Source organism: Phyllostomus hastatus, unplaced genomic scaffold (genome assembly GCF_019186645.2).
Source record: "Phyllostomus hastatus isolate PE091 unplaced genomic scaffold, TTU_PhHast_1.1 phas_contig_17, whole genome shotgun sequence".
Lineage (NCBI taxonomy): Eukaryota > Metazoa > Chordata > Mammalia > Chiroptera > Phyllostomidae > Phyllostomus > Phyllostomus hastatus.
Genome location: NW_025333664.1, coordinates 14,037,207 through 14,323,775, shown reverse-complemented (window position 1 = coordinate 14,323,775; position 286,569 = coordinate 14,037,207). Strand labels below are relative to the sequence as shown.

At 48.9% G+C, this 286,569-nt stretch overlaps 2 protein-coding genes and 1 pseudogene across 3 annotated transcripts; 2 read left to right on the top strand and 1 right to left on the bottom strand.

Moving 5' to 3' along the window:
• Nucleotides 1-23,405: 23,405 nt before the first annotated feature.
• On the bottom strand, nucleotides 23,406-23,584 carry LOC123815432 (annotated as a pseudogene).
• A 125,742-nt stretch (nucleotides 23,585-149,326) lies between these two features.
• Nucleotides 149,327-236,904, top strand: TOP1 (DNA topoisomerase I). Its single transcript, XM_045833175.1, has 21 exons — nucleotides 149,327-149,605; nucleotides 149,899-149,923; nucleotides 181,969-182,071; nucleotides 195,381-195,504; nucleotides 196,574-196,629; nucleotides 199,241-199,336; nucleotides 200,320-200,395; nucleotides 203,604-203,716; nucleotides 210,356-210,471; nucleotides 214,286-214,407; nucleotides 215,170-215,292; nucleotides 216,956-217,143; nucleotides 217,428-217,572; nucleotides 226,651-226,794; nucleotides 227,725-227,910; nucleotides 228,918-228,986; nucleotides 229,529-229,643; nucleotides 230,580-230,707; nucleotides 234,024-234,118; nucleotides 234,394-234,543; nucleotides 235,610-236,904. The coding sequence occupies exons 1-21, from the start codon at nucleotides 149,573-149,575 to the stop codon at nucleotides 235,710-235,712; spliced, it is 2,310 nt and encodes a 769-aa protein (XP_045689131.1). The 5' UTR covers nucleotides 149,327-149,572; the 3' UTR covers nucleotides 235,713-236,904.
• Nucleotides 236,905-247,058: 10,154 nt separating this feature from the next.
• PLCG1 (phospholipase C gamma 1) lies at nucleotides 247,059-282,542 on the top strand. 2 transcript variants are annotated; one of them, XM_045832818.1, is made up of 33 exons: nucleotides 247,059-247,200; nucleotides 247,578-247,923; nucleotides 266,782-266,934; nucleotides 267,045-267,138; nucleotides 267,297-267,344; nucleotides 269,369-269,453; nucleotides 269,546-269,629; nucleotides 269,854-269,888; nucleotides 270,082-270,154; nucleotides 270,260-270,361; nucleotides 270,589-270,707; nucleotides 270,791-270,876; nucleotides 270,950-271,070; nucleotides 271,770-271,938; nucleotides 272,078-272,200; nucleotides 272,278-272,379; nucleotides 272,465-272,652; nucleotides 272,908-273,108; nucleotides 273,183-273,302; nucleotides 273,383-273,563; nucleotides 274,344-274,421; nucleotides 275,245-275,348; nucleotides 275,509-275,605; nucleotides 275,828-275,897; nucleotides 276,299-276,456; nucleotides 277,704-277,800; nucleotides 277,936-278,160; nucleotides 278,238-278,386; nucleotides 279,156-279,270; nucleotides 279,374-279,535; nucleotides 279,622-279,710; nucleotides 279,803-279,987; nucleotides 280,188-282,542. In XM_045832818.1, the coding sequence occupies exons 2-33, from the start codon at nucleotides 247,707-247,709 to the stop codon at nucleotides 280,228-280,230; spliced, it is 3,873 nt and encodes a 1,290-aa protein (XP_045688774.1). In that variant the 5' UTR covers nucleotides 247,059-247,200; nucleotides 247,578-247,706; the 3' UTR covers nucleotides 280,231-282,542. The 2 variants fall into 2 exon arrangements, with proteins under 2 accessions (XP_045688774.1, XP_045688773.1); XM_045832817.1 differs by having other exon boundaries at nucleotides 279,800-279,987.
• The last annotated feature ends 4,027 nt before the right edge of the window (nucleotides 282,543-286,569 follow it).

Below are 286,569 nucleotides of genomic sequence, written 5' to 3'. Positions count from 1 at the left end.
ACGGCCCCACGGAAGCCCCTCTGGGGCTCAACATCCCGTGGGTGCACAGCTGCACAAAGGGACTCACAAAAGCACGGGAGAATCCCACTCGTGCATCATAAAATCTCTAGTGCCAAGGAGACTCTGAGGGCAGGTCAGAGACTGGGCCACCTTCTTCCCCAGACAGGGCCCTTGAGGCCTCCCAGCTTCTGGCCCACTTGTGGGGTCAGAGCCCAAGGGAACCAGGGGAGGCAAGGGACATGGAGCAAGGCTGAGGAATGCATGGTAAAGCCAGATGGCTGTGTTGGACAAGGGTTGCCTGGGTCAGGCTCACTGGAGTGTCTGTGAGTGGGGGGATGGGGGCCAGCCTGGACTAGCATCTTCTGAGGGGCAGGGGTGAGCGGCACCCCACAGCCAGTCCAGGCTAGTCCCCCCAACTCCGAAAGGAGGGGCCTGGCACCTCTGTGGAGGGGAGCCCTGCCCTGGGGCCCTGGAGGGGCTGCGAGATTTACTTAATGTGTGTTGTGCCCCAAGAGGCAAGGACAGGGTGTCACTGTGCAAACACCTGCTGTGTGCTGGGCACCATTCTAAGTGCTTCACAAACACCACAGGTTCATGTTCCTGCTGGCTCTGCTGGCGGCTCTCCACCCTGGCCCACTGCCCTGGTCGGATCTCCAACTTTCTCTGACATGTTTGGTGCCTGAGGAAGTGACCCTGGCTGCTGCAGCACCCCACTCCCTGGCCCTCCCACTGAGGCTGGTTTCTGGCAATGGGAAGCACCTGTGAGAGATTAGCAGGGACATGGGGGCTCTAGCTATGGCTGCAGTCTCCTAAGGCTACAGACCTAGGTGTGGCGAGGGGGAGGGGTTCCAAGGTCCCGACTTTGCCCCCCTTGCCCCTCCAACTGGGTGAGGACGGAGGATCATTTTCTGCTCTTGCTAGCCCATGTGGCCTCACCTTCCCTAGTCCCACCCACACCGTGTCAGCAGTGCCTTCAGTGTGTCCTTTTGTGTGTACCATTTATGTCCATCCAGGACGCTGGCTGACCTAAGAATCCTATCAGCCACGCTAGCGTTATCTCCCTATTTTGGAGATGAGAAAACTAACACACAAAGACTTTAGTAACTTGCCCAAGGGCACACCAAGAGGTCACCACTTCCTGTCACCAAAGGCCCAGTTCCTTCCCCCCGAAGTCCCTTGGGACCCTCCACACACAGGCCCTGTTCCTGCCTGCCCACCCCCTAGGGTCCCTCTCTCACCCCACGGGCTGGGCTTCCAGCTGACAGGTTCAGACCTCATCTGCTCATCAGATAAGTGAAGCCCTCAGCCCCTGGAGCAGGAAGGGTTTCAGGACACAATTCCACTGCCTCATGCGGTCAGGATGGTGTGGGCCCAGGCCCCAGGCCTCAGGCCTCAGAATGAGGGCTCTAAAACCTGCGACCAAGTCCAAATCTGTTCACTAAGAGGATCCTGGGAAAACCCTTGGCCAGCCAGGCACATGTGAGCTGCAAACATCACTCTAGACCACTGGTTCTCAGCCAGCAAAACTGTGTCCCCTGGGTCTCAGCCAGGACAATTTTGCCCCCTAGGAGATACCTGGCAAGGTTAGAGACATTTTTGTTTATGAAAACTAGGGGAATTGGGGTGCTCTAGCACCTAGTGTGTAGAGGCCAACGGTGCTGCTAAACATCCCACAGCTCACAGGACGGTCCACAGCAAAGCATTATCCAGCCCAATATACCAAAAAGGGCAAGGTTCTGAAATCTAGGCTCCCCACTCAGAGAACCACAGAATCTCAGGACTCTCACAGGACATTAGTCCTATTACAGATAAAGATACTGAGGACCCAGGAAGACCGCAAACTCACTACCAAGTTAGAGGTAGCCAGTACCCAAGGCCAAGTCAACATTTTACCTTCAGAGCCTAGCACAGCACCTGGCACAGCACAGGGTGGACGCTTACTGACTTGACCTGGCCTCTCGCTGCTCCTCAGGGGTCGTCAGCTTATCCTTGGCTGCCACCCCAGCCACCGTGAGGTGAGATCTGGAAGAGTCCAGAGAGCTTTTCTTTGGTGCGTTCTCCCCTCCCCACAAGAACTCTCGTCCAGCACACCTGATATCACTCACACACATGTGCAAGCACACACACATTCAGTGTGATATCACTCACACACATGTGCAAGCACACACACATTCAGTGACAGTTGTACACAGCCCACAGCCTGAACTGTGGCTACTTGTGAATAGCCACCAGTTCATCCATATCCCAGTGTTGGCCTCCACTCTGGGCTTGGAGAGCCCTGCAGTTGTTCTGACAGTAGTAGCTCTGGCCTTCAGTTTTGCAGAAAGCCTACTCAAGGGTACACCTTGACTTTTTGAGGGTAGGAGTGGTTTTGGAAACAGATCATGGCCACTAGCATTTACTCTGTTCCATGGGAGAACAGCTTCATCGGGCCTTCCCAGCAGAGCTCTAAGAGGGAGCCATATAGGGGGGCAAAGGTTTATGAGGTAGCTCTGCAGGCGACTGTTGGGGAGCCAGGGCCATCCATCCCCACCGGAACCACAGGCACAGGATCCCACGCTGGGATAAGACAAGAGAACCAGGAGTGGGACAAATGACTGGTTGAACAGGTCATTACCTAGATGGCCGGAGACAGAGACAGGCAAATGCCAAGCCGAAAACCACACACTCAAAGGGGAGAAGCCAAATTTGTAGCTCAGCCTATGGCCAAGAGTAGGGCCAGGGTATGAAGGACAGTTGAAGATCTGGGGACCATCCAGCACCCATTCTCCTTTCTTTGGAGAATGACATGAGGATCATGTTTCAGGGAACTGTGATCATCTTCCACCATGATAACTGCAATCAAAACCATAGCTCTGATGAAGGAACTGCCTACAGAGGCAGCAGGGGGACCTGCTCCCACCTTTAGGGCTGAAGGGAGAGCTGGGACTATATTCAGAGAGGGACTGCCCATCAAGACAGAGTCCCACAGGCACAGCGACTGCTACAGCTAGTGAAATGCCAAAGCACGATGGGACCCCTCTCTTCTTATGCCCTTTGATCTCTTGCCAGTGTCTCCCATTGGCCGAACCCAATGGGAGACTCATGAGCAACTCTGGGGGGTCAGCCATCTGGGATCCAGAGAAGGGCAGAGAGAGGATCTGGGAAAGGGGAGGGCAAATGGGAGATAACCAGCACCCCATCCTTTTTGATCAAGAGACGGGCACTAACTGTAAAAACTAGACTAATCAGGCCTGGCCTTCCCAGGACTTTAAATCTCACCAGAAAGACAGAAGAAGGGTTGGGTGGGGGGAATCCATTTATTCCCATAGCAATACCTGTACCACAATCACAGCCAGCCCACACAGAGGGGCACAATGACGGGACATCAGCCACACAGCCCTCAACCTGTCCCACCCACTCTCCACCTTCAGGACCAGGCAGAGCTCACAGTGAGCCAGGGATGTCTCCAAGCAGCTCCTCCTGATGGCCTCATAACAGGGTCACCTGGACACCTTAAATCACACTAATGAACACCAGAACCCCCCTCATGGGGTGCTGGCAGGAGACCATACCATTGGAATGGCCAGAGGGGAGACCTTTTTATTTCTTTTCCCCAGAAACTACTCGATAAATGCTTTTAGCATCTTTTTAAATAAAAAATGAATGAAATGTAAGGGGCATATTAGCATCGCTCTGATTTTCAATTAGTCCAAATGATCATGTTAAAAGCTATTAATAAACCACCGTAGGGGAGGCCACTGGCGGTGGGGTTCATCAGGGAGCAATTGGCAGCCCACACAGAGTCTGCACCGCCACTCAGGACTCCTCCCTCGCTTCACCTCACTTTACCTCCAAAGCCACAGGGACCCACCACGTTCCCATGAAGGAGGGGAGGGCAGGACAGTGGGCTGGAAGCATCTGTGAAGACCGGAGAAAAGGAAGGACTCCCAGGCCCACTGTGCCTGGGAAGAAACGAGAGCCTCATCTGGAGTTGAACAAGTAATCGTCTGGTCTATCAGCTCCTATCAGGAAACATGGCTACACAGGCCAATCTCAGGTCACCCTGGGTGGCCATGCCCAGTCTGCCAGGGACACCCCAAGTTCAACACAATCGTTTCCAACTCAACAGTCAATTCAGAACTGTCCTGTGCCACCTCCAGCCATTAATGAGAGCTGCCTTAGTGTACTGTGCTGAAAAGGATCCTGAGGCTTTTGTCTCTCGCTGGAGAAAGTGGCTCTGGTGGCTGCCAGGGCAGTGATGTGGAGGACAGTGGCACCTTCATCATGTATCCACCATTCTTGTAGGAGACTGGCTTTCCCCTTTGGTCCATTCACCAGTGGAAACTTCCATTTCAACTATGCCCACTTGAGCCAAGCCCTCCTACCTGCCTCTGCCTGAGCCCTGCTTCTGAATGGACAGGGCAACTGGGCCAGGGGTCCTGGATCGTCCTCATCTGCACACCGGTCTGTTGCCCCACGTGACTGGCCCATGACACAAACCACTGTCAAGAGCAAAAAGGCCAGTGAATGCCCCAGCTGGATCCCAGAGGCAGGGCCTGTGCTGACCTGTTCCCCTGCCATCACACAGGGGGGTCCAGGGGTCCCCCTAACCGAGACCACAGGGGCATTTCATGGGTGATGCACTGGCTACACCCCTAAGAAGGAGGAAGTAGACCCTGCATTATGGACTAAGGCCCCACAGTTCCCACATCCCTTTCTCCATGGCTCAGTCCACACGTCAGACTAGATTCCAAAGCTCCAAGAAGGCCATGGAGCCAGCCTTGGGGCCTATGACAGAAGTAGACAGCCAGGCAGTGTGGCCCTGAGAGGGACCCAACCCCAGACCCACAAGAGCCCCAGCCCTGGTTTCCAACAACTCCCACCCCCCTTCCCATGATTGATGGTGGGCAGATGCATCAGGCCCCCCCCTTCTTTCTCCCATGGAGGTTTTTTTGTTAGGTTTTGCTAAAGCAACCTGCAAATTAATTTAATATCCTCCTTTGGTTGGGAGCTATGAAACTGGGCTCGAGGCTGATGATGCATGAACCATCGGTGGCAAGTATTTAATCTCTGGACAATGGATAGAGATGTTAGTGCACGCCACACTAAATTCTATTTACGCTGCCTATTAAGGGCAGTCAAGCTGAAGGGAATCGGTGCACATTACAGGCCCTAATGGGAGAGGAAGCTCCACAACAGTACATTAAAGGCGGAAAATGAATTAGGAGGGGAACGTGGAGGAGAAAGCAGGCAGGCCGAGGGCTGTCTGGAGATAACTCTTCCTGACAGCCCACCACCCATGCCCAGCCCCTCTGGTCAGATATGCCAGGGACAGAGAGCCCTACTGGTTCCTCCAAAACACCTTAACTGGGATTATGATGCTCACCTTTTCAGGTAAGGGGAGGGCTTGAGCCTTCCTAGGCTCACGCAGCACCTCGCTCCTTGCCTGGTCTGTCTGTCTGTCTCCCCTAGAGGAACTTGCTTCCCCAGAAGCCAGCACATAGCTGTGTGCAGAGAGAGCGTCAGCCACTGCTGGTTCGTTAAAGAAAGAATTTGCCGAAGGTCACCACCCAGCACGTAAGCGCCTCCACCAGAATTAACACCAAATCTGTCTGACTCTCATCACACCTCCCTCCTCAACACCCTTCTTGTCAGCAGGCAATTCCTGGGGTGCCTGGGAAAATCTGAGCAGGCGTTCTCCCCGCAAAGTCAGACAGCAGAGACGGGGGCCGGCAGGGAGTCCCAGCCTCCTGCTTCCTGCAAGGCAGAGAGTGTAGAGTGCAATTCAGCAAGCTCAGGCCTCAGAGAGAGATGACACCAGCTGAAGGATCACGTTTCTGGGCTGTCTAGTGAGGGAGGCGGGGCAGGGAGGTGGCACAGGCTTCATCTGACGGGATGCAGTGTTAGGACAGCATCATCGTGGGGAGATGTCCACAGTCAGCCAAGCCCTGGACCCCCAGCACCCGCAGATCTCCAACAAGACCCGGAGAGGGAGAGGGATAACAACAGCCTTGGGGTACTGCCCAGACTCCCTGAAATGAAGGGATAAGCATCACCTTCAGGACAAGCCCCCGACTCCTTAATAGTCCACAGCCCTTAGGGTCAGTCTAACACGTGTCTCACCCCTGTTCCTTGTACTCCGTGCTCCAAAAACACTGAATGACTGAGCTTCCAGATGCACTCTGACATTTCACACTACGCCTCTTCGCTTGTTGTTTCCTCCGTTTAAAATACCCTTCCCCACATCTCCTGGCCCAGTCCTACTGATCCACCAGGACTCAACCGTCTCCTCCAAGAAGTCATCCATGCACCCCAGAAGCCGAGTTAGGTGCCCATCATTTATGCTGCCACAGCACTCTGTGCTACCTCATTGTGGTACTTACTGTCCTATGTCATTATAGGTGGGACACATCTCTCTGGTTCATTCCGTACTCCCAGTTCTGGGCACTTGGTAGGGCACAGAATATTTGTTGAACAGAACTAAAATGGCTCAGCCATTTTGTGAAGACGTACAATAGCCCCTGCTATGAAGATTATATTTATATAGTACCATAATCAGATATAAAAGCATTGGATTATATAAGTTGTTACTTATCATTGTCACTAAGTGGCTATATTTGTCACAAACATAAAGGATTACGTGTTACTTGGGGGAGGATGGTAAAGCCAAAGCAGTACTGAGAAAGAATTTTATAGTCTTTATTATATCTATGAATAAGGAAGACTGAAAATCAATGAACTTGAAGGACTTCTGGGTAAATATGACAGATTAAAGACATATATCCAGCTTCTAAAACTTTGTTGCTATCGCCTTTCCTAGTCTCACCATCCTTGTAGGTTATGCCTTTTGAGAAAATTCCTGGGTGCTGTTTTACTGGGGATTTGGAAGGGAACCAGCACCGCTCTTGTGGCCACGTGGAAGCCGTGAGAATGTGCCTGTCACATCTCCAGCTTCAGGGTGACTGACCAGCTGCCCCACCAGCTATGCTTGGGATCCATCCCCACATTCACTCTCAGCCGCTGGCTGAGCACAGCAGCAATACTATGGCAGGTCTGTTCCTGGGAGACACGGGCTCCACAGACAGTCGGTTTAAGCTCCAGAACGCCTCACTGGCTTTGCTGAAACTTTCCTGGAACTGCACAGCATTTTATTGCTTTTTTTCTACCCAACCTCCCTTCTTTCCCTCTCTCCTCCAAGGTGGTTAGACCTGCAGCATGGTCTAACAGCTCTTCCAGATGCCTCCAGCTTCCTCCTCTGAGGTGTTTCCTTGTTAACCCTCATGGATCTTTAATCCTATCTTGGTTTCTACTTTTTGAAGGACCTAAGATAACACACCCAAGAGAACTGAATCCTAAGCCAGCAGTGGGGAATAGCTCAGGACCAATCTGATTCACCCTATAATTTCCAAAAGGCTTAGAAATTGAAGGCATCAAGTGTCACTGTAAGTGGGGAGTGAAAGAAGATAAAAAAAAAGGATCTGTAAAAAGCTTAGAAAAATACAGGCTAGGAATGCAAAATGGTGCAGCCTCTACGGAAGAGTATGGAGGTGTCTCAAATTATTCAACATAGACCAATCCCACTTTTAGGTTTATATCCAAAGGAATGGAAGTCAGGATCTTGAAGAGATGTTAGGATATTTGCACTCCCATGTTCATTGCAGCACCATTCACAATAGCCATGCATGGAAACAACCTAAACACCCATCAATGGATAAATGGATTCTTCATGTAACATATGCATACACACACACACACTATTATTCAGCCTTAAAATGAGAAGGAAAATTTGCAATATGCAATAACACAGATGAGCCTTGAAAACATCATGAGAAGCAAAATAAACCAATCGCAGGACAAATACTGCATGATTCCACTTATATCTAAAATAGTCAAATTCATAGGAGAATATAGCAGTGGTTGCCAGGGGGCTGAAGGGAAGGGGAAATGAGGAGTTGCTTGCTAATCAATGGGTATACAGTTTCAGTCATGAAGACAAATAAGTTCTGGAGGTCTGATGTGCAACATTGTGCCTATAGATAACAATACTATATTGTACACTTAAAAATCTGCTTAAAGGGTAGATCTCACATGAAGGGTTCTTACCACAATACAATTTTTAAAATTTAAAAGTACTTGGAACATAGTAGTGGTTGTAGAAATGTTTGCTGAGTAATTATAAGTAAAATTGGTTCAAAATATTTTTAAAGAAGCAGTCAGATCCCTAGATAATCTCCCAAACTCTTTCACAGAGAACAAATTGTCCTGCCCTGTCTCAGCAGATGAGGGGAGAATTTTTCTCCAGAGAGTAAAAGATAACGGATGTCTAGAATAAGGATACCAGGCCCTGTTGACAGCAGACTCCCTTACTGAAAACTGGGGCATCACATGACATTGAGACCTCCCATGTTGTTTTCCCACTTGGCCCTCAGAATACTGACAGCCCAACCTTTACCTCCAGGTAGCAGACCGAAAGGTCATCCCAAAAAGAGAGACCTAAAAATGATGACCTCTGAGGTTGTTCTACCAAATAAGCCACAGGTCACCCAATGGGAAAGCTCAGAGTCAGCAAGTCTCACCCACACACTCGAAGTGTCCAGGCAATCAATTGGTTAGCGCCCCCTTCTTCAGTGAGAATAGACAAGCAAGGATCAACAGATGTGTGGAAAGAGACCCCTGACACAGAAAACAGAGACCGAAGCAAATAAATGCAGGGTGAGAAGCAACTAGGAGAAATCAGAAAATGTGTTATTCAAAAAAATATATATGTTATCCCATTCATATAAAGTTTCCAGAACAAATATAGAGAGACGGAAGGTAGATTTGTGATTGCCTTCAACTGAGTAGGAATGAGGGGCTTGAGTGGTGATAACCAAAAGGTTCAGAGTTCCTTTCAGGGTGACAAAAAATGTTCTAAAATCAATTGTCATAATGATTGCACAAGTCTGCGAACATACTAAAAACCCTTGACTTGTACACTCACATGAGTGAATTGTATGTTGTATGAATTATATCTCAATAAATCTGTTACCAAAAAGGTATATAATATATATAATATTTCATGTGTGTATATATATATACACTATACATAACATTTCAAGTCTTCAGAGAGATTTAAAAAAAAGAAAGAGAAAGAGAGAGATTGCATTGAACAAATGTAGAATAATATAGAAAGAAATATTCAGGACACATAAAGGGGTCTTAGACATATAAAATGCAGCAGTTTAAATAAAAAACTCAAAAGAAGAGTTAGAGTATAAGAGAGAGAGAGAGGATATTCCCCCAGAAGATAGAGCAAAACCACAAAGTATAAAATGGGAGAGAAAAGATGGGGTGAGTAGAGAAGCCAAGGTATCCAAAATCCCAATGATAAAAATTCTAGTCAGAAAAAAGCAGAGACAACAGAGGAAGATGGTTACTGAAATTATTTGAGGGAATTTCTGAAAACTGAAATTCTGAAATTCCAGATGAAATTTGAGTTTCTCTTGGAAGAGTTTCTAGAAAGAATGCAAAGAGCCTCCCATCCAGTATATTATAATGGATTGCTAGGAAAGTGTCAGGGCCTTCCATACAAAGATAAGATCCTACAAGCTTCCAGAGAGAGGGGGGGGTAAAACAATTAGTAAAGGATCAGAAGTCAGAAATGCTTCAGATTCCTCAACAAGGAGAAGATAATGGAATAGTATGTATGCGTTATCTATGGCGCATAACAAATTAACCCAAAATTTAGCAGCTTAAAGCTACAATAAACATTGGTATCTCACACAGTTTCTGTGGATCAGGGATTCAGGAGTGGGTCCTCGGTGGTTCTGGCTCAGGGTTCTCCATGAGTTTTAGTCAAAATGTTGGCCAGAGCTGTAGTCATCTGAAGGCTTGACCGGGACTGGTGGATCTACTTCCGAGAGGCCCCATTCATTCATGTGGCTGGTGAGTTGCTGTTGGCTGTTGGCGGGAGGCCAAGCAAGTTGGATGTGAAACCGTCCAAAAGGCTGCTTGAGTGTCCTCATGACAGGGCCACTGACTCCCCTCTGAAAGGGTGATCCTAAGAGAGCAAGGCAGAAGTCACATGTCATTTATGACTATCATTTCTGTAGCCTCCCACAGGTGACACAGGGCTCCCTACCATGTGGGAAGGGACTCCACGGGGCCTGCACACCAAGAGATGAGAGTAATTGGGGGCTATTTAGGAGGCTGGTTACCAAAGACTTGCTTCAAAATCATGAAAGAAAATAAATTCTAATAAAAAAATTATTTCCAACATCATAGTCATTCAGGGGGAGAGGAAAAATAAAGATATTTTCAGGCGTCAGATGTCTCTAGATTTTTACTTCTTATATATTTCTTTATGTATAGTATGTGTCTTAAGACACAACTAGAGAAGGTGTTCCACCAAAACAAGTATATAGACCAAGGAAAAGAAAGACAAAAGCCAGAGAACAGGAAATCCAACCCAGGGATGAGTGATAAAGCATGGCCCTCAGGCATCAGGGGATGGGGGTGGGGTTTCTCTATCCTGCCTCTGACTCTCAGTGCTGACAACATTGTCTCATGCTCCCAACCTCCTCATTCTTCTGGGGAACTGGCTATCTGGACGAATCCTTGTCCTTTGGGAAGAACCCAGTCATCCCTGCAGCCATTGCTGTCAGGACTCAGCTCCACACCGCCTCCTCTCTGAAGCTCTTCCTCACAGCCCCCCATGGAAACAACCACGCCCCACTTTCGCAACCCACTGTCCTCTGTCCAGCAGAGCAGTTCAATGTTGAGTTACTGCAATTCCACAAATATGTGTGGAGCATCAGCTAGGTGATGGGCACTGTGACAGACAGTCCTGGTGCCTGTCCCAGGATGGACGAGGGTCTGACAATAAACATTATCACACACCGTGTGATCACTCCAATGCAGCCAGTCCTCCAGGCCGCCCAAGGGGGCCTGACCAGCTCCAGGGACCGGAGAGGCTCACATGACCCGACAAAGAGATTTCCAAACCCTGCACCATGGGCAGTGAGCCTGGCAGAGGAATTGGAGGTTAGAAGACAGGGGCCATAAGGAGTATTCCAAGCGAAAGGAATATTTTGCTCAAAGACCTGAACTTAAAAAAAAAAAAATCTAATTGGTTCCAAACACATAAAATGCAGAAAAGAAAGAAACTGGCCTCAAAGTGTGTGCTGAGAGTGACAAGAAATTGGGCCACGGTCTCAGTGGGGTGATATCGATCTTGGGAAGGACCTTTTCTTTATCCAGAAGAAATTGAAAGCCATGGAGAACGTTAAGCAGGGGTGGAGACGTGTACATTTCAGAAGGATCATTCAGAGCCAAGAGCGGCAGCAAGGAGACCTGCAGATGATGATCCAGGAGAGAGATGGTGGTGGGCCGAGGAGGGCTTGCTGGAGGAGATGGAGAGACGGGCGAAGGCGAGGCGCAGGGTGCTTCACGGACCAACTGTTCAGCCTTAAGGATGGAAGAGATGATGGAAGTGAGGACCAGAAGGAGGTGAAATAGAGGAAAAGGAGAAGCAACAACGGAAGTTTCCAGGTCAGGCCTTTGGGGGAACACGGGTAGTATCCCTGAAATTCCTTTTAAATAACTTACAGGTATTATCTTTACACCAAACTGGGGTATTCCCAGGATCGAGGCCTGGCCTGGGGAGACAGTGAAGGGACAAAAGGAGGAAGGAGGGGAAAATTGCATCTGGGGTGAAGTTCCTGAACACCGCCCCTGCCCTCTCAGACTTCCCAGCCTCTATGGCCCATTCCTTCAAGGACAACCTCTTGTCGCAGCTGCCAGCAGCTCCCACCCACCAGCTGCAGCCCCATGGCTGGAAATTAAGCCGTACTGTTTATAGGACTTAATTAACAAAATCACTCATCATCCCAGAAACTCAACGACTCTCTGGACATGACAGCATTTGAAATAAATTAGCCCAGTGCCCAGTGAGGTCATTCTCCTTCCAGCCTGCAGTCCTCACTTGTCTCAGCCCCGCAGCCCACCTCTGGGGCCTCCCTTTCACCTCCGGTCCCCAGGAGCCCTTGCAATTAATAGCTAATTAACAAAGAAAACAAACCGACCAGGTGGAACAGCAGAAAGACATTCTCAGCCCACAAAAGCAAGTAATTATTCAATGTGGGCAGGTCTGAAAAACATCACTTAAGAGAGAAATCAATGGCTCCCTCCCCCCCCATCCTGAGGGTCTGGTAGGAGGATAGATAGTTTCTCAAGATCAGGAAACTAATCTGAAGAAAAAAAATTAAGCCTCGCTCATTCCTTCTACAGCTAATCACAGACCAAGGTGTTCCAAAGTCTTCATTTTTCCAGGCTTGCTGTCCTCACACGGGGAATGGAGGGAAAGTGGTTCACTTAAATATTTATTGTGCACCTACTTTGAATCTGGGGATAGAGAACGGAGAAGACAGACATGGCTCCTTCTCTCATACATCTTCATAATCTAGCCCTTGGGAGACACGCAATAAACAAGAAAACAAGCAAGATCTTTCCAATAGAGAAAAGGGCTGAGAAGACGATTCATAGGCGGTGTGGTGAAGAGAGCTGGGTGAAGGACTACTTTACAGGCAGGGTGATCTCAGAAGGGCCTCTGAAGAGGTGACGCTAGAACCAAATCGGTCCTGTAAAGATTAAGAGCAGAGGGGAGAATATGCACGGGGCAGGGAGTGGCCAGTGCAAAGGCCCTGAGGCGGGAAAGGTGTCTAGCAGGGGCGCAGAGGGAAGACCCATGTGGCTGGAGCGCCGAGAGGAAAGAGGAAAGTGGGGAGTAAGTTTTGAGAGCAGGTAGAGACAGGACCTGGTTGGGCCTATTATGTCACCGTAAAGGGTGTATTTTGAGTGAACTGGGAAACCGTTAGAGGGGTTTAATCAGGGAGCACCGAGGGGGACAGAGATATAAGTGGAGGAGTCCCAGCTCACCCAGGTATTGGCCTTTGTGGACTGTGGCGGAGCAGCCATTTCCAAGGGCATCACTGTCACCTTCTGCTCAAACTTGCCTTATTCCAGAGATGGAGAAACTGAGACATAGCCTCTTGGTGAGAACCTTCCCAGTACGAGCCAGGGCTTTACACACAGAGTCTCACAGAAACCTCGTAACAGCCCAGTGGGGTGGGAAATACTATCCCAGCTTCATTCATGAGGAAACTGAGGCACAGGGAAGTTATGTAAGTTGCCTAAGAAATTAGAACGCACTGGAGATGGGATTCACACACAGGCGGTGTGAGTCCAGAGTCTAGTTCTGACACTGCACCCCACGGCCTTCCTGGTGTGAATCACCTCCCTGACACTTCACAGCACACTCAGGCCTGGACTCAAGTCTCTTCGTGGTCACCTGCACAGGCCTGCTGGAGATGAGGCTCCCACATGTCACAGATTCACCCCTGAATGTCACAGGCTGGCTGTGAGGGTTAAATAAGCAACATATGCAAAGTACCCAGCACAGTGCCCAGCAAGATACCTAGCACTTAGCAGGAACTCAATGGGTATTTTTAAAGGAAAGGGAAACACTCTACTCATGTTCAAGTGCAACCCCATCCTCTTGGAAGAGAGGCCCCGGCCTGAGGGAAGGGGACAGGAGGAAGGAGGCCTGTCCCCTCACGACTGTCCAGCGAGGACCAGCAGAACACACCCTACCCCCAAAATTTTACCTGACTTTTAATAAATGCTTTGGAATTATTTGACTTGTTTTTAAACAGACATGCTTAATTTCATCTCAATATAGGTCCATTGGAACTGGTATTTTATAAAACCTTTAAACAGGGGCTCTTACAGTACCCTGAAACTCCAGCCAGTGGAGTGCCACAATGCAGCCAAGTAATTTCCCACGGGGCCCAACCCTGGGGTCCCCAGAGCAGGGCCCTGAGCAGAGAGCAAGGGTCCTTCCCAGCCCATCTGAGAGGCACAACCTTCGAGAGGCAGAGAGCAGCCCTTGGGGAGTAGACAGAGAGGGTCTCCCACTCTGCTGTAAGTTCCTGACCGAGAGCCTGGTGGTTCGGTGAACTCATGCCACCAAAGTGGTCCTCCGGGGCCAAGAGGCAGAGAGAAGGAGGAAAAGCCAGACCTCCAGGGTCCATGCCTGAGAGCAGAGCAAAGGCCAGGCTCGGAATGGCTCTCATGTGCCCGATTCCCTGACTTGCAGAAAAGCTGAGCGTCTTCCCCGCCAACCTGGCGAGATGAAGAGGCCCATTCCCTCCCATCTGAAGGCTCTTGCGATCATGAGGTCCCAATTAAATCGGCACATGCTCCCTCCCCTTCCTCCTCCTCCTTCCCTGCGGCCCCACTCTGGGCTCCACTCCCTTCTAGACATTGTCCTCCTGCACCTGCCTCAGTATCTCCTGGAAAGGTCCTTCAGGGGCTGAACCAGCGGGGCCCGGGTCAGCGGCGGAAGGCACAAAAGGCCACCAGCCTGACTCCCCTACCATGAGGACACTTGGGGACTGTCCCCGTATGCAAAACAGCAGGCGCCTGAATTCATAATTGGACGTTCCAAAATGTAATTATGAAAGATGAAATGCTCCTCTCAATGAGAAGGCTGTAAATAGAATAATTAATTTTGTGTTTGCTTGAACAATTCTGTATTATGGACCTTGCAGTGGAACTGAAATTAATTAAGTGCACCAGGATTTATGGAGGAGGTGAGGAGAGAGGGAAAGAAAGAATTAATCCGAAGTAAAAGATAGATGAGTTTGGGAGTGTAATGACGTGTTAGCCTGGGGTATTCTTCTAACAAATTTACCAGGCATGTTCTGGGTACAAAAGGCAGCGCATTGACAGAATTATCTCAGCCGATACGGCCGCTGGTCAAAACGCCAGAGAACGGAAGGAAGGAGGATGGATTGGATGCGAGCAACTAGAATCAGGGGCTATTTTTGAGCTGGCCAGGAGGGGGCACTACCAGAGGGGGAAGGGGGCGGGCAGAGCAGAAGCCACCCCCCCTAACAATGCAGAGTACAGCAGAGAGGTCCCTGGGAGACTCCCTGTGCACCCAGGAGGAGCAGGATGCACAGACTAACCGAAGGAGAAGGTCCCCAGCACTCCTGGGGCAAGGTGTGTGCGTGTCTGCCCAGGCGCATGGAGGGGACACGCGTAAGTATTACTCAGCATTTTGCCTAGACTGAGTTGTTGCCGTACAAGGTGGGGCAAAAGCAGGCTTACCGTTGTGTGTGAAACACAGAGTTTATGCTTGCATTATTATTTATTAATTATTGTATAATTTTCCATATGAACAACGGTAAACGTACTTTTGCCCCACACTCTATGTGTCCCTTCCACCTGACCATAAGTTCCCTAAAGGCTGCACCTCAGTGCCCACCTTGGGACATGAATGAATGAAGAATGAACTTGCCCACTGAGTTAGTGATGAGGCCGAATTCCTTCAGCGAGGCATGGCGGATTCAGAAGTGCTTTGACTGTTGATTAATGAATTGCTTGGTCTTCAAAATGCCACCTGTGTGTCAAGCCACACAGTATGGGGCAGTTTTGTTTTCTAATTACTTTTTGGGACCCCTGGGTCGCTCAGGGATGAAGAAGGGTGGAAGGCAGTCAATCACCTAGCTCCTGGGCTGGCCCTGTGTACTTTCTGAAAGTAGCTCCAGTCCCCCATGCGCTTTCAGCTTTTCTCCCTCACCCCCCGAACCCACAAGGAAGGGGAAGCTGCCTGACTCCCCGGGCCAGTTCATAAAAGGCAACGTGGCTTCTGCCTACCTCTGGCTCTCTTCGGGTGCCTATCGTTTGAACCCACCCTCCATGCTGTGGGAAAGTTCAGGTTAGCTCACACAGGGAGACTCTTCAGGGAGGAACTGGGGGCCCCACCAACGGCCAGCCTCTGCTGACTGTGAGTGATCGGCCCTTCGGTGTCCAGCCCCAGCCTTCGAGCCTTCCAACAGACGCCATGAAACAGGAGCAGCCCAGCCCCACTGCGCCCTGCCTGCATTCCTGGCTCCCCAAAACCGCAAGACACAGTAAATGGTTACTGAGTTCAAACCACTAAGTTTGGGGGTAAGTTGTTACAGAACAGCAGGTAACTAGCACAGGCCCCCGCTTAACCAGAGTGGCACCCTCTTTTCATCTGCTCTTCATATCAGGATCTCACGTCTTTTTCTTTCTTTTTTTTTTAAGTACAAGGAGGGTCTGTGGCTGCAAAGGTTTGAAAACACCCTGGTCTAATGGCGGGGCAGGGGGAAGTACACACACAGCCAGGCTAGTGGGGAATCGCACAGACCCGGGTTGAATCCCAGCCCTGAGCTTTCTGGCTGAGTGACCTGGCACTGCTCATGTCACTTCCTTCTCTTCATAGGTGATGGGGAGATTCGGAGATTGTTGGCTGGACTGCAGGACAACTGCGAAAGCACCCAGCTCTGAAGCTAGCAAAGCGTTGCAATGCAGAGTGGGGCTCCGGAGTCCGATAGCCCCGGGTTCAAATCCCAGCTCTGAATTTTCTGGCTCTGTAATCGTACACAAGTCACTTCTCTGGACCTCAGTTTGCCATCTGTGCAATGGGGACAGTGACTGTGCCTAGTTCCTAGCACAAAGCCGGTGAAGTGCACACCGTGAGTGCTCAGTAAATAAGAGCCTGTCGTTGGATTGATGCTCATCAGCTCAAGTCCCCTCAACTTCCCTCCAGCAGCCCAAACTTGTTACACTCCCACCAGCGCCAAAGCACCACTAGTGCCTTTCTCTGAACAGCCAGACGTGAGTCACTCAGCCATGGTCCCAGGAAGCCTGCACGTCCCTGACCCCATGTCAGAGGCAGGTGTGTGGGACAGAGCAGCATAGGCAGGTGAGGGTAGCAGACACGTGGCCCCACTCCAATATTTCTCCTCTGCAGACAGTAAAATGGAAAATGGGAATTCGGGTGTGTCTACTCCAAGTGCGTGCGAATGCTGTTTGTTGGGCCACAGCCTCACAGCCCATGAACTAGATGATCTCACTGTGGCCCAAACCAGCCAGGCAGAGGGGGTCCTGGGCTGGGTCTGCGTGTAAACTGCAGCAAGGTGCCAAACCTCCGGGCAGATTCTCCCCCTTCCTGGCACCCTGGCACCGGGTGAACATCCCTGTTGCAGGCTCCTGCCCCCCAGGGTAGTATTAAGCAGGCATTTAGATACCTGGCATGGAGAAAGGTGATGGATGGCTTTATTAACCCGCTGAGGCGAAGCTGCTGACAGTGAAGGACTCCCCTGTCAGGGGAAGCGTCCCTCGCCTGCAGACCCCCTCTACAGCCTGCCTGACAGCCTGAGCCCCTGACAGATGGGCAGCTCCTACAGGAATGGAGAGCGGTGTCCCAGCATCCCTCCAAATGCAGAGCTGAGTGCCACCAAGTCATCTGGTCCTGAAGACCAGTAGCTGCCATCATCTTCCATCCTTACTTATTGCATCCTTTAGAAGGCAGCACTCACCTTGTTTTCCATATGAAAGATGCCCCCTGGAGGTGTGCAATGCAGCAGCCCTGCAGTCATTTGTAGATGGCGTCCACCAGCCTAACTATGCCAAACACTTCATGTGCACTCTTCTATTGACTTCTCCCAACAAGCTTTGGAGAAAAGGTAAATGCTATGTTGAGTACCCATTTTGTAGATGAGGAAAATCAGGGTCAGAGAGTCAAACTGACTGGCCAAGGTCAAACAGTGGGATTCGATCCCAGGTCCATTCAACTCCTTGAGTCCCTCCCTGTCCCTGACACTGTGCAGAAAGGACCCTTGTTAGGGTTGTTTCCATGGCCCCTGCAGCCTCCTCCTCACTCTGGTCCTCCTTCTCACTCCCATACTGTCACATACGAGATAAGACACGTAGATAGGACATCTTTCCAAGGCTGAGGCCAGAGAGGATAAATCAAGAGTGAGGAAGGTTCTGCCACTCTAATTGCTCCAGAGTCCCCCGGAAACCCCTCCAGCCTCTGTGACCCCTCCCATTGCCCCTGACACAACCTCCTCTGTGGCAACCTCAGGATCTGAGGGGACTTGCATCTCCCCCTCCCCGGTGACATCTCTCACAGCCCTGCTCCTGTGGCAGCCCCAGCTTCCTCATGCACCCACACACATGCACATATGCACGCACACATGCACACATGCACCCACACACATGCACACATGCACAGGCACACACACACAAACCAGAGAGGGTTGCTCCATCAACCCTCAGGCATAGCTGGAGCCCCTGACCCCAACTCAAAGCCCAAACCCCTCCACCAATCCAGCATCCTTCAAAAACCTGGCCTGCCCCACTTTTCAGCCCCAACTCCTAACCTCATGCTCCAACCACACTGGCCCTTGGGCCACTTCGTGTACACACGTGGCCTATGCCCCACTGAACACCAGCAAACCTGTTCATCGTTCTAACCCAGCCCCTCTCCAGGACCCCAGGATCCCCACCCATCAAGGCAGGACCCCCTATTTCACTTTGCACTTCCCTTCATCACACCCCTCAACACGCATGGTCACTTTCTCATGTGGACTCACTTCCCTTCTCTGTGAGTCCTTCGAGGGTGAGCAGAGTATCTTGTTCTCCATCCACCTCCCAGACTCAGCTCAGCTCAGAGTAGATCTAGCTCAATAAAGTAGAGCTCTTATGATTGGCCAGTATGACTATTGTTTCAAATAAAGCCTCTGTTCCGGGCAGGGCAGCTCTAGAGCAAGCTTGGACTGACTTCTGATTTGCCCCCCACGCCCTCAATCCCCCTTACCCTCCCATCGCACCCCTATCCTCCGTCAACCTCATTTCAGCCAAAGCCTTCCCCACCGGCCGTCAGCCATGCTGCCTGCTTCTCGTTTCTGGATTCTGTCCAGTTCACGCCCATCTCAGGGCTCCGAGAACACGTGCTGCCAGCCTGGAATGTTCTTCCTTTCTCTTCTCTGGGCTACCTCCTCCTCATCCTGCATAGCTCAGCTAAAATACCACCTCCTCAGACGGGCCTCCTGGACCAGTGGATTTCGATCAAGTGCCCTAATCCACATAATCAGGATATGCTGCAAGAGACTGATTGCATTAACACCCCCATGCTTCCCCGCCCCTTTTCTCCCTCATCCTCAGCCTTTGCCTGTGACTTCGCAGCCTCCCTCATGAAAGAGGTGGAGCCTGTTTCCCCACCACTGAAATGTAGTCTGGGCTTGAGACTTGCTTTGGCCAAGAGAATGAAGCCAAAGTGATGGGATTCTGGTACCAAGTCTAGGCCTGAAGAGGCATTGTGTATGTTCATTTATCCTCTTGCTCATCTACCTGCATCATGAGAATGTGCCCAGCTGGAGAGGAGATACGTAAGCAGCAGAGAGCCACCCCAGTTGTCTCAACAGAAGGCGCCCAGGTCAGCCAACCCACAGCCAACCACCAGGCATATGAGTGACTGAGCCAGGACCAGCCTTAGAAGGCTGTTTCTGAAGACTCGGGCACTAAATAAATACTCATTGTTTTAGGATACCACATTTTGAGATGGTTTGTTACACAGAATTTTGAGACGATACAGAAATGATACATGCCCAAAATTACCCTTCCTACCTTCCAGGTCGCAGTTGTGATTATTTACTTATCTGTGTGTTTACCTTATAAGTGTTTTTCTTCCTTAGATTATAAGCTTCATAATGTAAAAGCACCATGTCTGCCTTTTACAGTACTGAATTCCTGGGCCGGACACGGTGCCTGGCACTGTGGAGGGGCTCAGACAAAGTTCATCGGGGGAATGAATTGAGCGAGTGGCAGAACGGATGAATAAACGCATGCAGCCCATCGCACCTCCTGCAGCCCTCTCCTCCCACCCCCCTAACAGGCGAGCCAGGGCTGTCCTCCACAGCAATTCACAGCACGGGGATCGGGGATCGAGTCAGAACAGCCGATACTTCACCCTTGAGCCCATCAGCCCTGAGGACCTGAGCCCCTGTGAGCCAAGGAGAGTCTCTGGCCGGAGCTTTTGTGAGTCTGGAAGTTGCACCCATCTGTGAGAGGGCTCCCTGCCACCTCTCGCCCTAGCCTGGGCAGCCACCCCTTCTACCAGCTCCCGCCAGTGCAGGGAGGGGCGCTCACTCCCCTCACTCCAGCACAGGCTTCCTCCCCTTCGGCCGTCAACCAGGGGCAGCTGGGAGAAGAGCGCTCCCTCCTTCGCATCCTCCCAGAGCTGGTGGGGAGGGCACCCCTCTCGGGAAGGCCTCTGCGGCACCCACTCCTCCCTTGCTCCCAGAGGTCAGCCCCTCCCTTCCTCCCACTCCCGCTAAGAAGCTGGTCTTCACAAACCAAACCACCCTCTTTTCCTCCCAGATCAAGGTAGAGACGAGAAGAGCAGGTTTTTGCAATGTTTGGAGATCTTACTTGGGAGCACAGGGCACCTCTTTCCACTAGTGTCCCCTGCAGCTGCCCCCCTCCCCACACTCTTTGGCCATAGTTTTAAGTCCTTTGTACACGTTATTCTGCAAAGAGACTGACACAATATTGCTTTCCTGCCACCTGTACGATCAAGCAGCGATCAACATAGAAAACAACCATCGTATTTATTCTATTCATTCACTTATTTATGAATATATTCAATAAATATTTTATTAAGTACCCACTATGTGCCAAGCCCTAGCGATACAATGGCGTATGAGAAAGACACAGGCCATCCTGAAACTTCTAATTCAGTGGAAGAGGCAGGCAACGAGGGAACAAGTGATTGTAAAAGAAAATGTCAGATAATAAAAGAATTAAATGCAAGTAAGGTGACATAATGGAGAATGGCTGCGGCCGGCTGCAGAGAGAACAACAAATCCATGGCCCACTTGGAAAGTCTGGTTGGCAGAGTTTTTATCTCCAGAAGCCAGAGAAGTAGCTGAGTTTGCCAACGACCCAAGAAGTAAATGATTCTTTCACTCAGCATGTATTTACACAATACCTACCATGTGCCTGGCTGCTATAAAGTGACAACATTAAAAACTGACCTACGCTTAGTAACTTATATAATGTCTAATCACTGGGTTGTGCACCTGAAACTAATATGATAGTGTATGTCAACTGTAATTGAAAAATAAAAAGTTATTTAAAGTAAAAAAAAAAGGGGACCTATCTTCAGCAGCAAATGAGGAAGGAAAGACTAAAGTAAAGGAAGACTAGACTTTATGGAGGACTTACTGTGTGCCAGACAGGCAGTTTTATGCATATTTTTTCACTTAATCCTCATAACACGGCAAGGAGGTAGTAACCACGGTCATTGCCACTCTCCTGCAGCTCAGGGGGTAGCCCACACATACTGCTAGGAAGTGGTACAGATAAAATTCAGGCCGACACAGTTGTGGTCCTTCTCCCCATATCATGCTGCCTCCTCAGTCTCTTTTTAACTGATTCAAATAGTCAGAATTTACACCTTTATTTTTATAAGAATGTGAGAACTCGATTCCAAGAAGAACGTATTGACAATAATCAAAGAGGTGATGGCTTCGAAGAGTGTAAGGAGCTCTCCATCCCCCAGCCCAAACCCACTCCACGCAGCCTCCTCTTCCCTCCTCAATATCTAATCCTCAGGTGCGACCAGTCCAGACTCCCTGCCACGTGTCCCCCATCCAGGAGCCAAGGTCCATCATCTAGGTGGCATCTGACTGAATCTTTGGAGAAGGTAGTTTTTATGCAATAATTCTTGCCACAAGGAAAGCATGATTAAAATATCTTGTACAAAATGCATTAATTCCCAGGCAAAGATAAAAATTCCATTTGACTCAAATAGATTTTCCATGGTGAGTTAGTGCTGCATGGAGGGTAATGGATGGGGGAGGGAGAGGTGGCCCGCTCATAAATCAAAGGGGAGAAGGGAAGGGGGAAAGGAGTTGATGGAGGGGGAAGAGGCACTGGTGGGATCTCAACCTGTGCGAGTGATGCTTCCACCCCTTCCCCCAGTTCTTAATGATCTCATCAGGGGTCCAAGATCGATCCCCAGCCTTGTTCATCTATCCCCTTCTGCATTCATTATTTTAATAGCATCCACGCAGGCCATTCAACATTTGCATTAGACAAGCATTAATGGGGAGTTTGTTTGGGAAGCTCCGGAATCCAGGAGAAGCAGGCATCACGGTTGGGGCCAGAACAGTCAGAAAGGAAGCAAATGTGAAGATTGGAGAAATATGGGGGCAAGAAAATGACAACAAAACATTCTGCCCAAATTTGACCAATGTGGCTGAATCTTCCCTTCTCTCTATGTGGCTCCTCCGGCCCCCAGACCTCTTCTTAGTAAACCAATGAGCGTAAAACTTAGGTATGTGGGTTTGAATGAAAGAAGTCCAGATCTTTTGTGCTGGGTCAGAAAGACTGCCATTCTAATTCACCCTGCAAACAGGCCCCAGGGGCTCATCTGAGCCAATCTCGGTGCTAAGCTTGAGGGATGCTGTGTAAACAAGACCAGGCCCACTACCCTTAAAGAGCTCCAGTCTAGATAAATGCAGAAGCAGTTTCAGTTCAGAGCAGTCAATGTTATGCAAGAAATAAGCAAGGGAAGACATGACCAGGGGCTCCCCAGAGCAGTGATCCTTGAGATGAAAGTTGAAGGTACATAGCAATTTTTTTTGGCGCCCACTGGGGTAGATACACTTTCCTGGCAGAGAGGCTGGCAGAGGGAAAGGTCTGGGACAGGAGACAGGCTGGTGTGTTTGGGAGCTGCAGGCACTTGGGAGCCCTGGAAGACACAAAACCGACAAGGGGAGGCTGCAGAGGTTTGCCAGAGACTCGTGTGCCAGGCTGTGGAACGAGGCTTCACCCTGCAGGTGGAAAGGTGCTTTCAGCAAATTAGAAACATAAAAATAGAATTGCATGTTGAGAAGCCTTTGTGTAAAACAGATTGAAGGAAAGAGATTCAGGACAGGAGGCAGTTTAGGACACTTTTAATAGTCATTTTGGGAGAGGATGATAGCCTGAGCTCGGGTAGTGGCTTCAAGGTTCGAGTGGAGAGGCGAAGTCCAGGGCCCACCAGGCAGATTCAAGGGTCAGGCCCTACCTGAGGTGTGGCACCCCCATCGGACCACATCCAGAGGATGAAAATTCGAAGGGAAAGCGGTCTGAGGGGCAGAGTCGGCGAGCCTGGGGCTGGAAGCTGGGTCGAAGGAATGAGGGACTTACCAGACACGTGCAAAGCTCCGGTGAGCTGTTGCCTTTGTTTGAGTTCCCCCAAAAGTAGAATTTAAGACAAGACCTTAGAGGCAAGCAGATTCCTTGGGAGGCGACCCCGGAAACAAGGGATGGGGAGAGTAAGGTTTATAGATTAGATGATACTACTGTATGAATGCTAGTTATCTGATTTCGAAAATTCTACTACAATTACAGTTATACGAGAATTCCCTGGTTTAAAGAAACTACACACTGATGTAGTAAAAGCAAAGGGACATTCATGTCCAAAACTGACAGGCGGATGGCTCGGAAGGAAGAAGCTGTCTTCACACACACACGATAAAGTGAATGTAGTGAAAGAGCAACTTCGAGGGAATCTGGGTAAAGGGTATACAGCAATTGTTTGAATATTTTTTGTAACTTTCCTGTAAACCTGAATTCATTTCCAAATTTTTTCCGTTGTCAAATATCACCTAATTCCATGGAGGTTTATCTGCCTTGGCTTTTAAACTGATAAAAACAGATACTACACTTGATCTTAGCCGAAAGGCTGAGAAGCGATGCCTTGGTTTTTAAAAGAAGGATGCAAATTAAAAAGTCCAGCCCTGGCCACTCATCTCGCAGACGGAAAGGTCGCAGGTTCGATCTCTGGTCAGGAATCACCCCCAGGTTTCGGTTTCGATCCCCCACTGGGCGTGTATGAGAAGACAATGGATCCGTGTTTCTCTCTCATGTCAATGTCTCTCTCTCTCCCCCTCCTCGCTCTCCCCCAAACCTCCATCCACTCCTCTCTCTCTAAAAAGAGCAATGAAAAATGTCCTCGGGAGGATTTAAATAAATAAAATAAAAACAAAAAAAGTCCAGTCCATTACAAAGAAATCGTTACTATTAGCACAGAAATGCTCTGAGGAGCTGATCAGAAAAGGGTCTGGTCCTGAGGGGTTTCTTGGATATTTGGATATTTCCTTCTCCTCAGGATCTTAAATTCCTTTGGCAGCTAAGCCTTGAGCACCAGTGCCTGACCCATGGCCCTGCAGGGGCAGGAAACAGAGCTGTGGTCTGCCAGGCCTGGTCACCAGAAGAGGGAATTTCAGCCACCCTTTGCTGCCTGCCCCATGCCCCCCAAGTATGGTTCAAGGGGATGCTCTTGCTGAAAATTCGGGAGTGCCAAGTTTAGAAAGGGGGCCAAAGGGGAGCTCTTGCCGGAGGGCTTTGGGGGGCAAGACCTAGGTTCCAGCCCTGACTCGGACAATTCCTTCAGATGTCTCTTGGCCTCATGGTCCCCACCTGTGTCAGGAGGAATTATAACCCTTATCCCACAGCCTTCATCAACTTGTTCACTAGCTCAACAGCATGTACTGAGGACCCTCTGTGAGCCAGATGCTGGACTTATTTTCGGGAGTAGAGGAGCGAAGGAATCGAGAAGATGCAGCATTCAGGAGAGAGAAGACTCTCTCCTGGAACTTACTCACCGGTGGTGGGAGACTGACAGCAAACAAGCAAGCAGGTCAGTAGGGAGATGCTTATCGGCTGTGGTAAGTGCTGTGGGTGAAACAACGGCAGGCTGTGACAAAGACCATGGGTGGCGCTCTACCTGGATATGCAGTCAGGGAAGGCTTCTCTGAGGAGGTGACACTTTACTGGGGCCTGCAGGCTCAGAGGTGCCAGCTGGGTGAAAAGGCGTGCTTGAGATCATTTTAAATGATTCAGAAATAATCATAAGATGATTAGCGCCCCTTCCTTCTACCTTTTGCTAAATGTGGGTGGCTCTGCAACCGAGGGGCAAGACCACCTTGTCAGTAGGTCAGCAGCCTCTGGGCAGGGTGGGCTGGGCCCTCCCCAGGAGCCCCCTCACCTTCTGTTCCTGCACACACAGGAGCTGTGCCAGAATTCAGAAAGAAAGATGAGAAACTCCCTTATAGATGGCTGCAAGATGCCGCCAGTTCCCAGTGGTGACCCAGGGGAGAATGCCAAGGGCATGGCTTTAACTTCGAACTTCCCACACCAGGGGCAGGAGCACGGCCAGGAGCCCCCTACCCCTTGGGTAGGTGGAATCACTGTGAGGTGTACTCTACACTGGCTCTCAGAGGTCCCCAGTGGGACTCAACCCCAGCTGCCCCGCTCATGAACACTTTCCATATCAACTACCTTCTCTTCCTGTAACACCTCCCCTCTCCCACCACTATTTGCTAGGATCACCGCCCAGATAAGTGATCTGCATTCACAGTCTCACCTCAGGGTCCACCTTTGGGTGGTGGGGGCAGATAACATAAGGCAGTGCTCAATGATCTTCAATAATCTAAATGGCGTTGTGAGCTACTAAACTGTGAGCTCCTTAAAAGCTGGGACAACCTGTACTTTAGCTCAGTGGTTCCCGACATTTTTGGCACAAGGGACCGGTTTCGTGGAAGACAATTTTTCCATGGATGGGGGGCAAGGGACAGGAGGCAAAGCTCAGGCGGTAATGTGAGCAAATCTTCTCTCGCCCACCACTCACCTCCTGCTGTGCAGCCCAGTTGCTAACAGGCCTGACGTTGGGAAGCCTTGAGTTAGCTCATTCTTGTATCCCCAACATCGCAGACAGAGCCTGGGACAGAGAAGATGCTCAATAACTGCTGAACGACAGATGGACCTCACAGAACTAGGCAAGTCCCCACAAGGACAGACATGGGACCCAACTCTTCTCAGATGCACCTTGGGGGCTAGTTGACACCCCAGGGCCTCAGGCGCCTGGCCTAGGCGTGAAGGAGGCCTCACAAGGGGAGCAGAGTGAGGGGCACTGCCCACAGTCAGGAGAGTGAGGCAGACGGGCGGCATAGGGCCTGCTGGGCCGGTGCAGCCTCCACTTGGCTCTACTCTGCGGAGGAGTCCAGCTCCTCCGGGCACGGTTCCTCATACAGTGAGTGTGCAAGCAGCCACAGCACAGGGGCCGTTCCAGTTAGTTCAGGAAAGGTACGAGAGCATGACAAATATATGTAATTTGAAAATTGGCCAGTCTTTTGCAATAATTTAGAGGCACTAGTTAGGAGCAATAGAAACCCCCCAATTACTGATGTTTAAGGCTGGCACTGTTGCTGGCTGAATATTTCATGCATAAATGAACTTCCACTAGGGCCACCCGCTGCTTCTGATGAGGCTCTTGCGGGCTTTATTGCCCGGCGCCCAGCAGGGTCCCGCCAATGGGCCCCATGACAGATGATGCATCGGTTTGCGGCTTAAATAATGCAGTTGGGGACAGACTCAGTGCTGGTGTGCTTTATTTACATATCAATTGAGTGGCCACTCTGAATATGAAGAAATATGAGAGGGGAAGTCACTGGCACTGAATATTTCATGGCCGTGAGCCCCGCAGGAAGCAAACGTCCCCAGCCCAGAGCTAGGCCTGGCTACGTGTGCTCGTGCTCGGAAGAACTGGCATTAATAGTCTGGGAGACGAGGCAAAGAGCAATCTCCCAAGCCAGGAGGGGAGCCGCTAACTGGAATTGATGAGTCCCCTATCATCTGGGCACAGCCCGCCGCTGCTTTTTCAAGTCAGCAAAATATCTGCTTCCTGCCCCTACCTTCTGGTTCCCGGAAACTTCCACAGGGAAGGGAGTTTGTTCAAGCCATCACACAGACTTCCCAAGACATGTGCATGGAACAGAAGTGCTCAGAGGGTGGGAAATGGCCTGGTCCACCCAGGGAGGCCTTCGCCCTTCCTGAAAATACGCTGGGAGATTTATCAGGAGTCCCAGCCAGGCCCTTCGCTCTCTGAAATGCTCCTGGGAACTCCCACCCCGGAGCCACTCATTGACCAATTCTCTGATGATTCACCACGCTCCAGGCTCCGTGCCTCGTGCTGAGGACACAGTCTCTGTCTTCCTGGAGCGCGTCACGGTCAAGCGCAAAAGGTGGAAAACAAATGGGAAATCATATTGATCCGATACATTAGCTGTCTGTGACTGCTTAACAAATTAGCCCTGAAACCATAGTCACTTCGTATCAATGGCAGTTTCTGGGGGTCAGGAATTTGGAAGTGGTTTAGCCGAGTGTTTTTTGTTCACAATTTCTCATACACTTGCAGATCAGGTGTGGGCCGGAGCCGCAGACCTCTGAAGATTCAGCTGGGGCTCCAGGGTTTGATTCAAGGCAAGTCCCTCAGGTGTGTGGAAGGTGGTGCTGGCTGTTGGCAGGAGGCCTTGGTTCCTCAGCACACTGACCTCGCCCTCAGGCTGCTTGGGCGCCCACACCACGGGGCAGCTGGCTTTCCCCAGGGGGAGTGACTCAAGAGAGCAAGACAGGAATGACATTGTCTTTTGTGGCCCACCCTCAAAGTGACAAACCGTCATTCCACTGCATTCTATTGGTCACACAGATGAACCCTGACACCATGTGGGAGGGCACTACCCAAAGGTGTGGATACCAAGAGGCAAGGGTCTGTGGAGGCCACCTTGCAGGATGGTTACCCCTTGCGGCAGGCGGAAGCATAAACAGGGACAGCCAGTCTGGTAGAGGGGATCCGGTAAGCCTTCCTAGGGGAAATGATATGTGAGTGCAGACTTAAAAGACACGGATATCTCCTCAAAGAGAAAAAGGGAAGAACATTCAGCAGAGGGAACAGCCTGTGCAATGGCCCAGAGTCAGAGGCATGGGGACCCCAGGGAACTAAAATACCCAGTTCAGCTGGGCTGGAACTCAGAGAGGGTATTGAATGCCGGCATCACCCTGAGGGCCTGGGGAGATTTTGAAGGGTTTGAGACTTCCCTATGAGTATGGTGGGTTCCAACTCTGCTGCATTCAAGCAATGGTGGGTGAGTCTGGGTGGGTTTGGAAAGGTTCTCTGGAGACATGGGGAGACCCTGAGTCAGCCCTGGGATATAGCACATACCAGAGGATTCAGTTTAGGGTTAGAGTTCATTTAGAGTTAGGGTTACAATTGGAGAACTGCACAGAGGTTCTGTCTCAAATGCCAGCCCCACCCCCTGACTCACTTGCTGGATATGTGATCCTGAGCAAGTCACTTATCCTCAGCAGGCCTCAGTTTTCTCCTCTGTAAAGTAGGGATAATTATAACATGTGCTTCATAAGGTCGTTGTGGATGTTGATTGAGATAAGGTATCTGGCACATAATATCTACTCAGTAAATTCTTGGGAACTGAATGAGGCCTCCACCTGTGCCAAAGGCCTTCTCTCTGGGACCTAGTCACCCCCACCTCTAGCCATTCTGCAATGTCCTCCCCAACTTTTCAACACTACCTAATACTCTGTTCCTAAGAGTCTTACTACCAGGCTCCCCCACCAAATTAGAAGTCCCCAGGAGTGGGCAAAGCCAGACCAACACCCTCCATTTGGACTGACACTCCGACAGCATGGTGCTCGGCTAGGGGAGCTACTGACTCCATTACTCTCCTCATTCTGTCATTTTCCTTTACAGTAATCATCACAACTTACGAACTTCTAGCTAGCCATGCATTTGTGTGGGCTCTGTTGTTGTTTTGCCTTATCTGATATTTTGATTTTGCTCTTACTGTACCCACCAGAACGAAAGCTCCATGACGAGGTCGGGGACAGTCTGCCTTGTTTCCCGCTGTGGCCCCCGTGCCAGCAGCATGCTTGACAACAAAGCCTCACAGATAAAATGCGGAGCTGGGCCAGATTGCCTGGGTTTGACTTCCAGAACTGGTACACTCCAGACCAGTGCCTTGGGTTTTCCTTCTGTGATATGGGGCCAATAATAGCATCTATCTCATCGGGAGCATTAAATGACAGTATATGCAAAGCATGCCAGAAAAGTGCTGGAACACAGGAAATGCTACACAGACGTCTTTTCTGTGGAGATGTAGATAGGTGTAGATAGAGAGAGGTTTAGATGTGATAGTAGATGCTCAATAAATATTGATGAATTAATAATGTGCCAAGTTTATGAAAGAAACAAAGTCTTGATTAGGGCAGAGCCTGAGAGAGGGTGGAAGACCCTCACAAAGGCAAGGTCCTTGATCTGAACAAAGGAACCTGGAACTTGGAAACCTCGGAAGTTGGTGGCAGTGGGGAAGAGGATGGGGCTGGGGCCAAAACAGACCCTGGGTGGAACCCCCACCTGGGATCTCCAGCCCGCATACAGTTAAATCATACATTATTGATTCGTCAAATGTATTTGCATATAAATAAGCGTGATCATTCACAGAGGCCCGAGTGGTGCCACCTCCCCTCAGCGCCCTGATTACAGATGGATGGCCCTAGTTAGACACGAGCCAGGGACGCTGCTACCCCTGCCGCAAAGTCTGCGGCTGATTTAAAACTACATTTACTGGAGCATGTAAGTGTGACAGCCTAGTGGTGAGTTTGGGATAATTAGTCTAAAAGACAAGATAAACGACTCCTAAAACTGGTATTGTGATGAAGATGCCACCCCCCCACCCCTCCCACCAGCTCAGCCCCGATGCCAAAAATACAGTTGATGATAATTAACTAGGAAATGTTCAGAGGCAGGATTATGTTCCGACCGCATTTTCCAAAGGACTTCAGAGTTTTATACCCAAGCTGATTGTGTTCCCCTCCCCCTGGTGATTAGACCGGAGAGAGGGGCTCTCAGCCAGAAGCAGAAGCTGGGGGCTGGGGGGTGGCGGTGTGGATCACACAGGCCCGGACAAGGTCTCCTAGGCCAGGCAAGCAGGTGGCTGCAGCCAGCCTCCCCCGAGCTCGAACGGAGACAGATCTGCAGGGGGAAGCACACTGACCCGGGTAAATTATATCTGCCGTGTTAATTCCTTCCGCGCGGGCGGGCGATCAGCCATGAGCTTAGAGGCAGGCACCGGCCACCTCTGATGATGGATCAAGGGACCCAGCCGCTCAGCTACCCACAATGCTGGAGACTCCTCATCGCGGGAAACACACTGTCATTTTAACTGTCCTAAATTACACTTGAGGACTGACAGCTCAGTGGGGACAGCCAGCAACTCTCGAAGGTTACCCTGAAGATCTGCTTGGCCGAAAGATGAACCCGTAGTCGCAGGGTTGGGGCCTCAGTGCTCTCTGCCTCTCACCCCTCCCCCTCATCCCAAGAAAGAGGTGAGGGCTGCCCTGCGACCTCTGACCCATCCTAGCTGCAGGTACAAAGACTTCTCTTCTGAGATTTAAGTCTTATGAACGCAGACAGAGGAAGGGCCCTTTGGGATGTGTCTGAGGCGCTCGAAGAAGAATTCAAAAGGAAAGTCACACCGCAGAACCTAGGGTCAGCAGACTCCCACTATGTCCAGAAGTCTACATTCTAATCCCAGAAACTCTGCATGAAAGAGGCCTTCGCAGGTACAATTAAGGATGTAGAAAGGGGGAGATTATCCTGTATTATCCAGGTGGGCCCAGTGCAATCACAAGGTCCTTATAATAGGGAGGCAGAAGGGTCAGAGAGAGACTTGAACATGTAACACTGTTGACTTTAAAGACAGAGGTGGGGACACAAGCCAAGCCATGTGGGCAGCCCCAGAAAGCTGGAAAAGGCAAGGAAACAAATTCTCCCCCAGATCCTCCTGCAGCCCTGTTACACTTTGATATTAGCCCAGCAAAACCCATTCGGGACCTCGGACCTCCAGAGCTGACAACTAAGAAATCTGTTGTTTTAAGCCACTAAGTGATTTTTACGGCAGCAATAGAAAACTGATACAAAGTCCAGGTGTTCTCAGCCTGGCTTCCCCACACCCTGGCTATGTGACTTTGGGTAAGTGACTGAACTCTCTCAGCCTCAGTTTCTTCATCTCTAATACAGGCGTGATAGAACCTAAGTCTTGGGGCTGTTGCTAATATTCAATGAGCAAATGCATGAAAAGGGGTTTGCTCAGTGCCCAGGCCACAGTAAGGACCCAGTAAACAGCACTTGTTGTGGCTGTGGCTGTGGCTGTCATCATTGTCCCTTGCTGCTCATCCTGAGAACTTGTCGGTGAGGATAAAATTGATACGATACATATCACCAAACTGAAGATTAATTTATTCATCAAATATTGATCATCTTTTGCATGCAAACTTTATGCCAGGTACTGGGAATAAAATAGGAAGGAAAAAGAGATCCAGCCCCAACCTTCAGGGAGTAATAGGGTAGGGGAAATGAGCCAGATTACATAATTCAGTTCTATTATATACTATAATTATATGTTATATTTATATTGAATAATTCTCCAAACAAGTGCTGAGATTGAGAGCTGCTGCAGAAATACAGAATGGAGAGGTATGTCCCATCAGGGAGGTCAGGGAAGGCTTCCTGGAGGAAGCTGACCTCAGAAGTTTGAGCATATTTGATCCTGTGGGACCAGAAGAGCCTGGGCCCTTCTGAACTATAGGAGAAAGGGCTCTGCCTATAACTCTGGGGTCATGCTCAGGCTTCTGGGGTTTCCACAAAGAGCTCAGTCTATGTAAAAGGCACAGAGAGGCCCACCATGGTGGGTCCTGGGCAAGTAGAGAGGTTTCGGCCAGAGGAAGCCCAAATAGGAGGTAGCATGATCAAGTGTGGCCTCGAGTTCTTTGGGGGTGAGCCTATTCCCTGGCATACTGAGCCCCTATTTGACTCCAAATATCAGGTCAAACCTTGTGCTTAGACACTAACCCTGAGTGCGCAGACTCCAAATGGAAGAGGTAGAGGCCACAGGCTAAGCACAAATATCTGAGCCTGGATGGGCATCTTGGGGTAGAGCTGCCCTCCAGCCCATCCCTGGAGTCACCTGCCTTCAAGGAATTTATGTCAGGAGACGTGCCCAGTTTTGGAAGTATCCTCAATCTTCTAATATGATGTGATCTCTTAGAAATTAAAAATCCCACGTATTCCTTTCATAACACAAATTATAAGCAAAGCTTGATGCAAACGTCCCAGGGAATGAAGATGTTCCGAAGACAGTAACACGCGTAAGGAAGAAGAGGGCATAGTCCTTGAAACATGTCTCATCATCTCTGAGCTAGGAGAAGGGGAGTAGGAGACTTATGTGTCTATGAAAGAGGGATGGGTTTAAAATCATTGTGCAGCTTTTCTATACAGCCTTTCAAGCAGCCTGTACTTGCCAGACCCTTGTATTAGCAAACTAGTGCTGTGTAACAAACACCCCCAAACTCTCAGAGCAGACTATACAGGGGTGGACAAAAGTAGGTTTACAGTATGAGTATGTGAAACAAAAGTACATGCTTGTATTATTACTTATTTATTTATTATTATTAATTTATATTATTTTTTATTATTATTATTGCCATTATTTTGTATCCTTACTTGATTTATTTTTTAGTTAATGATGGCCAGTAGTTAACCTACTTTGCCCATCCTTGTAATGACCATTTATAGTTCACCTATGGGTCTGCTGATTATCTGAGTTCTGGTTGCTCTAGGCTGCAGTTGCCCGAGCTGGGCTCCAGGCAGAGGCTGAACTGTGCTGACACTCCACTGATCAAAGCAAGCCATATAGCCAAGCCCAAAGCCAAGTAACCAAGAAGTGTATTCCACCCTTCATGCGTCTGAACTGAAACAGATGCCAAAGTCCCATTCAAGGGAGCACGTAAGCACACTCCTCCCATGGACATGGACATGCCAGACCACCATGAAATCCATCGTATATCCTAAAATTCTGTCTGGGGACAGGGAGTGTTCCTCTCTCCTTGGGGTCTCCCCTCACTCCATGCATGAGCCCAGGCCTCAGAACTCCATTCTGTACATACACTAGCCTTTCTGCACACCGCCTGATTCCCATGAGGACTCAAGTTGGCCATGTCGCTGGTCAGTACTTGTTTCCAGGCTTAGATAGTCACTACATGAAATTCTAGGTCTGAACTGGGCTTCCAAACACAGAGTAGATAGGCAAGAATCATTTAGTGAATGAATAAGTGAATGGATGAGTCCCCAGCCCACCCCCTTGGACACCATTCATTGGTCTATTGGGCAGCTTCTACCCAAGCTGAACCCCACCTTCATCCCTTGTCCAGGTGTTGGGAACCGCCCTGACTGGTATCAGAAACTGAGACCCCCGCCTAGGCTAAGGCTAAGGGAACGCCCTTGGAACCGTGAGCCGGCAAGGAGACAAAAGCTTATCTCCCTGGCAGTAATGCTGTTTCTGCTGCCGAACCCCAAAAAGCTTGGTCGGTTAGCCAAAGACGGGTAAGATTCCCCACGGGGGAACAACCCAAGCCAGGCACGATCACTTTTGGGAGGCCCCCCAAAAGAAGGACTTGGGGGGCTGCAGCAAAGAGGGGTGATGGACCCTCACTCCTCGGCTTTGACAAAGTCTGAGTTCTCAGCGTCCGGAAGAAAATCTCCTTATCTCTCGGTGGCCTTAGTTCCCGCGCTCCACCTAAGCCTGAAACAATGACGGGGAAGTACAGCTCGGTACTGGGAAGTACTGGATTTCCCGGGGTGATCAGGCCTAAGAAAGAACATGTAAATTACTGTGAAACCTTCTTTGTTTAAGAACGCTCTCAGTTGAATGAGGAGGGTCTTAGGAGGAAGCTAGTTTGTTCCTCAGCCTTACAGCTCTTTGACCCCCAACTCAATAGACCGGCAGAGTTCTTTGTTTTATATATTCCTTACTTCCCCTAATGAGTATTGTACGTTACCTGAGTTATTATGCAAAATGAGCCTAATAAAAGCAGGTATGGACGGTGGATCGGCGCGCTCCCCACTAGGGGGGGTGGCCATTCTGTCCCTACTTCCCCACAGAAACTGGTTTGTCTCTGTGCATGTGTGTTTTTTCTCGCGTATTGTCGAGCCATCCACAGCGTTCCGTGGTCACTGCTGGCCGGTGACCCACGCGCAACATCCAGGGATGATCCAAAACCCACCCACTCGAACAATAGCTGTACAAGCTCCAGACACCCTTTCTCAGCTTTCCTTACACCAGCCACGCCATTGGCAGAAATTCCAAAACAGCGTACAACATGTGGAGGTGGGAGAGACCACACCCCCAAAATGCTGCACGAAGAAGCAAATATCGTGACAAGTGGGAACATGGAGCATTTATCTGCACTTTTAGTAGCTGCTCATATGTTCGCCTCAAAACGATTGAAAATAGATCATTAAAAATCTGTTTCAAAATGCAGAAACATGTAAAAATTTTTATCCAGTCACAGATGGAAATAAAAACAAAGAAGTGTGAGCCACGTGGAAAAATAAATAAATAAAAACAGTGGAACCTGGGTTCTCAAACTTAATTCATTCTGGAAGGCTGTTCAAGAAGCGCTTTGCTTGAAAAGTGAATCTCCTTTGCGTGTCACCTGACAGACACGTGGCTGATCGTACAGGTATCAGAATGAAGGGTTTTGGGGTTGAGAACCAAACTTTTGTTCAACAGCCAAGACATTTTTCCCCACGAGCAGCATGATTGAGAACCGAATCGTTTGCGATGGGAGGTGCTCAAGAACCGAGGCTGGACTATAAAAGGGAGCAGACTCCATCATGATGCAGGTCCCAGTTGACCTTGACTAGAACTAGTGTTAGGATGCACACGTGTCCCACGTGCCCCCACAGGCAATCCAAAGGGTCTGGGTTGCAGCCTTTCCAATCTGCCCAATTTGAAGAAGACTCCCCAGTTTTCTGTGGGGGGGGGGGAAGTTGTGGGAACAAACACTGAGTGACTATTTGGTGAGAAGCTCTCCACGTGAGGTGTGAGACCCAGATGAATGGGGTGCAGGTCCAGCCTTGAAGTCTAGCAGGAGAGACCCACAAGCACGGGGTGCGAGGTGGGGAAGACACATTAAACTGCACGTGTCTGCAACCTCCCCACCTGCCACACTGCTAAAGAGAAGCTTATGTTTCACCATCCTGACCCTCTTCCTCCCTTATTCCAGGGAGATTCTGAGTCTACCACTAATTTTCCTGGGACTTTTTTTTTAACTCTCCTTTGGGGAAAATGTATGGAAAACCCACTTAAAAGAAAAGAAGGACATGAGAGAGAAGAGGAGTAACCAAGAAATGAAGAGTCATGAGTGGTTTGGTTTGGAAAGAACGGCAGTAGGGAGGTAATTATGAGTGCTCTGTGGGAGGAGGGAGAAGTTGAAAGCCAGAGGAGTAAGGAAAGAGAGTTCTATGTGTTTCTGCGAATTATGATTCGGGTCCTCTCTGACATTCTTTAAGACGTACCAATAAAAGATTTGAAGTGCTTGACATTCCTTCGATTGTGCAATTCTTTGAGTGCAACTCCGTGTCCGACTGGACCACGAGGGCCTTGGTTCTGCTTGATTAATGAGTGAATACACATGGAGCACACACTGTTCCCATAGCGGGTGGGCGGCCCTTTGAGGACATAGTGAGGAGCCTCCCGGAAGAAGAACCCAGGCTTCCCAGAGGCTGTCGCGTGAGTTGGATCCAGGACGATAAATGTTCACCTTACATGCATGAATTGCGAGGACATTTCTGGTGGAGGAAGTAATCTCTGCAAAGATACAGTGTGTCCCAGGGAAGCGCGACATGTCTAGTGGGGTGAAGAAGACGGCGAGAGCTCAATGGGTAGACAGGAGCCACGTGGTGAAAGACTCAGAGGTCGTTAGGAGAAGCTCAGCCTCTATCCTGCAGTCAACAGACAGCAGCACATCTGTGATGCCACATTCACTCAACCTCCTTGCCAGGAAGGATGCAGCCCCTAAAATCTGCCTCTTCTGGACTCCATCCCCAGGGCAGTGACCAGGGAAGCAGAATCAGACCTCCAACTGGCTCCAGAGGTTACAAAGGCACTTGTAAGAACTGCACAGTTCCCAAAGAAAAGAAACACACACTCCACAAAACTAAAAAGAAAAAAAAAGTCATCATCTGAATTCATGTGCAGGGAACATATTTGTTTTCAATGAGCATGTTTTTCAAACTTGTTTAAATGGAAATGGACTTGATTTCAATGGCAATGCAGTCTTGGTGGCAATCTGATGTTTTATTTTATTGTTTGCAATTAGTGACAAGTGAGAAAAATATCCAAATTGCGCCCCATCACACGGGGTGTGTGCTAGACGAGTACTTAGCTCTGATGAGAGGATGGGGGTTGAGGAATGCAGCCACAAAGGACTCAAATGCCAGAAAGAAGATTAAAGACATGACATCTTCAAGCTCTTAACAAGAGCAGAGGTGGTCAAGTCAAGAAGTACAGCTGACTACTGGGATGTAGAGGAAACCAGTAAAGGAAATTCCTTTCAAGGACAGGGCAAGCTGAGGGCCTAGGCAGCCCAGCCAGACACTGAGCAGGAGCAGCTTTGGGCAGAAAACTCCTATGGCCACAGAGAGGCCTCCGACTTCTCTGCTCACCAGCAGTGAATGGTAAAGAGCCAGTGGCCCCAGTTCAGGATTGCGTAGGGCAGAGTTTTCAGCCTCAACACTGTTGACATTTTGAGTTGATCCTGTTTGGGTTGGATAGTGCACAGGACAGCACGGAAGGATATTTAGCAGCATCCTTGGCCTCCACCCACTAGAAGCCAGTAGCACTCCCTCCAGTCACAACAATCACAGACGTCTCCAGATATTGACAAATGTTCCATGGAGACAAACTGACCTCAGTGGAGAAGCCCCCGCCCCCTTGGCCTAGGTTTGGATTACCAGTGCTGAATCTTGGTTAAGCTGGGAGAAGGGTACAATGTTTAGAGACTAAGGTGGGATGGCTTAGAAATGCTCATTCTGAAGAATCCCAAGGTCCTCAGCTTTCTTCCACAAAGCCTGCAGCTGCCCTCTCGTAATACACCCTATGGTAGTGGTTGGGGGGGAGGGGTACAGAGTCCCTGAGCTTTGATTTGTTGGGGACTTCATAAAAGACTGAAGAAGAACTGATCAGGTGGCACAGAACAATGGGGTGAGGGTGGAGTTAGAGCTCCATGGAGCTGGGTTTGGGCTGAGGCTCCTTGTTTGTCACATGTGGCCTGTCCTTCACTGACTTTGTTGCTTGGGCCGTTGCTTTCTTACCCTTCTCAAGACACATTGTTCTGCTGGAAGCTCCTCATACATCTCACACTCAACTTCAGGACCTTTGCACAGGCTGTTACCTCTGCCTAGAACATTCTGCACACACACACACACACACACACAATTTGCTCACTCATTCTCCAGGTCTCAGGTTAAATGTTGCCTCCTCACAGACGTTTTCACTGACCCTCTGGACTTCTAAGTTCCAATGGTGGACAGTGGACAGCAGACAGTGCCCTGTACTGTTCACATTAAATAAATATGGAGCGTGGGGGACTGAGGGAAAGGTGGAGAAAGAGAAAAGCAAGTCAGCCTGAGAGAGCATGGCCAAAAGAGAAAGAGACGAGGAAAGAGGGAGAGAAAGAACCCTTTGATAAATTTCTTAAAGTAGAGATTACAAAACAAGTCAATGATAACAATCAGATTTTTCTCACCCTCTCACATTTGTGTGTGTTCACAATTGCTTTCCTTCTGATATAGGATTAGATTTGCACAGCCCTGCAGATATAACTGAGGAATAGCTTCTGCCTAATCACATTTCATGTTTATATCAACCCCAAGTGATAAGGGCCATTGTTTTCCTATTTTATAGGGGGAGAAGCTGAGGCTTAGAAAATGTATGTAATTTGCCCAGAGCCCAGTCAGAATTTGAATGCAGGCACATGGGGCCCCAGAGCCTGTGCTCTTGGCCACCCAGCAGGGAATGGGCCCAGTGCTGGGCTGGGGCACAGTGTGATGTTCAATAAATATTTACCGAGTGAATGGGACCAGAGGTGGGGTTCACTGCAGGGAAATTTTCCTCCAGTCCTGCATACAGCGGAGCTCAATCCTGCTACCCCATCTGACCACCACCACCCCGCCCCCGCTCACTTATCACCGTGTAATTGAAATAATGCTTATCGACAGAGACTCACAAACAACTGCTCAATTTTCCTCAAAATTCAATTAAACTTCGTTTATTCTGGGGATCGATCCAATTAAAAGAAGGAAAATTTCAGATGGTCTGAGCAACACCATCCATCTTCAAACACAGTGTCTACCCCAGTGATGTAATAATTCGCCCAATCAATGCTTTAAAAGCATTTAGCAGTCTTGATAATGAACTTTTGTCAAAACAGCCTTGCAGAGCAATAAGTGCCTGCAGATTAATATGAAGTCATAAAGGGCTAATGCCTTGGGAAGGGGGTTGAATCAGGAGGGGCCGTAGCCTGGAGCTTCCACACCTTCTCAACACTAGGCACGGGCAATGTTTTCAAGACCCAGAAAATGCCAAACGCACTTCCTCATTTCTTCCTGTCTGCAGGTTCCTCTCCTCCCTATAGTCTCAGGTGGCCAAACTCCACCAGCCAGGGACCTGGGGTGCCGGGGACCCAGATGATCACACGCAGGGCATTTGGGGGCAGCCACCCTGTTCGAGAAAAATGTCCAAGGGTAAAAGTAGACTCTGCTTGGAAAGGCTTCCACTTGATCATCTCTGAAAGCTCTCGTTTCAAAAATTGTCTTTGAGCTGCAAGAAAGCCCCTTTCTCCTTACAACCTCCTCTTTTTTCTTGGGGGGGGGGGAGGTATTCAACTTACTAACCAAGTGGCCTGAAGTAAGTTGCTCAAGACCCCTGAGCTTCAGTTTCTTTGCCAGTACAATGGGGGTATAGCATTTATTGCAGCTCAGAGGAAAGAGGCTGGGCTGGATTTCTAGGTGCTAAGGATGCAAAGAGTAATAAGACCTGGCTTTATCTTTAAAGAGCTCAGAGGCACTGGGGAGAGACAGGCACAAGCAGCCACAGTGCAAGAAGCTAATGCTGTCGGGGACGTCTTAACACAACACTGGGAACACAGAGCCTGAAGGATCAGAGGGGATTTACAGAGGCGGGGAGCCTTGAGCTGAGTCTTGACCAAAAAGCAGGCACATGCCAGGTGGAGAAGAGAAAGGGGGTGATTTCTGGGCTGAGAAGACTGCAAGTTTAGGGCCACGGAGGTGTGACAAGGAATGGTACATGCGAGGTACACGGAAATGGAGTCAGGAAATGGGTGGGGCAGGTCGACAAAGCCAGACCTTTGGAGGGCTCATTTTCCAGGCTAAGGAGACTGTCCTTCACTCTGTGGGATATGGGGAGCCACGGAAAGTCTTGAGCAGGGATTGATATGAGACTTGCACTTGAGGGAGTTCAATCAGCTAGCCATGTGAGGGATGGGTTGGTGGAGATGGGGCAGTCAGAACGAGTTAGATGAGATACGATGGCAGCCTTGGTCCCGCTAATGCAGGAACCCCCCCCATGGCCCTCTCCCCACACTGAACACACCATCCCAGCCTCCCTGTCCCAACAGTAGAGTCCCCGTGCCACGAGGCAGGAAGCCTAGGAGTCCTTCTGCACATTTCCTTTTTCCATTCCTCACAATCTCCAGGATTCCTCAGAAACCATCTCTATGCCTGAACCCTGGATCCTGTGCGGAAAATCATGATGTCCCATCCCAAAAAGGTAAGCTCACTTTATTTAGTCCAACAAGGTCCCCTTGGAGAGAGGCCAGGATACTAAGCATCCCTTGCAACCAGACCTGACATGCCAGAGCTGTCCGTGGTCCTGGCTGCCTTGTTCGGGAGAACAGACAGGAAAAGCTGCTCCCCAAGGCAAGTCAGAAACCCTTGTGGGGGCTCAGGGGAGCGCCCCCCACCACCAGCAATTGGAGCTCAGCAAGTCATTCCCTGGAGAGCTGGGCCAGTCGGAGCTGGGAGAGCCAGGACAGGCTGAGCTGGGTGAGCCCTGGGCCCTGGGTGCTCTGGGATCCTTCTGGGGCTGGTTCTCCATCCAGGCCAGAGGTCCTTGGGTGGTCGATGCTCTCACCAGGCTATGGCTCCAGCTTCCAGCTCTAGTAATTCCTTCAGCGTCTCCTCTGCTCCCCTAAACTATCCTTTTAAAAAACAGAAGAAAATCTCAGGGATTGTCTGGTGCTTTATAAAGCTGGGGATGCAGGTGGCCAAAGGAATGAAACTCTTGCTCCATTTGCCAGAAGTCACGGCACCCTGATGGGGCACCAGGCCCTGACCTGCCGCCACCAAGGCCCAGGATGAGGAAACAGGAGGATTAAGAATTAAAGGAGGAGAAAAAGAAAAGAAAAAAAGTGGAAAGTCCTATCTGCACTGCTAGATCAGGGGGAGTATTAAATGACCCCAAGTCCAGAAATGCCTTTTCAAAGCCTTCTGCCATTAGGACTCAACATTAAATTTACTCCTCCTGTGCCTTAAAAAATAGCTAATTTTTTTTTTCAAAAGGTGCTTTTAATGCCAAAGGTATAGCTGAGGCTGAAAGGCGCCGGCACATCAAACATCATTTGGAGGATTTCAAAGGGCTGCTTCAGCGGGATCCCGAGCCCCTGCGCCCCTCCCGGCTGATGAAGTCCCTGAGCCCCCTGAAGTCAGACCTTGTGTTCTTGACTATCAAAGGCCCCAGCAACACCAAGTCTGTCTGTCCGTCCCGGCAAAACTTTCCGCACAGAAAGCCTCCCTTTTACCCAGAGATCTGAGAGGAGAATAAAGAGGATGCTGATTTGCCAGGAAATAGGAGGGAAGCCCTGCTGAGCTGATAGGAATTTTCTGACCAGATTTGAATACATTTGGCCCAGACAAGGGGGTGGGGAGAAAATCCATTACTTTGGAGAAAAGCCTCACAGGGTTTCAAAAAGAAATATGTTAATGTTGAGAGAAATCGTTTGTGTGGGTTTGTGAGTGAGTGTTTCAGCCACCCCGGAGTTTAACATCTTCAACCGAGAGCAAAAAGGCAAAAGCAGTGGAATTAAGCCCCCACCGCGCAGGGGAGGCCCGAGGGAGCTGGGGGTTGGGGGTGGGGGGCGGGTGGCACTCTGCAGCCTCCCTGACCTGGCCCTGGCACTCTTCCACCACCTGGCATTGGGGTGCAAGGCTCAGACAGCTGGGGAGCCCCCCCAACACACACCAAGATCCTACAGGCGCAGCATTTGAAGGTCCACCCTTTGCTTAAGACCGCACTCAGTAGTCCACAAACTGGCCTCACAGCGGTCTCCCAGACAGTTCCCAGCATCCAGGTGGGGAGACTGAGGCCTGAAAGGGGAAGGGCACTGCCAAAGGGGTTGTGCTAGTCAGGCCTCACAACTCGCAGGCCCCGATCCCCTCCGCACCCCGCTGGACCCTGCCCACACACCCTCTCCCCACAGGTCCCGCACACCCGTCACCTGGCCTGCCCTCTTAGGACTGCACCTGGGTGACTATTATACCTCTGCCTGTAGACTCTGCAAACGAGGTGTCCGTCCCACCCAACCCTGGGGACAGGGAGCTCTGAGGCCAGGATTTGTCCCAAGTCCCATGGGAACTGAACAATTATGTGAGAAAATTGTTTTCTGTGGTCACAGTTACCCACGTCAACCACCGTCTACAAGTATGAAATGGGAAGTTCCAGGAATACACAATCCCTAAGTTTTAAAGCGCACGCCATCCTGCGCAGCATGATGAAAACTCACCCCTTCCCGCTTTGCCCTCCCGGGGACACGGATCACCCCATTGCCCCGCTTGTCCATGCTGGGTGCACCGCCTGCCCATGCGTCACTCGGCAGCCGTCTCAGTCCTCAGGTCAGCACTGAGGCATCGCAGCGCTTGTGTTCAAGCACCTCCGATGTTACTCATGACAGCCCCAAAACACAAGAGCACTGATGCTGGCAATTTGCATACGCCTAGAGGAAGTTGTAAAGTGCGTCCTTTGAGTGAGAAGGGTGTCTGTATAGGCAAAAGCATAATATACACAGGGTCCAGCACTCACCCTGGTTCCAGGCACCCACTGGGGGTCTGGGAACATATGCCCTGCAGATAAGCGGGTACCACTGTGGTGAGAATGAATACTCTCTGAGTGGCTCCAAGAGGCAGTGTCCCTGGATTCAGGAGTCTCGCGTCCGAGGCTCGACTTGGTGTTTTTCTTCAGGCCACCACCTCCTTCCCCCATAAGATGAGGACAATCCCCTCAGCTGTGTCTCTGCTTCGCAGACGCTCTGTGAAACGACAGGCCGGTCAGAAGTAAGAGTGGTGGCCTGGCCATCTGCAGAGCGGGACCACAGCAGGCCCCCACACCCCTCCAGCGGTGTCAGGCACATTCGGGAAGAAGGAAGGAGGTGGCTCGGAAAGCTGTGCCGCGTGGTCCCTGCAAATCCACCTGAGTCCCTTGGAGGCCCCGCACCCCCCACTGGGCCTTTCTCACACCAGCTTGGGGGCTCTCTTCTTCATTAGAGGAAGAGTTTGTCAAATGTGGGGAAGAACAGAACCCTGGGGACTTGTTTCTTGGGGTGTGAAGAGGGATGGGGAGGGGAGTCAGGGGCTCGAGCTCCTGTCCTGAGTTTGCTAGGCAAGGAACTGGGAGGCCGCAAAGCTCCGCACTTGAATCTGTGCATTGTCTTCTTGTTAGAAGAGGGAGAGGAGAGAGAGAAGAGACACAGGAGACGATAGCTCATCATTAATGGTCTTGAATTAATATAAATTAGTTAAGCGTGTCGCGGCTGCTGCCAGTCAGGCAGAGCACGGGGCTGCCAGGAGCAGCGTGGAGGTCCCTTTCAGCTCCCATTCCCGGGGCCATCCATAAAGCCGCTGCTGAGCGAGCACTCTTCCCTCCCTCTGCTCCCTCCTCCCCTCCGGCCCCCACCAGCAGCCCAGGCTCTGGAGGTGCAAAGGAGGCTGTGGATGGCACCCCTGGGAGGGGAGCAGCCCCCCAGAGCCCGCGACCTCTGGAACCACCTTTGGGACCTCACCGTGCAGACAGTCACTGCCGTTAGGGGGACCACATCCAGGGCTCAACTGCAGACCAGACCACCTCTCAGGCTGCCTCCTCCACCCCACGCTCTCACCCTGGGCCACAGACTTGCAGGTCAGTGCCCAGAGCCAAGGCCACGAACAGAACAATACCTGGTGTCCGAGCACAGTGACCCTGGGCCTCCCAGAGCACCCAGGATATTGCTTGGGACAGTGAGCTTCCCAGGACTTGAGCATGTTTGTTTGAACACATGGGGTGGTAAATCCTCTCCCTGCAAGGAACCTGAGTCAGGGTCCCCCTCACCCCACCAACCACAGCAGTTCAGTTTTAATTCAGGGGATGCAAACTGCCCAGCAGAGGGCACAGGGGCAGTTTGGTACCAGCAAGGGGGCACACAGTTGAGGAAGACCCCCATTGGCTGCTTACTGTGAGTCTCAGAGGTCAAAGGGCACTCCCAGTATCCCTGGGAGAGAGGACTTCTCATTCCTTTTACACATTAGGAAATTGATAGACCCAGAAACATCAAGCCACTTGCCAGGAGGTCCCACAGCCAGTAAAGGACAGAGCTGGAGTTCAAGCAAGGACAGGAGCTAAGTTTCATCAATGTGGTGATTGAAGCTTTACATGTACCATCTCATGCAGTTCTCATGACTTCGGTGTGACGGCACTGGCATGGCCCCAGTTTCATGCGCACAGCGACTGAAGCTCAGATGGGTTGAGCCACGTTGCCCAGAGTCACACAGCTGGTCAGCGATGGCACTGGGGTCCCAACCCACAGCTGTCTGGCTCCGGAGTCCCAGCAGCAGGGCACAGACGCAGGAGCAGGGCTGCCTCACCTCAGTCCTGCCTCTTCCATTTACCAGCACTGTGACTTTGGATGAGTCCAGCAACACATCTGTGCCTCGGTTTCCCTACCTATAGCATGGAAATAATCATCGTAATGCAGTAGCAGTGAGGACCACATGATTGGTGTCTATGGAGCGTTTATAGTACAGCCTGGCAGGTACCAAGCGCTAGGTGCTCGCTAGAGGAATCTTCCCTCTGTGCAACCCTAATTCCAGGATCAGGGAACTCAGGGAAACTGGCACCTGGAGGACTCTCCTCTCCAGCCGGTCCCCTGTCCTCCTAGGTCCGAGGTTTGAGAGAGGCACATACTTGAAACATGCGACAGACCCGGCATCTGTAACATTTCTGTCAGAGCAAACGAGGCCATTAACTGACGAGCTGTGTGATGGAATTGTCCCGAGTGGTATTTGTTACAGGGTCCTTTCCCTGACACCTCCCAGGGAGAGAGTGTTAAATATTTAATGCGCACCAGGCCGCTCGTTTTTCATCCCTGCTTCAGCACTCAAGTCAGCCCTGGTCTGGGGCAGAGCCGGCGTCCACCAGCCTGACACCCTCATGCCATCCCTCCCCCCTGCCCCTCCCCTCCCCCCAGGGCATGGGGCCAGACAGAGGCTGGGATGGGAAAGTGACAAGGTCCCATGCCAGGGACTCTTGGAGCTGAGGCCCAGGGGCACCCTGGGAAGGTTCTCCTCCCTCAGCCACTCCTGGGGTGGGGGTAGCCTAAGGAAGGTCAGGGGAGGCAGTGCCCCTCGTCAGCCAGCAGAGCCTGGGAGCCTTCACAGCACCCACCATCTTTCCTCTACCACCTGCAGCTGCCCCCTACCTGCACCTCTGCCAGAGGCTTCCTCTGGCCGCAGGAGCTTCGCACAGCGGGCACGCAGCGAGCCGCCAGTGCCAGGGAGCACGTGCCCCTGAAGCAAACCTGGACCAATGACAGACCACGTGTCGGTGAGTAAAAGCCCAGCTGCCTTCCGGAGCACGTGGGCTAACTCAGGGGGGGGTGTTCTGTGCCTTCTCCCAGCAGCCCCCAGTGGGATTGGGCTCCTGCTGCCCACAGTGGTCACCTGAGCAGTAACACAGGCATCTGGGCTTCCTTTTTCTCTGTCTCACATCCCCTGTCTCCTACATGTGCACCCTGGAATGGCCTCCCAGGCAAACTGCCTGCACTCAAATCTTCGTTTCAGGGCTGCTTCTGCAGGGACTGAAACTAAGGCAGTGCCTGAAACTAAGGCAGTGCCTTGGCCAAGAGGGGCCTTACCACAGAGCACAGGATGGACACCTCAGGCATCTGCTGATTCTTCCACTGAGCACCTACCTGCTCGAGGCCGCATCCTGTGCTGGGGACACAGCAAGGATCCCCAAGATCTGGCTCCTGCACCCCCACGAACTCCCAGACTGGCTGTGGGCACAATCATGAGACGCCAACAGCAGTGCACAGTGGTCAGCTCGCACTGCCCTCACCCCTTGCCCAGCAAATCACCCAAGGGATGCCAACCTGAAGACAAAGTCACCCTTTCGCGTCAGCTCCCTCCTCAGTGGAAACATTGGGCTCCTGAGAGAACGTGGGTGTGGACCTGGTCCAGCCACCGAGAGGGGGCTCTTGTCGGTCACGATTCCTGGTGCGGGTTCGGAAAGCTCCCAGCCTCCGTCGCGGCGCCCAGCAGGCCTGCGCCCGATCACTCCTTCTGCAAGAGTCTCAGCGAAACCAAAGCCTTATTTTAAGTTCATCGGTGGAGCCCCTATTTCACTTGCTCATTATGTAGCAACAGATGACTAAAACACAAGGGAACAACTTTTACAGTCAATGCGAGTCAGGAAAAGCTGCAGAAATTGCATCTAAGCCAGGGCTTGAAGAGTGCCAGCCAAAATAGTGAGAGAAGGCATTCATTTCAGGTCAAGGGAAAAGCATGTGCTAAGGAGGCACAGGTGAATGAAGTGAGCTGGTGATAGGGGGCTTTTCCAGAAGCACAGGAGACACTCTAATAAGTGGCTAGAGATGGGGCAGGGGCCAGGTCGTGATGAACAGGGTGACCATACATACATCCCAGTTTGCCCAGAATGGACCTGTTGACCAGGCATCTCATGAAAGTTACTATTTGTCCAAGATAAAATTGTCTCAATTCAGGTGCAAGCTAAGGCATTTGGACTTCACCCTGAAGGCCATGGAGAGCCGTGGGAGGGTTTTGAGCTGGGCAGTGGCCGGGTCCAAACTGTGTGTTAGAAAGATCCATTTGCACAGAATGCACCAGCGTGCAGGAGGAACTGGTCTGGAGGGTGAACGTGGAACAAGAGGCCAGAGAGGAGAGGGGTGCAGGCCCTCAGCCAGAACAGTCAGTGCCCACGGCAGCCTGTATTGAGGTCCAAACGGTGGTAACGGGGCCAAGGTTCGTGCAGAAAAATGCAGGGGATGTTACTAAACAGACGGGCCCACAGTAAGAGGTGGAGGAGAAGAAACTGAAGGCGATTCTGAGGCTATCCGGGGGTGTGGCCCCCGCATTTCAGAGACCAAAGTTCTGTCTAAAAATAGCCTGAAATAAGTCACCACAGTTGCAGCCAACGAGGATTTGGCTGGCCTGTTACTGAATTGCAGGGGATTTGGCCAAAGAGACTGCAACCACATGCCGTGTTGGCTCGAACAGGTCGCCTTGGCCCCAGTCTCCTGCTGAGGACAGGGCCATAGCCCTGACGCACAAATAGCCTCATTTCCTTCTCACAACAAGTCTGCAACAATGCTATGGTTATGTTGTTCATTGCACAGTTAAGGCATCAGGCCTGGGAGAAGCTTCCAGAATGGTGGCTGCAGGAACTCCAACCCAGGCCTCCCCAGATAGCTGGAAAGAGGTTTTGAGGTGAAATCCCTAGAAACACGCTCTTGCCTCCGCCCAGCTGGGATACCTTGGCTGAACTCAAGTCACCCTCCTAATAAAAATTCCATGTTCCATCAGCAGAATGCTTCCAGCCCAATTAGATCAATTTTCTCTAAGTAGCAATAAATGTGTTTTCCTCTCAGAGGCCAGCCCGACACATTAAGCAGGCTTGGGGCAGCCATTCCCCAGGCCGCTGGCTCTGAGTGCGTGGGGTCAGGGGTCACAGCGCCGCCACCTTCAGCTCATTAGTGGGTCCCATTCATCTTTGCTGGGGACACCAGCACTCAACATGGTGGCAGGACTCAGGGCGGGGGTGGGCGGGCAATTCATCAGAGACTCGGGTTTGCCGGAGACAAGAACAGAAAAGCAGGCCAGCTCAGGGGCCGGCAGGAGCCACAGACCCCGCCGGTGAGACCTGGATCCTCCTGGTTAAAGAATAACCTGGTCCAGGATGTCTGACCGCAGGGGCCTTAGCCACCACGCAGGGAACCAAGGGCCCCCGGGCCGGCTCCTTTCAGATGCACCTGGCTCCTGTCTGCTAGCAGCACTTCCCTTCCGGCCCCCTCCCTGGCACCCTAAATCCATCCAAGCAAGGCCCACAGGGCCTGGAGAATGACACTGTCACTTTGGACCCCCCGTGGCCCAGGGACCTGCCTGGAGTAGGCCCTTTGACTTGCAAATCCAGATGCTGGGGATGCGAGAATGCTGTGGCCCTGCCTTACCCAGTCCTGCCTGGGCCACCAGGCCTGGAGGAAGCTTGGCGGAAGGAATGAGACCTCTGGGCCACAGCCCTGGCCACCCTGAGCCAGGCCACGCCAAGCCCTGGACGCAGGGGTCCCCAAGGGGTAGTATGTGAGTTCTCCAGGCTGCTGCAGTGAAGCACCACAAACTGAGTGGTTTAAACTACAGATGTTTATTGTCGCTCAGTTTCAGAAGCCAGAAGTCCATGAGCGAGGTCCTGCAGGACCAAGTGCATCCTGAAGGTACAAGGGAAGGGTCTGTTCAGGCCTCTCTCCAAGCCTCTGGCGGCTCCTGCCTCATGGCGGCACCACCCCAGTCTTCATATGGTATTCTCAGTGAGCCTATGTTCGTGCCCAAATGTCCCCTTTTTCTAAGGACCCCAGCCTCATGGGGTCAGGGCCCACCATCACGGCCTCGTTTTAACATGATCACCTCTGAGGTAGTGGAGGTGAGGGCTTCAACACACGAATTTGGCAGGTGTGGGGGGAGCCATAACTCAGCCCGTCACAATCCCCCTATGAGCCAAAGGAGAGGCACGCCCCACGATCCCAAGCCACAAGGCAGAGGCCTATGGAGCGCCCACGAGGCCCAGCACCTGGGCTGGGAGGCAATGAAGGGCTGTGTCTGCCCTGCAGGTGAGTAGGTGGCAGGGAAGCCGACATTCGTCAGTCACACAAGCAAACGTTCCAAACAGTGGTGGGAACTTTAAAGCAGAAGCGTGAGCAACTGGAAACACAGGTAAGCGGGGCACACTGCAGGTGAGAAGTCAACCTGGGGACCAGCCTCATAAGGCATAACCATTCCTGGCTTTCCCGGGCTCGAGTCTTCCTGTCCTGCATGCCACCCCCAGCCCCTGCCTGATGCCTTTCCTGGAAACAGGTCTAATAGCATCTGAGCAAGTCTGGCCAGGAACCACAGCTCGGGGTAACCTTTCCACCGAGCCCAGGGGCCTGGCAGAGGTCTCCTTGATTTGTACTGGCCCTCGGCCACGCTGCCCTCTCAGCAGGGAGCCCCTGCTGCGCCATGCCAAGCACTTCCAGCTCCAGCTGCCACTCGGCCCAGACAGTGACTGGCACGTACTGGGGCAATCTTCGCTAGGTCGCTCCCACAGCCCCCCGGCCCCACCCAGGATGTTTCCCAGCACCCTAACCACAACTAAAACTTAATAATGGATCACAAAAATAGCTGTCTCATGCCTGTCTCCCCCAGAGGCTGCAAACCTTAATGACAACTAAGACAATTTTCTCATCCACTGCCATGTGCCCCAAACCCAAGCCCGTGCCTGTGACATAATAGTGTTCCATAAACACTGGCTGAGGAAATAAACAAAATCATTATTTCACCAACCTCCTGCTTCTCCCAAAACCGCAAGCCGACCCATAGGCTCGATGGGAGTCTGCACGCTTCCTGAGGGCACCGGGAGAATAAAGGGGAGGACCAAAGGAGGTGGCATTCAGGGCGGCGGGGACAGACCAGGCACAGACAAGAGGGTGAGGAAGTACAAGGTGGGTTTGCAGAAGAATGAGCATCTTGGTCTGGCCAGAGCCGGAGATGGTCGTGTAGGTGTCATGGAAGGCTGCTGAGTGGTGGGCGTGGCCAGAGCTGAGCTGTGCTGACCCGGAGAGCAGGTAAGTCCACACGACAGTGCAGGGTTTTGGTGGGGCCAGAGTTCAGGGCAGGGTTTCTTGCTAAAGCAAAGGTTCAAGAGCTGTCCCACTGAGAAGGGCAGTTGAGATCCCTGAGGGAGGCCAGAAGGAGGGGGTCAGTTCCACAGAATTCTGGGGACCCCTGTGGCGCAGGAAAGAGGGATTCGAAGAGCAGCACTGTCAGGACAGCAGAGCAAGAGGGATCAGAGGGGCGGGGGAAAGCTGGGCTGGCCCAGCGTGGCCAGATGGAGGCACCCCACCCCTCATGTCACTCTTCTGTCTGCCCACTGTGTGAGTCCGGGGACCCGGTCTCCCAGCCTCCCCGCCACAGGGACAAGCAGGGACAGCAGGCCGCCACACCTCCGGGGGTCTGTTTTCACTCGGAGCTGGTGAAGCCCAGCCTGCAGGGGAAGAACGTGGCAGCCTGGCATCGAGCACAGGTGCCAGCACACAGCTGCCTCCTGGGTTTTCCAGCCACTCAGTCCTGGTGTGAACCAGGACTTCTTGACCTCGGCAGCGTAGAGTTTGGGGCCCTGGTATGTCTTCTTTTTCTTGTAAGTATTTTATTGTTTATGCTACATTATTAGAGTCATCTCAATTTTTTCCCCTCTGCCCACTCCACCCAGTCCACCCCCCATTCCCACAGTCAATCCCCACACCATTGCGCATGTCCGTGGGCCATTCATACATGCTCTCTGTCTAATCCCTACACCTTCTGTCAATCAGTCCCCACCTCCACCCCCTTCTTAGTCTGCTCCATGTGTCTATGCCTCTGATTCTATTTTGGCGGTTAGTTTATTTTGTTCCTTAGATTTCTCTTATAAATGAGATCATGTGATATTTGTCTTTCATTGACTGGCTTATTTCACTCAGCATAATAGTCTCCAGCTCCATTCATGCTGTCACAAAAGGTAAGAATTCCTTCATTTTTCACTGCTGCATAGTATTCCATTGTGTAAATGTACCACCGGTTTTTAATCTGCTCATCTACTGATGGGCACTTAGGCTGTTTCCAAATCTTCATTGCTGTAAATAACACCACTACTAACTATTGGGGTGCATATATTCTTTTAAAATGATGTTTCGGGATCCTTAGGATATATTCCCAGAAGTGGAATCACTGGGCCAAAAGGCAGATCCATTTTTAATTTTCTGAGGAAACTCCACACTGTTTTCCAGAGTGGCTGCACCAGTCTGCACTCCCACCGACAGTGCACTGGGGTTCCCTTTCTCCACATCCAGGCCTTGGTAAGTCTTTAATGCCCACATGCATGGTAGGATTTTAGCAGCATCTCTGGGGACCCAAACTGTCCCCAGACATTGCCAATTATCCCCCGCAGGACAAGACTGCCCCAGGTGGGTAAACGGTGCAGGTATGTAACAAAGTCTTGGAGGAGACCTGTACACCGGTATCTCCGAGCCTCTGTCTCCCAGAGGAGGCAGGGTGTGTCTGTGCCCTTGTACATTTCATCAGCAAACATCCTGTGAACACGTACTGTGTGCCAGACTTGTGATGGTCCCTGAGGAGAATGCAGAATAGAACAGTGATTCTGCTCTCAGGGACTTTACTGGTAATGAAAGAAACAACTCTGATATAATGAGGTCGCATGGTCGAGCAGGCGGGATAATGGCACCTAAAGATGTGGATATGTAGCCTCACACGACAAAAAGGGACTTTGCAGATGTGGTTAGGATCTTGGGACGGGAAGATCACCCTGCATTATCTGAGTGGGCCCAATGGAATCCCAAGGCTCCTTGTATAGGAAAGAGGAAGGCGGGGGAGTCACGATCAGAAAAGAAGATGGAATGACAGAAGCAGGGGTGAGAGAGAGATGAAGTTGCTGCACTGCTCACTTTGAGGATGGAGGGGAGGACCACGAGCCAAAGGGGCCTGTAGATGCTGGAAAAGTCAAGAAACAGATTTGCCCCAGGTGCTCCGGAAGGAAGGCATCCCTGCCAACACCTTGATTTCAGCCCAGTAAGACCCATTTCAAAGTTCTGATCTCCTGAATTTTAAGGTAATAAACTTGTATCACTTTGAGGCCCCAAGCCTGTGGTAATTTGTTACAGAAGCAAAGGGGAACTGATACACACAGTCACACAGTCACACAGTCATGCACTGGGCATGTAGGATCTCAGAGGAAGGAGCCAGGCTGCCACCCGTGGGGGTCCAGGCTGTGCACTACCCAGAAACAGGCAGCTAAGAAGGTCGTTGGAGCTGAAATTTAGCCCACCCTCCTCTCACCAAGCCATGGGTGAGAACGTGAGGACTGCGACTGAGGAAGGGGGCGGGGAGACACCTTCTCCTAACTCACACACAGACACTTCCCATTTGTCAAAAGACGTGACCAACGGGGAAAGGGGTGGGGGCTTCGTCTCTTAATTTGCACGAAAGGACTACGTACCCGTAACGGTGGCCCTGGCAGGAGACCGGCTCTTCCTAGGGTAGTCAGGAAGGCCTGCACAGAGGAGGTGGCATCTGAGCTAGACCTTAAACAACAAATGTGGAAGGAAGGGGGAGCCATCCCAAGGAAAGAGACCGGTGCACCTGGAGGAAGAGAAAGGACCACCTGCCTGAAGCATCGCATGGGGGAGATGATTCAGAGGTGTCGAGTTCAGTTTGGGACGTGCAGAGTGTCAGGGGCCATGTCCACATGCACAGGGAGGTGTTTAGGAGGCTGCTCCAGGGAGCCCTGCCTAGACCAGCCCGACTGCAGACTTCTGTCCTGTGGCTCTGAGGAGCACTGGCTGTTCCACGACTTGCTTTTAAGGACTAGTAGTAGGGAGTTCATCTCTGCAGTGCCCCCCCTTCCCAGCACTTAACTCCAAGACAGGTATTGATGGTGTCTTGACCTTCCCTAATATATTGCCGCAAGGTGACCTGGGCCAGTCCTGCAGTCCGCCTCAGGCCACAGCCCCTCCCTGGGCCTGAGCAAAGAACAAGGAAAAACCATCAAGCTGGGCGTGAGGTTTGCGACGCAAATGGCCGTAAGTTGTTTTCAGGGCGAAATGAACCCCACAGACTAATGGCAGACCATGGCCTCCCCCCTCCTCCCCCAGCTCCCCCCTCCAGAGCTGGCCCAGCTGGAGAGCTGCAGTTGCCCCCCACCCCCGCCTCACCACCCCCAAGCCCTTTTGCTGACAGTATAACCTTCAGGAACCTGAAATTCCTGAGTGGTCCCCAGAGCTCCATGCATCTTGAAAGAAAATTTGTGTAATGTCATTTCAGGCTGTCCCTAATCCAGAATTATTGAGGGGGGGCTGGGACCTGGGAATTGCCTCTGACACTTGACAAATACTTGGCTTTGTGTAAATGGACAGGCTCCTGAAATAACTGCCTTTGGATGTCACATGAAGAGAAATTAATTCTTTATTAACTTCCGCAATGATAATCTAATAAACCCATCGGGCCTCTGGGCCTCAGCATTTAAAGAGCTTGGTGGTTTGGATGCAAATGTCTCCCGACCCCGTTTTGCCAGGGGTGTGCTCGTGGAGAGAGAGAAGGAATAATCAGCTCTAGAGGTCAGATGTCAGCTCAGGGTCAAGATGGGTGACTTTCACAGCTCCATCCAGACCCGAGATGCAGGGGACAGCCTCCTGCGACAACCAGCTATTCTGGATTTTCTGGGACGGACCTCAATTTCAGATATTCTGTCCCTTTGTTCCGAAAGAGCTTTTGTTCTGATCAGATGACAGTCTCTCATTTTTTTTTGCTTCGATTATAAGGTCACCGTAGGCCTCACCCTCCAGTTCCAGAGGACTGTCACCCAGTCCTTCAACTCCGGGGCACCTACCCCGTGCCAGACATGGGACCACAGGCAGAGCTCTGTCCTTGGGGGTTTGCAGTGTGACGGAGAGGCAAAACCCAGAATTGGTTGTAATTATAAACTGAAGAAAACGCTATGCAGGCAAAGAATATCTGGGAAAGTGGACAAACCCCACTCTCTGCAGAGTCGAGCCCAGATGCCAGTCACTGTGTGGTCCAGCCAAGAGGCCTTTGGGTGCTTCAGGCCAGGCCCCTCTGGTAAGGCCTGCCCCCCAGAGCTGATGAGGCATGCACAGGCCTTCCGGAACAGGGAAATCAGAACCCCCAGAATGCCAGGGGCACAAGATCCCGGCCTGATCTGGTGCTTGACCAGTCCCGACTTGCACACCTCCCTCAATGAGGCACTCACCACCACTCGAGGCCCCAGAAAACTGGTGCGTGCAAGTTCTTCTTGAATAGATCAACCATCTGTGTGTGTGTGTGTATGCACGCACATGTGTGTAAATAAAATTAGAGCATGAGAAAGATGTATCACAACCCAGTGAAGAAATAAAGGATTATTTGATCCATGGTAATAGCTATACAAGAGCTCAAATTTTAACATCTCAGTAAAAATCAAAGAAGAAAACTAGGAAAAAATGTAATCAAATGGAATTTGGGGGTAGGGAAAGAATTTTCTAAGCATACAAGCAATGCAAGGATTCACGAAGGAAAAAATAATGAATATGACGGATTAAATTTTAAATTTCTCTGTCTTATAGACTCAAGCATGATATTCAATATACTTTTTAAAAGGGGCAAAGGTTAAAGAAGATAATTCACAAAAGAAGAAATACAAACAGCTAATACATATATGCAAAAAATGTTCGATCATGCTCGTAATTATAGAAAGGTAAGTTGAAGCAACCATAGGTATTGTTTTTCGTCCATCAAATTAATTTTTAAAAATCTTACTGGTACCCAATGCTGAGGACGAGATGTGCACTCATGTAGCTGGGAGAGGCACAAAGTATTATAGGCCTCCTGGAAATCAGTTTTCTAATATGTATGGAGGACTATAAAATTCTTTATACCAGATTCCTCAATACCCAGGGCACATGGTTGCACAAGGAGGCAGAAGTGGTATCCACGAAGACAGACTTACAGGATTTATCGACCAAATGCAAACCGTGGACCCGGGCTGTAAGAAGACGTGTTTGAGATGATTGGAGAAAACAGAATCTAGCCAGGTTTTAGATGACATTTGGGGATTATTGTTCATGTTTTTTAGGTGTGTGAATGGCATTCTGATGATGACTTAAGAAGTTATTTTGCCTACTTGAAAAGTGGACCCTAACATTTACAGGGGGGCTGATGCAACACCTAGGACTTGCTTTAAAACCATCCCCCAAAATGGGGTGGGATGGGTAAAACAAGATTGTCAGAATGCAAGTAATTGTAAAAACTGGGAGATAATACAGGAGTGTCTGATACACTATTTTCTCATGTTTTTGTTTGAAGTTTTTCCCTAATGAAATGTGTTTGATCACTTGAAAAAGTGATAAAAGTTTGTATCACTTGAACTAGTCATCTCTCTCTGAGATTCTAGTCTTAGGAAATTATCCAAGATGTGCACAGAGATTTATGTGCAAAGATACCAACGAGAAAACTGCTCATAAAAGAAAAAAGATCAGTTAAAGCAAAATATTCCGTAACAAGTTATGAAACAGCCAAAGAGAGGAATACTAGGCCACTGCTGCAAAAAAGTTTTTTTTAAAAAACACATATTGGTCATTGGAAAATGCCTCCTGCATTAAGTAAGGGGGGAGGAGGAGCAAGATCCAAAATTATATATTCACTATGATCCCAGTTATCTTAAAAATGAATATATCTGCACAGGGGGAGAAGGGCCAAATGTTAACAGTGGTTATCTTTGGGAGGCATAATTACAAATGATTTTTATTTGCTTCTCATAAACTTGTCCGTATGCAACAAGGTGGAAAAATGTAATTATCTTAAGAGCTGGTGCCAAAATCCTTCTCAGGCGAGAACCTGGCCTTGGAGCAATGCCTGATATGCACAAGGGCTAGAAGCTGAGTGCTGGAGGGCCTGGCCCAAGGGAGAAACTGAGGCAGGCTAGCTTCACCTCAGGGCAGTGTGGGCACAGGTCTGAGAGGCAGGGGAAGCTGGGAGAACGCAAGCCAGCGGGGATGCACAGGACTCCTGGCAAGTGCTGAGTGAGTGCCCAACACTCGTGGAATGGAAGGTCTAGCTGATCTCACCCACAGCTCTGAGAGATCATGTCTCTCTCCCTGCACCCCAGTGACATCTCAGCAACCCGCATGCTCCAAGTGCCTTCCAATAACTGGTATTGCTTCTACAATCAGAGAGGAGAAATGTTTTCTTTTTCTTCTTTAAGGAAAACAGATTCTTCTCTATCCAGCTGCAACATGCCTTTCTAGTGCCACCCCCTATTGTTGCCCACCTGGAACCATCTAGACTAAGTCAGCCTCAGGGTGTAAAGAGAGCATTCATTTTCTCTGTCAGCAATAGCTCCTCCGATCATGAGTTCCTGATGTTTCCTTGGCTCTGAATCGCCTTCCCAGGTTAAGCCCCCTTCTCTAGGTGGGCTCCAGGAAGTCTAGATCCTGTTTGGATTCTACTACACATACCCACACGTAATGGATCTGACCAGGTCAAGGCAAAATGTACTATCACCTCCCTCACTCTAGGCTCTATGCTTCTAATAATGCAACCTACAATAGAACTACATTAAGTTTTTGTTGACTCCTCTTGTGTCAGTTATTAAGCAATTGTCTATCACTTTCAAAGCCATATTTTTCTGAGCTTTAGCTGGGACTCTACAAACCACCTTTCTCCTTGGTGGGAAGGGTCCATGTTAGACTCTGACGACAGGGGCCCTAGAGAACAATTGGAAGGCTGCCGGAGGAAAATGGGACATGTACCTTCACGTTTTCTCTGTTCTCATTTTAGCCCTTGTTCTGGGAAGCGTTGCTCCAGCATGCTCCCTCATCCTGGCAGCGGCCCTTCTTCCCAGTAACAGAAACTGAATCCAGTTTGTCATTTTTTTCCAACACTTGCAGAACCAGCCTCATCACGTCTCCTCAGAGACACCAGCCCTTGCCAGCTGGCACTGGCTCCTTGGAGGTCTGAGTCCCGTCTCCCTGGGCTCCTCCTCTCCTTCTTGCCTTTAATCATGGCACCCTCTTCCCTGCTGCGTTCCTTCAGCCCTAGATGGCTGCTTTCTGCAGTTGCTTCCCCACGACACCTCCTCATTCCCCTTCTACCCGTTTGGTTTTCTGATGACTAACTGCTCTGTCTATGAAATACTTCGTGTTACAATACCTGGTATAGTCTCTGTCTCCCTGATGAGACCTCAGTTGGTAGGGCTCCTCCCACTGAGTAACCCAGTGGATGATGGTTCTAATCTAGCTGCAACTGTTGGTTCCTCCTGGGAGGTGTGAACAGACCCCCCACCTGTCTGGAGACAGTCAGGCCCTCACTGTCTTCCAACTGGTGGACTGTCCCTCCCACTTTCATGGCATCTACCAGTCCGATCAACGACCAAGAGCCCTTATCTGAGTCATTCATCAAAATGCCACCCAGGATGGAGGCATCTGAGCACCACCACTGAACACCTCTCTCCCGTGCCCCTAAAGCATCTCCCTAGAGGCCTTCCTCATACCTGTGTGCTCCTGAACTACAGCAGAGCTGAGACACAGAGCAAGCCACATGTGAATCATCCTGAAACTGCAAACCAGCACAGGGAGGGTGGGAGGGGGCCTGGCTGGTGTCAGCTGGCGCTGCTTGGGCTGCCTCTGGGGAGAAGAGGCCTCCGCCGTGAGAACTGGCGCACCACCTGGAGAGCCACACCCGAGACCTGGACCCACAGGCTGGCTTCCCTTTGCGCACGTTCACCCGGGTCCAGTGTTGATGCTGTTTCCTGATTTCACAGCAAAGCAGCACAAACAACACCAAAGGTTTCCTTTGTCAAGAGCATGTAAATGATATAATTTTCCCAGGAATGATTTTTACATCTAATTAGCACAAATCGTCTTACCCAGAAAGAAAAAGGAAAAAGGAAGTTGCATCCAAAAATAGCATATGGGCTTTGGTTACCTTAATTAGAAATGTTTCCTTGAAAATGGAAATAAGCAATCTTGTAAACCAAAGAGTCTCCAAGGTCGGGCATGGAGATCCCAGCTTCTCTTGGGGAATCCAGGAGGTCATTGGAGGACAGATCTCATTGGGAAAAAGTTTCTTATTGGGGAATGAGAGGATGGCTGAAGGTGGTCTGACCTCTAGGCTTGGAGGGCTGGACTCCAGAAGGAAAAGAGAGACATAAATAGTAACCAGCCATGTCTTTCATGCCAAGCACCATGTGCTGGGCCAGATTCCCCATCCCCATGACTAATGTTGACCTTTCCAAGGGTAGTTAGCCTCCAAGCCGGAACCCCAAGACCTGGGCCCCTTTTATGCCAAGGCTCCACCCCCTGAGTCCCCTCATTCAGGCAGCCAGCCGGAAAAGAGAGGACTTGTGCAGTGAGCACACCCCTTCTTAACTACCTGGGCCCAGAGGAGGTTCCCATCACTTCCCTTACACACAAATGGCAAAAACTAGTCAGAACCAAGGGACACTTGGGACGGTGCTAGAACATCCCCAGCGACCCTGTGAAGGTCTCGATCAGCACAAGAGATGGACACTGGTGAGCCCCGGACATCTCCACTCCAGAGCCCACCCCAAGGCCCAGGTCCTAGCAGTCTCCCCTGTAGACTGAACTCACCCCCACACCCCAACCATTGGTTGTATTCCTGATCCAGACTCAAAAATAACTCCTCACGTAGTCACCTGCCAGGGAAGACATGTCATTTCTGTTCAGATGTCTGCCAGCTTCACTTCAGCCAGGTCTGTCCCCACCCCTTGGACACCTGGTAGGATGAGGCTCCCGGTTGCCACTGGGCAGCTCTCCACTCCCTCCACCGTGCCTGCACCCCCACATTGAGCTGTGTATTCATTAGCTAGGGTTCCACAAACGGAGAGGCTTCAGCAACAGCCATGCATTGTTTCACAGTTCTGAAGTTCATGGTCAAGGTCCTGGCAGGGCTGGCTCCTCCAAAGCTGCAAGGGAGAATCTGTTCCTTTCCTCTCCCATAGCTCCTGGCCATTTGCTGGCCCTCTTTGGTCTCCCGTGGCTTAGAGAAGCATCACCCCAATCTCTGCCCTCAGCTTCACTGGGCATTCTTCCTGCTGCTCTTCTCAGCACCTTGCTCTGTGCATGTTTGCCCCTGTGTCCAAACTCCTCCCTTTTCTCAGGGCAGGGTCATCTTGGATTAAGGCTCATCCCCAGTGACTTGGTTTTCACTTGATGAGCCATGAAGACCTTATTTCCAAATAAGGTTGTATTCGCAGGCCCTGGAAATTAGAATGTCAACATCTTTTGGGAAGACACCATTCCACATGCTTTGAAATCTTGGCTGAAAATGCCTGGACAGCTCTGGACAACCCCACCCACCTAATAACCAGAGACAGGGAAGAAAGGGTGCCCTGATGGGAACACCCCCACCCACCACCCGCAGGCCTGGCATTGGAGTGGCTGCCTGCTCAGGAGGAGAGAAATGGGAGTGGCCAAACTCAGAACACTGCAACGACCGTAGCCTCATCATGATTAATAATTATTAATGACTTATTAATAAAGATTTCTCTGTACCCTTCCCAAGAGCTGCAGGGAAGACTGGCTCCTAGCAGGAAACAAGCCAATGAAAATAACTCAGAGGAAACCTACCACCCCAAGTGGTCCCTCTCGCCGCCTGGGGCCTGGGGCCTCAGAAGCAGACCAGAGTGTGAATCCCGCTGCACCACAGCTGGGACATCTTGAGCAGGTCCTTCCCTTCCTCCCAGGATACAGTGAGCATGGTGTAAGGGGCATTTGCCAAGTGTCCATGCACAGTGGACGCTCTGTGCTTGTCAAGCCTTACAGGGAAGGCCTGAGGCTAGAGCCTTGCTGTGGCCAGAGCCCGGAGGCATGGTGACCTGCTCAAGGCATAGGGAGTGACAGCCAGAAGGAGAGGACAGCCTCAGAGAACCTGAGAGAGAATCTGATGGCCACGGTAGACCCAACCGGCTACCTGACAGCAGAGAGAATGGTAGCTTATCCCATTTCCAAAGAGCGTCCTATGCTCCAGGGCCATAAAAGACACAGCTGCTAGTATCACCCCCACTTTACAGGGAAGGAAACCGAGGCTCCAGGAGGTGACAAACATCTTGGATCACACGGCTGGAGAATGGGAGAGTCTTATCAGATCACAGGCGAGACTTTCTTCTGCTCACTCACGGCTGCCCAAGCCTGAGCTAGTGACACCTCCATGGATGCAGCCTGGCAGCAGACTCGATAACACAGAGACAGGAACAAAGACACGGACAGACACACGCACGCTGCCTGGGTCTCGGGGCCACGGGCCTTCCCTCCCACTCCTCCCTGTTCCGATTTTCTCCTGGTGCGCCCAGAACCTCCCCGCTTGAGGTTCGCAGCAAGTTTATATTTGGGAATAATTGTAACATAATTTGATACATAATTAGAGCAGAATAGAAGACTGCGTTTTTAACTACCCATACATCCCCATCTCATTTAAATAATTCCTAATATATCCAGGCAGGCTGCCTCATGCGGCACTGATGTGTATTGAACTGAGGCTAATGAAATAAGGGATGGGAGAGAGCAAATGCTCTTTCAGAGTCTGAAGATCACCAATTAATGACATGGGAAACTGAGAGGGACTCCGTTCACCTAATGTCCCCTGTGCAAGGCGCAAATGCAGGCCCCTCGCAAGCTCCCTGTTCAGCTCCTCCATGGCAATTAAGACAGACAGAGGGACAAGGACGGGGGTGAGGAGAATGACAGGGGCAGCTCAGAGGGGACCAAGCTGGTGCCCCTGTCCCCACCCACCAAGACGGCCATTCTCACATCCCACGCCCCTCAGTTCTGACCCAGCTCCCCTGGAATACCCCCACTCACTCTCCAACACGCATGTACTGAGCACCTCCTGTGTTATCCTAACCCTGAGATGTAGCAATAGACTCATGGGCTCTGTTCTAGTGAAGTCGTCTATCCACCAACCCATGTGTTCAGCACGGAGCTCGGGGCCCCAAAGGACTTGGCCTCCACCTCCTTTTCCATCTCAGGCCACGTGCCACCGACTGGGCTTTCAGCCCCCAAGGTGTCTTTCAGTTCCTCAAACACGGCAAGCTCAGAGGCTGTCCACATGCTCTTCCCTCAGCCTGGACTCTGCTCCCCCTCTTCCCTGACTGGCTCCTATCCATTGTTCAGGCTCCATTTGCATGTCACCTCCTCCGAGAGGCCTTCCCAGGCCCCTGTGTTCACTGTCTCAGCATCGTATTCATCAACTTCACCATCCTAACAACAATGTGGATCTTACCTGGTTCATGTCTGCCTCCTGCCTGGTAATCTAAGCTCCCTGGGGCAGGGCCCACGTCGCATTGTCTCCTGTGCACTCGGGAGTGCAGCACAGAACAGGCTCACAGTACGTGTCAGTGCATGTGGTTTGAATGGATGACGGCATGGGAGACAGAGAAATGGCGAGCAGCATTGGGCCCGGCTTCCTGCTAGAGGTCTCCCCCTACAGTCTCCTCCACCCTGTGTTTCCCTGAATGCCCCACCACCTGGTCCTTAAGGAGGTTCACACTTCTTCTGGTGGCCTTTCCGTCTGCCACCCAAGACCCCTGCCTTCCCATCACTTGTCCCCCATCAGTCAGCTCTGGAACGTTACAATGGGTCCTCTCGAGTCTCCCAATGTGGTTACCTAACCCAGCAATGTTCCACCACCGTGGAGAGACAGGAGGGGTCTGGGCAGGGGCTGGAATGGGCCAATAAGGCAGGACTTCTGCCAGGCACTGTGATGGGACGGCAGGAGACAGAAGTCGCAGCTTGAAGGGGGAAGCCCGGGGCCAGCCAGGCCTCCATGGCTGGGCTTTCAGAGTGGGTCGGCTGTGACCCTGCTAATGGTTCCATCTCCCAGCTATGTATGCTGCTCTCTCAGCAGAAATAGAAGATGTTCCAGCCCCCTTGCCACCTGCACCCAACTCCCACAGACACACACACACACACACACACACACACACACACACACACTGATGTTCCCAGGTCTAGCACCTCAGCTTACTGGGCTGGCTGTGAACTTGGTAAAATACTTGCAATGAAAGACTCCAGCAGCACCGTCCATGGGAGAGAGACATCAAGTTCTCCCAGAGGCGAGAATTTGGGGATATTTCACTTTTCTCCCAAAAGGCCCTCAGCAGCAGATTGGACTCACAGGATCCAATGAGCAGCCAGTCTCTGCAAGGAGCCTGGCACAGGGACAACAGAGCGGTCCCACAGCCCAGCATAGAAAGCTGGCCAGGGTGGTTCCTGCCCAAGAACACTACCTGATCCTCTGTCCCTGCTCACCCATCACCACAGGTGTCTGATCACAGCTGGGGTGCAGGGCCTATTGGCAAAGCACCCCAGGCTGCTCCCTGCTCTCCGAGCCCCGCCCTGCTGCCCTGCTGGGGTTTCAAGTTCCAACGTGTGTGTCCCCTCCCCGTCCTCCCTCTCTGGTCCTCACCGGCCTGGGAATTTGGGCAAGGACCTCAGGGTCATTAGTTATGTTCCCGGACAAAAACACTGAACACCTTAAGGACAGACTAGCCCCGCCCCCCGGCCAACCCCACCCACGGCTGGCCCCTCCGCGGACCACACAGACCAAGACTTCGGAGGCAGGCCCCGTGTCAAAGATTGGGTCCTAAAGACCAGTGAACACATTGGAGCGCATCGTCCTGGTTCTCAGCTCTCAGCAGGAAACGCTGCTCGCCTCACTGGTGTTTCCGGCAGGGTCCTGGCAGCAAAGCGGAGGGGCCGGGAGCTCAGATCAGGGGACCAGACCGGTCATGTCCAGATCCGAGCTCCCGAGCTCCCTGACTTTGTGATCGCGGACACATTACTCCCTTCTCCCTGCCTGTGTCCTCCTTTGTAAATGGAGGTAAACCCCGTGCCTCTTTCCAGGACCGACTGCGAGAGCAAACCAACTAATACTATTAGGGCAACCAACTGTCCTGTTTTGTCCGGGACGATCCCAGATTTAACACGGAAAGTCCCGTGTCCCAGGAAGCCCTCAGTTTTCAGACAGCGAACGGGGATGTCGCCCTAGTTGTGTGTCACAGAGGAGCGGATAGGGAGGGCATGGAGATGGAGACAGAGACGGATGACATCTGACACATGTCAAGGACTAAATAGTGTTTTTTAAACTTGAGCTGGGCACCAGTGACATCACTTGCCAAAATGTGTCCCCCATGGGCCCCGTCCCACGCCCCCTGGCAGGCTCACAAGATTGATCTGGAAATAGGTTCCTAATTCAGCGTCTGGGGCAGGTCTTTCGGGGCCCCTGCGTGAGGCAGACCCCTCCCCCTCTGGCCCCAGGATGCCTGGAGGGGTCCCCGCACCCGGAAACGTCCTGTCCCCGTGGCCCCTCCTCTGGTGCCAGAGTCTTTCTGCTCCAAACAGATGGGCCCCCGGGGGCCACCCCCGCAGTCTTAGAAGGGCCGGCTTCAGCCAGACCCCAGCCCCTTTCACGGGCAGGTAAAACTTTAACCGGAGGCCTTTGGCGGCAGCTCAGGGCCCGCACTCCCATTCAGGGCGTGATAAATGACTGCTGTCACCGGGACATGAATGCTCATATTGAAAAGCCCTGCTTTCTGTCTCCCTCCCTTTCAGGCCGCCGACTTCTCCTCTCTTAAGTCACCGGGCGTCACTCACGTGTCACCCTGTCCTGAATGCCCCCCAGTCAGGGACCCTTGCTCCCTCTGCCCCTGCCTCCCACCTGCCCTGCCCCCTTCCTCCAGGGTCTCCTTCCTCCCTCTTCCTCCTTCCCAGACACTCTCCCCTCCCCTCCCCTTCTCCTCCCTCTCTGCCCCGCCCCCTCCTCCAGCCCTGTGTTGTCCTGTCCCAGGCTCGGGACTAGGGAAGCTCAGACGCTTGTCCTCAACATCCACGCTGTGGGCACCAGGACAGCCGACCTCAGACAGAGAAACTTACCATCACCGTGTCTCCCTGTCACTCTCCATGCTCAAGGTGCACTGGCACCAGCGCCATAAATGCCGTCCTGAAAGGAAGGGAGACAACACCGAACGGGGACCCCAAAACTAAATGACAACAGAGCAGACTCACCTAACACAAGGGCTTTCATCCCAAATGCCGGGGGTGTGATATCTGTGCGAGTCCGGCTGTGTTTCTCTGGGGAGGGGGACAAAAGACTCCTTCAGATCCCCCAAAATGGACCACGAGCCACAGGGAGGTCTGCTCATTCCAAGGTGGCCCAACAGCACTGGGACCCCCAAATGAACTCCACTCTGCAGCCATCAAAGCTGTGCTGGACAGATAACCCCCAACGTGAGGCCGCTATGGCAATCAGAGGGAGCCAGGCGGCCCAGCCGAGGACAATCGGGGGCCAGAAGCCCCCACAGAAAGGAGCATCTTCTCCCATTCTCGAAGCCAGGAGAACCCGCTCTTCCCTTTGGGAGTGGGAAGTGGAAGTGACCGTGCGACGTCAGATCTTTTCCATCGCCATCTCCCGCCCTAAGGTCCATAAGCCTGAGAACCGAGGAGGCTAAAGACGATTTCTCACTTGGCAGGGCACTGTGGGAGTGCCTGACTCTGGCACTTGCCACATTGTGTCACAGCTATCTGTACGAATGGACCCAAGGCCAAAAGGCGGGACACCACCACGGGTCTTCCCAACACGAAAGCCTGTAGTCATAACCATTCCGTCTAAAATTGTCCGTGATCGGAAGCGGAGCCCTTCACCCTGGCCCACGGCTGGGGATGTGCCCTTAAATAACACCACTCCTCACTGAGGCAGCACTAGCCTGTCCACGTTCAAGTCTTAGGGCCAGCTCCACACTAGCAGACCTTGAGACAAGAATTTGGGTGCAAGAAGTGTTCCCAGGAGGAACCAGTAAAAGATTGGGAGGAGCAGTTTCGGGAAGGGGAGGTGTGGTACAGCCGAATTCTGCCAGGTAGCTCCAGGGCGTCAGGTACAGCTCTGGGTGGTCTTGGCCCACACGGACTCTCCACCAGGAGAATGGGTGGAGATGAGGTGAGGATGCACACTGTGGATTCCCAGGAGAGCGCTGGCTCTGTTCACAGGGACAAAGTAACTCCAGTAGCTTAAAAACAGAAGAGACACAGTGCTGGCCATTGAAAATCACAGCCGAAGCCAGGGCAGACAGTGGGGACAGTCAGGGACACAGCACAACAGAGAACAGGCTGATGGCTGCCAGAGGGAGGAGGCTGGGGGGCGGGGTGAAAAGGGGGGAGGGGTAGGAGAGTCCAGATTGGCAGTTGGCATGGGGAATATAAATTACAGCGCAGGGAACATGTTCAATAATATTGTAATAACTATGCACGGTGCCAGGTGGGTACTGAAAATATCAGGGGGAACACTTTGTAAAGTATATGATTGTCTAACACCTGAAACTCATACAAAATAATACTGAAGGCAAACTGTAATTGAAAAAATAAAACAAAATTGTAACTGTAAAAAAAAAGGAGAAAAGGAGAAGCAGTAAAGAGGGTTCTGAAGGGATCGGACAGCACATGAAGGTCACACAGGTGAACGCTTTGCTCAGCCTGAGGGTCTGTGGATACCCCTGTGTTGAGTCCGTCAGCCATCAGGATCACATGTCCTGGAGCAGAGACGGAAGCAACAAGTTGGAGAGTGGGCTCAGCCTTCAGGCCCCAGGCGGACGGGTGTTTGCTGAGTCAGACGAGGACATCTGCTCCTGCAGAGGAAATGAGGAGTCCGGGGTAGGACAGCAGCAGCGCCTCTTCAGACAGCGACCCGGTGCTCCGGGGCAAGTGAGTGACTAAACTGATCACTGGGGGTGCTTTTTTTTAAATTTATTTTTAGAAAGGGGGAAGGGAGGAAGGAAGAGAGGGAGAGAAACATGGATGGGCGAAAGATACATTGATAGAGATGCATTGCCTCTCGCACGCCCCCAGCTGGGGACCTGACGATGTGGGGGCTTTCATAGGCGTGGTTGGGGGCACCCTGTGACAGCAGGTGTGATGGGGTTGCTGGTATTGCTGATTTTGGCTTTATTTTATAAGAAGAGTTGACTTCTATTTCCTGACTACGACTTTAAAATGAAATAGTCAGGAATCTCTCTAGATGAGTGGTTCCAGATTTTTATTACCAAAAAAAAAAAATTCCATTTTTTTTAAAGATGTCCTGACAATTCTGCTATGTGATTTCAACATCACATTTCTATACATTAGGGATCTCAACTTTTATGAAACTCAAATACAAAAAGGAGGAAACTTAGCAAACTTGAATGTAAAATGAGAATTACCTTATTATTATTAGTGAGTAATCCTCACATTAGTGAATTAACTTTAAAATATTAAGCTTAACTACTAATTAGCCTTCGATCGATGCTTCAAATAAATTTTACTATAGTTACTTTCCAAAGTGAAAATATCACTAATAATATATGTTCAGTGTTAAGCTTTCCAAACTTATTTTTTAAAGAATAATTATTAAGGCTGGGGAGGGTGGGGGGGAGCAGAAGTCAGAGCATGAGTGTCCAGTCAGGCTACACTGAGACTGGGCAATGTCCCAAGGGCTGGACCTGGTGAGCACACAGCAGCCACCCGCTTGTCCAGCAGGAAAAAAAACCTTGCTAGGATGTGTAAGGTTTATAGCCCAGATAAGCACCCCTGAGTTCCTTCTGATACCTGCCCCGGCTGGCCACATGGAAATGGCCAGAGCCCCAAATTCAGATCAGATGGAACAGGCATTCAGCTCACATCCTACCACCAAGAGACCTGAGCAACCTAGTTCTTCCTTCTCAAGGGTGCGAAGGGGGTCCTCCCACCCAGTCCTACATCCCAGCCACTTAGTATATCCCTGAGACCTGGGGGGCCAAGGGTGTCATTAAGGAAATTACCATGCACCAGACCCTCTAAGAAATACTTTCCCAGCATTATTTTATAACATTTTCATAATGATACCGAGAGATAGGTATAACAGGGACTGTCACTGAATACCAATATCCATGTGCTCCTCTGTACTTTCCTGCCTCCCTTGCAGCTAGTTTGGGGTCATCAGACTGAGTTATAGCTGGTGGACAATAGGAAATGTGATGAATACCACACTCAGGCCTAAGCCACAAAACTGAGGTCAGCAAATGCTTGCTCTAAAGGGCCAGGTAGTAACTATTTTAGGCTTTGCAGGCCTTACGGTCTCTGTCACAACTATTCAACCCTGCCACTGTAAAGCAAAAGCAGCCATAGATAGTAAGTACCCAAATGGGTGTGCTTCTTCCAATAAAACTTTATTTACAAAACCAGAGACTAAATTTGGCTCATGGGTGTAGTTTCCAACCTCTGCCCAAAACATCCCACTAAATCCTCACTCTCAGCTGTCATAATACAGAGGATCCAGCAGAGAACCCTCAGGAAGTGTCCGGGCATGACACAGCCACAGAATGGAAGAGCCTGTCTCCCTGAATCACTTCTTTAAGGGGGCCACCTTACCCAAAGTGTACTCTGACTGAAGCAAGAAATAACTTGCATTGCATTAAGCCCTGGAGATTTGGGGATTGTCTGTTACAGCAGCTCATGCTAATTAACCTGACTAATGAAGTAGGTTTAATTGCTCCTTTCTGACAGCAGAGAAAAATGAGTCTTGGGGAGGGAAGTGATCCACCCAAGTTTATAAAGCCAAGTAACAATGGAGCCACGTCTAGGAGGACCAACTCATTCTCATTTGGCAAAACAAAGTCCCACATCCTGGCAAACACCTCTGTCGCAGGGAAACAGGGCCCACTGGTCACCCAGCCAGAACTCAAGCCCAGGTCTGTCTGGCTCCAAAGCCCGTCCTCCCTGCACATTAGGAAGGAGGTCACAGAGACCCAGTTCAGCGTGGCCTGCCCCCTGCTGGGAAGCTTCACACTCCAGTGCCCATTCCAGCTGCCCCACACCTGCGAGGTAAGCACAGGAGCCTCGTCATCTCCTCTCCCCGGGCCTCGGGCCTCCTCCCTGAAAGGCAGTACGTCAGGCATGAATTTTAAATATACACTTGCTTGAGTGTGGAAATCAGCCCTGACATCTATAAAATGGCACTAAATCCTGCTTTTTATGAGCTCTTGCTGCATTCTGTTGAGTGTTTTATCACACTCACTGGAAGTTTACTGAGGAGAGTTAATAACCCAAAAACACTGGGGCCTGCCTGCCTCTGGATGGAGGGCTGGTGGAACGCCCAGCTGATGACGGTGGAGGAGCTGTCAGCACTTGTGCTAAAGAGGCCTGCGCTCCACTCTCCCCTTCTCTGCTCTGCCCAGGGCCTGCCCACTCCTTCAGTCTCCCACGCATCCATCAATCCTGCCAGCTGCTCAGTGCCCAGCCCCAAGCTGCATGCTTTCACAGGCACAGGTGTCCAGGGAAGAACTCTCTGTGAGGGCAACGCTTAGTCTGACACCTGAAGGCTGAGAAGAAGCTGGTCGTGCCAGAGAGGAGGGGAAGAGTGTCCCAGAGAGAGGGAACAGCATAGGCAAATGCCTGGAATCCCATGACACTTAACCCAGGCAGAGCAGCCTATCCAGAGGAGGAGGGCAGAGGGCCAGGTCGTCTCCACGAACAATTGTAGCCTAGAACACATGAACAGAGGGGAGGATGTCCAAAAGGGGACTGAGGCAGAGCAGCTAGAGAGGTGGGAGGGACGCCCAGCAGGAGGGAACCACAGGTGCTAAGTGACTGTGGACCATTCCCTTCCATGCACCTGGCCTCAGTTTTACCCACTTTGAAATGGGGAGATGGGACTATCCCTACCAGTTCTTACAATGTGGGGATTCTGTGGTTATTTTAAGACTCAGCTGTTCTGAGAGTACCTTTCATTTGTATGCATGTGATACAAATAAATTCATCAAGCAGTCTTTGATTTTCAGAGTCATCATCTGCCTTGGGTTTTTGAAAAGAGCTAAAATACTGTTGGGGCCATGAATTCCACCAGCCCATCTAAGAGGTTTTTTATTCCCAATTCCCTGGTGAGGATGAAAAGTGAGGACTCCATCATGGCCCAGGGGAAGGCTGACATTTGGTGAGATGTCTGTATTTAACTCCCACCACTTGACATCTGTTCCCAATTAATCCGCCTGTGTTAAGAGGGATGCTGCCCGGAGCACAGGTTTCAAGCTCATTCTGGAGAGGCAGAGGGAGGCAGCCACAGAGGGTTAGCAGGGCCCTGGCTCACCCACTCCCCTCCACTGTACCCCCGTGGGGCTTCCTTGTGCCCCCAGGACCATCTGGTCTGCAAGGTGCCTGAGCCACACACACACGCACACACACACACACACCTCTTCACAGTTTATACTTCTGCAATGCCAAACATGACACGTTTGAAGACCTAAAAGAAAGCCAAGATCTCTGGATGTACAGAGCAGGGGACAGTGGCATGGGGTGGTGGGACAAGAAGCAGGCAGGGGCCAGACCATGCAAGGCCTTGGAGGCTGAAGGAGGGCAATCCATTCTCATCCCAGGTCTGGCGGAAAACAGCACGGTCTGATTGCATAGTTGAGAGATCTCTCTGGCTGCCCCTTGGAAAGTGGGTCGGACAGAGAGGTGAGAGTGGGAGGGACATCACTTCAAATGGCACTGGAAAAGGCAGAACTGTGGAGACAGTAGAAACATCAGTGGATTCCGGGGGTTAGGGGGACAGGAAGCGATAAACAGGCTGATCACAGGAAATGTGTAGGACGTACATATCATACATATCATATTCCGTATGGTACCCTAATGGGGGGTACGAGTCCTTACACATTTGTCAAAACCCATAGAGGGCACACCTTGTCAGTGAACCCGAATGTACACTAGAGACTTTGGGTGATAATGACATTATTCATTATCTGTGTAGGCTCGTCCGTTGTAACCGATGTGCCGCTGATCGGGGAGATGGACAGTAGCGGAGGCTGTGCACGTGTGAGGTTTGGCGGGGGCAGTGCACAGGAAGTCCCTGCACTTTGTACTCAACATTCCTATGAGCCTAAAGTTACTCTTAAAACTAAAGTTCATTAATTTAAAAGTTTAAATTCATCTGTTTCTGTTCACGTTTTTTAATGTGGCCATAAGGAAACGTAGACTTTCACGTGCAGCTCTCGTTATGTTTCTACAGGAGAGCAGCGACTACAGGGATGCTGTTACTTAGACCAGGGTAGGGCAGCCAAGTGAACAGGGGAGGCGTTGGCAGGTCTTGCTGGAAAATTGGACGTCGGGAACAGGGGAGGGGAAGGGAGGTATTAGGGATGATGGCGTTGGTTCTGGCGTGAGCACGTGGATGGATGATGGTGTCATTTCCTTGAATGGGAGAGGTAGGGGAGGGGAACCTTTCAGAGTGGGGAGCTGGGAGTTCCTTTGGGACACAGTGAGTCTGAGATGCCTGTACGATGGCACATGGAGGTGTCAAGCAGAGAAACGGATACACAGATCTAGTGCTCAGAGGCAACCATTTGGGAAAATCTAGGTGCCTGCTTGGGGTGAATTTCATCACGGACAGACACAGAGAACAGAGACATTAGTGCAACCTCCGCTCTCTGCCACGGCAAGGCCTTCTGCAGAGGCATACATCTCCCTGACTCTGAGTCTTCTCTGCGTGGCACCAGCTCTCCCCTTCATCCTCCCTGCACCCACGGGTAAACCTCATTTCTTGGCTCGCCCACCCCCCAAACTTGCCAGGCAAACACCGTGGCCAAGGCACCCACTGCAGACAATCTCCGGCAGTGAGCCGTGGGTCAGGATGTTTGCACAGACGCCTCACGGCATCATTTATCTTGAGGGATGTCAACTCGAAAAATGTTAGTGCATGTCACTGTCGGTGTAAATGCCAAAAATTAGCTTTCTTTCATCAGAAAACGGAATAATTAACTTTGCAACTGTTTCCAAAACTGCTAATTAATGGGTTTTGCCCACTTGATTTGTCAGGCTACATTGCGAGCTGAGCAGCAGCTGAGCCCCTGGAGGGTTCCTGTCCTCCCCTTCTCTCTGTCCCCCGCAGTGGGAGTTGGAAGAAGTTACAGGTAAACAGTGGAGAAAACCAACACCAGAGGAAAACACTCCTTTTTCTTTCTTTTTTTTTTTTTTGGAGTCAAGAGTTTTTCTTTTCCTTGCAAAATGAGTCTCCCACCACTTTTCTCTCCCACATTGCTGTCCTCAGTTGATCTTGAAATTGTGGTGCTCAGCCTTAGCTGATGGGGTCCCCATCCACCTGTCACCAGAATTAGAGGTCAAATCAGATGCCTCTTTCCCTCAGCCAAGGTAGTAGGGCATGGTGGTTAAAGACCTAGGTCCTGGAGGTGGGCAGATGTGGGTTTCAAGGCCAGTCTGAGCTCCTACCAGTTGTGTGTCCTTAAGTAAGACACGTCCCCTCCCACCACCTTATCTGTAAAACGGGATGCACAGCAGGCCTGTGTCACCTTGTTGAAGGGTTAAAGGAGATGACCGTTGCAAAGCCTGGGGCATGGCATTTCAGACAGAGTAAGTCCTTAACCACAGAGCAGTTATTCCGTCTTCCATCCCATCTCCATCTTCACGGCCCTGCCCTGGTTCGGGGCTCCTCCTCTCTCACTGGGGGCCACTCCGTCCCCCACAGTGCCTGTTGGAGAAGTTTCCCCGCCACACGAAACTTAGCATATGCTGCATTGGATTATTGGGCCCAACTCTTACTCCACCATATCAGGATGATCCATCCGCACCCTGTGCCTTACAACTTTGCAGGGCCTCGCACTGTACATGAAGTATACATCCCCACTCCGCTGAATTTTTTTTTTTAGTTTTTTTTAAGTGCAGTAAAATACACATAAAATTTACCCCTTTCTCTTTCACCAGGGTGCTATCAATACTGGCTGTGAATAGCTTTCACCTCCACCTTTCTCTGGAGAATTAACATTGGCTAAACATGACCCATCAGCTTATGGCCAGTGATTGATTGACAAGGGAGAGATGCATCAAGGCGACTTACGTTAAAGGGTCTGAGACCAGTGCAGGGCTACACCTATCGCTCTAGAACTCTCCACCGAGCCAGGCTGAAACTTACCTGGAGCTAGTATCACATCGTGACTCACCTTTCTTCCTTCGCTTTCCTTAACTTCCCTTCTCCCGAGAGCAGTTGCCCAGTAAAACATGTTCGCAATAATCCTTGTGAACAGTGATAGATGGTTGCTGCCTTAAGCCACTGAGGTGTTTTGTTACACAGCATTATGAACTGATACAATTAGAGCACAGAAAACACAGAAGACTATCCAGCTACTAAATACAATGGTAGAGGCTAACTGTGTTTTGACTCCAGAACAAGCCAACAAGGCGATTTTGCTGGGAAAAAGGTAGCCACCATAGAGCATGCAAAGCAGCATTCTTTCCATTAAAGAACGTTAACACGGGCTTCCACCGGAGAGTCACGGAGAGAAATGCCTGGCAGGGATTTCAGGGGTTAATAGTGCCTGTGTCTCTGTGATGGGATTATGGACAACATATTACTTTTTTCTCTGCACTTATTTTATACCATTTGGTGTTTAAATGGAATTTTCTTTTTTATTTGAAGTTATTTAAACAAGAAAAAATAAAATTTACCATATTAATGACTTTTTTTAGAGAGATGGGAAGGGGGAGAGAGAGAGAGAGAGAGAGAGAGAGAGAGAGACATGGTTGGCAGAGAGAAACCTTGATTGGCTGCCTTCTGTGCATGCCCTGACCAGAGACCAAACCCACAATCCAGGCATGTGCCCTGACTTGGATTTGAACCAGCAACCTTCCAGTGCACAGAACAACACTCCAACCAACTGAGCCACATGGCCAGGGCCACTTGAACCATTTTTAACTGTACAGTTCAATAGTGTTAAGTCCATTCACATTGTTGTGCAACAAATCTCCAGAGCTCTTTCCATCCTGTAAAATTAAAACTGTATCAGTTAACCAACAACTTCGCATTCTTCCCTCTCTGTTTTCGGTCTCTATGAATGTGACTATTCTAGGTACCTCATGTAAGTGGAATCACACAGTATTTGTCTTTTTGCAACTGGTTTATTTCACTTAGCATAATATCCTCAAGGTTCATCTATGTCGTAGTATCAGAATCTCCTTCCTTTTTATGGCTGAGTAATATTCCATTGATGCTGGGCTTATCCATGTGTTACTTTGGCCAATGAAATGTTAACAGAAGGATGTGATGCATGCAGGGGCTTTAAATGTGCTTGCATATCTTGGCTTGGCTTCTTGGGCTCAAGAGAAATGCCATGAGATGATCATGTCCCAGACAGCTGCTGACTCTTTAACCTGGCTCCCAAAGTGAAGTTACATGCAGCAGACTTGAGCCCCAACTAGAATCCTGGAGTCCAACCTGGCCCAGCCAAACCCAGCTGAGGCTAACTAAAACTCAGATGACCTGTGAGCTTAAAAGTAATGTTTGGGATTATTTGTTATGCAGCCAAACTAACTAATACAAAGTATGTTGTTCCTCACTCTTCCTACCTCATGCTGTTCACACTCCCTAAGACCTCCCACCTCCAAACACATGGATTTTATATCACAGTTTGGATCTGTATTTTAGAATGACCCTGCAGGTGGAGGGTAGGTTGAGGAGGGCAGGCTATAGGAAGAGGGATGGGCAGGAGGCTGAGACAATAGTCAAAGCGAGAGTGGTGGAGGCACCAGCTAAGGAGGGTTTGGTTGGCATGCACTGATCTTGGACTCATTTAAGGATGTTACCCACAAAGCTGATGCTGGGGCCCCTGACCACTCCCCTGCAATCCCACCCCTGCCCAGAACCCTCCCTGGGCACATTAAATGAATACTTCCCAAACAGAGATGGAGGCTCTTAGCTAAAGAGAGCTCTTAATAACCCATTTTGTCCCTGCCAAAGGTCTACCTTCTCCCATCACAAGAACACCACCAGGCAACTAACTCATAGGCCATAGAACAAACAGGAAGTCTCACAAACTAGATTGAGGCACTCAAATCATAATGTTTGTTAAACCAATTTAGACACAAAGCAAAAAATCAAGAAGAAAGGAGGTGAGGTTTTTTGGTATGTTTAAGGTGGGGTACAAGTGAGTGAAAGTAGCAAATGACCCTGAAACCCTGGGGTATGCAAGGTTCATATGTTCTCTCTCTCTCTCTCTCTCTCTCTCTCTCTCATCACATTGGCCTAGTCTGCTGATACGTGGTTCCAAGGACCAGAGTTACAGTTTGAGCAAGGGGCTCATTCCTCACAGTCCCTACTGAAGAGACAAAAGCAAGTACATACTCCTCGCCACTGCTGTGCCCTGGCACTTGTCTACTGACCAGCCATGGGTTCTATCTACATTTCTTGGACAGAGCATATGAGAGGACAGAATGAGACGAGGACTGGTAACATCAATGGGTGGCCAAATTAGAGATGACCTAGCTAGCTGTCAGACCAGAAGTAGCCAGTCATTAGCTGATCTTCCCACCCATTTCTATTTTTAATACCCTTGTTTGTTTTAACATATAAGCCATTTAATCTATATATGATTAGCATGTTACTAATGCTCTCACTGTCTTTATTTAACACATCTATGAATTCTGCCTGAGTCTCACCAGCTTACTCATTGTATATACTTAACACACCCTCTGAGTTTCGCTTCTGCCACATAAGCTACCAGCTTATGTACTTACTATCCATGCCAAACACTTCTTAAGAACTTCATCCATCCTATTTGTTTGTTCTTGTCCTTTATAGCAGAATTACGTATTCTCCAGGAATGCATCGAACATTATATTTTCCAAACCACCCACTTTCCTGCAGCTCTACCACCTCCACCTTGGTCCAAACCACCACCATCTGTCACCCGATCTACCTCTTAACTGGTCCCCCGGCCGCCACACTCACCACCCACCACCCACCCAGCAATCAGAAGGCAGCTTCTGAAAGGGAAACCTCTTCCTGCTCAGCCTGGCTGTAAAGTCTAAACTAAGTCCTAAGAGGCATTAAGGCCTATTATGACTACCTTGCCTCTCACCTCAAGCCCCACCATTGCCACCCTCCCCATGCCAGGCACTCCCGACGCAGCCCTGCCTGGCATGGGCCCTGACCCACTTGACACCTGCACTCCGGTCCAGGCCCAGCTCAGGCATCGCCTCCTGTGATGGTTAATTTTACGTGTCAACATGACGGGGCTGAGGGACGCCCAGACAGCTGGTAAAACATTATTTCTAGGTGTGTCTCTGAGGGTGTTTCTGTAGACTGATATCACCAATGTGGGCAGGCTTTAGCCCATCCGCTGGGGGCCTGGATAAAACAAAACAACAGAGCGAGGGTAAATTCCCTCTCTTTTCTTGTGCTGGGATGTCCATACCTTCCCACCCTCAAACATCGGGGCTTCTGGTTCTCAGGTCTTAGGACTCAGGACTTACACGACCAGCCCCAAGAATATATATATATATATATATATATATATATACACACATATATATATATATATACTCTGTTTATCTGGAGAACCTTAATATACCTCCTGGTAAATATTTGAAGCGGAAAGACAGGGAGGAAAGAGGCAGAGAAAAGGAGGGGTGGAGAGAGAAAAGGAAGAAGGAAGGAGAGCTGTGACTGTCCCAGGGCAGAAAGGGCTAATCCCAAGGACAATAATTGCCCTGCCCCTTAGGGATTTAAGCAATGGTGTCTAAGGAAAACGTCACAGAAATGATTCAAACACAGAATGTGTTGGCCAAGCTATGATCTATATAATCTTTCCTTGTATCCTCGGTGTTTCAATTGTCTCTTGATGCAAAACAAATGATTCCAATACTTAGTGGCCTCAAACAACCACCATTTTATTATGTCTCGTGATTTTGTACCAAGGTTCACCCTGGGCCACTTTCCTGCTCTGTGCAGCATTGACTGTGGCCACTTGGTGGGCAGGTCTGGAGGGCCCAGGATGGCATTACTCCCACGTCTGGAGCTTGGCAGAAACTACAAGTCTGAGCTCAGTGAGGAGCCTCCCCTTCTCCATGTAGACTCAGGACCCGTCCACGTGTGTCCAGCAGCGTGTTCAGACTTCACAGATGGCAGCTCAGGCTCCAGGAGACGAAGGCAGAAGCTGCCAGTCCATTTAAAATCTAGACCGAGGACTGCATAGCATCACTTCTGTATTCCTCTAAAGGTCATAACAGTCACTGGCCAGCTCAGATCCAAAGGGAGAAGAAGGTGTCCCTATCTCTAGATGAAGGGAATGTCAAAAAAATTGCGGTCATCCGCAAGTTCCTGGAGTAGAACTGACAACCACACCTCCAGAAAGACTTACTGGGACAGTGAACGGTCCAGAGAAATGTCCCTGACCCGCAGCTACCGTGAGGAACAAAATATGATTATTGCTATTTAAAGCCACTTAGTCTGGGGGTAATCTGTTACACAATAGATTGTGAATATATACACCTTCCCCGAATTGTCCTGCTATCCAAGAGAGGGGCCTGGGTGGGAAGAAACCAGAACTGAGCCTGTGATGTATTTCAGGATAGGAACTTGAAGAATTTAAGGAGCTTGTCAGACCAGATCTTCAAAATCTGCTATCTTAGAGACAACTCTCATGCGTGTATTCATTTAACAAGTATTGATGAGTGCCTACCACGTGCCATGCACTAAGCAAAGTGCTGGAGACAGAAGCATGATTTGATTACAAACAGATATTGCCCCCCTCCCCCAATTACAGGCCTCTCTAAGAATATTCCCCTCTGAGCCCTGTCTTGCTCTGCAGCCTGAAAGGTTCACCCTCAAGACAGCTACTGCAGATGGAAAGGGACCCCATGCACCTCTGATCATCCACAGAGCCCATTCTGCACTCTGCTCTTCATTCTGCGTCTGGGCGTCTGACCCCTGGGTTCACTTCCGGTTGTCAGCAGTTAGAACCATTGCTTGGACCTAGTTCTCTGACTTCTGGCTTCCAGCGTAAGTTCGAGCCCCAAATCAAACCCAGGTATTGTCACTATGTCCTTGGCATCAGCACTGTGAGCCAGCCCCAGAAGTCCGCACCATCAGTCAGGGAGTTGTCCTAGCCTCATTCTTCCCTGTGTGCCCACGGGCCAGGTCCTGCCTCCACTGAACACCGACAGTGACCCCGGGCTGGGCCGGCTCTCTGCTTCCCCTCGGGCCCATGAGCCATTGTCCCCAGCCAGCCAGGCGCAACTCGGAAGCACTATCTCCTCGGGCTCTTTTTCCTGCTCTGCCTGGATCGGGCTCATTTACTAAAAATTAGTTGGGAATGAAAAAAGCCCTTAGTTTATTAGCGTGCTATTATTCCCCTCCCGCCGTCCCCCTGCAGCATGATGGATTGCCTGGTGAGGGGACGCGGCCCCAGCCGGGGAGTGAGCAAGCTCCGCACGGTCCCCGGCGCAGACAGATGGGGAGGCCGAGTCCTGACCATGATTGATTAGCTCCGCAAAGCCTGTTGAGCAGAGTTCCATCAAGATTGATGCTTTCTCCTCATAACAGCATTTCCAAAAAGTTTCTATTACATTTTGATTATGTTTATAGAATCTCGCTGGTCCGGGGGAAGATGCAATCTCGTTCCCACTGTGTGTCTGCGTGGGCCATCGCACTGCCTCGCACGGCCCTGCCTGCTTGGCCTCTGTCGAGGGCCCCTCGCTTTCTGGGCAGCAGGAAGGACCTCCCAAGATCAAGCTGCAAGGAGCCAGGGTCCACTCTCCGGGTGCCCAAAGGCCGGTCTCGTGGCAGGTCTGGTATTCCAGCACCAACTGCCGCAGGTGTCCTAAAGCCTGGGCTGGAAGGTAAAGAGAAAACCAATGAGCAGAGGTGTTTCCTGAGACCCATGGGATGTGGGGAAGGGACTGGGCTGCCCCCATTTTTCTGCCTGGTTCTCATGGGCACAGTACAGGGCTTGTCAAATGTCTAATGAAGTCCACGTTCAAACATTCATATAAATGTGTCTGTGTGTGTGTGTGTGTGTGTGTGTCCACCTTACCCTGTAAATTTTACTTATCCTGTGAACTTCAGTCTTTTAGAGCAAATGGTGAGAAATGGATAAAGAATAAGAATTAGGACCAGGGAAATACAAATTAGTCCAAAATGCCAACACCAAAAGAAAAAAAATGAAATATAAATGCAGCAAATAAATTCCCACAGAGTCTTCATGTTTGAGCCTTTAATTTGGTCTGAGTTTCCTGACAGTCAAAAAGAAAAGGAAAATAAAATTAGTTCCTTAGGTCTGTCAACAATAAAGTAATTTAAAAAAACAGTTCCTTGGGGGCTTCCAAGTGTTTCTTCAATTTTGACTTTAACAGAAATTTCATACTAGAGAGTTCTTAATTAGAGAGCTACTAGAGACCGGAGTTCTTACCAGAGACTGTGTTGAGTTAAAATGTTAAACTGTTTGTTTGTCAACCTCGACACTGCTGACTCTGAGAGCTGGGTAATTTTTGTTGGGGGTCTGTTCTGTACATTGTGTGATATACAGCACCATCCATGGCCTCCCGCCACCAGAGACCCACAGCACTACCCCCTCCTCAGTCGAGACAACTAAAGACGTCCCCAGCCCTTGTCAGTGTCCCTTGGGCTGGGGGGGCTAGATCTAGCAAACAGAAATTCAGCATGCCCAGTAACGTGTGAACTGCAGATAAACAACGAATAATATTTAAGTGTAAGCAGGTCCCATGCAATGTTTGGAACATACTTATACTAAAAAATTATTCATTTTTTTATCTGAAATTCAAATATAACTGAGAATCCCATATTTTATCAAGTAACTGTTTCTGACAGCCGACATCCTCTGGTGGGAACAGGATCCTCAGGAGCCTTCTAAACGTGGTGCGTGCTGGAAGGTACCCACTCCCCACACCAGATTTTTTAAAGTGTTATACTAGTGAAAATGTGTTTTTCTTCAGTGCTTCTAATTATTTATATGTCACCAACAGTTACATATATCTTTGTCCTCTGTTTCATATCTTTTTTAACTGTAAAACTCCACTGCAAAATAGCTTGCAAATAAGTCACACAAATTTTTTCACCAAAAAAACCCCCTCTGATGGATACTACTACTGTGTTAACACTCTCAAAACAACCCTTTGGGAAATGTAGCAGGGCATTCTAGAAGGTTATTTCTTGTAGCATCCCTAGAAGGAATCAAGAATATCACTCTCTAATATATTTAAAAGAGTAATTCCTCAGCATTCTAAACGGTGGCACCCTTCCACACCATTTTCTGCTTGATGTGAGGGTAAAACCTAGAGACACTTCACTGCAATCTGCCGCTGGCCAAACTGCCCAGAATCTCTGTAAAAAGGCATCAGGTGAGTCTCACCTGCTGGCCCTGCATGACCCCAGGCTGGCTTCCTGAGGCCACCAGGGTTGTGAAACAGGCTCAAGCCATCTTCAGAAATGATCCATTCTTGAATTACTCATTTATGAAAACTGGCTAAGCGTTTGGAAAGATAGCAAGTAAGATGCTCAGTCTTCATTCCAAAATAAATTCCAGATGTATCAAAAGCTTCAAATATAAAAACGAAATCAGAGTAGTGCCAGAAAAAATATAGGGTAATTTTTGGAATTCCATGACGGGAAAAGGGTTGGGGGTTGCCTTCTGGGCACAAGATCCAGGAACCATTGGCTAAAAGAAAAGATTGAGAGATTTAACTACACTAAAAAGGTTTAACTCTCTGCAAGGCAAGTACAACCAAAAAGAGAGGCAGACTCAGGGGGACATACAAGCAGCATAAAATAGACTAATTCTTCCATTACATAAACAGCCTTTCACAAATCAATAAAGGGGAAAAAATAGAAAACTGAGTTTGTTTTTTTAAAAAGAGCAGAAAGTTCCAGAAAAAGAAATACAGTGGCTTCTAAACACATGAAAGAGTGGTCAGCCTCACTCAGATACAAATTAAAACTACGGCTTTAAACCTCTGTTTTCCCGGCAGGCAGACAAAGATTAAATGTTTAGTAATGCGCCGTCGGTAAGAGCAGAAGGAACTCGGACGTGGTGCTGTTGGGGATACATGCACTGGTGCTCGCCTTTGGGAGGCGTTTTGGCGGGATTAGGTTTCAAATGCATGAGTCTGCCTTTGGTGTTTATTCCATACATGGTCTCGTTTATGTGTGCGAAGGTATATGGACAAGGTTATTTATTAAAGCATTCTTTTATAGCAAAAGTTTGTAAATAAACTAAACGTCCACCACTACAAGCTTCTTCATTATGGTACACCCATGAAAATACATCCTATGCAGCCATTTAAAATTATGGGATGGCTGTAGAAAGTGTAATGACAAGGAATAATCTCCAAATATATTAGTGAAAAAAAGGTGCCAAAAATGAGTAGAGGGTAGTAAGAAAAAGGAGATATATGTACAAAGATGCCTTTCGTATCCATGTCTGTATTCTTGTGGAGCTCTGCATAAGAAACTGGTCACACTGATTTTCTCTGAAGAATGAAAGATGAAAACTACCCTGGCCGGGTAGCTCATTTGGTTAGAGAGTCATCCCGATACATCGAGGTTGTGAGTTAAATCCCAGGAGCAACCAGTGAGTGCATGAGTGGGTGGAACAACCAATCAGTGTTTCTCTCTCTCTCCCCTCTCCTCTCTCTAAAGAAAAAAAATCAATCAACTTTATAAAAAATTGATAAAAATGAGTTTAAAAATAAAATAAGGCTTACTTTTTAATGAATATATTTTTGAACTATTTGGATATTTTTGATCATATGTATTAACTTGTCAAATGAAATACTTAAAATTTTTAATTAAAAGTGCCCAATTACACTTAAAGAAATTTATCTTATGGAATTAACCAGAGATAGGTGCTAAAACTTAGGCTCCTAATATTTGTTATTATGTTGTTTATAATAATGAAAAATTGGAAACAACCTCAATGTCCAATAATAGAAGATCAGTTTCAATGAATGATGGTATATCCATACAACAGACTGCTGACAATCATTAAAAATCATTCATAAAGAATGACTTACCACATGAGAAAATGATTATGATATATTTTTAAGTAAAAAAAAATCAGGTCATACACACAAAAACTTACACATATATGCTTATGGAGAAATGTTTATGAAAGAGAAAGGACATTCTCCAAATGTTAGCAGCCGTGTTCTCTGGATGGCAGATTTGCAGATAATTTGTATTCACTTCTTCATACTTTCTGTATACTCCACATTTCTTATGAAGAAATATTAATTTTATAATGAAAGAAGCATTAGCTGTTTTATGAAAAAGAGATAAATTCCCATTGACCCACTAAAACTATATTAAAAAGAAAGGAATTCCCACTGAGATGGATACCAAGTTCTCGAGACCTTCCAGTGGGTGATGTTTGGGGGCCAGCCTACCCTTGGGTGAAAGACTCCGTCATCCCAGTTGGAGGGCCATGTCTCAGTCCCACGGAGTTCACGGAAGGTGGGGGAGGGAAAAACAGCAATGTGGCCCCTTGATATCTTCCCCGCATGCATTAGGCTAAAACCACTACCTTTATTTCTAGCAGAAAGCTGTAGCAGCTCCTCCAAATCCATCAGACCTTCAAAGCCCACCGCATCCAGGCAGCCTTCCCTGATACCGCCTCCTGTGCTTTCTTAGGATATAGTATGGACACTTTTCCTCCAGTCCCCATTTATTTACTATAGTATAAAAATATTTTAAATTTATTAATAACAGCTCCCATTCATTCAGCACTTCATTTTATACCATGCACTATACTAAACTCTTTATATTAACTCATTCAATCTTCACTACAACCCTATGATGAAGCCTCTATAACTTGTACAGTTGAGCAAACTGAGGCACGGAAGGACTTAGTTACTCACCTGAGACCTTGCAGACAATAATGGTAGCACTAGGACTCAGACTCAGTTCAAAATCTCAAAGACCACAACCTCTACTACTTCGAAACGCCAACCTCTATCACGATGTCCATCCCAGAATCAGAATCTTCCCACTGGACAGACCCCACCAAGTATCAATGTCTCCTCCTGACAGCAACAACCAAGTGTTGCCCCAGGAAACACTTGCCCTCATGACAAGCAGCATTTCTGCATCTGTCATTCAGGTGTCCCAGCCCTCCTGGTCACATGCCCCTGAATGAGCCAGCTGAGCTCCTTCAGACTTGGAGTGCCAAATGGGTGACACAAGGGCAGAAAGGGCAGAGGCACCTTGATCTGACTGGTCGTTGATTTTTGATAACTGGACTCCATCCTTAGGGCTGAACCAACTGGCCTCCCATGCTCCAAAAAATCCCTGGTTGTGTTTGGGTTAGCCAGAGTTCGCTCAATTTAGTGGGTAACCTAACTCTACCTGAATGCACTAGTACCTACAATATATAAAGAACTCTCAAAATTCCATAGGAAGACACAAAAACCTTCAACAAAATAAAAATTCAGCAAGACAAATATAGCAACAGATTACCAAGTACATTTATCCTGGAGTGCAAGTTTGGCTTAACATGTAAAAGTCAATGTAATACAATGTATTAATAGAATAAAGGACAAAAACCAGATCATCATCTCAACAGATGCAATGAATAAATCCAAAAATGAAACTAAGAAAACAATTCCATTTATAAAACATCAAAACCAAAATACTTAGGAACGAATTTAACAAAAGAAGTGCGAGACTACAAAATATCGTTGAAACAAGTTAAAGACCTAAATAAATGGAAAGATATCTGATGGTCATGTATTTTAAGACAATATTGTTAAGATGGTAATACTCCTCAAACTGATCTATATGTAGTATCCCTACCAAGGAAATCTGAGCTGTTGTGTTTTGCAGAAATTGACAAGCTGATCCTAAAAATATACATGAAATGCAAGAATAGAAAAAAAACAATAGATAAGCCCTGGCTGGCATGGCTCAGTGGATTGAATGTGGGCCTGTGAACGAAAGGGTCATGGTTCTGTTCCCAGTCAGGGCACATACCTGGATTGCAGGTCAGGTCCCCAGCAGAGGGTGCACAAGAGGCAACCACACATTGATGTTTCTCTACCTCTCTTCTTCCCTTCCATTTTCTCCTTCCCTTCCCTTCCCCTCTAAAAATAAATAAAAAAAATTTTAAGAAAAAACAATAGATAAAATAGACAAAATAATTTTGAAAAGGAAGAACAAAATTGGAGAACTCACGCCTCCCAATTTCTAAACTTTCTATTCAGGCACAGTAAACAGAATATCGTGGTTCTGGAATAAAAATGAAACTATAGATCAAGGGGACAGAATTCAAAATTCAAAATCCAAAACAAAACCCTTACATTTATGGTCAAATGATTTTCAAGAAGAGCACCAAGACAATTCAATAATCTTTTTAAAAGTGATGCTGAGACAACTGAATTTCCACATGCAAAAGAATGAAGTTCCGGGCTGCAAACCAAAACATCGCAGGTTTGATTCCCAGTCAGGGTACATGCATGGGTTGCACACCATGACCTCCAGCAACCACACATTGATGTTTCTCTCTCTCTATCTCCCTCCATTCCCTCTCTAAAAATAAATAAATAAAATCCTAAAAAAAAAGAATGAAGTTCATCCCTTACTTCACACCACGTGAAAATTAACTCAAAATCCATCAGAGACCTAAATGTAGGAGCTAAATCCACAAAAGCCTTAGAAAAGAACATAGGAATAAATCTTTATGACCTTGAATTAGGCAATGGTTTCTTAGATATAATGCCAAAAGCACAGATAACAAAATAAATAATAAATAAATAAATAAATAAATAAATTGGACTTCATCAAAATTAAAAACTTTCATTCAGCAAAGAGCACTATCAAAAAGGGAAGAGACATTCAACAGAATGGGAGAAAATATTTGCAAATCATGAATCCGATAAGGGACTCGATCTAGAATATATAAAGAATTCATAAAACTCAAACACAACAACAAAAAGACAATGCAACTTTAAAATAGGCAAAGATTTTGAATAGACACGTCTCCAAGCCAATAAGCACATGAAAAGATGCTCAACATCATCAGGCATTAGAGAAATGGACATTGAAACTCCAGTGAGATACCGTTTCATACCCACTAGGATGGCTATTATCAAAACTATGGAACAACTATTGTTGGTAAGGATGTAGCGAAATTGGAGCCCTCAGACAATGCTGGTGGGAATATATAATGATGCCGCCGCTCTGGAAAACAGTTTGGCACTTCCTCTAAATACAGTTACCATAAAACTCAGCAATTCCATTCCTACCAATGTACACAAGAGAGTTAAAAACACGTTCACACACAAATGTGTACACAATGTCCATAGCAGCATCGTTCATGATAGTCACAAATGAAAACACCACTTTCTAAGGGGCGTGATTGTCTAACCACGACTCTGTACACCTGAAACCAACACAAAATAGTATTAAATGTAAACTGTCATTGAAAAACCTAAAAGAAATTCTAATGAAAATAATACAAATATCCACCCACTGTTGCATGGATAAACAAAATGTGGTAACGTCCACATATTTAGAGTATTATTGACCCATAAAAAGGAATGAAGTTCTGCAACATGCTACAACATGGATGCAACTTGGAAAGTTACTTCTAAGGGAAAGAAGTCAGACACAAAAGGTAATATATGTTATAATTCCACTTATATAAAATGCCCAGAATAGGGGGAAGATAGTTCAGTGTTTGCCGGGGGCCGGGGGAAGAGGAGTAGGGAGTGACCGCTGGTGGTTTCATTCTGGGGCGATGAGATGCTCCGAAATCGGAAAGTGGGGATTCTTCCACAACTTTGTGAATGTGTACTGAAAACCACTCATTGCATTGCACAGTCTAAAAGGGTGAGATTCACGGAACGTGACTTATAACAGAAAAAAAATGCTGGGGGGGGGTGTTTAAAGAGAGCTTGGTGGGGAGAAATCTCAACAGTCAAGTAACAAACAATCCAATTAGAAAATGGGCAAAAGATCCAAAGAGACAGTTCACTGAACAGGATATACAGGTGGCAAATAAGCACATGAAAAGATGTTCAGCATCATTACCCATTAGGAAAATGCAAAGTAAAACCACAATTAGCATCACCTATAACAACGACCAAAATAGAGGGGTCCTGGTTCAGATGGTGATGTGCCAAGACCCTGAGCTCACCTCCTCACACCAAATCCAAGCCTAAACCTGCACATGGAACAACTTCCTCTGGGGGAAAAAAAAACCTAAAAACTGTCTGTTGACACCTAGACTCCTTTGCACTGGGCTACCAAAAGAAGGCCACCATAGAAACAGGTAGGAGAGGCTGGGACAGGACCCTGCCACAAATCCCACCTCCAGCATGGCCCACAGTCTGGAACAAGCTCAAACCCAGAACTGCTCCTTAAAGAGAAAAGGGTTTGAACCCCACGTCAGGTAGCCCCTACTTTTAAGACCTACATCTGAGGGATGAGCCCCCAAAGCATCTAGCTTTGACAACCAAGAGCAAGACCCACAGGCAGGGGTAAACCTGAACAGCTAGTGGGCTCGCAAGGACTCACCTGGCCAGGGCCCAGCCTTCTGCCTGTCCGGGGAGCGTGGGTCTGAGGGGCACACACTGGGGCCTGCTGCATGCTCTCTGCGATGGAGCCTGGAGGCCACCATCTCCATGCTCTCTCTCCATCGTGCTCCTTCTGGAGGTGCCATTTTTTTATGTCTAGGTTTTCTGTTGTGCTCCCGAGAGCCAGTACTAGCTGCTAGGTTTTTGCCGCTGCCACCAGCGACACCTCTCCATGGCCTGGTCCTAGTGGCCTTTGGGGCTTTCTCTTGCAGGAGCCACAGGACTAGAACCAGCAGAGAAAGAGTTCCTAAATGGCCATCATCTCCAGGGCACCGCCAGAGGCAACAGACCCGGGGGCTCAGTCTTCCTGGGAAAGAAGCTGATTAGCTTCTGAACATGGCTGAGTCTGAGAGGTAGGCTCCCGATTAAACACGTGTAGGGGCTGACTGGAATCCTTCCCAAAGACCTCCAAAACAGGTGCTCTTCTCACATGGGTGCTTCCTCTGCTGAGATCCAGAGTGCTGGTATCTCCCTGACAGAGTTTTTACACGCACCTGGAGCACTGGTCTTTGCTGCCCCAGGAACACCCCTTGATTGCCTATCTCTGGTTGCCAAGGGCTTTCTTTCCTTGGTCTCCAGGACTGTACCTGTCTGAGAAATAATTCCTGACAGGCTACCACCAGGCAGCCTGGGCACAGGCAGCCCAATGAGACACACCCCCAGTCTTTCTGTCAAAGAGGCCTAATTGCTTGCCCTGGAGCTTCAGCCTGAAGCAGGCTTTGGGTTTAACACACATCTAGAGGCCTGTGGGTGTCAAATTATATTACAAAGCTACAGTGATCGGAACAGTATGGTATTGACATAAAAACAGACATATAGATCAATGGAATAGAATAGAGGGCCCAGAAATAAACCCAAGCCTATAAATTCAATTAATTTATGACAAAGATACAAAGAATGTACAATGGGGATGGGAGAGTCTCTTCAATAAATTATATTGAAAAAACTGAGTAGTCTCTTCAAAAAAGGGTGTCAGAAAACCTGGACACATGCAAAAGAATGAAACTGGCCACTATGTTACACCATATACAAAAATTAACTCAAAATAGATTAAAGACTTGAATGTAAGACCTGAAACCATAAAGTTCCTAGAAGAAAACGTAGGTGGTAAGCTCTTTGACATTGGTCTTGATGATTATTTTTTGGATTTGATACCAAAAGCAAAGGCAACAAAAGTAAAAGTCAGCAGGAGAAACTATATCAGCTGAAAGAGCTTTGGCACTGCAAAGAAAGCCATCCACAAAAAGAAAAGTCAACCTAATAAACAGGAGAAAGTATTTGCAAGTCATTTATCTGATGAGAGATTAATAGGCAAAATATCTAAAGAACTCACAATTCAATATCAATTAAAAAATGGGCAAAGGATCTGAAGAGACACTTTTCCAAAAAAAGATATAGAGGTGGCCAAAAAGAACAGGAAAAGATGCTCAGCATCACTAATCACCAGGGTAATGCAAATTAAAACTTTAGGAGCTATCCATTTTAAAATAAAAGGCATTCCCACTGGTCATAAATCACTATACTTTATGAAACTTCATATTTAATGCTACCTATTACCCTCCATGTCCATGCCCATATTATTCATGTTTTGCAAACCAGTTTTACACTCAAGATGAATTGTTTTTATACTTTTAGGCCCAATTTGCATATACACTCTACTTTGTTATTCTCTTAAAGATGTGGTAAGAATTGTTTAAAGTGGAAACAAAGATTTCTCCTATGAAAAGCCAAGTCCAACCAAATTCACCAATTAAAAAAAAAGAAGAAGAATGACCAAAAAAAAACAAGCAGTGACACCACCAAATGATGGCAAAGATGTGGAGATACTGGATGCTTCACACATTACTGGTGGGCAGGTAAAATGGTACAGCCACTCTGAAAAGCATTTTGGCCATTTGTTATAAAACTAAACATACAATTACCATATGACCCAGCTATTGCACTCTTGGGTATTTACCCCAGAGAAATGAAAATTTATGCTCACACGTAAGTGAAACCATCTGAAGACCTGTACGTGAATGTTCGTAACAGCTTTATGGGTAACAGCTAAAAATTGGAAACAACCCAGATGTCTTTCCATGGGTGACCAGTTGGACAAACTCTAGTACACCCGCACCAAGGAACACTACTTAGCAATAAAAAGGAAGGAATTATTGGTACACGCAACCTCAATGAATCTCCAGGGAATTATGCTGCATTTTTAAAAAGCCAAACTTGAAAGGTTGCATCCTGTGCTATTCCATTTATATAAGATTTTTGAAAAGACGGGGCTTAGAAATAACAGACCAGGGGTTGCCAGCAGTGGGAGACTGGAGCTGGAGGGAGGCAGGTTATTCAAGGGCAACAAGAAGGGTCCTTGTGGCCATAAACGGCTTGTCTGCCTTGACCGTGGTGGGGAAACACGAGCCTGCATATGCAACAAAACGGTATAGAACTAAATAAACACAAACACACACGCGAGCACGAGTGAAAGTGGGGAAATATTAGTAAGCTCTATCTGTAGACTGTACCAACGTCAACACCCCAGTTGTGATATTGCACTAGAGTTTTACTGGCTAAAAGAGACACAGATCTCTCTCTATTATGTCTTACAACTTCATACGAATCAATAATTATCTCAAAATGAAAAATTTCATTTTTTTAAAAAAAATACCCTATCCGATGTGATGAAAGGAAAGAAGGAAGCATGGGGGAGAAAGGGAAGAAAAGTAATGTTTACTATGGATTTACCATGTTCCAGAATCTAGGTTCTTGAACGTCCTGTTGGAGATAAATATTAGCATCCCCATTTTATGGATGAGGAAACTGAAGCTCAGAGGAAAACCGTGCCCTTCTCAAAGACACGCTTTGAGGAGTCAGGGGTCAAGCCCTGCTCTGAATCTCCCTCTGCCCACCTCCATCCTTCAGGCAAACACAGCCATCAATCACACGTAGCCGATGACTGCCTTACTCCAGAGGAAATTGAAGCCAGACTGCAAGATGCAGTCCACAAAACTCATGATTTCTTCCCCCACCCCCACTCCTTCCCTTTGGTCCCCTTTTCATATTGGGTGGGGGCTTTATTTCTGCATTTATTGCACACACAAATTACACATGAGAGCTCCGACTACACAAGTCATTACTCAGAGTAGCATCTCCCCAACTGCCACCGGACGAGGACGGAACAGCTTGTGGTTAATTTGCTATATAATCACTGCCTGTGACGGGGGGCAGGGCTGTGCCTGTGCTAATATTAGGTGACGGGAGGGGGGGTGTCTGTGCTAATATTAGGAAAGGGGAAGCTGAGCAGAGAGGACTCCTGGGACGTGGGGAAGTGGGGTAGAATTAGACCAGAAAGAAAAGAATACTGGTAGGGAGCAGAGGGAGGGGACTTTGCCCTGGTCAGAGGCTTCTGGAAGGGCCTGTTCCCCTGCCAAGGAGGAGAAATGCTCGATTAGCCATGTCTCCATAGAAGAACTATCCCGAATCCCCACTCTTCTAACCTCTGCCTTTCCTGGTCACCGTCACTGCCCCCTCAGCTAGAGATGGGATATTGGCACGCACATGTTGTAACCACTGAGGGGGACGTGGCCTGGAGGAAATTTACCCACAGTCAAGAGTTAACTCACTGTACTAGTGTTGCAACAATCCAGTAAGAAAAGAGACCAACGAGCCCTGACTGGTGTGGCTCCGTGCACTGGGCATCGTCCTGCAAAGCAAAAGGTCAGGGCACATGCCTGGGTTGTGGGCCAAGTCCTTGACCAGGGGTGTGAGAGGCAACCAATTGATGTTTCCCTCTGGCTCTTTCCCTCTCCCTTCTCTCTCTAAAACAAATAAATATTTTTTTAAAAAAAGAAGAAGAGCCCTGGCTGGCATAGCTCAGTGGATTGAGTGTGGGCTGCGAACCAAAGTGTCGCAGGTTCGATCCTCAGTCAGGGCACATGCCTGGGTTGTAGGCCATGGCCCCCAGCAACCGCACATTGATGTTTCTCTCTGATGTTTCTCTCTCTCTCTCTCCCTCCCTTCCCTTTCTAAAAATAAATAAATAAAATCTTTTTAAAAAGAGAAAATCTTTAAAAAAAAAAGAAGAAGAAGAAATGCCAATGAACCAATAAAAAATGGGCAAGGGAGACGAACAAGCAGTTCTCAAATTAGGAAATTCAGCCTCTACACATACAAAAAGATGCTCCACCTTAGTCTTCATAAAAAGGAAATGCAAAGGAAAAGGACAGTGAGATAGCCTTTTTTACCTACTGGATTGACAAAGATCAGAATGTTTGTTCACACACCCTGAACTTGTCGCCCTCTCATAGGTAGGGGAGGGTATAAATTGGCACAGCCTCTATGCACGGCATTCAGCACTCTGTCTACATGTCTGGTGCACGTGCCCATTGACCTGTAAAGTCTCTTGCTCTAGAATGTAGTTCACAGACACACTTGCACATATGTATGCAGAGTTGGATGTATGAGGCTGTTCACTGCAGCGCGGTTCATAATAACGGGAGATCGGAGACAGCCGGAACGTCCATCACCAGGGGACTGCTTAAATAAATTGCCATACACGCGTACAATGGAAATCTTTACGGCTGTTAAAAAAGAATGAGGCAGCTCTTTATGTATGGATATGGAACCATCTCTAAGATATATTGTTAAGAGAAAAAAGGCAAAGTGCTGAACAGTGTGATTAGAATGTTGCCATTTGGGAATGTTTTTTAAGGATAGCAACATACACATCTACACTTTTATGCATGGAGGATCTCTCTGGAAGGTTGACAATCTGTAATATTTGGTTCTGCAGAGGGAAAAAGGATCTGGAAGCTGGGAACAAATTAGGAAGGAGGCTTATTATCCACTGTTTACTGTGTGCATGTATAACCCATTCTAATTGATTAGTGATATTTTTTTAATTTTATTTTAATCATTGTTCAAGTACAGTTTTCTGTCCTTTACTCCCATCCCAGCCCACCCACCCATCCCTCCCCACCTCCCTCCCATTTCTACCCCCACCCTAGTCTTTTTCCATGTCTCCTTTATATTTGTCCCTGTAAAGCCTTCCCCTTTACCCCTGAAATTCCCCTGAAATTCCCTCCCCTTTCCCCTCTGGTCACTATCAGCCTGTTCTGTATTTCAGTGTCTTAGGTTATATTTTGCTTGTTTGTTTGCTTTGTTGTTTAGGTTCCTGTTAAAGGTGAGATCATATGGTGTTTGTCTTTCACCACCTGACATATTTCACTTAGCATAATGCTTTCCAGCACCACCCATGCTGTCACAAAGGGTAGGAGCTGCTTCTTTCTTTCTGCTGCATAGAATTCCATTGTGTAAATGTATCGTAGTTTTTTTTATCTATTCATTTACTGATGGGCACCTAGGTTTTTTAAAGCCTCTGTTGGTTCCTCTTGCCCAGGAAGCAAACCTCTTGGCCTGACACCCAAGGCTCTTCATCATTTGACTTACGCTTGGTTCCCTTTGTCTCCTGACACATAACCCCCAGGACACTCCTTTTGAACCACACTGAAATCATCACTTCTCCCCAAAACACCACGCTTTTTCATACCTCGGGCCCCCTGCACTTGCTGTTTTCTGTGTCCAGAATGCCCCCTACACCCTCATTTGCCTTATGCAAGCATACTCAGGGTTAAGGCCCTGAACAAACCTGACTCCCTGAGTGTGGCTTTCCTGGACCTCCCCACGGAGAGCTAACCCCCACCCCTCTGTGCTCTGACAGCACGGTAGGCAGGCCTCTGTCCTGGTGTAACTGGGATTGCACCTGGACCAGAATGAGCCTGCTTCTGGCCCATTTTCAAAAGGAGGCTGCTAATCTGTTCTATCCCCACTAGACTCCAGTGTCTATATAGTGAGAGATACCTTAAAAGGTATCTCTCCTTATGTACATACCTCTGACCTCAGCCTCCGCCAAGAACCACTCACCCAAACTACACACATTCCCCTTCCTACTCCCACAGCATCTCTTCAGACTCACTTTCCTGGTCATGGTCTTGTCACGCTCCTTACAACTAACGTTTTGCCTTGCATTCCAATTCCCTCACCGAGCCACCTTTTTGATATTATTAGGGAAATGCCCCACCTGGCCCAGCCATCAAGAAACCCTGCTACTCAGTGCAGATCTCATGGCCAGTGTCCCCAGCAGACTCGTCCCAGCCCTGCAAACCAAACCCAGACATATGGGGCATCCAATCCCCTCCCCTTCTCCACAGCCTTGTCCAGAACAGCAGCACCTCGGGCTGCATATGGCAATGTTCTCTTCTCTCAGTGAGTGCCTGTAACCTTTTAAAAACATGTACAAAGAGGTACTTAATGGTGTTATTCATAATAGCCTGTCACTGCAGACAACCCAAACACCATCAATAAGACAATGGAAGAACAAACTGTGGTATGTCCATACATACAATGAAACATAACTCAGGAATAAAAGAAAAGAAAAAACTACACATACATACAACAAATGCAGTTGGATCTCAAAAATATTATGCTGAGTGAAGGAAGTCAAATGCAAGGGAAGTCAATGCGTTCTATATGACTCAACTTACATGAAATTCAAGAACAGTCACAACTAATCTGTGGGGACAAGAGTCAGAATGAATATTCGGGGAGGGGTATTGTCTGGAAAATGGCAGAAGAGAACTTTCTGGGATGACAGAAACGTTCTGTTATGCTGATCAGAGATACACACATATAAAAATTATCAGTCTGGAAAGATATGTGATAAAGCAAATAGACAAATTGTAGTTGTAGAATGATGTCACCTGTGCACTTCTCTCTTCCACATTTTAGGGATTTAACACAGTAAATGTTTATTTTCTACTCTTATAAGAGCCCAGTGCAGGTTTCACTGGTCAATGGGCAGGGTTTGACCCCGTGATGAATCTTGGACCCAAGCTCCTTCCATCTTGTGGCTCCACCATCCTCTACGATAGCAGGTCTCAACTGGAAGAGATTTTTCCCCCCACCCCAACCCCCAGGGGTGTTTCCATTGCCGGAGAGACTTTGGGTTGTCACAACTAGGGAAGATGGTGCTACTGGCATCTAATGGATAGAGGACAGAGACTCTGCTTAACACCCTGCAATGCACAGAACAGCTCCCAACAGCAAACATATATTCAGTCCAAAAAATGAGGATTGGTGCTGCACAGAAACCCTTCCCTAGCACATGCCAGACCTTAACTTGGGGTCCACAAACCCTAAGGAGTCCTTAAAGAAAATTCTATTTCAATATCATTAAAGAGATCCGGCTAGAAAAAGTCATCACCATGTTCACTCTCAGTGGCCTCCTCTTCCTACAGCAGGAAGCCTCCAAATCATGGTTGGAAATATATATTTGCCCCTTCTTCTGGACCTTATATCAGGGGAATGACTGCTGAGCCCATGTGTGCAGAGACCTGAAGGCAGGTGAAGGTTTGGTTTTAAAATCAAAAGCAAGAGCTGGTCCCCATTTCTGAGTTCTCTGGGCCAGTGGTACCTGAAAATGTTATCCCTTTTTACAGATGGAGGAACTAAGACCTGACTATGTTAAGTCAAGACCATGCAGTTAGGGAGCTGGGAGAGGTGGCTGAGCTCTTGATGGAGGTTCTCAAAGGACTTTGCGTGGGTGCCTTGGGCTTCCTGCTCAGATGTATGGGGTTTAGGAGCAACACGCCAGCCCTGGAGCCCTCTCCAGGCTGAGCCGGGGAAGCGGGGGAGTGGTCTGTAACCTAGAAGCAGCTGCACAGGCAACAGATGGCAACGGCTGCCTCTCAGATGTTTTGTTTTGCTTTTTTTAATCACATAGCTTTTTTTCTTTCACATTATGATTTTTTTTCTAAAATCCTCTAAAAACATGAGTTTTACAGCAACGAAGGTGTTTGAGTGTTTCTGAGAGATCCAGAACCCAGGCTTGATCTGTCAGCCTGCTGGGGTCTTGGTCTCTGTGACACATGAAGAGAGTAAGTTCAAGTTCATTGCCTAGAAATGATCCCTGGAGGTGGGCCATCTCCTCTTTGCCTGTAGCTAAGGCAGCCCTGGGATTCTGGAGAATCACACCCCATGACCACCTTATCCCAAGCCTCAAGGATAGTGGGCAGCAAGCCCAAGAGATCAAGGACTCAGGGGAACCAGCCCCTAGTTCTGGTCTTCAGACCTGTGTGAGTCTCTGTAGGAAGAAACCAAGAGCAGCAAAACATCAAACAAGTGACTTAACCTCTCTGAACCTCCTCTGTAACCTCAGTTTCCTCCTCTGTAAAATGGAGATAATAAAGCTGTCTACCTCCTGAGGCTCTTAGGAGAATTGAACTAGGCTTATACAAGGGCCTAGCCCAAGGCTGGGATCCAAGTGCCTTCCCAGTGAAAGTTAGCTTTGATGATTATTTTTAAGCCCCAGGAAAAAGAAAAGATCATCAACGGTGCAAAGGCCGGAGAAGATGAGACCCTGAAACCCAGATGGATGGGTCAGAGACGGACGGGCTGGGTCACAGAGCCCCTTGACCTCACACAGCAGGAAGGAGGGGGCTAGCTAGGGCATACTCTCATGGCGATGGCTGACGGATGAGAGGACAAGCCTCACTGCGTACGCATATTTCAAATTCCTGCTTATATCATGACTACTCACATTCCACTGGCCAAAGCAATGCCAAAATTGGCCAAAACTCACAGATGGGAGGGACTACAACATTACACTGTCAAGCCTTGACGTAGAGAGGGATGGGGAATTGAGGCCAACCACTCAACCTACTCTCTATCTTTTGCTCAATCACATTGAACAAGTGATAATGATTTATTTCATTATTTGGTTATTTGTTAGTTGTATGTCTCCCCTAGACTGTATGCACCATGTAGGCAGGGCACTGTCTGGCCCGTTGGCATTGTGTTCCTCAGTACCTGGCATCACTCCTGGCACATATTAGGTGATCGATATTGCTCCTTCTGTAGGTGAGGCACAAGGTGTGCTTCCTGGTGAGTGAGGATGGGGGTGTGCTGGGCCCTTAGAGGCAAGGCTCCCTGGATCAGGATGGGACCTTCTGCTGGAGATGGACCTTGAACTACCAAATCCTAAGGACCTCCCAGATGACAAAGCTTCACTTAAATGGAATCCTTCCTACAACTCAGTGACCTGAACATTATGATCCCCACTTCACAGGTAAGGAAACGAAGCCAACATGAATGAAGTTGTTTGATTATTATTATAACCTGCCACGTGTCGCAAGAAGACGTTCTCCAAAGAAGATATACAAAGAGCCAATAAGCCCATGGACAGATGCTCAACATTATTAGCCATCAGGAAAATGCAAATTAAAACCACAGTCAGAGGCCATTTTACACCCACTAGGTAACTATGTCCAAAAAGATAAATAACAATTGTTGGTGAGGAAACTTAAAACACTGGAACTTCATACATTACTGGTAAATCTTCTTTGGAAAACAGCTTGGAAGTCCCTCAAAAAGTTAATGGCTCAGTTTGATGGGTGTCGTCCTGCAAAGCGAAAACCACCTGTTCAGTTTGCAGTCAGGGCACATGCCTGGGTTTCAGGCATTGTCTCCAATTGGGCCGTGTGTGAAGGACAACCAATCGATGTTTCTCACATTGATGTTTCTCACCCTCTCTCCCCCACCCCCTGCTTCTCCTCTTTCTAAAAATAAATAAATAAAATCTTGAAAATAAAAAAAAGTTAAACATATAGTTGCCATATGACCAGCAATTCCATGCCTCGGTGTATATACACAAGAACAAAATAGTGACTCCTCACAAAAACTGTGTGCAATGACTTATAACGGCATTATTTCTAACAGCCAGAACACGGGAAACACCCGAACGTGCACCAACTGACGGATGAATAAACAAAACGTGGCACATCCATACAATGGAATACGAGCAATAAACAATGAAGTGCTGACATGCTACAACATGCATGAGCCCTGGGAACATTATGCCGGGTAAAAGGAGCCAGTCACAAAAGACCACATACTATATGATTCCATTTATGTGAAATGCCCAAAGAGGAAAATTCATGCACAGAGAGTGGACTAGTGGTTTCCCAGGCCTTGGGAAAGACAGGGAATGGGAAGCGACTGCTAATGAGTGTGAGATCTCTTTTTGGGATGATGAAAATGTTCTGGAATGAGAAAGGGGGGATCGCGAAACCCTGAATTTTCTACAACCCACTGAACTGTTGAACACTTAACATGGGTGAATTGTATTTTGTTTGAATTTTATTTCCATAAAGCTATTAACAAAAAAAAATCATAGAACTAAATATAAAACCTAAAACTCTTAAGCTTCAGAAGAAAATATAAGAAAAAAATCTCCGTACTTTTGAATTAGGCAAGTATTTCTTATAGATGATACTAAAAGTATGACTCATATAAGAAAAACAATTGATCAGCTGGACCTTATTAAAACAAAAACTTTCACTCTCGGAAAGATGCTGTTAAGAGAATGAAAAGACAAGCTACAAACTAGGGGGAAGGGGTATTTGCAAATGACATATTTGATGAAGATTTTATATTGCAAATAGACTAAAACTACCAAAATTCAATAAAAATGGAAAAAAATTGTGCTCAGACATGACACCGAAGAAGATATACAGGTGGCAAATAAGCACATGGAAAAACAACATCAACATTGTCCCTCGTTAGGGGAATGCAAATTAAAACCCCTATGATATGCCCTTACCCTCCTGTCAGCAGGGCTAAAATTTTAAAGACTACCATATCGAATAGGGGTGGGGATGTGGAGCAACGGGAACTCTCATAATTCTGGGCGAGTGTAAAATGATAGCACCACTTGGGGAAAGTTCAACAGTTGCATAAAATGTTAAACATACCCTACATGCAACCCCAGCTTTTCACTCCCGTGCATTTACCCAAGGAAACGAAAGCCTATGTCCATGCAAACACTTGTACGGGATGTGCACGGCAGCAGCCAAAACCTAGAACAGCCAAAATCTCCACCAACAGGTAAGTGAATAAGTAAAAATCGTGGCCCAGGCTGGGTGGCCATGTTGCTTGTAACAGCATCTCATACATCAAAATGTTGTAAGTTCAATCCCAGTCAGGGCACATACCTAGGTTTCAGGTTCAATCCCCTGTCTGGGTATGGGGGCTGACATCCAGTAAATGTCTCTCTCTCTCTCTCTCCCCCCCACCTTCTTTTCTCTCTAAAATCAATATACATATCAGGTGAGGAATTTCAAAAAATAAAATAAAAGTCATGGCATATTCACTCAATGGAATACTAGTCAGCAATAAAAAGGAATGAATTATGACACGTGCAACAGCATGGATGAATCTCCAAATAATTACTCTAAGTGAAAGAAGTCAGGAAAAAAGAGCATTTGCTGTGTGGTCTTGTATATAAAATTCTAGAAAAGCAAAGCAATCTAGAGTGGCAGAAAGCAGGCCAGTGGCTGGCTGGGGATGAGACGGGGGAGGGAGGCAGGGGCAGGAGGGAGGACTGCAAAGGAGCAATAACCTTTGGGGAGAGACAGGTATGTTCGTGGTCTTATTGTGGTGATGGTTTCCCAGGTGTGTACATACCTGAAAACTTTTCAAATTGTATACTTCAAATAAGAGCAGTTTACTGTATCTCAAGTATGCCTCAAAAAAACGGTAAAAAAAAATAACAGGACGTGTTGATGAATTGGATGTGGCAGGTGAAGGAGACAGAAATGCCAGGCATGACCCCCAAGTTTTTGGCTGGGGCCACTGACGGATGGAGGTGCCGCTCTCTGACAGGGGAATACTCAAGGGAGAAGATGATTGGGAGGGCCGGCGCTGTGGGCAGGTCGGAGAGAATGAGGTCAAGAGCTCAGTGTTTGACATGTCAAAGTTGATGTCACAGTGAGAATGTAGAAAAGATGGCTGTATACAGGAGTCTGTCATTGAAAGAGAGGTCACAGTTCATGAGGGGAAAGGGTAGTCACTCCATGCAGGAAGAAGAGTAAGCCAAGTATGGAGGATGGGAGCAAGAAGAGGAGAATCCTGGGACAAGAATCCTTCTGTGCTGGCGGGGGAGGGGCTGGGCAGGGCCCATGATGGCAGGGGCTGGGCCTCGCTGGCAGATGCAGAAAAGGGTAGACCAGTGGAGTGGAAAAGCAAAGTGGAAGTCACCTGAGGGGGACACTTCTGCAAGGCAGGTTGGCGGGCAAGCTGCAAGAGAAGCACCCTGGTGGCCTCTTTGGGACCTGCTGGATTCACAGGCAAGGCAGGAAACATGACAAAAATCGGGAGCCCTAGAGAGGAAACTGATCTGGGGTCTTAGGACAGGAAAAAAATGTGGGAGTTGGCTTTAGATCTGCTGCGCCTGGTGGAGACGTGCCATGGGCAGCCGAGTCCCCGGATCTGGGTGACCGACGGAGGATCTGGGCTGGACAGAGAGACTTAACACTTCCTGGAGCTTGAATGCTTCTGTCCAGAGGGGGACTGCTAGGAGGGGCAGAGAGAGAGGGAGAAGGCCTTGGAGACAGCCCCCAGAGAGCAGGTGAGGATGGAGACAGGGTCAAGTAAGTCCCCAGGGGCCTTATAGGAGCATCTCAGGCTGAGGGTCCAGGGCAAGGAGTGCCCAGGGCTGACCACCAGGCCTGAAAGGGGAGACAGCCTTGGAAGGACATAGGATGGGAGGGGATGTCCTGCCACTCCCAAGGACCTAGCATGTATATCTGTACTTTGAATGCTCACAATTCGCTCAGGAGATTGATGGCATTGTCCATGGGACAGACAAGAAAACTGAGGATCCGAGAAGTTAGATGTCTCCCAAGGTCACACAGCTCATGTCTAACCCAGGTCTGGGGACTCAAGCACTCCTTTGGGCGTGAGAGCCAACTCTGAACCAAGCACCCACATCAGTGGGTGCCCCCCAGGGCAGGAGCACATCGGAGACAGCAAGGAGGAAGGAGTGCAGCTAATTGCCTGTACAAATTAACTCTAATGTGGTTGGCATCGATATACTTATCTTTCTTTAATTACATTAATCAATTAATGAAGAAGATGGCTTCCTCTTGTTATGATTTCCAAAGCCCATATGGTCTCAGGAGTCTAGCTGGAGAGTGGGTGGGTTTCCCCTCTAGCCGTGGGTTCAGCAGAGGACAGGGCAGGCATCAGTAGGAGAAATTGTCCCTAAAGCTTCTCCACCCTGAAGCTGAGCTCCAATAGGACAGAGCTGAGAAAATCAATGATTCTAGAAGAGGTAAGCAGGAGAAGAGGTCCAAACTCCTAACCCCGGCATTCAAGACCCCTGTCCAGCCCTGTCCCCTGCTCCCTTGACCAAGTTTATCAGCCTGAGCTCACTGATGCTCTGTGGGCTACCCTTGCATGCCGCAGCCTGCACACCCACAGGGAGTGCCGTCTCCTCCACCAGGAAGGCCGGCTCCCATCGGTCGGGAGTCTGGGGCAGGCCACATGCCTCCTCCCCAGCACCCCATAGAAGGCTTGCCTACAACAGCCTCCTCCATTCATTCATTTTTGAGTCAACAAATATTTACAGTCCCTTTGGGACAGACAGACCTTATTGGGAGCTTTGATTACATAGAACAATCGTTCTCATTCTTGGTCTATTAGAATCCCCGGAAGAGCTTGTAAAAGGACGATGCCCAAGGCTACACCCCAGGCTCATGAAAGCAGAATCCCTGAGGGAGAGTCCTGAGCATCTTTTTTTTTTAATTTCCCAGGTGATATTATGTGCAGGCAGGGCAGAGACCGTACCTGCAACACTGCTACCAGGGGCTACTTTCCCTGGAGGTTTTTGAGAGTATGATCAGCCCATGTGCTTTGTATAATTCTTTGTTTAAAGGAGACGAGTTACCATCACTGCTCTGTTTCCTGTGCATGAAGAACTACACTCATGGCAGAGAGAAAGAGAGTTCTGGTCTGTCCATCCCCTTATAAGGCACTGATCTCATTCACGAGGGCTGCACCCTCATAGCCTAATTACCCCCAGAGGCCCCACCTCCTAACACCAGCACGTTGGGGATTTAGGCATCAATACATTTGGAGAGGGGGAGGGGAGAGACACAAGCATTCAGTCCCTAGCAGGGTACTTCGGGTCAGAAAGGAAACCGAGCAGTGACCTTGTCCCCTCCCTCTGATAAACTCAAGAGAGACTTTCCCGGAATGACCCTGGGGCAGGAGCTCCACCCCAGGCCCAAGCACCCTCTCTGAGCGTCAGTTTTCTCGGCTGCAAAGTGAACAGAAGAATCATCTCAACTGCAAAGAACCGCGCGGTGAGCAGTAAATGGAACTGGGACATGGCGTTGCTCGTTAAGTAGCAATCATCGTCATTATTGTCACCCTCACGGGCACCCAGCAAAGGCAGGGGGTGGCCCCACGTCCTCCCTCAGCCAAGAAGCAGGACTCGCGAGTTCCAAATCCTAACTCTTCCTCCTCAGAACCAGCGCTGAGTTCTCCACTGGGCTCGGGAACACTATGCCCAAGGCCAACAGTATTTTAGGGATGCCCCAAAATGTCTTAATTCCCCTTTCTCTTATCTGATCTTGGTAAGAACACTTAACAAGAAGCCTACCCTCTTAACAGGGGTTCAACTACACGATGCAGTATTCTTGACTATAGGGACACTGTCGTGCCCCAGGTCTCTAGGGCTCATTCATCTTACTTCATTGAAACTTTTTACTGAAATACACTTGACATATAACACCGTGTAAGTTTAAGGTATATTTAACTGAGATTTTATGCTCGTTGATCAGTAACTCCTCACTCTCCCCCCAGTGGCTGACCCCCCTGCATTCCACTCGTTGATTCTGTGAACGTGACTCTTTTTGATGCTTCCTGCAAGTGGGATCACACAGTGTTTGCGGTTTCACTTAGCACAATGAACACCCTTGAAGGTGGCCAGTGCTGTCGCACGTTGCAGAATTCCTTTTTTAAGGTTGAATAGTATTCCGTTGTGTATCTATGCCATACTTGTTATTTCTTTCAATGACAGAAGAAAACTTAACTTTTAGAGCAGGCAAAAATGTTTGGATTTTTTCTCTCATCAGAACAGATGAGATGTTTAGGACCCACAACAATGTGTTGTGATGGGAGGGCTCACAAAGGCAGAGTATGTGAGGTCCCCGGAAGCCTAAGCAGATTTGCTCACACTCACCCCGGCTGGCCTTTGTGCAGCCCCTGCCCATCCCGTTTTGGGCCACGTTCACTGCTCTCATAGACAGTGGGGGAAGCCTCCCAGCAGGACCCCCAGCCTGTCATCTCAAACCCTCATACGCATCCTCCATGGACATCTGTACCTGCAGCCTGCACGATCCGTCCGAATCACAAATCTGACGGTGTCTCCCCTCTGTTGAAAGCCTGCCTTCCGTGACTCCCCACGCACTCTGGACAGAGTCCAGACTCCCCGCCACCACACGCCAGGCTTCGATCAGCAGTCACGGGGACCCCTTCAGCCACTCCCTCCGTGCACCCAGCCTTCTTGCCGTCACAGCTCCACGCCTTTGCACAAGCAGTGCCCTCTCCCCAGGATGCCCTTTCCCCTGCAAACTCCTAGACATCCTCCAAAGCCCAGCTCCTCTAAGAGAAATTCCATACTTTCATTGTGTCCTGACTGGGTGAGAGTCTCCTCCAGGTCCAAGGCAGTGTTTTCTTCGTTCTCATCCCCCCAACCACCAGTGCCTAGCTTACAGCAGCTGTCCCACTGCATTTGTGCCATGGTCACTGCCAACATCTGTGCCCCCTCTGCCCCACTGCAGCCCTGAGGCCCTGCGGTTCCCAAGTGCTGAGGACACTCTGTGGTCTTGCCTATCCCTTCCTTGTCCCGCAGGCTGGGAGTCCAGCACTCTGGGTGCACAGGTGGCAGAGTAGCCCTGGGCGGGTGGGTCTGTGGCCCTCACCATCCACACCCTCCCGGAGAAGCCATCAGCCAGCCAGAATTTGAGGGAAGGCTTCCCAGCCCAAGAAAACCCTGGGGGCCATTTCAGAGATCTGGCCAGGGACCAAGAGACTTGGTGCATGAGACTCTTGGGTGCAAGAGAGTCTGGGTATGACCGTGCGACTTTCTGTGCCTCAGTTTCCCCATCTGTTAAGCGTGCATTGGGCTCAAGCCTCTAAAGAAAACATTCTTCCAACTCCAGCTGCGAAAGCCGTTCCGGGCCTCCCGTCAGCGCGGGGCCTAGTTACCAACACAGAGGGAAGAGTGCCACCTACTGAGTCCCAGGCTCCCTCCAGAACAGCCAGCCACCAAACAATCATCAGCAAAGCAGGCAACTTGCAATGTGAGCAATTGTATGCTTTATCCCTTTGCTTAGCCACAGCCCCTTCCCTTGGACGGGGCCAAGGGGCACCCCCTCTAGCCTGGCCAAGGGGCGTGAGCTGCACTGCCCCACACTGTCCCCAGGCCCCAGGCCCCAGGAGAGTCGGGAGCCCTCGGGCCGTCCTGTCCCCATACCAGGCCCAGTGCCAGGGCAGCCTGCAGCTGCCAGCCCCTCTCACGCGGGCCGGCGGCTGGAGGTGGAGAACAATGACCCCTATTGTGACTAAATTTCCCCCTGAAGATCTCATTCAAGATGTTAGAGTGAGCGATCATAAAAGGAATTAATAGTTGATTCGCTGTATAATTTCCTAGTTCAATATACTTTAGTGCAGCGACTAAATGAGCCGTCCCGGCCGTTCGGAGGGGCCAGATAGCGGCTTTATCACTGGGATCTCAGGCTGAGGAATAAAAGCAATTCTTCTGAAGTAATTGCGTCTAATTAAAAGAAACATTTAAAAAGTGTAACCAAAAGGAATTCATTTCAAATGGAAAATTAATGCTGAAAAATAGCCCTGAGCTCTCTTGTCGCAGCTAATAGCCAGGCAGCCGCAGAATAATTAAACTGTTTTGAAATGTCGATACCATCTTCCCCGGGAGATGGGCACGGCTGAGCACGTCCCAGGCGTCAGGGATGGGGACAGCTTCCAGTGTGGTGGCCAGCACCGGGACTCGGGGTGACAGCCAGGCCACCTGGGACCAGGCTGGCAGGGGTTGGGGCCGCGGCACATCGTGAGAGGAGTGTCACTTATGCACGCATCTTGAGTGCCCGAGTGTCCCACTGCATCCTCAGGACAACCCTGCAAGTCAAATGGGATCGTTAATTATTGTTAATATTTTCATCTCCCGTTCATAAAGGGATTCCCAGTGACGAGACACCTTGGCTAAAAAAATCTTGTCCCATTACTAACGTGTAGCAGAGCCAACATGCGAACCCAGGCCCGCCTGCTCTGGTGTCCACTGGGCTGGCCGTCAGGACTCGGCATCAGGAGAGAGGCCCGATGCTGGCTGATGCCGTGGTTCTCAGCTGATGCCCCCCACCGAAAAGATTTGAAAAACCCTCCCCAGGCTCTACTTCCGGTTGTCTTCATTGGTCTGGGGACAGCCTGGGAATCAGTATTTTTTAGCTGCCCAGGTGGCCCCCTACTGTACATCCAGTAGGGTCTAACCCCCAGTTACTGGCACACTGCACGCTATGGACATGCCCTGAAATTTTCTTGACTGCTTTCCCTGGGGGGAGGGGCTGCGGGGAGGGACTACAGAATTACAGTGCACATAACTTCCTTTGCAAGGTTGCAGCCAGGGTGAAATGGGCCCATGGGCTACATCACAGCTGGGCACGTAATAGATGCTAAATAAGTGTTAGCTTCCTAAGAGAAGACAGCAAGAAGTGAGAACCCAAGATGAAACGTCCAGCAAGCCTGAATGATAGCTGCTGACTCTGTTAAAATCTGGGGAGAAAACTGGGTCTAAACAGCTTCGCAGCAAAGACAGTCTGGTCCAAAGAGCTGCCCACGTTCCAACTTGAATTCAGAACAGAGAGGTCATTCTGGCTTTCGAAACAAACCTCTGTCATCAAACGTACACAAAAACCCTCTTTTTTCTCAAGTGCTCACACTCAAACGAGGCTAGGGTTTGCCTGTGATCAGTGATTAGGGGACACGCTCTAATGAAACAGAAGAATAATTTGTAATCCATGAGTTGTTTACATGCTGACGCGCATTTCTAAAGACCTTGGGAACACTGGCAAAGTAGGTTTATAGAGGCACCTAAACTTTTTTTACACCTTGAAGATTCTTAGAAAACACCTTCCTTATACATATTCAGAGATCCCCAGCTCTGCTTTCGGAATTGCAAATAGATTCCAATTTTCAAAGATTATCAGCAAAGCACCTGTCAGATTTGTTAATGGCTAAACCTCTTACAAGGCAACCTGGGGTCTCTGAGCATGATGGAGAATGTGGGAAGCAGGAAGAGAGAAGCACCACCTCACCTTCTGAGGAAAGGAGGTGGGCTGTGGTGGCCCCAGGATCTTTGCAAGTGTGAGGGACTTGCATGAGGTTTTGCTTTTGCTGCCAACTGCCACTCCTTGGCCTGAGGACTTTCTGTGGCCCTTGAGTCTACTTTGTCCACCTGCATGATAGGCCACAAGTGCCACCCACATGCTCAGAGCAGCTCTCAACCAAGAAACAGTGGGCAAGTGAACTTGGTGGACAGATACCCCAGCTCCCGCCCCCCTTGAGGGAAATGACTTCATAATGTCCTATGCAGGCTCCCACCGTCTCCTGCAGAAGTAAGCCTCAGTCACCCATGGGAACTAGCGTGATCGTGCACCCTCTCTGACCTGCCTCCCTCCCTGTCTCACGTCCCAACGCCTCCTGTTGTCTTCAGCTCCCAAATAAATGGCTTGCACTGGACCCATGTCTAGTAAGTCAGAGGGTAAGAACGGCATCTTTAGGGGGATCAGGTTAGCAGTTGTAATGAAGACCCGCCCCACACCGGCCCCGTGACTTAGGAGAGGTCTGTCTGCTGAGCCTCTCTCTCCTTTACTCTGAAATGGGAATAATAATGGACCCGGCATGGAGCTTTGTTGAGAAGAACCATTGATGTCCTGCAGGTGAAGCCCTTGGCGCTGGCAGATGTTGACCCAACCAGTGTTGAGGGAGACTTAGCGCAGTGGGGTGTGCAAAGGTGCCCCCAGGAAGATAAAAGCTGTACGAAAACAACTCAGCCCCATGTCGCCATTCACAGGAACCGCACGGGCTGGAGGCAGCTGCAGAGCTGCACCAGGAGCTCCAGAAGTGTAGCGCTGCGCCTTCCGATCTGGTGGCCACTAAGCACTGGCTGTTTAAATTTAAATTACTTAAAATTAAATACAATTTGGCCCGGACTGGCGTAGCTCAGTGGATTGAGCACAGGCTGCGAACCAAAGTGTCGCAAGTTCGATTCCCAATCAGGGTACATACCTGGGTTGCAGGCCATGACCCCCAGCAACCGCACATTGATGTTTCTCTCTCTCTCTCTCTCTCTTTCTCCCTCCCTTCCCTCTCTAAAATAAATAAATAAATCTTTAAAAAAAAACTTTCTTAAAAAAAAAAAAGTAACCTTGAAACCGCTCAGACCAGCATCATGTCTGGCTGATCCCAGAAGCACAAGCAACACTGACCAGCACTTAGTTTGCCTTCCTTCCTCTTAGATCCGTGGGCCCTGGCTACAGCCCCTCCCGGTCTGTCCTCCGTGATCTCTGCCACCTCTCTGCCCACACCTTCAAGCAGTCCCAGGCGCCTGCAGAAACATAACCAGGAACTCAGACACACGGGGAATGGGGTCTCGGGGAGAATGGCTTTGCTGGGCTCCAGGAGGCAAGCCTGAAGAAGGGGTGGACCTAAGTGCATGTTACTGAGTGAAAGAAGCCAGCCTGAAATGACTGCATACCGTATGGCCCCAGCAACGTGACGTTCCAGAAAAAGCAAAACTATAGAGACAGCAAAAAGATCAGTGGTGGCCAGGGGTTGGGAGTAAGGAGGGGTGAGTATGTAGGGCACAGGGGAATTTTAGGGCAGTGAAACTACTCCCTGTGATACTGGGCTGGCCAAAAAGTTCATTTGGTTTATTTCTGTAAGATGGCTCTCGTAGTGCTTAGTTGTCTTTAACGACATTCAAAAGAGTTTTGTTAGATTGTATTGTGATAGCTGTCATATCAGCATGCATTTAAAACCTTATCAAAATTGGTGAATTTTTGTATAGCCATTTTAATATCGATGATGGAAAAAATACACATTTTCAGCATGTTATGCTTTATTATTTCAAGAAAGGTAAAAGTGCAACTGAACTGCAAAAAAATAAAAGATTTGTGCAGTGTATGGAAAAGGTGCTGTGACTGATCGAATGAGTCAAAAGTGGTTTGCGAAGTTTCGTGCTGGAGATTTCTCGCTGGACGATGCCCCACGGTCAGGCAGACCAGTTGAAGTGGATAGCGAGCAAATCAAGACATTAACTGAGAACAATTAACATTATACCAAGCAGGAGAGAGCCGACATATTCAAAATTTCCAAATCAATAAAGTTATTGGTGAAAATGAAAAGCGTGTCTTTTATTTTACGGAAAATACCATACGGACTTCTGGGCCAGCCCAACACCACAGTGATGGATACAAGTCATTATATATACATTTGCCCAGACCCATAGAATGCAACCGCTGGAGTCAACCCGAACGTGAACTACAGACCTCCGGCGACAGTGAAGTGTCCACGCTGGTTCATGAATTGTGACAAACGTCCCACTCTGGTGGGGATGCTGACAGTGAGAGAGGCTCTTTGGGGCAGCGGATATGAGAACTCTGGACTTTCTGCTCAATTTTGCTGTGAACCCAAAACTGCTCTAAAACAAATAGTCTACTTAAGGATGAAACAGTCTTCCAGTGCCTCGGTCCAGACCAGATGCTAACAGCAAGAACGGGTTTAGAGGAAGGGCCGCCCTGTGGTGGGGCAAAAGAAAAAGACTCATTCCAAGGCTCCATCATAAAAAGTAAGGAGGCAACAGGAAGTGTCTGGCCAGAGCGCGAAGAGCAGCACTCAGCTGACTCCCACCGGCCCCGCCTGCCCTGGGGGTTTTCTGTCCTGAGCCCCAGCCAGCCCTGGCCCAGGAGAGTCCAGCCTTTCGGGATGGGGCACTCCTGATCTCCAGCCACCCCCGCCTCTGACCGCCGCCTTCATTTCTCTTTATTTGCTTTTTCTTTCCCTTCCACCGCAATATGGTCAAATCACCCAAAACTTTCCTGTTATCACTGAGCCTCCCTCATTAAGCGAACATTATTAGAAGGCTGGAGAAAAAGAGAGAGAGAAAAAAAAACCCTCCCAAATTCTCTTTGCGTTTCACTAGCTCTTTAATATGCGAGGCAAGGAGAGATGAGCTGCTCCTAATTGCCAGTCCCTGGAGTAGCCAGTCAGAAAATGAATTGATGTGTTTTTTTCCTTATGAACAATGCATGTAGCACAAATTGCAGTGGCCGTCACCAGAGATTTAATTACAAAATATCATTACTTTCACACATCATTTCAGATTTGGCCTGATCAAATCAAAGTGAGGGCGAGAGGGAGCGAAAACTGCACTCTTAGCAGGGTCATTCACTCGGGGTGGCTGGAGCGCGGCGGGGGAGCCGGCACCGAGGAGACGTCCCCAGGGCCACTGCTGGGAGAGGAGCTGCCGGAGACATGCTCGCTCGGAAAGGAAAGGGAGCTTCCCCGGGCTCAGCGATTCTGCAGAATGGAGCGCATGGGCCACGGGAGGGCCACCAGGACACGCAAAGGACCCCCGCAGGGCGGAATCAGGAGTCAAGTTTCAGAGAGTACGGGACCCTGCCACTTGTCTCCAGGTCATTCATTCTTACAAATATTTGTCGAGCACCTACTATGCACCAGACCGCTGTGCTCTCCCCAAGGCTGCAAAATAGCGAGCAAAAATTGTGGTCCCCGCCTGCATGCCTGCATTGGGTTCCCACTGTGGCTGAGAAACAGATTTGAATGCAAGTAGTCCCGGCAGAGTGAGAGAGACAGGAGGGGGAGGGGAGCCAGCCTTGCTGAGTTTGAGTCCCTGCTCCATCTCTTAATCGCTGGGTGACCTTGGCCAAGTCATTCAACCTCATGATGCCTGAGCTTCTGCGTCTGTCAAACAGGGATGACACTAACACTTAGCTCATAGTCCTGGTGAGGATGAGATGATTTAGTATTTACAACGCCCTTGGAACAGAGCCTGGTACATGGCGATCCCCACGGAAGTGCTAAATAAATACAGATATAAAACTGCAGCTGTAGGAGGCAGAGTGTGTCGTCTTCTGAAAGCCTATAATAGGAGGGTTCGACTGAGTCAGGAAAGTCAGGGAGGGCTTGGGCTGACAAGCAAAGGAAGGGGAGGCATTGATTAAGGGGAACACTGAAGCGGAATGGTCTTAGCAAAGAAAGCGGCATGTGCGAAGGCCCTGTGGCAGGAGGAAGCGTTTTAAGGGCAAAGCACTGAACAAGAGCCATGTGGCCGGAGCGTAGTGCAAGCGAAGGACGAGGAAGTTGGCAGGCCCAGTCCTTGCAGGTCCTGGTCAAGCGTTTGGACTATAAAAATCATCCACCTGCATGGGTGTCTTTGAAACATGCCTCTCCATTACCCTCAGCTGTGATGGATTTATTGCAAAAGTGACCCCCATTTTTCTCCCCCCTGTATCCACATCCCTTGCAATGTGACTTGGCAGTCCTCTCTCTCATCAAGAGATGAAGTGTATTTTGCCATCATTTGAATCCAGGCTGGCCTGGCAACTTGTTTTCCCCAACAGAATGTGCTGGAAGAGACGCTGCGCCAGTTCTGAGCCCAGGCCCCCAACAGCCTGGCATGTTCCTGCTTGTTCTCCTGGGACTCTGCGCAGCCACCACTAAAACAAGTGTGGCCCAGACTGCTGGGGGATGAGAGACCACAGAGAGCAGAACTGAGTCGCCCCAGCCCAGGCCTTTCTAGACCAGCCAACGAGTAATGGACGTGGGAGGGAGCCCCAACTGAGAGGAGTCGAACTGCTCAGCCAAGCCCGGCCACCATCCGCAGAACCCTCCGCCAACCCACAGAATTATGAGCTAGGGAAATAGCTGTTGTTGTTTTAAGCCACTACGTTTTGGAATGGTGTGTTACCCAGCAGTAGCTAACCGATACACAGCCTGGGTGGAGTCGGAGGGATCGTGGTGAGAAAGGAGGGGACAGCACACACTATACCACAAGGTGATGCTGACACATCCAAGATGTGCACAGAGGGACGACAGCACCGAGGAGAGTGCTGTCCGAGAGAGGACTCATTCTGCAGGGAGGAAAGAGGAGCCAAGGTCAGAGGAGGCTTCCCCGAAGAGAAGCGATGAGCACCTCTTTGTCAGGCAAGGCAGGTGGGAGGAGCCCACTGGACAGAAGGAAGAATGGGGCAAAGGCGTCAAGTCGTGACAAGAGAGCGGGCTTGGTCAAGGGCAGGGAGCGTCAGGCTTCTCTAGTGCATGCGAGGGGGCAGAGCTAGGGGTGGAGCTCCAGCTAAGGGGCACCCTGCTGGGAGGAGGCGAGGAGCTGGGGAGGAACACCTGCAGTGGCTGCAGAAGGGGAGCAAGGGGCTTGGACGGGGCGGGGCTCCTGGACAGATGGGGTCAAGGCAGGAGGGCCACGAAGGACACAAAGTTCCTCCACTAGACCCTCCCGCCTCCTGGAAGCGATGTAGGTCCCAAAGGTGTCCTGGACGAACCGCAGGACAAGGCCGTCTCCCCACCGTGTCGCCTGAGGCAGGTCTGTCCTCTCCGAGCCTGGCTCCTCCACAGCCGGGTGAGTGTAAGCATCTCGCCCTGGCTTCCCAGAGCTTCCAGCCCAGAGACCACGAAAGAGTCTGGGAAGGTTGTCTGGGAGCCAGAAAGCCCAAGCAGGCACTGGAATGGGGCGGCATTATTCTCATTCCTCCTTCTGTCTGTTTTCTCCGGTTTTATCCAGGAAAGGGAGTTTTCTCAGAAAACCATGCATCTGTTGGAATCCCACAGGAAACAGATGGCAGTTGAGGAGAGTGTAATTTTTTAAGTGATGTAGGAAAACCCACCAGGACGAGGCTGCACCCCAGGGAGAGCCATGGGGGGCGGGGGCCTTACTCACCGAAGCCTGAGGAGCTAAAAGAGAGAGGAACCAGGTGTGGAGACATGGAGAGAGATGGCCACGGACTGCAGCCGTGGCTCTGGTCAGTCACTAGCCTCATGGGGAGGGAGCTGGAGAAATCAGGGTCCCCAGCGTCACTCTCCTCCCAGCCTCCAGCCATCAGCAAGGAACTCCCGCTGGCTGAGTGCACCCAGAGGTGGAGGCAGCAGAGCCCAAAGCCCACGTTGCAGTCCTTCCAGGTTGGCCTCCCAAGGTCAGAGCAGGGGTCAGCGGGGTGGAGGGGAGACTCCAGTGCCACCTCCGGAGAGCACAGGTGGGCTTCAGGAGGAGAAAGCAGATGCTCCAAGACCTGACCCGATGCCGGCCAGGGACAGGACTGCCACCCTGCATTCCAGCCCTTCTCCACCCAGTCACCCATCGTCCCCAGGGGTTCTCCAAGTTTGACCTGGGGAACCCCTGGGGGCCTGGGGGCCTTTCAGGGGGTCAAACGTCAGAACTATTTTCCTAATAATACTGAGAAGTTGTTTGCCCGTGTACTCGCCTGCTCTCTCACAGGGACTGTGCAGGGGGGGTTCCCAGGGGCTGCATGAGAGGCCACAGTGACTTGAAAAGGCTATTAAAATGCCCCTCCCTCTTCCCTCTGCCTGTCTGAGTGAGGCCGGACTCCCTATACTGTTTGCACCAAAACAACCCCCCCCGCCGCAGATCGATTGCAGAGGCAGAGAGGAGGATCCCGCAGTCTCCCAGTAAGCCAGAAATGTAAAATGTAAAACAGTGCCATTCTTCTCCCATTTTTCTTGTTTTGGAAAATATAGGTACTTTCTGTTTACATAAAAGCGCTTTACATTGACCTGAGGTATATTCATTATTGTTCTTTTAAATGAATTAATACATTTTTTAACTTTCTGTGTTAATTTCTAATATGATACATATTAGTAGATAGAGCCCACACACACCAGAGGTCTTTGGGGTCTTCAGTCATTTTCAGGGGTGGAAAGGGGTCCTAAGACTGGGAAGTGGGGCCCCAACTCTCTATGGGGCGCCCAGAGCAACTATCGAAGGAAGGTACTTCGGTCTACGCCCCATTACAGAGGATGACGCTGAGGCTCAAGGGTGGGGCGGCAGCTCCCCAGGCTCACCCAGCCGGCTGGCGGCTCGGCTGGGATTCGATCTGGCCCGTCTGGCAGCAGGGCACACTCACTGCCTCCCCCCACCGCCTGCGCGGCCAGAAGGAGCCAAGGCAGCATCGGATGCTGGAGCAGCACCTGGCTTCTGCCACCTCCTCCGAGGAGGCAAAATGACAGGGATTGATTGATCTCAATGATCAGCTACAAATGGTCCCTACATGTGGCCATGTTAATCAGCTCCTACCAGCCAGGATCTGACCGGTTTGAAAGGTTTATAGCAACAATGTGGTGCTGATTTATTTCTCCTTAATAAAAAAGTGATCAAGTGAAACCCGCATCTATCATTCTATTTATCACTACGGGTGATTTATTAACTAATTACACTTGCAGCGGCCGCCGGTTCTGAGTAGGGGGAGGTGGGGTCGATGTGGTCATCCGGCGCTGCCCTGGACACGCCCACCGCCCTCCCCTTCCAGCCCTAGCGGCTCCAGGGCGTGCTGGACCAAGCTCTCTGCAAGTGGGGGTGGAGGATCTCAAGGAAGGGGGAGAGGGGAGAAACAGAGGGGCTGCCCCCCATCCCCACCACCCCCCTCCCCCACCACCCTGTCCCCGGAGCAAACAGTGCAGGGAGCAGCTCTGCTTCCCCCAGCCCCCTCCCAGCTCTCTGGAGGGAAAGGGGGCCTCAAGGCAAGACCAGGAGGGTGTGGGTGGTTTGGGGAGAGGAAAGGCGAAAACCAACAGCTGAAAGGGGAGACCCCAGCCAGCGGGAACCTGCCAGAGGGCTCCCTCCTCTTCCTCCTTGCTGTCCTGGGCCGAGTTGCGGTAAAACTGGTCTCACCCACTGAAGTTTGAATCTCAGACCGACCATGAGTAAATTCTTCAGGTGACAATATTCCGAATATTGTATGGGTGTCCTATACAATCTGGCAACCTCGGCCCAAGGACAGTGAGGGGTCTGGGAGGGTGTATTCAGTGGCAGGCTGTCATGGCCGGTCCCCCACCCCACTCCTCCCCCAGGAAGGTCAAGTTCCCTTTAGTCTTCTTGGGGACATAGCACTCACAACTCCAAACTGCTTCTCCCCTGTCCTGAAACCTTGGGTTCGTGGTAGGAAAAGTCGGAAGGTAAGCTGGCTCCACCTCTGTAGGAGAGCGTGGTGTAGGAGCTACTGAAATTGAGAGGAAGTGTACATTGTGCTTAAAAGAGTGCCCGGCACACAGCAGTGCTAGTAAATCAGTGGGCCCACAACCCCCTTCGATGCAGGGATCCCCCTCCCGGGGGTCGTTGGAGGGAACCGTGGGGCTCCCACACCTGCTGTGGGACGAGGGTGTTCCCCGCAGTGCCTCTTCCATTAACCCAAAAAATCCGAAGCAACTTGAAATCTATTAAGAAAGAATTAGGTCAGTAGTTTGGGATGCAATCAAAGTATACTTAAATAAAAGGATGGGAGAAAGATGTTCACTAACTTGCCAAGATTCTAAAGATATATTTAAGGAAGCGAGCCCTGGCTTAAGGAAGCCAGTGGATTGAGTGCAGGCCTGCCAACCAAAGGGTCACTGGTTTGATTCCCAGTCAGGGCACATGCCTGGGTTGTGGGCCAGGTCCCCTACTGGGGGACACAAGAGGCAACCACACATTGATGTTTCTCTCTCTCTTCCCCTCTGTCTAAAAATAAATAAATAAAATCGAAAGAAAGAAAGAAAGAGAAAAGAAGAGAAAAAAGAAAAGAAAGAGTTAAGGATCATTCTAGACTGGGGTCTCTTGGCCTCTGCACTACTGACAATCTGGGCCTGGTGTGGGGCTGTCCTGGGCACTGAAGGCTGTTTAGCCAGATCCCAGCCTCTCCCCACCTGATGCCAGCAACGCCCCCCCTCAGGTCGTGGTGACCAGATGCATGTCTAGGCATTGACCAACGTCCCTGAGGGGCAAAGTCGCCCCTGAGCGAGAACCACTGGTCTGGGGAGCCGCAGCATATGTCCGTGAACACAAGCAAACACCAAAACGAGTGTTTCTACAGGCACCTGGGTGAGCTTGGGCGTGCAGAAAGAACCGTCTGGAAGGCAGGACCGGGAGCTGTGGTGGCCTCTGGGAAGAAGGTGAGAGTCCGGAAAAGGAGAGGACAGGGGTCAAGGGAGGCTGTGGCCTGAAGGGTGTGATCTGCATGTTTGCCGGAGAGAATGATGCGTCAGTGTAACCAGAAAGGGAAGAAAGGGAAGGGGAAAGAAATGGGAGGGGTGAGGAGGAGAGAGAGGAGGAGAGGGGCGCAGGGGAGGGCAGGGGAGAGGTGGGAGGGAAGGAAAGAGGAGAGCTGGGGAGGGTGGGAGGGGAAAGAGGAGGCTGGGAGGGAGGGAGGGCTCCGGGCTGAGATGCTGCGGGACTCCTCTGCCGCCTTCTCCGCTCTGATCCTCCGTAGCCTCAAAGGGAAATGAGGGGGCTGCGCAAACCCTGCCTGCCCTGTCTTCACAGCCCAGGCGAGCCCCAAGGTGACCCGGCCCCCTCCGTCCCCGGTCCCTCCCACCCAGCCCAGTTGTTACACAAAGAGAAGCCAGGTTGGGGGCCTTTGCACCCCCTCTCCCAGCTCTAACTGATTACTCCTCCCGGGGGGGAGGGACCCCGGGGCTGGTCAGCCGCCTGGCTCCTCGCAGAGGAGGTGGTCGGGCTGATTAAATAATTACACAGCACCTACTGAGTAATCACGCTGTCTCGAGAAGCAAGGAGCACCTTCAGAGGGAGGCCCCATTAGAGATTTGGGGGCGTGTGACTGAGTGCGTCTGTCTCCTGCCTGTGATAAAATTATCATCTTTAGGCCTCATTAGCAAAACACATTCATCACCCCCATCTCATTCCCTGCCTCCCAAACCCAGATGTACCACGTAACCCTCGTTCTACAGCTGAGGAGACCAAGGCTCGGAGAGGTTTGGGGCTGGTTGGTTCCAGGACCCAGCAGTGGGGTGGGGGTCAGTCCGTCCCTGCCTCCTACCCCCGGGGCCTGGTGCAAAAGGTGGACGCAAACAGGGCTCAGGACTGAAAGGCCCTAACAGAGATGTTTCCTTTTTTGCTTGCTGTTTTGGGGGATTTTGTTTCCCCACTATGAGGATTTCTCTTTCCTTTTGGAAAAGAAATCGGAAACTGGCCACACGAGGCTTCTACCTGAGATCTGTTTCCACCAAGAGGACAGCGCAGAGTGTGGGGCGAGAAGTGGAACCCACTGCCCTGTCCCCACCCTCCCAGGCCCAGGGAGCTGCTGGGACCCAGGCAGTCCCAGTGCTGTGTGTGTGTGTGTGTGTGTGTGTGTGTGTTTGGGGGGGGGGCGTGTAGGTTCTGCCTCAGGCTGGGACCACCTGGTCTTCAGTGAGCTAGCCCCTCTCCAGGGTAAGGGCCACCGGCCTGGCCACAGAGGAAGAGTAAGACTCCACACCCCTTCAAGCTGCATGGCTTCATGTCTGGCTTAACTGGGAAGGGAAATAAGCAGCTGACAAGAAATTGTGCCTGGCTGCCGGTGGTCCAAAGGGAGAGAGAGACCCACCGCCCGCTCCTGCTCAGCCAGATGCCCACCGGCAGGCCCCATTGGCTCGTTCATACTGGAAGAGCCCAAATTCATTAATTATGATTAGTCTCTCCTTGAGAAGAGGTGTGCAATCAAGGGGCCATTAAAATTAAGTGCCAGAGGGGGCGGAGGGGTGAGAGGGCTGGGAGAGGGAGGGGAGGACGCAGGATGGGCAGGCAGAGCTGGGGGCAAATCCCGCCCCCCCTCCTGCCGGAGACTCAGACACTCCCTTGCATCAGGACCCTGGGTCAGTCACATCCAGTCCTATTGCTGAGGCCCAGTGACCCCATCTCTGAAATGGACGGGCAGGTGTGACTCCGGTGTCAGTGACGATGTGTGTGGAAGCACCCAGACTCCAGGAACAAGTGTGGAGTGGCCCTCATATGTGGCTCCGACAGCATGGCCCTGGTGGGGAGCGAGCGGAAGGGGGTGACTTCTCAGGGCCCAGCTGCCTTCCCTTTGGTCCCTGGGCACCACACACTGCCCACCTCCCCCAGTCCCGGCACCCCCAGCACAGGGCCACAGCTCTGCCCCCGCTGCTGGTCTCCAGGCAGGAGCAGCGTGGGAGGGGAGAGGAGGGCACCCTGGGGGAGGCGGGACCAGGCAGGGCTGCCCAGCCATCCGCAGCCCCTCAGCCCTCAGCTCCCACCTGTCACCTGGTTTCTCAGGAGACCTCAGGGGCAGAGAGGAAGGCCCAGGGCCCCCACACCCGCCAACTGACCCTCCGCCTGCCCAAGGTGACGAGAGACCAAGACATAGCCCTCCACCTGGTACCAGGACATCCCACGCACAGAAAACTGTACAAGGCTTCCCCACTTCCTCAAAGAACAAAATCCAAACAGGAGCAAAGACGGGAAGCAGAAGAAATAGAATCCTGCAGGCTGCCAGGTTCCCGCCTTCCTTGGAGAAGGGGAGACGCCCAAAGGCCAGGTGTGCTGGTCTCAGGGTTTTTGCAGCCGTCTGAGTCCTCTCGAGGACAGAAGATGAAATTTTACAAGGTCCCCTATCATGTGCCCAGATCTCCACCAGGTTACTTTGTCTACCAAGCCCAAGGACACCATGAGGTCGGTGTAAGTCATTCCTCGTTTCAAGGAAAAAAAAAAAAAAAAAACCTCAGAAAGGCTGGACGGCTTGCCTGGGACAGTCACAGCACCCAGCAAGATTCAGGGCCAGAAGCATAGGACGGACTTGCCTCTCGCTGGCCTCTCCCACTTGGCAGCTGGGCGCCTGGCTCCCAGAGATCAGACATCTGGGCCAGGTGGGCTGGAAGGAGCTTCCCAGGGGCCCGGCTCTGGCTCTCCACAGGTCAGACCGATCACACCCATTTACGGCGAAGTGCAGTGACTTGTCCTAGGTAGTGGGATAAGGACACAAGAGCCAGGACCTCCCCTGAGGGACTGTAAACTCCACAGGGACCTGGCACAGGTCGGCCTGGCCCCCCACGAGGCCCTGCTGGCACAGTGCTTGGGACACAGAGACTGAAGCGACTCAGTGTTGGACAGAAAGGGGCACTGGTAGCCAGGGGAAGGACAGAGTAGCACAGCAACAGAGCAGAATGGTCAAAGCAAGCGGGTGTCCAGAGCCAAACTGCCAGGGTTCGGCCCACAGCTTTGCCACGTTCTACAAGCTAGCTTCTTAATTTGGCTCTGTGCCAATCGTCTTATCTGAAAAATGGCTCCCATTCTAGTGCTTGTCCGCTGGGGTGCTTCGGAGGAACCAGTGAGTGCAGCCTGGCGCCAGTTGAGCGCTCTCCACCTTGCCTGTGAGCGGAAGGCAGGCAGCCCCGAAGCTCCGGACTAGCCTACAGCCCAGCCACACGGTCCCTCTCGATCCCTCTCGGAGGCCACTCTGAGAGGAAGACAGCACCTTCACTTTTGCACCCTGCGCGTCTCCTTTGCCTTACTGCCCCTCTTCTGCCCACTGCTTTCCATCTGGGTTCCCCTGGGGTCCTGCTGCCCCCACCCAAAGGATGGGGGCTCTCAGGCCAGCGCTGCAAGGGTCTCCAGCCTTGGAAAGGGGAGCTCCGCAGGCGGGAGGAAGGTTGGAAATCCCTTCCAAGTGATTTCAGCGAGCTAACGGGGCAAAGCCTCGCCCTTGCGAATGATCATGGCGCCACCTAGTGGCAATATGGGAGATGGCCCAGTTGGCCCCCGAGGCCAGCCAGGTGCTTCTCTCACTAGGGGTATTTATTCATTTATTTATTTTTAATGTTTTTAACATTTAAGTATAGTCAGTATATAATATTAGTTACAATATAGTGGTTCAGCATTTATATACCTTTAGACATTCAGTAAAGATTAATGGAGGTCCTGATACCAAGTACTTTGATGGGTTGTTTTCACACGTTACATCATGGAATTCTAACAATACTTTAACGAAAGTATTATTACCCTTCCTACAGATGAGGACACTGAGGCTTGGAGACACAAAGTTACTCGCCCAAGGTCACACCATTAGCCATTGGCAGAGCCAGAATTTGAGCTCTGATGCCACAGCCTTCCCTCCTGATCGCTAAGTCTCGGGGGATTCCATGAGAAAGACAACAGACCCTTCCTCCACCCTCATGCAGCCTACAGCCTCCTGGGGGACAGAAAACACAGGTTCGTTCGTTAGGTGCTGCAGCTGCCGTGGTGAGCAAGCTGGCCCGAACGGAGCTTATGGGGGGAACGGACATTAATCAGATAACCACACAAACACACACACAACAGTGACAAGAGACACGAAGGAAAGGTACGGGTTCTGAGGCAGGCTACCTGGGGGCCTACCTAGCCTGGGGGTCAGGGGCTCCCTGAAAAGGTGACAGACTGAGCCGAGGTCTGAAAGGTGGTCAGATCAAACCGCGTGTCTGCCATCCGTGATTTCACTTTTTGTTACAAAGATGTAAGTCCATAAATAATATACTGAGTATCTGCTTCTGTGACTGGCTTTCTAACCCCACGCTGTCACTCAGATCGACACCTGGGACCATTCGCTTTAACCAGAGAGCCCCTCACACCACTGCCCTGCCCACACGCACCCAGTGTGTTTACCCACCGCCCTGCTGGAGGCGCCGGGGCTGTTTCCAAATCCTCGCTCCTACACTCGGGGCTGCATCCCCCACCCTCGGAACACACGCACCTCAGAGTGTGTGTACATTCTAATTCCCCTGGGGCGTGTGCCACGTTCTTCTAAATCTTTTTAACACCCTTGTGGCGGGGGCAAGGAGAAAACAAGGTTCTACTTTAAAATGCATACAAAAACAACTTCATTTCCTTGTTCATTTGCCCCCGGCTGAAGCCGCATTGACGTTGTGCAACATATTTGCCAAAATGTTTCCCACATTTCTGTGGACCTTGTTCTTCACTCCCTTTTCTTTTATAGTTTTTCCAAGATGGTGGACTTCTCAGGACACATACTTAAAGGTGTTTGAGTTTTTTCTTTTAATCACTTGTTTCATAATAGGACTACCTTCGCAAGCCTGATTTCGGGATTTCAGCTGAGTGCTCTGCAGCCCCCAGGTGGTGGCAAACCCTGGTCCCCCTACCACACCACCCTGGGAAGATGCACCACACGACTCACAGGTGCACAATACCTAGAGACAACGGGCACCTGTTTGCACGTGGTCCAGTCTGTGCGGCACACCTGAGTGAGCCAGCACCCTGCTTCCTGTGTACCACTCAGCGAGAGGTACACAGCCCCGCACCCGGCTCCAGGTGCATACATGCATAAACGCCATCCACATTCAAGGTTAACTAGAGTGTCAGGTATGAGGGAGATACCATTGACACGAACCCTGAGGCCCATGATGGTCGCTCTGTGTATGTGTATGTCGAGTGAGGGGTGACACCCCAGGTCCCAACAGCCCCTTTTCTGAAAAGGTCCCTGATTTTCAGAACTATGGTGAAGCCTGGGAGATGCCAGGATAGTGAAGGGTGAAAGGGACCCTACAGCCAGGCCTTACCACTTTCTCTACCAGATTCATTCACTGGGCACTGTCCTTGGACAACTCTGTCAGGAGCTGGGTTGAACCTAGCAGGGCTTAACAGAAAATCGCGCCCCAACAGACAGGACAACTGGTCTAACAGCAGTTCCAAAATCTGCCACAAGGTGGCAGAAAAGCACGGGCTCCGGGCCTGGTCTCTCACTGGGTTGGCGGTCCACTAGGGAGATATGCATCCAGATCCCTGCTTGTGGTTTCTCTGCCTGTCTCAGCTTTGTGATTCCTTCTGGGCCCCCTTCCCCAATCAGAAAACCTCTCCAGCTGGCTATTGCAGTCAGCTGAGGCACAGAGAATCTTCTATTACCAAAAGAGCCCATTGGTTCCATCACACTGGAGGCACAGGGTGGGGCTGCCAGACAGCCCTGGAAAACCCAGGGGGTGACATGAGGACACTCAGGCCAGTATGCATCACAGAGAGGATTGCCAGAACCCAGTCAAGTAGCCGTTCTCCCTGTCCTAGCTTCTGTCCCTTCCCCACTGTGACCACAAGACTCTGAACCCAGATTCAGCTCCACGCCCTGAAGCTATGGCATTGGTTGGGCCCAGCCTGGCCTGGGAAGGTAGATGGAAGCCCAGGGGTCAGTGGTCTGTGGCCACTTTCCAAGCCCTGCCTTCTTCTCTCCCCACTGTTCCAGGCCTCAGACCCCTGCACCCTATGCATCAGCACAGGGGGTCCCCTGGAAGACCCCAGATCGCTGGACCAGCACAACAGATCCATATGTTGGCCCCAGGATGCTGCTGTGACCTGGCTTCCAGCCCTCAGCTCCCCACTTCCTGGTCAGGACAGACCAGCCTGAATGGGAAAGTGAGCCATGACCTGGAGACACTGCCTGAGCCTGGGGTCTGAAGCCTGACCTCCGAAGCCTGAGGCCTGGCAGGGTCCCAGCTCTACAGACAATCCCTATGTCGCATGCGTGGTGGTGCTGTTTCCATGGGCGTGCTTGTGTGACCGTTTAATGTCCTGCCACCCTCCTAACTGTAAGCCCCATAAAAGGAGTAAGTCACCATGTTCACCCCTGTACCCTTGCACTGAGCACAGTGCCTGGCTCGTAGCAGGCACTCTGAAAATAGCTGTGGAGCTGTCTTCCCAGAAGAGTCCTCAAAACACCTGTAAGTTGTTTCTCAATGGACAAGGCCCTCCTCACAGTGAGCTCATCTCATTCTCCCGCCGACCTGCACGTTACCCCCATGTTTCATACAGCGTATTCATTTCCTGTCGCTGCAGCAGCAAATTACTTAGTGCCCAAATCAACAGAGTCGGCTTATCTTACAGTTCTGGAGGTCAGAAGTCCAACTCAGGTCCCACTGCCAACATCAGGGTGTCAGCAGGGCTGCACTCCTTCAGGAGAAACCATTTCCTTGCCTTGCCCCCTTCCAGAGGCTGCCCACAGTCCTTGGCCAGGAGCCACAGTCCTTGGCTCGTGGCCCCTCCCTCCATGGCCAAGGCTGGCAGTGTCCCAGAGCTCCGCCTGAAGCCAGGAAGGATCCTCTGCTTGTAAGGACTCACGTGATTAGACTGGGGTCACCGGGATAATCCAGGATAATCTCCCCATCTCAAGGTCTGCAACTTTAATCGCATTTTCCAACACGTTCACAGGTTCCAGGCATCAGGACAGGGGCATCTTGGGGGTAGGGGACCCACATGGCATTGTGGCGTCTAGCCCACACAGATTCAAAAACAGGGGTGAGTTCGCTTGCCCACCCCTCCCAGCCTGCGATTGGTGAAGGGGCTTCAATCCAAACCCAGGTCTTCCAGGCTGCAGAGACTGAGCCCCTTCTCCCCTTGTAGTCCTTACATGTACCTACCCAGGGCTCCGGACCCCTTTACAGGAAACCAAAGAGCAGGACACACCAGCCTAGCCCCCTTAAATAAATTAACTTTTATTTAGTTTTCAAAGTTGTGTTTTATTGTCATTATTTTAGCATAAATACATCTTTTTCAACTAAGGGGAAAAAAAGGATTAACCCACCTCACTGGCTTGGCAGTGAAGGGAGTGAGCAGGCTTCTCCCTTCACTAAACATAGTGCCACTCCTCTCTGCAATTAAACAAATGACCAGCAGGTGGCGAGGCAGGCTCAGGGCCGGCTTTTCAGCCTTCCGGGCCACCTCTTTCATGGGAGTGCGGGGGTGGCAAGTGTCCGGGTCTTTCCCTTCTCTTCTTCAAAACCCGCTCTCGGAGGAAATGCCCGGAGGGTCCCAGTCAGGGAAGCCCAGGGCATGAAGTCCAGCGGGTCATCCAGCCTCAGCGCAACCAGTCTGGGGACCTACACACCACCGCATACCCCATCCTGAGCCAGGCATAAGGACCGAGGTCAAACCTGCACGAGTTGAATGAGGTCAGGCGTGGCTGCAGGGCATTTACACACATTCAGTGTTTCATCTAGTCTTCCCTGTGGCTCAGAATGAGACCTGGCATCAAAAATAGTGAACCGGCTGGGCAGGTAGTAGCAACACAGCATTTTTTAATCTCTCCCAATTCCCACATAAAAATAAGCTGGTAAAATGGGCAGAAGCAAAACCACAGACATTTGCTTCAAAATTAGGCAACACGGCCCTGACCGATGTGACTCAGCTGGTTGGGTGTCATCCCACAAAGCAAAAGCTTTGCTGGTTCAATTCCAAGTTGCAGCTGAAACCGGCAGGGGTCTTGCCCAGTCCCACAGCAGGCGAGGTCAAGAGTACTCCAGAAGAACTGAGAGGCTGGAGCACTCCAGCGTGGCAGCCTCTGGACACCGACCTGGTTGGGCTCCCTTCCAGGACAGCGCCCCCTACTTACTAAGGAGGAACTGCTTGGAGCTGGGTCTGAATGGGGGAGGACAGTCAAGACAATCAAGAGGAAGGGGGGAGAAGATCCAAGCCAAAGTGTCAGCAGGAGGAGGAGCTGGCAACGTCAGAAGACAGGCCACCACGTTGGTGTGAACCTCAGGAAAACAAAATGAGAGGGAGCTCGTGAGGCTGGAAAAGCCTTTCTAGACAGGTAGGTTCAGCAACAGTAACTTCACACAAAAACCAGCAACCGAGAAGTCTCCAGGTCAAATCCCATAAAGCAGGGGCGTCAAACTCATTTTCCCCAGGGGCCACATCAGCCTCGAGGTTGCCTTCCAAGGGCTGCACGTAATTTCAACTCCTTAACAGTTGAGGAGTAGTTACATTTACACAGTCCTGAAATTATTTCAACCCTTTGAAGGCAACCGCGAGACTGATGTGGCCCCCGGTGAAAGTGAGTTTGACACTCCTGCTCTAGAAAAGTCGACAGGCCAAGCAGCTGGGTTCTTCAACACACAGCTTGTGCGGAAAGAAAGGACCGAGGGTCCTATTGATTAAAAGTGACTTGAAATAGGTGTCTCTTTTTTTAAGGAGCAAGTCTAAAAACCATAGCAGCTAGAGATACCTGCGTGGGTGATAAAGTTATTTCTAGAAAATGATTACAGAGTCCATTGCAGGGGCAGTGAGAGGGCTCAGATTGGAAAGGGGCGCTTGCAGAAAGCTGGGGAGATGCGTGCTGGCCAAGTTCTATTTGATTAACTTGGGTCATGGTTACAAAGGTGTTTGTTTGCCTTAAGATAGCTCATTAAAACACCCATTTGTCTCATGTGGTTTTCCGTTTCTGTTCACTTTGTAGTAAAGGTTTAAAAAATACAAGACCGAAATGACTGAATGAGTGAACAGTTCTGGTAGGTCTCACTGGTCTCTTCCGACGGATGGGAAAGGGAAAACTCAGAGAGAAAAGCAGTTCATCTGAGGCCACACAGCTGCTGAGCTGCCCGGCTGGGCTCAAAACCAGAGTGAGGCTCATCTGTTCATTTGACAGTTGCTGACACCTGCTGAGTTGACTGCAAACAGCTGAGTTAGAACAGCCTGACTTCAGACCCACCTGCCCTGCCGGGGCGTGGGGGTGGGGCGTGTGTAAGAGGTGTTTCTTGGTCTCCGCACCCAGCTGAGCACAGCCGCAGCGCACCCTAGGGCCCTTGTGCAGGGCCCGTATGGTGCTCTCAGAAGCTGCACCGACACCCTCGTCCCCAACTCTGGGCATGGAAATTCATTTGATGAAGTTTCGCTTTTGTTTCTCGACACCTCCCAGATTGTTCCGGAGAGAGGGTCTGGGAAAGGGTCCTATTCGGAAACTAAGAGGTCAGTTGACATCACCGCCCACCTTGCAACCCCACCTGGATTTGGGGGCGCCAATGAGTTGGGCAAATGGGGAGAAGGTGAAACTGTGCCATCAGCCCTGCAGGCTGGGGCCCCTCCCTTACCTGCCCTGGTCTCTGGTATCCCCAGCATTGGGCACTTGGTCTCATAGAAAGCAGGGCCCAGTTCATGTTTACTAAATGAATGAATGAATTTGCTAGTGCTTTTGGTCTATTTCACACAGAGTCCAGGGCTCCAACAATACTTTTAAAATACGTCGTCTTCTGCTCTAACACGGAAGTCATTACTAATGTCTGCCCCTGGGGCCCTGGGAGGATTGAACCTGTTAATGCGTGTGAAACCCTTAGACTAGCGTCCGGCACACCCTGCACCCTCAGTGAGTTATTCCTGAAAACTGAGAGAAGTTTGTCCAAAGTTAGGACCCAGTCAGTGTGGGATCAGGGGTCAGTCTGGGGCCAGGGTCAGAGGTCAGGCAGTAGAGAGAGCTAGTTCAGCATGAGGTTAGGGTGAAAGGACCAATTTGTGGCCAGTCCACAGTCAGATGTTTAAATTAACCCTCTATTCGTTACTGTATTCCCACACTGTTCCAGAAGGCAGCTTGTAGGAATACCAACTGCAGAAACCAAAGAGACAGGTGGCATCCCAGGGCCTCTCAGCACAGAGCCACCATTAAGGGACCAAGGTCCAGGGTCTGATGGCCACTCTGAAGCCCACGCTGACAGCCCAGGTGCAAGCAGGGCCAGCCTCACAGGGTCCTGGTGAGAACTCCGTGATCAAACCCACTAAACGTTGGCTGTTGTCATAGGACACGGGGCTGACTGGGGTGGACCCAGGGGCCTGTTTGGGACGTGCAGTGGGTGGTGGGCACCGGCATTCTCTCAATGACCCGATCAGCACACCCTCTCCCCGTAAGCACTCCCCACTCCCGAGTCAGAACCAAGGATGTGGGTGTTCAGTGGCATCAGGCTGGGGTGGCTGGATCCACTCCGCCCGGGCTGCTGACCAGCAGCTCCCAGGATACCTGAAGTCCACCGGCTCCGACCCCCATCCTCAGAAGGTGCCTGATGGGCTCTGCCAGCCCGGCCCCAGCCTCCCACCCCCAAAACCTCTTGTCTCCTATTGCTGAATATGTTTGCCGGGTGAGGGACAGTCCACAAGGCCTGTTTCAAATGCTGAATCTGTGTGTGTGTGTGTGTATTTGGGGCTGTGTTAAATTGCTGTTGTTGCTGTAACAACATAACCACTTCAGCAATGCATGGTATCTTGTAGGTCGAGGTCAGCAGAGCTGTGCTCCTTCCGGAGGCTCCAAGGTAGAGTCTGTCCCTTGCCCCTTCCTGGGTCTAGTGTCTGCCTGCCTTCCAGGGCTCCTGACCCTTGTCCCTCAGCAACTGCGTCACAAGACTCTGCTGCTTCTTTTTCTTTTAGACTAGATTTCATTGATTTCCAAACTGGTTTTTATTGTTTTCTTTCTTTTATTCACTCTGGATTTGTTTGTGTGTTTTTTAGTTCCTTTATTTGTAAGGTGAGGTTGTTTATGAGAAACTTTTTTTTTTTGGCTTTTTGAGACAGGCCAGTATGGTTATGAATTTCTCTCTTAGAGCTCCTTTTGTTGTGTCCCATAGATTTTGTGTTGTTGTATTTCCTTTTCTTACTGATTTTTAGAGAGAAGAAGGAAGAGAAAGAGAGAGAGAAACACTGATTTGTTTTTCCACTTATTTACGCATTCATTGGTTGATTCTTGTATGTGCCCTCACCTGGGATCGAACCTGCAATGTTGACATATCAGGACAACACTCTAACCAAGTGAGCTACCCGTCTAGGGCTGACGACTCTGCTTCTTGTCACCCTATCTCTTTCTCTGACTCTGACCCTACTTCTCTCTTATCAGGACATTGGACTCACACTGATAATCCAGAATAATCTTCCTGTCTCAAGAGCCTTAACTTCACCAAATCTGGAAAGTCCCTTTTGCAGGCGAGGTAACGTACTCCTGTGCTCACAGTTCCCTGATTAAGGTGCAGATATCCCTGGGAGAGCACGTGCTGCCCAGCACAAGGCCTGGCCTTGTAAACTCCTCGGATGCTGTGAGCTCCCTGCCCTCTGCTCTACGGAGAGAAGAACTTATGAACCAGGGAAACAGCCCTGCTTCTCAACCCGAATAAGTTTTCATAAAATGTCCCATCCGATCATAAAGACAAGAACTAAAGCATCCTTTTCATTCCTTCTAGCGTGTGCACAGGACACCATGCTCACCTCCCTGTAGTCCCAAGGGGAGGTGACCAGTACGAAGCTTTGACTGCTGGGGGAAATCCAGGCCATGAAAGACTTCGCTGGACCTTGTTACTCACTTAGGATTAAAAAGACCATTTTTTAAAATCAACTGAGGTGGCCCAAGGATGCCATGGCCACCAGCTCTGCAGAATGTATTAACCAGACCAAAGGAGAAAAGCAATGGTGTCCTCAGGGACCCAGATCTGTGCCCCACCCTTGCTTTATCTAAATGTCTGGCTCTGGGTCTGGACTCCCAGCCACGGAGAGTGTGCAGGAAGGACAAGGAAAAGGTACTCAGGAAATCCCCCTGCCTCCGGTCCATGGAAGCCACCGCAGCTAGTATCCCTTTAAAAAAACAGTTCTTTTAGCTGAAAGTCATAAATCTCCTCTTGTCTAACTGACAGGTTGATTGTTGCCTTTGCTTGCAGGAGACACAATACATAGGGAGCAGTCAACCTTCACAGTGGGAAGGGGAAGTCAGTCAAACACCAAGATCAGAACCTGATCTGTCAACCATCAGGCAGGAGAGCCAAGGGGGCAGCGTGTCGGGGGAAGGAGAGCCTGCCAGGGACCTCGCAAGCCCAGATTGTCCTAGAGCTGTCCTGTCCCCACCTGGAGCCTTTGCATGTCTCTGTTGCAAACAGGCTGGGCTGACTCCCAGCATTTAACTCTCAAAGGCAGCCCTGTTTCTCGTTTTCATGTTCCTGAGGTGGCCACCTTACTGCAACCCCCCAAAACTGACAATTCAAGAATAAAAGGTTTAAAAAAGAAGAAGAAGATGAAGAAATAGGGACAAGATTGAAATGGGAGGAGGAAAGCCAAGGGCAACCAGGAGTGATGTTAGTGTAGGCAACACAGCTTCACAGAGTCCTAGGCCCGTGGGCCACAAACCTACCTCTGAGCTCCCCAGTAACCATTGCAAAAAGGGAAACAGTGTCTACCACATGATTCATAAGGCCTGCCAGCTGAAAGCAAAACCATTCTTCCCCCCACAAGGAAAACATCAGTTCCTGTTAGTATAATGTGGAAGTAATTACTCTGGAGTTCTTGTGGAGAGCCACTGTGAGCAGAGTGGATGAACTCTGTCCTCAGCAAGATCCTCGCAGTAAATCCAGCAACTGGCTGTCCAGGGCTGTTTCCTGCAACTGTTCCCGATGAAGGCCCACAGCTTGACGCTGAAGCCCAGTTTAGTAAAAACAGTCCCTCCCGGTGAGTCCTCTGAGGTTAAGTGCCGCAGAATACCCGTTCAGGTGAGGGTTACCGTGGATAAGAAGCTGAGTGATCAAAGTCATCCTTTATGAGTTTATGGGGTTGGGAGATGTGTACATTTCTGCCTCTGTGCTTCCTGCCAGTTGGCAGCTAGATCCAGAGGCTTGATCAAAGTCGAGTTCCATTCCTTTGGGTAGATTCTCCACGAGCTGGTGGAAACACTAGACACCAGGGAACACTGGACACCAGTGAGCATGAGCTGTCAATAACCACACGCAGAAATACAGACAAATTTCACCAACACAGTGCAAAAGAAACCAGACACCAGAAGGTATGCACTGTATGATGTAAAATGAATACAAACAGGTAAAACTAACAAATACTGCTAGCAGTCAGGGTAGTAGTTAACTTTGGAGGTCATGACCATAAGAAAGAGTGAATGGGCCCTGAATGGTGTCGCTCAGTTTGTTGGGCGTCATCCCACAAATCAAAAGGTCGCCAGTTCAATTCCCGGTCAGGGCAAATGTCTGGGCTGTTGTGGGTCTGGTCCCCGGCCAGGGTGCACACCCCGGTCAGGGTGCAGGCGAGAGGCAACCAATCAATGTTTCTCTCTCACATCCATGTCTCTCTCCCTCCCTTCCCCTCTCTCTAAAAATAAATACATAAAATCTTTTTTTTTAAGTGAGTGTGAGAGGGCTTCTGGGGCATTGGAAATGAGTGTTGATGGCAAGGATGTGTTCAGTTTGTGAAAAGTCTGCTGATACGGGCACTTTTCTTGGTGTAGGCTACATCTGAATAAAAAGGCTTTAAAACTGGTATCAGGTCATTGTGATACAGATTTTAAATTAGGCTGCTGTTTGAGGGGGCAGGACCTCAGTCTGTGACCCGAAGTGAAGTTTATTCTAGGACTGAAATCTGGGCTCAGCCAAGATCAGGGTCAGTGTGGACACAGGGTCAAGACCCATCTGTGACATGAGGGCTATTGCAGCTTGACCACTGCCATTCCAGGGTCTGGCCACTTGATGTCTCCACTCGACAAACTGATAAGGGAGGAACTGCCTGGACCAGCAGAGGCCCCGGGCTGGGAGAGGTGGGAGGTCACAGCTCACAGACAGGATGAGAGCTCCAGAGAGCGAAGCCGAGTGCAGCAGAGCTGGCCAGTCTGGGTTTCGGGGTCCAGGCTCCGTGGTACAGTGGGCGGCAGTGGGGCCCACAGAAGCAAGGCCAGCGCAGAAGCCCTCAGCCTTGTCCCCTATCTCAGTCGCGTTATTTTATTCATTCATCCATTTATCCGTTCATCCATTCACTACTTAATGAGCTCCTGCTCTGGGCCAGAAACTGAGGATTCAAGGGCGGCACACGGGCCAGAGCCCCTGTCCTCCTGAGGCTCACATCACAGTCACGCACCTCCTTGCTTCTCTCTACGCCCACCCAGGCCTGCCAGCAGCCTCAGTGCCCTACAAGCCCAAAAGAACCTCCAACATTCAAATCCACCTCCCAACTTCAGGCAAGACCCCCTTTTCCTTGTTTGTTATCTGTCTTTCCCGCTAGCATGGGTGTCCAAAGGGCAGGGGTCTTGTCTGTCCTCCAGACCCCAGTGTTCTCTAGGCCCCAACATAAATGACCAGTAAGTACTTGTTGCATGGAAGTGGGACAGTAGCAAGGTGGTCGCATCATCCCTGCAAAACCAAGAGAAACTAAGCAAGGGGACTGCCTCTGGGTCTGGAGCGCCAGGCTCCCCAGACCTTACGATTTTGGGGGAAGCCTCAGTCGGGGCTGTTGGTGAGGTGGGTGTGTGGGGGCACCTGAGTAGGACTGAGCACCGGACGCTTCAGGGCTCCCGGGCTGCTGCCAGCCCAGCTCTTGGACCCTGGGGCAGACCCACTTCCCCTTTTTCAAAAGTAAACACGGTGGGGGGCAGGGGCGGGGAGGACAGGGCAGGCTTCCGCACCACAGCGACAGGCCCAGGGACCTGGCGACAGGAACAGGAAATAGGAGGCAGCAGAGATTAAGTGGGACCCAGCTGGGGCTGCCCTGTCTGACTCCGCCAGCAGCTACCTCAGTCCAACCTTGGCCAATGATGAAGGGCAAACAGACCAGCTGGGGTGAGGCCTGCTAGGGTCCTGGGAAAGAGACCTAGGCATGACTTCGGGGGAAACAGGCGGGAGAGAAGGGGACGAAAAGCTCCCCTAGAGGAGGGAGAAGGGAGTCAGTGCCTGAGACATGGACTTGGATGGCCACGTGGGTGCGGGCAGCTACCCTGGACCTTCAGAGGCCCAGTTTGTCCCATTTCCTTGGACACCAGAGGTGGGGGACGAGGGTGGGGCCTCCAGCACCAGGGTCTGCATTCTGCTGCCCGTGCATGTCCAATCAACATCTCCATGTATGCTGGTCCACGGAGGGTTAGAGCAGCCCAGCCCTGCCCCCTAGAACTCTCTGCAAGGATGACAAGGTTCTAGAGTGAGGTGTTCCCGTATGACAGCCATTAGCCACACAGGCCAGCAGCTGCCATACTGGACAGCACAGCTCTAGACCCGTGTGTCGGCTGATGGGCAAAGCCGCCTCCCCTCCTTCCACTCTGTCACATCCTCCTCTTCTTCGTGTGGCTCAAGCTGTCAGTCACAAACTATGTTGCAATCGGTGTGAGTTTCACAAGCCATAAACTCAAGTGAAACGAATATATGACATACTTAATTTTTCTATGGTTGAGTATAATGTGTATCTCAAGTGTCCATCCTGACTACTGGCAGAGATTTACTCTGAGTATGTTCAGGTTAAGAGCAGTCACGTGAGGGCTTCCTCCTTCCTCTTTTCTCGGGGTGCATCTAAGTCTCACGCCAGGTCAGCCTACGTAGGCAGCACCCAAGCATGCGGAGGGGGGCATTTGGGGCCTGAGGGGCTACTGTCCATGCTGGCATCCAGCTATTAGTTCATGTCCCACTTATTCATTCTCTTCTTTTTCTTTATTGTTTTTTAATTTACTTAGTGAGAGGGGAAGGGAGGAAGAAAGAGAGGGAGAGAAACATCAGTGTGAAAGAGAAACATCAATTGGTTGCCTCTCATATGTGCCCCATCTGGGGCCCAAACCCACAACCCAGGCATGTGCCCTGACCAGGAGTCGAACCAGTGACCTCTCACTTTGTGGGATGACACCCAACCAACTGAGCCACACCAGTCAGGGCTCAATCTCTCCTTCAATCTCCAAACTTCATCTCTGGGTCCTCCTGTTCCTACCACTCCTACAGGGTAGAAGGGGCAGGTACAGAAGCCTTTCTCAAAGACCTATCCCAGCATCTAATTTGGTTGTCCCCACCTGCCGCTTACTACCGTGTCACCCGCACCCCGCACACGTGTTAACATTATTAAACACTTCCTGTGTACCAGGCGTCTTCTGAGCCCAAATAGTCTCCCCGACAACTCCCTGATATAAATACTATTTTGCAGATGAGAAACTGAGGCATAGAGGCGTAGCATGAATAAACTCACACAGAAAATATTCTTGGGCTACGACCTTAAAAACCAATATTAAATGTGCATCACACAGCAATACTATGTCTAGTAATCAACCCCCAAAATATGCTGGCAAAAGTCTGAGAGTAATTATGACAATACTGTTTGTTTGTTTGTTTGTTTGTTTGTTTGTTTATTAAGATTTTATTTATTTGTTTTTAAAGAGAGGGGAAGGGAAAGAGAAAGAGGAGAGAAACATCAATGTGTGGTGGCCTCTCACACACCCCCTACTGGGGACCTGGCCGGCAACCCAGGCATGTGCCCTGAATGGGAATTGAACTGACGACCCTTTGGTTTGCAGGTTGGCGCTCAATTCATTGAGCCATACCAGCCAGGGTGACAACACCATTTGTTGCAGGACTCTTCATAGTAGCAAATGGCTAGAAACTACTCAAATGTTCATCAATAGGGCATTAAGTGAATAAATCATGGTACATTCAGGGGTGTCCAACCTTTTGGCATCTCTGGGCCACACTGGAAGAAAAAGAGTTGTCTTGGGCCACACTTTAAAAACACAAACACTAACGAAAACTGCTGAGCAAAAAAAAGGTAAATTTATGACTTTGCATTGGGCCGCATTCATAGCCATCCTGGGCTGCATGCAGCCCGCAGGCCTCAGGTTGGACAGCCCTGAATGGAGTACTATGCAGCCATAAAAAGGAATGGGAGCTATCTCTATACCCTGTGATAGGGTGAACTTCGGAACATAGCATTAATGAAACAAATGTATGTGGCATGCTACCCTTTATGCAAGAAAAGGGGATATAAATACTATAAATATACTACATATATGCTTATGTTTTTAATTAAAAAAAAAACTTTTTTTTAAATGATTACCTATTGGAGAGGAAGAGACTAAAGCAGAGGGAACAGGTATAGAAAGTACACTTATCTGAAAATACTTTATTTTGAAGATTTGGCTGAGGAATGACATAAAAGTTCTACATAATTATTAAGGCAAAATTGAATTTTAAATAAAGTAATCCCTAAAACTTGATAGCAAAATGAAACAGATCTATCAAACTATGAATTAAATCAATAGCATAACCACTCAGAGAAGAATTCTTTCAAACGACATTAGACACAGTAATTTGATTATATATTCCCATCAGCATATACTCAAAGGACAAGAAGAACAGGAAAAAAAAAGAGTTTTTAATCTTAAAATGTTTTTGGTAATTTTATTTTATTTTTTAATGATTTTATTGTTGTTCAATTACAGTTATCTGCATTTACCGCCCATCACTCCTCCCACCCCAGCCAAACCCACTTCCCTCCCTTGCTTCCACCCTCCCCCTTGGTTTTGTCCATGTGTCCTTTACAGTTGTCCCTGATGGTAATTCTACTATTGGTAAAAATCATTATTTCATACATTATAGAATAAAGCAAATATATCTAATTTTTTTCATTGAATCTATTGGGGTGACATTGGTTAACAAAACTACACAGGTTTCAGGTGCACAGTTCCAAAAACAAATAAATCCAATATTATTGCCATTGGAAACCAAGACTCTTGGTCTCAGAGAAAAGAAAATACAAACACAAACGCAAAGAAGTAAAAAGTCTGTAACCTAAACTGAAGATGAAAATATCAGTGTGAACTCAAGGCCTCAGATCTCTTGATCTCTGCCTATCGACAAGGCCTAGAAACAATTACCAGTGCAATAGCTACGGGCACCCCTAGAGAAGAGATGGCAAAAGAGCTAAATACCACTTCCCATGACGGAATCAGGGCTCCTTGGAGAAATGGCTGATTCAAGATCTGGAGCAAAAAAAAATATGCTAGACAAACCTAGACCATCTTGCCATCCTAGAAAACAAGAAAGGTACAGAGTCAGGCCGAAAGGCTCAAAAGCGATTTGGAAGAGGCTCTCATTGGCCAAAGATGAGACAGTTTGAGCATCAGTAAGGTTTAAAATCAAACAGGTTTAAACTCCGTAAGTTTGTAATGATACTTAAAAAGAAAGGGAAAAGAGAAAACCTCATTGGATTCCCTTGGAGCCTGTTAGGAAAGTGACTCATCACTTCGAAAACTGCTAAACAAAGGGAAAGAATTACCCATTTTTTCTGCTTGTTCTATATGAACTGGGTCTTGTAACTAAATAATTGGTTAGAGAAAGTTTCTTGTGGTAAAGTATTTCTGCTAACAAATGAAAAAAAGACTAAAGATCTCGCATTTTGCATTTTATAACCTTTAACAAAACAATAAATTTAAGCTATGATCATCCATAGCTCAGACAGAGAGACAAATATACATGATATGCCTCCTAGTAGAGAGATACAAAGTCACCTGTGAAACATTATTGCTAAAAAATGTTTAACCCGACTATTAAAATACTAATCACATGAAATAAAGCAGTAGGGGAATATGTTAAGTGACACCACAGAGATGCAATCAGCAAAACCCAGAAGACAGGAACCCCTACAAGACAGACACTTCCTTTCTCAATAAATAGGTTGAAGACAGTAAGGGAGAATCACTCCAGGTCCTGCCCACTTTACCTCCATGCTTAGAAAAAGAGAGTGACAGAGGGAACACCTATAGATTTCAAGAGGCTTAAGAGACATTAATCAGTGCAAAATATGGACCGTGTTTGGATCTCAACTCAAAAAAACACAAATATGCATTTAAAATTATGTGAAAATTGGGTATGTCTGAACGCTGGATGTTTGATAATATTAAGAATGTGTTGTTGATTTTTTACACATAATAGTGGTATTGTGGTTACATGTTTAAAGTTCTTATCTTTTAGAGAGACCTAAGGAAGTGTTTGCAGTTGAAGTAATATGATGTCTGATAATTGCATCAAAATAGCCCCATAGCGGAAGGAGGAACTTGGGCACATGAAATCCAGGTGATGGGCACGTGCAGGCTGATTATACTATGCTCTCTACTTTTGTACATATTTAAAATTTTCTATAATAAAAAGTTTTAAGGGAAAAAAAGCTAATATTTTTTTCCATTTTTCTGGTAAGAAAACCACCTCTGAGGCCAAAGGTACTAGTCTAAACCTGAGAAAGGTGATGGGATAAAAGTCTTTGTACTGAAAAGGAAATGCTTCAAACTATTTTGTAGTTGAGGGGACACTCACATAGTATGAAACCAACCATTTTAAAGGATACAGTTCAGTGGTGTTCAGTGCGTTCACAATTCTGTACAACCCTCACCTTTGTCAAGTTCCAAAATGTTTTCGTCCCCCCAAAAGGAGACCCCGTGCCCATTAAGAAGTCACTCCCCTTCCCCCTCTCCCCAGCCTTGGCAACCTCCTACCTGCTTTCTGTCTCTTTGCATTTACCTATTCTCCAGATTCCCCGTAATAGCAGCACGCATTACGTGATCTTTTATTTCAAACGAGGCCCAACCACAGGTTGACTGAGCTCTGTTCTGAAGCAGGCACTAGCTAAGTGGTAGAGATAAGACGATGAAAAAGACACATATGATCACTGCCTTTATGGGCTTCTCAGACAGCCATTATGCAAGTCAATACACACAATTAACTGTCTAATTACAGACGTGCACATGCTGCAGAGCTGGAGAACAGAATCTACAGGGGAGGGAAAACAAGAAGAGTCTGATCTAGTTTGGGGACGGAGGAAAGGCTTCTCTAAAGAGGGGGCATTTAAGCCAACCTTTAAAGAATGACTTGGGGTCAGCCCCAGGAAGGAGGGACAAACTTTCCTGGCCAGGGTGGGTCCAGGGTATTGAAAGGTCTAAACAGAGGACTCGTGAAATTTGATCTGCTGTCATTAGGGGGTTTTGTTTTTGCTTTTGTTTTTGATTGTCTAAAGTCCATAGTTTATAGTAGGGTTCATTTGGGTTGCATAGTTCATTGGGTGTTGACAAATGTGTAATGACATGAATTCACCATTACAGGGTCATACGGAATAATTTCACTGCCCTGTAAACACCTAGTGCTTCACCTCTTCCTCCCTCTCCCGTACCCCTCGACTGCTGGTAACCACTGATCTTTTCACTGTCTCCTATGATGCTGCCTGTTCCAAAATGTCCTATAGTTAGAAGCATTCGGTATGTAGCCTCTTCAGACTGGTTTTGCTCACTTAGCAATATGCATTTAAGGTTCTTCCACATCTTTAAGTCTTTTCATGCTTCATAGCTCATTCTTTGTGTGTGGGATAACATAAATTTTATCTCTTTTACCAATTTTTAATGTACATTTCAGTGGAATTAAGTATATTTGCATTGTCGTGCATCCACCACCACCATCCATCTCCAGAACTTAGCTCGTCCCTTTTTGTTGCCGAATAACATTCCATTGTATGGCTATAGCACTGTCTGTTTATCCCTTCACTTCTCAGGGGGTTATTTGTTTTTAAGTAAGAACACGGGCTGCCAAGTGGAAGACCAATTGGAGGAGTACTAAGAATGCAAGCAGGGAAGCCAGGGAGGTGGCTAATGCAGTCATCCAAGTAAGAGGTGACAGTGACTTCAACGGGGGTGGACTGAGTGCAAGTGGCAGGAAGAGGACGAATGTGAGAGAGAGAGTGGGGTGGGGCTGGCAGGAAGTGAGAGGGATTGAATGTGGAGGGCGGGCGAGGGAGCAGCTAAGGTGAGGTCCGGCATTGTGGCTTGGGTGACTAGGTAGGTAAATGGTCGTGTCACCGATGGAGAGGGAGAAATGAGAAGGGAAGGACAGGTTTGGGAGAAGACCACAAGTTCAGCTTTGGATCTGATGTTTTGAGTTTAACGTGTCCGAGAGACATCCAGTTGGAAATGTGAAGTGCCCCATGGACCATACAGGTCTTTCCCCTCCCTCACTGAACAGTCCAGCCCTCTGACCTTAATTCCATCCCTGAACAGGCAAAGTTTCTTCCAGCTCAGGGACATGACATTGCTGCTCCCTCTGCCCAGAACACTTCCCACCCCAAATGGCCACATAACTAGCTACGTTCAGATCTCAGGTCAAATATCACCGAATCAGAGACTCCTTCCTGAGACCCAAACTAAAGATAGCATAAGGAGTGAGCTAGGGACCCGCTGGTCAGACTTTGCTGTGACAATGCTGCACTTTAAAAAACAAAAACAAAAGCATGGAAACTCAGTGCTTACAACAGTAAACATTCATTTCTCACCCAGGGGTCAGTGGGTCATCTAGGGTTCATCAGGGCTGGGCCGGGCTGGGCTCGGCTCCTGGCGCTGGGTGGGGTGCAGGGCTGCCTCGAGAGTCTTCCACTCGAGTCCAGGCTGAAGGAGCCCCGCTACTGGGAACGCGTGGTTCTCGTGGCCGGGGACAGTTGCTCAAGAAGGATGAATAGAAACGCTCGGTGTCTTGGGACTACTGGCTGCTGCCATTTTCACACATATTCTTGTGGCCAATCACATGGCTAAGTCCAGTATCAACAGATTAGAGAAGTATATTCCTCCCATGATAAGGAGGGCTGGGGGAAGTAAACATTTGCTGAACAATCTACAACAACCTACCACAGGACCCAGCTCTTCCTAGATGGCCATATTGAGTAATCCCTGTCCACTCTTATAGGATACTATCTTAAATGAATGAATGAATGAATGAACGAATGATGTACCTTTCTTTTTTAAACATTTTATTTATCTCTTTTTAGACAGAGGGGAAGAGAAGGAGGGAGGGAGAGAAACATCACTGTGTGGTTGCCTCTCAGGCGCCCCCTACTTGGGGACCTGACCCACAACCCAAGCATGTGCCCTGACTGGGAATCGAACCGGCAACCCTTTGGTTCACAGGCCAGCACTCAATCCACTGAGCCACACCAGCCAGGGCAGGGATATGTACCTTTCAAGGCAGGAAAACACTCCTCATTTTTCAAATGAGGAACCTGAGGCTCAGAGAAAGGAAGTGACTCACCCAAGGTCACAGAAACCACCTGTGGTGAGCCCCGCCTGTCTGGTTCCTTCAGCTCAGTTCCCTACGCTCACTGAGTGAGGTAGGAAAATGCCATTCTCTGGGCAGGGGGGCTATATCACCCATTGTGCCCTCTCTCTGAGGCTCGGTTAGCAGGCACGTCATCAGGGAGCAAGTACACCAGAGGGTTTCCCCACTGATTCAGTCTCAGGACTCCCTCCTAAGCCAGGTAGGCCCTTGGCACGTCATTTCCGGGTCCCAGAGCCCAGAAGGTTAAGTGCGTGCTGAGCAAATGAGTCACTGGCACAATGGTGACTTTAACTGCTGAGTAAGTATTTCCTGAAATTCTGCGTCCCAGCCCAACTGTGCCCGCCCCTAAGGTGCAATCACCTTTATGTCTGCAGAGGCTCTGCATTGTTTAACTAACACAGAGCGGAGCGCACGGCAGGGCGCAAGGACTAGGCACAGGCACAGGGAAAGTCTGGAAGGACATGCCGCAGACAAACAGGGGCACTTCCCTCGAAACAGGCTTACTTAGCACTTCCACTCTCCACTTTAAATCTCTGCATAACTTGGGAACAGTTCACAACAAGCATTCGTTGCTTCTGTAGTCAGGGAGGAAAAAGCAATCTGCAGACATTTCCAAGTCTGCACTAGCGTGCAAAGAGAAATCACTTGCCGGTTGGTTGGGAAACTCCTGAAAATCATCTTCCTTCAGAATCCTACTCCCACGCGTTGTTAGAAGCCTGTTTTCAGGAACTGAGTCAATTCCGAGCCATCCCCTCAGTCAGCCAGCCAGTAAGCACTTACCATGCGTCAGGGCTAAGAGAGCCACCCTGGTGAGGAGTGACAGGCTGGCGAACAGGTGGCAATCAGAGTCAGTGAGGCCTGCGTTCATAGCATTGCTGACATGAATAGGGCTGGCCCCTGGGCCAGACACTGTGCTAAGTGTTCCACATGGATTAACACGTTTAATCCGCGCGGCAAGTCGATGTGGTAGGAGCTAAAATTATCCTGCTTTACAGCTGTGGAAACTGAAGTGCAGAGGAGTGCAGGAACTTGCCCAAGGTCACAGGCGAGCAGATGGTGGAACGGACATTGCATCCCAGAGCCTGTGCTCGTCACCACTGCCCCACCCTGCCTCCCCCGAGGAGTCTGCCGGAATTCCACAGGCAGGAAGTGGCAGAATCAGAATCCAGACCCATCAGCCTCCAAAGACTAGGCTCTTCACTGAGAAGACGTCCTTTTCATTTCTACCCCTCCCCATTGCTGGCTCCAACACCAACACGCTGGGTGACTTGGGTCACCTCCCTGAGCCTCAGTTTCCATGGCTGAAAACGGGAGGCACATTGCTTACCCCAGGGAGCGGAAGGGACTTGTGTGAGAGGACAGCAACCCCTGTGGAATGAGAAACTCAGTTAAGATATATGTGTTCTTCCTGCTTTCCAGGAGTCCGGTGCGGTTGGCCAAGTGGATGCAGGAGCAGTCCCGTCTGTGAGTTCCAGACCGAGGGGGACATTTGGTGGGGCCAGTGGCCAGGAGCAGGATGAAAAGTCAAAGCTTACCGTGTATGCAGAACACTCAGCTGAAGCAACACTGGAATAAACAACTCCTAGAAGTGGCGGGGGGAGTTGGGTTCGTCATCTTTCCTGTTTTCCCAGCCTGGCCTCGTCCCAAAGCCTCTTTTTAATCTTGTCAGGACTTTGGCCCTCTGCCCCAGGAAGGAGACACCAGGAGGCCCACAGTGAGCCAAGTCTTCAAGGAAGCGATGTCTTCTGTGGGTCAAGAGAAGGCAAGAGGCTTTCTGGAAGAAAGGAGAAGGCAGATGCAGAACAAGGGGAGGGCCCAGCTGGCAGGCTTCTCCTTGAACCAATGGAGGAACTGAGGCTTAGAACAGGCAAGGTTTATTAATTTGCTGGTGGCAGGGGGCGGGGCAAGTAGCCTATAGCAGACCCTCAAATAACTTCATTGCAGGCAATGTCGCTTGTTATAATGTCGATGAGATGCCCTAGGAACTCCACTCTTGTTTATATCAATCAGCATACGGGAAAGTTGGTTTGTTCTAGGTGATTTTGCACAGTTCCAAGAGCCTATGGAAATATTAAGTGAGGACATACCATGTGCTCCTGCCTCCCCATCCTGAGCCTTCTCTACCACACAGAACCAAGTGCTCACTCCCTTCCTACTCCAGGGCCACCCAGGTAGGTGGAGCTGCTGTCACTCCCTTTCTTCCACAGATTTTCCCAGTAACACCTCTCCAGCACTGCACGGGACACTAGTAAACATGGGTGTGGGGCCTGTGGGGACTGTAAAGATCTCATTGGCTTTGACCGCCCAGAAATGGGGATGATTGACCCTCTGGAACAAAGAACCAATGCTTCCTGAGTACCCACGGTGTACCTACTCCGTGCCAGACACACTCAGCCTGCTGCATCCTCTAACCACCACACTGACTGTGGAAGTAGATCATGTCCCCATTTTGCATGTGAGGAACCTGGGGCTGATAGGAGAGGGGTTTCCTGACAACTCTACCTCTTTCCTGTCACTCTCTTCTGAGCTCCAGACTCGTTTATCTACTTTGCCTTGCGCATCCCCATTTGTATACCCCATACACTTCTCAAACTCAGCTGGAATGAGGCCCTGGCCAGGTAGTTCAGTTGGTTAGAACATTGTTCCAACACACCAAGGTTGTGGGTTCGATCCTGGGTCAGGACACATACAAGTATCAAATATCAACCAGTGAATGCACAAGTCGATGTCTCTGTCTGTCTGTCTATCTGTCTGTCTGTCTCTCTCTCTCTCTCTCTCTATCTCTCTCTCCCCCCTCCCCAATTCTTCTCTCTAAAATAAATTAATTAATTAAATTACAAAAACACTCAACTTGAATGAGCCTAAACTCATCACTTCCTTCTAACCACTGACCTCTGCTTTCCCATCATAGGCTCACTACTCAGCAACCAGGATATCAACCTTGACTCCACCCTCTCCCCTGGTCCCATTTCCAAGTAGCAGCCTAGACCAGCAGTCCCACCTGTGACTCTATTTCCCAGACACAGGATTTCCTTAATTCCAGGATTTGGAGCATCGTCCAGACTTTCATTGTCTCACTTCTAGATGACTCTCACAGCTTTTTCTTCTTTTAGATTTTATTTATTTCTTTTTAGAGAGAGGGGAAGGGAGGGAGGAAGAGAGACAGAAACCTTTATGTGCAAGAGATATGGTGATTAGTTGCCTCTTGCACACCCCCAAGTGGGGACCTGGCCTGCAACCCAGACATGTGCCCTGACTGGGAATCAAACCAGCAACCTTTCAGTTCATGGGCAGGCACCCAATCCACTGAGCCACACCATCTAAAGATGCCACAGCTTTTGAATAGGCCATTCTGACTCCAGATTAGCCCTGTCCCCATCTATGCCCCACCCAGATGTTGGGGTAATTTTTTCTAAAATGCTATTCTTCCTAGTCTCACCCAACTGAAAATGTCTCAGTGGCTTCTCAGTGCCCCAAAGAGAAACCCCTTACCTGGGTTTCACAGGCCCCAAAATCTTGGCCCTTGCTGCTCAGGTTGGGTCACTCCCTACTCCCCTACATCTGTGCTTGCCTCCCCCAGCCTCAGATGTCCTGGATGCTCACAGTTCCTCTTTTGCTTCAGAGCCTTGGCACATGCTGCTGCCTCTGCCTCCCCTGGTGAACTCCTTCTCATCTTTCAGGTCTCAGCTTAGTCACCACTTCCTGGCTACCCTCTGGTAATCTCTCGAGCTATCACTCCAGTGAATTCCCACAGCTCCCCTGCACCTCCTCCCCCGGCTACCTGCCCCCTTCCTCTCACATGCCCCTGTATGGGCCAACCAAGCCTTCACAACCAGCACCGAATGTTGGGGCAACACTTGTCAATGGAAAAAGAATGCACACCACATGTGTGACTATAACTTTTCCAGCAGCCACATTTTAAATAGTGAAAAGAAATAGATGAGACCCTGGCCAGGTAGCTCAGTTGGTTAGAGCACTGTCCCAATACGTCAAGGGTGTAAGTTCAATCCTGGATCTGGGCACATAGTGAATCAATCAATGAATGCATAACTAAGTAGAACAACAAATTGATGTTTCTCTGTCTCTCTCCCTTCCTCTCTCTCTCTAAAAGTCAATCAATAAAAATTATTTTTTAAAGAAATGGATGAAATTAATTTTAATAACATGTTCCCACCCAACGTTTCAAAAATAGTAGTACTTCAACATATAATCAATATAAAAATTAATATTTTATTTTCTTCTTGTACTGAGACTTCAAAATCTGGGGTCTATTTTACACTCATAGCACACCTCAGCCTGGACTAGCCACATTCTGAGTGCTTGGTATCACGATGTGTTAGTAGCTACAAGACTGAACAGTGTAGTTTCAGAGGATGCTTAAAGCTAACTGGTCTGTATCCTGTTCTGGGAAATATCCATAGGCATTCTGTAGAAAAAAAGGGGCTCTAAGTCAAATAAGTCTTAAAAACACTGACAAAGTGAAGCAGGATTTTTATGCTTAAGAACCTCCCAGAGTTTTATCTGTGCTAATATATGATGTGATACTGACCACACAACATGTAGCATTTACATAATTCATGTGAGCTCAGATCTGTTTTTGTAAAGCATCGCTGGGGATTAGTGTCCAGTGGAATGTTCTCTGGTAAATGCTGGTTTAGCCCTGGCTGGTGTGGCTCAGTGGATTGAGTGCCAGCCTCTGAACCAAAGGGTCATTGGTTCAATTCCCAGTCAGGGCACATGCCCAGAAAGGGGGGGTGGGGCATGAGAGGCAACCACACACTGATGTTTCTCTCCCTCTCTTTCTCCCTCCCTTCCCCTCTCTCTAAAAATAAATAAATAAAATCTTTAAAAAATACTGGTTTAGCCACATCCCTCATTCAGTCAATGAGTGAGGGATCCCCACAAAAAGAATTTGGGGTTCAGGCACCTCATGTGCCTCTGAGCCTGGCATAGAGGAAGTACCCAAAACCTGACTGAACTAACTAACGCTGGGAAGGTGCAGAGGGCAGGCCTAGAATCAGTAGGTAAAAACTGTAGCATATTTGAGTTCAAACAAGAAAGTTTTTTGGCCCTGGCTGGTATGGCTCAGTTGGTGGGGGGTTGTCCTTTAAACTGAAAGGTCACGAGTTCATTTCTCAGTCAGAGCACATGCTTAGGTTGTGGGTTCAGTCTCTGTTTGGAGCACGTATGAGAGCCAACCGATTGATGTTTCTCTCACATGCTGATGTTGCTCTCCTTCTCTCTCTCCCTCCTTTCCCCTCTTTCTGAAATCAATAAGCATGCCTTTGGGTGAGGATTAAAAAAAAGAAGAAGAAGAAAGTTTTGGGGGGTTTGTGTGAGTTTTTAACAGTTGAAAGTAAACTTGCCAGATCTGTCTGGAAAATGCAGTTGGTAGCCTTATAAGATAATGATTTCTCCTTCACTAGGAGTGATTAAGGCTGGAGTTCTGGGGGATGGAGGTGGGACGTGTCTTCCCCAGAGTCTCAGATTTCCTTTCTTCAGAACAAAAAGAAAGAAAGGAAGAAAGCAAGCAGTGGGCATGAGAACTTGAACTTTAGAGGAAAGTGACCACATGTGCACGCAGACATGTTCTGGGCCCTTTATTAAGAACACACTTCGGGATTCTGGAGGCCCAGCGGAGGGTCAGTTTACAGCCAAAGCCCCTCTGAGGCTACAGGTCCTTGGTTCAATTCAGAATATTTTTTAAATCTATTTTATAAGCAGTCCACATCTGGTCAATGACTAATTGAATCCATTAATCATCAACCAATCAAAATGGATGTATGTCTGGGTGGTGGACAAGAGGATGGTCTGCCTTAAAATTGTTTTTGTGGGACAAAGACAGACAAGCCCAGTCTGTGCTGTTAGAGTCATCAGGACAGCGGTTACCCTGGGGGTAATGACAGGAAGGAAGCGGGGGAGGGGGTTCAAGGGGGGCTGGCAAATTCTGATTCTTGATTAGGTGCAGGTGACACAGATGTGTTCAGTTGGTGGAAATTCATAATCTGCAAATCTGCATGCTTTTGATATGTGCACATTTCTGTGTGTATATTCCACTTCAGCGAACATGTTTAGAAGTTGCTTTTGTAACGATTTACGACTTTATCACACTAAGAGCAAAGGCGTGATTGTGATTAACCTGACGAAAACAATTGGGCTGGTCTGAGATTTGAGCTGAGGAGGAAGAGGTTAACCAACATCCAGGTGTTTCTCATCTGAGCAGGGTCTGAGCAGCAGTTTTGCTGGCTCAGGGGGCAGCTGAAGGTTAGCCATGCTGCAGAGAGCCCCCTAAGCATCCACGGACAGGCAGCACATGAACTTGGATCCATTGTCTTAGAGCCTCCAGATGCCTGCCCATCAGTAGCAAACTTGGAAGTATCTGGAAGCAGGAGCCTTTATAGGCTGGGTTCCGTGTCACTGTGCCATGCATGGGGCCTGGCACAAAGTAAGCGCTCAATTAGGTGTCCTCCCCCTTCCTCTGATCTGGATTTCAGGCATGGCAGTCCCAGAAGTGCCAAGGCCTTCTGTCAGAAGAGGCTGGAGTACCCCATTTAGAGCTGGCAACAAGCTCAGAGGCGGGCACAGCTGGGCTGACAATGGAAGGGGAAATGAAACCTTGCATGACCCACATGTGCTCAAGTAACTGCAAAGAAGCCACCTGTGGTCAGTTGAAGTCATGGATGGGGGCGAAAGAGGGAGCTTCAGAGCAGTGGCGGAGGTGATGAAGGGGGTGCGTTTCAGGAGATAGAGAGTGGGGGAGGTTTAAAAAAAGCACAGCAGTTAAGAATAACAGAAAACATACCATGGGTTTGGGGGTAGCGGTGGGAGGTTTCAGGTGGGAAACATCAAAGGAAACAGCAGGTTATAATAGGCAACACACCACAGTGCCGAGGAAAGAGACCCCGGACTTAGAGCTGGGTGGTGTTGGCCAAACACCTAACTGAGCAGTCGTTTCATCTGTAAAAATGGGACAATAGCAGTTCCATCCTCTGGAGGTTGTCGAGAGGATGCAGTCCCTTGATGCATGTGAAAAACGGTGCAAATCTCGTAGCTTCCATTCATGACAACGGTTCTGGCAACCACGTGGTAGGGAGAAGCTTTTGCTTCTGAAAGACTGACCTGGGAGCCAGAAACAACCAGAAGTCTAGAGGGGAGCAGAGAAGGAGAAGAAAGACCACTGAGAGGAGAAGTTCTTAGTGCAGACGCCCCTGAATTTCAATGCAAAATGCTGTCTTTATGAGCCTATGATTCTTTGGAGGGAGAGGGCCCATAGCCCACATCAGTTTCTGAGAGGAGTCCATGACACTTACCCCACCCCAGCTATTTAAGAATTATTGATCTAAAACAAAATTTTAAAAAAAGAAAGAAAAAAAATTTTTAAACAATTATTGATGTGGAGAAATGAAGGGCCAAGAGAGGGAAGCAGAGGAGACAAGAGGCCTGCCGTCATCCATGGCGGGGCGATGGGAGACGCCTCCGTGAACCTAAGTCACGGGTTTAAGGGATGGAGGAGAGTCTCCAAAGAAGAGGCAAAGGAGAGAGAGGCTGGTGGGGTGAAGGCTCAGAAAGCCAAGCCCACTCACAGTGGGGCAGCGAGGGTGAGGGCGGGGGTTCAGCTCAATGATCACTGTGGCCCTGAGAAAACTGGGTGAGTGGACGGGTGGGTGGGTAGCCCAACCCAGCAGCTGGGGGTCAGGGAACTAGTGGGGTCAGCTGCAGACGGGGAGGGTGGGGGAAATGAAGAGACCTGGACTGTGTGTCTGGGGAACTGTGAAAGGACTGAGTGGCAAATTCTTTCCGTTTGCCTGACGCGATGGGAAAAAACTGCCAGCCGGTGTACAGAGTTCTCCACCTGAAACACCTCTGGCTGTGCGGGTGAGGACGTGCCAGAAGGCACCCTGCCCGGGGGAGAGAAACTCGTAACTCTGCTGCAGCTATCTCAGGAACACCTCAGGGTGGAGTGGGGGGAGGTAGAAACTTTGCTCTTCAACGATTGTGAGTTTGTGTCCTGATTTGACCATTTCATTCATTTTTTTTAAAGCATCAAGTATTTCTCAAGCACCAACGATGTGCCCCGCTTTCTATTGGGTAATGGAGATGCCACATTCGTAAGAGATGGTTCTTGAGCTCAAAAGCCTTGCATGTAGTTGAGGAAGTGGACAATGACAGTGCAGCATGATAAGGACTGCCCTGGTTGCTGTGGGAACAGAGAGGAAGGACACTCATACTTCTGCAATCTTCATTGTCATCTGTAGTGTCACTCACTGGAAGGAGTTTCCGGGCACATCACAGGCCCCTGCTAACGCAAGTCAAGAGGAGCTCACTGCAGCCCGTTACTGTATTCAAAAAGTATTCTCTGAGCATCTGTGTGTGCCGGGCACTGCTACAGATGCTGGGAATTCAGCATTAAGCTACACAGATTTTTTTTTTTTAAATCCCTGCCTTTAACAAGCTTGTATTCTGGCACGAGGAACATAAACCATAAACAAGTACAATGTTCAGTACTTTGTGACTAACTACTGAGAAGGTCTTCAGAAGCAAGCCAAGCAGGGATGAAAGGTGGGGAATTGATGAGGGGAGGTGATGGTGATTTTAAATAGAGTGGTCAGAAACAGTCTCCCTGAGAGGGAGATATTTTAGGAAGGATCTGAAAGAAGTGAGAAAGTAGGCCATGGAGATGGGGGCGGGCGGAGGACGTTCTAGGTAGAAAGGCCCTGAAAGGCAAAAGCGCTGAGGCTGGAGGGTGAGTAATGCCTGGTGGCTGGAGAGGACTGAGGGAGATGGAGCGCATCAGCAGATGAAGCTGGAGAACCAGGGACAGGGGGAGGCAGGTAGAGCCTAGGGGACTATTGTGAGCACTTTAACTTTTACCCTGAGCGAGACGGGAACCAGAGGAATGATGAGGTCTCGCCTTTTCAAAGGATCACTTGTTCTGAGGATGTCCCACGGGAAGACAGCGTGAAAACAGGGGATGTCAGTTGGGAGGCCCCTACGTTAAGCCAGGTGAAGAGGGTGGAGCCTTGGGTTAAAGTAGAAGCAGAGGAAATGTGAGAAATGTTTAGCGTCTGGATATTTGAGGATGCTGTCCACAGGATTTGCTGACAGAGTGGATATGAGGGTAGGCAGGTGAGAGAAAGAGTCAAGGGTGACTCTTAAAAAAAAAAAAAGGATGATTCTGAGGCTTCACCCGAGCTGTTTAGTTGTGACATGGAACACCAAGGGTAAGGGGCGCAGTTTGGGAGGAAAGACGGAGGACTGGTTTGAGGTCGTGTGGTTAAGAAGCCCATTTGAAATCCAAATAGCTATGTTGGGTAGATGGCTGGATACACAAGTCCGGGGCGAGGGGGCAAGGTACTGATTTACAGATGTAAACCTGGGACTCCTCAGTGCACAACGGGTATTTAAAGCCACAAGAGTGGATGAGATACCGAGTTGAGAGAACCAACAGAAGAGATCTGAGAATGAGCCCAGAGGCTCCCCACCAGCCAGCAATGGCGGCCTCACCTGCTTTTCACTGGAGGATCCAAGGCTCGGTATGGACATTCTGTCAAGTTTCATGCAGATATTTCTTTCAGTGTTCTGTCACTCGGTTCTGAATGCACATGCTCACCAGGAAGGAAAGTCTGCAGGAGGAAAAAAAAATCCTTTAAAAATAGATTGTGCTGCCATTATCCCAAAATAACAGGAGGGCCACGCTCTGGGTCTTGAGGAGGATTTGCAGCCTTCAGCTTTCTGCTATCAAACTCCTGAGGCTGGGCTCCAGTGGAAGAGACCGCCCGGTTTTCCAGGCCGTGTCTTGGAATTGGTGGTTTACTTGTCTATCTGCTGTCTGGGGCTGTGGGCTCCTCCAGGTGGAAGCCCTGTGTAACTCATCACGGTGCTCCTACCAGGGCCTGGCAGCACACAGGCATCAGAAAGTGTTAGTGGAACTTAACCACACTGCAGAATCTGAGAAGGGACACCCATCCACCCGGCTCTGGGTGTTGTCTGGCTCACCATCAGAGCTGGTGTCTGTTCTGCTGAATTCCTTCCCAGGAACCGGCAGCTGAATCCTGAAACCTGCAAAGGTAGAGACGGATTCTGTAGGAGTGGACTCTGCCCTTTGGGAGAATTTCCCCGGATACACCATCCTGAAAACCGAGTTCTCTGCGTCAATCCTCACCCCGGAGACGAGCTTTGAAGCAGCCTGTGGCCTCTTTAAGGCAAGGAGGAGTGTCTCCTCCAAAGAGATCTCTCTCCTTATCTGAAATTCCTGATATGTCAGCCCATTGTGCTAACACTTTGTCAGAGGTGTTGGGATGATCCAAAAGGCCCTGAACTAGAAATTAACAGGCCCTCTTACTAGCACTTCTTGTCCATCATAGAACAAACAAGTAAGCAAGCAAGCAAACAAAAACACTCTTAATCCCAGGGCACTTGAGTTGCTGCTTTATGTCCTTCTCCTTGTTTATAGCTAAACCTCTGAACAACTTGTCTAAACTTGCTATCCTCCACTTCCTCACTCAGGCCCATCCCTGAAATAAGGCCTTCTTTCCAAGCCTTCCCATGACTTCATCCAGTCTAATTACTGCAGGTACCACCGGATGCCAACAACTTCCAGTCGCTCTCCTGGGCTCCAAACACATGCATACAACTGCCAGCTAGATCTCTTGACCCGGCTAATCCACAGACACTTCAAACTGAAATACACAGAGCTGAACTCACCTTTCTCCCAAACCAGGGCAGCTCATCCAAAAGCAGGTTCCCTCCTTTGTGAATGGCTTTTCCATCCACATCCTTGATTCCTCCCATCTTCCCTTCTCAGACACATATAATCGATCACTAACACATTACCCTCACCCCCACATCATGAATATCCTTCAAATGCCTACACTGTTCTCCACCCTCACGGTTTTCGTGCCAACCAGGGCCATCATCGCCATCGTTTTTTGCCTAGATGACATCAGCCTTCTTCGCTGTGCTCTAGCAAGCCTGTAGCCTTGACTACCTCAAATCCATCTTCTACACTATAGGTAACATTCACTGAAAGGCGTATTATGTTCCTCCACTGCTCAAAACTCACTGGTCGCTCCCTATTGGTCTCAGGATAAATTCCAAACTCCATAACCAAAAGACCCTGAATGAATTGGGCCTTGCTTACCCTCCCAGCCTCATCTCTCATCACCCCTTCTCACACCCTAACCCTCAGCCCTAATGAATTACTAGTAGTTCCCCCAGTGAACCATACTCTACCCAAATTCCAAGGCTTTGCCCTCTGCCTCTAGTGCTCATCTCCTTCGCTTGCCTTCTTTATCTTCCCTAACCTTCACCTGGCTACCTTCTTGTTCCCACTTTCAGGCCTCAGTTTAAGTATTATTTCCACTTGGAAGGCCTTGTTGGACTCCTCAATTCTGGCACCTCCTCTAAAAGGATCCTATAGCACACACACTGTACTTTACCCCCAAAACACTTATCATAATAAGTGGCAATTACTTATTCTTGTGTCTGTCCCACCTACTAGGTCCTTGAGGGCAGGCGCCTTGTCTGCTGAGTTCCCAGCTGAATCCTTAGCACCAGGCATGGCATCTGGCTCACAGTTGGTGCAGTGAGAACCCTGGGGAGAGATCATTACAGAAGTAGGTCTTGGCAGACTCTCAGAGGCAGTAGCCACAATGGGATGTGGAGGACAGGGTCAACTAAAGAGGCTTCTAGGCGCTGAGCCTGCATGACTGGAAGCAGGTAGAGCTACTTACCAAGCAGGGACCATAGATGGGAAGGGTGGGTCCAGGGAAAAAGTTGAACTCAGGAGCAGAGGACTGTGGGGGTCATCAAATGGACACATGTAATAGGCTGATTATACAGCTCCAAAAAGAAGTCAAGGATAGAGACATCCATTTGAGAAGCTGTCTACAGAAGTCAACATAAAATCCAGAAAGCTTCCAAGGGGAGGGTGTGGAGAGAGAAGGTTGATGACAGACGCTTTGGGAATATTTATATTCTGCTGGGAGAAGAGGGGGAGGCAGAAAAATGGCATTTGTGGAAGTAGGAGGAAAACCAAGAGAATTTACAGTCATCTGAGTCCAACGGAAAGCACCCGAAGACTGTGCCATCCACAGCTGTGGTGCCTCCTCTTCTGTACCTCAGGCCAGTCCCTCCTCATTGTTCAATGTGCTGCAGAAAGGTTCCGGAGAATACGGCTGCTCTGTTTGGAAACTGGGCAGTCTCTGATTAGAATGGAAGTCACATCCACAGAGTTTAAGAGGTGGAAAATAAGGCAGAAAAGGGTAGCAAGCGTGAACTATTCTTTCCAAATATTTCAAACAAGGTGAGGGAGACTGACCTAAGGCCAATTCGGGAGGCAGTACAGGGATGCAGAGACTGGGCTCCGTAGTCAGACTACTTGGGTTCAAATCATAGCCCCACCACTCAATAGCTGTGTAACTTTGGGCAAGTTCACTTAACCTTCTTAAGCCTTGGGTTTCAGGTCTGTCAAATGATAGGATAAGTAGTACCTGCTTCCTATGGTTAGTGAGAAATAATGTAGGTGAAGCACTTAGCACAGGGCAGAGCACATGGGTAAGACGTCAACTAATGTGAGATGTTATTTTTAACAAGGTCGGGCGGGGGGACACTGGAAGAGGAAGCAAGTGAAGTTGCTATGCAGGAGGAAGAGAAGATACTGGAGTGAGTCAGGCTCTGGGAGGTGGTGGGGACAGGATTGAGGACTTGGTGGGGCTTGTTTGAGGCATGAGAAGGTGGATATTTTTAAAACTTGATCTTAACGAAGCTGTCGCCTGCTGGTTATTAAGTGAGGCTGCCACTTCTGTTCTATTTTCTTGGAGAGTCATGCTGAGTCAGCTTGGGGTTTCTCTCACTCTCAGAATTTTCCAGTATTTCCTGGAGCCCCAGTTCCTGCCTGTTTGCCTCTCCTGCCCACCACTGGTCTCGAGGTGGAGGCAGCTGGATCTTAGCAGTAACACAGTGTCCCAGCAGCATACCCTGTGAGAGGGAGATTTAGAAAGAACTGCTGTCTCCTTGGGCTGTACCCTGGGCATAGGCCAATATCCTCAGTCCCCTTCACAGTCTGCATCCTCAGTCATTCCATGGTTAACGATGCTTCTGAAACACTTTCAGCTGTCTCCATGGGCCTCCTGAGTAATCTCCCACCTCCAGTGCTAGCTCTGCAGAACTGTCCCCAACCTATGAACATTCTCAAGCATGCTCAAACCCCTGGCATAGCTCACCCTGCAGTAACTTGCTGCCACTGGGGAGGACTCCCCACCTTCCCAGCCTCTGGGAATTTCCCTCTGCTCTGTTCTGACCAAAGCTATTCATGACCCTGACTCTGCCTTTACATAGGATGCTCTTCTTGCTGCAATGCCTTCCCTCCTCTTCCAAGGCCAGCTCCTTCTCTTCTTTCAAGAATGGCGTCAAACTGCAAGCCTTTCCTAATATTGCCCCCACTACCACCACTGATGTGTTGGATGTGCCTACCTTACCCCAGTGTTCTCATAGCGACTGGTGGCTAGCCACCTCTTGCCTGTTATTCCTTGTACCATATGGTAACAGTTGGGGAATGTCTCTCTTGTTTTCAGACCAGGAGCTCTTCCAAAATGATGGTTAGGTCTTATTAATATCTGTACCCCCAGGGTAGCATAGCATGAGAGGCCCAGAGGACCAAAGGGAAAATAGAGGCCTTGAGAAAGCCCAGGAATCAAGTGCAGGTTAGGACTGTATCACTTAAAGCTCTTGGTCTTAGTGACCCACCAGAGCTCCAGCAAACAAAAGGGGGGATTTATTTAGAGGTACAGGAACAGGAATGAAGTAAGGCCTCAGGGGATAGGGTAAGAACCTGGGCCCTGAACTCTAGCAGGCTCTACTTTTCTCTTTTTTCATTCATTTGTTGATTATACATCTCTTCTACAGGCTCTGTTGCTGGGTGCTGAGGATTGAGTGCTAGGCAAGATGATGGGTCCCCACCCTTCAACAGGGAAGACAGACATAAAAACATTAATTGTCCCCTCTTGGTAACTTATTAACAATTGTGATAAATGTTGCAAATGAAAAGGACACCATGAGAGGCACTTGATCCGGCTGGGGAAGAGGGAGTCAGAAAGTACTGAGGGTGTGGAGGTCACTTTGAGAAAATGATATTAAGGTTGAGCTTTGAAGCATTCACAAGAATTAATCCCAAAGTATTTAACAGTAGATGTGATAGAGCTGATTTCAATGGTCCATGGATGAACATTTTTTTGTATTTATTTGTAAATGACTTCATACACAATACTATTTTTTAGGATGAAGAGTATCAATTTAAATATTAAGTAATAATGGTGGAAGTGGTAATAGATATGACAAAATTCACAAAAGTCACACTTGAATTAATCGGATTATGCAGGGTCTTGCCAGCTACTTTAAGAATTTCGAGCTTTATATAGGAGAGATGAAAGTATTATGGGAAGGGGATGATCATTAAGTCACTGAATGAAAACATCACTTTGGCTACTGTTGGTGAGCAGTTTGTGAGAGAGCCAGAAACAAGGCAGGCACTCCTGTTAGGAGTCTATTTTAATAATATAAGCAAAAGATAATGCCCACTGGACAGATGTGTGGGGAGGGGAGGGGAGATAAGTAGATGGATTAAAGAAATGCAATAAGCGGGACTAATGAGAAATAAGGGACAGGAAGATGTCCAGGGTGGAGCTTTTCTACCTGGGTGGAGGAAGAGATAGATGATGAGTTCAACCCTGGAGAAGCTTGCGACGTGCCCAAGTGTATATGTTAGGTAGGTCACTTATCTCTGACATAGTTTAACTTTAGTACAATAAGCGACTTCACAGAGCTAGTGTGCATATTCAGAGCGGAGTACACAGATGTTCCATAAACCGCAGCTCTGCTCGCCTCTGCCCCATAGTGAGCTAGTGATCCAGCGCTGGTCAGAGCCCGGTCGTGTTTACCCCAGGTCTGGTCCCCCCCTGGTCTTTTGTGCCCGCCAGCCCCTTTCTCAGCACAATTCTTGGGCCCACAGTATTTGCTCAAATGTAGAATGAACGAATGAAATTAGGTCTCTTGTGACCCAACGCTACATGTTCCTGGCTGAAAATTGGAGCTGAACCAGACCTTTGGCTGGTTGTAAAATTAAATTTTAAGGAGTGGGCATGAAATAATATACAAGTTGGAAAGCTTGGACAAAGGCTGGGGCGGGGGCTTCTCCCGCAAACGGCCTCGGGGTCTGGTTAGCGAGCGAGGGAGCAGTGGTGAGAGCTCTGGGGACCCCGGCCGCCGAGGTACCCGCAGTTCCGGGAAAATGCAGAAGCGAAGTCCAGCTCCGCCGGGGCTTAGCGCGCTCCCGCCGCGGTCTTTAAAGGCCCACCACGTGTCCCCGCTGCCGGCTCGGGTCCGGAGGCGGTGTCCAGGCTGCGCCTGCGCAATGCTTAACAAGAGGCCCCCCAGGTTCCGAGAAAAAAAGCGCTGAGAGAGGAAGGGTAGGTTGTTCGCAGTGGGCGGCCGTGGGAGGAGTTGGCTCCTTATGCAAATCACAGCGTCGCGCGTGGGCTAGGGGAGGGGCTTGCGATGCAAAGCCCGGTCCTCCTTGGGTAGCGCGAGGGGGCGGGCCCCGCAACCCCCGGCTTCTTTCCGCGAGTCTCTGACGTCGCCGACGTCTCGTTTAAAAGCGGCCGCGCAGGCGCAGTGAGCCGAAATGCGAACTTAGGCTGTTACACAACTGCTCGGGTCTGCTCTCTCCGCCTGCTCGGCAGCCTGTAAGCATCGCAGCCGCTGTTGCCGCTTCAGCGGTTCTGGGGGTGTCAGACCCGCCGCCACCCCGCTGCCGCTTACCCGCGCCTTTGGGAGCCACTAAGAGCACCCGTCCGCCCGCACAGGCCGGTCCCGACCGTCTCTGCCTACTCGGCGCCCCTTGCCACACGCCGCGCTCGCCGCTCCGGCCGAAATGAGTGGGGACCATCTGCACAATGATTCCCAGGTACAGCCCGACCTCCCTGCCTCGCGTCGGACCCCGCAACCCCGGCTTCGACCCCGCGGCTTTGACAGGCCGGAGCTCCCCGGCCAGAGGCGGCTGGCCAGAGGAAATAGGATCTCTAGGCCCCGGACGAAAGCCCTTAAGTTATAGTTTGGGGGAATGGTTGCCCTTTCGGGCCGTTCCCGGGGCCCCAATCCCTGAGGGCGCGGGGCGGGTTAGGCCCCCGGCCGCGCGCCGTCCCCACCCGCGGGGTTAATGTGCCTGTTGTTTCATATTCCTTCCTTTTCTTTCTCCAGATCGAAGCGGATTTCCGATTGAATGGTGAGTGTGACCCCCGCCCTGACCTCGGGCTCCCCAGTCGCCCGCTGGCTACCCCCGCGCCCGGCCAGAGGACAGACATGGCGTCCCAGAGACTAAGTCCCGGCTCCTCGCTCACCGGCCCCATTGTTCCCATCGGGCCGCCTCTAAACCCCCTTTCCGGGGATCCCAGCCCCCCCAGATCGCGGCCCTCCCAAGAGGGGGCAACGGAGACCCCGTGTCACCTAACGCCGGCCCTGGGGCAGCCTTTCCGCGCCCGGATTTCTCCCGGGAAAGTCGCCTTGTCGACAGTCGGGACTTAGTCTCTGCGCCATTTTCTTTTTCTCTCTGCTCTCCTTTCTGTGCCTGTGTCTCTTTCTCTTCCCTCCCTCGGCTCCTTCCTTGAGCTGCCCTGAAAGCTTTCTGCAGAGTAAAGCCATATAAATCACAGACCTCACCAGAGAGGGAAGGGTGGGAGACTGAATTGTTACTATTTTTTTCCAAAGAGAACTTTATTTTGCGGGTTATTCCCTTTCTGCTTCGTTTGTTTCCTTTTCTGCTTCCAGAATGAAAGCTCTCCTTTGGCAACTGTTGATTTTTGGTGAGATGTTTATGATAGGAATTACGGCTCTAAAATTAAAGCTACCCATTGTGGAGTTATTCATATTTTGGGATTGTTTTTCCCAAGTTGTGTTGTTTGCAAAGGTAGTAGTACCTCCCTTCAGAAAGTTTGCAAGTTCTCTGCAGGCCATCCAATGTAAATATTGGACTCCTGCATACTGATTTATTTTAAAAAATTAAAGTGTTATTGACAAGAACTTTTCAGTGTGGCTAAGGTTCCTAAGGCAGTGTTTTTTTAGAAATGCAGTTTAGTGTACTTGTCAGGGGAAAAGGTTGAGCATCTCATCATGGTCCTGGTGTATTGGCATTTTCTTTTGGACTGTGGAGAAGATGATCTTATTTATTGAAACAAAGAGTGGCCATCACCCACCCCTGCTTCCTGTTCATTCTTTTTCACGAGCGCTGTTATTCAGGAATCCAGAGCGACTTGCTTTTTCCAGATCTTTATGTTTTTGAACCTGGTTCAGCCAAATCAAGGCATTTATTCTTTGAATATTTCCACTTTAGTTATCCAGTGAAGATTCCCCCCGCAATAAAAGGCTCACTCTTTGGGCTTTTCAACAATCCTAGTGAGAGAGAAGGTTCTCTCTGTGATGTGCTGGGAATTCCCACTGATTCTGTTGGTACATAATCCTGCTCAATTGAGTTTGGGTTCCGGGAACCTGTCCAATGGAAGAAGCTGATGAGTAGCTTTTCTGATGTTGCAATCAGCAGTCCATCATGTTAGCCTGCTCTACTGAGAGCAGCCTTATGTTCAGAATTTGAAGTGGGGACATCCAGCAAGAGATGGTACTCTGCCAGGAGATATTCTGGTTAAGTTAAAGTGTAGCATTTCTTGAGCACCTACTATGTCAAGCACTGTGCTTACTGCTAGCAGTTGAACCTTCTGCCACAACGCTGCTCTTGCCCTCAATCCAGTCCATTGGGGGAGACGTAATTAGTTAATTATAAGGTAGTTGCTAGGGTATATTATACCCAAAATGCTCTGGGAGACTAAGGGACTTAATTTTGTCTGGGGGTGGGGAAAATTTCTCAGGAGGTGACTTCTGAGCTTGGTGTTAGGCAAGACTAGATAGGTGCTGAGTGTCAGGGGCCAGAGTATTTCTTAACTGTGTAGCCAAAACCTATCAGGATTTGAAAAGAGGGTATTGAGGCCTCTGCAGTTCAGAAAACTACAAAGAGTATAAATGTTTCTTTGGAATGTAGAAGCACAGAAAGGATGTGATAGGTGTAAGAAGTCCTTTTAACTTCTCTTAGAGGAAGGTAAGATCTTAATACAGAAAAAGTGTGTTCTTTTAACTTTTAGACTGGGTTGAGTGGGTAACATATCTAGTAGTGAAACAGAGGTTAGTCCCTTCTCAGAAAGTTAATATAGTTCTCACCTAAATTATACAAAGGAAATATTGAGTATATGAATGATTATGGGCTGGGTAGGTTATTGATTTTTAGTGCCATTTTTATACAGGCTGAAGTAAACTGGCTATATTGACTTATAGAGTGTGTTTGTTCACTTGTAATAACAGTAATTGCTAGTATTTATTGAATACATCCTGTCTGCCAGGCATGAATATCAGCTCTTTCCATGGATCATCTAACTTAATCCTCAGGAGGGCCCTTATGATTTAGGCACTGTCATCTCCGTTTTACAGATGAGGAAATCGAGGCTTAGGTTTATTTACCAGCTTGCCCAAGGGCAGTGATTTGGGGACTCCAGAGCTCACCAGCTTAGCCAGTATGCTGTGTATGTAATTCTGGTATGATTCTGCTAGAAGCTGCACGTCTCTACTTTCTTACGGAGCGGAAAAAGGCAAGAGGGCAGAATTTGATATTTTGTCATTTGCTTATTTTCTAATCTGAACCTGCTCCTTCAAGGGAAAAAGCACTTCAGCTGCCCCCACACCACCCGGAGGGTCTGACACTGGAGTGATTATCTTTGTAAGTAGTGTGTAGAAGAAAGATGTAGAATTAGTGACTGTGTGTTTGCTCTGGTAAGTAACACGCTGGTAATTATAGATTGATTTGTGTAACTCCTAGTAGTTTTGAAAAAATAAAAGTCAGTGTTTAATTATGCTGACATGTCATTATTGAACTTTGTATTAAATAGAGTTTGCCTGAGTTTGATTTTAAGGGGACCAACTTTAACCCATCTTACAGATTAATTGTGCAAGTTCATAATATTAAAACAAGCATCCCTCATTTTGCCTGACCCCATCCTCAAAGATCTAAAAGATTTTTGCCCCTTGGACCTCATTCTTTACAATAGTTAAAACTGTTGGCTGCTCTTAGTAGAATTTAGAACATTCTGACTGATGCTCTACTGCTGGGAAAATCTATTATCTGTGAAATATATTTGTATTTAAAATACTGACTGAGCTGGGAGTTAGGTGCAGAAACTTGAACCTCTTCTCCCTAAATGAGAAGGCTTCCCTTCTAAGGACTGGTAGCACTAGCTGCAGTGGGGCTGCGTCATTGTCTCAGTGGTGTGCAGACTGCCAAGCTGTCTGTAGAGTTGATAATGGTAATGTCAGGTTGGGGGTAGTGATCTTTTAGCTGGTTCAAGGACTTGAAGTTTCGCCTATCTATTTTGTAGAGTTGCGGAGTTCTTCCCTCCCCAGCATGAGCAAAGTATAATGCAGGAGTCCATCAGTGATTCTGAGAAATGTTATATGGGATTGTCGTTTGAAACCATCTTGTGGTGATTCTGGTTAGTTTAATGGATTCAGATTGGATGGGGGAATGAAATATAAATTGTTCCTCATGTTAACAGATAAGTTGTACTTCTGTGCTGTTGGGTGTGGATTGGGGTGGGGGATGGGAAGGCTGATGATGTGGCTATCTGAAAAGTCCCTTCACATTTTAAAAAAACTGCAAAAATGAGATCTGGCACATCTTCCTACTCAATCCAACAACACTGGAGCATTGGGCGCCATTGTTGCCTTTCCTCACACTGTAGCCAGCCAGATTTCTTGGGACACTTTTTCAGATTTAGCAAGCTGCTGTAAAATCTTATACCTCACTTAGATATAAAGCAGAATTGCCTGTCTACATGTGCTCTTTGTATTACTAGCATATCAGAACTCAAACAAATTTTTTATTTCTATATTCCTGGTAAAACAAGAAAATCCAGGAGAGTTAGTAAAGGAATCCGAAACACATCATGGTTTGAAAAGTAAGCACTAGGTAATGCTGTCTCTAATGCTTACTTTTCTTTGAGAAGTAAAGTAAAATGGAAAATATGAACCCAGGGTCAGTCTCCAAATCTCATTTGAACCAGTAATAGCAAGAAAAAGAATGGAATCTGACTTTTTTCTTTAACGTCAGCATAAAAATGGGGAATTGTGAGAGTTTGAAAAGGGATTTGTTAATTTGTTCTGGGCCTTAGTGAATTATGAATTAGTATTCATTTATACGTTATACAGTGCCAGAGAGTCTTAACATGTCTTAAAGCTTGTATTCCGAAATTAAGCTGTTGGTTTTATTGTTTGTTTCTGGTATGTGGAGGAGTGCGTGTGTGCAAAAATGTCTGTTTTTTTGAGTCTGTAAATATATTAGAGGAAGGTCTGTGCTGTGTATTATAATGACAGTTATCCTCTACTGTTAATGGTATGGGAAAGGATTCTGCTGTACTGTCTGGATGTTGTTATTTCATGTTAAAGCCTTTGGGTTGTACTGAAATTACTTCATGTTAGTTGGGTGTGAAATGAATGTGTGCGTGACAGGTCTTTAACAACTTCGGCCACACTTGCAGTGCACGATAAAACTGGTTTGCCTCAAACGTATTTGTTCCCCCAGAAATGTGTTTTGTGAGGGATTGTATCCTTTCCATATGAATATGTCTTGAAAGCTTTAGGTTCCCTTGGAAGAGTGAATGCAATTGTAATTATTTACATTTGAATGAGACTATGGAAATGATTGAAATGAGTATTTGATGAGGGACCCTAGGTTAAAAAACCCTCTCAAAAGGTAAAATAGAGTCACTTCATTGCATTTGGAGGTGGAAGAGAGTCAGTTGAGGGACTTTTCTGTGCCTTCTGTCTTAGATTACCTAGCTGCCCCTTAATTATCACAAAAAAGGCATTGGGCAAACAGTTGAGAATTTGGCTTCTTAAGGTAAAGAGTTTGAGATGGGAGAAGTTCCTAACAGGCCCTTAAGAAGTGACTGAGATATTGTGTTTAAAGGAAGCTTTCGATTGTGTTTAAACTTTGAGCAGTAATAATTGGAACAGGTCTTTCTATTTCCATGCCTGGTAAATCTGAAGTCTGAGAAGCAGCCTTCCATCCCCGTGGCTCCAAGTCAGTAGGTGCAGTAGGAAATCTGAAATAGAGGCAAATGGCATGGAAGGATAGAGCAGTTTGCCAACCCCAGCCCTTCCCTCACAAGCTGCCTGTCTGGCGAGGTGTGGGCAGTGTGCTCTGTGTTGAGAGCATGGGACGTGGGGACTGTGCAGCGGGATACAAAGCGGGGAGCAGGCAGTGCCGTAGCCTCAAGTGTATTCAATGAGAAAAACTTTATTGTTTATAGTGGAGTATCTATTAGATATGGTGAATGGTATTTTTGATAGTGTTACAGGAGGTGACCAGTAGCTTGCTGAAATGATTTAATAGCAAGTATTGTTTAACATGATATTTATTCTGTATGTTTAAGAGATTCTAATTGTTTTTCAAACTGGAAGAGAAGTGACTTTGCTCATTATCTCGAGTATATCTCTGTGGTTTATAGTTTGTCATATTACCAAGCTCAACCACCCATTATCAAAAAACTGTATTAAGTGTCTGTACCTGTCATTTAGGTCTCTAAGTTTTAGTAAAGAAAGAAACTCCAAGGAAGCTAGGCAGTTAAAGTTTTAAATTTCTTTTTGGGAGGTATTCATTTTTAATTTGATCTCTTAAGTTTTTAGATCCACTCAGTTATCTCCTTGTCACCTTTACCTTATACACTGTTCTTGAAAACTTTCTGAAATGTGCAGCAAATATTTTTATTTACATCTCCTTTTGCCCTTCTCATTAGATTTGGGTTAAGGTGCATCTCTACCAGGCTGTTAATTCCTCTCCGAGCCTTTGAAGTTGACTAACTTTGTTTCTGTGGATTTAAGGAACCGAAGACCTCAGTTCATTAGCATTTCTGAGACACACCTAGATAAGCAACAACAAAGGGTGTTAAAGCAATTAGCAGTATTGGGGGCTTTTCTTCTCTTTGTTGTTGAGAACAAGTTTTATAGATTCCTGGGTATTCTGATGCTTTCCTATATGTATTTTAAGAGCAAAAATCTGGCAACCCTTGGACCCAGTATTCCTTGTGTTTTTCTTGGCACAGCCTAGCAAATTTAGACAGATGCTCAGGAGATTTCTTGGAGGAGGTATCTGACTGTTTAGAATTTACCCCCCAAAAAATAAATAAAATTTAAGTTGAAGGTTAGTCTTACAGCAGAGTACACTAGAAATGCACCCTTTTGCTGCTTAGTAAAACTCCAGATTTTAATTCCCTACTTACTACCATATATGAATGCCCAAACACATAGGCAAAGCTTCACAGACAAAATACTGGTTGGACAGAAGACTTATCAGTGGGTGTCAGGATTGATGGATTAGGGGATTTCATTGGCTAAGATCCCTCACTGTACCCAACTCCTATAACCCCTTTATTTCTTTGTACAATAGTTAGCTGTCTGGATAAAAAATAGCTATCTGAGCTCTTGTATAGCAGCAGAAAGGGAAGTGAGAGAAAGGGAACTAAGTTTGAGAGCTTAGTAAGCTCCACATTTTTGTACTTATTAAATCTGAATTTAATGCAGACAGTACAGATTGTATAGGTTTGTGGTAGAACCAGAGACAAAAGGAAAATTTTCATCTTGTATACCTTCTCATCACCCCTTTTTGGAAGTATACTGCCTTTCAGATTCCATAAACTCCACCCAAGCTGTAATTTGTCAGCTTCCAGTACTGATGTTGTAATTGCAGCCTGCCCTTAATTACCTGCTGGTAGAGAGAGCTTAGACCCTTGGCACCTGGAATGTTAGGTCTTCAAGAGATGCTTTGGTTTTAAGGCTGGCACCAGATTGATATTGAAGGGTGCAAGTGATGAAGAGAGAGCCTGTGTGGAGCTATTACACTCTTGAGTGGCCGTGGTAAAACAGAAAATTGGAGTAGAAATCAGAAAAACCTAGATAAATCAGTCCCTCTTCTTACAATGAAACGTGCCCTGGTCACTATACCTTGTTTTGTCGTGTATAAACAAGGATGATATTTCGGTTTTCACAAACTATTGACAACTGAATGAGTGTGTATATATGAATGTGCCTTTCTGCTCACATTTTAAAATTTAGACTTTGGTCAGACCGCTTCTGCATACTCCGAAATGGATCTTTATTTGGAATGTTAGCTTTGAAGTGGTTACGTTGGTGGCTCCTTCCTTCACTGGGGTTCCCTGTCAGTGTCTTCAGTCTTTCTGACCGGTACAGAGTTAACAGCGGCATGTAGCAGGAGTCGGTTGACTCGACCTAACTGAACTGCATGACCTGAACTAGCAATCTCTTCCGAGTAAGTGATGTATACAGTGCATTGGCCAAAAAGTCCATATGGCTTTTTTCCATAAAATAAAGGACACATTTTTCACTTTTACCAATAACTTTATTGATTTGGATGTTTTGTGTATATCAGCTATCTCCTGCTATTGACTTCTAGTGGGTAGAGGCCAGGGATGCTGCTAACCATCTTCCAATGCATGAGACAGCCCCACAGCAAAGAATTATTTGGCTAAAATGTCAGTAGTACCAAGAAACTTTGCAAATCACTTTTGACACATACAGTCAATCACAGCACAAATCTTTTTTTGTGGTTCAGTTGCGTTTTTACCTTTCTTGAAATAGTAAAGCATAATATACCAAAAATGTTTCATATTTTCTTTCACTTCAATATTAAAATGGCTGCACAAAAATTCACCAATTTTTGGTAAGTTTTTATTTTAATGCACACTGATATGACAGCTGTGATATGATATGTCACAATACAATCTAACAAAATTGTTTTGAATGAAGTTGAAGACAACTAAGCACTACTAGAGCCATCATATGGAAAAACAAACTGACTTTTTGGCCAACCCAATATATCTAGGTTCCTACTTGTCTAAGAGCAAGTCTGGGGCAAGGTGGTTATTGCTAAAAGAACAACTTTCAGCTATAGAGAAGACAGGCTTAGAAATAAAAGAAGCATATTGATGTGGCTAATTTCTCAGCTCTTTAATAGAACTATAGATTTTCTATAAAGGATACCCAGAGCTTTACCTTTTAGATGCATTTAATAAATGAACTGCCAAGATCGTTATTTGTGATTTTGTGTTTTAACCACAAAGCTCAATGTGTCTTGTGTTGGCATGTTTTTCCAAGGCCACTATTTTACTTCTCCCCAAAACATTTTTTTAATACTCACCTGAGGACAAACATACTGATTTTAGAGGGAGGGAGGGAGGGAGGGAGGGGGAGAGACAGAGAAACATCAGTCAGCTGCCTCTCAGTGTGCCCAGACAGGGGACAGAACCCGTAGCCTAGGCATGTGCCCTGACTGGGAGTTGAACCCATAATATTTTGGCTTATGGGATGGCACTCCAATCAACTGACCAGGGTGCCCCTAAACATTTTTAAACTGAGAAGACTTAAAGCACCTGAGTGACCTTAATTTTTCATATTTCCAGATGGTTGCTTAAAGTGACCAACTGAACTACTTGTGAACTAGTAATTCTTGGGAACAAGAACCCCTTAGATAATAAAGCTTAGGCAGGTATTCGAATTTAAGTAGTAAACTCCATGTTAATAGTTGTATACGAGTCTAAGCATATGAGAGATTCCATGAAAAAGTTCTATCTAGTCAGAAATTTCAGTAATGACTCTTTAAGTCTAGCTAGTGTTCATTATTGAACTGCCTTGAATTTGTTATTTTAGAAGTGCCACTTAAAATAAACCACAGTCAGTTATGGGTGTGTTCACTAAGGTCCATTAGATTAAGCCAAATGGATCTTAGTAGAGATCTTACACCACTGATCAAAAGGGTTATCAGAAAAGCATCACAACAGAACAGACTTCAGAATTAATATTCAGTTATAGGTAGGCCGGAGAAATGAACACTGTAGGATAGAAACTACAGAGTAGGGACTAATTTTAAAGAGTCTTCAAGGGTAAGTCTTCAAAAGGTAATCATCTTAACATATGGTTCTTAAAGTCTATGGAAAAAAACCTGTGGGAAAGTGATTGTTTATTAATGCTACATGGCCTGATTATTTATTAATACTACATGGCTATATTGCCCTCAGTATGTGAGTGTCCAAGGTAGGATTGGACTCAAAAGTCTTAAGAACTTTGGCCTCTTTTGTTTTATGTGATTTTTCTCTGATACAGAATGTGAATAGTTTGGAAGGGTACAGTGGGGGTGTCTGTCTCCCCTGTGCCCCAAATCAGGCAACCATGACATAGTGGAAAGGACAGAGCCCCTGAGTCAAGGGGAAGTTCATCTCCGAGCCTTAGTGCTTTGCCTGTGAACTGGGTCTAATACCTAACCTCACAAGACTGGAGATGACAGTGCCTGTGAAGGATCACTTTAGGAAAGGTAGGTAGGATTTGGGAGAACGTTTTTAGTTCCTTGCCAATCCTTAAAAAAACAAAAAATAAACAAACAAACAAAAAAAACCCTTTCAGAGATTGTTTCATTAGTCTTATGTACAAAGGGAACTTATTTAATTTCTTCAAATTTAGGTATTGTGAAATTTTACCCAAGGGGGAAGGTCACTAGGGAGCCTTGAATCTGATACTGGTGCTGTGAATCGGAGACAGGCTGGCGCAGGAGGGTGCAGGCTTGCCTTGGCTTTGTGGCCGTGTACAAACCACTTTTTTACTCACAAGTTAAATTAGTTTAAGAATCTTTGTCAGTGGATAACTTTCCCCCCTTTGCATTTGGGATCGTGCGATATGTATAGCTTACTTAGGAAGCTAAGAATTTCACATTTCATTGCAAGTAGAAAATTGAAGTTTCCATATTCATTAATTAAAACATTCAGAAAATAAATACCAGTAACGACTAGACACAGATAAGCGAGAGAAACCCACATGGCTCTCTGAACACTTTGAAGTTGGTGTGCTGTAGGTCTGTACAGGCACTGTCTCCATTGAGATTTCCGTCGTTTTCTTTGGGCCGCAGTGCAGAGGCCCATCACGCCAGGGTGCATGGGGTAGAGGGTATCCTACTTCGGGCAGTTCACGCTCCACCGTTAGTGAGAATGGTATCTCCATGTACTCCCAATTCTAGCAGGGCTTTCTTCCTTAATTGGATACCTAGGTTCTTAATTGCTAAAGATGTTAAAACTCATAAGTGTTCTAGAAAATGTTAGGGCTTTTTTTTTTTTTCTTAGGATACCTGTAAGCTCATTAAACCTTTTCACCTATAATAGAATAGTTTAAAGTTCTGTAAATTTATTTCTCAGTATCTTTTTGTATCAAACACCCATGTTGAATGAATTTTAGCATAGCAGTTTTCAGGTTTCCCTGAACAGGTAGATTTGTCAGTAACTAGACGTGTAATAAAGAGTGTGAAGTCACCATCTTTGTAAATCTGAGGAACTAACTTAGAGATTAGACTCAATACTTAAACTCCTGGGAGACTAATTTTATGAAACAGTTTGAATGTATTACTGTTGTTACTCCTTCCTAATTATACAGTGCCTTGATATGGGCAGTATACAAAAGCTTTTAAACTCCGAGGAAGGGTCATAGTACATAGTGGTATTAGAGTGATATGAATAATGCGATTGTGACTAATTGTTAGCCTTACTGTGCCTGTTCTTATAATCAGTGTGTTTTTGAAGGAATGGATGCAGTGTCGGTAGTTCTTCCTATTTGACATCAGAAATAAAGAAATCAGACCCTCTTGGGGAATTGCTCATACCTCAGAATCTCTTTCTTAATTTTTCATGGTTCCAGTTAACCCAGGAAAAAAAAAAACAGAAGGAGAGGATAAGCACAAGTTGACTGATCTTTGTAATTGCTAGCTCTCATTACACTTCCAAACAAGAAGCTCTCCGAGGCCAGGTACCCAACTCGACGCAGTTCCCAGGTAGCTCCCTCAGCAGCACAGGAGTCCTGGGCACATGGAGTGGGATCAGTGGGGGCGGAGCTCGTGATAGTTTCATGATGGTATTACTTTTTCCCCTTAAAGATCAGATCGCCTTCTTCCTCCCTTGAAGGCGGTATGACACAAAAGCAGGCACTGCAACAGATCTTCATACCCCTTCACGGATGTTAGTACCACCCATACCTCAGAATGCCTGGGAAGTAGTCTGTTAGCAGAAGGATGCTTGTTTTCTCTGTGGCAAAACGGATTCTAGTTGGACGAACAAGAAGTTAAAAATTTTCTCTTTAGAGTCCTGAAAATGTTACAGAGCTCCTTTAGGACTGGAGCTACCCTCCAGGATTTAGATGTCAGTGTGTGTTGAGCTTGTATTTTTTGAAGAAGCAGTTTTAAAGTTATAGTACAGTGTGATGAAATGTGTCTGTAAGTGACTGAAAACAGTAAAATGTTTGCCTGAGTAAGACTAGAAGAATACCCAGCAGGGTCCATACTGATTGCACATAATCTAAGTATGCATGCCAGTAGCTGCTGTAGTACAAAAGTGAAGGTACTTTGCTAAGTACTTTTATTGAAAACGTGACTTTTTTTTAAAAGGCCTTCTTCAGCAACCTTGTTTTCTAGAAATAAAGTTCAGTGTTTATTCTTCTCCCACAACTCTGTAAGCCTGTTCTGTTCTGTTCTGTTCAGGTGTTTCCAAACCCTGGAAATGACTCTTGGGTTTAAATAAGTACACCCAGAACTTCTCCATTTTACTACCTATTTTTTAGGAAGGCAGTAAGTATCGTAAGCTCCTGGAGGGTTAGAAACATCTCAGAGCCTGTTTTGGCATTGAAGCCATCGTCAGAGATACTGTTTCCTTTCCAGCGAAGTCTGTCTGTGGTCACCACTGACACCCCCCCCCCCCAAGACAGAAGTGATCACTGTTCTCTCACTTTCACTGAGCCCATGATCTGTTCCGATTTGTCATTGTAGGCTGGAGAAATTTACATGTTTGCTTACTTTACTAGGAAGTGGGCAAGAGGGCTGTCTCGTCCTATATGGTCAATACAGATGCTTCCAACAAATGTTATGAAATGGGAACCCCTCCCTCTCCTAGCTCACCAGCTGATTGAAGATAAAGTGAGAAACATTGAGAGATTCCCAAGTACATTTTCCCTGTTCTGCAGCTGACGTGTGTAAGAATCACCTGGGAATGTTTGGTAAAGATACATATTCCTAGTTCTGTGCCTCCAAGTTGGTTCTGTAGTGAAGTGTTCTGAGAAATCTGCATGTTAAAGATATCTTTAACAGTCCCAAATGATTCTGATTAATACAGGTGACCCATAAATCACCTTTGGAGACATTTAACTGGACTCTATTGTCATGATGGCTAAAGACACTGTGTTTTGCCTCATTTGATTAAGGTATTCCATTGGTTGAGCTATTAAGCTTAAAGGATTTTTAAAAAAGGATCAGAACAGTGTTTTCCAAACTCTGTTTAGTAAAGCTTGATCCTTATCCCACTCTAAATAAATATCTTATATCTTTCAATGAGTATTTACCATAATATCAGTGATAGTTACCTGCCTTTGTAGCTGTTTTAGTCTGTGTTTTGTCAGAATCCTAATCCTTTAACAAGCCATTATTTGATTCTGATGTCATCTTTTAGGACCCACTGATTAAAGCAGCACAAAGTGAGAGGTGGTTTTCATGCTAATGTTATTAGAATAGTTAAGGCAGGGCTTTAGAAGGTAAGAGGAGGCAGTATCAACATAGTGTAGTGGAATGCTGAGGATCTAATCTTTGAAGGTCACTACCTTTAGATTAAATTAGGGGTCTTTAAACTGCTGATGACAGTGATTGAGATGGGAGGATTTGAATAGAGCTGTGTGTGGTTTCCTCATCAGTAGCTCATTAGCATTGTCTGAGAACTTGTTGGAGATGCAAACTCCTGAGCCTCACCCAGACCTAGTGGCTCAAATTCTGGGAGTGGGGGCTCAGCCATCTGGGTTGGAACAGTCTAGCAGGTGACCTGAAGCACACTAGTGTTCCAGAACCAGTGGAACAGAGTGAGCTGTGAAGTTCACTTTCTCCAGTGGAGCCTCACATTTTTAGGAGGAATGAGAGACCGTTGACAAAGTCCACATACATACCAATGAAATATAGACTTTGGAGTTAGATAAACTTGGGTTCAGCTCTTGTTAGCTGGTTGGCCTTGAGCAAGTCACAGTTCTGATCTTAGTTTTGTCATCTGTAAAAGTGTAGGGGTAATAGCTACCTCGGAGTCATATAAAAGAACACTTAGTACGTGGTACTACTATTTCTCCAAAGTCAGATAAGTGACACGAATAAGATAAGTTGACTGATTAAAATAAACTTCAGGTCAGATTCTTAGTCACGACCTTTATGTGACGCCTAAAACGAGTTTTATAGTGATTCAGCCTCTAAAGCAGTGTTCCTTCTTTTTTCACAAGACCAATGGCTGGGCCTCAGTGGTTGTCCAGTACCTGTACTTCCTTATAATTATGAAGGTGGAGTAATTCATAATGGGAGGAGAATCCTCCGGAGCATAAAAAGGAGCCAGTTCCTGACTGAGCACCAGGAAGGCTTCTGAAGAATATGCATGTGTTTAAGTGTAGTCTTGCTACATAGCTGGTCGCCCAGAGACCATCCTGTACATTTCATTTCCAGCACTGTCAGTAGCAGGATGAACAGGGGTGTCCAGCCCGCAGCCCTCGGGCCGCATGTGGCCCAGCACAAAATCATAAATTTACTTAAAACCTTTTTTTGCTCATCAGTTTTCATTAGTCTTTGTGTATTTTTTAATATATTTTATTGATTACGCTATTAGTTGTCCCATTTCCCCTTCACTCCTCTCCATCCTGCACACCCTCTCTCACTAACATTCCTCCCCTTTAGTTCATGTCCATGTGTCATAGGTTCTTCAGCTTTTACATTTCCCATACTATTCTTACCCTCCCCCTGTCTATTTTCTACCTACCATCTATGCTACTTGTTCTCCGTACCTTTTCCCCTCTCCCTCCTCCTCCCTCTTCCCTATTACTAACCTTCCATGTGACCTCCATTTCTGCGGTTCTGTTCCTGTTCTAGTTGTTTGCTTAGTTTGCTTTTTGTTTTAGGTGGGTTGTTAATAATTGTGAGTTTGCTGTCATTTTACTGTACATGTTTTTTATCTTTTTCTTAGATAAACCCCTTTAAGGTTTCACATACTAAGGGCTTGGTGATGATGAACTCCTTAAACTTGACCTTATCTGAGAAGTACTTTATCTGCCCTTCTTTTCTAAATGAAAGCTTTGCTAGCAATCTGGGATGTAGGTCCTTGCCTTTCATGACCTGGAATACTTCTTTCCAGCCCCTTATTCTCTGCAAGGTCTCTTTTGAGAAATCAGCTGACAGTCTGATGGGAACTCCTTTGTAAGTGACTGTCCCCTTACCTCTTGCTGCTTCTAGAATTCTCTCCTTCCTTTTAATCTTGGGTAATGTAATTATGATGTGCCTTGGTGTGTTCCTCCTTGGGTCCAACTTCTTTGGGACTCTCTGGACTTCTTGGAAGTCTATTTCCTTTGCCAGATTGGGGAAATTCTCCTTTATTATTTGTTCAAATAACTCTTCCCCTTGTTGTACTTCCTCTTCCCCTTGTGGTACCCCTATAATTCGGATGTTGGAACATTTAAAGATGTCCTGGAGGTTCCTAAGCTTCTCCTCATTCTTTTGAATTCTTGTTTCTTCATTCTTTTCTGTTTGGTTGGTTGTTTCTTCTTTCTGGTCCACTCCATTGATTTGAGTCCCAGTTTTCCTTCCGTCACTATTGGTTCCCTGCACATTTTCCTTCATTTCACTTAGCGTAATCTTCATTTTTTTCATCTAATTTGCGACCAAATTCAACCAATTCTGTGAGCATCCTGGTCAACAGTGCTTTGAACTGTGCATCTGATACTTTCGCTATCTCTTAGTCACTTAGTTGTATTTGCTGTGGAACTATGATCTGCCCTTCCCTTCCGGACATTATTTTTTCCCTTGTCGTGCCTGTTACATATGAGGGGCGGAGCCTTCAGTGTTCACCAGGGCGGGCAACCCCATTGCTACGCTGTGACGCTGTCTTTGGGGGAGGGGTCCAAGAGGGAACATGGCGCATGCTCCTCTTTCCGTTGGATTTCAGTCCCTTCTGCTACTTCCCCCAAGCTAACTGGGCCTTTCTGGTGCTAATTCCCCTGTGGGTGGGCTTGTGCACGTTCTAGGACCCTGTGGGTCTCTCCAGCGAACTCTCCTGTGAGGCTGGGCGTCTCTCCCTGTGCCTCAGCCCCCACAGGTGTTTTCAATCAGTGACCTGAGGTCCTATTTCCAGGTGCTGGGGCCCTGGGCTGCGCGGTCTCTCTCACTGCCCAGTTCCGCCTGGTTTATCTGCGTGAGAATGTGGGACCGCCCAGACAGGCGGGCGCCTTGGGCGCAGTGCCTCGTTTCACAGTCCCCGCCTCTCTGGGTCTGCCAGCCGCCTGCGCGCCCAGGGTCCGCCGCTGCGGTCTCGGCTCTGGATGCCTTACGCGCCCGGGATGCTTTACACGTTCATTGCCGCTGCTTTTGTGTCGCGAGCCCTCTCTGCCCCGCTGCCTGACTCCGCCCCTCCTACCGGTCTGGATGAATGTGTATATTTCAACTCCTTGGTTGTCCGACTTCCATACAGTTCAATTTTCTGTCAGATCCGGTTGTTATCTTGCTTCTAACTTGTTGCTGACCTTATTTTCGTTGTGCGAGGAGGCACAGTGAGTCTACCTACACCTCCATCTTGGCCGGAAGTCCTCGTCTTTGTGTATTTAATGTGTGGCCCAAGACAACTCCTCTTCTTCCCGTGTGGCCCAGAGACCCCAAAACCCTGCCAGACGATGAAGGCCCAGTGAGTGAATTGGTAGTAATAGGATGTGTGAAGCAAGATATCAACACACCTGACACCTTCACGGCCAGACAAGTTGTGGACGTGGGCACATTTTGAGGCCTGGGCTGAGTTGTGGATTCCCGTGTAGCATAGGCAAAAGGTTCATACTCATTTTCACTACTTCGCAGACATGACAGGCTCACTTAATAGAAGCAAAGGAGCACAAGCCAGCAGGAATGGACTTGTCCCAATTGAGCTGGCCTGAGAAGGTACATTTTTCAGGTTAGACAAGTCCTTTTTCCCCTTCGAGTTCTGCCTCCAGAGAGGGAGAAGCATTTCAGTGCAGGGATGCCCTTGTGACTCATTGCAGAGGAGTGTGTGACATGCAAAGGCACCTCGTAAGGGTCTTGTACTGGTTGATTACTTTTGGGGGCAATCGTAAAAAATTCCAACTTTGCCTTATATTAGAGAACAAAGGTGAGTTAGTAAAAGGGGATTTGTTTGCCATACTCCTGAAGCTTAAAACAATCGCCTGCCTAGGTTTGACTTCGGCCTTGGCAGACTGAGACCTTCGCTAAAATGTTCTCTGGACAGTACTCCTTGCCTCTCTGCTTCTCCAGGGATGGTGTGCAGCAGTGGCCTGCTTTTGAGGTGACCACTTGAATCAGGCAAACTTTTTTTTTAAGATTAATTTTATTGGGGTGACATTGGTTAGTAGGATCACGTAGGTTTCAAGAGTACATTTCTATGATATGTGGTCTGTACACTACACTGTGTGCCCGTCACCCAAAGTTAGACCATCTTCTGATAGCCAGGCAAACTTCTGACCGGCCTTAAGGGCCTACACGGCATGTCGTGCCTTGCCACGTAGGCAAAAGGCCTCTGTCTGGGTTCCAGCAGGGTGGTTGGGTTTGGAATGGAGAATGCTAGGCAAGGAGTTCAGGACAAAGGAGGTCTCAGTCTGACTTTGTCAGCTGTGACCGGAGCAAATTACACTATGTTATACCTCATCCTTCCTACCGGTAAAAGGAAGATGTTGACCTGGATCCAAGATAACTTTTCTTTCTCTTTTTGTTTTAAATCTTCACCTAAGGATATATTTATTGATTTTACACAGAGAGTGAAGAGTGGGAACAGAGAAAGAGAAAGAATCATCAATTTGAAAGAGAAACCTCGATTGGTTGCCTCCCAAATGCACCCTCACCGGGAATCAAACCTGCAACCTTTTTGGTGTATGGGATGGTGCTCCAACCAATTGGACCACCTGGTCAGGGCCTGAGCCACCCAGTCAGGTCAAGATGCTTTTCACTCAGCACTGATTGAACTGGAACCTTCACTGACGATGGGACTTTGTGTCGTGATGGAAATGTTTTGATTTGTAGGGTATCCATATGGTAGCTGCTAGCCATGTGAGACTGTTGAGCTCTTGAAATGTGGTTAGTGTGGCCAAGGAGCTTAATATTTAAATTGTATTTTACTTAAGATTAAAAAGCCACATGTGGCTAGTGGCTAGTGGCTACCAGATTGGACAGCACAGCTCTAGATAAAATTTAGGTAGGAGCAAAGAGATTCATTCAGGCTTAGATTTTGCATGGAATATGGGCGACTGGGGCTCTTGGAATTTAAAAATTCAAAACAGGTGTAAATTCGGTGTGTTTTGAGTTTGAATAAGTCTTCCTTCTCTATGCACCCATTGCCTTAGCCTGGGAGACATTCTAAGAGGACTTACGACTAGTAAGTAAAGTCATGTTTACTAAAGCAGTTGGAATCCCAGGCAGTTCACTTTTAAAAATGAACTGACCCCTTTAGTACTACACAAGGTGAACATTAAAGGCCCTTTAGATGGAATAAATTCTCATTTTATCTCCAACTCTGTGAGGTAGGTCATGTCTATTTTGTGGGTGACAAAACAGATTGTTATATTTGTATGCACCTTTAGCCTTTAAAATGGTTGATGTTAGCCTACAGCTTCATTTGAAATTGCAAGCTTTTAACATGTTGCTATAGTAAGAAGTTAAATATGTATTTGTTAAATTGTACTCAGTAGTAAGTAAATGACCATAAGGGATAGAGAATTGAAGGTTGTACAGGCAAGCAGACAGCACTCAAGAGGTTAACTCACCCAAGGTGTTGCTGACAGTAAAAGCAGGTCAGACCTCTGCTTTTATACCCAAGGTTTGGTAGGGGAGTCTTTCTCTCATTTGCATCATCATGAGTGTTAGGCTGCATCTTACTTACGAGTAATGTGGCCCACAGTTAGCTACACGTAGTGTTCTGAAGGAACAAAATGAGATTATATCCTTGTCCACTGTGAGGACCACTGACACAGTGGACATATGAGGTCTCAGCACCTTGAGTAAATTGCTTAAATACTGGGAACAGATTCCATTTTCCTCCAGCTTTAGCTTCAGATTATGATCGGTTATTTGGGGGGTTGGAAGAAGAAATGAAATAGGGATGAAGTAACCCATAGTTTGAACATTTACTGTCTCCACTTTATCTTTGAAGAAATGGAGGCTCAAGGCTGTGTAGTGTGTAAGTAACCCACAGAGCTGCGAGGCCAGCCCAGGCCTATCTGATGCTGCAGCCTGAGTTCTTAAATGGGGCACAAAACAAGGGAAAGGGGCAGCTGGGTGACTCATTTGCTTCCTGGGAATTCTGAGCTGTAGTGGAGCTGCTGCTCACGTAGTGACAGACAAAAGGCGCTCGTTTCCTAGAGCACTTGCTGTATTTACAGTGGATTCTTACCAGACGACTGTCATTGACTAGTAGGCTCTGCTGCTCCTTGACGTGTAATCCTTCCCCTCTTCAGGGAAGCTCGCCTGCATGTGTAGCAAAGACTACTGAATAATTTATTTTTTTAGCAGTTCAGCTTGGGCCTAGAGCCGGTTATTCCAGAAATCAGTGAAACTTCTCTTTATCTGAGTACTCAAGAACAAGAATCTTTTTTTTTTTTTTTTTGTTAACCAAGGATTAACTAGAACCAACCCTACCTCCCCCGTTTGAGAAGGATCTCCGAGGTCTGCATATTTACTGAGGAATTTCTTTGGAGGTGGTTCGCAGTATGTGAACAAGTATGATGTTGTTTCTTCTTCAAGGGGGATAAATAACAAACCTAACTAGCTTGCTGCTTAAGAAGCAGAATTAGTAGTGGGCTTGGCAGTGGCCTCCCCTTCACAGTTCTCATTCATATGACTTTCTCCAGTTTTGCAGAGCCAGTAGAGTTTTAACCTTGTAGGTAAAGCAGGGAGGATGTTTCTCACTCACACTGAGCTGAGAAAGGCACCTCTGTCCGCAGGGTGCGGGGGACAGTTTCTAGTCACTATTAATTAGTGCAGCGTCCAGTAAACAGTGCCGCCTTTTGTATGGCCTATGAACTGAGAATGGTTTTTATGTTTTTCACTGGTTGGGGGAAATAAAAAAAAGAATACTATTAAATGTACCTGAAACCAATATAATGTTAATATGTCAATTATACCTCAGTTTTTAAAAAGAATAGTATTTCATGATACAGGACAGTCATGTGAAATTCAGATTCTAGTGCCCATAGAGAGAAGTGGAGCGGAATGCAGCCATGCTCATTCATTTCCACGTAACCTGGGGCCACCGTGGCACCCCTCTGGCGGAGCGGAGAGCCTGCAGAGGAGTTCAGGTGGGCCGCAGAACCTGAGCTGTGGACTGCCTGTCCCTGTACTGCAGACTCTGCTGGCCCTTGGAATGGTCGGTGGTGTCGTTGCTTACCTGAGTGGCATTGCTTGTGTGCATCTCATGGGAAGCTCACGGGACTCCTCTTGTTGCCTGGTAGCCTCTAGCTCCCAAAAGAATCTGTAGGCCAAGTGTCACAGTTTACTGTGAGCTCGCAGCTTCATTAAGCTCGAATCCATCTTTTTTCTAGTCATTTTCCCAACTGAGTTCCACTGGCAGGACTCACGTTCACTGTTTCTCTCTAAGCAGGGCTCTGCCCTCTGATGCCCAAACAGCAAACACAGCTTCTCTCTAGGGAGCCTGACTACCCTATTCCTTAGCTCAGCTGGGGTGGCTGTGTCACCCACCCCTCATGTGGCTCTTGATTCTCTTAAATAGGGGCTGCCAGAGTGGCAGGTGAAAATAGCCTCTTTTTCTCAAGAGTCTCAGCTGCAAATTAAAGATAAAATCCTCAAACTGACTCAGCACCTTGTGCCTGCCTTTTAAAGAACAGAGATATAATTGAACTAGAAACATTAAAATAAAACCAGTAGCACATTTATTGTTGCAGGCGGCTGGTATTTGATGTTACTTATTGGCCAAAGGACCAGGAAACAACAAGGCAGGGTTTTTCAGAATAGGATTCTGGGCCATATGGACTCTAGTGACCTGGGGAGCTTGTAGGAAAACACGTACCTGGTAAGTCCCAGGTCTCATACACAGAAATGTTTGAGAACCACTGCTCTTAAGCATTAAACATTTTTTCTTTTTACTTTAATCCATTTGAACTAAAACAGTTTTTAAAGGCCATAGAATTCTTGTGATTAGAAGTGTCAAGGGCCTGTAAGAGGTCATTTTATAGATTAGAAAACTGAGACCAGAGCAGAGAAATGAATAACCTAGGGTCTCCTCAGGAGATCACATAAAAGACTTGGAGTTGCTCTGTGGATGTTGTCTTACTGTTAGACAGTGGAATTGACTTTTGAAATATGTCATTTAGTTCTTGGCAAAATTATGTTAACAATGAGCAGCTTGTTCTGACCTCTGATTTTGTCTAGAAACTTCAGCTCAGAAGACCTTAAAGTTAATTATGTTTTTGAAGACAGTTTGGTGGTCCCATCACTTGAAGCTTAATTTTTAAAAAACAAAAGTTAATAGGTCCCTGGGAATAAGAAGCAGAGGAGGAAAGGAAGATGCACTTGAATTAAAGGAGAATAATGGAAGGAGTGGGATGGGAGAAAAAAGGTTGTAAACTAAGTTAAAATAGGGTGCACAGACCCAAAGGGGCCAAAAAGAAAGATTAAGGTAATTGCAGTGTTGTAAAAGCATAAAAGGAGCCAAAGAAATTGAAATGTGGAAGTGGAATGGAAGAGAAAACACCCTCTGACTGTTTAACCAACCACTTAGCCCCTTTTGTGTGTGTGGGATTGGGGCCCAGAGCAAATCAGTGGGCTGCCTCATGTTGGGTCTTGCAGGGCAAGGCCCTTGGGACTACATCTGGCAATTCGTCTCACAGAGTTGCAGATATTGAAGAACCAAGGCAGGTTCTCCAGTGTTTTTTAAGGCAGTTTATGGCATTTCTTCTGAATATGGAGACACTTTGGAAAATGTAACAGGTTTGAGAAATTTGAAGTTGTGCTGCAGAGCTGATAAAAACAAAATTGAACCTGCTGGGCATGTTTTTGAGCAACTCTGAGTCCCTGTAATGCTGCAGTGTACTTCTAAGTTCTGGTGTTGAAATTTTACCAAGCATTGAATATGGAGGAGAAAGACTTAAGCACTTTGCAAAATAATTGGCAACATTTATGTGCTTAAGTTTGACCCTTTCTTTGGCTTTGTAAGTTCTTTTGAAGATCTTTTCTAGCTGTAACATTTAGTCTAATTCTGGTTTCTTAATGGGACCAGGTCCAAGGAAACGGGCAGTTATGGGAGACCCCTTTCCCCTCTCTTTTCCAAGGTACTCACCGAACAGCTGCTGCTGAAGGGGTGGGCTTTAGTGCTTCCTGCAGGCCTTCTGCGGGCGCAGGCCTGGCGCTCAGCAAATATTTGAGTGAATGTTGTGAACCCCAGCTTCCTTAAGGAGAGAAGAAATATTTATAGTTCCATTTGTCATCTTCTCAACTAGAGGCTTTTGTTTGCTCTGTTTTATTAGCTTAAAAGTACTGGGTCCCCGTGGGTGAAGCCCATTCATTGGTTTCAGTAATGGACGAGTTGGTCCATGACAGAAGGTCTTGTTACTGTACAGAACACGTTTGGGAGAACATGACTATTTGGACTTTAAAAATTAGAAATGTTACTAGTTCTTTCTCTCATTCTTGAGTTTTAAGATTTTTTTTGTTTGGTTTTATTTTAAGATTTTATTTATTTATTTTTAGAGAGGGAAGGGAGGGAGAAAGAGAGAGAGAGAGAGAGAGACATCAATATGCCGTTGCTGGGGGCCGTGGCCTGCAACCCAGGCATGCGCCCTGACTGGGAATTGAACCTGCGATGCTTTGGTTCGCAGCCCGCGCTCAATCCACTGAGCTACACTAGGCAGGGCTTGTTTGTTTGTTTGTTTTAAGAGCTGAGTTCTCCCAGCACTTTTCTTTTAAATTCTGGAGCTCTTTGAGCTTTTAGTGAAAACTGCCTCTGTCTTGCTTCTGGAAATGTTCTCATTGAAAATTGCTGTAAAATAGTGATAAGGGCTCGTACTTGGCTGCGGGTTACACGTTAAAGCCATCACCATTAAGAGGGATCGCAGACTGGATTTCCTGGATTCAGTGTGGACCAGCATTGGTGAAGTCTGACTTTAGACAGCTGTATAGGAGGAGAGGGGAGGGAAGAATTCTTTCATCTCCTCAACCCATCCCCCTCCCAGTGAAGGGCTTTTAGGCTTCCTGGCTGCTTTTAGTTCGGCATTAAGTTCCTGGGGAGATTTGCACACCCCTGATACTGACCACACTCCGGGTGCCAGTCTTTATCACCAAGACCAGCTTGTTATCTGTCCTAGACAAAAACAGTCTTCTTTTAAGTGTGCAGTGTTGAGTAGAAATGGTGATTTTGTTTAAACTCCAGCTTCTGGGGATGTGTTATCCGAGGGTTTGGAGGTCGGGGAGGAGGAGGAGAGATGCAAGCATTTGTCCCAGGAGAAGTGATTTAATAATGAGCAGGTATTATCCTCTTTAGAACATCAATTCCTTTACCAGTGTTTCACCCACATGGTCCCACTGTTCACTTTCCTAAGGCACTGTTGTGTATTTGTGGGTCAGAGATCAACAGGAGTTACCTCCGACAGAGTCGACAGAGTCGCAGTGAGAGCCTCTTTGAGAGAGGCAGCTGGGGTTGAATCATTCTATCCCCATCCCCCACACACAACTTCATGCCTGTCTTTGGGGGAGGAGCCCAGCCTGGCTGCTTTCAGTCTCAAAACCTGTGGACAGGAGTCAGTGTGGGAAGGTCCTTTACCCCTGGAAAAGTCTCTCTCTCCCGGCCTTTGTTTATAAGCAAAGGACCCCTCTCTTGCTCTGATCTGATTGCCCCTAAACATTTAGAAGAATGGTGGAGTGGCAAAATGCCTGAAGATCATAGAATAGTTGATAAAATGATCGATAATCTTTGTCATCTTTGTCATTCCTTAGCCTTTTAGGGTTAAGAAAGTGTACACTGTTTATACTTGGGTTGAATTGTGATTGCATTAGAGACCCTGGGTGGAATAGGTTTGGCAACATTGTTAGCCACCTACTGATTGCAGCTAAACTAATAGAAGTGTTTCTCTACCTGGGGGTGTAAGCTGGTCATCGTGCTTCCCTAAAAACCTGTGGGTGTGTTAGGCTTCTGGGTGTAGGATTGTTAGGGCAGGCTCAAGTTTTTTCGTACTCTGTTGTGGGCTGGTTGGGCAGGGTGAATTGGCGTGGTTGCTACCTTAAATGCATGCCTATAACTGGCCCCCACATTATTTGGAGTGTTCGGGCAGGCTCGGTTTGGTCCTGTATACATTAACCATGAGGAGGGTTCAGTAATAATCGCACTTCACTGACAGTTGTCAACATGTTTGTCATCTTGCGGAGGTCAGTCAGGAATTGTACAACTGTACTCAAAGAATTTGACTTTTGAAGTAAAATGTTTTAAAGTCACTTAAATATTCGGAACTCATTTCTTCATCTGTAAGAGAGGCCACAGTTATCAAATCGATGAGCAGAGATGAGAAGATTAATCACTGACCTGCGGTGCCTTCTTATACACCCAGTAGCTACGTGACTTCTACTGAGGTCATACAGTAAGTGGTAAAACAAGGGCTTGAATCAGATATTTTTCACTCTGTTGAACCGGTAGGCTTCCTTCAGAAGTCCCTTCTAGTATTCTGTGCTACTCTGTGATGTCTCTGATCGGCGTTAGAGTTTAGCCGTAGTTTTTGTGCTAAACCACATCATTCTCGAACATACTTAATGACGTGTTTTATGGACTTGACTTCCTTATTTATGTGTCTGGTTCCCCTGTAAGGAGTGAACTCTCCATCTTATGCCTGATTTGACACTGAGTTTGGTGGCGACTTGAGGCCGAATGTGCACCTGGTTTCCAAGCCTGCAGCTTCATTGTCATCCTGGGATTGTGCCAGCTTTCAGGGACTTCATAACAGTTGGATCAGATTTTACTGGACTTATTTGATACTGAAGTTTCTTATTCCTAGGTGTTTTATTTCTCTTCTCTCAAAGCAGAGGATTGGACTCCAAACTACAAGAAGCACGAATTTATTTGTGTGTTTTTTTTAAGGAACTGCTTTGGGGGTACATGCCTTTAGAGAGGCAAATACGATACAACTCCGGGATTTCGTTTCTTAATACGCTGCCGACAAAAATCAGCTCGACCATTTCCTAGCTGGCAGGAAGTAGATCTCACTTAATTTTGCTCAATCATGACAAGATCAAGTTTTCAGCAACAGTAGTAATAATAGATGGTTGATTTTTATGGCTCATGTGCCAAGAATGCCTTTCTCCTTCCTCTGCATTGCCAACTCCCTCTTACCCTCTAGTAAGACGCAGCTCAAACACTGCCTCCTCCAGGGAGCCGTGTTGGCCCCTCACTGGCCTCTTCGGTCCAGGCACTTTATTTTCTGTTCTCTGGTGGAATCAAGCTGTTTTCCCTCATTACATTACATTTCACTTGGAAACAAAGGAAGCAGTTAATCCAGATTAATTTTTTTACTCTTAAAGACATTTTTCCAAACTGCCCATAAATTAAGTAATCCTGCTGCCTTCCTACTCTTACTGAGAAATAGCAAGGCAGGAAATTCTGCCATCTTGTAAGAGATGGAGGTAATGGTACCCACATGTTTCATGTATAGACATTTGGGAGAATGTCGATTACCTCCATAAAAAGTTTTTCATAGTTTCTAAATATAGGAGCATCGAGATGCAATAAAAACACTGTTACTTTCATGTCAGTTATTTGACATTTGAGATTTTGGGGGTAGGAAAGGAATTTTAATCCACTCCAGCAAGTCTAAAATTAAAAAAAGATTTCTTCTTCTGATTTAATTTCTCTGCTTTATGTATACATAAACCAGCTTAAATTTTTCTGCCTTTGGAAGTGTATCTTCAACGTAAATACCTAGATATGAATTGCTGGGTCAGAAAGAGTAATTTACATTAGGCTTTTTTTAGATATTGTTAAATTCTCCCTCCATGGGTGTTACATGAGGCAGGAATGTGTCACAGATTTGATGAAATGAGTACTGCCTGGAGAGGGGTGAAAAGCACACTACCTTGGGCAGAGCATCCACTCAGTAAGGAGTGGCTCTTGGTGTTATCTTTGGTGAAATGGGGATGACATTTCCTCACCATTCGAGTGGTGAGAAAAAGGAATGGGACAGTGTTTGCTCAGTACTCCAGCGTGGTTCTGGTACCCATCCACGTGAGTGCCCTTTTTCTCTCGGTGCCTTAATTACAACCTTCTGGGACTGTAAATTCCTCAAGGGCCGAGTCAGTGTCTCCTAAGTCTTTAGCAGGGTGCCTTGGATTTAAGAATATATTTTAAATGTTTGTAAACGAATGAGACCTCCAAATATAATTCTGAATCCAGTAGTGAAAGAGTTTCTTTTCTTCCGCATGTTAACCATCAAGTCCCTTGCATAATTCCAGCCAGCAACTATTCCGACAGTGAGGGCAAGCACTCATACTTCTCTTTTATCATTTGGAAGTCTCTTTACTTAAAATCTTTGTTAACCTCAAGGAACACTTCAGTTAGCAGTAACAGAAGATATTGATTGCTATGCTGCCTTTTTATTATTTATCCTATGGAGTAACTTCAGTTAAGTTAGAATGGAAGGAATTTGTTGTTACCTATCTCTGTCATCTCAAAGGTCCCTATTCCTCTCCCGTGTCTTCATCTCAAAATTTTTAATCGTAGAGTTTGAAACAATTGTTATCAGTCAGTTAATACGTGACCTGAATTCACAATGAATGAGGTTTTCTGGTGATTTGATATTTTCACTTATAAATGTCAGTCGAGTTCAATTCAATTCTTTTTGGATTTAACCAATGCTTGAAGTGACAAGATTCTTTCTCCAAAACACTTTGACAGTATCTATTGTTAGATGAATTGCAGTTAAGGGGAAAGGATATGTACTAAAAGTAATCTTCAAAGCCATTAGTAAGCTGTCTGCATTTTCATCACAAGGGATATAGATTAATATGCCTTTATTGGCTTCACTTTTTCACTTAACTGGGTTCTTTTCTGACCCACATCTTTAGCTCGATATCCAGCTGTTACCTGAAATGCAATATGGCTTCAGTTAGTGTCATCATTTCACCAGTCTTTCCTTCTTTCCACCTTTGCACAGCTTTCCTGTGTCTTCAGAGCCACTTTGTTTTCCTAGTCGGGAGATCCAAAGCCTTTGAGTCTTTGACTCCCCTCCTGTATTTATTATTTATTACACACAGCCTACAAGTTCCTGGAGCTAAGTTCTAATTCTACTCACCTCAGTGTGCTTTTATGTCTCTTCCTTTCTTTGCAGACCTGCTACTGTCACTTTTTTCTGGACTGCTCTTCCTAGACTGGCTGGTTACTCTGCCTTTGCCTTTCTACCCACACTGTCCTTCAGTTCATCTTCCTTAAGTATGGCTTTTATTCTGTTCCTTTCCTGCTGGAAATGTCTCCCTGTTATGCTCACAGCAGGGCACCCTGACTCTTGGCTTAATTTTATCTCTTACTGCTCCTTAACACAAATACTCTCTTGGGTTCAGCTAGTCCTCTCCTTGTTGTTCCTTTATATAATAAGAAAAAATAAGGGATTGGAAGGGAAGAAGCTTAAACTTTTTATTATGAAAACTTACAAGCATGCAAGGCCTATGCAGAAGGTATCCAGCCATGTAATATGAAAAAGAGACGTTTACTGAGGAAGATACAAGAAACATTGTACATAGGACAATGACGCCTCAGTCCCCTTCAAAGTAGGCACTTTGAGACCTTACACAGTTCTCCCAATCACCATCAACCGCCCCACCGTATTTTCCTGAATCTCATCGACAGTCTCAAATCTCCACCCTTTCAAAGGTGATTTTGGTTTTGGGAAAAGCCAGAAGTCACAGGGCACCAAATCTAGGCCATAGTGTGGCTGAGTCACCTGGGTAATTAGATGATTCACCAAAAAACTCTGCACGAGACGTGATGTGTGAGCATGTGTGTTGTCGTGATGAAGCTGCCAATAACCAGTTGCCCATAGCTGCGGCCTTCTGAATCATACAAATAGTTTCCGAAGAGGAATGGTTAGGCTTAATGCAAACTTTGATGCAGATCCATTGCTCTACTTGCTCAGTCATTTTCAATGTGATGGCCACATGGTACATGTGATCACTCAATGGCATCTGCCTCCCCCTACTGACTAGTACAGTGAAGTTGTCATTGTTCACGCATGCACATTCCAGTCCACTCTCCTTGGCTCCAGGGTTTCATTGATGTTTCACAAACAGTTCTCATTATGTTAACAATGGCTGGACTTTTTCCAGACAGACCTCGTATATAGCGGTAGAGGGAGTAGTATAATGAATGCCTATGTGCCTGCCATATCTGTCCACTTCAGTAACTCTCAGCCTTTTGCCAACTTTGTTTTATCTCCCCCACTCTTTTTTTCATTTTTTAATCTTCTGAGGGCATTTTTTTTTTCATTGCTTTTAGAGAGAGAGGAAAGAAGGTAGGTAGGAAGGGGGGTGTTGTGGGGAGGAGGGGCATGTCAATGTGAGAAAGAAATGTCAGTTGCTTCCCTCTTATATGCCCCCAATAGGGGATAGGACCTGCAGTCTTTTTGGTGTGCTGACAGCACTCTAACCAATCAAGCCAAAGCAGCCAGGCCTCCCCCACTTGTTTTTTTACTTGAGGGTGTTTTAAAGCAAATTCCAGGCATCATTTACCTGGAAGTAGTTCATATACATCTTTAAAGATTATTTATCTGCCAGTTTACTAGTGCAGATCATCTTTACAGTTTCCCTGTCAGTTGTTTAGACATTAAAATTTTCTTGGTAAGTGTCTGACTACCTTGGTGTATCAGGATGACCTTATACCCCATTGAGCTACCCAGCCAGGGCCTGTCTACACAACTTTGGTGTTCAAGAGGCACCCCATTCATTCCGTGTTGCCTCCCCTCTCATTTATCCTGAGAAGGCCCGGCCTGACATGTGGAGCTGCACCAAAGCCATTCAGATGATTGAAGAAGTTATCATATATTTCTGGTATCTGTCATAGGATATATATCACAGCTTAGACATGTAATAACTTCTTTTAAAATTAGGGATGCTTGGGGTTTAGATCTTGGACCTAGGTCTTATTTGTATCAGTGGATTATAAAGCCTTAAGTTTCTTACTATGCACTTTGATTTTGCACTTTTAGATTAGCAGTGGCTTTAAAAGACTTGAAACCTGGCTTTAAAATCAGTTTCGAAGTTTTGTGCATTTAAAAAGATAATGTTATTGGCAGACTGGCTGTCTGAAACCTACCTGGAATTACTTTCAATTTATCTTCTACTTAGTTTTCTTATTCTTTAAATTTAGTGCTTTGTAGTGAATTAAACTACTTTTTTTCCTTGTATACACCAATACTGATCAAAGTAAATTCTTAAAGCATGGTAATTAAAAAATAACCTTATTATTTTTATTACAAAAGTGATTCACATGGGAAAAAGATGGTGAAAGAAGGCAAAATACATGCACAAGAAATCCAGTTGCTCATAAATTAACCACCCAAAGATAACTACTTTTAACATTTTGGTTTCTGTCTCTAGTCTTTTTTGTAGGTGTTTTTTTTGTGTGTGTGTTTGTTGAATTATACACAAGGGGAATTTTTTTTAAATGTCCCTGCCATACTCTTGGGCCACAATAACAGATCATAATGTTCTGTTTCTTGTTTGTTAAATATGGCCTGTAAACAACAAAAAAAACACAGACTTCATTCCAGGTCGTACTGCTGGTGACATATTTTGCCAGTATGATTTTAACCACAGGTGCTTAGTTTGGAGGAGAAGTAATTGGAGGGTTTATGTTAAGTAATCCAGGGCCACCAACTTTGTATGTTAGATTTACTCAGCATTTAAAGTTTTAGACTTGAGACTTCTAGAAGTTGGACTCTTTGCTTCTCCATGGAAGATTAGGTTCAAGTTCTACTTCTGATGCCATATGATTTTGTTTTTTCCATCTCTGTGGGATGGGAAATCCTTGTTAGGTAGGAATATGGTCATGTAAACTTCTGTTCCCATAGGTTTGGCACAGAATAGATAATTTTAGTGGATTAAGTTGCAGTTCCCTGCCACATGGCTTCTCCATAGGACTGCTTAAGCTCCTGAGAGTATGACACGTGGCCTCCCTCAGCACGGAGAAACATCCAGTGACCTGGTGTCAGAAGTTACACACCAACATTTGCACTGTTTTTTAAGAGTGAATGTCTTAAGTCCAGGCCATATTCAAGAAGGAAATTAGGCCATATCTCTTGAAAGGAGGAGTATCAAAGAGTCTGTTGGACAAATTTTAAAATCACCACACATGTGTTGCATACATAAACTTCCAATTGATGAATATTCAACTTTGGAATGACCTTATCCCATTGAACCTCATTTTTAATAGGCCCTTAGTGAATTCTGATAGTGAATTTCAAAATTTTAGGGTACTAACTTAAATAAGTAGAGAAAGATAACTGTGTTCACGGATTAAAAGAAATAAGAATATTTCCAAATTGTCCTATGAACACAATTCCCAGCTGGCCTTTTTTCTTTCTTTTCTTTTTTTTCTCTTTTCCTCTTCCCTTTCCTTTCTCCCTCCTTCCCTCCCTCCCCTTTTCCCTCCCTTCCTTCTTTCTAAAAAGGAATTAACAAGCAATCTAGAACTATTTTAAAAATGAATAAAGGTAAAGTATTGTATTGGGTTGGCCAAAAATTTGTTTAGTTTTTCCTGAACAATGGCTCTGGTAGCCCTTAGTTATTATGGTAGCCTTTAATTTCATTCAAAACAGTTTTGTTAGATTGTATTATGACAGCTGTCATATCAATGTGCATTTTTTAAAAACTTATCAAAAGGGGTGAATTTTTGTACAGCCATTTCAATATGGAAGATGGAAAAAATAAGGAACATTTTTGGTGTATTATGCTTTATTATTTCAAGAAACGTAAAAATGCAACAAATACAGAAAAGATTTGTGCAGTATATGGAAAAGGTGTTGTGACTGATCAAACATATCAGAAGTGGTTTGCGAAGTTTCTTGGTACTATTGACATTTTGGCTAAATAATTCTTTGCTGTGGAGCTGTCTCATGCATTGGAAGAGGTTTAGCCGCACCCCTAACCTCTACCGACTAGAAGCCAATAGCAGGGGATAGCTGACATACTCAATATCCAAATCAATAAACTTATTGGTGAAAATGAAAAATGGGTCTTTTATTTTACAGAAAAAAACCACATGGACTTTTTGGCCAGCCCAGCACTTAATATTACCTGATTTCAAGACTTGCTGTGAAAAAAGCCCTACTGATTATGTGGTCATTTCATTTTCAGTAAAGAGGTCAAAGCAATTCAGTTGGAAAGGGCTGTCTTTCAAAAACTGGACATCTTTATAGATTTAAACAGGTGCCCTGTCCCTTACCTCTGTAAGACTCCTAGAGAAAAGGTATTCACAATACATAGATCTAACAAAAATAATGTAATCCAGAATGTATAAAGAACTCTTATAACTCAGTAATAACAAGACAAGTATTTTTAGGCTGAGGGAAAGATTTGAGGAGATACTACATCAAACAAGGTATAAGTGGCCAATAAACACAGAAAAAGATACTCATTTAATTAGGAAACTTGCATTAAAACCATGGTGAGAGAACCACTGCACACCTGCTAGGATGGTTCAAGCTAAAGGCCGGTGATACCTGGTGTTGGTGAGAATCTGTACCATTTGGAACTCGAATGCGATGTTGGTAGGAATGTGTGACAGCAGAGCCCTTTTGGAATGCAGTTCAGCAGTTGCCCATGAAGTTAAACATACCCTTACCACTTGACCCGGTAATGTCTGCACTGTACATACCCCAGAGAAATGAAAACGTGTCTGTAGAAAGATGTGTGTGTGAGTGTTCATAGTAGGTTTATTCAGAATAACTCATGTCTGGAAACAACTCACATGTCCATCAGTTGGAGAATGGATAAATAAATTGCAGTACATCCATACAATGACGTACCACTCAGCAGTAAAACCCAACCAACTACCGATACATCCAGCAACATAAATGAATGCCAGAAATACTACATTGAGTGGAAGAAGTCAGACACAAAAAAGGAAATCCTGTGTGGTTTCATGTATATGAGATTCTCCTAATCTAGACAGATGTACTTCATAGTGCTGCCAGACCAGTGGTCGTGCTTCAGGTTGAGGGTGGAAGATGGCGATAGGTGGGGAGTGGGCATAAGGGAAACTTTCTGGGGTGATGGTATTGCTCTAAATCTTAATTTTTATAAAATTGTATTCTTTTGAGAGAGAGAGAGAGAAACATTGATTTGTTCCACTTATTTGCTCATTTGTCGGTTGCACCTTTGTGTGTGCCCTGACTGGGAATCAAACCTGCAACCTTGGTGTACAAGAATGGTGCTCTAACTAGCTGGGTGGGCTACCTGGCCAGGCCTTGTTCCACATCTTGATTGTGGTGGGTGTTAATACCTGTTCATATTTTTGTTAGAGTTATATCACACTATCTTTGAAATGTGTATATTTTACTATATAGAAACTGTATACTTCATTAAAGTTGATTTAGAACACATCTCTTGAGGTTTGGATTTTCCAGACATTACATAGATAACCATCTATCTTGAGAGTCAGTGTTCAGGTTTATTCCTTTGTACCATTAGCTTTATGGTACATTATGTACCATTAGCTTTATGGTACCATTAGCTTTATGGTGTTCAGGTTTATTCCTTTGTACCATAGCTTAGTCTTAATAGTACCAGACCTAGCAGACAAATGCCAGACTCTTGCTTCCTTTTATTGTGGAGTTGTCTCCCCTTCCTGCCTGCACATTGGTAACGCGTCTTGCTTTTAGGGACAGGGTAATGGGCTGCCTTGTCTGGACGGACCGCTTTGTGAAATCTTTCCTTCCACTGGAATCTCCCAGGAGAGATTTCACAAAGCGGTCCAGACAAGGCTGCCCTTTACTCTGCCCCTAAAGCCAAGACACGTGTTACAGATGCCATTTGAATCCTGTCACTGTGCTTCTTGACCAGCTTGTCAAGGTAGGTGGGCAGGAGACACCTCTGACTCCTCTTAACTGACTCATCTCTTATGGTTGCAGATTCTCACAAACACAAAGATAAACACAAAGATCGGGAACACCGGCACAAAGAGCACAAGAAGGACAAGGAGAAGGACCGAGAAAAGTCCAAGCATAGCAACAGGTAAGGGTTGAACCAGCAGCCCCTTCAGTCTGCAGTGGGTTGGCTGTGGCTTGGCTCACCTAGAATAGGCCTTGACTTGAGCCACAGGTGAACAGCTGGATAGCACAGTGAGCAGAGGCTGGATTTGATTGCAGTGACTGACAGGATGGCCTTACCGGGGATGCCGTTGTGCAGACCAGGATGCGTGACATGAGTGTGGTGAATTTTCTTTCAGCATACACCTCATTAAGGTGTGATTTTAAAAGTAAGTCAGTTGTGGATTCATGGTAATATGGTGACCTTTAATCAAGTGTTCAGAGAGCTTGCCCTGACCAAAGGTGACTGGACTAGAGACAGGATAGACTTTTTTCTTCTTTCTGAACTTTTCTGCTGGAGAGGGCGTTCCTAGCTTTCCATCAGGTTAGAGGGGCTCAGCTTTCACAAAAACCAGCGACCACCAATACGTAGGAAACTCAGGAGTGCTTCCCTCTGGGATGCACGCCTCAGAAAGATGTTTTCTTGTTCATTTTGTTTCCCCACTCTGTGTGTGTGTGTGTGTGTGTGTGTGTGTGTGTGTGTGTGTGTAGGAGGCAGGTGGTCAAGTCCAAAGGTATGTAAGGTATCTTTGGATATAGTACTGCTTATCGAAAATGAAGACTAATGCTTCTGTTTTGAGTAAAGGCAGTTGGTGAGAAAGCTGTACTCCCATAGTGGTCTGAGTTTTGTTAGAAAGGAATTTACATAGAGATCAATCACTTATTACAACAAGTGGCTTCAGCCTGGTTTCTCTTAGAACTGCACTTGACTCTTGAGTTTGAACTGTGCTGGTTCACTTGTGTGCAGATTTTTTTCAATAGATACTGTAAATGTGTTTTCTTTATAACATTTTCTTTTTTCTGGCTTACTTTATTGTACAAATACAGTATATAGTGCTTATAACATACAAAATACATGCTAATTGACTGTTTATGTTATCAGTAAGGTTTCCAGTCAGCAGTAGGCTATCAGTAGTTAAATTTTTGTAGAGTTAAAAGTTATATGTGGATTTTTGACTGTGCATGGGATGGGAAGTTGGCACCCCTAACCTCCTCATTGTTCAAGGGTCAGTTATACTTCATTAGCTTGGTTTACCGTCTATAGACAAGTTGAAGTGAAAGTTTCTTTCTCTGTCTCTTTCTCTCTCTTTTTTTTTTAATGAATAAGTCTTTCTGAACTATTAAAGTAACCAGATTAATTTTCTGTAGTGGGACTGTTTCTTTACAAATCATTTACCATTTTGGTGGTCTTCCCCACCCCCACCCCTCCCCCCACATTCATTTCTTAACATGTGCTCATCTAGTTTCCATTTTCATTTCTCCACTGAATTTAATCTCAGTAGGTGAATCCAAACTCAGTTCACATGCATCTCCTAGACTCTCTTGGTCCCTTGGAGTAGAGTTGGAGGTCTGTTGTGTTCATTTTACATCTTTAAGGCTCAGTAGGTGACAGTACATATTTATTGAATAAGTGAGTAGATGACCTATCAATACACAAGTTACCATCTTCTCTCCTCCTCTCACATATCCACAGTATTTGACAAGGTGATTCCCTTTGGCCATCCTAAATTTCCAACAAGTTTTTTGGTATTTGTGGTGAAATACACATAACATGAAATTTGCCATTGGAAGTGGCATTAAGTACATTCACAATATGACAGAGCCATCAGCAGTGTCCATCTCCAGAACTTTTTCATCATCCCAAATAATCTCTGACCCCATTAGATAATGCCTCCCCATTCTCTTACCCCATCCTTGGCAACTTCTGCTCTATGGATTTGCCTATTCTAAATACCTCATGTAAGTGGAATCATAAAATATTGTCTTTTTTGTGCCTGGTTTATCTTTCAAGGTTCATTGGTGCTGTTGCATATCAGAATTCTATTTATTTTTTTATAGCTGAATAATATTCCTTTGTATGTCTATACCATATTTTTAAAAATTCGTTCATTGTGAGCATTTCAGATCTTGCTTCCTGGCAACTGTAGTCAGTTTTGCTCAAATAAACCCAAATAAATTTTTATAAAAATTTTTAAAAATCCGGACTTCCAGCCAAGATGGAAACATAGGTAGACACACTGCGCCTCTTCACACAACCAAACTAAGGACAACAAAAATTTAGAAACAAACAAACAAACAAAACAACCAGAACTGGCAGGAAATTGAACTATTCGGAAGTCTGACAACCAAGGAGTTAGACACATTCATCCAGTCCGGTAGGAGGGGCGGAGTTGGGTGGCGGGTGGAGAGGAATCAGAGCAAAAAAAGGCAGTGGCTTGTGGACCCCTGTGCACACGGCAGTGGCCAGCAGACCCGCTGGCAGCAGGCAGACCCAGTGAGGCACGCAGGGCGGCTGACTGACCGAGCAGTCCCACATTCACGCACAGATAAACCGGGCGAAGTTGGGGAACAAGACAGATTGTGCAGCCCAGGGCCCCACCTCGGGGAAATAAAACCTCAAAACACCTATTGAAAACACCTGTGGGGGTTGAGGCACAGGGAGAGACCCCCAGCCTCACAGGAGAGTTTGCTGGAGAGACCCACAGGGTCCTAGAATGTACACAAGCCCACCCACCTGGGAATCAGTACCAAAAGGGCCCAGTTTGATTGGGGGAAGTGGCAGAAGTGACTGAAATCTGCCAGAGAGCAGAGCAAGCGCCATTGTTCCCTCTCAGACCCCTCCCCCACAGATAGCGTCATAACCCAGCAACGGGGTTGCCCCACCCTGGTGAACACTGAAGGCTCCGCCCCTCATATGTAACAGGCACAACAAGGGGGAAAAAAAAACTGTCCGGAAGGGAAGGGCAAATCATAGTTCCACAGCAAATACAACTAAGCGACCAAGAGATAGCCAAAGTATCAGATGCACAGTTCAAAGCACTGTTGACCAGGATGCTCACAGAATTGGTTGAATTTGGTCACAAATTAGATGAAAAAATGAAGATTACGCTAAGTGAAATGAAGGAAAATGTGCAGGGAACCAGTAGTGATGGGAAGAAAACTGGGACTCAAATCAATGGAGTGGACCAGAAAGAAGAAACAACCAACCAAACAGAAAAGAATGAAGAAACAAGAATTCAAAAGAATGAGGAGAAGCTTAGGAACCTCCAGGACATCTTTAAATGTTCCAACATCCGAATTATAGGGGTACCACAAGGGGAAGAGGAAGTACAACAAGGGGAAGAGTTATTTGAACAAATAATAAAGGAGAATTTCCCCAATCTGGCAAAGGAAATAGACTTCCAAGAAGTCCAGAGAGTCCCAAAGAAGTTGGACCCAAGGAGGAACACACCAAGGCACATCATAATTACATTACCCAAGATTAAAAGGAAGGAGAGAATTCTAGAAGCAGCAAGAGGTAAGGGGACAGTCACCTACAAAGGAGTTCCCATCAGACTGTCAGCTGATTTCTCAAAAGAGACCTTGCAGAGAATAAGGGGCTGGAAAGAAGTATTCCAGGTCATGAAAGGCAAGGACCTACATCCTAGATTGCTAGCAATCTAAGCTTTCATTTAGAAAAGAAGGGCAGATAAAGTACTTCTCAGATAAGGTCAGGTTAAAGGAGTACATCATCACCAAGCCCTTATTATGTGAAATGTTAAAGGGACTTATCTAAGAAAAAGAAGATAAAATACATGTACAGTAAAATGACAGCAAACTCACAATTATTAACAACCACACCTAAAGCAAAACCAAAAACAAACTAAGCAAACAACTAGAACAGGAACAGAACCATGGAAATAGAGATCACATGGAGGGTTACCAACAGCGGAGTGGAAGGAGGAGAGAGGGGGAAAAGGTATGGAGAATAAGTTGCATAGATGGTAGGTAGAAAACAGACAGGAGGAGAGCAAGAGTAGTATAGGCAATGTAGAAGCTAAGGAACTTATGACACATGGACATGAACTAAATGGGGAATGTGGGTGGGCGGGGGTGTGCAGGGTGGAGGGGAATGAAGGGGGGAAAATGGGACAACTGTAACAACATAACCAATATAATAAAATTTTTAAAAAATTAAAAAAATCCAATCATCTGTTAATGGACACTTGGATTTTTACCTTCTGACTATTGTGAATAACATTGCTATGAGTGTGAGTGTACAGTATCTGAGCCGTGCTCTCGATTCTTTGCGTGTGTATTCAGGAGAAGAATTGCCAGATCATGTCAAACAAGTATTTTTATTCTGCCTGCCATGTTTATGCTTCACTAGATGTGTCAAGTGCCAAGAAAATGAGATAATCTTTGACCATGAAGAACTTTATGATCTGAAGAAAATGCCTGTAGGTCAGATGAAGAAATGCTAATTTTCATGTTACCAGAGATTTGTCCAAAAAGACTTTTAAAAGATAGAGGTTAATATTGAAAACATGGGCGTTTAAACATCGATCCCTGCTTCTCTGGTACATTTACTTCGCCAGCTGTGATTTGCAGCCGTGCTGGAGAGGGGGTTGGGTAGAGCGGCGTGAAACATTTCGTGACATGAGTTTGGTCCTGCCCTTCGTTACCGGAATCTCGTTTTTTAAAAACAGAGAGTGTGATTTTGGTGTTTTTTGTTTTTGTTTTTGTTTCTGTTTTTGTTTTTGAAAAGCCACAATAGCTTAATTGCCTCTTTCTAGGAGAAGGCCTCTTGTCCTGTTCCATCTGCTTTGGTCTCATGTGACCTTGGCTAGTTAAGTCACCTTGCTTCACTCAGCTTCCTCATCCTCCTCCATTTCCTCATTAATACAGCTTCAGAGGGGGCCACATGGGAGTCCATAAATATAAACGCTCTACAGATGTGGTGGATATTTTGTATATCCATCATAGCATACTTTTCCAAGATGATAGCATAGGCAAATTCAGGAATTCGTCCTGTAATTTTGTGCCTTTTAATATTTTCTAATCAGAATGGTTAAGAAAATAACCTGTTTGCCAAGAGGCATTGGAAAAACCTGGCCTGAGTTCTATTTACACATGGCTAAATCTAGCCCTGGATCTCTGATTCACATGTAAATAACTTTAAGACAGTTTAAGCAGATGATGTGTTGTAAGCAGACTTTTAAATGCTTCCTAGTTGACCTCTATTTATGCATTACCTTTTTATAGCAAAGGAAGTGTCTTGGCTATAGTTCATTAAAGTCCTGTACACCGTGTTCTCTTTTTAAGTGACTTCTGATCTTTCACATAGTTTTGGGGTTTCTTAATTTTTCTTCCCTAGCAGATTAAGGAAACCTTGAAGCTTGTTCAGTCACCTCTGAAGCGCAGAATAATTAAGATCCAGCATGTTCTGTTTGAAAATGCTTCACTTTATTCCAGCACTTCCAGCACTAACAGATGTGTGTCTGAGTTCCTTCCTTCTCTGGTAGATACGAGCATCAATCATTTCTCCTTGGGCTGCACTGAGGACCCAAATCCAGGAGGCATCTTTTTCCTGTATAGTAGTATCCACTGCATACTTGGGAATGTCAGAGAATGGGAAACCAGCCTTTCTGCTGAGAGAATGGGGTGTGGGCCCACCCCTCAGAGGATCCCATCTTATTCCTGCAGCTTCTCCTTTATTCTCCCTGAAGGTGCAAACTAAGGGAGAGGGTGTTAAAAAAGGTTGTTCCACTCTCTTTGTATGCCCTGGAGTCTTGGTGACATGCTCAGAGTCACAGGGCAGTAGGGTGGCAAACAAGGATGAGGCCAGGGCCTCAGTTTTCTCTGTTTTTCTTCCACTACGACACTCCTTTCAGTGCACACGCACATGTACACGCACACACACATGCATGCACACAGAAAAACAAGCCCCTTCCTGAGGAAGGTCAGTTGTACAGCTGAACTATCTGTGTTTCAATACAAGCACCTCTTTCTCATATGTGTGTTGTAGGCAGCTTAGGGTTTAAAATGCCAGAACATTTCAGGCACTGCCTTTTTCACTCTGGACCCCAGATCTCTAAAGTTTTTGGCACTTGTATTAATTTCATTAAATTCTGACCCTATGAAAACCCTATTTCTATCACCTGTTTGATTTATAACATCACAGGAAGAGCTTATACTAGAGTCAAATAAAAATAATTTCTTCTGTTTATCTCTGACACTGCTTCTTTCTGTTAGCATTACTATTAGCACTCTAGATCCTTGTAAAAAAAATACATAAATCCTCTTAAAAGAAACAAAAAGAATACTCTTATTAGATGCTAAGGAATTACTAGCCTTACAGAATCTCACCAGATATTTCTTTGAAAGGTTGCATTCTTAGCCATAAATTATCTTTAATACTTGACCCCTTCTGTAAACAACATTACTAAGAGTGATGGGGTGGGGTGGCTTTGAAAATAAAGGACTGTCATATGTGTGAAAAACAAGGTTTCCCCCTGCTGGTTTGTGACTGCATGCCTCTCTGGCTGGTTTCAAACCTGGCACTTAGGCTGGAGTGACAAGTTTGTGGAAAGCCAGGGGAGACAGGAAAGCGCTGGTGAACCATAAAGAAAGTGCTCCTGCAGCCACACAGGCAGTGCTCGTGGGCGCAGTCCGTGGGAGAGACCTCTGGCAGTGAGGGTGCTGCTGGGTCCCGCTTCCCCTTCCGTTCCAAGTCCTGCCTGACGTAGAACTGAGGGAATGTAGGATCTCAGGAGAACGTACTGGAAATTAAGCAACTGATTCTCAGATTAGGGGAGCTTTTTCTGAACACAATCAAATTTATTTTTTTGTGAGCTGTTTGCCGAAGCCCTTTATTTAGCTCTACATCCCTGTATTAGTCTGCCTAGGGGGAATGGACCATTAATTAACATAGGGAGGTAGAGAAGACGGCTGGATAGTTTAGAAATGAGGGAACTGAGTACCACGACCATTCTCAGGAGAGTCAGTGTGATGTGGTGAAAAGCACGCTAAAACGGAACTCGAGAGGCCAGATTCTGTCATATACTAGCCTGTGCACCCCACATTTACCAGCTGTGTGTCCTAATGCAAAGCATTTAACTTCTAGGTCTCGTTGTCCATTCTGGTCAAGTGTGGAGAGTAGTACTGACCCGGTCAGGTCTTCAGTCTGTTGAGGGAGAATTCAGTTGGAAACAATAATGTATAAGACAGTTGAGAGGATGGTGGTGGTGGTGGCAGTGACGATTGATGATGATCATCACAAAGCTGGGTGAATATCACTCAGATAAATTGGAGCAATCAATGTTGATAGTGGGATCTAAAGTATTGATAACATCTAATTTGGAGTCCTAGATTTCAATTATACCTAGCTCTATTACAGTGAACTATAATTATTTTTTAAAAGCTCTCATGGTGGAAACAGCATTTGAGCTAACCATTGAAAGATGGTTAAATCTTGACAAAGGAAGGTGATGGCTAGAAAAAGGGGAGTTTCAGACAATGAGAAAGGCATAACAAAACGTGGAAGTAGTGTGTAATGAACTTTGCTCTGGGAAGGCATCCGTCCAGTTGGGTGGGTGCCGGGGATTCACGGGATGTGATAAGTAGAAAATGTGGCCAGAAAAGTGACTTTTGGGGGGGAAACTAGTAAAATCTATTTCAAGTAATTGGGACTTCATCCTGAAGGGAGCAAGCGGCCATTGGAAATAACTGAGAAAAGGGGGTCAGAGAAGTTGGCGGCACGTGGCATGAGGGGCCTAAGGAAAAGGGCTCCTGGTCTGGGTAACTGGGTGGCCGTTTATCCTGTTAATAGAGGGGAGGAACTTAGAGACGGGAGGAATGGCAGTGCAGGTGTGCATTGGGTTTGGGCACACCCCTTTATCCTCTCTGGCCTGCCAAGAAAGGATTAAATGATTTCTGAGATGCCATTCAACTCAGAGTTCCAATAATTCTTGTGATTTTGAGCATGAAGCGATAAGCATTAAGAAATCTTGATTTTTTAGAATCTTTCTGCTGCATTCTTTTCCCAGAGGCAACTTTTGCTTTTACTTAGAATTTTTTATTTAGCAAACATGTAAGCTTTAATTGTCTGCTCTTCTTGAAGGAGCCGTGGGTTTCCTCCTTCCACAGCTCTGAGCGCTCGGGGCTGTCCTGTAGGAATTCCCTGTGATTCCGTTGACTGCAACCTGCAGTGGGGAGCAGGGGGTTATTGTCTCGGAGCAGCCAGGTAGGTGGGTTGAGTCCGTTCCTTTAGCCATAGTGGCTGAGTCCTAGTCGCAGAAGATGAAGCTGCTCCTTCTGCTCTCAGCAGTGCTTCTTTCCCGCTTTGGGAGATCCAAAACAGAGTGGTCCGCTGTGGAGCCAGGCCATGAGTTTAAGCCCTGCCTCTCTCTCATTAGATGTGTCCCTTTGGGTGGGTTATTTAACCTTACCTACCATGTCTCAGTTTGCACATCTGTAAGATGGAGATACTACAACTTACCTGTTTTGTTATGGGGATTGAATTGCTTAGAAGAATGCCAGGCACTTGGTGGTATTCAGGTATCTGTTAAACACTTTTATTGGTTGATGGTGGAGAAGCTATTTTTGTGTTTGTTTTCTTTAACAGATTTAAATGGTTTCCCATAGCCAACATCCTACCTACTTCCAGAGTATCAGGCACAGATTTGGGGGGTTTGGTTTGGTTTTCCAAAGAGGTAGCAAATGCCATCACTGGGGAGAAGGAAAAGACTGTTCCCTCCTGGCATCTGCCTACTTCCTCCTTTCTGCCTGAGTGCCTTAGAGGAGCCCTGGCCAAACTTGTCCGCTCAGCTCCAACAAGGATCACAGACCAAAGGTCTCACCATCATCACTTTAAAAATAGGGTCGGTTACTTCTTTCCTAGTGGAATTTAGCTAATTGAAGCATAGGACAGGCATGAACACTGGAGAGGTGGCTTTGACTCTGTCATTTGTTCTCTTTGGCATTGACTTCTGCGTTCCCGACTGCTGGTGTGGTGGATCTATTCCCAGACAGACGTGAACCCTGAGCCCCAAAGAGTCTGCATGTGTGTGTAGCCACTAATTAGGTGTTTTCTCTCTCGGATTGCTGATGATGAAATTCCTGTTCCATCCAAAAGTGTGACCTTTACGGAGGTTCTGGAACTGTCTGTGTTTCAACCTTCAGTGTATCCCAGACTCATTCTTAAAATGTATTTGTTCCTCACATCTTTTTGTTCCTCATATCATCAGTTTTAATCCTTTCTTCAAGTTTCTTTGTCTTACTTAGCCCTGCCGAAGTTTTTCCAGTATCTCACTCACCTGTTCTACAGCCTCTGAACTGGCCAGTATCTGTAGCCTTCTGTGGTATTTAAAGTGCTTTTTGTGACTTTGATACCATGTATGAAAAAGTAGTGGGGTCAGGATAAAGACAGCTGTAACCTCTCTTAAAATAGGCAGTCAGCACACGAGCTCCTCTTCTGCACTGGTCGCACCTTCCATCATCTCCCAGTGAGCGAGGTGCTGCTCTTTAAGCTACTGTAACAGCCAAACTAGTTTTAAACATTTTGGAAAGAAGAAGTACATGTTGGGAAACAGTGTATGATGATGAGTCAGCTTAATCGATCCCAGATTCGCTCCATTTCTACCACTGGCCATATCCTGCTTCTGATTCCATGGCACAGCCTTGAGTACGCATCTGTAGCACAGGACTCTGCCCCCCAGATGCATTTGACCTTTGCTAGCACTTCTGCCCGCGTAGGGGTTACAGATGAGGGGTGGGGCTCCAGCCCTCTCTGCTCTCTATTTCCGGAGTCAGGGACAGATGCAGCACCTGACAAGTAGATAGGATGTTTGCATTGTGTTGTGTTCAGAGGCCTAATAGGGCTCCTCACACTCGAATTTCTACAGTCCCCAGTGGAATGCCTTGTGTACCACGAGATGTCCTTACTCTGAATCATCTGAGCTCACTTAATAGAAAAATGTAAACCTGTTCTCTTACATCTCAAAGTTGGGAAGAGTTCCCTTTGGAAAGGCAAGTTGGTAGTTTCATCTCATTCTGTTCTTTGTGGTTAACTTTGACCTACAAAGGGGTTACCACTCTAGCAGGAACCTTGAATTTCCTGAATAGATTTCCCTCTGGTTAGTAGGCAGAGGAAGTATCTTTGACTTTTTTCACTTATCTGGGGTGGCCTGGGTTCTGTCTCATTCATTACCTTGTTGTTTGCTGACCTCTTTCCCCTTATCTCTGTTCTGTGAGATAATGGACAGCAGGGCTCAAAACTGGAGGGGGCTGGGTGTTACACCTACAGATTCCCCGCACCGTGATTGCCAAAAGGCCAGAAAGCCAGTGTTGTAGTGAAACAGACTAATGTTGTAAGAATTGCCCTCATTGAGAAAGAGGACAAGGGAAGGTAGAACATGGAGGAGGATAGCGTTTCTAAACGTAGATTGCCGAATCAGCCATTTGTAACTTTGTGGGAAGACAAAATGAGGAGAGTTGTGATCCCAAAGATTTTGTCATTTCAGTTATCCAAGGTCTCTGTTATAGAAAGTTTCTACTTGATGGTAAAGTCACGTCCTCACTGTAAGGAGTAGGGAAAAACTTAGACCATGAGAAAATAGGAACCTAGCTAGCTAGAGCCAGGAGATTACTAGGTTACTGAACAAACATCCTGCCTTCCCGCCTTATACAAGAATGCTTGGTTTGAAATTCCCACACGCGGTCTTTGTAAGCGAATTGCTAACTGCCACGTCTGCTTCTGTATAACGCTTGCTTGCCCGCCCCTCTATAAGGACTTAGGTGTAAGCGCTCGGGGCGTCTCTCATTTGCAGCCCCTTGTGGGTACTGTGTCTCTGGACACTCTGAGAGTTTGCCCCTGCGCAGGTTAAATTTGGCCAATAAAGTAACATCCTTGATTCCCTGAAAGTCTCCGACATTTGTTCTCGCGTTTGCTGGATGCAACACTCACCTTAACATCAAGTCTCAGAGCAGCCATGCATGTGTCTCTGACTGTAGTCTGCCTTAAGTTGTAGGTATCAGTTTCATGGAATTGTAAAGGTATTGATTCAGTGGGAGATGATTTGAACTTGGAGATGGAAATGCTGAGTTCAAATCTTAACTTTGCTTCTTTCTAATATAACTTTAAGATGGAACCACTGGCTTCTCTGTTTCTAAATCAGCCTCAGGGGAGCACAGTGCTTGCTTAGAAATGCTTTTTTCCTCTTTCTTGAGAGGGGTATATTCATTTATCAATATTATGGCTATAATTGTTCCATATTTTTTTTGCCTTTAGGCAGAAACTTGTGTAGATGACCATTAATATCTCTTACAGTTAATGTTAAAGACCAACTAAAGCTACCATGCTTGTATAATAGAATACTGATATTAGCATACATTTTGCTGGTAGTATCAAAACCACGTGTAAGCTCTTGAAGGATCAGTTGCAGTCTTGGCAACTTTGCTATTTTACTTGTTCTAAGGTTGGGGTGTTAAGCAGTTGAGAGCCATTTTGCACAAAGTGAAGGATAAACTTTTTCATAAAATACTGCATTAGGAGAACACATCGCACAGAGAGTGACGATGTACTGATGCCGAGAGTAAGCATAGTGGGCAAACTTGATCGCATGTGCCTCCAGCTAGGGCTGAAGCTGGGTTCAGCCCTCATGGGTTCAGAAGAAAAGTTTGTCCATGTAGAAACTTGTTACTTCGGTGTGTAGTGCCTCTAAATCACCTTATGAGGAAATAGTATATGAACAAGGGCAAATGGACATTTTTTTCCAGACAGTCCCTGAATCTTCCCTCACCTACAGTCCTGTTTCTTCGAGTCCCCATATTCTCGGGCTAGATTTCAAAGGGTTTCTGCTATTCCCCACCCCCTGGACTCAGCTGGGGCTCCTTCTGTGTGTGTGCAGAAATGTATGTGACAGTGCGTGCACTCCTGATCCGGGGTCTGTGCCTCTCACCTGACTGGTTGCTCTCGTTTGTTTATGTGTTTGGCCTTCAGTGCAGCCAAGTTTAGCCAGATCTTTCTAAGACAAACTTCTTGGGATGGACACAGCTCAGTGAGCTCATTGCTGGTAAAATCGTACTTTTTTGTAGGTTGAAGGTGTGAAATATGACAGGTGGGAAAGGCAAGAGCCGATGCGGCCATGGACCTGACTGCCCCTGTCAGGTGTTTTGCATCTGGGATGGACCCCTCCCCGCCCCTCCCCAATTCCAAGCACTTGCATTCAAGCTTCCTTTTGTTACCTCGTGGAACATACTGGTGAAGAGTGCAAGGTCCCTACACCGTCTGCGGGACGCACTGACCAAAACAGCCATGCGGTGTTCTGCCACCTTCAGCTGTAATGTGCGATCTTTGCTTATTGCCTCTTTAGTCTTTGTCCACATGCACGTTTTTATGTAGTTGCAGTCATTTTATACACGTATGCATTGTTCTGTACAGTTTTATGTAAGGGATTGGAGCATCCACAGATTTTGGTATCTGTGCTGGCAGGAGGTGGTGTTCCTGGAACCAGTCCCCTCAGATGCAGAGGGACAACTATACTCCTTTTTTTCCATTTGTCATAAGCATTTTCCATGTATATTTATAGGACTTATAAATTATAGCATATTAGTTACCTAATTTTTAATATATCACAGTTTCTTCTTCTGCTACTAACTTGTATCTAGTTTTTCAGTGGTTTCTTTTTGTTTGCTTCTTGGTGTGGGAAGTGTCAGAGTGAACATCTTTGTGTAATGTTATTTCCCAAAGAGAAATATCCAGGAGCTAGATCTCAGGGTGTGAACATTTTAATGGCTCTTGCTTTGAATGTTGGATTTTGTTTTCCAGAGGAACAGTGCCTTTTTACAGTGCTACCAGTGTGTCCACAAACCCTTTTAAAAGCAAGTCTATTTTAAACACTTAGCACAGGACATGCCTTTGCTCTTAGATGGGTCTATGAGCTCTGTCTAGCAGTAGCTAACTTTCCCCCGTAAAATCCAGCTGGAAACATCTAGGGCGTTGGGCTGCTCACTGCACCAGAGCCTGGCTGGGCTGGCGACATGTATGATCCGTCTCAGGTCTGGCACAGAGCTACCAGATGTGTTTTCGGTGAATTGTCTTTACCCCTCTCATCAGGTGTGAATGTTCACGCTGATGTTTCCATTATAGGTTTTTGCTGGTAGAATATTGTAGAAGTACAGTGGAGCCTCCTGCATATTCTTATACTTAAAAAAAAATGTCCTGGTTTGTTTAGAATGACTGTGTTTTTCTCTGCTTGGTTCCTTTGCTCCTTTGAAAAAATAAAAATATCCAACAGGATAAAGACCAGTGTAGGCAAAAGCCTCTACTTGAACCTTCTGTCAGGATTGTTTATTTAAAGCATTGTAAGTTTCCACGGTTCATGTTATCTTAGTGGATCTTGTGAATTGATCTTGTGAATTGAACCCATGTGGTCCCTACTCTTGCCTAACCCTGTGTGTCTTATTTTTCACAGTGAACATAAAGAGTCTGAGAAGAAACACAAAGAGAAGGAGAAAACCAAACACAAAGATGGAAGTTCAGAAAAACATAAAGACAAACATAAAGACAGAGACAAGGAAAAACGAAAGGAGGAAAAGGTACAGAGCTTCCAGTGGGGCAGACTTCTTACTCGGTGTACCTTTGGAAGCAAGTGTGAAAGTCCCCTCATGGCAGAGTAGACTCCTTGGCCGTTGAGGGGAAAGGTCTCTGTCAGGACGCTTGAGAGTCAACCATAGTCTTAAACTGAAAACCAGAGCCCTTTGCTGCTGTATTTACAGTATCGTGTCTGTTCATAATTTCCTATGGCAAAGGGATGGGTTGAGGATGTAGTGTTTCTGGAAATGTCTGTTTCCTTTCATGAGGAAAACAAGTTCTGTTTTAGGGGAAAGACATAACTGTGTTGGATCTCTGTCGAATGAAAGTTCTTCTTGAGGGAGCAGTTGGGGGTGCTGGCGCCTCCCCCTCCCCGCGGTCCCAACCCCACCAGCGCAGCCGCCTCGAAATGGACGGCGCCTCTGGCTGCAAATGGGTAGCCCTGGGCACACACACTTTGAAAACACTATTTTAATTTTAGTTTTTGAGAAAGTCACTTGGTAATTTGTGCTTGGTAAACAGTACAAAATAGGGAATATAGTGAGACATACACTTTATTTCTGCAGCCACTGTGCTGTTTTCTGTGTTCTCCCGGAGGCGCTCTCCGTAGAGACATCCGTGTGTCCCCACCCTTTGTGCATTTGTGTGAAGACAGCCAGAGTCTGACGAGGTGGGACATGGGGAGTTGAAGGAGAGGACTGCGAATATACTTTTACAGGGAATAGACCATTTCTTTTCATTTTGTTTTGCTTTCTTTCCTCTCTGCACTGCCAAGGGCAAATCCTTGGGAGGTGGAGTATGTTTACTGAGGGAGAGGGACCTGCCATAATTTAAAGGTGAAAAGCTACCATTTTAGGGAAACTTTTCTCAGTGAATTGGAAAATTCACCTTGAAGAATTGTAAAAACGAGTCTTAGAAAAAAATAGGAAAACTATCAGTTCACTTGCTCAATGGGAGAAGTCAGTCTGTGATCAGAATGCCCCGAGTTGAGGCCAAATACTCTCAAATAAGAGAGGCTTCCTCAGATGGAGTCCTTTCAAGGCACTAACCAGTTGCTGCTGTTTTACCTTTCAGATTAGAGCCTCTGGGGATGCGAAGATAAAGAAGGAGAAGGAGAACGGCTTCTCCAGGTGAGGCCCTCCTGCTGCTCTCCGCCGGGGCCCAGCAGGCCAGCCGCCCCGGCTGTGCTGTTACCAAACGCACCCAAAACACACTGACCTGGCCGCCTCTGGGTTTCCAGGGAAGCTGGCAGGGAGAGGACTTGTCTAAGCCAACCTGAGCAGTTCAGCAGTGCCATTTAGTGAGACTGACCAGCACGTTTTCCGGGAGTTATTTTGAGAGGGGAAGGCAGACAGTAAGAAAGTTTTGAAAATTAGGATATAATTTACATACCATAAAATTCACCCCTTTAAAGTGTGCGGTTCGGCTTTTAGTGTGTTCACAAGGTTGCGCATCCCCCCACTACCACACTGGCTTGAGGACATTTTCATCACCCCTGAAAGAAGCTCCGTACCCAGTAGTAATTGTTAGTGATATTCTGAGGCTCAAACACAGACTCCTGTATGATCTACATTTTAGGGAAGGGTGTAGATTTGAGTAGAAATGTGTCCCTTTTCTGGAAGGAAAGGAAAATGTACACAGTCTAGAGGTCAGCTTTCCCGTGCTATTTTTGCTGTTACAATTCTGTTTTCCTCATCAGCCTCAATTTTTCAAAATAAGCCCATGAGTTCCCTCTAGTTTTAAAAAACTAAAGTTTATGGTCATGTATACTCCCTCACCTCCACAAAGTGACAGAACAGATTTACTAGGAACTGTTGGAATTGTTTGCGTTACTGACTAGGACAAAGTGTTTTGAAAGTTTTGCTTCCTTGAAACTTTGAACTTTCAGTTTCTTTTGAGAAGAGTTTTGAAAGCCGTGCCATATCCACCAGGTCCCTGAGACCAGGAGAAGCAGGAGCCCTCTTCAGGCGTGTTTTGTAACCGTTCTAGGAATGCTGAATAATAAAATGCACTGGAAGCTGCCCTCGACAGTCTGGCTTCTTAGATAAAGTACTGAGCACAGGGAGGCTATTTTCTGCCAAGACACTGACTGCCTGGGATTTTTATTAAACTCAGTCATTAATAGACTCTTTGGATGTGGGGTAGTCCTGGGTTCAGTTTCAGGCTTTCTGGGTCAGAGCACTTGGAACGCACCTTTTGAGGCAGTGTCTCTGCATTCACTTCACTGGGCTGCTTGTCCACTCACGTGTGTGTCATCGCAGAGAATCCAGGTGCTTCGCTGGGTGGAACCCAGTGTTCTGGTCACTTGTACAGAGCACCTTCAGGCCTGGTAACCCCTGCCACGTGTCGTTACCCCACCTGCAACGATGACAGGATCTAGCATTTACTGGTTGGGTGAATGGCAGTGTTCCTTTCTGTCCAGCTTTCAGGGATTTTGGACCCTCAAGTCTGTGTTACTCATTTTTATGGTTGTGGGGGGGACAGCTTTAGAGGCTGGCAGTTGGGAAGTGTGCAGAAATAAGAAAAGCTGATTTCTGTAAACATTCCAATTCTGTTGCAAGCAAGATGATCCAGTATGCCTAAAGGGGCTGGGGTGGTGTCGTCTACCTTTAAAACCATGGGGCTCTCCGGACTTCCTTTGCAGCTGAGTCTGCAAGCTTATCCCTTGGGTCTCTCAGAGATGGGAAGCTTCATGTCCAGAGACCATGCCCTGTACTGAGCTAGTTAGCTCCATATGTGCTTCTGGCTGTCAGCAGTGGGGGTCTGATGAGATGTGCCAGCCCAGAGAACATCCCAAGGCTGTGGTGATGGTCGGTCCTATGGTTTTCTCACTTCCTTCCTCTTTTTAGTTCAAGGTAGTTGTCTAACAGAATTATCTTTTTTTTAATCCTCACCCGAGGATATGTGTATCGATTTGAGAGAGGGGGTGGGGGGGGGGGAGAGAGAGGGACAGATTGGTTGCCCTCTGTATGCACCCTGACCAGGGATTGAACCCACAACCTTTTGGTAAATGGGATGGATGATGCTCCAACCATCTGAGCTGCCTGGCCTGGCCTGGGCTAAGAGAATTATCTTTAAGACAGGGCACTCTTCTGTGTATCAAGTAAATAAACCTAAGGAGGACATTGGACAAAGACTAGATGTAGCTTAGACTGAATTGGATCTGTCCGGAGCCTGTCGTTGAGCACGTGCCCTTCTGCTGTGATGCAGCTTGGCTATCTTCCCTTGTAACTAAGGTTACTTTCACTTAGACCTTAAAGTACCAAGTTTGGGAGATAAATTTTTATTCCTTTCCTTGTAAAAACTGAATTTTAGCTTTTGATGCACTAGAATAATCGGTTTGGATCATTCCTGGGGTCAGATACATAGTATATCCCTCATGTGAAGTAAGGAAACAATGCAATTTAAGTTTGTTCCCGTTGTAGTTTGGGTCATGCTGGCAAAGGCAGCTAAGGCATGGGGGGGAAGAATACTGACTTAGAATGAGGGGTCCTCATTCCAAACCTCGATGTGCCTGTTCATCTGCAAAGGGAGGGCGATACTGCCTGCCTCACAGGGTTAAAGTGAGAATTGAGTGAGAAGAAGTGCTCATGGAAAACCGTTGCCGTTGTGATCTGCACGTACAAATGTGCATTGTCGTCCTTTTGGCGGCTGCTGCTCAGCGAGATGCTTTACCCCGCCTTTGGCTGCTTACTGAAGGACGTCCCCAGCACTCATTAACTCACACTGTTTTCTTTTCAGTCCACTACGGATTAAAGATGAACCTGAAGATGACGGATATTTTGCTTCTCCTAAAGAAGATATAAAGCCATTAAAGAGGCCTCGAGAGGAGGATGAGTGAGTCTTTCTTACTATGACTTTGAAAATGAACAGGAGTTGTTTGTTTAAAGAATAAACCTGATGTATATCCCTGTGGTCCACGGGACAACCGTGCTGGCTTTCCCTCGCTTGGGATTTGTGATTAATGGATGGGGCAACCTGATTTCTCTTGAAATTATGAAAAGTAGGGTTTGCTAAGCAAATAAGTAGTGTACCCGAGGCTTAACTGGGGATTTTATATTTCTATTTTTGTTATTAAAAGGTAATGTGTCTTAGTAGGAATTTCACATTAAGCAGAATTCACGAAGAATATTTAAATTAGCTAAGTTACTTTAAGTGTATCATCACTTTCCACAGATAAGTTTTCACTGTTAAAGCAATTTCTCCTAGGATCTGTGCCTGTCAGTCTATTCTAGGTGAAGTTTCACTGTACAGAAGACATAATAAAATTGTTCTTAATTAAAACAGTTATTTGAGGCTTGCATGTACCTCTTTCTCAGATTCAGTCAGCGAGGTTAAACTCTATTCGTTATTTTCAATCTTGTAGAGCTTATTACAAAGGATTTATGGTAGGAAGTGGTGGGTGGGAGAGGGAGCAGGAATGTACTTGGTGAACTTACTGTGCTTATTCAGAATTCGTACAGAGTTTCTTCCTCCCCCTTGGAGCCAGTCGTTACTTTGTGGCAACCATAGTCGCACCATAGGTTCCCAGGTTTCCGTCTTTCAGTGGTGTCCTTCATGTACACGTCCCTCCATTCCACTTTCCCCAGGCCCGCGTGTAGTGCAGAGCGGTTTGTTTTGTTCTCTGTAGGGCTGTAACGATTGGGCTTTGGTCTGGCCTTCTTCCTCTGTCCCATTCTTGACTAGAATGCTCAGCCTAGAAAGGTAGCAACCATGCCTACCTCAGAAGCGTCCCTTAGGAGTTAGGGGGTCCTAATCCTGTTGGTGAGAACTGCTGAGTCACAGTTGTGTTAACTGCATATTCATGTTCCCCTTTCTAGTGCTGATTATAAACCTAAGAAAATTAAAACAGAAGATACCAAGAAAGAGAAGAAACGGAAACTAGAGGAAGAAGAGGTTAGTAAAGAGACTTAGGCCCTCTGGGGCTTGAGTTTGGAATAGGGAGTTTTCCATAAAACGACTTTGAAGGCAAATGGGTTTAGGGATTCAGTTGGTCTGTTGGAGGAGAAAAACTCGCACACGTGTGCAGTGGCTGTGGCACTGTTCGTGTGACGGTCCCTCCAAGGCTTCCTGGGTGTCTGCCCGTGGCTGTGCTGCCAAACGAGGCTCTTAGAGAAGCTCCGCCTTCTTCATACAGGCACAGGACGTGTCAACACGAAATTGTATTTGCCTTACAATTCCAGAAGCGGAGTGTTTCTGGTGCTCTCTCATATCTAACAAAGCTTGCTCGCCCCTCACTTTGGGTGACCCTTCCTTCTTAGCACCCGTTAATGGGTGCCAGGTGCCGCTGGACACAGGGTGAACTCCGAGCTCTAGCCCAGCCCCACCCCACCTGGCCCCACATCTGGTGCCCGTCTTCATCTTGTGCCTCTTCTCAAACTTGCTTCGCGCCAGGCACACTGACCTCCTGTGTTTCTTCTCTACACAGCTCTTCTGTGCTCTGAAGCTGCCCGTAGCACACACTGCGCGCGCACTGCTCCGTGTCAGGAGCACGTGCTCTCCTCCCTTCTCCTCCCGGTGTATGAGCCTGTCTTAAACATCTCAGTTCACTCCAAGCACTTTCCTCGGGGTTCTGTTTGATGTTTTTGGTAGATTTAACATACAGTGCTAGGGTTCCTTCTTTTGACACTTCCTATTTCTTATGCTGGAGACTTGTTAGCAAGTAATTCAAGTAAAACATGTTAGAAATTCACAGGGGTCTCAGTCCTGCGCTCTCCTAAGAGAAGAAGGGAGTTGAATGATTTTTAAGTCGAGTGCTGCATTTGAGGTTAGCCACTGCCTTGGGCAAAGTGCATTCACAAGCATAAAGGCAATAGCTGGAAGTCCCACCAGTAGAGATAGTGATAGTGAGGGGCAGTGAGTCTGACTAGAGTAATCTGTCATAGCGTGAGAATAATAGTAATAATTAAAATGAAATGTAATAGGTGCTTACTGTGTGCCAGGCACTATTCTTAACACTTTGCCATTTCATTTAATCCATGGATCAACCCTTAGAGACAAATAATTGGCTACTTGATCTCCATTTTACAGAGGCAGAATCAGTATAGAGAGGTCAAGTCATTTGCCTAAGGTCACGCAGTTACTAAGTGGTGAAGCTGGGCTTTGATCCCATGAGCCAGCATAATAGCTGCCATTGTCCTGTCTCCCTTGGGGCTTTGCTAACCCTTCAGTTCCACGAGGAGAGAGGAAAGTGTCTTTAATGAATCATACAAAAATATTAATGGGTAGGTGAGCCATAGAGAGAGGATTGGGTCCTAGATTTAGAGAATTATTGTTTTTCTGACACACTGTTCTTGGCAGAAGTTCAAGTTCATGAGAGCCAACTCAAGGAATTGGTAGTGCAGTGTTGAGTAGTGATTACGGTTGTCAGTCACTCCATTCTCATGTAGATCATCAGACTAATCAATAAAGAAGCATAAGACTTAGCTCTCCACGCTTTCTAGATCGCTTTTATGCTCATGCTGCATATATGTACAGTACTACCTTTCCTGGATCTCGGAAGAGGTTAGTCATAACTGTTTGGCCATCTTGAAAAAAGAACAGTTGACTCCCATTTTTTAAGTTATTCTGTTTAGCCCCTCTCTACAGGGGGAGAAAAAAAGTTCAGGCTAAAAGACTGAATCAACACAGTGTTAATTGTGGCAAGGACCCCAGACTGTGGGATCAGTCATTAAACCTCACTCGATAGCTATGTTTTTTTCATTTCTGGGAATTGTTCGGCAGTCACTCAGTGACTGATTATTCCATTTTAAGGTTTGAAAATATACAGTGTAGCCTGTAGTTTCCTGATGGGACCATCTGCAGACCTGTTCAGAAGCTATTCAGAGAATGTCTTAACTGAAAAACATTTCCCTTTCCTGTGGTGTGTTTCAGCCTAAATAGTTAAATGGGTTTCTCAAATTCATGTGATCCTCCAGGACTTTCTCCTCACAGACACACTTAGACATTTATATTCTCCATTCCTGTTTTTAAATATGTGTGATACTGTAGGCTTTCCTCTTTCTTGTACCCCAAAGGTCGTTTGCTTGAAGATCCTGAGTTTAACTTAATCGCCATCCTATCAATTAGTCGGGGGATGTTTGTCTTATTCCAGTCATTCCCATGAGTCACAATCTTTTATTTTTCTGGTAAACTTGGGCTTCCATCATGGTCGGTATCAGCGATGTGACTTTGAGGAAGTAACAAAACCTCTGATTCAGAGTTTCCTCCAACCGAAAGGGGTCAAACCAAACTATCTGTGCAGCTCTTTCAAGCTCTGCTGTTCTGTAACTGATTTTAACGTAACTCAGAACCATCTTTCATAGCTATCTAAAACTTGTTGAGTAAAGACTGACGTTTTCTTGAGTAGTTAGGACAAAGGACAGTATCTTCCAAAGAGTCCCAGCTCTCTTGAGAGGGACCCCCACCTGTTGAGTAACACCTTTTTGCTTAGATGTGTATATGTTTTGAGATTTATCTCTCGTACTGGTGAATTGCTCTGTTTATGTTTGATTATCTCTTTCTGCGCTGTTGTGACAGCTTACGTAGGGCCAGAGCCACAAAGAAACACCCCCGCAAGGAGCAGCAGTCACTGTGTGGCCTCCCAAATAACCTGCTCACTATTTGGTGACTGCATACAAACTACAGCAATAGAAAGTCCCCCCCACCCCAGACGCAGTCAGGGGTTTCCTTTCACATTGTATAGTAAGCGTCTAATGGAAAGCCTCGCCTACCCAGTGTTTGGTGGTGTTGGAAGAGGTTAAAGATGCATAGATTTAAAAACAAGTGAGGACAGTCCACTGGGCTACTCTGTACAGCAGCGGTGCTTCCCCAGACCTACCTGAGGCTAACACGTGTGCCATTTCCCAAGCTCTTTCTCTGCAGAGGGAGTGTTTTTAACTACTTTCTCGAGTAGTTATTTGTCAGGGAGTTTTGGGAACTGCTGCTCTAGAGAAAAGCACAAGTACATTTTTATTCCTCTGTCAAATAGGGAAGGTTGAACCTAAGAATATCTCTAGTTCTGCTGTTGTGTGATTCCAGGTTTTCTTCTAATGGGCCCCCCAAACTACTTGTAGAAAGGCAACTAGTCCTTATCTAACTGCTTTCTCCCCATGTTTCTTTGTAGGATGGTAAATTGAAAAAGCCCAAGAATAAAGATAAAGATAAAGATAAAAAAGTTCCTGAGCCAGATAGCAAGAAAAAGAAGCCGAAGAAGGAAGAGGAGCAGAAGTGGAAATGGTAACGACCTCTCGGCACGGGGTTAAAATGTCAGCTCTTTGATGCCACAGCCTAATGAAGCAGTAATGTTGAGTTACTAAAATTAATACCCTGGTATTTGGGGGAGGAGTGAAGTACTTAAAGGAACCTCTCTAGAATAACATTTTGTAATAAATTTCCCAGGTCCTAGTGAAAGCATTAACTAGCTCTTAATCTATTGGATCTCAAAACTAGGTCCCAGCCTATTGAACAGAATGAACTGTAGAAGTAGATCTGTACGTATATAGGAGTTTATCAGGTGAAGACCATTGCATTCAAAATTATAGGGATTAAATAAGATGAATTATTCTATAAATAATGTTGGGAAAACTGTCTGTTTAAAAAAAACCCTCCCCAAGAAAAATTTGGCAAATATTTTTATAGTTGTAGAATAGCAAAGTCCCTTTGAAGCATGACATACATATAACCAGAGTCATAAGGAAAAGATTCATAAATTTGATACATCAAAGTTAAATCTTCTATATGGCAAGCAAACTCATGCCATTAAAAAAACATCTCAAGGGAAAATACTTGAAATACACAGGGCCGAGATTCCTAATAGGAAAAAAGGTCTTTTAAAACAAATATGAAAGGAATGATATGACAGAAAAGTGAGGAACAAACAATTCATTAAAGAAAACAAACTGTTAGTGAACAGCTTAAAATATGGTCAACCTCACAAGTAACAGGCTCAAAGAAAAATAATAAATGATAAACCTGTTTGTTTAATGTCTCAGACTGGGAAAAATTAGTTAAGTATCAAAATCTGGGGTTGTGATCTTGAGAAAATAGGTCTTCGGGTGGTTGTATGAAGGCTCTTTAGCAATAATAGAAGTTACTTTTGCAAAGTGTGTGTTTAGGAACTTTTATTTTCTACTTGGTAAATTTTGATATTTAGAATTTTGAAATAAACATGCATTTTTTTCTAATGCTGATTTTACTTAAAACTCTATATTACTTAAATACTACATCAGTAATACATGATTTGTATTTATGTTAAAAATTCAAAGGATCCAGAAGTGTAGGGGTTAGGAAAAAATGACAGTTTTCCTTCCCTCCTGTTCCCATTTTTCCTTTCTAGCTTCGTGGCAACCACTGTTCGTAGTTTGGCAGTGCTCACTCTGTGGATTTGGTAATTGAGAGAAACAGTCTCCCCAGCACCAGAGGAAAGGGGGGGCAGTCAGTGACTAGGGAGGTGGCTGAGAGGAGCAGAGCTGCAACGGCAGAAGCGCCCAGTACAGCTGCGGGGCTGGCGTTGCTGGTGTGAGCACAGGGTGGGGGGGGGGTGGGGGGGGGGTGGGGGGGGGGTGAGAGGAGAGCCGAGACAGAAATCCCAGAGTCCAGGACCCTGGGCCCTTCCAGAGATCGGAGTCAGGGAACAAACGATGTATTTCTCCTTTCTTCATTTTATTTCACTTTTTTCTTTGTAGCTAATAGAAGTTGTTCAGTGATGGAATAGTGAAAGGTTTTTAGGACCTTTAATAAAATGATTTTTCTTCTTTTGGGTAAAATGAAGTGATGGTGTAAATCAGGGGTTATTATTGGCACTTGTGAGAATGGTTAGTAATTCATCAGTCCATTGTCTCTCTGGGTTCTGTGGTGGGTGCTCATTGTTCTGTTTTGTTTTTTAACTGATTTTAGAGAGAGAAACATTGATTTGTTGTCCCCCTTACTTACGTATTCATTGGTTGCTTCTTGTATGTGCCCTGACTGGAGAGCAAACCCACAACCTTGGTGTGTCAGGATGGCACTCTAAGCAGCTGAGCTGCCGTACGCCAGGGTTTGTGTTTTTGAATGAACAAGTTCATGTCCTCGTCCTCACCAGCCCCTTGCTGTCTTACCCCTTCCTTTGGAGCCTTGGCTCTTGCTGGATCCTGAGGTCATCTTTTTTCCTGGCCCAGCCGTGCGTGCATGAGTTGGGGGGAGGGCATTAGGCACTCTGGAAGGGTCTCGTAGCCCAGTTTGCTTCTGTGGTTGAAGTCCTTATTTGTGTGGCCATGCAGTAATTCTGAGAGACCAGCCTTTGTTGTGGTGGTTGTTGCTGTTGCTTTGTGTTTTGTGGGGGGTCTGGTCAGTCTTTAACTGAAGGTGGTTGGTTTGGGGGTCAGCAGTCTTCACTCTAGCCTCCTGGTGTGCTTGCCTCCAGTCTGATCATTAAGCACAGTGCTTCAGGGTTACAGTGTAAGTTGTAGACATAGGGAACAGGAGTGATCGACCTCTTAGCTGAGAGCTTGCCCTTTCCTCCGTCACTGTCGGATGCCTGTTACACTCTGAAGTCAGTGGTCCGTCCTCAGTGACTGCCACTGACCATATAGCCAGGGGACTTGAAGAGCAGATGCTCTCGTTTGTACTGTTCCTCTTGCTGTTTCACTAAAAGAATTACACACTTTACCAGCTAAGCCAACACAGATCTTTGCTTCCTCCTAGAGTCCGCAGACTTGTTCATCCTGCCAAAAACAAACTTTGATTCCCTACCTCCCTCTCTCTGGTAATTGTGGGGATGTGAAAATGCTCAGGATCCCTTCGGGTTTCTTCACTGTACCATGTTTTCCCCATGGAAACAGTGTTACAGGTGCTGACAATATGCTCAGGCTCAGTCCCATGAAAACCTCTTTAGCCCAGATCCCCCTTTTTTGACTGCAGCCTGGGGTAGCTGTTTAGGGTTCCAGCGGATCCTCCAGCCGAGTACACCTTTGTGTCAGGGTTGACCTGTTGGGACACAGGTGCCCTGTTTATTCTATACAGGTGACTCTTCACCAAAAGACCTTGAAACTAGGGAGTTTGTTGCAGATGTTAGGGGTTACTTTAAGTGGAGTTTGGGGTCTTTTTTATAGCCAAAAGTCTCAGAGGATTATAATGTAGGGAGTTGGTGTTAAACGACCAGAACTCATGAGTATAACCAGAAATGGTGATAAGACACGGAATACGAATTGATATTCTCCTCACACCAGAGAAACTGTCCTCGAGCCCCCAGATCAGCTTCCAGAAAACTGTAGTGTGTGACGTTTATTTCTGAAACTTCAAAAATTAAATGTGTATATGACAGTGTCCTGTGAGGTGTTTGTTAACTGCAAGGGAGTTTGATTTCAGAGAGCATGTGGGTGTTTACTGTCCTACACACATTTCTAGCACTTGCCCACCTTTCTTTATCCAAGCCCATTTTATTGTCACAACTAATTTGAATTAGTACATCAGGCCAGCCACAGAAGTCATTCTGATGTCCACATGTTTTCTTTAACCCTTTTGTGAACCATGGGTGGGGCCAGAAAGGGCGACAGTCTGTCAGACATTTGCACAGGGAGGGCTGCTGATCCAGTGATGTCGGCCTGTCGGAGGGCATGTTCTGTTTGAACTGATTTGCAGAAGAGTAGACTGAGGAGTTGGAATGGGTTCCTGTGTCCAGGTCATTTTAAAATCATGTACTTATTTAGAGGGGAAGGGAGGGAGAAGGAGGGAGAAAAACATCAGTGTGAGAGAGGAGCATCAGTCGGTTGCCTCTCGTAGGTGCCTCAGCAGGTACCAAACCCACAACCAGGCATGTAAGTACTCTGACCAGGAATTGAACTGGCAGCCTTTTATTTTGCTGGACAATGCCCAGCTAACTGAGCCACACTGGACAGGGCATGCTTACTCAAGGGCATGCTTACTGATCTTAGAGAGAGGGGGAGGGAAGGGGAGAAAAACATTGATGGGTTGCCTCTTGGTATGTACCCCGCTCGCATGCACCCCACCGCACGAGCCCCAGCTAGTGTTGGATCTGCAGCCCAGGCATGTGCCCTGACCAGGAATCGGCGACCTTAGAGTTTATGGGATGACACTGCGACCAGCTGAGCCACGCAGGCCAGGGCCTGCATCTGGGCCTTTTTGTGCTGACGTCCCGTCGGGAGGTCCTGCCAGTTTCGTATCCGTAAAGTAGTAGGGTGGTCATAGAGGGCGTTTACGTTCTTTCTTCCCTTTTTTTTTTTAAGATTTTATTTATTTATTTTTAGAGAGGGAAGGGAGGGAGAAAGAGAGAGAGAGAAACATCAATGTGCAGTTGCTGGGGGTCATGGCCTGCAACCTAGGCATGTGCCCTGACTGGGAATCGAACCTGTGATGCTTTGGTTCGCAGCCCGCGCTCAATCCACTGAGCTATGCCAGCCAGGGCTTGCGTTCTTTCTAAGATTTTATTAATATCTTGACCTTGAGGTTTATTTTTTGAAGTTATTTTTTATTGTGAAATAGAAGTCCTCATCTTAGCCATTTTTAAGTGCTCAGTCAGGTGGTGGCATGAAGTGCCTCACACTGCTGTCAGCGCTCACCACCACCACTTGTCTTCACGGCTCTCCTCCTCTTCAAAAGCTGGGACGCCGTTCAGTAGCTCTTCCTCATCTGACCCTTTTCCTCTCCCTTTCCACCGTTCTACTTTCTGTCTCTCTGAGTTTGGTTACCCTGGGTACCTTACGTAGGTAGAGTCCTACAGTATCTCCCCTTCTGTGAGCATAATGTCTTCAAGGTTCATCCATATTGTACACGGATCAGAATCTCCTTCCTTTATGAGGCTGAAGGATAGACCACATTTTGTTCATCTGTGCATCTACCTTGGTTTGTACCTTTTGGCGGTGGTACTCAGTAGGCCTGCTGAGAACATTAGTGTGCCAGTGTTTGAATACCTACTTTCGGTTCTTCTGGTGATAGTCCTTGTAACGAAACCTCTGGATCACCTGATGGACCTGTGTCTAACTCTTGAGGACCTGCCGTGCTGTTCGCCACGGCAGCTGCTCCCACTCACATGCCCACCAGCAGGGTGCAGGAGTTTCAGTTTCCCACATCCTCGCCAACACTGACTTCAGTCTGTGTGTGTTTTTAAGAGTGGCTGTCTTGATGGGTGCGACTTATATTTCCTAATTACAGGTGACATTGAGCACTGTTTCAGATGTTCACTGGTCATTTGTGTACCTTCAGAGAAATGTCTGCTCCAGTCCTCTGCCTGTTTCTTAATTGGGTTGTTTTTTTGTTTTAAGTTTGTGGTTCTTTATATAGTCTGGATATTAACCCCTTATCAAAAGACTTGCTTTGCAGATATTTCTGCCATTCCGTGGGCTACTTTCTTCCCCTCTGTTGGTTAATGCAGCTTTAAATTGTGTAGTCCAGTTTCATTCTTCTTGTTGCCTGTATTTTTGGTGTCACATCTAAGAAATCATTGCTAAATCCAGTGTTATAAAGAGTTATATAATTTTTAGCTCTTATGTTTGGGTCTTTGATACATTTTGAGTTTATTTTTGTATATAGTGTAAAATAAAAGGCCAACTTCATTCTTTTGCGTGTGAATATCCAGTTTTCAACAAAATCATTTGTTAAAAACACTGTCCTTTTTCCATTGAATATCTTGGCACCCTGTCAGAGATCATTTGACAATATATACTGTCTTTGATTTTATAGTATACTCTTATAGCACACAGTGGGGTACGTGCTATTTTTATTTGATGTTTCGGATCTTTGTTTAAAAAATCGAAGTTGGAAGAAAATGCAAGGTAATAGAATGTGGGTAATTGGCATTTGGAATTATTCTGCAGAACTATAGGGCTTTTTATTTTAAGGTTGAAATAGTGAAGATTGAAATCTGTGACGTTTTAACTCTCTCCAGGAGAACTGACTCTTAAGAACAAGCTGCTGGCAGTGGTGAGACAGTCTGTCTGATTCTAGAGAAAGACTTTGAGACACCAGCCAATGACAGTGTGTGGTCCTTAATTAGATTTGAGTTTATAAAATATATTTTGGGTATAATTGGAAAGTTTATAATATGGTCTGGGAACTAGAATGCTACCAGGAAATTATTAATTTTGTTACATGTGATTATTTTATAGCTAAGTAAGAGAGTATTTTTTTATTTTTATAGAGATGTTTGCTGAAATATTTAGGGGTGCAGTATTATAGCCACAACTTACTTTAAATGATTCAGAAAAAAATAGGAAATTCAGTAAAATGTTAACAATTTTGTATATAGGTGATGGTATATAGTGTTCTATACATATATAGTGTTCTATACATTTATCTGTATTTGATGATTTTTTTAAATAAAAAGGGTTTTAAAAAGCTCTTTCTACTAAAAGTTACATTCACTTATCATTATCTGCTAGATAGCTTTCAATAACCCATAAGCACCCAAAACTCAACATAACCCAGCAGAACTGTTACTTCCTAGTCTTCTGTCCCGTTGTGTACTTTCTCATAGGGTTGTCTTCCTCTGTACCTTGGACTAGCGTCACTCCCAGGAGGCCTTTTCTTACGTATCAGCAGTATAAATGTCCTGTGCTCAATTGTGGCTTGCTGTCACACCGCTGTGAGAAAATAGCTATGTTCATCCCCATATCCCCACATCCCCACTTGTTGCTGGGCTCCTTGAGTGACAACCTCTTGTGCGCAGCATCTTCGACCGGACTACTGAAATGTGTTTTTCTCCATTTTCATCTTATTTGCTGTGAAAGACACTGGTTATTTTGATGTAGGCCTTGACTGTGGGGCTCTGAGTCATTCTAAAGCATCGGTCAATTGAACAGATAATAATTTTGGCATCTAATAGGTGATAATCTGTAATAGGTAAAGCAGTCACTAAACGAGATTGTACCTTGTCTTCTAAAGGTGGGAAGAAGAGCGTTATCCTGAGGGCATCAAGTGGAAATTCCTAGAACATAAAGGTCCTGTATTTGCTCCACCATATGAACCTCTTCCAGAGAGTGTCAAGTTTTACTATGATGGTGAGTTGTTCCAAGGTTGTCCATTTCTTGGCCAAGAAGAGTGTCTGATTCTATTTTAGGAATAGAAAGTGAGGAAGGATTCTGTGCTGTATAATCCTTTTTGTTTATTTCATTTTGTTTTATTGTCATCATATTGTTTGGGGAGAGGGCCATTAGGTACTTATTTAGCTCTCAAAGGCCCATTTCATGCTGAAAAGTGCCATAAGAAAGGGGCTGTTAATGTACCTGTGTGGTCTCAAAACAGTTCCTCTACGTAATGCACAGCACTGCGTCCACAGGCTGAATGCTTTTATTTGAGCTTTATTTTTAAGGAGCTTTATTTTATTTGAGCTTTATTTTTAACCCTTTGCAAGAGTTATTAGAGAATCCTTATGGGATAACAATGTTTTATTTTAGCAATATAATGCACATTTGACAAGCTGCTCATCGTTAGAAATAGTGTTAGTATTTGGTTGAGGATTGCCATCAGCCTCGAGGTAGGGCTGGTGAGTGTCTTGTCATTCACTCCACATAGCAGAACACTGTGCCTTCGCTGTATGTGCAGCCTAGTCTGATGAGCTGCTTTGAAGACCGACCTCATTCTCGTAGAACCCTTGGAATTGTCCATTAATTCTCCTGAGTATTTCTGTCCTTGGGTTGAAGAGTTTGAGAGTGGTCTTCGATGCTCCTCCTCGGCAGTGTAGCAGTATGCAGATAGTAATGCTTAACTGATTTCCCTTATTCCAAGATTTCTATTCAGAAGTAGCTAGACCATTATTCCTCAGACTCCTATGTGCTTAATCCCAGGTGAATCTGGGCCAATTTAATAGGTGTGGAGTGGTATTGGGTGCTTCTGAAGCAACTGATCTGCTGACCAAACTTTGAGAAATGCTCAACAGGAGAACAGCCAAAAGCATCAGGGTGAACACTCAGAGTTCTGATGCACATCTGTCTCCCTGATGCGGTGGCCTCAGGGCCATGCATGCCCATAGGTCAAGGTAGTAAGTTTTTGTACTGAAGGTTTGGATCTTTCAAGTAGATGACTCTGCAAGCTGGAATTTGTTTTATAGAAGTGTGTTCATTAAAGGCCCAGCAATGGTCAGTCTTGATTGAGCCCTGATCTCAAGGTGTCCGCAGTCCAGCAGGACTGCGGAGCCGCGGTGACAAATGCCTGCACCAAATACACATGCTACCCGGTCGGTGTTCGCCAGGGAGCACGGGGCAGAGCTCCGTCCGCCCTCCCAGTGGGTCATTCCTGGAGACTCTCAAGTGTGACTGAAAGCCAAAACTCCACAGAAAAGAAAGAGCCTAGGACCTTGAAGAAGACAGTCATAAAATACAGTTATTCTGTAGCCATAGTCTGGGTTTACTGAGAGCTTTTAGAAAGGTCAGCTGGTAAAGCCTTGTCTTGGAGATTCAGAGTGATTTGTGGGGAAACTAGATTCCCTACTCTTTGGGTTTCTCTTCTGAGGATGGGGAGCCATGGCCTGACCTGGTCGTCATGGTGCCTCTCCCCTATTCTTGCCCAGTCCTGCGTCGCAAGATAGGAGCTCCAGCTCCAGGGCTGTAGTATTTTCTCAGTCTTTTCTCTGGAATTGATTTCCTTTGATTACATAAGTTCCCGCTCTGCAGTGAGTCAGGAAGTCACATTTGTCTTACTAGTTCCTATTGGTTCTGTAAGTCCTGCCAGCTCTCCAGGGAAGAGAATTCTCAGACTCCTTTAGAAACCTGCCAGGGAGGTGGGGCATGGGCTGGCTGCAGCAGGGACTTGCCTCTAAGAACCTCCAGTTTTCAGCTCTGACTCAGCAATTTTCTTCTTTCTGAGCTCAGTCTTTTCCAAAGAGCACTGCCATTGCCAGGAACCTTCGAGTCATCCTCCCACCACCTGCTGCTGGGAGCTGTCATTTCATCTTTTGACGGCTCATCTAAAACAGGAGGTGTCAAAATTGCTTCCTCTATGGGGACAGAGTTCAGTAAAATTGCCCGATGAGTCTCCAATTAAAAGGAAATACCAAACAGACCTAAGAACAGTTCACATTCTTTCTTGCCATTTATTTTATTTCATTATTTTATTCTTGGTGATTTAATACTTTCCTTTATATCAGAAGTATGTTTCAACTTTTCTGGCAACTCTGGATGGGGAAGATCTGCAGAAGTGCAGAAGACCCTTGAAAGCCAGCTGCTCACCCTCCTTCCCAATGTCTTTCTTCTTCCAAAGACTGGAGCTTGGGAGGGTGGGAGGGGAAAACAGCGCCACCTGTTGGCCTTTTCAGTTACTTGGATTCCAAGCAGGTTGTGTGCACCACAGCAGTTTCAGTTTTGTGCTACAATTCTCAACATCCCTACAGTCAGGGACAGTAACCTCCGAACCACGAGATGAAATGTCTTCTGAGTCGCTTTTTTAAAAAATACTTTATTTTTAGAGAGGGGGAGGGGAGGGGAAAATGGAGGGGGAGAAACATCAGTGTGCGAGAAATACATTGATCAGTTGCCTCTCCCACACCCCCAACTGGGGACCTGGCCCACAACCCAGGCATGTACCCTGACTGGGAATTGAACTAGTGACCTTTGGGTTCGCAGGCTGGGACTCAATCCACTGAGCCACACCAGCCAGGGCTGTCCTCTGAGTTTTGAAATGACTAGATTTCTAATTAAGTTTTAGTTTTCTATAATAAATGTGGAAATCCTTGGTGAATTAGTAGTGCCTATGTAATAACAAAGTAGTGGTATATTATTTAACCTAATTTTAATATAGCCAAATTATTTTGCCAAGGGTGGTGTTGTAAAGTTGGATTTTCGAGAAATAAATGGAAATGGGCCCTAAGAGTACTGTTAAAAGTATTCTATTTGAAAAGTAGATTCAACTCCCAAGTACTTCTCCTTTATTATAAACTACTTAAGGTACACACAACCCCAAGGCCCCATGCAGATTCACTTAACGCGGTATAACATCAGGATTCCTTCAGAAGGGCTTTTACTAAACACGCACCGTGCCAGAGACGGCGGGGACCCCATCATCCCTTGTGTTCCAGACGAGTCCCGATTCCCCGAGTGAGGCTGCCTCACAGTGCCAGTGCTCCTGGACAGCTCGCTCCACCCCTGGTGTGCACACCAGCCGCTGGGGGCTCGCCGAGATGCACTTGTTGGTGCAGCAGGTCTGGGTGGAGCCTGAGAGTTTGCACTGCTAACAAACTGAACTTCCACCGACGTCAACATTGTTGGCCTGTGGAGCCACACTTTGAGTAGTGAGGTTGCAGAGGAAGGTCTTACTTGAGGACTTTTGATATGGGATATCTGGGCTTGCCTGCTGTGGATATATTTTTTTTTATTCATACTCCATCCACCTAACTTGAAAGAAGAAAGTTGCCTATTTCTTTTCCCCACAATTCCTTTCTTCCACTCCCTGCCCTATCCTTCCCTCCCCTTCTTGAACAGAAGCTGCTTAGCTTAGCAGTGGCAGGAGTCCCTCTGAGGATTTGATTTTTAAAAACCATTGAAGAGGTGTACAGGACCCTGCTTGCTGAAAGGAAAAGGAAGAGTGACTGGGCCTCCCCCAGGTCATCCCTGTCCTGAGCAGGCACCTGGGAACAATTTACTGACATAGTCTCCAGAGAATGACTCAGGTAAATATCTGCTGAAGAGAAGGAACATTTATACAAGTAGATGTAAATCAGAATACTGTCTTTGTTGTTGTTGTTACCGCGTGCCACCACACCTTTATGTACCTTGCACAGGTAAACCGCCATTGAAGCAGATTTCTCCAGAGCTCAGTGTTTGCACTCAGAACATTAATATTGCACCTCATTTTTTTTTGGAACTACTTTTTCTTTTCTAGGTAAAGTCATGAAGTTGAGCCCCAAAGCAGAGGAAGTAGCTACATTCTTTGCAAAAATGCTCGACCATGAATATACTACTAAGGAAATATTTAGGAAAAATTTCTTTAAAGACTGGAGAAAGGTATATGTATTAATCTTCTAGCACCTTGCAAAAGTATTGATCAACTACTAAGTAATAAACTCTAATTTTACAAGAAATCCCTGGATATAAAATTTGAGTTCATGAATTATATTATGTTAATTTTTTTCCTGTTTGTTTACTATACTATATAGGGTTTCTATCCAATGAGAACACTTACACTTTTTCCTCCCACCTGTCATAGGGTTGCAGGAGGGAATTTATTACATTAGGCCAAACAGAGAACCTCAGGTCCAGCTGAGCGAGGGAGAGCTCGTCCCTGCGGGGCAGTGCTCTGCTGCTGCCATTGCGGGGCGATGTCGGTGTGGTGCCCTAGGCCCTCTTGGTTCTTGCTTATTTGCTTTAGGTACTTTCTGCTCTTGAAACCACATATCCTGTATCTGCCTAGGTGGTTTTAAACAGTCTTGTTACTCTCATTCTGGATCATGTAGACAAAGGCTGAGCTGAAGTTTACATTCTTAAGTTTTGGAAATAAGATTTAATAAATGAACAGAGAGACTGAAAATGGGACGATTTCTCTCGTTTCTAAAATGAATAACATTTGCACGGCTATCCAGTTGTGGCATTCATGTGCCTGGGGGATCTCGGTGACAGGCCAATTTTTTTTTTCCTCAAAACTCACTAATTTAGATTAACTTACCTATTAACACCTTTGACTAAAAAAAGGGTGCTTTGCTATCATTGCAAGGAAGCCTGAGGGCTTATTAATGTATTTACCTTATTCTTCTATTTTCTTTTGACTAGGAAATGACTAATGAAGAGAAGAATACTATCACCAACCTAAGTAAATGTGACTTTACCCAGATGAGCCAGTATTTCAAAGCCCAGTCGGAAGCTCGGAAACAGATGAGCAAGGAGGAGAAACTGGTACTACTTCTTAAGCTTCTGTAGGAGTTTGGAATATTGATTAGTTCATCCAGTTTTCTTCTTGTTCTTACAAGACAGCATTGACTTTTGTACTCAACACATGGTTCTGTTCTGAAGATTTAGGGTTCTCAACCTAGTGGAATCTAAATTTTCTTCGGGGTCTTATGTAGACTGAAAATTATAAATAAGCCCTTTGTTAAATGTCTCAGTTGAAGAACTCTGGTGCTGCTGACCTAAAAACCAGACAGTCCAATAATACAGGTTTTACAGATCTTCCCCACAGTAGCTCCTGGATATTAGAGAGTTCTGACAGATAAAACACTACTGGTCATGCACCTCCCTGTGGTTTGATCTGTTTACACTGGAACCCAGCCACACTGATTTATATCCACCTTTAGCCTTGACCAGCCTGTTTCCTGAAGGGTCTTTTCAGTATCCAGCTGGGGTGTGATTTTCTTCTAGAGCATCAGGAGCCTGCCTGCCTTTGTGAAAAAGTTGTATCGGAACACAGGCACCTCTGCTTACGTGTTGTCTGCGGGTGTGCTCATGTGACAGACAGAGTTGAGTAGTTGTACCAGAGACCTTATGGCCCTCAAAGCTGAAGTATTTTCTATCCAGGAAAAGTTAACCAACCCCCAGTCTAGAGGAGTGCAGGCAGGAGTTTCATTCTTTCAACTTGGAGGTCCAGAAGTTAAGAATTTAAGAAATCCTTTGCACTTCAAAGCCCTGTAGTTTCAATATTTTAAAAGACCTGCATGTTTACTAGGTATTTCTGTAACTCACTGTTTTATGGTGTCTCTCTGACCTTTGGCTTCAGAATGGTGAGTTTCTGTGAGAATGGTAACTGCATCAGACTTCACAACGTTGGCTTAGTCTTCCCGCCAGGACTCCAGATGAGTGAAGCTTGGTTTGTTACTCACATCGGTGGAGTTTTTAAAGTCGAAAACCACCTTGGTGTTTTGTTCTTGGAGTGTTGATCCAAAGATAGGGAGGTGTCGTGAGTCTTACCCTGTCAGAGCGCCTGCCGAGGACGCCTGCTGCCCGCTGGTTCTCAGTCTGGCCCCACGCAGGGCAGCGGGACTTCGTTAGATTGGGCTGCTGAGTATAATAGTGAGTGAAGAGGCAGCAGGGTCAGGGGGCTACACATCTCTTCCCACGCCTTTTTGGGGCGAGGGTCCCAGCATGCCTCACCGCGGATCTCGGAAAGGCTCCGTGGCAGGCTGGTTCGGGCTGGAGAGCCCGGGTGTGGTGCCCTCCAACCAGACGGCCCTGGAGCCTGTCGGTGCGTGTGGGGCGGTGGTGGGAGGCCCCGTCACAGAGGCTCTGCTCCGTCCCCCGCTCGGACTCTGCTGAGCAAAACTGTTGGTTCTTGAAGTTACATTTTAAAATACCGAGGCATGTTTATATTCATAAATGTGCATCCTTAAGGATGAGAGAATCAGTTTTGAATTTTAATTGAAGTAAATCCTTGTAGGTAGATCTTTAGGGGAGTATTGTCATGTTTAAGTTTGGAAACTCTGTCAGAGGTATTTCCCTTACTAAATTCATTTCTTAGGAATTTTTAGACTTTTCTCGACCTTGACCTCTTCTCACACAAAGATAAGAATATGAGTAGAGAGCAGACATTTGGACCCATTTTGACTTGTTCCTTGCTATCTTCCAGAAAATCAAAGAGGAGAATGAAAAATTACTAAAAGAATATGGCTTCTGCATTATGGATAACCACAGAGAGAGGATTGCCAACTTCAAGATCGAACCCCCTGGCCTCTTCCGCGGCCGTGGCAACCACCCCAAGATGGGCATGCTGAAGAGACGGATCATGCCCGAGGACATCATCATCAACTGCAGCAAGTGAGTGCCCCGCCCCCGCCCCTGCCGTTCCCCCTTGCGGCCAGAAATGAAGTAGGGGCTTCCCTTGTTGCTAGTGGCTGGGCACGTATTGCACGTTAGAGAGAACCAATGGGGGCAGAATGGTGTTCCCACTCGCAGAGCCCCACGTGTTTTCCGTGTGTTGACTAGGGGGAGGGAACCTGGACGTCAGAGCTCAGTGGATTTGCCCACATCAGGTCACGAAAGGTGAAATTGTTCCTCGCCTATCCTCATTTCACGGCTCTCCCGTTTGGTTATTTCCACAGAGATTCCAAGATTCCTTCTCCTCCTCCAGGACATAAATGGAAAGAAGTCCGACACGACAACAAGGTCACTTGGCTGGTCTCCTGGACAGAGAACATCCAGGGTTCCATTAAATACATCATGTTGAACCCCAGCTCACGAATCAAGGTAAGGGGTGGCTCCGAGCCACCGTAGTCAGTGGGGCCGGTAGTCTCTTGTTACCGAAATGGAATGTACTCGGTCTCTGGAGTCACTTTGACAAATTAAAAACCCTCCCCACAAAAAGAAGGCAAGTACTTTCATGGTTAACGTGATCTGGTGGCCTCCCTAAAATGTTCCTGTTTTCTGCGTCTCGTTGCAGTCTTACTCATTCACAAGCATTTTCTGAAATCCCAGTACGCTCCTGGCACAGCGTATGCGTGATGCTAGGAATTGGGTTGGTAAACACAACAGAGGCCCTCTCCACCTTCATGCTGCTTACTACCCAGTAGTCAGAACGTGATGAAGAACGCGGTAAATAAATGTGTGTTTCCTCTCCTCGCCTTTCCTGGCTCTGAGGAGGGGACTGTAATTACTATGAATCCAGAAAGATGTAAAATCTTACCCTACTCTGACTTCCCAAGGTTTCATCTGGGCAGGTCCCACTGGGACTGTGTGGGATAATGCACATGAAAGCATGGCACGAACTGCTGTATATCCACGTGTTGTTATTTGTCCGTGCTGTGATTGGAGGAGAAAACGGTTCTGGAAGGGCAGTCAGTTCTTGTTAGCCAGCTAGGCGCACCCTGCTTGAGGAGTCCCACGAGCTTCCTCCCCCAGGTACACTGCAGAAATGGGAACAGCAGCCTTAAAGAGGGATGAGCTCCACAAGAAAACAGTCACGGGATTAGTTCTGCATAGACCGTCACTGCTGGCGTGTGAGGGACTGGGACGGAAGACCTTATCCTGGGTTTACAGGTCATTAGACCTTCGTTGAAACGGGAAAGCCACTAAGCTCACTAGGCTGTGTGTCTTAGTGAGGCTAAACTGCACATTTTCTAGCTTACAGTCCTGTACTCTAATGAAAACTACCCATCTCTGTGTTTTCTTCAATTCAAAAATGTCACTTTTTCTAGTTGAGAGTAAATATAGAGCCAGAAAGAGAAACCTCATGGTGAGCAAAAATCACCTGTGTAAAGAAACATGTTGTATTCCCCTCTGAAATATCACAAGGTAAGAATTCAGTTGTATTAGAAGAAAGGTAAATGTCAGATGGTTTAGACAAATAAATCAGTTATTCTCAGCAGTTAAGAGATCAGAAACAACTTCATGAAGGAATTCAGGGGAGGATACAGAAGGATCCAGGCCAGATCTTCAAACATTTTCTTAAAATTTTTTATATTATCCTAAATAGGAGGCCACTGGGTTTGAAAGAGGCTGAATTACACCAGGTTTGTGTTTTAGAAACTCGTGACATGATTGATCATTCTGTCTGCTGCTGCACGGAGACTGAATTAGACACAAGAAGTAGGGAGACCAGTAGGAGGCTCGTAGTATTGCAGGCAGGAAGTGGTGATAGCGAGGACAAGATGAAGGCAGCGCGGGGGGAGAGAGGCAGATTCCGAATACATGTGCAGTGTGTACTCTTACTCTGGGAGCGTGCTTGTGGGGCCGTCTCTGAGCATTGCGGCCCTTGCTGGGAAAGCCAAGTGGGATACTTCAAGGGCAGAGCACCGGCCAACTTACTGCAGACACTGTCCACGTAACTCCTAGGCACTGTAGGGATTTGTGCAGGTTTCTGGATGGTGATTAGCGGTTGTGAACCTAGAAGTTGCTCAGCGTTGGCCCTGCCTAGAACCTTGCACCCAGGACAGAGTGGCTGACTCTACTCGGTTGGGTTGGAATCCTAGGAGCCAAGAAGAGAGTCAAAGGCATGGCAGGTGGTACTGTTGAGGGAAAATGAAATGTGATTCCTTCAGCTTTCTATCATTCTTCCTTGGCTCTCCCATTTGGCAGAACAGGGAGATCTTCAGGGGTCTGGGCGTGACAGTCCGTGAGTAGTTTTTGACTGCATAGCCAGCAAGAGAGGTGCCCCTTTTCTAGATAAAATAGAAAGATATGAGCATTACATGTTTCATTTTCAATAAAATATTTCAAATATACAAGAACAGATAATGTAATGAACATGCATGCCCACCGTCTGGATGTGTCAGACCTGAACTTCATGTCCTGTTCAACTCCTCCCTTTCATAAACAGTGTTCAGACGGACAGGTGAAACCCCATGTGTAACATTCACCTCCTTCCCTGGAGATTATAGTACTGAATTTAATGTTTTCACTGTTGCGTGTAGTTTCTTATTTTTGCAGTATATTTGTGTGTGCATAAACAATGTGCAGTATTGTTTTTAAGGTTTAATTTCAAAATAGGCATGTGGTTAAGATCATTCTGAAACTTGTTAATTTCACCCAGCTTTGGTTTTGAGATTTCATTATCTTGACATATATTCTAACTTATCCATTTTTCTTCTGTAAAAAGTACCTGATTATATAAAAAACTGCCCACTGGTCATACAAGTAGGGTTGTTCATAATCGTTTGCTACTGTGAACTGTGCCGAAATGAACACATTTTCCGTGTGTATGTGGGTGAAAACTCCACTCAGAGAGCCTTTACATTCCAGATTGTTCTCTAAGGCTCTTGAGCCTGGTCACATCCCCACCGTCCCCACAGAGCGGAGTGCAGGTTCCTTCTCCACAACCGGGCCAGCATTTCCGGGGTTTGCTTTTTTTATCTTTGGTCTTTAATCCACCAGCATGTATTTTCATGCGTGCTGTGAGGTTGAGATCTAATGTTTTTTCAGATGAATAAACCATTTGTCCCAGACACATTTAGTCGTAATAGCTCCTATACCACTTTTCTACATGCACGTCTGACGGTTTCTGTGCTCTGCCCTGTTTAATTCTTTTCATTTACTTCTCCTCTGCCAGCACACTGTCTCAACTGCTGTAGCCTTGTCGAGTTTTACTACTGAGTGGAACAAGTTCTCCGCATCTCATTTTTCAGCGTTGTCTTGGCTCTTCTCAGTTCTTTGCTCTTTTTTATTAATCTTGAGCTGAATTTGTCAAGTTGCAATGAAGACTTCGGATTTTTTTTTTAGCCCTTACCCGAGGCTATATTTACTGATTTTTAGAGCAAAAGGAAGGGAGAGAGAGAAACGCTGATTTTTATTTATTGATTTGGGGGGGAGTTGGAGCAGGGAGAGGAACAGCAATTTGTTGTTCCACTTGTTCATGCATTGTTGGCTGACATCGTATGTGCTCTCTGACCGGGACTGAAGCCTCAGCCCTGGTTGTGTGAGGTGGCGCTCCGACCTGCTGAGCGACCCAGTCGGGGCCTGGCTGGCTTTGTTCCCAGACATTGACACAGGAACATCCTCTAACTCTTAACTCCTTATTTAGTTCCAGTTCTTATACCTCATATTTCTTTTGCTTAAGTTAATACTTTTTTTTTTTAAATTCTCAAGCCAAGTATATGTTTTTGTGGATTTGAGAGAGAAAGAAACATCGATTGGTTGCCTCCCATATGTGCCCTGACCAGGGATCGAACCTGCAAGCTAGGTATGTGCCCTGACTGGGGATCAAACCCACAGCCTTTCAGTGTATGGGTGATGCTCCAACCAACTGAGCCACCTAGCCAGGGCTACTTTTTATTTAAAAACAAACAAACAAACATAAATAAAAAACCCTGCATGGATCCATAAAACTCCAACCATCTCTTTAGCTGACAAATATTTGATTAATTTCTATACTTAGTAACTTTCCTCTGGGTTTACTTTGTTGAAATACACTTTACTGTTTCTTTAGTGAGGATCCATGGGTGGCATATTCTTCTTTTGTTTACCCCAAAGTTTATTTTCATCCTCATGACTGTCTTTTGTCAAATAAAGAATGCATCTTTATAACTGGTGATCCGTGGTTTCACTGTGCTGTATCTAAGTATGGACATGCTATTATAGATACTCAGGCCAGACTTTCAATCTGAGGACTAATGTCTTTCCTTAATTACATTTTACTGATTATGTTGTTATAGTTGCCTTAACGTTTACCCCTTTGCCCCTTCCACCCAGCAGTCCCCACTCTCTCAGACAATTCCCCCACCTTTGTTCATGTCCATGGGTCATGTATATAAGTTCTTTGGCTACTCCACTTCCTATACTGTACTTTATATCCCAGTGGATATTCTGTAACTATCTGTTTGTACTTCTTAATTCCCTCGAGTCTTCACCCATTCTTCCCACACGCCTCCTATGTGTCAACCTTCTGGTAATTAACTTCTTTTCTCTTGCTTTGAAGAGTCTCTCTTTATCTTTAACCTTTGGCCTTTTAATAAATGATGTGTCTTGGAGTGGGCCTCTTTGCTTCCATCATGATTGGGATTCTGTGCTTCCTGGACTTAACATGTCTATTCCCTTCACCAAATTAGGGAAGTTTTCTTTCCCTCTTTTTTCAGATAGATTTCCAGTTTCTTGCTCTTTCTCTTCTCTTTCTGGCACCCCTATGAAGTGAATATTGGACCTCTTAAAGTTGTCCCACAGGCTGTTTGTACTGTCCTCATTTTTTTTTTGGATTCCTTTTTCTTCTTGTGGTTCTGATTGGTTGTTTTTTTTATTATGTTCCAATTCATTGATTTGATTCTCGACTTCATCCACTCTACTGTTGTTTCCTGATAAATTTTTCTTTATTTCAATTAGTATGTCCTTCATATCTGACTAGATCTTTTTTATGCTGTTAAGGTCCTCACTAAGTTCCTTGAACATCCTTATAACCAGTGTTTTGAATTCTGCATATGACCTATTGCTTATCTCTGTTTCATTTAGCTTTTTCTGGAGTTATGATCTGTTCTTTCATTTGGGCCATGTTTCTTTGTCTCCTCATTTTAGCAGCCTCCCTGTGTCTGTTTCTATGTATTAGGTAGAGCTGCTTTGACTCCGTGTCTTGGTAGTGTGGCCTAATAATGTAGTAGGTGTCCTGAAGGGTACAGTGGCACAGCCTCCCCTTCACTCAAGCTAGGTACTCAAGATGTGCCCTTCATGTGGGCTGAATACACTCTCCTCTTGCATTTGAGCCTTGATTGCTGTTGGCAGATCAGTGGGAGGGATTTATTCAGGCCAGTCAGTTGCAAGGACTGACTGTGACCACTGACCAACAGCCTCCACCCTCCATGGAGGATCAGCTGTGGAGGGGCGGAGGGTGGTGGTGCTCTGATGTGGTCTGTAGTTGTCCACTGGCTGCACTGGTCCTAGGGTTTCCTGGGTAGTTCAAGCCAAGGTAGTCATCTCCCACCTGTGCTTTGCCTAGAACCACCTTGCCTAAGCTGTAAAGCAATCTGAGATGGCTGCTACTTATACTGGGCTTGGAGATTCCCAGATGAAGCCAAGTTTTGACTCTAACCTGGCTGTGGCTGGAGCTCATTGAAGCTAGCTCTTGCTTGTTTGATAGGATTTAGGAGCCAATACCAGTCATTCTTAAGGAAAAGCAGCTTGGATGGGCCCGTAAGTTGGGCGGGTAGAGCCTCTGTGGATCTCCAAGGTGGGTCATACAGTGTTAGCCAGGCTGATGGAGTCTCAGATTTGGCACTGGCGTACCAGCTCTGTGGTAGGAGGGCTCAGCAAAAGGACAATGGCCTCTGCTCATCCTGACACCAGACACGTCAGTCTCTCCTTGCATGCCACTGGTGCTTTTCAAGCTGCTACCCCAGTGCTGGAGCTCAGAGGGAGTGAGTCTGAGTAGGGAAGTCCATGTGTGGGTTCTTTAAGAGGAGCTGCTTGGGGCTCCAGCAGCCTCGTCCACCAACTCAGTCCCCACTGGTTTTCGCAGCCAGAAGTTGTGGGGACTTACCTTCCTGGCACTGGAATGCTGGGCTGGGGGGCCTGATGTGGGTCTGGGACTGTGCTTCTGAGATACCTCTCCCAAATTTTTACCCACGCAGGTGTGGGGCCAGCCTGTTCCACGCCCTCCCTACCAGTCTGGGTGGATGTGGTTTCTTCAGTTCCGTAGTTGTCAGACTTTCATCAACTCTATTTCTGACCATCCTGAGTGATGACTGTTCTGTATTTTACTTGTAGTTTTGAGTGGTTGTGTGAGGAGGCGATCCATGTCTGCCTGCATCACCATCTTGACCAGAAGCCCGAGGACTAATGTATTTTTATCGTAGAAAACTCTAAGCCATTATTTGTCCCACAGCCTCTAGACCCTTCCTTCCATTTGCTTCTTTTGGATTCATATTAGATGAGGGTCCAAAACTAGAAACATCCCAGGGGTCCATCAGCATAACAGATAAACACATTATGGTATAGTCAGACACATTAGGGATAGTCTTAGAGTAGACTGTATTACCAGCAATTAAAAGAAGTGAGCTGCTAATAAATGGAACAACCTGGATGAATCTTAAAAACACACTGAGAAGCCAGACATAAGAGTCTGTACTGTAGGATAACCATTTTTATAATATGGATTAGGCAAAGCTAATTCATGGTGATGGCAGTCAGATGAAAGGTTCGGTAGCTCCTCATTGGGTGGTTAACTGGGAAGGGGCACGAGGGAATTTAGTGGGACAATAAAAAATACTCTGTCACGATGGGCAGGTGTAGTGGGCCAAAACTGATACACTTACATATGAATAACATGAAAGCTTTGGAATAACACTAATAGCTTGAAAAAAGTATTTGAATAAAATATAAATTCTCTACAAATCCATAATAAAAGGGTAAATATGGTTTAAAATGGGGACGTATGGACAGGTGGGTTTTTTTTATCTTCAGACCATAGTTTGTCGTGTCTTTTGTTGAAATGATATATTTTTGGGATTCAAAAAGCCATTCACTTCCTCTTTGGTGCCCTGCACAGGGACAGACTCACATGGGGTGCACCAGGGGAGTGAGAAGCAACGAAAGAGCCACTTCATATTGGCAGATGTCATTGTTCCCCAGCACAAATCTGAGAACAGGGTCCTCTCACCTCCCACTTTGCCTTCCTGAACCCAGATCCTGACCCCACTGACCCACTGTGCTTAACGGGCAAGCGGTTATATTAGAAGGAGAGAGAAAATGTGGTGGGCCCACTGGTTTAAAATAAAAAAGTTACCCAGAGGATGCTTTGTATAACTAATCAAATTGGATTCTTGTCTACTGGAGAGGGCTGACTGAGTAGGGGAAGAGGACCAGGGGTTAAAGGCAGTCGCTCTGCAGTGGATACCTTGTTTTACTGAGGGGGTTTGGATAAAGACCTTGCTTGGGAAATCAAAACATGGTTTATTTTTTAGAAATATTCTGAAAGAACTATTCAAGTGCATTTCACTCTCGATGCTGTTCAGGGACCTGAAGGCGGCAAGGATAAACACCCCTCCTGGAGGCCGCCCTCCCCTGCTAGAACTCTGTAGGCAGGGTGGCTCCTGCCCCCACCTCATCTCTGTCTCCTGCTTGCGGGAATCCTGGGGCCTCGTGCCAAGAGCCCGACCCACACAGGAAGGAAAGTTGGTCTTGGGACATCCTCTGTGAACGAACTGTTTGTTGGGTTTATAAGCCTTGTTTCGGCGGCATGACTAAGAGACTGAGGAAATAAATTCTGCACGACTTTGAGGAGTCAGAGCCTGCTTTGGTGGGCCTGTGTGCCCTAGAGCAGGGGACCCTAACCTGAGGGCCTGTTTGGACCTGGGCTGCACAGCAGGAGGTGAGCTTGCGAATAATGTGCTTGAATCATCCCAAAACCATTCCCCACCCCCACCCCCCAAACCGGTTCCTGGTGCTGTAAAGGTTGAGGACCTCTGCCTTAAAGTAAAAGGAGAGAGCCCACTCCTGAACTGGAGACTGTTGTTGCAGACAAGCCCTTGGTGCCCCGTCTCGTGTGAGTGTGATGTCGTGGAGACATATACTGACTGGTACATAAGGACAGCTTGTATCACACCTTTTCTTACTCACTCTTAAATGTCAAAATGTACTTCGGAAAATCACTTTTCAGCTTTACTTCGGAGAACTTTTCAGCTTTTCATTGTCAGGAAACAGAACTTAGATACTTCTTCTGTGTCACCGAACTACTATTGTACACCACCCACCCACAACGTAGAGTTACCAAAGCACTTGTTTTAACCAAACAAGTACATAAAGCCAGCTCTCCCAGCTGTGGGAGAGTGCTGACGGCCCCTAGCGTGTCCGGGTAAGCCCTCATCCCTGAGCGTTTGTTAGGGGGTAAAGGACATTCTTGTTCCATGTACCCCGCATGCCTTCGTGCTCAGAAGGACAGTTGCCTTAACCACATCCTCAAGGACCACATGTCTGTGTCATAGGCAGACACCAGGCAGACACGGGTAGAATCGCTGCGCCTCTTCTTGATGTGGGGTGGAGGAATTAAGAGCAGGGACTCTTGGGTTCTTAAATTTCACTCCTGTGTTCATGTCATATGGTCTGTTCTAGGTCTTGTAATACTCCCTGGCCTTTTTAGGGATCTCAGATAGTATTTTTCTTCCTTAACCTTTCTCACTTAATACTGTTAGTCCTTGCTAGCAGAAATCTCCCATTCCTGTTGGCTACAGCCTTGTCACACTCTTCTAAAAACCTTTCATTGGCTTTAGAATTCAGTTTTAAAACCTTCACGGAAAGCTCTAATGTTTAAAAAGAAAAGGCTTCCCTGGAACATTGTTTCCTCGGTCTAATCAAGAATACTTCTAAATGCAGGAGTTCAAGAACGGTGAATAATTATGGCTGTTCCTAGAAATCATTGTGTTCCTTTGTCGTTACACGCTGTAATGTTTTTAGACTCTTTCTTTGGTTCTGCTTCTGTGACAGTTCCCTCCATCACACTGGAGATGGTTGCCTTGAACTTAACAAGCGTCAGCTCTAGTAGGAAACTGCTCTTGGGTCACAGATTCGGCAGTAAAGCTGCAATGGGGGGGTCTCACACCCTTTGTGGTGACAAAAGTCAGTGTCTGGGACGTGCCAGGTGGGCTTTTCCCAAGGACATAAACACTTTACAGGATGAAAGCCAGAGGCTCTCGTAGTCGTTAGACAGAGCCAGGTGTGCTCAACAGTGAAGGGGGCAACGTGATTTCTCCCTAGGGTCAGTGTCCTGCAATTTCTCTTCAGTACTCCTCTTTTTGTACCTTGCTTTAAGCTCAAGTTCCTTCTCTTTGGTTCCGAGTGCTGAACTTGAATTTTAGAGTCTATCTTTACCCCACCGTCCCTAAGCAGTCCACCTTTGGGGTTGGGTCTCTGCAGGGTGAGAAAGACTGGCAGAAATACGAGACTGCCCGACGGCTGAAGAAGTGTGTGGACAAGATCCGGAACCAATATCGAGAAGACTGGAAGTCCAAAGAGATGAAAGTCCGGCAGAGAGCGGTGGCCCTGTACTTCATCGACAAGGTGAGAGTGTCCTGTCCCATTTTGTTCAGCCTCACGGAAGCGTAGAGAGCGTTTTCTCCTCCGGGCCCCGTGCCAAGTCCTGGGGAGGTGGTGGCAGTGCTGACACAGTGTCTGGTCCAATAGGGAAGGAGCGGGGTGCAGTTAGTCAGCACCTGCTGCTGTCTGAAGAGAGCCTGCCTCATAAGTAGGGTTTGCCTGCATCTGCATGTGCCAGAAATACTGTGACATTTTTAAACTCTTCTATGAGCCACCAAAAATGATTTGACATCACGACCCAACACCAAGTGTATTTATGTTGTATAACTGAAACAGGAGTTGCACAGAACAATGCTTTAGCTTTCCTGTGAATAGTGAATTCTGATATTTTTCTGTTTCATGTTGAAAAAAAAAATTGTGACACTTAAAGTTGGTTAAACAATCTGCTAGTGTATCACAACTACAGTTTGAAAGGCAGTGTTCTGGACATCAGTTTCTTGGTGTTTAGGAGAAAAAGATTTTGTGTGTTTTGTTTTTTACCAGTTTTGCACTGCTTATATTTGGGCACAAATTCTGAGTTGTCTCAAAAATTAAGGAAAATTAAGAGACTAGCTTTTTTAGTCTAATTGCCAAGACTAGAAACACTCTCTCGGTTGCCGCTTTAAAAAAACAACAACAGTAAGTTTCTTCCTTTCTTGCATTCCCATCTGAAAAGACAGAATGAAGAGAAGCTTGGATTTATAGGGCACTTCAGTGTCCCCATGAGTCTCCCTACTTCATTTGATAGGGGAAGAAGCAACAATGCAGAATTCAAAATTCCCAGGCCTTGCAGACTAATGCTCTGTTACCAAGGAGAGTTGAAAGGCTTCTGATTTGGATTTCCTAGCAATCCTATGAGATTCAAGTTTCTTCATTTATGCTTATCTTTTTACCCCCTCTCTCCTCCCTGAACAGCTTGCTCTGAGAGCAGGCAATGAGAAGGAGGAAGGAGAAACCGCAGACACTGTGGGCTGCTGTTCGCTTCGCGTGGAGCACATCAATTTGCACCCAGAGTTGGATGGCCAGGAGTACGTGGTAGAGTTTGACTTCCTTGGGAAGGACTCGATCAGATACTATAACAAAGTCCCTGTCGAGAAACGAGTAAGTTAAGGTGGCCTCTTTTTTCATCCAGCCACCCATTCATTCAGCAAGTGTGTTGAGTGCTTTCTGTGTGCTGTGTGTGTGCTGGGCACTAGAAAAAATGACTTGAAAGAGAGGAGAGAGGTGTTCTTTGGTGTCCTGTGTACCTCCTTTCAGTTCCTGCCCTCAACTCCAACCCTGGCACTACCTTCCTGAGGATGAGGGCCATCTCGCATAGCAGTATTCAACAGAGGATGCTGTGGAGGTGTGCCCTCGGGAAAAACCGCATAAGACTTAATCCACCACGTCATCGTGATGGTTTAATTGCATTTCTGTACTCCCTGGTCATGCTGCACATTTGTCATCTGTGGCTTTACTCAAGTTCTCCCCAGCTCCTGACTGAATGAAAAGGTAGCCCTTTGGCCCTTAGATCTCTGAGCTCGGTGCTGAAGAGGGTATTGCAGCTTGATGGTTCCCCCCAAATATTGGGCTTGAACCAGGGACCTACAGAGTACTGGACCCCAGTAATCCAGCCCTTTAGTCCGATGTGTAATAAGTACTTAGGCTTGGCTGGCTGTGGAGCTACTCCAGATGAAACAGAGCTAAAGGGACCTGACAGTTAAATGAAGTGCCTGAGCTTAGATTGGACTCCACACTGGCGTGGGGCACAGGGCGTCATTAGGTCGGCTGACAAAATTGGAATGTGGACAGTAGATTAGATAAACGTAGGTATCAGTGTAAATTTATGAAGCCGATGAGCACTGTGTGTGTCAGGAACACCTGCACCCTGTGTGAGCACCACTGGTGCTTCAGAACAGGTGACTGATAGGCGCACGCATGTGCAGAGAGGACAGCGAGCAGACAGGCACACTGCAGGCGGGTAAATCAGGTCGTATGTTAACGGCGGGTGCACTTGGGTGAAGGACATGAGTGTTCCTTGTGTTTCAGGTTTTCTTTAAAAGTTGCAATTGTTTCCAAAGTGTAGATTTTAAAAATAATGATAACTGAGCTCTGCTTATTTCTTTCAGGTTTTTAAGAACTTGCAATTATTTATGGAGAACAAACAGCCTGAGGATGACCTTTTCGATAGACTCAATGTGAGTGGACAAAGTGCACTGGGCTGAAGAGGGGTACAGCCAGCACCTCACAAAGCTTTTAAAGGGGGGTTTGCCTGGGGGTGGCTCGGGCTCTCCCTTCAGCGTGTCCTGTGGCGTCCTGTGTGCTCTTCTTCCCCAGGCGCACGGTGTATCCAGGACCAAAGCCCTGGGACCGAGGCAGACAAACCCTGCCCTCATCCTCCCCTGACTCCTGCAGAGCCTTGCCTTCCCTAGGCTGGATGCCAGCCATCTCTGCTGGAGTCCCAAGGCCTGTCCTTGATGTCTGATCAGGGAAGATGTTAACGGAAGAACCAATTTGCTTTATCAGCCTGCTTGAGATTGAACTACTTCTTAGGGAGGTGTCATGAAACCCTATATTCTGGAATTCTCTTCCCCCCCTTTCTCAGCCTCCCTCTGGCAGAGCAGGAATGTGGCAAGTCATGATTGCATGGGCGTCAGTGGCCTAGAGCTTGCCAAAAGGGGCTGGAGTCTATGGCTTCTCCCTGAATCCCAACATCCTCTTTTTGCTTTATCTCGTCCAGACTGCTATTTTAAATAAGCATCTCCAGGACCTCATGGAGGGCTTGACAGCCAAGGTGTTCCGTACGTACAACGCCTCCATCACGCTACAGCAGCAGCTCAAAGAACTCACAGCCCGTAAGTACCACTTGGCCACACAGGGCCCACACCCTGCAGATACAGTCCACTGTCCTTGTTCAGCTGAGTCCTAGATCTGTTCCACTTTCCTCCTTAACTTTGTGACCGGAAACTTCCCCCTGCATATGCTAATAGAGAGGGAAGGCTCAGTTTGTATAAACATAAAATCAGTGCTTTCCCCATTCCCATCCCAGCTTCTAGATTCAACTTTCGGAGTGCTGACAGGGGCTTATGCCTGCATTTTCTGTTTTGTATGTGTGATTTAAAAGCTCACAGAAGACATAGTGCTGTAATGTCCTGTTAAGTTGGAGAGAGTAAGGTTGTCGTGGTTACTAAAAAAATATCAGAGCAAATCCTTCCCTTGAGGTTTCTGTCATTTTTTCCCCCTTAAGAGTAGGTAGTATTCTAAACAGCTGCAGAAGGTATCACCCAGATCTGCACGTTTTCCCTGGAGTCCTGTTATGCCAGATTCCCACTGTCCTCTATAAATAGGTCAAATGGCTTTAGAATATGAACCAGAAAAGCTAAAGATGGGCAATATGGAAGGTCAATATTTTAGCATAGGATGAAGAATGACTCAAGTAAGAACATTCCTTGAATAATACTTTTTATTTTACTTAGCATATTATATTACCCTGGGATTTCACAATGTAAAGCTCACGGTCCCTTTGTCTCACCCTCCACTGCAGGCCTTGTCTGTCCCAATTCCCCGTTGTCCTCAGGTTACACTGAGTGGGGAGATTGCAGAGGCGGGCACTGCAGCGGGCAGATGAGTGTATTGACTTAGACTTGACCTTGTGGCCTGGGGAAACTTGAGTTGTTCATCCAAGGATACAAGGGGCGGTAACATCGTGAGGGCACAGCACTGAGGAAGGCACATTGTGTGTTCGCTTGTACGGACTGACTCTTGTCTGCTGTCACGTTCTTTCTGTACAGCGGATGAGAACATCCCAGCAAAGATCCTGTCTTACAACCGTGCCAACCGAGCTGTTGCAATTCTTTGTAACCATCAGAGGGCACCACCCAAAACTTTTGAGAAGTCCATGATGAACTTGCAAACTAAGGTATCTTGGATCTGGATGGTAGGGTGGCAAAATGAAGAGAACGGTGTCTGCTGTGGGCTGATCACCTGAAAATAAGAGGCACTTAAATTCCAGCCTTCTAAGCAGGGGTATCAGAAGGCCAGTTCTGAGTCTGTTCTGGAAGAAAAGGCCACACTAAAGCTAAACAAGTGGAACTATGTGGTAGTTCCCTGGATCGAGATACCGAGTATCAGGTACCCCTTGTTCAGGTGTTCCTTCTGTGGACAGGTCTTCGTTGGCCCTTTTGAAAAGCTAAGTTTGAGATACCCTCTGAAATATTGCTGATAGTTGTCCTTACTATACAAGAGGATAATGGATATAAATAGAGTCTTCACAGATCCTTGCCACAGCTCCGAAATAAAACTGTTTCCAAATTAGATGGTTTCAAATTGAAAAGATGATGAAACTGATCATTTCCCCCCCTAATTCTAGCACAACTTTTTATTTTTACACACTCCACATGAATCCTGTTTTCTGCAGCTCTTCATCAAACATGTTTTGAATACTAGGGATAAAGTGACGTACAAATAGATGTGCCTGTTTTCCTCCCTCCAGCTCTGCCTGGTCATGAGCTTTCAAGCCACAAGACACTTAACATGCGGAACAGTTTTGTGTGAGCAATGGCTAACAGAACCAATCTATTCTCTCATAATGGGTTGGCCAAAAAGTCCATGGTGTTTTCTCCATAAAATAGAACATACATTTTTCATTTTCACCAATAGCTTCATTGATTTGGGTATTTTGAGCATTCGGCTATCTCCCGCTATTGGCTTTAGGTATGGATAGAGGCCAGGGGTGCTGCTGAACATCTTCCAATGCATAAGGCAGCCCCACAGCAAAGAATTATTTGGCCAGAATCAGTAGTACTGTGAAACTTTGCAAACCACTTTTGACACATTCAATCAGTCACAGCACATTTTCCATACACTGCACAAATCTTTTTTTTCTGTTTGTCATATTTTTACCTTTCTTGAAATAATAAAGCATAATATGCCAAAAATGTTGCGTATTTTTCTTCCATCTTCAATTTTTAAATGGCTACACAAAAATTCACCAGTTTTGGGTTTTTTTTTTTTTTAATGCTTGCTGATATGACAGCTGTCACAATACAACCTAATAAAATTGTTTTGAATGAAGTTCACTGCTAGAGCCATGGAATGGAAAATAAACAAACTTAATGGCCAACCCAGTGCTAACCCACAACGAGAATCTGCAGATACTCATTGCAGACCGACACATAGGGTTACAGAGAAAACCAATGATCTTAAAATGTACTTGCCAAACATATATTAAAGTTTGACGTGGTGATAGATGTGCTTCCTTGTTAACTTACTGAGATCTTAAGGTGGTTCTAATACTCTGTAAATTTCAGGATAGTGATGAATATAAATGATACTTCAATATTGCACTAATTATGATATGAAAATTACTGTCTGTTGCTGATAATATAGGTAATGCTGGTATTACTATAGTTTGTTGCCCGCATAATTGAAGGAGATAATGAATTTCAACTAGAAGTAATGAAATCACAGATGTGATTTCTTTTTTACCCTGTGCTGGGACAGCTGGAGTTTAACAGCTGCTATAGAGTGAGACCACATACACGTTTTCAGGCTCATGTTGACATTTCATTCTGTTGAAACATCTTCAAGATAAATGCCCAGGAGTAGGACGTCTGGGTCAGAAGATACACACAACCTGCAGTGCCATCTGGCTTTCCTGACGGGAGGCACACGGCCACAGCAAACGAGTGTGCGTCCATAGAGCGCTCAGGCCCCTGTGGTCAGCAGGCGAAGAACCCTGCAGACCACCCTTCCTAGCAGCCTCCGTTTGCTGTCACTCTGTTAAATGGCGGTCACCTGGTATCGTTTACACCCCTCTTGTTCTGAGCCCGAAATAAAAGCATGAATATTCAGGGGATGTTTACCTGACTCAGGAGATCCCTCCCTGGAGCATGAGGAGGTCTTTGTTGACCTCACTCTGGAACCACTGTCTGGGCAGCCCAGGCTGCCTGCCAGGCGAGCCCTCTGAGCCCAGGGACGCTCTCCTGTGTGTCCACAGAGCACACACACGCCCCTGTTTGCCGAGTGAGTCAATGGAGTCTTTGACGCTTTGGGAGCGTTGACGTAGCCTGCCAATTGAGCGTCCGCAGAAATGGTTAAGAGATTGTGGTGTGTTGCATTTCTAGCTGAAGAAGAATCTGGCTAGTGGTGTCTGTGATGTTGTGTATAGAATCGGTTCCTTCAGCTTGCCTTTAGACAACATAAATGTTGGGAGTAAGCCATTCATAGTAAAATGCATTTAATGATTGTCTCACAATAGTAGCCTCTGTTTCAAGTATGGGGCTGGGTATCTCTAACAGACAGTTCTAGGCTGGGAGCAGCAGCCCAGTGTGTTTGAGTCAGGCTGTGTGTGCTCTACAGGGGTGCCCTCGACCTCCCAGGTTAGCACAGTGAGCAGGTCAGGGGTGCCCCTGCTCTCAGCAGCACCAGCTCCCAGGTGTGGGCTCTAGGTCCATGGTGCTGCCTGCTGCCGTCCTCCAGCAGGAACTCAGAGAAGACATGGGTTCTCAGGGGTGCTTCCAGGGCTCTGTCAAGCAAAAAAGGCTGCAACTCCATGAGCTTTATTTGGAAAAAGAGCTCCAAATTTCTATTTTTGAGGAAAAACTAATTTATTTCCCATCTCAGCTCCCTCTCCTTTTGAAAACAATGCCAAGGCAGGCCGTGCCATGTACCAGCTTGGGACAGACTAGCTGACCTTTTAATTGCCATGTTTTAGCCCCTTGGATATTCTCTTCAAGCATCATTTTTCTTGAGAAGCTGGCAGAATCTGAGGAGTGAGTGGAGCCCAGCAGATGGAAGGACCCTGTCTCAGCTTCATAGAGTGTCTTCTGCAGTCGGTATTCTCGGAATGAAGGCTGCAGCCTGGCACCAGTTCCATTTGCCAAACAGCTGTCATCTGTAGCCCTCCGAGGTGTCTAAAGCCAGAGCGATCTCTGAAAGATTAGCACCCACATTCCCAGGCCCAGCGGGTCCTTTTCCCTGAGCATCTGGCTTATTTCTTGATGGGGCACCAAAGAACATAAATGGCCAAACAGCAGTTGAATGGAGCAGTCCCTGTGCACCTACTCAGTGCTTACACGAAGCTACCCCTGGGTGTTTTACCTGCCAGACTCCCGAGAGAAATGGCCTGCCGGCCTGGTGGAGACCGCATCCAGGCTTCATCTTCTCTAATGTGGCTGTTCTTTTCTTTTGGGGGGCTTTTTTAATTCCTAAAACTGATGTTCTTCCCCACCCAGATTGATGCCAAGAAGGAACAGCTAGCAGATGCTCGGAGAGACCTGAAAAGTGCTAAAGCCGATGCCAAGGTCATGAAGGATGCCAAGACCAGGAAGTATGTGTTGGTGCTGGGCGAAGCTGGGGTGGCTGAGAAAGGCATGTACAGTATATGTGCTGCTGGTGTGTGGAGCTGGGGGTGGCTGAGAGAAGAGCGTGTGCAGTACGAGCCAGATGCCCGAGGGCCCCACTCTTCTAGGGTTTCTCAGTGACGTCTTTTGGGAATCTCTGTCTTGGGGCTTCTGCGTTTACTGGCCCCTCAGTGGCAGGGTGGTGTGGCAGTGTTCTTGTCTGGAGGCCAGGCCTGGTCCTTGATGACATCCATTCTCCCAGGGTGGTAGAGTCAAAGAAGAAGGCTGTGCAGAGACTGGAGGAACAGCTGATGAAGCTCGAAGTTCAGGCCACAGACAGAGAGGAGAACAAACAAATTGCTTTGGGAACCTCCAAACTCAACTATCTGGACCCACGGATCTCAGTGGCTTGGTAAGCATTGAGCCCTTTGCTGCTGGCTGGAGGAGGGGACGAGGGTGTGACAGCACCACGCACTTCCAGTCCTCTGGGAAACCTCTGCCAAAATTCAGATGTGCACGCTTCAAAGGCAGTTGAACATTCATCGACTGTTGAGGTGGTCCTCAACAGGCAGTGCCCTACTTTTGAGTGTGTTTATGTCTGTTTTAAAAAGGCAGATATAGTCCCCATCCTTTAGGGAACTTTAAGAATGGAAACTCTTTGCCCATATTGAAGGAAAAATATAAAAGAGCCCTTCACTTTAACCAAAGAAAAAAAAATAAGATTTTATTTTTAGAGAATGAGGGAGAGAAATGTGCGTGGTTGCCTCTCCTGCGCCCCCTCTTGGGAATGTGGCCCACAACCCAGGCATGTGCCCTGACTAGGAATCAATCCAGCGACCATCTGGTTTGCTGGCCAGAACTCAGGCCACTGAACCACACCAGCCAGGGCTAACAGAATGTTTTAATGTTTTTTTACAAGTGAAGGAAGAAAGGAACAAGGGAGGGGAGGGGGGACAAAAATGAGAACAAAGGCAGATAAATTTTCTATTGTTTGCTAACTCCTCCTGTCTCCCACTACACACCCACACCGTCATTTAAAAAAAAAATCTTAAAATAAGTAGGTTTTTGAAGATGCTTATTAGTTACCTTGAGTTGAATTCTGGACCTAAGTGAAGGAATCACCCCCTGTGGCACCTGCTACTCTGGGCTATGGTTTCCACACCCCTCCTGTGCCCAGTTTGGTGCTAGGGGATTGGTTAGCTTGAAAGGCACTGTAGACTCTGGAGCCAGACTGCTTGGGTTCAGTTTTCAGCTCCATGCTCACTCTGCTTGGGAACACAACCGTTCTGCCTTAGTCTTTTCATGTGTACATCTGTAGTAGTGCCTACTTTAGAGGTAATTGTCAAGGTTAAATGAGTTGAGCACCTGTATTCTCATTCTCACCAGACGGATGTGAAGGAGAAGGCATCCAAGCCTCTGGCCCAGGTCTGGGCCATTGTTCCCAGAGACACTGATCCTTCTTTTTTCGCTTGTTGCAGGTGCAAGAAGTGGGGGGTCCCGATTGAGAAAATTTACAACAAAACCCAGCGGGAGAAGTTTGCCTGGGCCATCGACATGGCTGATGAGGACTATGAGTTCTAGCCAGTCTCAAGGAGCAGCTTTCTATGAAAAGGAACAGTGTGGTTTGGGGAAGATGGATAAACTGTGAGCCTCGCTTGCCCTCACACCTGAGGGAGGGAGGCGGCAAGTCTTAACAAACCAACACCTTTGAGAAAAGATAAACCTGAAGATATTATAAGGGAGAGCTGAGCCAGTTGTCCTATGGACAACTTATTTAAAACTATTTCAGATATCAAAGTTCTAGCTGTATGATTTGTTTTGAATTTTGTTTTTATTTTCAAGAGGGCAAGTGGATGGGAATTTGTCAAGAGTTCTGCCAGGCAAATTCACTGTTTCACTGAAGCATTTGGATTCTCTTAGCTACTGTATGCGAAGTCCGATTATATTGGTGCGTTTTTACAGTTAGGGTTTTGCAATAACTTCTATATTTTAATAGAAATGAATTCCTAAACTCCCTCCCCTCTCCCCCATTTCAGGAATTTAAAACTAAGTAGAACAAAAACCCAGCGCACCTGTTAGAGTCGTCAATATCTATTGTCATGGGAATCAATTTTCATTAAACTTGAAGCAGTTGTGACATCCGCAGTGTTTTGGTTCAGACACCTGTTCACAGAAAAGCATGATGGGAAAATATTTCCTGACTTGAGTGTTCCTTTTTAAATGTGAATTTTTATTTCTTTTTAATTATTTTAAAATATTTAAACATTTTTCTTGATCTTAAAGATCGTGTAGATTGGGGTTGGGGGGGATGAGGGATGAGTGAGTCTAAGGATAATGAAATAATCAGTGACTGAAACCATTTTCCCATCATTCTTTGTTCTGAGCATTTTCTGTACTCTTCCAGATATCCATCTTTTTTCATTTTAAACCCCAGTCTTTCACCTGAAAGATTTTATTGTACAAAAAGTTCCACAGGTCAATAAATCTAGAGGAAAATGAGTCTTTGGTCCAAAAAAGAAAAATAATCAAGATTTTAGGGCTATTATTTTTTCTTTTGTAATTGTGTAAAAAATGGGGAAAAAACATAAAAAGCAGAATTTTAATGTGAAAACATTTTTTGCTATAATCATTAGTTTTAGAGGCATTGTTAGTTTAGTGTGTGTGTGCAGAGTCCATTTCCCACATCTCTCCTCAAGTATCTTCTATTTTTATCATGAATCCCTTTTAATCAACTGTAGGTTATTTAAAATAAATTCCTACAACCTAACGGAAACTTAGTGTCTGCCTCTTTGTTACCCCGGGCCCCAGGCCAGAGTGGGGCTCCGGGGCCTGGACTCGGTGTGGGCTGTGGTCTGGCTGCTCAGCTCCCTGCCCAGGAGTCCTGCTGCCAGGGGCGTGGGTCCCAGGCAGCCGGAGCCCGCGCCCCCAGATAAAGGCAGGCCCAGGGAGTGAGGGGAGGTGCAGAAAACCTGCAAAAGTAGATGGGGTGCAGGGACTACATTGGGTTGGCCAGAGAGTCTGTTTAGTTTTTTCCGTAAAAGAAACACTTTTAATTTTTACCAATAAGTTTATTGATTTTGATACTTTGAGTATGTTGGCTGTCTCCTAACATACTCAATTGATTGTTTTCGATTAATGTCTCACTATCAACTTCAACTGGCCTGTGGAGCATCGTCCAGCAAGGAATCTTCAGCACGAAACTTTGCAAACCACTTTTGACACGTTCGATGGGTCACAGCACCTTCTCCATACGCTGCACAAATCTTTTTGCATTTCAGTTGCATTTTACCTTTCTTGAAATAATAAAGCATATGCTAAAAATGTTGCAACTTTTTTCAATATTAAAATGGCTACACAAAATTTCAATTTTGATGTGTGTTTTTTTAATATTTTATTTTTAGAGAGGGAGGGAGGGAGAAAGAGGGAGAGAAACATAAATGTGTGGTTGTCTCTCATGCACCCCCTACTGGGGACCTGACCTGCAATCTAGGCATGTGCCCTGACTAGGAATAGAACTGGCGACCCTTTGGTTCACAGGCCAGTGCTCAATCCACTGAGCTACACTAGCCAGGGCTGTTTTTGTTTTTTTTAAATGCATGATGATGTGACAGCTCTCGCAATACAATCTAACATTTTCTACGTGAAGTTAAAGACATCTCAGTGCTACTATAACCATCTTACAGAAAAACAAACTTTGGCCAACCCAATAGAAATTGCCTAGTATAGGTGGTGTTTATGGAGTAAGTATATGAGGGTGGTGTCCCTTATAGAACAGGTTCCCCCACTAGGTGAGTATTCTAGGAACCCATCTGTACCAGTGTACAAGCTGGGGGTGTGAGAGGCTGCATTTGGCTTCAGTGAATTTTTTTTTTAAGACAGTGAGTTTGCTCACTTCACGACGGGTGACTTAGAAGCACACCTTATCACGCGGTGCTGAGTGTCCAGCAGATTTTGACCAAAAACAGCCTGACCCCCATGCCCTACCCTCCCTATTCACTCACCCCAAGCGACTTTTCATCCCCTGGATGAAAAAAGTAAGGGAAACCAATGTGTAAGAGGTGAAACAAAAAGTGGCAGACGCACTAAAAGGCATCAAGTTCGAGTTCAAAAAGTGTTCCAAGCAGTGGAAAAAATGTCTTGTTAGGTGTATTGCATCAAATGGTGAGTGCTTTGAAGATAAGTGAAGTTCAAACATGTAAAAATAAATGTACAACTTTCTAAGTCAATTCTAGGATTTTTTGAGTCCCACCTTGGGAGGCAGATTTCAGGAGCTTTCCACGTGTGCTGGCCAGAAGCAGCAGGGAGCTTGTCTGGGTTGCTTCTGTGGCTGTGCTTAAGTCAGGATGGCAGGAATTGAGGGCACTAGGCTGGTGAGGACCCTGGATCTCAGCACCCCTCTCTCGGGTAGAATGGCGACTCTACCCGGCATCAACTGGTTGGTTAAAAGAGAAGTGATCTGTGACCTCTTCCAGCTGCTCTGGTACCCAGGCTGGTTAGGGACTCGACAAAAATTGTTCCTTTCCTCATCCTAGGTTACAGCTAAGTTTTGGCATTCAGGGTGAGATCTCACAGTCAAGAGGAGCAGGAAGGCTCGGGTGGCCAGAATTGGTCACTTAGCTGTAGGCCCTCTAGCTTGCTAGCATGTGTGTATACGTTCTGGAGTAGAGCCATCTCCTTGATGGTCTCCGAACTCCTGCAGCTGGGAGCTGGGCAAGGACTGGGGCCACAGCAGACAATCCTGGGGGAAGACCTTTTCGGCAACCTGCATTTCATTGGCCAGTGAGGGAGGTGGCATCCACCCCAGGGAATAAAAGGATGTTATGTAGCCATCATGGCTCTGGAGCAAGAAACTGCAGCCACGGTATTTCTGAATTGCCTTCCATGGTGGTGTTGCTAGACCACTGTGAGGAACAGCACTCGGCGGTCCAGCTGCTGCCCAACTGACAAAGCCTTATGGCTGCCAGGAGGGTGACGATGAGTGGACCTCAGGTTTGAGATTTGAGCAGGACCTGGGACAACGAGGGCACAGACTTGGTCCACAACTGGCAATCAGGGACAGGAGGCTTGCAGGCAGAAGACTGTTATTAATGAGCAAGAGCTTGTGCCTACCTTTTCCAGCAAGGACTTCGCTGCAAGTCTTCTGAGGGCAGGTGTAGGCAGCTAGATGTGGGTCAAGAACCACTGCAAAGGGCGTATGCTGGATGGCAGTGGCAGCCCTTGGAGAGGGAGCCAGAGAGTGGAAAGCTGGCCTGGCCACTGAGTGTGAGGGAAGGGGCTGGACAGGGAGGTGAGGGCCCTGAAGGATGCTTGAGCACGGAGTCAGGAGACCACGCCCTAGCCACTCACCCACTGGTTCGGCCCCTCCTCCCCGCCGTGGCCAGGAGAGGCCGGATGTGCGGCGTCTGACAACTCCTTCTTGTCAGGCCTTTCTGTGACGCTGAGTCCCCCTGGGAGCAAAGGGAGACAAGGGAGACGGCCTCCACGTGCCGCCCACACCAGGCAGCTTGGTGCTCCCGTGGCTCCCCCCTCCTCCTCACCCCTCACATCTAGACAGCAGGTCTTGTCCATTCTCCCTGCCAAATCTACCTGAGGCCTCTCATGCATTTAAAACATGAAAAAAGAAACCACAACTCCCAGCGCCTTCCAGCCACCACCTCCTCCCTCTTCGTTGCACAAACAAGCCCCTGGATGAGTCACAGGCACAACCCTGTCACTCCCCCACCCACGGCAACTAGCTTCTGCCCCACGCTGCCCCCAGTTCTCCCATCTCCAACCTGACCGGTGAATCCACCAGTGAGGGACCAAACCAGTACATGGGCTCTGCATCCTACTTAGGCTCTTTGTGGCACCAGACAGTTGACCCCTTTTTTTTGTTAACAGTTCTACTGAAGTGTATTTTACAGACCATAAAATCTACCTATTGAAATAGGTACGGTGGTATTTAGTTTACTACTAAGTGGTGTAGCCCTCTCCATAAATCAGTCTCGAACATCACCCGCCCAGTAAGATCCCTCATGCCCCTCCTACCCCCTCCACCTTCACAAATCGACTTCCTCTAGAAATTCCCTTCATGGGACTTCGAGCACAGTCATACAACACATGACCACTCCCTTCTTAAAGCACTTCTCTCTGGCTTCCGCAGCGCCGCCGCCTGCTTTCCCTCCCCCTCTCTCAGGCCCTTGCTCCCCTTCACACCCGAACGTGATGACTCCCATGCCTCCATCTCCAGCCCGGACCCCTGCGCTGAGCTCCAGGCACATCTCTGCAGGGGTGTCCACGGGCCGCTCAACCTCATCTCTCTGGGAGCGAGCTCCATGGGCAGGGCTCCACACCTCAGCCCCTCGGCCAGAACTGAGGGCGGCCATCGTCCTCACACCTCTCTCCCCCTTCCATGGCCAGTGAGCCGGTGACTCTGGAACCACCTCCTAAACCCCATATACACTAAGTATAAGTAGTTCCCCACAGAAAACTTAAAGTATTTTTTTTTCTTCTGAGAAAACAGTTTACTTATATTTTGGTTCTTACAAAATCCCTCACATAATGGGAAGCTTTCTAAACTTGTTTTGAACCGAAAAGCACTTTTTGGAGAAAACACATTACCCTGAAATGACCTCAGTCAAGCTAGTTTTGGATGCTTATAAGTAGTCCCCTGACGAAATCAATAAACAAGGAGGCGAAGAAAGAAACTGACCACAGGCTCCGTAATTCTTTCTCACAATCCTAAGTATTAGATATAAACAAGCCTCTTAATGATCACTTTAAATAGCAATATAGTGTTGGTTTTTTTAGGTCTGATAATGGTTACTGTTGTTCTGTATATGTATTTTTAAGATTCTTAGAAAAACACTGAAGTATTTATAGACAACATCATAGAGTTAAGATTTGTGTCAAAACTTTATGGAAGGGTCTGTGGCTAGGCTGACCCACTGAATACTGAAATATAGCTACAGGAGAATGGAAAAGAAACATGTTTTAATGTTACACAAAGAGGTGTTCATGCTTAGGTTAATGTTTCCAGCAACAGCATCACACAGTGATTCAAAAAGTATTCTCTCTGCAGCCACGTGGGTGAATCTCGACAACATGCCGAATTTAGACGCAATGGTGCAAACGCTAATGATTCCACTTACATGAAATTCTAGAGCGGGCAAAGCTAGTCTGTAGTAACAGACAGTGGATTGTGACTGCCAGGTGGGGGCGGGGAGACTGGCTGCCAAGGGCACCAGGAAACTCTTGGGGCCGATGGAAATGTTCTATGTCTTGATTGGGTGGTTTACATTTGTCAAAGCTCACCAAACTTTACCCTCAATGTGGGTGCCTTCCATTACATGTAAGTTATCCCTCAATAAAGTTGGTTTTTCAGAAGTGTGCTCTCTCAGACAACTTAGAGGGCAGTGAGTGTGCTTTCAGGAATTGTATTAGATGACTCAGAAAGCGACTCCAGTGATATCTATAAAGAAAGAAAGATTTATGTAAAGAGTTTGAATGTTACTGCAAAGGTAAGAGTGGGAAAAGTCAATATACATAAATTAATGTATTGTTTTAAATAATAGGTGATTTCGAATACATACCTGTAACTAAATTGTATATATGGACATTTGAATCATGCATTTCTAAAATTGTTTATATTTTAGTTGAAAAAAACAAAAGCCACAGAACACCTGGGTTGCCACTACAGACCGAATGGTCACCTTGTTTCTGGACCTGCCGCATCTTCAAGTACACAGGACACCGTTTCTCACTTTGCTCCGTCCCCATAGCCACCAAAGGTTCTAAGTGAGGTCTGTGTCCCTTCTCAGGGATCCAGGGGCCCTGATCACGCTGACCGGTCCTCTGTGGGCATTTCTGTATCCACTACTGGAGTGGGAACTTGGTCTGATTCCTCTCTGCTGTGTTACTGCAACGGAGGGGGCGTATTTGTTGGGCTAAAGGGAGAGAGCGTGAAAAAACAGATCCGCCCCAACCTACGCCAGAGGCTGACAAGGGCTCAACCTTCCTTCCCTTCAATGAAGCCATGACATACCCCTGCCACCTTCCCACAGAAGGTGCGCCTGGAGCCCAGCTCTCCCACATCTCTGGGCCCAGTGTACAGACCCCTCGGCAAAGAGAAAGCAGAGTCCCTGGGGGTGGCTGGGCCAGACCTCCTTCTGCCCTGACTGACAGGGAATGTGAGGCTCTTCAGGGGCTGAGAGTACATCCCCGGTGAGGAGGAAAGTGGGACGACATCACCGAAGTGTGAAGTCCAGCAACTAAGTGGGAGGCATGGACAGACAATGGGGCCAGCGATCAAGGAGCCTAGACCGAAGTTCGCGGGGTGGAGCTCCAGGAGCACTGAGGTGAAGTCTTACCCAGTACCAGCTGTGTGCTGAGGTGCGGGCTGGCTGGCTCAGAAACCCTTGAGAAGGGCTGACTAGATGCCTAACATAAGAAACTACTGAGTCAAAATCAAAGAATAGCTTAAAGAAAAGGTATGACGTTTTGTGTATGGATCAAGTTAGATACTGCCAATCTATAAATCCACTTACCTTCAATTGCAGAAGGGGCTCCACTGAGCTATACTTTTACATCACACCTTATATGAACACTCGAGGTTATTACCAGAAACAAATAAACTGTCAGCATTTGCTGTTAAATTTGTGGAGAACATTCTCCACTACTTCAATCGAATAAGTGTCCATATGAGAAATTTCTTTTATAATCTGTCCCCAGGAAAATTTTTCTCCCCTAAATCATCCGTTATAAGAGTTTTTGCGGGCCCTGGCTGGCATAGTTCAGTGGATTGAGTGCGGGCTGCAAACCAAAGTGTCGCAGGTTCGATTCCCAGTCAGGGCACATGCCTGGGTTGCAGGCCATGACCCCCAGCAACCACACATTGATGTTTCTCTCTCTCTCTTTCTCCCTCCCTTCCCTCTCTAAAGATAAATAAATAAAATCTTAAAAAAAAAAAAAAAGAAGAGTTTTTGCTTTGGCAACCAGGAAGCTCAGCCACATCTGATTCTCAGTCACAGTGGCTATGCTAACCTGTATCAACCATGTTATATTTCTCCTCCTTTGACTGCAAATCCCGTTTCTGTACTACGACATTTTTGTCCTTTGTTTCAGTACCCTGCACTTCTTTAAAGGACTGGAAAAGAACACCGAATACATTTGTGGCGGGCACAGTGATGTCTGCCACCCAGTTCCCCTTCAAGGAAGTACTCGTTGCCCCAGCTGCTAGGAGAGCTGCCAGCCCCCTAAGGCCACCGCGGTGGCAGAGAGCCCTGTGGCTGGGGCTGTGCCCTCCCCAGGGCCGGCCATGTTCTATGGCCGACTGAGGTGGGGCTGGCCGGGGACTGGCCCACCTCGAGGCCGGACTTCTCCCCCATGCCGCCTCCTTGCACAGTGCTGATCCCAGCCAAGGGCACTCCCTCACGAACATTCTGTGCACTAACCTCTGTAGAGTCTACTTCCCAAGGAACCCCACTTGTGACAACATTTAACCAAATAGCCGAAAAGGAGAAGACATATCAGGTATGGGTATTGTGGAAAGGGGTGAGGACACACAATAAAATGTTCATACTTACCTATGTAGGAAGGAACATAGCATTGATTCGAGCCAGGATCTCTGGGTTTGAATCCCATCTCTGCCACCTCTTAGCTGTGTGTCCATGAACATGTCCCTTAATCTCTCTGTGCCTCAGTTTTTCGTCTGTAGAATAGGTATCATAAGAGTACTTGCCTCAGTGCTGTAATGAAGAATAAATGAGCCAATGTGGGTAAAGCAATTATATTAGGCTTACTATATGCTAAGTGTTATTCCAAGGGTTTGTAAATGAACAGCTGTGAAGACAAGCCCACAGGGCCAGAGGGTCACGTGGGCTGAGACTCCTCCCCAGACTTCAGGAACAGGTATCGGTGTGGGCCAGGGCATGTTGAAGCATGAGTACTGGCAGAAATAGGCCCAAGCAGGACTAGCCTGGGTGATGCCACAGGCAAGTACCTTGTGTGAGTGCCGGGCTGCTCCCTCCCATCCAGTGCAGCTGCACGCATTGCTAGCGACACCCACGTACCCATATATATGCTGAGCTGGGGGAAGCCCATCCCAGCCACACCCTTTCTGTGTCCTGATTTTCCTGAACCTCCTTTGGTGGAGGGAGGCTCCCGAGGCCTGGGATGCTGGCTCAGAAGTCCCAGGAGGATATGGGGCCCTATTTCCTGATGAAGCACCTGGCAGCAGACTGAAAATATGAGCTCCTGTTGGCAGGCATTTCTGGAGCCCCTGGGAGCCTGGTCTCAGAGGCGAAAACACAAGCAAAAGCAAGGAGGCATGGGCTGCATATTGGGGAGCTTCAGAAAATGGGATAAATTACTTTAAAAGTGCATCACAGTCCACAGGCTGTCCAAGACGACATAAGAAGCTCAAGGAGGGGTGCAGCACGTAGGAGGGGCCCTCCTAGAAAAATGGACAAGATCAGATAGGCGGATAGGGTCCCCATTCAGCCCCCAGCTATCTTCCTTACTTCATCACCCCAAATGCTCCACCACACTTAGTAAACTCTAGCCTTCTTCCTATTCCTAATATTTCCTAAGCTCCTTCTGGCCTCAGGGCCTTTGTACATGCTGTCACCTCTGCCTGGAAAGTACTTTCCTCCAGCCCGCCCCTAAAAACCCACCTGGCCATCTACTCACACCCTCCGGGCCTCCGCGGAGTCCTAGAGAGGTACTTCTTGTCTACTAGATCTGACTAGGGCTCCCTAATGTTTGTCTCATAGCCCTCTGTTCTTTTCCTCTGTAGCTCTCATCACACTTCGCCTTACATACTAGTGTTGATCTGTTTAATGCCTATGAATTCCTGGAGGGCACATGCTGGGTTTCTCATTTTTCCCGGCTCATGACTCCTGGCTGCAGACAGGGGCAGCACCATTTTAAACCCAAACCAGCCCGAGCCACACTTTATGAACACTCCTGTTCTGTGAGTTCCATGTGCCCTGGGCCAGCTGTACCCAAGGCCACCCCCCGTCCCCCACCACCCATACCGATTACCCAGCTACCCTCCATTCCCACTGACCTACTTAAGCCGGTGGCTGCTGTAGCCAGACGGGCTTGGGTTCAAATCCCCACTTGTTAGTTACGTGGCTTTGGGGCAAGTTACAGAACTTCCCTAATCTGTTTCCTCATCAGCAATTTGGGGACAGTAACCCCTGACAAGAGGGTAATTATGAGGATTAGGTGTGCGATGCATACGCACTGTAGCGCTGGGCCAAGGCATCAGGTCAGCTTTAGTTCTCTCCTTCCCACTTTAAAGGCCTGTCACTAGATGGCAGTCCATCTCAGCCACTTCACCTCCCCTCAGGTGGCTGAAGCCTCCTTAGCACCGGGGACTGGACCTCAGTTTCTTAGGGGCTGCATCTGAGGGAATCAAAACATACCAACACACACACAAGTCACCACTACAGCAAGACAGAGTCAGAGGCAGCTCCAGGCACTAGTCAGCACCCTGCTGAGTAGGTTGCTGAGCACGCTGTTATACACTCACGAATTCCAGGAAACCTGGATGTTTCCCCTGGCATCTGCTGGGTGCTCCGCTGAGCCCCTCACCTCTGAAATGTGGTAAGTTGTCCTGACTGGTTCAACATCTGTCTGACCGGCTCCACTGGGACCACAGGTGTCTTCAGTTTTTCGTGACAGGTGCATCTAGAGAAGCACTTCAGGAAGACAAAGAGTGTGAATTATTCAAATACAGGCATATCTCAGAGATACTGCAGGTTCAGGTCCAGACCACCATAATGAAGCTGGTATCGTGATAAAGCGAGTTGTAATCTTTTTGCTGGTGGAGAGTGTCACCTTCGGTTTGTAAAAAACACAACACTTGTGAAACAATCAAACCGAGCACACTAAAACGAGGTCCACCTGTAACCACAAAAAGGCCTTGGGGCTGGAGAACAGAGTGAAGGGGAAGTGGGGAGAGATGAGGTGGGAGAGAAAGGGGCCAGGCCGGACCGCACCTGTGGCAGGGCCAAGCAGGGAGTGCGGATTTTACCTGCAATGCGAAGTCAGGGAGGATTTGAGGTTGGAGGAAAGGAATCATGATTTAATTTCTTCTTAAAGATGAAAGAAAGCAAGAACAAGGAGGGTAAAGTCTGGATGAGAAAAGACAGGCCTTGGGCTTGTGGGTGGGTGGAGATATTTAAGGGCAGAATGACCTGAACTTGGTGAATTGCTGTGGGGTTGGTGCAGAGAGAGGAATCAAAGATAACTCCAGGCGCTTTGGCCCAAGCGCCGTAGCATTTAAGTGCCATGTTCTAAGAAAGTGAAGACTGTGGGAGGAGCAGCTTGAGCAGGGAGTGAGATGCCTGCGTCAAGTGGGGACGCGGAGCAGGCAGTGGGATGCAGGGGAGATGCAGACTTGGTGCTGTGGATGCCTGGGGTGGGGCGGGTGTGAAGCCAAGGGAAACGTCGGGTCGCCTCGGGAACTGGCCCAGGACCCAGCCCAGAGCAAGAGAAGCTTCTGAGGTCGAAAGGAAGCGGCCAAAGGAGGAGTAAAACCAGGGGAGTCAGGCCAGGAAAACCTAAGCTTAGAAGAGCATTTACAGGAGGGACTCCGGGAAGTAGGACCTCACCATGTCCTATCGCGTGGACACAGAGGGTGAGGTGGGGCGAGCAGTGACATGCGAAGGCCTGGGACGAGGGCCACTGGGTACCACGGGTCTAAAGGCCCTGTACGGGATGCTCAGGCCTGGGGGTGTTTGTTCAAATGACGGGACCCATAAAGGGAACACTGGCCACAGGGACAGGACAAACGCGGGTCTGCGGCCTGAGGGCCAGCCCTGCGCGGCCAGAGCGAGGGGGCGAGACAAGCCTGCTGTCCATCAGAACCCAGCGGCCAATCCGAAGGCAACCCCGCCCCCGCCCCTCCCCGGAGAGGGCGCGCAGAGCACCCGCCGCTGCCGCCGGGGTGAGGCGGCCCGGCCTGGCTCCCTCCGCCGGGCAGCCCGCCCAGGTAACTGGGTTTGGCCGGCGGGCCTCGGGGGCGCTCAGCGCCCTCACCTCTCTTTCCAGTTGCTGCGCTGGTGGCGTTTGGGGAGTAGGGGTGAGGAAACGGCTGCGGCTGGGCCTGTACGGGACAGTGGGCTGGGCGTCAGCTTGTGCGACTGACTGCCGGGCGGGCGCGCGGCTCCGCGCGTGACGAGATCGGCCGTGGCCACTTAGCTGTGCCCGGGGCCGCGTGAGGAAGCTTTGCGGGATGGAGGAACAGGGCTTGACCGCAGGAGGCGCGTGTCTTCCTGCCGCCATTGCGCCCCAGCCCCGGGCCTGGCCGGGGGGTCGCGGGGCGCAGGCGCAGCGGGCGGCGGGCGGGGGTCCTCCCCACGGGCGCGCGAGCGTCTTTGTTCCCGGCGCGCGGGCCGGGGAGGGGCCTGCAGAGCCGACCCGCCCCCTGCTCAGGCCCCGCCCCGTCTCCTCCCGCAGGAGCTGCCGCCGCGGCCCACTCGCCGGCCGCCTTAGCCGCCGCCGCCGCCGCCGCCTACTCCCGCCGGCGGGTCCTGCGCCGCCGTCGCCGCCTCTGCCGCTGCCGCTGCCGCCCCCAGGGCCGAAGCCATGGCGGGTGTCTCGACCCCTTGCGCCAATGGCTGCGGGCCTGGCGCGCCCTCAGACGCCGAGGTGCTGAACCTCTGCCGCAGCCTTGAGGTGGGCACCGTCATGACTTTGTTCTACTCCAAGAAGTCGCAGCGGCCGGAGCGGAAGACCTTCCAGGTCAAGCTGGAGACTCGGCAGATCACGTGGAGCCGCGGCGCCGACAAGATCGAGGGAGCCAGTAAGTGTGCCCCTGCCCGGGGCCCGCTGTGCGCGCGCAGGGTGGATAGGGACCCGCACCCGGCTCCCCCGCACCCGGGCCCGCTGACGGAGCGACTTGGGCAAACTTTACTGCCCTTCCCTCCGGGCTCCGCCCCCGCCTCGGCCCCGGTGGTCACCCCTGGCGGGGGGCATCCGGGTCCTCAGTCACCTGACAGGACACCCCCTCCCCCAGCTAGGGGGAATGTTCTGGCCCTTTGCCCAGAGGCCTAAAAATCCTAGCGGGTTGGAGACCCGCGGAGCAGGCATCGGGTCCCCCACACTCCGAGAATGGTGTTCGTGGAGGTGAGGGGAGCCTAGGCAGCGCCCCCACCCAGCCTCTGAATTTGGCTGGGGTCCGGCAAGACGGTCGCCACCCACCACCCTTTCTCCAAAAAGAGCAGTCTCGGTGAAACTCTTTGGGCCCCCAGGCTGGGCTCTTATTTGCAAAAGAACCTTTGGGTTCTCTGAGCAGAACTTAGGCAGATGTTGGGGTAGGGCTGCTTTTGGAGCAGAGCTGAGCCTACTCATCTCCCTCTTGGTAGACGGCGGAAGGGGTCTTGTTTGATTTGGAAAAAAGCCTGAGAGAAGGCAGTGGCTGCTTTTTCTCACTGCTGCTTTTGTCCTGGAACTGAATTTTGGAGGTGTGGGTGGGCTGACACCCGAAGTCAGGGAAGGGACTCTTGGTAGAAAGCCAGGCACGCCCCACCCTCAGGAGCATGTTCAAAACGCTTGGCCCCAGTGCCTTGGACTCAGGTACTCTTTTCAAGAACGGACAGCCAGTTTGGGGTCTGGCCCTTTGTGTTCTGCATCCTGTGGCTGCAGAGAGCCAGGAGCAGCTACTCTTGATTTCCTGCCTCCTTGCCCTCCCAGGCCTGTGCGTGGCTGCTTTTACACAGGTCTCAGATGGGAGGAGGGAGGGAAGGGGGGGGGTTGAAAAACCCCAGATCTATCAGAATGTCATTCCACTTAGCATGTGCCTGTGCTGTGGCCGGATGGGAGCCCAGCTCTCCTTCCCCCGCCTTCGAGTGTGAGAGATGATGTGTGCGCACCCTGTGCGGCGTGTGCTGCCTCCTGCAGAGACCCCCGGAGACTAATGTCAGGGAGAGCCAGGCTCCCGACTAGGCTCGGGGGACTCCCAGGGGAAGGTCCTATGGACTTTTCCGGCCTGGTGTGCATGGGCGAGGAGACTGGAGGAAGGAAGATGTTGTGGTGAGGCAGCCATCCTCAACTACAAACTCCAGATCTGACACAGCTGCTGAACTTAGAAATGGCAGCTGCCTTCCTCTGTGCCCCCGTGGGCCCTGTCAGCCACTGGGAGGAAATATCGATTCAAGAGACAGGATTCTAAAGTGGAGGAAGGGCAGACATTGCAGAGAGCTGATCTAGTCCTGGGAGCATCCCCCAGGTGTCCCCTTGATTGCTTCTTGCTGCTCCCTGTGAATTTGTGGCACAGGCTGGAGGTTCCCAGATAGAGATCTCCTGGGTAACAGGCTCGTTTCAAACCATTCACGTGACCAGCAGGGGCAATAAGTACAGCACAGTGGTTGAAGGTGAGGCTGGGTTTGAACCCCACCCCCCACCCTCTTGGCCCATGTATTAGCTGTGTGTCCCCCAGTGAGTTACTAGCCTTAGTTTTCCTCAGCTATAAAATGGGAGTAATGATATGTCTACTATATGCTGTGTGGTGGTTTTGGAGATTAAATGAGGAAATTGATGTAAAACATCTAGCACAGTGTCTGGCACAAGCATGTTTAATAAATGCGAGCTGTTATTAATAGTAAGAATAGACTATGACTGTGAATGGTGTGGAGGCAGAGTGTGGCTGGAGGAGAGGGGGAGGGTGCGGGAAGGGAGGAAGATGGGGACCGAGTTCATGTTTCACTTAGATTATGACCCGGAAAAGGGGAGGAAGTGTTGTTTTTGTTTTTTGTCCTAACCCATCTATTCACTCACCTACTTACTATGTAGAATGGTGTGTAAAGTGTATGGAGATTTACACAACTGATGCCGGGCTTGTTTGTACGTTGGGGTCTGAACAGAAGGACGGGAAGTGGAAAGGGATGAATCTAGTCCATGATCTCAGGTCTTTGGAGGGTGGAGGCAGGAATGCAGAGGGCCTGCTAACCCCAGCCCCCAAGGGTGGTCAACCAGAGGGGTACGTATTCGATGACCTCATTAGTTAGCTGGGATTTGAGGGGCCTGGAGCATACGTAAAGGGTGTCGAAGGGGCCCTGGCCCTGTGATTTTGGAGGCCGCGGTTGAAGGAGTCTGGGTAAAAAAGCTAGTGAGTCACTTGTGTGGAGTTCAGGTCTTGTAAATGGAGCCCCCGCTGAAGCTGGCCCACTTCTGCCCATTCATGGGTGCACCTTGTTAGTGGGTCCTGATCCCTGCAGCCCCGCTCCACAGACTCTGAGGAAGGTTGGGCTGCCAGCTGGGGTTCCCTGCCACCTGGCCTTTGCCCAGGTGCCTCAGGTGCCGGGCCTTCCCTGCTGGCCTTGCCAGGGTACGTGCGGTGCCTATAGTGTGGCCAAAGAGAGAGACATCATTGCCCTCGGGGTGTCCTTGGCCCTGAAGGAGAGATGGTGTGGGTCAGGGAAAGCGCACGGCAGTCCTGTGTTAGACCTCGCTCTGGCCCAGCTGTGCCCTCTTACCTCACCACTGGTAGAGTGGGGCTGGCACCTGCTGGTCTCTAGGATGGTAGTTTGGCTCAAAAGAGGGGTGGAGAAGTGCTTTGGTGCCCAGTGTCATGGTGGTATGACAGGAACCAGGATGATGTTTAGCTTTTTTTTTTTTTCCCCCAGATACTGACATAAGTGAAAATAAAGCAATTACAGACTTCCTGCTGAGTGCTACAGAGACTTTTCATTATGCTTTCTTGGCTAATCCTTACAAAGGCCCAAGAGGGTGGACTGGAGTACCGTTCCATTTACAGATAAGGAAATGGAAATACGGGAGTGAATTATGCCAGGATGACAGTGCTGGCTGGGACAGCCTCAGCCGGGCCCAGCTCTCCAGGCAGCTGCTGGCCGGCCCATCCCCAGAGGACCTGGCCCTGGGGCTGTGCCTCAGGCGGGCCTCGGGCCATGTCCCGGTGGTCTGTGCTGCTCCCCCGAGGAGAGACCTTTGTGCTCAGGTCTTACGGCCTCAGCCTCTCTGACGCTGCCCCACACGCTTCCTTCTGGTGTCTTCTGGGGTGAGATGGTTCAGTCAAGGGACATTGTGGGGAAGGGGCCCAGGTGGAGGCTCCGTGGAGAATTCTGCGTGCCAGCCAAGCACGTTTGTGGGGATTTTGGAGCCCTAGGCTTTTGTCTTTGATTCTTCTGCAGATAATCTTCTAGATGCTGGGCTCCCTTGTCTGGTGGATGAACACAGGTCCTCGCCCCAGGGAAACTAAAATAGGCAATGACAGACCAGGGTGGGGGTAGCAGAAGAAAGCAAAGAGCCTGGGCCAGGCAGTCAGGCTCAGAGAGGAGATGGTGTTGGTACAGCTGGCCGGGGCTTGACCCCTGTCAGACTGGGGAGGAGACGGACCACACGGCTGCTCAGGCCGGTGTCACCAGGGGTTTTCTCTGTACTGGCCGGCTGCTCCTCGTGGGAGAGGGGCAAGAGCTGGAGTCCAGATCTCCAGAGCTGGCTGTGCCTGCCTGTGTGTTTCCGGTCTGACTGGAGTTTTTCCAGGGGAAGTCAGGCCTCTTAGTGTTTGCTCAGCGCCCCAGGCCGGCCGTGATGTGTGAGCTTCAGACCAGCCCTGCCAGGCCCCCCTCCATCTGCGGCTCTCTTTCCTGTGAACCTAGGAAAGGGGCCTCCTGCACAGAGGGCTGGAGGAGCTGAGCACACACCCAGCACCTCCAGCCCAGCTTCCCCTGTGTGTGCTGCACAGGTGCACAGGCTCAAGTCACCAGTTAGAGAGCTTGGCCACTAGCCTGGTTTTGCATAGTCCCTTGGAATGAGGGGCATTTATTTGTTCAATAAGTATTATTTGAACAGATCCTGTTAGCCCACTGAGGGTTCAGAAGATGTGTAAGACATGGTCTGTGTCATTGAGGAACTCCCAGACTCTTGGAGGAGACAGACTTGGGAATGTGTAATTATAACCCTGTGTGATGTACTGTGATAAAGGTCTGTAACGAGAGCTCCTCATAGCAAGCTGGGGGTTGAGGGGGAAGAGCCAGGGGAAGTGACCTGTGAACTGAGCCGTGAGTGACTGGGGAACTTGCCCATGCCCTGGCTGAGGCATGGGGGTCACTGTAGGGGTCAGCAGTGCATTAGGTGTGGTAGAGATGAGGCCACCAGGGCTGGGCGGGGGGAGTGGGTAGCACAGGGAGGACCGTGCTGTGCTTATGGGCTGCAGTCGGTCCCGTGGACGGTGGGACTCTGCATACCTGCCTGGGAGAAATTGCAGGGAGACCAGTGAGCCGCTGCAGTTTGCAGGGGACAGCTGATGAGCAGGACAAGGCTTCGTTGCTGAGGCAGGTAGGGATGCAGCGGGGGTGGAGGGTGAGGTGTTGGGGCTGGAGGGATGGGACAGAGGGCCATAGTACAGATAACCTTGAACAACATGGGTTTGGACTGCTCTGGTCCACTTCTATGTGGATTTTTAAATATATGTATATATAGTCTTTCCTCTGTATCCCTGGGTCCTGGGTTTCGCATCTACAGATTCAACCAGCTACAGATAAAAACAGTACTTCCAGCCCTGGCTGGTGTAAGTCAGTGGATTGAGCACGGGCTGTGAACCAAAGGGTCTCCAGTTCAATTCCCAGTCAGGGCACGTGCCTGGGTTGCAGCCTAGGTCCCCAGTGGGGGCCACATGAGAGGCAACTACACACTGATGTTTCTTTCTCTCTCTTTCTCCCTCCCTTCCCCTCTCTCTAAAAATAAATAATTTTTTTTTAAATCATGGTTTAAAAAAACAAAACTACTTGCCGTCCGTGGATTTGCAGGGCTGACTGTGTGCATCGTTCTGTGCCATATAACATGAGGGGCCTGAGCATCCACGGACTTTGGTATCTGCTGGGGGTTCTGGAATGTTCAACCCCATGGATATTGAGGGGTGACTGGGGAGTCAGAAATTATACACGTATTTTCACTTGTGTGGGGTGGGCTGGGGGGCCAGGGGTCAACTGTAGTTGGCCATTTGGGCTCTGAACTCAAACTGCCTAGGATAAAAATCCTGTCTGACACTTGCTCTGCCATGCTCATGACCTTGAGCATGGGACCTTGCCTCTCTGGACTCCTCGTCTATAAAAGGGGGATACCAAACTACATTTATCTCATACGGGTTTTGTGAGAAAATGATGAGAATGTGTGTGAAGTGCTTCACATGGAGCGTGGCACGGTGTTAAGTGTTTGATGTGTGGGAACTCTGAGAAGGGGGAAGATGAGGGAGTGGGTTGGTGTCTGGCCGCCAAGCCCTTTGATTCGGAGACAAGGAGGCCCACCCACCTCCTCGCTCCAGGCTCTCAGCAGCCCTCTGTTGTCAGGGTGGTTTCCTGCCGCTGACTTCTGCGGGCGGATCGGGCACTGGCCGGGAGCAGCTGCTCTGGTAACACGGGGAGGTGTCAGATTGGCCTGTGTTTAGGTGCCTAGCCCAGAGCAAAGCTGTGTGAGCACATCGGTGTGAGACCCCTGTCTTCCAGGAAGTGCTTTAATGCCTCCACCTCAGCGGGGTAGGGCCTGCCTGTGCCTCTGCTGCCGCTGTCCCTCTCCATTAACTCATCGCATCTCTTCCCATTCTGTGCCCCTTCCTCTGGGACATGGCTTCAGGGAAGCCAGAGATGGGTAATGTCGTAAGGCCTGATGTGAGAGGATAAGAGAGACCGTTTTTGCTCTCTCCACTCCCTCTCGTAGAGCTGGAGAAGTCTGTGGGGACTTGGAGGAGTCTCCTAGGAGCAATGGGTGTGGGATGGGAGGGGGGAACATTCTGGTTCTCCTTGCACGGTGCTCTGTTCAGGGGGGCACGGCCCCATGCTTCCCTGGGGGCTGGGGCTGGGGAGCTTCTCGAACAGCATGGATGGTGACGGATGACAGGGCTCAGGGCAGAGCAGTGCCCTCCAGCAGTGGTTGGTCATCGGGCCACAGTGGCCAGAGGTTTGCGGCTAGAGCCATTGACATTTAGGCTCAGGTCTCAGCTCTCCTGTGACCTTGGGCAGACTACATTAAGCTATCCGAAACTGATGTTTAGCTGTGAAAGTGTTTCCTTCCTGACGGAACTGTGTATGAACAGTAGTCGGACGAGATCGTATATGCGAGTAGGTTTTATGTGAACGTGCTCCTCACAGGACTTGGCACTTAATGAGAATTTGTTTCCTTTCTGTGCTTTCGCTTTAACTGGTGACAGAGCTCCAGTTCCATCACCAGGCTCGGCCGCCAGTGCTGCTCCGATAGCCTAAGCTAGACGCCCGTTTCCTACTTACTTTCTTTGTTCCCCCTCTGAGTCTGTGCAGAGTCCTGGGGCATGAGGAAAATTAGGGGTTTGAATAGCGCAGGAGAGTTCTGGGTCATTTTCCCAACCGCTGTGTTGTTGGAGCTCCACAGAGACTCCATGAATCGAGGGAGGGCAGGAGTGGCACCAAGGCCGCGAGGGTGAGGTCGCATAACATTTCCGATTCCCGCCACAGTATTCAGTGTATTCTCCCACCCTGGAGGACGCGGCAGCAAGGGGGACTGTTCTGTAGGACTAGAGTTGTTTTTTGTCGATCTGGACAGAACTGATGTCTACTCTGCCCTTTAGCCAGATGGGTGTTACCAGCTCAGACTTCTCTGTGGACAAACTGGACTCCATGCTTCCATCTAGACCCTCCGCTGCCCTCATCTCTCTGCCGCGCCCCCATGGAGGTGCTTTCCCACTGCTGCAGGGGGAGAGGAAGCAGCTGATCAGAGGTGGGGGCCAGAAGAGCCTCGCTCTGACTCTCTTCCTGGCTGATGGTGACAGCTGTCCCTGAGCCTCTGCCAGGGAAATGGGGACAGGGGCTCCGAGCTCTGGGTGCTCTGAGAAGGGCCTCCTGGGACCCCCGATCACGAGCCCTCATGCATGCCTTCATCCATGTGTTCCTGTGTCCGCCTCACACGTATGGTGGCTCCAGTGGCTATGCGTTAGACGTGCCGAACTGGACGGGATTACTCCACCTTCTGACTTGTTCATGGTGGCTGGAGCTCTGTAGCCTGGTGAGCTTTCTGTATCACCCATCACAGCTATTCTTTCCTTAAAAAAGCGGGGGGGAGCCCAGCTCTTGTGGGCATCTGTGGCACACTGAACGAGCGACACCCTGCTTGTGCTCCCCCAGCTCTGCACCGGGGCGTTTGCTGACGCACTGTGCACCGTGGAATCCAGTCGTGGCCGTGAAGGTTAAGGCGGACAGAGCCAGAAAGGACAAACATCCAGGTGGAAAACGGTGATCCCAGGGTCTGGGGGGTGTGGTACAGGAAACAGCCCAGGGGCCTCTCTGTCAGTCAGGAGAGGTGAGGGTGTGCTGTTGCAGCACATGACCCTGAACCCCAGCGGCTGGCAACAGCCAAGGCTCATTTCTCCCTTTCACTACATGTGCGTGTCCGTGACAAACTGTCCCTGGAGAGTGGCCTCAGTAGCTCTGGGTCAGCCCTGTGGTGCAGAGCCTGAACACTCTCAGCAAACTAGGCTGAAGAGGGGTTCAGAGAAAGGGCCAGGGAGGAGTGACTTTCTGTGACCTGGACCAGGGTGCGGTGAAGGTAGCTGTGCTGAGGAGGCCGAGGGGGGGCGGGCTGCCTGAGTGGGTCAAGAGGCTGCTGTGGCTCAGGTCTTTGAAATAGGGAGCTTGTGTTTAGACCTACAGGCATCACAGCTGTGCCTTTGCCCAAACTCCATCTCCCTGTACTCACCCCCACACACAGGTGCCCCTCGTCAAGTTGCCCCTGAGCCTAGTCGGCTGTGGCCACAGCTCCCTGGAGCAACTTCGCTGGTGTTCGGGGGCCTCGGAGGGAGCAGGGAGTGCCTTCAGCCCCCCAGACGACAGGGGGAGATGGCAGAGAAGGCCTGGTCCTTGAATCCTCTGGGGCTGGGAGGAGGGGCAGTAAAGGAGGCGGAGTTAGTCGCTTTGGGGGAGGCTGTGGTCCCAGGAGACCTGGCTCCGGGAATCTCTGCCTGGATTCCTGGCTCAGGTCTTAATGTTCTCCCTCCCTCTGTGTAAGATTCCTTCCTTTCGAGGTGGTGCCTGGCCAGCCTTGGAGAGGCTGCAGTGGCTGCGTGCCCAGGCACAGGCGCTCGCTCTCTCCTCACTCGTCACCTCCTAGGAACTGGGCCCATCCTGGGGGAAGCAGGGAGGGCTCCTTTTTATAGCCCACATGTAGGCTTTGTGTATAGGCTCTGCTGCTTCCTTCCGGGCCCTTCCCGGTGTTGGCGGGTGGCCCTGGCTTCAGCCAGACTCAGGATGCAGAATAAACGGGGTGGGGCTTTATTCTCGCAGAAGACTGGCACCTCCTTTGCTGAGCCCAGGCCTGGCACAGAGAAAGCTGGGGTTAGGAAGCAGTGAAAAGGAGGTGACCCAGTCCTTGATCCTGGGAAGCTTGTGACCTGGAACAGGCAGAAAACCGCGACAGCCCAGGGCTGGCAGGAGGCAGCTGTGCCTCAAGAGCTGGAGGCCGAGGCCGAGCCCGAGGGTCCAAGGCAGAATCCGTCCTCCCTGTGGCAGCCCAGCCTGCCCCTGCGGGCTCCCTCCCCTGCTGGCTGGCTTGCCACTGTTAATTAGAGGGTCTTTGTGAAGGCTGTGCGGGGTCTGGGAGCAAGGCGTGGGCACACGGAAGAGTGGGCGGCCTGACCGAAGCCCAGGGTCTGGCAGGCAGCAGACACCCGACCAGGCTGGTGAGGGGTTGGGCCACGGCGATTTGGGCCACTTGTTTGTGTCAGATCTAATTGTAAGTCAGGGTGGGCCGCTCACTTTGGGGTTGGCTTCCTGTTTTCTCGGACACCTGGGGATATGGCTGAGCCCAAATGTCCTGAGGGAAGTGGTTGTTTAAGGGATGCCCTCAGGTCACCATGTCCTTGGCTTGGCCTTGCCCGTGGGGGGAGTAACGCATTGACCACACTGGAACTCTGGTGGTTTGGGTGTGTGGTGGGGGAATTCTGACCCTGTGGGACTGATTGGCTCCGGCCTCAGGCCCAGAGAGCGTTCACAGAGTGACTGGCCCTAGGAAGGAGGGGAGGAGTGGGCCACGGGTCCACAAGGCTTCTCAGCCTGCTTGGGGGCCGGAGGTCAGCCGGGAGGTTGGGCAGTGACGAGGGCGGGGCTGGGGAGGTGATGGGTCCCGCTCTGCGGCCCACTTCCCCTTGTGGCACCCAGTAGTCCAGCTGTTTGGAGGCAGTCGTCCTACCCCAGTCTCTTCCTCCAGCCACCACAGCCTCTGAATGTGAGATGCCTGTGTCCGCCTGTGGGCTCCCAGCTGGGCCTGGGCCTTTCCTTGGGAGCTCCTAGCAGAACCACCAAGGAGATTAGAAAAGGGAACATATGTCACTCGGCCCGGGGTTCTCCTCAGGGCCTCTGTAGGAAGGCCGGCAGTGAAGTAAATACAGAGAGCCTCCCTTCCCGGGAGAACAGGGTGCTGGTGCCTGGCCCGGCACTGGCCCACCCTGGAAGGGATGTGTGCTCGTGGAGGGGAGGCCGCAGGCGGGCGCAGAAGGGTGGAGTGAGGCATTCACGTTGGGAAGGGGAGACCGTCTCTAAGAATCAGAGCTGGGCTTCCTGGGAGGGAGGTGGAGAGTGGGTGAGTCCCTGTCCCCGGGGCAGTGAGGGCAGAGGCTAGACCCACGCTGGGGTCTCGCCTCCCTGGGAAGCAGGAGGAGGGCAGGGAGAGCGGCCTGCCCTGGGCTGGCGTGGCCCACAGGGAGTGTGGCTGGATGCTGGGCACAGGCTGGGCCGAGCAGCCCTGAAACGGGGGAGGCCAGTGGGGTGGCCGAGGAGGCGTCCTGGCAAGCAGGCCTGTGAGGGTGACCCCACGACTCAGGACGGCCCCAACCTCCTAGTCAGGACTGACTCTGTGGAGGTCTAAGGGCCGGCACCCCGCCTCCTACAGGAGGGCTCTTAGAGGTGGAAACTTGGAGACTGAGGAGGCGGGGAGCCAGGAGGGGAGAAGGACTGCCTGGCCTCAGCGAGCTCCACTCGGAGAGGCCTCTGCTGTGCCCTGACTTCAGCCCCTGCTGCCGAGACCCCAGTCAGAGGCCCCTGATGTTTCCTTGGCCTGGGGGGAGGGGGGCATTTCTTTCTTCTCCTAACTCATCCCATGTCTTGCTAGGCGCGGGGCACTGACACCGGCAGCCGTGGCCCATGCCCTCGGGGAGCTCACACGCCGGTACTGACCCCTGGTCTTCCAGGACACGCGCGGCTGCCACTCCTCTGGGTGCTCAGAAAACCTGACTGGGTAGTGCATAAGGCCAGCAGGAGGTGTTCAAGGGTTAGATTGGGGGGTGAAAGAAAAGGAGATGGCAACAGTGATTCTGAAGTGTCTAGACTACATACCCGTTTGGAGGTGATGCTGTCAGCTGACCCGAGAGGCGTGGCAAGAGGGTTGGTGAGAGAAACCAGTGTGTGCTTTCGAGGGGCTGTCTTTGGGCGAACAGGTGGCGATGGCAAGTGGGGAGTTAGAGGGACGGCCCTGGAGCTGAATCGAGGACCAGGGCAGAGACGTGTTTGCGAGTGGTCTGTGGTGGGGGTCATTAAAGCTGTGGCTGTGGGGGGCACTGACTGGGGAGCGGTGAGAGCTTCAGGGGCGCAGAGGGCCTGGGCCTAGGCCTCAGTGAGAGCCAGCCTGTGGTGGGGAGAGGCCTGGAGCCTCAGAAGAGGCAGGAAAGCCGAGGGAGCTTGTGAGGGAGAGAGGTCAAGGGTGGAGCTTCAAGCCGGATGGAAGGCATCATCAGCCATGTTGATTGTTCGGAGTTTCTGGAAAGAAGGGGGTAGAAAAAGTGACTTAAGCTGAGCACTCTGTCCCTCAGGTGGCCTGAATATACTGGGGGCATTTCATTGGGCCTTTGAGTCCTGGCCAGCTCTGGGACCTGGCCCTGCTCAGCCCTCAGCCTCTGTTCTACGGCTGCTGCCTGGCAGACAGGCCAGCTAGAATTTGGGCAGCATCAGCCTCTGGTGGAGGCAGAGGTCAAAGTGCACAGGACCTCTGCCCCCAGGCTTACCCATGGGCTGCCTGGGAAGTCACCTACTCTCAGACAGAAAAACTGGGACAAGCCCCTTCTCCTTGCTGCTACCTTCCCTACTATGGTGTTGCAGACTGCTGAAGGGCCCCCTTCCTCCCCTTCCCCTTTCATCCATGAAACACTGAACAAGTGCCCTGTTCCCCGAATAGCCACACTGCTGCGTGGCTGCTTTGGCTTCCATGGCATGGGCAGGTCAGCCCTCCAGCCCTGCCTTCTGCAGAGTGGTCTGAGACTTTGCAGTACAACTGCTCACGTCAGGCGCGGGCTCTCAGCACCGCAGACGAGCGTCTCCCTGTTGCTCCACTCTGGGCAGGACCTCACAGTTATCTGCTTCCCCGTCTGTTTCCTCCACCAGGGAGGGCCTCTCTCGGGGGGCAGGAACTCCAGTGCCTTACTGATTTCCATTCAGCCAGGACCCAGCCCTGGGCCTGACAAGGAGCTGGTAGGGATTTGATTGGATGATGGAGTTCGTGAAGAATCTCTCCCAGCGTTGGGGTGTCCGGGTGGGGCCTCCTTTCCCTTCATCCTTTGGGGCCTGGGCATGCTGTGCCTACCTCCAAAATGGGTAGGTTCCTAGTGTCCTGGGGAAGAGGGCTGCCTTCCTGGTGCGAAGGCTCACTGGGGTTGTCCTGCTGCTTTCCACATGCCCACGTCAGGGGTGGCGGCTGCTGTGGGGCCACCGCAGAGGGTCCTGGCTCTGCCGTGAACTGCTTACCTGACCATGTGAGACCCTGTGGAGCCTCCATTGCCCCATTGCTCCAAAGGGGAGATCCACCCAGAATCTAGACTCTAGATGACTCATCATGTACTGGTAAGGATCCCCTACAGCTGTGCCCTGAAGCAGTTAGTACCTGGGGTACGGAGTTCCCTGCAGGAGGATCCACTCCATCCAACTGACTGAATGGCCTTTTCCTGTTTATCAAGGTGGGAGAGGGCCGGATGCTGAGTCAGGCCTGGATGCTCTTCTCGGTCAGGTGTTTGGGGAATAGTGACTGATGACACCCAAGACTGGGGCAGGTGCTGACCTCTGCCCTTGGTATTCCTGTGACTCCAGGGTTCAGTACAGTTTCCCTTTGTGCATCCTGGGAAGGGGCTCTGTCCCTCTCTCCCCAGCTGGTCTGGTTTGAAGGCAGATGTACAGGAATGGGAAGGAGATAGTTCATAAAATCGAGGTGGCTACCCACCCCTCTGCTTTTGCTTTCCTCTGTTGGGAGCTGGGAGCTGCTCCTGACTGTTTCTGCTGGAAGGCAGGTGGGGGAAGGTCATAGCCTCAGAAGAGAGGGGAATGTAGGGGGAGGGGACCCCCCACTCCTTCTAAAGGCTGTGATACTCATTGGGCAGCCATTGTGGAAACTGCTGGCCATCCTGTGCACCTGGCTTCTGCAACATCAGGTTCCTTTTCCACCTGAGGCCAGGTTCTCTCTGTGTCTCTGGCCACCTCCATCATTGGCCCTCTGAGCTCTGAAGGCTCTGTCGAAGCCGTGTGTTCCTGGCTAGGAGAGACGTCCTGAGACACGGGGCCCTCTGCCTCTGGCTCCCTTTGAAAGAGGCTGCAGGGGTGCAGGGCCAGGAACTGGTCCGGAGGGCAGTCGCTTCCCCTTGAGGCATCTTTTCTGCATCTCAGCATCCTTTAGGGGAGGAGGCCAAGTTCATTTATGCTTCCTCCTCCCTGGGCATGCCGTATCTTTGGAGAGTGATGAAGTGTAGGCTGATTTGAAGGGTGGGGACTGGGAACGGCCCATCTGTTGCATAGGCTGTGCATGGAGAGAGTGATTGATTAGAGAGCACTTCTGGCAGGTGTGCCCACCTCCCCTGACCCCTGGGGCCCACTCTTCTGAATCTCCTGGTGGCCTTGGCTTAGAATGAAGCAGGGCGTGGTACCCAGGGAGCCCTGCAGCTTTTACTGTCCCGCTTCCCCAAATCTCCATAGCTTCTCCCCACCCCACCCCCCCACCCCCCGCCACCGCCCGCAGGAGCCTCTGCAGGGACCTCCCGTGACTTCCAGATTGCACGGGTTTCTGGGGCCACATCCCCCCAGCTGTGTGTGGTCTTTCTTTTTATGGTCCCCAGAATCACCTCACTGACCACTGCATTTGCATATTTGGTGTGTCTCCTCGGCCTTTTTGTTCCCGGCACGGCCTCTTCATCCCTCATATCGTCTTTGAGCACCTGGGGTCTCTGCTGCCTCTTTTAGATCATTAGCTCTGAAGTCTGGCTCTTGTGTGTTCATTCCTAAGCACTCTGCAAACATTTTGAGGTGTCCCCAGGATCTGGGTTTGGGGAATGGAGAGAAGAGTCCAAAGTGGTTTCTTCCTTGGGGAGTTCACAGGCCGGTGGCCTAGACTCCAGAAAGCACTAGAAGGTGTGACAAAGTCATGGTGCACCAGGTGTGCTGCCGGCCTGGGCCTGGCAGACTGCTAGGTGGGGCGGGGGCCCTGGCATGGGCAGAGGCTTCGCGGTGAGAAGGAGGGCTGGGGACCAATGTGGGGCTGGGCTCTGTGGGTCTCCTTGCTATGATTGGCCTGGCACCCTTTGGAGGAGGGCTGGGCTTCCCCCACTTCCCCCCAGCACTCTCTGCGGCGGGGCTGGGCAGGGCTCACATCTCATGGGGAGGCAGGGGGCACAGCACTGACTGCCCTGGAGAGAAGGGACCTGTCTGGGGAATACTCACTCACCTCTGTCAAACTGTCAGATCTTAAGATGGCCTTTTACATTTATTTATCATGAGTTGCATTTTTTTTTAGTTGCAAAATGTATTTACGTGCATTTTTGTACGAATAATTTTTATTGTAGTTTACATCAGTTAACTTACTGTTACGATTGCTTTACTTTGTAAAGGGAAAACTCTCAAGAAATATTTCATTAAAAGCATGTTTTATATGTCCACGAGTTGGTGTTGTATACCTTTTCCTTCTGGGTTTTGGTGGTGGTGGTTTGCTTGGCCATATCCTCATTGCGGGGCGGGGGGGGGGGTTCAGTTTGGGTGTATCCTCCGGTCCCTTCCTGGTAAAATCACTTTGTGTTTTTCACCTCTCCAACATCTCCCAGGAGCCGGCGAAGGCAGTGCCAGGAGCTGTGGTCCCGTTGTGCAGATGAGGGAAGAGGCTCAGCGGTGGCGCCTCCTGCTCACTGGCCGGTGCTTTTGCGCACACTTCTCTGTGCTCTTTCTTGCCTGGTGGGGGCTAATGGGCCGATAGGTTTGGAGGACCTCTGCCAGGGCGGGGCCATTTGGGAAATGGCTTCATGGAGGGCAGGGGACATAGACACGGGTTCCTGACCAAGAAGCTTGGGTCTAATTTGGAGTCTTAGATGCGATTCTTGGACTCACCCTTCTACTTCGAGAGCCCACGTGGCACGTTGAGGGTGAGGCCATGCTTCTACCCCTGTGGCAGGGTGGGCTGGCTCTCTGGGGCCATGCCCATTGAGGAACCCTGAAAAATCTTCGTATCCCCCTTGAACCACCCCTTTCTCTTCCAGGGGATTCTGCTTGTCCTGGGACTCTGCCTGGTCAACAGGAATGCTGTCCCTATGCACGCCCCTGGGTCACCGTCCAGATGCCTTGGGCACAAGGGACGGTGGGGGCCTTGTGGCTTGGCCTCATGTGTGGGAGGGGCTGTGGAGCAGGATTCCGAGACGGGAAGCAGCCCTGCCTCCAGAGGGGCTGAGCACAGGCAGGTCCTCTGTGCTTGCTGTCCTCCACCCTTCCCAGGCTCCAGACTGGCTGCCTGCCAGTTAGCGTGTCCCCTTCCTGGCACCCTCCTCCCCCAGCCAGGACAGCAGGTACTGTCCTGGAAGTGGAGGCCGGCTCTCCTGCGGAGGTGGGTTCTAAGCTGGCCCCGAGAGTAGCAGTACCCTTTGCTGCTGTCTAGCCGTGTGGCTCCCAGAGTGCCTGAGATCAGTTCTGCGGCTCAGAAAGATCAAGGAACTTGATCTTTCTCTTAAAGAGAAAGTGACTGCTGTTACTTGTACATCTAGAAGGCAGTGGCTCCTCAGATCTGTGTGACCTGGCACTTGGCTTTGAGTAACCAACCGCTGGCCTCTAGTGTCTGTGGTTTCAGGCGAGGGGAGGCGGGAGCATCCGTCTGCCTGCCTGATGGCCAAGCACAGCCAGTCCCGTGCGCTGGGCCGCAGTGCGTAGAGCCCCTGCCACCAGGCCACAAGCATTTCCTTCTCCATAAAGACCACGGCAGAGACCAGTCCAGGTGGGGGAGGTCGGGCCGGGCCAGCTGACTCTCCCACGTGGCTCTCTCTCCATAAGTAGCCTGTCCACATGTGGAAGGTTCTGGCAGGCCCATCCCCACTACAGCCTTCACTTCATCCAGGGCCTACCAGTAGGAGAGTGGGCTTGCCTAAGGCCCCAGCTAGGAGCTTGGGAATAGAACTTGAAACTTGTTTTGTGTGATTCCACATGTTAGTCTCCCGCTCTGGCATCCCTCCCTGTGCAAGGTGGTGGGGTGCACATGCCTCAGACTGCCGGCGGGCGTGCGGGCCGAGGTGCCGTGGCTGCTGCGGGCTCGGGAAGCGGCTTCCGGCCTGGAGCACGTCTTTGTGCACTGGTCTGAGCTTAGCACCCTTGTCCTCAGAGATCCCTCGTCTCACCTCCCAGTCCCAGCCTGGTGAGACCTCTCAGTGCCTTTGGCTGCTGTTCTCCCAAATGTTCCCCTGAGCATTGTTCTCTGTGGGTCTGAGCGGGGCTGAGTGCCGGGCGAGGGTCTGTGGGAATAGGGTGCTGCCACTCTCCTGCCTCTCCAAGCAGTTTCCCCACCACCCCCTGGGAGGGGCCCTCATCTGCCCTTCCTGCCCCACTGTGGGTCTGACCCAGGCTGTGCTCGGGTGGCCCAGCCCCCTCCCCCGCCCCCAAACCAGGGCCAAGGCCACGCTTGCCTAAGGAGTCTCCTCCTGATGATGACAGTCCCTGGGGGACGGGAAAGGGGACCCTGCTTTCTTTGTTCCAGGAGGCAGAAGGATGGGGGAGGTCACACAGGATGTGGCTTTTAAGAACCTAGAAGAGTGCCTCACCTTGGTGTCACATCCTTTCATCCTGCTGTCAGCTTGGTGGACTTGGAGGCCATCAGGGCCGAGCTGGCACCTCCTTATGGGGGAAGTGCAAGGGACCACACCAGGTGTGGCCAGTAGGAACTTGGGAGACTTGGGTGCCTGGCCTGCAGCTGCTCTTTGCCTGCCTATCTTGGGTGGGAGCCTGTCCTGCCTCCTGCCTGGGCTCAGTGGAAACGTGCCCAGGATCACAGGGCCTGGCAGGGGCTGCCATCTGTCCGTGTGTTGCACACGTGCGTGCGTGCACACGTGTGGGGTGGCTGCATGTGGCCTGGCAGCAGGCTTCGGGCTGACCCTCCAGCTGCCACGCCTTGGACTGCCTGATGAGGAGGGAGGGGGAGGGCTGAGAGGAAGGGCCCAGGCGCAGGGCCCAGGCTGTGCACCACACAGGCCTTGACCTACATGCACTTACTCGTGCATGTGAGGTTGTGTGCCGGTACCAGAGGTGTGGGAGGGGTGACAGCAGCTTTGCACCGGAAAAGCCTGCTGGTTTCTGTTTCAAAGGGCAGATTCTGTGGTGGTTCTGCAGTTTCTCATCTGGGCATTTCCCCTCCTCCTTCCATCCCTGGAAACTGTCTTTCCGGGCTAGGTCTTTGTGACTCAGTTTTCCCCTCCCTGCTTCTACCTGAGTATAACTCATTATTAAAGCTCCACTCCCGTTTTGCTGCCCCTCCCCCCACCTGTGTGTCTGCCTCTTTCACTTGCTCACTCAGTCCTTGAGCAGGCCTGGCCTTGGCCTGGGGGCAGGTGAGGCTTGTATATGCATAGTGCCACCAGGGGTCAAGGGTACGACCACTGCAGGAAGGTGCTTCCAAGTTGAGTCCTGGTAGAATTGGAGTCCGGGAGGTAGACAGCCCCTGGCTGGGAACCAAGATGAAACGGGATAGGAAGATACTGCATATTCTTGCCATTGATGCAGTTTAGTGTGGATGGAGCAGAGAAGATAGGAGACAGAAGCTGGGGGTAAATCATTGTGCCCCATCAGGAAGGGCCTGGAAGGCCAGAAAAGAGGTCTGGTCTCCTTAGTGAGCAACCTGGGAAGCAACCAGAACAACGTCCTGTAAAGATTCAGAAGATTCAGGAAGGATGTTCACTGGTCAGATGGGAGGGCAGGATGGCTGGCAGGAGTGGGGGCCTTCAGCTGGAGAACCAGGCACGTGGGGTTTGCCGAGGGTGGTGGAGCAGACCGGTAGAACCAGTCGCGTCTGGAGGGGGCGCTGGGGTCGGGGCCAGAGGCCTTGCCACTCTTCACAGTGGGATGGATGGGCCCCAGCTGTGGCTCGAGGGACAGGGAGGAAGCCTGGGGATTTGGCCCCGGAGGACGTTCCGGCCAGGGTGGTGTGCAGTGTGGGCTGGGAGGGCTCCCGGGGCAGAGGCCAGCGGGGCAGCATGCTGGCACTGCTCCCGGGCCCACATCTTCCGGGCCAGTCCGGGCGAGAGCGTTTGGAAAGAGGCTCTGGAGCTGAGGGAGTGCTCGGAGAGAGGTGTCTCTGGTGGCTGAGCCAGGCTTCGTCCATCTGACGTGATCCTCTCTACGTGCCTCTTCACCGTGCCTGGAGAGTCTGCCTTCTGTCCAGGCCCCAGCCAGCACCAGGGGGAGAGTGGCGTGTGGCCAGGGTGGCCCCCTCCAGGCTTGGGGTCAGAACCCCTGTGCCCGAGCTGGCTTTGGTGAAGGGGCCCCTGAGTGAGCCCCTGCCACGCTGCCTGCAGGCCTGGGCGCTTTGGCTCTTAGGACCTTTGCCCTTACCAACACCTCACGTTGCTGCCCTTGGTCACCTAGGTTCCCACACAACGAAGTAGTGGGGTCAGAGTCATTGTCCCTCTGCTTCGGTCACCAGCAACATCCAGAACCCATGTGGGCTTTTCCACCACCCTGCCTTCTAGAGAAGTTCAGTTTGGCCCTTTGCTTCACAGATGGTGAAACCGAGACTGAAAAGTCCCATGAGTCCCTGAGTGTCATCTCTGGCGCTACTGGCCCCGGCAGGTGCCTGCTGTTCAGGCCTGCGTGCCCCTATCTGGGCCGAGGCAGCGGCACGCGCTGGCCTTGGGAGCCAGGACCGGAAACACCCCGTGGCTGCCACTGCCGCTGCCTCAGGGGACGAGGCCTCTCGCTGACACTTGCTTGTGGATGACTTTGGGGGTGGGCCACTGCAGGGGTGCACCCGTTCTTTGGGCCCAATTCGCTTCCTCCTGCGGGTCCTGAGACTCGGCTGTGTGGGCCTCCCCAGCACCACCGGCCCGCGGGCCTGTGCGCCTTGGTTTGAGTCCTTCGTGTCAGGAGACGGTCCTCACAGAGCAGCCGTGGGCCCCTGTTTCTCCTGCTCGAGTCCGGCTCCTTTCCAGGCAGGGCGACCTGCCTGGGCTCTCGTCGATGGCCGCTCAGACTGGCAGCTGCCAGCAGAGGCCTGTGCTCGGGCGCAGCCCTGCTCTCTCTTGTCGGCCGCGGGGCTGCGGGGAGTCGCGGCCCCCTGCCCCCTCGGAGGGATCTCTACTTGCGGTCCCTTCCTGAGGGAGAGTGTAGTGACAAGGGAGGAGACCAGGATGCCCTTGTTTGGGTGCTGAGTCTCAGAGACCCCCAGCCCGACCTTGGCCTCTTCTCTGCCTTCCTAGTTGACATTCGAGAAATCAAGGAGATCCGCCCAGGGAAGACCTCACGGGACTTCGACCGCTACCAAGAGGACCCTGCTTTCCGGCCGGACCAGTCACACTGCTTTGTCATCCTGTATGGCATGGAATTCCGCCTGAAGACCCTGAGCCTGCAAGGTGGGAGTCGAGGGCTGGAGGAGGCGGAGAGGAGTAAAGGGGAATGTCCCCAGGTCCCTGGCTCGGCGGGAGGTAAGTTTTCAGCTCAGCTGCTCGTCCCCCACTCACAGCTACATCTGAGGATGAAGTGAACATGTGGATCAAGGGCTTGACATGGCTGACAGAGGACACGCTGCAGGCGGCCACACCCCTGCAGATTGAGAGGTAAGAGCCACGCTGACCCTGTGGGTGGGGTTGGGGCCTCGGGGTCTAGGAAGCATGGGCAGGGAGGCAGGGACACCGCTTGCCTGCTCGTCTCCTCCCTGGGCCTGGGCCTGGGCCTGGCCGGAGAAGTGGCCCTGACTGCAGGTGTCTCTCTGCAGGTGGCTGCGGAAGCAGTTCTACTCAGTGGATCGGAATCGGGAGGACCGGTAGGTGCTGCGCTGGCGCTCCCACAGCAGCAGCCTTGCCTCCGGGCAGCTGCCCAAAGAAGCAGAGGCCCCGGGGCACCTGTCTCTAGCAGGGTTCAGGGGTGCACAGGTGGTTCTGGCACAAGCAGCTTCCTGCTGAAAACCCTCCGGTGGCCGTGGTGCGGCCTGGCAAGAGAGGCCAGGGACAGTAAGCTGGGTGTCCCGCCGTGGCAGGCAGAGACAGGGAATGCCAAACTGGCTCTGGGTGTCCGGAAAGAGGTCAGGGCAGCTTGTAGTTTGCGTAAAGGGGGACCTTGAAGCTCATGGGTTTGAGACCATGGTGCGATAGCCAGAGGGCCCAAGGAGAGATGGGGACAAGACCAGGTCGTGGTAAGGACCTTTGACTGCTGCTGTGAAAGTGGTGGAAAACCATGGAGGGTTTGGAAGAGAGGTGTGGCCCAACCTGACCTCGGTTACACAGGACCGCTTGCTGCTGGTAGAGAGGCCAGGGCAACCAACCTCAACGCCCCAGGTGGAAGAGGAAAGGGCTTGGGCCAGGGCAGAGGTGGGAGGAAGCAGTGGATTTGGGGGTGTGAGGGGAAGAGGAAATGAGAATGGTGGTCATGGGGAAGGCTGTGGGGGGGGGGCACACGTGGGGGACTTAGTGGTTCATTTGGGGAGTGTTAAGTTTCAAGATGCCCTTAGATGTCCAGGCAGAGATATCAGTGGGCAGGTGGGCAGATCAAGTTTCGGGAGAGAGGTTGGGGTGAAGATGTTACCTGGGGAGCATTAAAATGATACGGAAGGCCATGAGGCTAGATTCACCTGGGCCGCTTGGCTGTTGGGGATCGGAGAGGTAAGAAGGAACTTACCCAGCAACATGGCGGCTTGTGAGATAAGAGGAGAACCCGGCGGCGCACTGTTCCGGAAGCCAGGGAGAGGGGAGTGGTTGGTCACTGTGCCAGGCCTTGTCAAGTGTGGGGGAGATGGGTGCTCATTGGACTTAATAGCACAGAGGTGGCTATTAAGAGGTGGCTAACCTTGAGACAGTGGAGGGGCTCAGGGAATGGGGGGGGGCCTGGATGACCTTTCAAGGCGTTGCTGTGAAGGGGAGCGGAGAAGGGGTGGGGTAGAAGAGGTCTGCAGGGGCAAGACAGGTGTTTTGGTGTCAGAGAGAACAGCCTGCTTGTGATGCTGATGGCAGAGTCCCCAGAGGGAAAGTCTAGTGATGCAGCAAGTTTGTGCCCACAGAGTGAGGAACCTGTGGCCCACCTCCCAGTGACTGAGGGCCAGACAGCTGGCGCCTGTGCAGAGCCGGTGCTTCTGAGCAGCACTTGCTGGTGGCGGCTGGGGCCACTCAGTGCAGAGCTCCACCCCCTCGGCAATTTGCGCAGTTTGCGTGCTGACTGCCAGGCTCTTGAGTGGGTGGAGGAGGGGCTCCCGTCCCCCCTCCCTGACACCCCTTTCCAGGAGAGAAGGCCTCTTTTGCCCACATTCTGTTGCTTGGCCCAGCAGTGTCCCTTTGCCCCATATTCCAGCAGGGCACCCCTGGAGGGCAGGGATGCTTCCAGCTGATAGTGACCTTCCCTCTCCTCCCCCACGTCTGTGCTGAGGCCCAGACTCCTAGCGACCCAGGGGCAGGCTCATTGCTGAGCTTCCCTCCCACGGAGGTTGTGGGTGAGCCCTGTGTGAGCTGCATCTGCAGCAGTCGCTGCCTCCGTCTGCCAAGATGGGCCAGCTGCCACCTAGAGGGCTGAGGGTCCAGAGGTGCAGGTGCAGTGGTGCTGGTGGGACGGGGCTTTACTGAGCCTGGGCACACCTGTCTTGCCAGAATGCTGGGCTTCTCTTTGCTCAGATGAAGAAACTGAGGCTCAGAGAAAAGGGACTTCCCTTGGTCACCCCAGGGCTCTGATCCAGCCCCACCCTCTGGACTCCAGGCTCCAGAGTAGTGTTACCTACCTGTCCAGCCCCAGGTGGGCTCAGTCCACAGGTCAGAGGTCATGAGAGGTTAGGTGATGCTACTGGAGATGTTCGTGTTTCCTCAGCATCTCAGCCAAGGACCTGAAGAATATGCTGTCCCAGGTCAACTACCGGGTCCCCAACATGCGCTTCCTTCGAGAGCGGCTGACGGTAAGGGCCTCCCAGCTGCCTGTGGGTGGGCGGGGAGGCTGGAGCTCTTCGCTAGTGGGCCTGACCAGGAAGTCTTGCTGTGTGCCATGCAGGACCTGGAGCAGCGCAGCAGCGACATCACCTACGGGCAGTTCGCTCAGCTGTACCGCAGCCTCATGTACAGCGCCCAGAAGACGGTGCATGAGCCACCCGCCCTCCCGTGGCCCTCACCCCTGCTCTCCTGCCCCAGCCCTGCTTGCCTCAGCCCTGCTGCCCTCCTTGGGGGCTTTTGGGGTGCCATTCTTCCAGCTCTCCTCTTGAGGCCTACCCCCACCTGTCACCCCAGCCTTTCTTCCTGAGAGCCCCTTCCCCACCTGGCCTCCCAGGGGCTCTCGCTCTGACCAGGTTCTGTCTCCTGCAGATGGACCTCCCCTTCTTGGAAGCCAGCGCCCTGAGGTTTGGTTTGAAGTGGGGAGGCAGGGTCCCCCAACTGGGTGATACCTTCTGCGGGTGGGAGGGGTGAGCCATGCAGGATCATTCCGGGCAGTTCTGCTGGCTGGGAGCTGAGCTCTGCCTTTCAAGGGTCCCCTTATTGTCTGCGGACCACACCAGCCGGCTGGCCGCCAGGCACTTCCCTTCTCTCCTGCAGGGCAGGGGAACGGCCGGAGCTTTGCCGAGTGTCCCTTCCTGAGTTCCAGCAGTTCCTCCTCGAGTACCAGAGGGTATGGCTGGGCTGGGCCTGGGCCAGGGTGCCCGGCTGAGGGGCGGGGCTGGGCTTGTCACTGGCTGGGACCTCTCACATGCGCCCACCCTGCCCACCCCATCAGGAGCTGTGGGCTGTCGACCGGTTCCAGGTGCAGGAGTTCATGCTCGACTTCCTCCAAGACCCCTTGCGAGAGATTGAGGAGCCATACTTCTCCCTGGATGAGGTGAGGCCTGCCTCCACCTCTGCTGTCAGACAGAGTAGGCGGGGCTGGCCAGGACGCCGCTGGGTTTCCAGGAGCTGACCTGCCAGGGGTGCCACTGTGCTCCCCCTGTGCCCTCCCTGTCTGCCCTGGTGGAGACTGAGCACCCTCTCTCCTCCCCACCACCCCCGTGCTGGCGGGCCAGGGCGGCAGTCCAGCTTCTCTTCCCTTCCACGTGTGTTCCCGCGCAGTTTGTCACCTTCCTGTTCTCCAAAGAGAACAGCGTGTGGAACGCGAAGCTGGATGCCGTGTGCCCAGACTCCATGAACAACCCTCTCTCCCACTACTGGATCTCCTCCTCCCACAACACGTGAGCACTGCCCGGGCCCCATCCAGCCCGACCAGGGGAGGGAGGGGCTCGCGTGACCTCCCTGCCTGTCCTTCGCCGTCCAGGTACCTGACCGGGGACCAGTTCTCCAGCGAGTCCTCTCTGGAAGCCTACGCCCGCTGCTTGCGGATGGGCTGCCGCTGCATCGAGTGTGCGTTGGGGCCCGGGCTGGGGGAGGGGGGCGGGAGGCCTGCCCGCTTGACCGCAGTCGTGTGGCCCTCCAGTGGACTGCTGGGACGGCCCCGACGGGATGCCGGTCATTTACCACGGACACACCCTCACCACCAAGATCAAGTTTTCAGACGTTCTGCACACCATCAAGGAGCACGCCTTTGTGGCCTCAGAGTGAGTGGGGTGGGGGCCCAGGGTCAGCCGGGCTCCAGCTCTCTCCTGCAACAGAAGGCAGAGGGTCCCCTCGAATGCCCTGTCCCCATGCCACTTGCCTTTCGTCCCCACCCTCTCCTGCTGCTCGAATCGCTTCCCACGTTGTTCCCCGTTTCCTGCACCCTGACCCCTTCGTGGGGCCTTCTCTTTAGCCTGTGGGGTACAGTCAAGTTCTTCCTGTCCTTACGAGATCCTTTCTTAACCCTGACCTCTTTCGGCCATTGTCCTGCCAGCTCTTCCTGCACAGCCCAGGGAACGAGTCCCATTTTACAACTCCTCTTCACCCCGCAGCTGTAGTCACTGTGGGACGAGCTCTGGGGGGCCGGTAGGGGCCCGGGCACTGGTCTCCCCTGCCTCACTGAAGGGATCAGGAGGGCCCCCTCCAAAGGCTGCGTCTCATCTCTCCTGACCTGTCTGGTGTGGGATCTCTCCTGCCCTGCTGGGGCGGCCTCTGTGATGGATCCGATCTGGGACTTATGTCTGTAGCAGTCCCAGAGGTGTCCCTGCAGCACTCAGCCACCCTTCCGGCGGCCAGGGCCCGCATCCTCTCGGGGATCGCTTCCTGTAGACAGGCCCTGGGCGCTGCTGCTGGGACTGAGTGTCGACCCTGCAGAACCAACCGCAGGGCCTGTGTCAGCACACCGGCCCCTGCCCCTGCAGGTACCCAGTTATCCTGTCCATTGAGGACCACTGCAGCATTGCCCAGCAGAGGAACATGGCCCAGTACTTCAGGAAGGTCCTTGGGGACACACTCCTCACCAAGCCCGTGGACATCGCCGCCGATGGGCTCCCTTCGCCCAACCAGCTCAAGAGGAAGATCCTTATCAAGGTAGGGGAGATGGGCCGTGGGGACCCCCTCCCAGTGCGGCTCCACAGCCGCCGCGCCAGCTCTCGGTCTAGACCGGGTGAGGAGTGGCGGCTCCAGGACCGGGGCGGCGCTGCCATGTCCTGCCCCCCCGCCCCCACAGCACAAGAAGCTGGCTGAGGGCAGCGCCTACGAGGAGGTGCCCGCGTCCGTGATGTACTCCGAGAACGACATCAGCAACTCCATCAAGAACGGCATCCTCTACCTGGAGGACCCCGTGAACCACGTGAGGGCCGGGCCGGGCCGGGCCGGGCCGAGGGCAGGTGGGGGGCCCTGTCACAGGTCCCGCTTTGTCTCTTCCAGGAGTGGTATCCGCACTATTTCGTCCTGACCAGCAGCAAGATCTACTACTCGGAGGAGACCAGCAACGACCAGGGCAACGAGGATGAGGAAGAGCCCAAGGAGGTGAGGGGCCAGCCCGGGGCTGGGGGCTGGACCGGGCTGGGCTCAGAGTCACCGAGTGCCTTTGCTGTCGCCCGCCCCTGCCCAGGCCAGCGGCAGCACAGAGCTGCACTCCAACGAGAAGTGGTTCCACGGGAAGCTCGGGGCGGGGCGGGACGGGCGGCACATCGCCGAGCGCCTGCTGACCGAGTACTGCATTGAGACCGGGGCCCCCGACGGCTCCTTCCTCGTGCGCGAGAGCGAGACCTTTGTGGGCGACTACACCCTCTCTTTCTGGTAACTCGCTCCCCGGGTTGGCACACGCGGGCGTGGCGCCACCCAGAGACAGCCGTGGTCCACAGTCTTTGTTCCTGGTTCCCGGGTGACCCACACACCTGTCTGGTTCGTGTGGCCGCCCTCTCGCAGGGTGCCCTGGGCCTGAGATTCCCGCAGGCCCCCCTCAGATTCCCTCCTTCAGATTCGGCTTCTCGCTTGGGGTGGTGCATGGCGTTTGGGGCTCAGGCCGCCGCTCACTGCCCCCCCTTCCTTCAGGCGGAATGGGAAAGTCCAGCACTGCCGGATCCACTCTCGGCAGGATGCCGGGACCCCCAAGTTCTTCTTGACAGACAACCTTGTCTTCGACTCCCTCTATGACCTCATCACGCACTACCAGCAGGTGCCCCTGCGCTGCAACGAGTTTGAGATGCGCCTCTCGGAGCCCGTCCCACAGACCAATGCCCACGAGAGCAAAGAGTGAGGGCAGGGATGGGGATGTGGGTGGGGGCCTGGGTGGGGGCGGCGGAGTCCTCACTCGGGCCTGCCCTCAGGTGGTACCACGCAAGCCTGACCAGAGCGCAGGCCGAGCACATGCTGATGCGGGTTCCCCGTGATGGGGCCTTCCTGGTGCGGAAACGGAACGAGCCCAACTCCTATGCCATCTCCTTCCGGTGAGCGGTGTGGCCCGGGGTGCTGGCGGTGGGGAGGGGCTGCAGTGGGGCCCCTGTGTGACTGTTCGGTCTCTGTCGAGGGCTGAGGGCAAGATCAAGCATTGCCGCGTGCAGCAGGAGGGCCAGACGGTGATGCTGGGCAACTCGGAGTTCGACAGCCTCGTCGACCTCATCAGCTACTACGAGAAGCATCCGCTGTACCGCAAGATGAAGCTGCGCTATCCCATCAACGAGGAGGCGCTGGAGAAGATCGGCACGGCTGTGAGGGCCGGTGGTGGAGGGGGTGCAGCAGCGGGGAGAGTGTGACCCTTCTGACTCCTGGCTCACTGCTGGGCAGGCCACCACTCATGGGGAGATCCAGATGGGCAGGGCAGGGCTGGGCACAAGTGAGGCAGATGAGGAGGTGGGGGACAGGCACTGAAGCAGCGAGGTCCCCTGTGTGCCAGGGTGAGGAGGCCCCGGAGCCCACACAGGGAGAGTGGGCCCGAGGCTGAGGCTCATCCAGCTGGGTGTGGGCTGGACTCTGTCCCTGGGTCCGGAGAGAGGAGGCTGCAGAGGTGTGGCTGTGGGGGTCAGGCCACCAGGGTGAGACCAGTGAAAAGGCAGGACCTGATGGAGCAGAGGGTGGTGGGGGGGGCGGGGGGTTCTGGACCAGGATCACAGCCTTGGGTAGAAGGAAGGAGCGAGTCTAGCACAGGAGGTCCCCTTGAGACTCTTGTCATCAGTGGGCACGGGTGGCCAGAGAGAGGACTGCCATCTGCTGGGGCCCGGTGGTGGAGAGGAGCGTGCCGGGGGACAGGCTCAGTGGTGAGGGACACGCGCTGAGCAGAGCCCTGAGGGCGTGGTGCCTGTGGGGCTGTGCTGTAGAGACCCTGGGCGGGTGGGCCTTCGGCTGAGACCTTGGAGAGAGGAAGTGGGCGGGGCCGGGGCCATCCCCGCTATGGTGGGGGGACCATGGTGGACCAGGCGCCAGTGAAGGGGGCACATGGCTGCCAGCGCCCCTTTCATCTCTGGGCGTTAACGTACCCCATTGTCCCTTAGGAGCCTGACTACGGGGCCTTGTATGAGGGACGCAACCCTGGCTTTTATGTGGAGGCGAACCCTATGCCGACTTTCAAGGTACAGACAGCCTCAGGCCTGTGGGCACAGGAAGCTGGGGACAGTCCCCGGCTGCTTGGGGCTTGCACGTCTCAGTTCAGGGCCCATCTGTGGTCTTTGTGGAGAAGTGGTGTCTGTGGTTTTCCGCGGCCTGAGAGGTGGTGAGAGATGTGTGGTTGGTGAGTGGCCGCAACGCTCGCAGGGCCAGCCCTCCCCAGCCCCCGTCCCTGCGGGTCAGCAGGGACCCTGCAGACTGCTCCCCGGGGTAACCCTGGTTTCTTCCTTGGGCAGCAGTGGGGCAGGGGCGGGGCCCATTTGACAGAAAACTTTGTTTTTGCCATGTGTTCCCTCATTTAGTGAAGATCTGTCAGATCTTCCTCTTTTTGCCTGTTTCCCTAAGAGGTAAGAGCTGTGCCCTGTTCCTTCCCCCCTTTCCTTCAGCTGCCAGGGAGCCCAGGAGAAGGCTCCTTCTCATTTTTCTAGTGAGGAAGGGTGGGGTCCCAGCCATGGCCACAGGTGGCCGGGTCCCGAGGAGGACCTCGGGCCCTGCAGACACTCCCAGCACGCCAGCCCCGACGCCTCGGGCACGTTCGCGTGTTCCCTATGGCCCAGGCATGGCTCACGAGGTTCCGCCTGGACCCCAAGGGGCTTCCTTGGCAGAGGCTTGGCTCTGTCCCCAGTGACATCTGTCCTGAGCCTCCTGCAGGGCAGTGGTGAGGACCGAGTGCCACCTGCTGCTGCCTGAGCCCCAGCTGGGAAGCCCAGGTGCATGCGTGTGCACGCGAGGCCCGGCCAGGACCGCGAGGGCAGGGGCTGCGCGCTCAGGGGTGCTTCCTCTCTGCAGTGTGCGGTCAAAGCCCTCTTCGACTACAAGGCCCAGAGAGACGACGAGCTGACTTTCACCAAGAGCGCCATCATCCAGAATGTGGAGAAGCAGGACGGAGGCTGGTGAGCTGCGTCCCCGGGGCCCTGCACGGGCCCGTCTGTCCCACGTGTCTGCCCGCAGTGCCTGCCTTGGCCCGGCTCAGATGTGGGGGCCCCTGACCACAGATGCCCTCCCTTGGGGGTTTGGGTGGTTGCTGGGGGTCAGCGCCCCTGGCTCTTACAGGTGGCGGGGAGACTATGGTGGGAAGAAGCAGCTCTGGTTCCCGTCAAACTACGTGGAGGAGATGGTCAGCCCAGCAGCCCTGGAGCCGGAGAGGGAGGTGAGGCGAGAGCTGCTGGCGGGACAGGGTTCTCACCCCCATCACAGAGTCAGGCTGTGCAGCTGTCATACCCCATGGTGTCTGTTGGTCTCCACACACACGTGCTACACTTGTGTGGCCATGTGCACATTTGTAAGATGTATTTGTCACATGCACCAGATGTCCCCTCACACATGCATACAGGAGATGTGCTGACCATCCCACGGGCTTTGCTTCCCACAGCACCTGGATGAGAACAGCCCCCTGGGGGACTTGCTGCGGGGCGTCTTGGATGTGCCATCGTGTCAGATTGGTGAGCCCCTGTCCCCTTCTCTTGACCACTGTCCCTAAGGGCCAGGCTCTCTTGGGGCTGTCTCCGTGCTCCAGTGGCAGGCCCCACAGGCTGCCCGCACTCTCCCTCTCCCCACTCTTGGGCGCCCCCTTGACACCACCCCAGGTTCCCTTCTGCACCAGCTTTGATCCTGCGTGCTCACCCTGGGCCAGCGCCATGGTTGGTGCCCACAGCTAGCTGACATCCACAGTCCTAGTGGGTTGGGTCCCAGGATGTGACAGAGACTTGGAGGAGGGGTGGGGAGAGGCCCAGGGTTCAAGGTAGAGGTCTACATCGGACAGGGCTCAAGCCCTGGCCTCCCCGGCCTGGCAGTGCCTGGCACGTAGAAGTGTCTGATCCCAGCTCTTGTCTTGTTCCCTCAGCCATCCGTCCCGAGGGCAAGAACAACCGGCTCTTCGTCTTCTCCATCAGTATGGCGTCGGTGGCGCAGTGGTCCCTGGATGTGGCTGCCGACTCACAGGAGGAGCTGCAGGACTGGGTGAAAAAGATCCGCGAAGTGGCCCAGACCGCAGACGCCAGGGTGAGAGCCCGCTGCCAGGGATCAGGGGAAGCAGACAGGTGGCTAGCGGCGTGGCATGTTGAGGATGTGTTGAAATACATGTGGGACGTCCAGGTGGGCCTGAGTGGGCAGTTGGCTCCATGGGGCAGAGGTAAGAGGAGTCCTGGGCTGGGGGCAGGTGTGGGTGCCCAGGAGGGCTGAGGACTGCAGGGCAGGAGGAGCAGCCTGGGAAGCGCTGGCGGGGAGGCACACACAGGCGCGATGAGAACCTGCAAGTGCTCATTGGCTGGCAGTGGGCTTTGGGGAGGGGCCAGGCTCTGGGAGAGAGCAGAGGGCACGCAGGGCTGGCGTGAACACCAGCTGCTGGAGGAGCCGGTGGGAGGAGAGGGAGCAGGAGCTTGGTCGGAAGGGCCAGCCTTCTGGAGGAGGGAGGCCCCTTCCACTGAGCCTGGGGGACCGAGAGGAGGAAGTACTTTCAAGGGTAAGGGATTATGGCTAGTGGCCGTTTGTCCTGGTCACTTGGGGTGGGGTGGAGGGGCTACAAAACAGACCTGTGGCTGCTTTGGACAGTGGGCATCTGTGAGCCAAGCAGAGAGGGGATGTGCGAGGGCCGTGCCAGAGGCGCGGCCTGGAAGGAGAAGGCACCAGCAGGCCTGCGGGGCGAAGGGGAGGGTCCAGAGTGTAGGCTGAGAGCGGGAGATCCGAGTCTGCGAGTGCAGGAGGGGCCCCTGGTGGGGGTGGCCCTCCAGGGGTGAGAGGACCTCGTGGTGGAGCCTGTGGAGAGGGGGCTTCTGTCACCGAGATGTGGAAGTGGATGGTTGTGTTGGAGTGGGAGGAGCTGAGGTGGGAGAGCTTTTTGGCCAGGGTGGTGGGTGGTCCTTGGGGTGCAGAAGACTAAGGCAGGGTCCTGAGTCCCCAGTGAAGTCACAGGGGAGCCAGTAGGTGGCCTTTCTATCTCAAAGAGGTTCGGTACCAAGTGGCGGCAGCATTACTGGGTAGTGCAGCCAACCCCAGGACCCTGAGCTGTCACTGGGGCGTGGGCTGTGGTGAGGATCCCTCCCTCCGAGTGTGTCCTTGGGCAGAGAAGCATGGTTCTGAGGTGAGACTGAGGATGGAGGGCTCTTGTTTATGGTTCAGCGGGGTCTGGAAGATGGCGGGGAGGGACCCAGAGCACCTCCTGAGGGAGCAGACTGCCCAAGGCAGGTGGGGCTGCTGTCTCCTGGGTGGGGCCCCAGCCCGGGGCTATAGGGCCTTGTGTGTGTCCCTAGCTCACAGAGGGGAAGATGATGGAGCGGAGGAAGAAGATCGCCCTGGAGCTCTCCGAGCTGGTAGTCTACTGCCGGCCTGTCCCCTTCGACGAAGAGAGTAAGGGCCAAGGCCCAGCGGGGTGTGCATGTGTGTGGGTGCCCTCCGAGGGGGGTGTAAGAGGAGAGTGTAGTCCCTCGGGGCGGTGGGGGTTGGGTAGTGGGGCTCTGAAAGTGTTCTCCCTGTGTGGCTCAGAGATTGGCACAGAGCGCGCCTGCTACCGGGACATGTCGTCCTTCCCGGAAACTAAGGCCGAGAAATACGTGAACAAGGCCAAAGGCAAGAAGTTCCTCCAGTACAACCGACTGCAGCTCTCCCGCATCTACCCCAAGGGCCAGCGGCTGGACTCCTCCAATTACGATCCCCTGCCCATGTGGATCTGTGGCAGTCAGCTGGTGGCCCTCAACTTCCAGACCCCAGGTGAGGAGGTGCCCTGTGGGGCGGGGAGGGGCGCCTCCGGGCAGTGGGGCTGGAGGCCACCAACCTGGCTCTTGCAGACAAACCTATGCAGATGAACCAGGCCCTTTTCATGACCGGCGGGCACTGTGGCTATGTGCTGCAGCCCAGCACCATGCGGGACGAGGCCTTTGACCCCTTTGACAAGAGCAGCCTCCGAGGGCTGGAGCCGTGCGCCATCTGCATCGAGGTAGGTTTCGGGATTGGAAGGGGCTGCTCCCCTGGGGCTCATTTCAGGAGTCAGGGGTGCGGTGCTGGTTAATGGTCTGGGGAGGGGCACTGGACTGTTCTTGAGCTTGAGGAAGACAGCTATGAGTCTCCACAGTGGGGCCGGCTCTTGAGTGGCTCTGGCCAGGGGCTGAATGTGGCTGGTTCTCGGCACTAAGGAGTCAGACTGCCCGTGCGTCCAAGCCGAGGGTCGCCACTGCCTGGAAGAAGTAGGCAGAAGACAGGCAGGAAGCTAGTGCTGCTGAGCCAGGGGCCAGAGCAAGCTAGGCCGCACTGCACTCAGGAGAACAGGATGCAGCGGAAGCAGCACCCCTGGCCCCGGCCCTGGAGCTCTCACACCTTTGTAGCAGTTCGCGAGCACCCCTGAGGTCCCCAGTGATGTGGGGTTCAGGATGCTTGGGGCCTGAGCAGAGTCTTGAAGGCGTGGGGAAAGCAGCATGGGGTGAGCATCCACCCCTGAGAGAAGAGGTTCCTTTTTTCCCAGGGGAAAGTAATTTGAAAGATTTCCATGTTGAAACAGATACGGACTTAATGGGAAGTAGATGGCAGAAACTCACATGGAAATTTTGGTTAAAGCTAAGACAAAGTCAGTTGAATTTTTGCCGTCAGAGCTGCTTGCTCTTAGGGACTTAACAGACAGTGTCCTTGGAGCCCAGCAGAGGGCGCACTGCCTCCACCGCATGGTGGGACTTGGTGGGAGCGGGAAGGACCCATCTTTGCCTGCCTTACAGGTGTTAGGTGCCCGGCATCTGCCAAAGAACGGCCGAGGCATCGTGTGTCCCTTTGTGGAGATCGAGGTGGCCGGCGCTGAGTACGACAGCACCAAGCAGAAGACCGAGTTTGTGGGTGAGCCCTCCTTCCCCACTCACCCTTCTCATCCTCCCCTCTGCACCAGTGACCCCGTCTTCTCCTGGTGGTGGCCTCTGACCTTTTGCCCTTGCTTTCGCAGTGGACAATGGCCTGAATCCTGTGTGGCCGGCAAAGCCATTCCACTTCCAGATCAGTAACCCTGAATTCGCTTTCCTGCGCTTTGTCGTTTATGAGGAAGACATGTTTAGTGACCAGAACTTCCTGGCTCAGGCTACCTTCCCGGTGAAAGGCCTGAAGACAGGTGAGGACCCTGCCCATGACCGGGGGCGGGAGGGCGGGGCCCGGGCTTAGCTCCCTCCCAGGCTGAGGGCCAGGCTTTCCTCCCAGGGTACAGAGCAGTGCCTTTGAAGAACAACTACAGTGAAGACCTGGAGCTGGCTTCCCTGTTGGTCAAGGTCGATGTCTTCCCTGCCAAGGTAACGGCAGTGCCTGGGGTGCCTACCGGGCTGCAGTCTCAGGAGGTGCAGGGGGCTCACTGACCCGGTGTGCTTTCCCTTCGCTGAAGCAGGAGAACGGTGACCTCAGTCCCTTCGGTGGTACGTCCCTGCGGGAGCGGGGTTCTGATGCCTCAGCCCAGCTGTTCCACGGCCGGGGCCGCGAGGGCTCCTTCGAAGCGCGCTACCAGCAGCCATTTGAGGACTTCCGCATCTCCCAGGAGCATCTTGCAGACCACTTTGACGGCCGGGAACGGAGGTGAGCGGGCGGGGAGGTAGGTGGCCAGTGTGCAGCCTGTCAGGGGGGTGCCGGCGAGACGGAAAGGAGTGGCCCCATCACCCTGTGGTGCCCTTCCTCTCCTGGGGATACCGGAGTTACACAATAATTGTCTGGCTTGAGGCTGTGCCCTGAGGCTGGAAGGCCCCACTGCCAGTAAGGACACCCATCCCTCTGTCCAGGGCCCCACGAAGGACTCGGGTCAATGGAGACAACCGCCTCTAGCTGTGCCCCAGCCCCGTGGACAGCAGCAGGTGGCTGCATACCTCTTGGAATGCCGTGAACTGGGTTTGCTGGAAGCGGCCTGCGTGGCAGCCTTCCTGGTCTCGCATCCTGGAGCCTGGGTTCCAGCAGTGAATGCCAGACAAAAACCAAGCCATCAGTGAGATGTATTACCGTTTGGGGCCTCCACACCCAGCCGGGGTGGGGGCAGAAACTGTACTGTGTCTCGTGTTAAGCACACATATCTGGCCCTGACTTCTGGAGGTGGATCCTCCCATCTTGTGGGGCCAGGACCTCGGCTGCAGCCCCTTGGAGAGAGAGGTTGCCTCAGCCGGCAGCACAGGAGGCTCTGAGGAGCCGCTGACATTCCTGAGAATGGAGGAGGAGGAGGAGCAGCAGCAGCAGCCTTGCTGGGCCAGGGAAACAAAGTTTACATTGTCCTGCAGCTTTAAAACCACAGCCGGGCAGGGTGGGAGGGTCGATGCCCGCAGTTTGGCCCTGGAGCCAGGGCCTAGGAGCACAGCGCCTGCCCGAGGGGGACACAGCACAAGGGCACACTGCCCACGATGGGGAACGCGACCCGGCCTGAAAGATACAGGGGATTACGTTAAAAGCAGCAGTATTGGGCGTCACAGGGGACGGCGGGGCGGCCTGAGAGGGGCGGCCTGAAGCAGGGACGGGGCAGTGTGCCTCAGAGCCACAGCAGTGCCTCGGCTGTGGGCGGACAAGGGACCAGAACCGGGTGTGCCACACCACCAGGGGCCACGCTGTCCACCACTGCCCATTGCGGGGCCCTGGACGCAAGCCTGGAGGACCCGCCTCCCAGGGCAGACGAGTGTGTGGACATACTCGAGGCCTTCGTCGGGGCAGTCGGCGCCAGTGTGGCCAGAATGGAGGAGCAGGTCGCCAAGGCAGAGGCCGAGCTGAGGACTCGGCCCGGTGTACCCAGGAGACTCCCGCACACGGTTCCCATGCCCCCCTTCACGAGGCCCGCCCCCGAGGCCCCGTAGACCGGCTGCTTCGAAGCCCCATCCTGTTCCAACCGAAGACCACTCTCCCCGTCGTCGTGCGAGACCTGGGGTCTGAGTCTGCAAGAGGACGCCTCTGAGATTATCTCAAGTATTAACTCAGTTGAGAACCCTATTCCTAGACATACATGATGTTGGAGTATAGAATTTTAAAGTTTATTTTTTGCACACACTATTTCTCACTATCTTCATTATTTCACGTAGGATGTATGATTTTCTATGTCTTCCATTTCTAACCTGAAGCTGCTTGGTGAGGGGCTGGGGCAGCAGAGTGCAAGGACTCGCCTGTGCGCTGCGGCAGAGCTGGGGCTCCCACGGACGCTCAGTTCCAGCTCAGCTGACGGTGTGGCCTTCCCGAGGCTTCTGTGTCCTCTTAAGAAAAACCACTGAGCCGCTAAAGCCTTGTTCGTATTCGGTCCTAATAGTGATTCAGTTCTCTATAGCTTTTAGGGTAGGGAGTAAATTATTTAACGTTATATTCAACTTTCCATATCATGAATTGTAAGCTGAAGGAAATCATACAATTTCTGAGGAAATGTATTGATTTATTTAAACTAATTCTGAAGCTGTGTTTGAAAGTACGACCTCGCAATCTTAATTTGTCCATAGCAAACATGTCTACATGTGGTTGCCAACATTTGGTTTATAATTTAAGAATTAAAAATTTTAAATTTTATTGGAAAACCTTTCCTTCTAAAAAGGACTTTTTAAAAAAGCAGTATTTCTGTCTCCATGGTATAACTATCTCACCCCTCCTGCCCCTCATCTTGAGGAGCAGCCTCTGAGGGGGGCAGCTGCCCTGTCGGAGGGTTCAGTTTGGGGTGTTAAGGCACCGTCGGGAATGGGTTGGGAAGAGATAAAATAGCAAAGCTTATTCTGGTGAGGTGGTTTTTTTTAAGGCAAAAATAAATAAGTAAATAAATAAAGACTCACTATGCTTTCCCTTAGGAATGGAAGAGGGATTCAGGAGGCGCCTGCCTTGGCGAGCGCAGGGTGGGGGTGGACAAGGGAGGCGGGGCAGGCAGTCCGGTGCTGAGTGAAGCTGCTGTGCGGATGGCAGCTTCTGTTTAGCTGGGGACCAGATCCAGGGAAGGAGGTGGGAGGGTGGCAAGGCAGCCCCACCTGGAAGCACAGGTTGGGGCCCAGGCCCATGGGTGCACGGCATAGCACCCAGCACATGCAAACTCAATGCCTGCATTTGGGCTCACAGTTAGCTACTTGCTAGTTCTGCTGCCCTCCTAAGATCTGACTGCCAAATAAATTATCCTGGTCTCCTTTTCCCTTTAACTTGTGTGTGTTCTTTTGTGGGCTCGGGAAAGCCTGTTGTCTGGAGACTTGTTACCTAGGGACAATTGCCTGTGGTTTTTCTGCAGTGGAAGCAAGCAGGAAGTTTCTGGTAACTTCCCTGGCCAAGCAGATCTTGTCGTCCCTGGGCTACGAAGCCACCCTCTCCCTCCAGCTTGTCCACCAAGGGTGTGGCTGGATAGGCTAGCCTGCTGTGGTGGTGGGCAGTTCCACAGGAACTTTGAAAATGTAGCAATTTGCCCTGGCTGGCGTAGCTCAGTGGATTGAGCGCGGGCTGGGAACCAAAGTGTCCCAGGTTCGATTCCCAGCCAGGGTACATTCCTGGGTTGCAGGCCATAAACCCCAGCAACCGCACATTGATGTTTCTCTCTCTCCCTCTCTCTATCACCCTCCCTTCCCTCTCTAAAAATAAATAAATAAAATATTAAAAAAAAAAATGTAGCAATTCAAATGTAGGGTGCTGGGTGCATCTGTTGCTTGCAACCAAAATCTCTGCTCAGGATACAGTTGAAAGGACCTGACCTTCCCCTCCTGAGGCTGTTTTCATCATGGTCCGCGCTGGTGTGGGTCAGCCATGATGCCGTGCAGAGAGAGAGAGTGTCCTGGTGGACGGGTGGGTGGGCAGGCGTGTAAGGCACCCCAGGGAGCCTGAGAAGGTCTGTCACTGAAGAGACGCAGGTAAGTGTAATTAATTAGTTGGTTCTTAGGACAGTAATCAGCAACCCCTGGTCCAATAATGCACGTTCCAAGGCATGGTTGGAGGCTCTGGACCAAAGTGGCTTTAAGACCAGCCGAAGGTGTTTGGAGTTGAGTATCCCTTTGCTACGTGACAAGGCAGACCAAACACACTTCCCAAGTTCACAGACGTGGGGCCAGGCCTGGCTCGCTGCAGGCCCCTCTGAGCACTGCCCACGTGGAGTACTGGATTACCATTTAAAACCTTTCCTGTCATTCACGGAAATAGGTATGACAGCCAGTGTCGCACTGCCATGCCATCCCAGGCTATCCTCCTAGAGCTTCCCGGTGCTTCCCGGGTGTGAGCATGGCCCCTCTCCTCAGACAAGGCCGTGGTGGGTGACAGCCCGGGAACAGACCCACGCTTCTGTGGTCAGTTAACGATGAACAAAGGAGACAAGACCACACACTGAGGTGAATGACGGTCTATTCCAGTGACTTTCAGCTGGTGTGCCACAGAATTTTTAAAACATGCAACACCTGACTACTTAGGGGCACTGACTTCTTTTCCCTTAGATTATCAAGTTTAAAAGTGACAACCACCAATACAACAGTAGCCACCTGGTGTGAATGCCCTGTCTTGCACCATAAATATATAGGTCAGATAATAGAGTTGCATCTTATTGGTCACGTGGTGTATAAGGTTGTGTCTGATTGGTTAATTCTTGGTATCAGAAATGCTTACTAGTATAGGCACCTGATCTTTTAAAAAATCACTTTCAAGCAAAAAATAGGCAGTATTTTTTTTGTAAATCAATCAAAAGTTTGCCCCTTTTTTGGTTCAGATAGGCAAAAAATATATTTTTTGGTGTGCTGCTGAATTTTAATTGGTTTATGTGTGCCATGAGATGAAGAAGGTTGAAAATCGCTCTGTTTAGTGAATGGTGTTGGGAAAATTGGCCCGATGTGCAAAAAAATGAAACTGACCACCTTACACCACACACAAGAATAAATGCCAAATGGACTAAAGGCTTAAATGTAAGACTCAAAACCATAAAACTAGATGAAAACAGGCAGTAAAATTTCTGGCGTTTCTATTAGCAATATTTTTTCTGAAATACCTCCTTGGGCAAGGAACACCAAAAAACATGGAACTACATCACACTAAAAAGGTTTTGCACAACAAAGGAAACCAACAAAATTAATCTGAGTGGGAGAAAATATTCTCCAATGATACCTCCAATAACAGGTTAATATCCAAGATTTATAAGTAACAAGTCAACATCCAAAAAACAAAAAAATCCAATTAAAAATTGGGCAGAAGACCTGAATAGACACTTCTCCAAAGAGGACATACAGATGGCCAATAAACCTATGAAAAGATACTCGATGTCACTAATCAGAGAATTAAAACCACAATGAAATATCTCACACCTGTCAATCTGGGCTATCAAATCAACAAGCGTTGGCAAAAATTTGGAGAAAAGGGAACCCCTGTGCACTGTTGGTGGGAATGCAGACTGGTGCAGCCGCTGTGGAAAGCAGTATGGAGTTAGTTACTCCCCAACATTAACAATGGAACTGCCTTCTACCCCGTGATTCCACTTCTAGGTCTATCTGAAGAAACTCAAAACACTAGGGAAATTCAAAGGGAAATATGCACTTGTATGTTCACTGCAGTGTTATAATAGCCAAGATACGGAAGCAACCCCAGTGCCCGTCAGTTGACAAGTGGGGAGAACTGTGGTAGGCATATACAAGGGAATAGGGCTCGACCGGAAAAAAGAAGGCAACCTTAACCAGTTCACGACCATGCAGGACCTACAGCAGGGGTCCCCAACCCCGGTGCTGGTCTAGCCTGTCAGGAACCAGGCCTTGAGCTTGAGGGAAGCTCGCCTGAGCTCCACTTCCTGTGTCGTCCCCCCTTCCACGAAACTAGTCCCTGGTCCCAAAAAGGTTGGGGACCACTGACCTAGAGGGTATTACACTCTGAAATTAGAGAAAGACATGCACCATATGATTCCACTTGTATGTGGCGGAACCCAAAGAACAAAATAAACCAACAAAACGAACAGGCTGGTAGACACAGAGGAAATGGCTGCTGGGTGGGGGGCTGGGTGCGAGGAGGGGGTGAAGAAGTGCAAACGGGCAGTCGCAGAACAGCCCCAGGGGGGTGCAGTGCAGCGCAGGGAATACAGCCAATAGCTCTGCAATGACTTTGGGCCCAGGTGGGTTCCCTGAAGTATCAGGCAGGCACTTTGTGAAGTGTAAGATTGTCCAACCACTATGCTGTACGCCTGAAATAATACAAAGTAATACTAGATGTAAACTGTGATCGGGGGGGAAAAAGGGAGGGTGGGCATGAACCTGGGCTCTTCCCACGCATGCTTTCCAGCTCCAGATTCCTGCGGCCAGGAGAGAGCTTTTCCAACCAGTGAGGGGAGAGTCTGCTGGCCACTGGGGGCTGTCTTTGTCATTGTGTGACTGCCTTGCTGATGGTGACCACTTTCATTTCTGTCGTGACGTACCTCCATTTCCTGATCAAGTGTCTCTGGCGCACAACATGGGAGGAACAGCTCTGGAGGCCGGAGGCACCTGTCCCGGGCGCTCCTTGCGACCACGCCTCTGCCTCCCTCTGCCTTCCTCTGCAGGTGTTGATCCTGCTTCCTAGTAGAAAACATGGCAGCCTTCTGCTGAGCAAACTTACACATCAGTCTCACCTCCGATTCTTCCGAACAGACCTGATGGTCCTTGGCTGCCCCAGGAGGCTGGCTCCCCAGCAGGTCTGAATGAGTGGTCATGGCTAAGGGCAGAGCAGGGAGAGGAAGTCAGTGGTACCAGGGTCAACGGCAGGGAGCAGGCTGGCTCCCTTGCAAGGTTCTCTGCTCCTGGCTGGTTGGCAGGCCTTGCCTCACCAGCGGGCACAGGCACACACACAGCACTGCCTCCAAGGCCAGTGTCAACAGCCCGAGTACAGGACTCAGGGCAGAGCGCCTCCAGGAAAGGCTGCCCTGGGGGGAGAGGGCAGGAGCAGTTTCTGCCTCTGCTGACAACATTGTCTCTGATAAGGATCTGTGGCCAGAGCAGAGGCAGGGCCTGCCCTCCAGACCAACCACATCCTGAACCTGGCCTGAGGGCTGAGCCTGGGGCTGGATACTCACTTGTCTTTCAACTTGAGCCTATCACTTCTCACCATTTCAGTTCTGTCCAGGAAAAGCAACTGTAAGTTGCTTCAGGTTATCCTGTCCAGCCAGCTCACGGAACACAATGAGGTCATGCTTCCTCCTCGTTTCAGTTACATGAGGAAGCCCTGACTCAGCCCGAGAACCGTGCC

Coding starts and splice junctions, on each gene's coding strand:
- TOP1 (XM_045833175.1), top strand. CDS start 149,573: ATGAGTGGGGACCATCTGCACAATGATTCCCAG. Junction 210,472..214,285: donor TGTCAAGTTTTACTATGATG/GTGAGTTGTTCC, acceptor TTTCTTTTCTAG/GTAAAGTCATGAAGTTGAGC. Junction 234,119..234,393: donor AAGGATGCCAAGACCAGGAA/GTATGTGTTGGT, acceptor CCATTCTCCCAG/GGTGGTAGAGTCAAAGAAGA.
- PLCG1 (XM_045832817.1), top strand. CDS start 247,707: ATGGCGGGTGTCTCGACCCCTTGCGCCAATGGCTGCGGGCCTGGCGCG. Junction 270,877..270,949: donor GGGCTGCCGCTGCATCGAGT/GTGCGTTGGGGC, acceptor GTGGCCCTCCAG/TGGACTGCTGGGACGGCCCC. Junction 275,606..275,827: donor CCCTGGAGCCGGAGAGGGAG/GTGAGGCGAGAG, acceptor TGCTTCCCACAG/CACCTGGATGAGAACAGCCC.